The sequence below is a fragment of the Panthera pardus genome, unplaced genomic scaffold (assembly GCF_024362965.1).
Source record: "Panthera pardus isolate Hobbes unplaced genomic scaffold, ASM2436296v1 HiC_scaffold_12, whole genome shotgun sequence".
Taxonomy (NCBI): Eukaryota; Metazoa; Chordata; class Mammalia; order Carnivora; family Felidae; genus Panthera; species Panthera pardus.
In genome coordinates this window covers 28,894,347-29,182,704 of record NW_026526677.1, presented here as the reverse complement: position 1 = coordinate 29,182,704, position 288,358 = coordinate 28,894,347, and the positions used below count along the sequence as shown (strand labels likewise).

The 288,358-nt window shown below is 43.0% G+C and overlaps 1 protein-coding gene and 2 long non-coding RNA genes across 5 annotated transcripts; 1 reads left to right on the top strand and 2 right to left on the bottom strand.

The window, feature by feature from the left end:
• The first annotated feature begins 43,380 nt into the window (after positions 1 to 43,380).
• Positions 43,381 to 56,518, top strand: RCN1 (reticulocalbin 1). Its single transcript, XM_019456621.2, has 6 exons — positions 43,381 to 43,780; positions 48,166 to 48,359; positions 49,382 to 49,560; positions 51,281 to 51,341; positions 54,049 to 54,248; positions 55,375 to 56,518. Exons 1-6 carry the CDS (start codon positions 43,527 to 43,529, stop codon positions 55,480 to 55,482), a joined length of 996 nt encoding a protein of 331 aa, XP_019312166.1. The 5' UTR covers positions 43,381 to 43,526; the 3' UTR covers positions 55,483 to 56,518.
• LOC128776162 (uncharacterized) lies at positions 55,813 to 60,288 on the bottom strand. Its single transcript, XR_008421169.1, has 2 exons — positions 60,104 to 60,288; positions 55,813 to 57,580 (listed from the first exon to the last, which is right to left on the bottom strand). It is a non-coding gene; the product is annotated as an uncharacterized LOC128776162 (long non-coding RNA).
• Positions 60,289 to 112,747: 52,459 nt separating this feature from the next.
• Positions 112,748 to 244,990, bottom strand: LOC128776161 (uncharacterized). Of its 3 annotated transcripts, XR_008421166.1 has the most exons (7): positions 244,785 to 244,990; positions 239,394 to 239,580; positions 177,051 to 177,177; positions 154,506 to 154,751; positions 115,126 to 115,228; positions 114,643 to 114,741; positions 112,748 to 113,854 (listed from the first exon to the last, which is right to left on the bottom strand). It is a non-coding gene; the product is annotated as an uncharacterized LOC128776161 (long non-coding RNA). The 3 variants fall into 3 exon arrangements; XR_008421168.1 differs by lacking the exon at positions 154,506 to 154,751; XR_008421167.1 differs by lacking the exon at positions 114,643 to 114,741 and having other exon boundaries at positions 244,785 to 244,988.
• Positions 244,991 to 288,358: the final 43,368 nt, after the last annotated feature.

Here is a 288,358-nt window from a genome sequence, read left to right as displayed (position 1 = left end):
GCCTTGCCACAGTAGAATTAAGAAATTGCAACAGAGACTGTGTGATTCACAAAGGCTAAAACTTTTACTTGCCTGTCCCTTTAGAGGAAAAGTTTGCCAATTCCTGTTCTATATTTTAGCAACTTCATTTCAGGCCAATATTATTTTTTGAGTTCAGTCAACCAACCAAGCTAACACAACCATTACCATCTGCCCATGTGTACATTTATTCCAGTAGCTTTGGTAATGGCACCCACGGCAACCATTTCAACCTGATCCATCTCTATGTCCCTCTTTTCCTGGTCTAGCACCCTAAGAGTCCATCCCCACACCCACAGATAGGAGAGGTGAGCGATTTTGGGGGCCAAAACACACCCTGGTTCTCAGACAGCCTTAAAGCCCCAAGCCTGTCATGGTCTTTGTAAGTTCCCTTATTCTGCCAGATGAGGCCAGACCACCACATGGTGTGGTGCACAGAAGGCATCCCCCCTCTGTGGTGGGGAGAATACAGGAAGGGCAGAGATGGTACAACCGGAGAGTCCTGGCTGGTCTAGTGTGTGCATATTCTGTTGAGCTGATTTTTGCTGTGGGGGGAGCACAAACCCATGTTGCCAGATGTGCAATTCTTTAAAGGGAATCTGGAAATCCCTTTCGTTTAATTTTGTTTCCTTTTGATAGGTGATCACTGCATGCTGAGGTTTCAGACTAAGAGCTAATGACCTTGGGCAAGTTCATCTGCTTTTCTCAAGTACAGTGTCCTGAGCTATCCAGTGAATAGAAAGAAGGAAGGAGAAGTACTCTCTCTCAAAAGGGGTTTTGGATGCTTCCCCATGATAATCATGAAAGTTTTGTAGAATGGAGCTTGGCTGGCATAGAGTAAGTGATCAGTAGTTGTAGCTTTTTGGGTTTTTTACTGGAGGAGCACTACATTGAGATCCCATCTGTCTTGACTATATCGATTCAGAATACAGTGTCCTGTCTTCCAAGGCAGAGACCACCTAGAGGAGAGATCCAGGGCTCAGTGGGAAGTCTCTGGAGCCCTTCATACAGAGGGGTGGGGGGGAGAGATACTGCAAGGAACTGCTCCAAACAACATCTGCTGAGAGCTTTTCTACTAGAGGGAAAATAAAGAAATAAATAAAGACGAAAGGCTGGAAGGAAGGAAAGAAGGAATGAAGGAGAAAAAGAAAGAAGGGGAGAAAAGAGGAGGGGAAAATGAGATTTAGAAAAAACTCAAAGCATAGATAACATTGTATTTAATACATAGGATGATACCCCGGAATCATGGTTCAGGGATATATAAAAAACTGCTAGGAAAAGTCATGTTGCAGATTATAATTAATGATATGTAAAGATGCTTAAGACATTGTTGAGCTTGAAAATCAGGGTATAAAATAATGTGTGTTGAATGAGACTAACAGTGTGTATGTATTTACTCATATCTAAGTAGAAAAAAGACTAGAAAGACAACATAACATAAAAAAATGTTAATCTCTGGGTGACAAGACTGTGAGTGATTTTTGTGTTTTTGTTTTACTTATATAAACTTCCTAAATTGTCTTAATAAACCTCTAAGTTGTGTAATAAGACAAAATAAGAAGTATTAAAAATAATCAGTAGGAGTGTGATGTTAACTAGCTACAGCCAAACTGACAGTTTCAGATTCTTTTTCCAAACTTCCAGCAGGTGGCGCAATGGCAATGTCTGCCTCCGGCCAAGTTTCACTCCAGATCAACAGAATCAGATGCTTTGCTGTCTGCAGGCCTTGGTAGGTTCCTGTACAGAGCCTCTGTTGAGGCAGAGGACATGTTCCCCAGTAGGGCGGGGGCACTTGGAAGAAACAACCCAGACCCAGGGGCTGCCCATGCTCAGATCCATGGCCCAGGGTTCCATTCTTCCTACACCGGGAAAGACAACAGTGTTAGAAATGCAATGAGACCCCTTTCCTCTCCTTCTCTCCACTGACATCCTCCCCTTAATTTGGCCTAGGGAAAAATGCAAGTTACACTTTTAGGTCGGCATTTCTGGATTGGATTGGATTTGCAGCTTATCCAAACCCTAATGATAAGTGAAATTTTGAGCTGAAAGGTGAGAAGGTGGGGGGGGGGGGGGAGGGAAGGAGGTAATTCTGTATCCACAATGTTCTCCAGTCAGTACACAGAAAACCCCATCTACAAAAATGATGGACATTTTGGCCACTCTCAGATGTGTGGGTAGGAAGGCAGGAAGCAGGCAACCAGGCTAACCAGCCTCCAGGGAGTAAACGGGACAGAGTCTTTCCAGGCCTGGACATATCTGAGGCAATGGATGGGCACAGCTGGGGCACAGCCTTCACCTGCTCTGGAAGAGGAGCATATCTCAGAGGAATCACCTCCACTCTTTCTTTTGCACTTTTGTTTTGAATCTTAAATTGTTTGCCCCTAAGAGAACCACTCTGAAGGGAATTCAAGGTAAAAAAAAAAAAAAAAAAAAAAAGCCTCCAGAGTCTACCAAAATGGTCTCCATTCTACCCAGGCCAGCAAACACACACATAGTCTGGAAATAAGAAATGTTCTGGGCCCTTACTATTTCTCACAGCTCTTCAATAAGCCTCCCATGCCTTTCTCCATGTTGACATGAAGAAAAGGAAGGGAGGAAGGCAGGGAGAAGAAGGACAGCATGGCTCATCTTGGCAAAAAGAGGCTAGCAGTCTCCCCTGGCCTGGTTCCAGAAGTTTTCATTTACTGACTTATTCCTCTTCACCCCCGTTGTAATCTGGACACCTTAACAGAAGACTGACTTGCACGTGGCACTCATCTGGGTTTTGAGTAAAGGAATCAAAGCCCTTAACATATAGTAGCTTTCAATCTCAGACAACCTAGGCAATCAGAAGGATCCACAGAAATGACAGGCAACAGGGATGTGGCAACAACCATATGTGTATATGTAACTTCATCCTACAGATGTTCATTCCTGCTCCGGCCCTCTTCCACCCCCACCTCCCCACCCCCAACACACACATACACATGCACACACACACAGGCATTCCTCAGGGCACTAGAATAGTGGAGATCATATAACAACAGGAAGATGAAAATAACACATATGAGACTGTATATCAGTTCAGATTCAAGGCTAAGAGTTTTGGAGTCACTCAGCCTGGGCTTGAGTCCCAACCCTGACACTTCCTATTGTGATACTTTGGATTACATAAACTCTCTGAATCTTAGTCTCCACATCTGTTAAATGATAATAATAATGTCTACAAGTCACAATATTACAGAGAGGGTTCAACAAGATTCTTCACGTAGAACACTTAGTGCAGTGCCTATCTGTGAGCAGCTCAGTACAAGTGTGTCATTATTACTTTCTAAAAGCCAAGGATAAAGGGGCAGTTTGAGATTGCCCAACTAGAGTTTGTCAGTTGAAGGGAAATTTCACCAGGGGCAGTTATGGTCAGTGACAAGACCTATTGTCACCAAGGTAATTTTTAAAAGACATTTAGTATGCTTTTAAGCAGATCCCAACACTTTTGGGGGGGACAGGTTTTAAACAGGTGACAGGTGACCGCCAAAATAATCAACAACCAGCACGGCAGGAGCTCCAGCCAACTGGAAAGAACCCTGTCTTAATGCTGGATCAGGGTCCGAGAGAACCCCTGGGTGCCAGGCCCTTTATGTTGGATTTTGGGGAAATTTGGGGAACCCAGGGAAGGAGCTGGGCATCAACAATGCCGAAGGGCACTTGGCAGGGGCTCCTGACCAACTAGTACATAAGAAGTCTAGTAGGTCAATAATCTGCAGGGTCATGCTGGTGCACCCTGGCTCAGTGTAGTTCTGGGTCAAGGTATGGGGTTCAATCTCATTCTCACTTGAGCATTCCTTTGTCCACCAGCCAGACTGGACAGCCCATTTATAAATATGACTTCTTTGGCAAAAGAGATCAGTGAAAAATGTGTGAAATGATGTTCAGCAGAAATCTCTCCCCAGTTCTGGAAGGACTACACAATATTAAAATGGCACATGGTTGGTTCTTAATCTTTTGTAACTGGTAGAGGGTAAAATATTCAGGAGCCCCACTTTCTAGCTGCCAACAGTCCAGGAGAGAGCTTACTCCCAGTACGAATGGAAGGAGAGCCCACTAATGCACAAGGGCTCTTCTGAGGTGGGTTTGGTGAGGCATGAGGGAATATCCCATGAGGTTGTGAGCTCTTGGAGTGAGGAGCACACCAGGCTCTGTGCCACTCCCAAAACACTGTTCCCAATCAATACTCAGTGTGGCCAGGTGTTAGTGTGGAGCTCAAGCTTTGGTCAGAAAGGACTCATCACATGTCTGGGACAAGTTTCACCAAGGTGAGGGACATTAGGGGAAGAAACATGAGAGCATGGGGAGGGAAGACTTTGAAGCCAGCCTCTGTGGTCTTGTGTCTGGGCTCCAGGGAAAGATAGGGCTACAAAGAATGCTTTGTCTCCATATTCTCTGGCAGACTGTAGGAGAGCAAGGCAGTTGTCCTTTGGAACTGGCAAGAATGGAAGGGGGTAAGAGAAGAGATCATTCCACAGTTTCTAAGTGGCCTGAGTGGAGTGGGTGCAGTTTGGCCCCCAAGCTAGCAGAAGAATGGAGCCCCACTACGTGGAAGGAGCTGTAGGCAGCAACAGCACTGGGAGACACCTTCCCTCAGCAGCATCATTAAGACTTTCCTTGGAGTTTCCCCGCAAAAGTTGGGGGGGCTCTGAGGAGAGAACCAGAGGGCCTGCTGCAGTGGGAAGGCAACCCAGAGAAATGCATGCCACTTGATGAAAATGACCCCCACATCTAAAGAGCATTCTGCAGTTTACTCTCTCAAACCTAACTCTTCCCAGTGGAGATTACTACTCCTGTTTTCTAGATGAGAAAGCAAAGACCCAAGGAGGTGAAGGGATGGAGTCAAGGTCTATCATGATGGTGCCAGGACGCACTGGATTGTCGTTCAGGTTTTCTGGCCCTCAACAAAGTACTCTTAATCAGAGTGGGATCAAGTGAGGCATGTGGGGTGTAGTACGTAAGGAGGCAAGATCCTGAAGAGTGAGGTGGCTGGGGCACAAATCTGAAGGTGCTTGAAATGGCCCTCAGGATTGTACAAATGGGCAGTCTGCCTTCTTAAATTTGGCCCTGAGACACCTTGCTCACCTCCCCCACGCCCAGGCCTTCCTTTAATGACCTGTCCCATTCCAGGGACAGAGAGCTTTGCCAGAGGAGCATACTGTTGGGATTGCAAACTAGATATCTCTGGCCCCCGCTTGCCTGTTGGGCACGTCTGGGGCCTCACCACAGGCTACATCCTTACAGAGAAGTAGCCTGGCATCTCAATCTGTTCTTGCAGCTCAGAGAGGGGGAGAAAAGGAGAGGGTTGCCACCAGATACGCTGGGCACCACAAACAAACAACAAAAAAGATTCATGTGTTCAATGGAGCTGAATTTTAATTGATACTTTCTCAAACAGTGGTTCTGAACCAACATCCCTCAGCCCCCAAAGATGATAAAGGGGGTGTGGCTTAACGCCACAATTAGCAGACAACCCCACAACAAATACAGTAAACATTAATCATATTAAATATTGAAAGCAGACTTTGGTACGCTTGAAGAGCAATGGGTTTTTTAAATTTTATTTTACAGAAGACAAAGCAATGATTGTGGAAGAATTATTCCAATGTCAGGGCTGAAGGGAAATAATGTAACATTCTGGAATTTATATAAAAATTACAGCTTTGTTGTGTTTCACACTATATATAGTAATTTAATCATTTGCAGCTGATTAATTTCAGCGAAGGAAAATGTAGCATTATGCATCCCTAATGGAGTTCCAAGGTTTGAATTCTAATCGTGAGTTGGGCACAGTTTAAGTCTAAATTAGCAATTAGCCTGGGCAAGGGACATGTAGGTTGAAATGGAGTCATCTGTTGACACGCACTGAGTCAACAAGAGAGCGGCAAAGAAAATCATCAGGAAAATGCTCGCCACAGAACACTCTTTGCTGGGTTAATGATTATAATTCCTGACATTAGCAGAATGCCGCTGCACTTTAGAAAACATGTCTTGTACGTTTATCTCATTTGCTTTGGTCTCCATCTAAGTCTATGAAGTGGAGATTTGTGCTCCATTTTATGGCAAGGAGACTGAGGCTCAGAGAAATTAAGATCACAGTGAGGAGGAACATATTGTGGCAGTCTTTGAACTCAGATGCTCCAGTTTCAAAGCTAGCACAGATGGTCCTCAAATTACAATGGTTCAACTTACAATTTTTTGACTTTGTGAAGGCGCGAAAGCAACACTCAATCAGGAGAAACCATTCTTGGAGTTTGGAATTTGGATCTGTTTCTGGCGGTATGCAGTGGCAGCCACAGCGTCCAGCCTGCCGTGCCAACAGGGAGGGTAAACAGTGACACACTTACAACCATTCTGCACCCATAAAACCGTGCCGTTTGTCACTTTCAGTACAGTATTCAATAAATTGCATGAGATAATCCACACTTCATTCTAAAATAGCCTTTGTGTTGGAGGATTCTGTCCACCTGTAGGGTTAATGTAAGTGCTCTGAGCACGTTTAAGATGGGTTAGGCTAAGCTAGGATGTTCAATAAGTTAGGTATATTACATGCATTTTCAACTTATATTTTCAACTTATTGATTGGTTTATTCGGACATGACCCCATTGTAAGTCGAGGAAGAGTCTCTCTACAAGATATTTTCTGGGGGAACTTTGCTCCATCTTGAGATTCTCCAGAATGAAGTGCAAAGGTTATAACAATACTGATAAAAGTGACCCTTGATGAAACTCTCATGATGTATCCAGCACTGTGCTAAGCATTTTAAGGTATTAGCTCAGTTAATCCTGGAACACACCTATGAGGCAGTTTCCACTAATATTCCCTTTTACAGATGAGGCTCAAATGGGTTAGGCTATTTGTCTAAGTATGCAGTTGGGACTGAGAACTTTGCTTTCTGCCATAACACTTAGCTCCTCTCAAAGACAGTTCTTTTTTTTTTCAATATATGAAATTTATTGTCAAATTGGTTTCCATACAACACCCAGTGCTCATCCCAAAAGGTGCCCTCCTCAATACGCATCACCCACCCTCCCCACCCTCCCACCCCCCATCAACCTCAAAGACAGTTCTTAAATGCCAGGGTAAGGTGTCTGGATCATTGAGTCCATTTGGAATCTGGCGTGCTTGGTTGTGATGCACATTTGGGGCCAGGAACTAAGCAGAGCCCCTGTGCTGGATATCACCACATCCATTCTCTCCTCTCCACCTGCTCTGAGCCAGGAAGGTGAGGCTGGGTGGATCTGCTGAGTCTGGCCAGGGGGAGCAATGGCAAGAAAGAGATAGGAACGAGGCTCCTGTCACATGGCCACGATGCCCTCCTTGCCTCCAGGTTTAATAACTGCACCTCTCCCTGCCCCTCCAAGCCCAGAGTTGGGTATGGTGCCCACTATCACCATCCCTGGAGCATAGCACTCTCCCTTCTTGCAGTTTCTCTGCAGTTTGCCTTTCACCAATGAGTGATGCATAGAAGACCTACTCTGAAGTCCAACCAAGCAAAGGTTGCTTTCAAGGAACTGGACAGAGAAGAGTGAAAGATACTAAGTTTTTCAGTATTTCATTTAAACACCCACAGAAACCTGAGACTGGAATGAAGAGCTCTCCCTGGGTTACACTCTTCAAACAAATGGAAGAGCTCACCGTGTGTCTCTAAAACCTCGGATCCCTTTGCTCATGCAAACTGCTGACCCTTTGTGCTGCCTCCAAATATCAGGGCTCTTTGGATGCAGGTGACAGACACAAACTCAAACTGGCCTAAGCAAAAGCCAATTTCATTAGTTCATGGACCCAAACTGGAAAAAGTAGAGTGGATCTGAGCTCGGGGAAGCTGGGATCCAGCAAGGCCACTACCAGGAGGATACTCTCCTCCATTTCTTTTCTGCTTCTCCCTGCACGTAGCCTTTACTGACAAATGCAGCCTTGCCAGTGATGCCATTGACAAAAGCAAAATTAAAACCAGCAATTAGGTGGGAACTGGTCATTTGGAGTGAAATTCACTGAATCAGTCAGAGTCCTCGCAGGAAGCAGAATTTCTCAGGTTGTTTAAATAAAGGGATTTTTTAAAAAGCATACCCACCTTTTCTCTTTTTTTGAATGTTTATTTATTTATTTTTGAGAGAGAGAGAGAGAGAGAGCACAAGCAGGGGAGGAGTTGAGAGGGGAGGGGGGAGGCACAGAATCCCAAGCAGGCTCCAGGATCTGAGCTACCAGTACAGAGCCTTATGTGGAGCTTGAACCCATGAACCATGAGATCATGACCTGAGCCAAAGTCAGATTCTTAACGGACTGAGCCACCCAGGTGCCCCTAAAGAGATTTTTAATAAAAGGACTCTTTACAGAGATGTGGACAGGGTTAAGTATATAAATAAGAACTACCGGAGCACCCAGACTGGAAGAGGAGGAATCTATTATCATCGTAAAGTGAAGGGCCAACAGGAGGAAACACCGCTGCTGGACAGTAAGAGCTGCCCCGTGGAGAGGCATGAGGTGGGGACTCAGGTGTGACGGATGCTGCTACTGCCAGCAAGAAGAGCTGGAGCACCTCACCTTTTCCCTCTCTGATCTTTGATGTCTTGCCAGTAACATGCTCCCATGGGCCTCACCCAACCAGATACGCAATTACAAGCAAATTGGGGTGGTACAGGGTTCAAGGTCAACCTCCCAGGGTACAGACTAGGGTAGTTAAGGCAGAAGGTGGAACTCAGGAGACAAAGGGAGACTAACCTGCGTGTTTATTTTGTATCTGTTGGGGTGTTAGGAAAAGTGAACGTATTTAAGAGTGTTTTGATTTTATGAGCGTTTCCTAAGAATTTCAACATCAATGACATAACTGACTTGAAGCAAATATCATCCAGAGTTACTAAAACCACTGAATGATTAGTTGGTTGGCCATCAAGATATTTACATGATCTCAAAGTATCTTCCCAAAGATTACCTGTTAATTACAAAATGGAAGGTATCTTCCTGCTAGAGAGATCTGCCAGGCAGCTGCTTAACCAAGCAGTCTGGCTTAACATCAGCAGTAAAGGACACACTGACACCAAGTGCCTCGTCATAGGATGCCACAGGAGGTATACAACTTCACCTCTGTTGTATTCTTGCCAGAATGGTTAAGCTGTCTCATCCGGAGGAAATGATCAGGCAAGTCCAGATCATAGAGCATACTACAAGACAGCTTGCCCAGACTCTTCAAAAAAGTCCATCCCCTGACCAATAACAACTGAAAAGTTAGGGGTAATTCAAAAACAGAGTACTGCACACAATTTGGACAAACCTCACATACGTAGTATTGAGCAAAGGAAGCCAGATTCAAAAGAGAGTTTATAAAGTGTGATTCCACTTACATAAAGTTAGAAAACAGACAAAACCTATTTGGGTATTAGAAATCAGGACACTTGGGGTGCCTGGGTGGCTCAGTCGGTTGAATGTCCAACTTCGTCTCAGGTCATGATCTCACAGTTCCTGGGTTCGAGCCCCACATCGGGCTCTATGCTGACAGCTCAGAGCCCGGAGCCTGCTTCAGATTCTGTGTCTTCCTCTCTCTCTGCCCCTCCTCTACTTGTGCTCTGTCTCTCTATCAACAATAAATAAGCATTAAAGAAAAACTTTTACATTAAAAAAAAAAGGGGGCGCCTGGGTGGCTCAGTCGTTAAGCATCCGATTTCAGCTCAGGTCATGATCTCATGGTTCATGAGTTTGAGCCCCGCATCGGGCTCTGTGCTGACAGCTCAGAGCCTGGAGCCTGCTTCAGATTCTGTGTCTCCTTCTCTTTCTGCCCCTCCCCCACTCACACTTTGTCTCTCTCTCTCTCAAAAATAAATAAACATTAAAAAAAAAAAAAGAAGTCAGGTTTTCCTTGGGCATGATGCCAGGGAGGATGCCCAACAGAACATTCTGGGGTGCTGATGGTGTTCTGTTTCTTGATCTTAATGCTCATTATAAGGGTGTATTCACTTTGTGGAAATCTGTTATAGCCAGTGTGCTGTGCTGTGTGTGAATACACACACATTCCTCTCTTAGAGAGAGGAAAAGAGAGAAATATAATGTTAATGTGGCAAAATATAGCCAACTGATAAATCTATATGAAGGATATATGAGTATTTTTCATTCATTATACTATTATTTTAATTCTTCTCTTCTTTGAAATCTTCCGAAGTAAGAAGTTAGACGAAAAACAGAAATGGTTTTAAATTATTTTTTAACTGTTCCACGCCACACAAATGGCTGGCATATTATTTATTAGGAATGGCCTCTCCAATACATTCACATCAGCCACACACTTATTTAAATATATGCAAACTGTTCATCCTTAGCTAGTACAAAACAAAGAGGAAAAAAAATGCAACTATTTTGCATTCATCATGATCCCTAAACACAAGACAAATATCTGTCTGGTGTTCAAACACAAAAATTGCAATCTTTTCCCGTGTTCAGAGAAAACGTGCTGTGTTGGGCATACTAAGCTATAGCTTGGAAACCACAGAACCATACCTATGGGACTTTGAATTCCTACAGGTTATTTTAATGGTAGGTGAGTTTTACTATGCTCGCTAAATTTAGAACCCAACTGACTTAGCTGTGACATCACCGGCAATGTTGACCAATATTAGAATCTTGTTTATCCTTTAAAATATATAATCTTTGTGTGCCTGGGTAGCTCAGATGGTGGCACGTCTGACGCTTGATTTTGGCTTAGGTCATGATCGGAGGGTTGTGGAATTGAGTCCCGTGTTGGGCTCCATGCTGAGCGTGGAGCTTGCTTAAGATTCTCTCTCTCTCTCTCTCTCTCTCTCTCTCTCTCTCTCTCTCTCCCCCTCCCCCCCCCCCCGCTTGCTTGCTCTCTCGAAAAAAAAAATAATAAATAAAAGTATATGTTCTTGTTGGGGTAGGAGGAAGAAAATTCAGATCTCTGTCTTCTGATTTTTTAGACCCAGGTATGGATAGAAAATCCCAGAAGAGGGCAGACAAAAGAGGAAACAGAGGAGATCTATTTGTTTTTATCCACCTCTGTTCCAAAATGGCAGAAGATCCAATGTGGGGAGCGGCTACTCTAAGCATTCTTTTTTTTTTTTTTTTTTTAACGTTTTATTTATTTTTGAGACAGAGACAGAGAGAGACAGAGCATGAACGGGGGAGGGGCGGAGAGAGAGGGAGACACAGAATCGGAAGCAGGCTCCAGGCTCTGAGCCATCAGCCCAGAGCCCGACGCGGGGCTCGAATTCACGGACCGCGAGATCGTGACCTGAGCTGAAGTCGGCCGCTCAACCGACTGAGCCACCCAGGCGCCCCGCGGCTACTCTAAGAAGCAATGGTTCTTACTGTCAAATGTCATCATGACAAAATCTTTATGCCTCCCCCCAGTTCATCCTTTAACTGCCAAGGCTTCAGGAGGGCACAAGTATTGTGGCCTCTTGGCAGCCTGGGTCTGAGAAAGAAGCAGACTCTGATCCTGACTCTCCAATCTTCCAAAGCCAACTAAATAGACAACTTTATTTCAGCCCAATTGCCAGCTGATCTGTGAGCCACTCTCTGGCACACTCCTGGAACATAGTAGGTGCTCAATACATACTGTTAGATAAATGAATGAGATAGGGAGAGAGGACTGCAGAAGAAGCTGAAGGAATGGTTTTCATAGAAGATTCTATGCAACTCAGAGGGCTTTTTGCTGATTTCTGCTCAGAACCCAGCTCTGGAATGCTCAAGGATGCCATCTGGGATCAGTAGAGATGTATCCTTGGCAGAGATACCAGCATTCTTACTTCAAGGGACTTTGCAGGGAACTGACATCTGTAAGGGGGCAGAGTAGGAAAGAAATACCATAGCTGTGAGGCAATTTATGGAAGATATACTAATTCTTGAGTCTATATGTGATATCCCCTAGGAGTCCTTGACTAACTCAGCATTTGTAGGGGGCTAAGGTGGTGACAGCATAGGAGTATAAGAGAAAGAGTCAGTGAAATTAAGGAGGGGGGCTACTATTACAATGAGTCCATTTTGTGCTCTAAAAAAATCTGTATTGAGGGTGAATTATGTGTTAGATCCCATGCTATATTCTTCAGATATGTTATTTTGTGCAATTCTCACAGCAACGCAATTAGGTATCTCATTTTACAAATGAAGAAACTAAGGCTTGAAAAGGTAACTTACATAAAGGTGATGGTTATGGGTCAACTTGACTGGGCCATGGGATGCCCATATATTTGGTTAAATGTTATTCTGGGTATGTTATGTTTGTGACGGTATTCTAGGATGAGATTAACATTTGAATCAATATACTAAGGAAAGCAGATTGCCCTCCCCCAATGTGAGTGGACCTCATCCAAGCCATTAAAGGACTCAACAGAATAAAAATGCAGAGTAAGAGAATTCTTTCTCTGACTGTCTTTAAGCTGGACATCGGTCTTCTCCCACCTCTGGACTCAGTCTGGAACTATACCATTGGCTGTCCTAGGTCTCTAGCTTAGTGGCTGCAAACTTTGAGACTTTTCACTGTAATCACATGAGCCAATTTCTTATAATAAGTCTCTTTATATTCATATACAAATTTGTTTAACTTTAACTCAGTATTTCCCTGGTGTGTGTGTGTGTGTGTGTGTGTGTGTGTGTGTGTGCACGCGCATAGTATTATTATATTCTGTTAGTCAGGAGAATCCAGACTAAAATACTAAGATCATGCAATTATATAATAGACACTCTTGGCTGAGACACCCCACTCCCCTTGCTGGTAGGACCCACCTTCCACTATGAAGACTTAAATTTCCAAATACTCCCCTTATCAGCTTCTCATTCAGGGCACAGGCATGCAACCCACACCTTGTCATGTGAACCTAAAGGAGAGTTTGGAGGGAGGTAGTCCTGCAAAAGAGTTTCTTTCCTAAAAAAGCAGCCAACCAGGAGGAAATAGCTCTATCCAACTTGGTGGAGGATTTCATCTGCCTGGTGCCAGAAACTACAGCAACATCTTGCAATCAGAAGGAAGACATTGCCTTTGTGCTGAGGAAGGCAGAACAGAAAAAAAAGTGTGAATTCATGACATTACTGTAGAGCTGCTGGATTAACCAATTTTGAAATCACTGGCCCTCCAGATTTCTTACATGACATAATATTCTTATTGTTTAAGACCCCTTTAATGTCAATACTACCCAGAGCAATCTACACATTCAATGCAGTCCCTATCAAAATAACATCAGCATTCTTTACAGAACTAGAATAAACATTCCTAAAATCTGTATGGAATCAGAAAAGACCCTGAATAGCCAAAGTAATATTGAAGAGGAAAAACAAAGCTTAAGGCATCACAATTCTGGACTTTAAGCTGTATTACAAAACTGTAATCATCTCCACAGTACAGTATTGATACAAAAACAGACACATAGATCAATGGAATAGAATAGAGAACGCAAGAATGGACCCACAAATATATGGCCAACTAATCTTTAACAAAGTAAGAAAGAGTATCCAATGGAAAAAAGACAGTCTCTTCAGCAAATGGTATTGGGAGAACTGGACAGCAACATGCAGAAGAATGAATCTGGACCATTTTTTAACCCCATACACAAAAATAAACTCAAAATGGATGAAAGACCTAAATGTGAGAAAGGAAACCATCAAAATCCTACGGGAGAAAAGAGGCAGCAACCTCTTGACATAGGCCACAGGAACTTCTTATTTGACATGTCTCCAGAGGCAAGGGGAAAAAAAAGCAAAAATGAACTATTGGAACCTCATCAAGATAAAAAAAACTTTACAGTGAAAGAAACAATCAACAAAACTAAAAAGCAACGGATGGTATGGGAGAAGATATTTTCAAATGACATGTCAGATAAAGGGTTAGTATCCAAAATCTATAAGGAACTTATCAAACTCAACACCCCAAAACCAAATAATCCATTGAAGAAATCGGCAAAAGACACGAATAGACACTTTTCCGAAGAAGACATCTAAATGGCCAACAGACACATGAAAAGATGCTCAACATCACTCATCATCACGGAAATACCAATCAAAACCACAATGAGATACAACCTCACACCTGTCAGAATGGCTAAAATTAACAAGTCAAACAACAACAGATGTTGATGAGGATGCAGACAAAGGGGAGCCCTGTTGCACTGTTGGTGGGAATGCAAACTGGTGCAGCCACTCTGGAAAACAGTACGGAGGCTCCTCAAAAAAATTTAAAATAGAACTACTGTATGACCCAGCAATTGCACTACTAGGTATTTATCCAAAGGTTACAAAAATGCTGATTAGAAAGAGCACATGTACCCCAATATTTATAGCAGCACTATCAACAATAGCCAAATTATGGGAAGACCCCAAATGTCCATCAACTGATGAATGGATATATAATGGAATACTACCCAATGATGAAAAAGAATGAAATCTTGCCATTTGCAACAACATGGATGGAACTAGAGTGCATTATGCTGTGCAAAATAAGTCAGAGAAAGATATCGTATGATTTCACTCATATGTAGAATCTGAGAAACACAACAGATGAACATAGAGGAAGGGAAGGAAAAATAAGATAAAAATAGAGAGGGAGGCAAACCATAAGAGACTCTTAAATACAGAGAACAAACTGAGGGTTTCTGGAGGGGAGGTGGGTGGGGGGATGGGTTAAATGGGTGAAGGGCATTAAGGAGGGCACTTTTGGGGATAAGCACTGGGTGTCATATGTAAAAGATGAATCACTGGGTTCTACTCCTGAAGCCAAGATGACACTGTATGGTAACTAACTTGAATTTAAATAAATTTTTTTTAAAACGTATGCCCAAAAGACCCTTTAAATGGAAGTCTGTTTCCTGCATCCAAAATCATCCTAACCTAATTAGCTGATTTAATTTTCACTGTACGAACTCACATTAAAGGGCATCAGTTTATCTAGTCACAGGTATAATTAGAGTTTCAACTCGTATTCTTCTTTATTTACAAATAGTCCAACTAAACGCTAAGTATGTCTATACATCTATGTCCATATCCATCCCTGCATCCCTTCATCCTTCCATCCCTCCATCCCTCTATCTATCAATCATCTATCATCTATCTATCTGAGTTCTGTGATTGAAAAAGTTTGGGAAGCTGTGATTAGAGCATACTATAGCTCCTTTGGAGAATCACAGTGAACATTAACATGGGAGAGCCTCTGAGAAGTTCTACAGTAAAGAAACTTCAACTCAGTATTTCTCACGTTTTTGTTATCTAATCACAGAACTCTTTCTTTGAGCACACACTGTAACAGCAACCAAGTTTGGGAAACACACAAGTGACTGGGTAACTCTCTCTCTCTTAAGATCCCACACACACACTTTAAGAGGGCAATTGTTCCCTCTGAAGGCAGCACTTGTTATCCTGAAGCACTCAAGCAAAGCCTCCAGCACAGAGAGGCCACTTGGAATTTGCTTAGCAGATGTTTACATATAGCTGATGTTAATTTCTACACAAAAGGTTTGTTTATGGCCTTGACTTATTGTTTAGGATTCACAACTACATTCTAGGACCCTCGAGTCTGGCCCGTCATCCTGCTTGAGCTAACCATATTTGACACAAACAGTTCCCATTCAGGGTGGCCCTATCCCCTGTTTACACCATCCACAGCCCAAGAGGCAATCTCGTGCTTGTGTGTGAACATAAACTTCAGATCACATGCATCCTAACACTACTTCATGAGCAAGAAATTATTACATCTGGTTCATTGACATTTACTTCTGGGAACTGTTTCCATCAGATTAATCCGTTTATCTAAATGATCTTCCACTCACTTCACTACATCAGAACTCACCAATACATTTTCTGTTGATGTTTCCAGTCCTCCTTTATGTGGCCCAAGATACAGGGTCATTATTGCCTGCGGATCTGCAGACTGGACCCTGATCCAGTCTGCTGTGAGGTGCGAGGGAGCCCAAAATAGCATGTACCCCATTAGCGTTCAGGAAAGGGGAGAAAGAGTCAGACAGCTAAATGTGTCAGCATCAGCCTGTTGCTGAGAGTGCTTTTGGGAAAAGTGGCTTAGACGTGCAGGAGCAAACAGGCCTTGTGTTAGGACAGGTAGTGTATGCCACAGTTTTAACAACCAACCAGGACTCTCGGCGGCTGATAAAAAAAACAAAGGTTTATTTCTGATTCACATGCCCCCCGTGGCTGGCTGAGGGTCTGTGCCATGTCATCTTTACCCAGGGACCCAGCACTTGGAGCACTCACTACCCGGAACGCTGCCAGTCATCACGGCAGAGGGGGAAATATGAGTGGGGAGACACACGCCCACTCTGGGAGCTTCTACTCAGAAGCGATCACATCGCTTCTGCTCAAGTTTCATTGGCCATGTGTGAGCTCCATCACCCAGGCCCCTTACCTCTGAACCCCAGAGCCAGACAGATGTGTTCCTCTAGAACAGGCATCACTGGAAAAGCTGCAGGCTGCATCCCACAAAGAGCAGAGCCAGGCAGGTGCTCTCTGCAGACACACAGATCCCAGAGCAGTCGATGGGGTAAACAGAACTCCCCATCAGGTGACAGGGTGGACATGGCCAGGCAAAGGCAATCAAATCACACTAAGACTTCTGCACAACAGGTTATTCCTTATGGTCTTCTTCAGTGTGAAGTTCCCCATTTCACTCTTGAACCCCTTCTTCTTCAACATGTCCTCCACCTTCCTCATAATTTACTTTCCCATCACTCTAGCCTGCTTCCTCCTTCTCCAGTGACAGCAGTGAACCCCACTCCACTGCTGGGCGCCCAGTGACATGAGCCAACAACCCAGTGGCTGAATCACAAACAGCAAAGGTGATGTTTAGATCAGTGTGAGACAGGCTTTTCTGTGACTGGCCGCCATAGGCTTCCTGTGGGAGCACTGAGCAGGTAGATAAACAAAGAGATAATGTCCCGTGTGCAGTAGGTACAGTAGCTGCTCATTCAATGTCAGTTTCCACCTTCAGTACCTTTGCTTATTCTGGTCCTCTCATGGCATGCCCTGTGTTTTTCTCTTTCTGTATCCAAATGCCAACTATTCCTCAAATGTCAAGCTTAGGTCCCACCTCCTCAGGACACGTTCATACCTCTACAGCCAATGGTGACCCACCGTGATGCTTTGTCTACATCCCTGTGCTAACTCTTGGAACTCAAGTTGTTATCTGACTTCCATGTGTGAAAATGGACTTTACAAGTTACCTGGAAGCTCTTGGAGGGTGGTGGCAATGCCTCATATGCCCTCTGCTCCCCTGACAGAAACCAGGACAGTGCTGGATGCAGAGCAACTTTGTGACAGATAGTTTCTGGAATGACTTGGCATACAGGCTGTGCGGGGTGGTTGGCGAGGTCTGCTCCTATTACAGCGGGTAGGGGAATGAATGAGCACCAGCCCGGGCAGGGTGGACACTTGATCATGCCGAAACCCAGGAGACAGTCTCCACGTGAGTCCACGACTGTGGGGTAAGATGAGACTCTCTCTTTCGGGAAAACATGTCAGAACTGCCAAGGGGGAGGGTTACTCAGCTGGAATCAGTAAGGAGATAAAGGAAATCTAACACAAATTTTATTTTAATTATTACATTATTCATTTCTCCCAGGATTCTGGGTTTTTCATTTGCTTGCTTTTACTGGACATTTTTTAACAAGTAAAGAGGTGAATTTTGCCCTGTTAATGACCTAGGAGCTGCAGCTGATTCTGGCTTGATGTCAGTGACTTTCAATGAGGTGCCAATGGCACAGTGACTCTCTTGCCTAAGTTTTGATGTACCAGTAATAACAATTATTATGAGCCAGTTACTATTCCAAACATATTATTTGTACTAATCCATTTGATTTTCACAAGAACTGTACAAAGCAGGTGCTATGAATGTCAATGTCTCAGAGATCAGAAAGCAGTGTAACAGAGAGGTTGGGTTATTTGGCTAAGGTTACAGAGCCTGGAAGTGCTGCAACCAGGTTTTGAACCCCTGTACTCTGCCTCCAGAGCCCTGACCCTTAACCTCTACACTGAAGGGCAGGTGGAGCAAGAATGGGAAACTTGGGCCTTCTGAAATAAGTCACATAGGGCATGGCCTTGAGAGACAGAGAGCCTGGGTTCTTTACTGTCTACTAGAAGTTTCATTTCAGGCCAGTTGCTTCACCTTCTTAGGTCTTAGTTTCTTCATCTGTAAAGTGGGGTTAAAAGAAATTAATATATAAGGTGTCTGGCACATAGTAAATGCACAGTAAATGTTAGGCATGAGTTGTTCTCATGTTCTCTTGTCTCCTAAGACCAGAGTCTTTATTTCATTCAGACTGCATTCCATCTGCCACTCTTCTCACCCAGCTCTGTGACTTGCAAACATAGGAAAAGAGAATTCTCTGATGAAATGGAGTTTCCAGGCCGGCCAAGCAGTGACTAGATCACCAGGCACCTCTGTCCAACACCTGCAGTCAGAGGTTCATAGGTCCCTTAGGAGACCCCAGATTCTACCGCTTTAGCTAGGAATAAAGATGTGGTTGAGAAGAAAACAAGTTCCTTGGGTATTTATCGTTATAGTTCGTTTATGCCTTTTTTACCTTCCCCCTCTCTGGTCCTTAATCAGATATTTCACATTTGTTAATAAATCCAAAGTCCAATGACAGAGCTAAAAACGGCAAACCAACCAGTGTTTCCCCATGGCTACTTCATAAAATGACAGAGACCTAATCTAGCTGCAAAGAGGGGCAAGCTGGTTAAATTAGTTTTTTTACAAAAAGAGGAACTCTCTTCCATTGTGTTTTACCTCCAACAATATTGAAGGCAATTTAATAGCTTTATATGCAAACAGCCATGTCTGGTTCTCAAGTAATTGCCTTCCCTGATGTAAACACTGGTTTGGGCTATTCACCCTTCACCCAGAATAGCTGGGTGAGCAGGTGTGGTCTGGAGAAAGAGAATGCCTGGGTTTGAGCCCCACACTTGCCATGTGACTTTGGGCAAGTCACTTGCCCTCTGTAGGAGGCCTCTCAAAAATAATCATGTCCTAATCCCTGGAATTCGGGAATGCTAATATGGGGAAAATTTCGAAGGTATGATTAAATTAAGACTTTTGAGATGAGAAGATTAGCCTGGATTATCTGGGTGGGCCTTCAATGCTATCACAAGCATCCTGCAAAGAGATGTAGGAGTTTATGCCCACGCACGGAAGGCAGCCAGTGACATGATGGGGGAAGGAGAGAGACAGATTTGAAGATGCCATACTGTTGGCTTTCAAGATGAAGGAAGGAGCCATGATCCAAAGAACGAAGCTCCAGGAGCTGGGACAGAGAGGCAGCAAATTTCCCCCTAGAGCCTCTGGAGGGAATAGAACCGTGCCTTCAGCCTGATTTCCATCCAGTGAGACTGATGTTGGACTTGCAGCTTCCAGAACTTGGAGGGGAGAGTACATTTATGTTATTTGAAGCTGGGAAGTTTATGGCTATTGTAGGCAGCCCTAGGAAACGACCAGAGCCTCTAGGAGTCATGGTCTCCATGACCACCAGACACAGGATGGGACAGGGCCAAGCAGGTGATGTGGAGGTGGGGACTGTGACAGAGGTGCTAAAAAGTGAGATGTGGAAGCTGGCTACAAACGCCATAGCGGGGCAATTTCCTGGTGACCCAGGGCAGACCTCCACACATCTGCTCAGCACTTCTTGAGTGTGAGGCTCTTGTGTAACTCTACACAAATCCTAGTGGTATAGACTCTGCAGCCAAAATTTCACTGTGCCTCTAGGTACCTGGAGCAGGCTATTTAATCCCAATGGCTCGGTTATCTGAGCTGTAAAACGAGCTAAATGAGGTAATGGTACAAAGGACTTGGTGACTTACCTGGCACAGAGAGGTCCCTGAACAAGGCGGGTTTCCTTACGGTCCTCTCAAAGAACAGAGAAGCAGGAGGGGCTTCTCTGGGATCTTCCCCTCCACCCCCTTCCAGCTGGAAGGACACCAGTTCTGGACACCAGCTGGACACCAGTGACAGAAGAAAATGACCTGAACTGTGATTCCTGTAGCTGTGTGAAAGAGCAGCACCGTGGCCACGAAGGTCAGCTTGCAGACTGGGAATGGCCCTTGATGGTGTTCCCGTCAGCCCTTCAATGTTCACTGAACATGTTTGTTGAGCATCTACTACATGCCAGGACTGGTCAAAGCTCCCAGTGAAAGCAGAACAGTATAGCACATGGCCACTGCCAGCTCCAGAAGTGTTTTGTGCAGATTAGAAAAAGTTGCCCTCTCTGGGCAGACACAGCCCTGTTGGCACACAACTTGGCAAGCAGGAAGCCCCTTTGCATAAAGGAAAAGGTGTCCCCTCATCCAAGTGGACACAGCCCATGCAGGGCTCATGGTTTGACCAACAGAGTGAGGACAGGTCCTGCGTACCCTTCATCCAGGTGGCCTGGCTGTTCATAAGTGTCCTGCTAGATGCAGTGTTCCCCTAGTCATACTTTACAATTTTTTAATTTGAATATAGTTGATACATGATGTTACATCAGTTCCAGGTGTACAACATAGTAATTCAATTTCTCTAGGCTTTATGCTATGCTCACTACAAGCACAGCTAACGTCTGCCACCCTATAACACTATACGATACCAGACTCTGTTCCCTATACTACACCTTTCATTCCTGTGACTTATTCATTCCATAACCAGCAGCCTGTATCTCCCACTCCCCCCTTCACCCATTTGCCCATCCCCCCACCCTCTTCCCTCTGGCAACCATCAGTTTGTTCTCTGTATTTATAGGTCTGATTCTGCTTTTTGTTTATTCGTTTGTTTTGCTTTTTAGATTCCACATATGAGTGAAATCATATGGTATTTTTCTTTCTCAGTCTGACTTATTTCACTTGGCATAGAACCCCCCTAGGTCCATCCATATTGTTGCAAATGGAAAGACCTCATCTTTTTTTATGGCCATGTCTTATTCCATTGCATCTATACATCACATCTTCCTTTTACATTCATCTATTGATGGACACTTGGGTCGCTTCCATATCTTGGCTATTGTAAATAATGCTGCAATAAACACAGGAGTGCATCTATCTTTTTGAATTAGTGTTTTTGTTTTCTTTGGGTAAATACCCCATGTGGAATTGTTGGATCGTATGTTATTTCTATTTTTAATTTTTTGAGAAACCTGCATATTGTTTTCCACAGTGGCTGCGTCAACTTTCATTCCCACCAACAGGGCAGTGCATTTTTCTTAAAGCTAAATGCGCTCTGTTCAAGAGCGTCTCTTTGATTCTCTCCTTTCAGATAAATGTCCTTCCATTTATGAAATGAGGGTAATAGTAGATGGCCATTGAGAAGTGTAGATGGCACTTGCGGGTTTTATCTCTTTTGTGACATGTTCTTACCTCACAAAATTAAGTTGGCAACTTTGTCAGTTCTCTGGGACATCTTTCTGGCCTGCAAATTTAATAGCTTTGGAAATCACCAACCAATGGGAGGCGTTGCATGGTAAGAAGCCCTCTGTTCAAGCAAAGAAAAAGTCATTGCAAAACACAGAGCCAGGCAAGTACTCTATTAACATCAGTGTCCCCGAGCTGCAACGATCTGCATGACATCTCAGAACTGCTGGGTTGCTATGGTTATCACTATACCTCTGTAATTACCTAGGACGTTGCTGTCTTTGTGACACATGAGGCCCATGCCATGCAGATATTCAAAAAAGAAAAGATGTTTGCATCTGAGAAATGTACATGTGAGCAACAAATGCCACTACTGGAATGCAGCCGCATGCACACATGAAAACATTCATGCACACAGGAGAAGCACTGCCTCTTGCATGCTTTGGTGATTAGATGTACCTCATGTGAAGACCACATAGCTGTGAAGAGGCAGGCCTTGGCTCCAGAGCTTAATCTTTCTCTTTGAGAAAGACTGAAAGAAGCCAGGATTCTTTCAATTGCTGGAAGCAGAAAACTGGTCTCAGTGAGAGGGGAGTGAATTGGCTCATCCAACTGAGAACGGAGTGTTTCTGTCAGGAATAGCTTGATCCAGGGGCTCAGTGACAGTAACAGGATCTGGCTTTCTCCTCATCCCCCTGATGCTCTGCTTTCCCCTGTGATTACTGGGCACAGGCTCTCCCCTCAGACGGCCTCACCACGTGGCCGATTGGCTGCCAAATTTCTAGCCTTGGATCCACCAGAAAAAAGGAAAGCTTATCTTTCCCAACAGTTCAAACAAACAAAAGTTCTGCGTCTGGGTCTCATTAGCCTGAGTTAGATCATATGCCTAACCCTGCACCTCCCACTGTAATCAGGGGCATGTTGAACCCTGAGCTGGGTTGTGGGGGAGCCGTAGTTCTCTAGAATATGGTCAGGGTCAACGGATGTGGCCAGCCTAGCTTCCTTTTACACCTAAAAGGAGTGGGTTCTAAGAAGTTAGTCCCCAAAGGGACATCGCCCATGCTGCTCATTCTCCCTTTGCCTCTGCCCGCCTCCTCCTTGATCTGTTCTCCCCTTTGAGATGCTGCCCAGTAGGGACTTTGTCCCCAGGCCCCTGGCTGGCTGGCCTCTGATTGAATCAGATGATGGGAGGCACAAGCAGGAGATCTGAGGGAAGGAAGGAAGAAAACGAGGTGAAGGTATTTCTTCCCTGCTCCCTCACTGCTCTGGGACCTCCCAGCACCCCATTCTCACTGGGGCAAATTCATGGGACTTCTTCCTCCTGCCCTGTCAGCCTCCTGCTGCTGTAGTCTCTGGGTACCTCAGTGCCCCCTGTTTGTTCCTTTGACCCTGTCCATATATCTGTGCATGGTCCCTTAAATTTTTTTTGTTAAACCAAGTGTCAGCAAACTCTGGCCCATAAGCCAAATATCTACGTCCCAGTCTCTCCTTGTAAAGACAGTCTTACTGAATGGAATTCAGCCTCACCCATCACTCATCACTTAAGTGTTGTCTGTGGCCAATTGTGGCAGAGACTATGTGGCCTGCAAAACCAAAAATATTATTATCTGGTCCTTCACGGAAAAAAAAATTACCGACCCCTGGGCAAACCATCCGTGATGGATTTTGTTTCCTGCTGCAACCCTGCCTATTACATTTTCTTATAAAACTTAAGAGTAGAGTGCTACTTTTACTGGGAGATTTGCATGTAAATATCAATATAAAAGGTCAACGCTGCTGGCTCAAGGGGAAACCACATAGGGCAGACAGAGGCATAGCAATTTTTGTTCATACAGCAAGCCCTGCTCTCCCCCAGCCCTTGAGATGAGGGGGGCAGGACAGAGGGTGCTTCCAGGGCTGGCCGCTGGCCAGCACCCTTATAGACGGCGCACCTGAGTACTCCAGCTTCATCAGAGCATGCCGGCAAACGGGAAAATCAATATGTAAAGAACCAAACCGAAATGCTGGAAGAAAAAGATGAACATTGCTAGGTTTAGAAAATAAAAATGTTCTAAACAGATAAACAGTAAGCATTGCGCTTTGATTTGTACTGTTTTCCAGTCCATAAAACCCTAATATCCACCGACGTTTCATTAAGAGCTTCTATGCCACTCGGCAAGCCTGCGGCAGCTTGAACAGATTGCTGCAAAAATGTTATCCGAGCCGCAGACCCAATCTTTAGCAATGTTTTACATGGGTGCTAAATGGGGGAGAAGTCTGATCAATCATGAACAGAGCTCTAGTTTAGGGGAAAAGTAAATGCTAGAGTTAAATGAACAATATCTATCATTCTGCAATGCAGTTCTTCCAGTCAATCAAAAAAAAAAAAAATGCTAGGCAAAGAGCATTTATGGGAGTGAGGGGGAAAAAAAACTCAGCAATGAACATATGCAACCATATCCTTCAGCTTTTCAGAAACAGGGAGGATTTGTGTTGTGAATAATAACTCCAGTGAAATAAATGTTCAAATTATGTTGGAAAATTGTTCATTTGGACTCCTAGCCTTTCACAATCTCCAAAGCTAATAATACTCCAGTTTATGAAATCCCTAACTAATATATCAAAACCTCTTCGTCTGTTGTCATACTCAGTCCCCCAGTGGCCCCACTGAAAGTTTTCTGAATGATCAGCCAGCACTGAAGCCACTACAGAGGACACTTTCCTTTAATGATCTTCATGCTGTGACTGCAAGGAAGAAGAAAAAGCCCTAGATAAGAATGCAGCAACCCTGAACTGGATTCTAGGCTAAGCTGAGAAGCCTTCAGCAAATTACTGAATCACTCTCTGAGTGAGCCTCAGCTTCTTTATCTATAAAATGGGACCAACTCCCCCTGCTCCCCGCCACCCAGGTTCTTATGAATTCATCTATTTCCATTTGATGAATATTTTCTAAGAATCTTTTATGTGTCAGGAAAGTGCTGGGTGGGGAGGAAGGTGCAGGCCCTGCCCTCGTGAAACTCGAGTGCTGAGAAGAGAGGGCCAGTGACAGCATGCTGCAGTAAGCCCGAGAATAGCCATAGAGACAGGTCTCTGGAAGCACCCACGAGGCACCTGCAGGCCAGAAAGAGCTTCTGGAAGGAAGGGATCCCTAAATGAATTCTTGAGGAATAAGTCAAAGAAGAGGGGTAGAATGGAGAATATTATCATCAAGGAAGACGAGAAAGAAAGTGGCCCCTTGGAGGTACTTCAAGCATCTTTGCATGGCCACATCCTGAGGTTCAAGGTGGAGTGTCACGAGCCCAGGGAAGGAAGGAGAGCTAAGCAGGACCCAGCTATCAAGGGGCCTCCTGGTTCCACTGTGGAATTTGGACTTAACCTTAAAGGCAATGGGGAGTCCACTGAAGAGTTTCTGTTGGGGGAGGCAGCCTGATTTGCTGTGTTTTAAGAAGGCCATTGTCATCCCCCAACAGCTGCCAGGTGGAGGAGTGAGAGAGGAGGCTGGAGGCACGGAGGTCCACAGGCCAGAGGCACTGGCAGCTGCGGAAGAAGATACAGGGAGCAGAGATAAGGTAGAAGACGCCTTGTAAGAGGCATGGAGTTGACAGATCAACCTGCTAGACTGGTGGGAAGAGGAGAGGAAGGTATGAAGAAGGACACTAGGATTTGGGCTTGGACAAAAGGGCAGATGCTGGTTCTTGTCACTGAGAGGGAGCATGCTTGGCCATGGTGCCTGGCACAAGGTAAGGTACACAGTAGGTGCTCAATAAATGTTTGCCAACTCAAAGCAGAATCCTTATTCTCCTAGCTTCGTTCTCATTCCACTCCTGCTGCCCCCACCCACTGTACCTCATTCTGTACATCACTGCCTCGTAAATCTTCTTAAAATACCAATTTGTCTGTCAAATTGAAATGGCTCATTTAAATGGCTTAGGATTTCCCCAGGCACCACTCAAAGCCCCTCCGCTCAGCCTCCCTAAGCCAGCTCGCCCACACTGAGCAGTGTTGTTTCTGTTCTACTTCAGCCAGGCCGTCCACACAGTGGCCCCATGACCTGCTGGCCTTCAGGTCTTTATTCGGGCTGTGCCCCCTCCCCAGAGCACCCGCCTCACCTCTGTTTTATTCTGCCACTGCAAATTCAAATCAGAGAATCACAGTGGAGACGAGGAAAAGAGAAAGCAATTCTCTCTGTACTCCTGTTAATTCTGTTAATTCAAGACAGGCATAGTTCTTTGACATCCAGGCGACTCACAGGTCTGAGGTTAAGGAAGTTACGAAAGAAGAGAAAACAAGAGGTAAGTTTATCTAGGTTATAAATAAATTGGCTGATCAGATGAGTCTTAATACATCCTCCTAGTACATTCCAGACTCTCAGAGTCCTTTTGATTTTGAAATGCGTTCTTAAAGCATGAGTGGATTATGATTGTCAGGGGGAAAAAGCAGTTTTCTTACAGGCCTGAAGCTGTAAAAACTGCTATTCCTGTTCTTTCCACAAATGAGCCCACTTTAGTATGTCCCGCTGGGAAATGAAGGCAATTGCTTTATGCCTGGGAATTACCAAAGATTTACTTGAAAGCACTACCTCACACTCAGTGGGAAATAAGTCTAAATGAAAGGGAAGACAATTAGCCCAAATGTGCCAACTGCAACGGTGTTGGCTGGCTGGTTGGTTGATTCTGAAAGCCCATTTTTGTTTCTAGAATCAAAAGTTGCAAAAACAAACAACAAACAACAAGACCCCCAGTGGTCATATAGTCCAAAGATGAGAAGCCCGTGGGGCAAACGCAGACAGGGTTACTTTGAAGGCCACCCATCTTTGTGTTTGAGCCCTTCCCAGGACTCTGGGACAAACTGCAATCCTTTGGGCCAAGAAAGCCACAGAGCTCCCTAAAACAACCAGCAGACCCAAGTTCTGTCCACCAGGCTTCCCCATTACAATATGACCTACCTCCTGCCCCAAGCTGGTTCCACCCCCTTTCCAGCCACCAGGGCAGTATTTCTCAAACTATGTCCACGAACTACCTGTACCTGCATTAATGCATCCCATGCTTCCTGGGTCCAAATCACTGAAGGTGGGTTCATTCTTCAAGGCTATTTGTGTGTAGTCAGACTAGCAAGGCTCCTTTTTTTCTCCCGGTAAATTGGCATTCTCCTTCCATTGCTCTCCTTATCCAATTTAGAGTATCCAGTCCATTGTTTTATTCTAAACATCCTTGCAATTCTGTGCCCTACAATTCTACTCTGTTCCCCCAGGAAACTCACTCCTCACGCACCTCAATAGTGTTGTCAAATCTCTTCTACTCTCTTAAATTACAATTTCCTAATTACCAATCATACAACCTTGTAGCAATCCCCTAATTCTCTGAAGATTTAGATGCTACCAAATGAGAATTCTCTCCTCCTCTAGATACCAACACACACACACACACACACACACACACACACACACCAGTCTTCTCTGGCCCCATCCTTCACCTTGACTCTGGATCCCACCCGGCCTTCCTTCTCAGAGCCTTACACTTTAATGTGCCTCCTCTCACCTGTGTTCTTAGTCATATTCTCTTAACTGAACTCTTCCCTTGGCTTTCCTTTCCCATTATAGAGCATCACTAGAGTAACAGATTAGTGTGGGGCCCTCTCCAATATCCAAGTTAGAGAATAATTGCATCCATAAGGACATGTTCTACATTCGGATACCACACTTGAATGTTCACCTGATTGTTGCCTATAAATCCTTAATAAAATGAAGAATATGTTCAATACAGCTTTTAACATTTATGATTATGGAAATTTCCAAATATATTAAAAAACAGAGAAACTAGTTTAATGAACCACCACGTACCCATCACCCAGCCTCAACAATTACTACCATTTTATGGATGTATTTTAAAGCCAATCTCACATATCAAGTGATCACAATATGCAACTCCAGATGATAAGGGCATATTTCAAAAACATAACATCTACCAATTACTACAGCTAAATAATTGACAGTAATATTAATCACCTAACATACAATCCATGTTCCATTTTCCCAACTATCTCAAGATGTCTTTATAAGTTGGTTTGTTCAAAAGCAAGATTCAGTCAAGATTCCCATATTGTATCTCATTGTTGTGTTTCAAGTTGTTTTCATCCTATGCCTTTATTTTTTTAAAAGGTTGATTTCGTGGGCCATTTGTTATGTAGATTATCCCAAATTCTTGATTTGGCTAATCATATCCTTACAGTGTTGATAACTTGTGTCTCTATTCCCCACATTTCTGGTAAAGTGGTAATTACATCAAGAAATTTCATTAGATTGGGGTGCCTGGGTGGCTCAGTTGGTTAAGCGTCCAACTTCAGCTCAGGTCATGATCTCACGGTTCATGGCTTTGAGCCCCACGTCAGGCTCTGTGCTAACAGCTCAGAGCCTGGAGCCTGCTTCAGATTCTGTGTCTTCCTCTCTCTCTGCCCCTCCGCTGCTCACGCTCTGTCTCTCTCTGTCTCTCAAAAATAAAGAAAAATGTTTTTAAAAAAAGACAACAGAAAAAGAAATTTCATTAGATTTGGGTTCAGCCTTATTTTTAGTAAAGTACTTCATAGATAGTGCTTTTTAAACAGGATGTGGTAGAGACCACTTTTAGAAAAACTCTTCCTCATCTCACATCCTCTTCCATCTATCAACCTTTCTATCTCCTCCCCATCCACAGCCAAATGTTTCCTGAAAGTGGCTGTCTTTACTTTCTTAATTTTTTTTAGCTTCTACCCACACTTTAACCCACTCAGATCTGGCTTCTGCCCCTGTTGCTCCTAGAAAAAGTAATGACCTCCATACCACCAAATCAAACAGACTTTTTTTTTTTCCAATTCCTATTTTGTTCCAGTATAAAATTTAGGAGGTTAAAACAAGAATTTATTTTTCTCCCTCATGGTCCTGTGGATTGACTGGGATCAGCTGGGAACTTCTCATTTGGGGTCACTCAAAGGGTTGGAATCATCTTGACATTCAAGATGGCTTCTTTCCTCATATGTCTGGTACCCAGGCTAGAATAGCTAGATTAACTGGGGATTGGCCAGGCATCTCTCTTCTTGGTCTCTCTCTCTCTCTCTCTTTCTCCCTTTCTCTTCCATGAAGCATTTCACAGTTAGTTTGGACTTCTTTACAACATGATGGTCTAAGGATAAACGAACTTTTTACTTGGTGGCTGGCCTCCGTCTGAGTAGGGAGGGAGACCAATAAACACTGCAAGGGTTCACATGACCTAGTCTCAAAAGTCACACAGTGTCCCTTCTGTGCAGTTTATTGGTTGAACACAGACAACCCTCATTCAATGTGAAGGATACTACACAAAGGTATGAGTTTCAGGAGGCATCCTTCATTGGTGGGGCGGGGGTGCGGGCGGGCATCTTTGGAGACTAGTGGTCATACTTCCTCTTTGACTTTTCAGCAATTATCAGAACCTTTGGAAACTATCTGTTTTCTTAAATACGCTAGTCCCTTGTTTCTATAACACACCACATTTCTGCTCTCTTTCTGCCTCTCTGACAAAGGTCTATCCATGGTCTTTGCAGGCCTCATCTTCCTCTGCCATTATCTTCCAGGCCTGGCCCTATGCCTCTTCTTTTCTATATCTCTTCTCTCCCAAAGCCATTTCAATGTCCACAGTTTCAATTAATCCCTAAAATGTGAATGATGAAAGTATTAATAGCTCCAACCCAATCTATCTGCTGAGCACCATACCTCACTATCTCAAAATCTCCCTTTGAATACCCAAAGGGACATCCAAGTTAGCATGTCCAAACTGAACTCCAAATGGACCTCTACCCCCAACTGGGGCCTCTTCCAGAATTTTCTATATTGTCTAATGGCACCACCATTTCCTCCTTTTGCACAGAAATCTGAGGGTCATCTTCAACATCTCTCTTTGTCTCTCCTTTATTGGTTCAATTTATTCTTTCACCAAAAGACTGTTTCTGAAATATTTCTGCCCCCTCTCCCCCACCTCCATCTTTTATCACCACCTACTATCCACGCTACCATCTCACACATGTCATCTCTAGGGCTATCCCTTGAAGAAGGTGAGATCCAGGGCACCGCAAGGCAATGCCAAGTTCACCCAAAGTTCTGGCCCTTGAAAGGAGGCCATTCTGTATTGGCATATTTTATTGGCCCCTTGAGATATTGTTAAGGACAGCAGCATCAAAATTGAATTTTAGTGATGTTGATTACAATGTATTCGTTCTGTCGCTTCCCATCCTAAGTGCAGGGCTCAAGAAAATGCTCCATATTCTCTACCCAAAGGAAAGGTCTGCTAAATGGTCTCCTTGCATCCACTCTTGTCCCTTTAGAATTTCTCACACTTAACTGACTGAGTTACCCAGACACCCCTAGAATTTCTCCATGCAGCAGCAAAAGTAACCTTTTGCAAAATGAAACTATGGATCATGCTCTCTGATTAAAACTCTCTAATGGCTTCCAACTGATCTCAGCATAAAGGCAGAAAAAAAAAAAACCCAATCCTTAACATAGCCTCCAACACAAATAAGAGACATGGTCTGTCCCCTTCTTTATTGTTACGATGTTTTGACCACAAGTAAGAGAAACTTGAACTCAATAAGGAATCTCAGGAATTATATAGCCCATATAACAGGAAGTCCTGAGGTAGGGTGGCCTTTGGGACAAGTTAATTCAGCAACTCAGCCTATGTCAAGGAAAAAGGTTCTTTCCACATGTCTCCTCCATCCTTGGTGACAGCTTCATCTTCAGGAGGAGAGGATGGCTGAAGCTGCCCCAGGCTTCACATTCAGGTTTGACAAAATTCAGAGGAACAATTAAGGACCCGATTTCTTTTGACTCACTCTTAGGAGCAAGGACACTTCTCTTGGAAGTCCACAGGAAACTTTCCTTCTCTTCTCACTTGCAAGAATCAGGGCACAAGCTGATAAGTAAAACACTAACTGGGAAGGGGATCACCCCCTTGAACTGGGAGTGAAGTTAGTGTCCCCTGAGGCAGAAGACTGTGTTGGGGGGATATCTAGATTCCTGAACAAAGTGGGGGTTCTGTTGTGAAAAGAGAAAGGTATAGGGCATGCTGGGTAGACTCTGCAGTCTGATCTCACTCCAAGTTCCCCTGCTTCTCTCCACTGCAGCTACATGAGCCTTCTTTCACACCCTTGTCTGTACCTGCTTCCTTTGTTCAGAGTCTGGTACATCCCCAGGAATGCTTCCTCCCTGAGGAAATACAAAGTATCCTTCCCGTCTCAGCTAGAGCATTACCTCCCCTTGGATTCACCCCTGACCTTTGCAAGATGAAATCTCTCTGCCAGACAAATGCTCTTAGAGCCATGGACTTCTCCCTTGTAGCACTCACCACTGCTGCAGTTGTACATGATTTCTGTGATTATTCCATCAATATTTTTCCCTCATCAGACTGAAAGCAGGGACCATGTCTGATTTTCCTCACTATTGGATCATCAGTGCCCAGTAGTGTCTGACACAGAACCACAAAGAAACAAAACCCAAAATATCATGAGTTGCATGAAAGAGTTTGAAATCAAAGGGAACGATTTTAGTTAAGGTGACTTTTACCTGAGCGTCACATAATCTGTGGTCCAAAATGGGAAACTTTTGAGAGTGAAAGCGGGCTCAGTTAATAGTTAAGCCAGGACAACAGGGTAAACCAAGATGTTTCCACGAACGCCAGGATAGGTGGTTACCCTCTCTGTCCCTCAACATTGTCCCAGACTTCTTTTGTTGTTGACGTTGCTGTTGTTTTTTTTTGTGGGTGTTTCATTTGTTTGTTTGTTTCAAGTTTTTCCAACACTTCTTCAGGAAAGAATAGGGGAGGCATGCATTTCCAAAGGACCACACTGATGTACCTCTCTTGGGATTTCCAAGGTGACCTTGTTTTTCTTGGTTTATGTCTATGAACCTTTGGGGCACATTATGCAACTAGAGCACAGACTCCTAGAGTATCCATAGTTTGCATAATTTTTTTTTCTATACGTCATGGTCATTGAGAAATCTGCTCTGTCACTTGCTGTTCATGGTAATGTAAACTGGTACACCTTTCTGGACAGCAGTTTGATAGTTTATCTTCAGAGTCTTCAGAAAAGGATATACCTAGCAATTCTACTGGTAGGAATTTGTTCCATAGAATGGATCAGATAACACTCAAAAATATTTGTATAGGAATTTACTACTAAAAAAGTCCCCCAATTGTTCATCCTTCCCTGTGTCCACACCATTTGCCCATAATTGTGCTGAGCCATTCTACTCTGTGCAGTTGGCCACATGGCCTGCTTTGGCCAACAGGATGTGAGCAAATATGCCACAAGCAGAGGCTTGCAAAAGTGCTTTCACATTTCTGCTTAGCCGTTGCTCCTCTGAACAGCCATGAGAACATGCTTGGGCTAGCCTCCTGGAGGATTACTACCTGGAACAGACCAGAAGTGCCCTGGCTGTCCAAGCCATGAGCATCCTAAGGAAGCCAGTAGCCAGCCAGTCACAGACATGAGCAGGTCAAAATGAGAAGGACTGCTCAACCAGCAGGCAGTTGGCTGCAAAGGTGTAAGTGTGCCCAATGGAGAACAGCCAAGCTGAGCCCAGATCAGCTGAACCCCCCCAATCTTGCAAACCAAACAAATGTTTATTCTGGTATGCCACTGCAATTTTATCAGTTGCTCACTACATAGCATCATTGTGTCAGTAGATGATACAATTGCAGTGCATCCAACAATTGAAGAATGGACCAATATCATGCAGCCATTAGGAATGTTGTGTAGATGTATACGGACTTGAAATGTTCACAGTAGACCGATAAGTTACAGAAGGAATGCAGAACATTGTATATAATATGAGACCATTTTCATAAAACGTAAATGTTTGTACCTGCAAATGAAAGTGTCAGGTCTAATATACAACAAGATGCTGACATGGTTATTTCTGGATGATAGAATTTGAGATGATTTGCATTTTTTGTTTATCTGCATTTATAGTTATTCTATAAGAACATGTGTTACTTGCATAATTTTTCATAAGGGAGAAAAAATATTTTGTTTGATTATCCTTTGGTTTGTCAGTAATAATCCTGAATGCTTTTTGGGTTCTTTTTGCAGATAAGGTCTTCAGTACTCTATTTCTACAATATCCCGTGCAGGAAACTTGGAAACAATGCCTCTTTCAAGATTCACTAGGGAGTGCAGGTAGTAGAACATCCTTTTCTAATACCTCCAACAAACCTGAGAAATAAAGCTCTGTGTGTGGGGGTGGCTTTCACACCAGCCCCAAAGTTTAGAAGAACCCTGTTTCCAGCTCCCCTGCTGGAGCCAAGATACTGTAGAGCTCCCTCCCCCAGAGACAAGGGCTGGGGAAACTGGGAGCAGAGGAGTGCACCCAAGCAACTTCCGACCTACAGGGCTTAGTGACAACCCTTGAACAAACAAAAGAGAACTTTTTCTAAATTCCTAGTAACAGGGTATCAAATTTCATACATTCAGAAAAAGAAATTCAATGCCCCAAGGCAGGCCAAGCATACCTAATGCTAATTCTTCCAAAGACTAAAAGGACTTTTTCTTTTCTTTTCTTTTTTCTTCTTTCTTTTCTTTTCTTTTTTCATTTTTTTCTTTCTTCATTTCTTCCCTTCCCTTCCTTTCCCCTCCGGTCCCCTCCCTCTCCCCTTCCTCCCTTTCTTTCCTTCTTCCCTTCCCTCTCTCCCTCCCTCTCTCCCTCCCTCTCTCTCTCCCCCCCCTCCTTCCCCCTCCCTCCCTCTTTCTTTCTTTTCTTGCTTCCTTATCCAACATTTTGTAGTGAGACTCTCATTTAAAATCAGCCCTAGTTTATATAGCAACTCTATCCCTGCATTCTCCTTGCCAGTCCTCAATTTGCAATAAATCGCACATCCACTTTTTTTCTGCCACAAGTGCTGCTGTTGCTCACACCTGCTTCACAAAGCTGGTGAAATCACACATCAGGCTGAAGGATTCTATAGCAGTCATATAATAATAGTATTATATGTAATCCCACCCCAGCTGGCTATCCTTAAAACCCTGGATTTCTTTTTCTAATTCCTACTAATTTCCTCATCCTTTTCCCTAATTTGACTAGATCTTAACCTTTTCCATCTTTTTCATGCCCAAGCATCTCTGCTCCCTTCCTCACACACTCTGTGGAATTGACTCCTAACATGTGAAATCCAAGGACTGGCATTCCTCCTTCTCCAACTGTCTCCCTGCCTCCTTGTGTCCTATGAACCCCCCACCCCCACCCCCCACCCTGCTCTGCCCCAATCTTCCTCCAAAGCTCTTGGTCCCAATCAACAGGTTTCCCCAGGACAGAGGCTCTTTAAAAGCTCGGTTCAGGGGATCAAGCAGAGTTCACAAGGCACTCCAGATGATACAAGATTCTTCTCAAATTAATGCAGATTTTTGCCCTTATGTCAATCTTTAGGTGAGAGTCTCTAGCTTTCACCTAATTTCCAAAGGGTTCTAGTGATTGAGGACTTTGCTTCATCAGTTACCCACACTTTCTTGCATTTTCAGGCTCTTCCCTTTTGACAGGCATCCTCTTCCCTATCTACAAACAACCTAGGGCCGTGGACAAGCATGAAATATAACTGACAGGTTGACAGGTTATGCCAGGTCTGCTCAGGCTGCCATTACAAAATAGCACAGGCTGCGTGGCTTTAACCACAGAACTGTATTTTCCCACTTTTTCGAGGCTGGACGTCCAGGATCAGGCTGCCAGCATGGCTGGTATCTGGTGAAGACTCTTCCTGGATTGCAGACAGCCACCTTCTTGCTGTATCCTCATACGGTCTTTCTTTGGTGTGTGCATGCAGGCAAGGGGTGAGGGGGAGATCTCTCTCTCTTCTTCAGCTTTTCTTCTTGTTGTAAAGTCAGGAGGGACAACCTCCAAGCTCTTTACTTGTTGAAGCTGAAACAGGAAACCCTGAGAGGGGCTAGTTTTTGATTGCCTGTCTTTGATTGTCTTTCCCTGACTAGTTTGCTTTGACGGTGAAATCCAAGGTTGGTAGTAACAGTCCCATCCACCTCAAGGATATACTTTATATTAGTTGAATCTGTTTAAATTTATTGAGACTTGTTTTATGGGCCAGAAGATTTTCTTAGTAAATTTTGTACACTTGAGAATAATGTGTATTCTGCTGTTGTTGGGTCATTTTTTATTTATTTTAATTTTTTTGTTATTGTTTAATGTTTATTTATATTTGAGAGAGAGAGAGAGACAGAGAGAGAGAGAGAGAGAGAGAGAGAGAGAGAGAGACAGTGCATGAGCAGAGAAGGGAAAGAGAAAGATGGAGATAGAATCTGAAGCAGTCTCCAGGCTCTGAGTTGTCAGCACAGAGCCAGATGCAGGGCTTGAACCCACAAACCTTGAGATCATGACCTGAGCCGTTGTAGGATGCTTGCTTAACCATTTAACTGACTGGGCCCCTCAGGTACCCTGGGTGTTGTTGTTGTTTGTTGTTTTCTTTTAAACTTCAATCAGGTCAAGTATTGCTAGAGTTTCAAATCTACTATATTTTTACTGATTTTATGACTATTGTTCCATTAGCTATTGAGGGAGAATTTTTAAAAAGTTTTTGGCTATAATTGTGTATTTGTCTATTTCTCTTTGCAATTTTTTTCTCCATTTATTTTAAAATTTTGCTGTTAGGTACATAAACATTTAGGATTGTTAGGCTCGCTTGCCTAACTGACCCCTATGTGATTGTGAAAGGACTTTCTTTACTCTTGGCAATATTCTTTGCTCTGAAATATACTTTATCTGATATAAATATAGTCACTTCAACGTCCTTTTGATAAGCATCAGCATGGTCTATTTTTTCTATCCTTTTACTTTTAACCTATTTGTGTCTTTATATTTAAGATTCATTTCTTGTAGGTGGCATATAGGTGGGTATTGCTTTTTTACATAATTTGACAATCTCTGCCTTTTAAACTGGAGTATTTATACAAATTACCTTTAATAAGATCATTAACATGGTTAAGTTTGAGTCTATCATCTTGCTATTTGTTTCTATTTGTCTCTTCTGTTCCAGGTTCTTTTTCTACTCTTTTATCTGCCTGCTTTGGGATTAATTGAGTACTTAAAAAAATTGTTTTTAATGTTTATTTATTTTTGAGAGAGAGAGAGAGAATGTGACATTGGGAAGGGCAGGGAGAGTGGGAGACACAGAAACCAACGCAGGCTCCAGAAACAGAAACCAAAGAAGGCTCTGAGTTGATAGCACAGACCCCAACGTGGGGCTCAAACCCACGGACCACGAGATCATGACCTGAGCCAAAGTTGGATGCCTAACCGACTGTGCCACCCAGGTGTCGCAATTGAGTACTTTTTATGACTATTCTATGATCTTTGTTGGATCATTTAACTCTTTGCTTTCATAGTTTTGTGTTGCTTTAGGGTTTAGAGTATACTTCACATTAACAATGGAAGTTAAAGAGTTGACTGCTAAAGATTAAGACTCATGGAACCAAAAATGACAATATTTACATAGCTATAGTGTGTGTGTGTGTGTGTGTGTGTGTGTATACATAACAACATTAAAGAAAAGACATGCATGCTTCACATCATAGTGATGGGTCTGGAAAGGTCAGAAGGGTCTTCTATTGCCCTGCTTTCTATAAGGACCACAGCCGAATACAATTTATCTCTTGGATCAGGAACCACAGAACTCCTCAGAAATAAGCAGCCCCAAAGGGCACCTTGCCAGTCATGTAGCCATATATATTCTTGCTACATGCAGGCAGACTCCTCCAGGAGTCCCAATAAATGATGGTACAAAGTTGTAAAACTTGCACCCAAGTTTCTCAGACCCTTGGTTTCAAGGCAATACTACGATGGAGTGTGTTTCATGACTTGATTAGGGGTCATGTTCACGATGCAGAAACATTAGCAAAATGGCTCAGATTAATTCCTACTCCACTGGAATTAAGCCTTACAGCATAATCTTTAATATATCATGGTCTACCATCAAGTGACAATACGCCACTTCATGTGTAATATAAGAACCTTGGAACAGTGGACTTCCATTTCTCTTCTCGGGTCCTATATCCTACATACAGTTGTTATTATATGCTTCACGTATGCATGTTATAAACCCCAAAATACATTGTTATTATGTTTGAGCCATCAGGTACATTTTTTATCTTTTAAATAATAAGAAAAATGTCTTATATATTTATCCTTTCAGGTGAACCATTTCTGGTGCATTTTGTTTCTGTGTGTTTGGCCAGATTTCTAGCTGGTGATGTTTTCCTTCTGTCTTTTTTGTTTCTCTAGTCCTCTTTTACTGCTTTCTTTTGCATTAAGTGAATGTTTTCTAATGACCATTTTCAGTCCTTTAATGATTTTTTTTCCTGTATATTTTTTGAGTTATTTCCTTAGTCCTTGTGCTAAGGCTTATGTTATATACCTTAACTCGTTAGAATCTACTTTAGATATTAATTCCAATGAAATATAGAAATGTTAATTCTATATAACCGTTCTCTTCCCCTGCCTTGTGCTATTATTTTTACGTGTATTACATCTATATATATGTTACAAACTCAACAATACATTGTTATAATTATTACTTTGTATCATTTTATGTCTTTTAAAGGAGCTGAGAAAAGAAAGAACAAACATATATTTGTAGCTTTTGTTATGTTTACCTTTTATTTGCCATTTCTGGTTCTTTTCATTTGTCCTATGGATTTGATTTATCACCTGGTCTAATATAGCCCAATATAGCTTTGTTCCTACCCACTGTCTTTATATTGTTTGCCAAATATGTTACATATCTATATGTCATAGGCCTAATAATACAGTTGGACACATATTTTACATACACCTTTTAAAATCAGTTGTGAGAAGAAATATGCATTTATACTGTCTTTCATAATTATATTATTATCTTTACTGATGCTCATGTAGGGGTGTGTGTGTGTGTGTGTGTGTGTGTGTGCACGTGTGTGTGTATTTGAATTGTTGTCTTAAGTCATTTGCTTTTTGCCTGAAGAACTTCCTTTAATGTTTCTTGTAAGGTAACTCTATTAGCAATGAATTCTCTATTTTTACCTATCTGGGCATGCCTTTATTTCATTATCACTTTTGAGAGGCAGCTTTGCTGGATACAGGATTCCTGGTTGATTGGCTACAGGATATGGTTCCTCTCAGTGGCCATTTCTGTTGCCTATATTTTTTTCCCTGTATATGGGTCATATTTTCATATTTCTTTGAATGTCTTATAATTTTTAAATTAAAAAAAAAATTTAGGGGCACCTGCGTGGCTCAGTTGGTTGAGTGTCCAACTTCAGCTCAGGTCATGATCTTGCGGTCTGTGAGTTCGAGCCCGCGTCGGGCTCTGTGCTGACAGCTCAGAGCCTGGAGCCTGCTTCAGATTCTGTGTCTCCCTCTCTCTCTGACCCTCCCCTGCTCATCATGCTCTGTCTCTCTATTTATATAAATAAATAAACATTAAAAATTTTTTAATTTTTTTTTTTATTTTAGAGAGAGAGAGAGTGCAAACAGGGGAGAGGGGCTGGAGGGTGGGGGGAGAGAGAGAATCCCAAGCAGACTCCATGCTCAACACAGAGCCCAATGCAGGGCTCGATCCCACCACCCTGGGATCGTGACCTGAGCCGAAATCAAGAGCCAGACACTCAACTGAATGAGCCACCCAGGCACCCCTGAATGTCTTGTAATTTTTTTTTTTTTTGAAAACTGGTTATTTTAGATAACGTACTGTCACAACTCCAGATACTCATCTTCCTCCTCTAGGTCTTCTTGTTGTTTGCTTGTTTATTTGCTTAGGAACTGGCTGGACTCTCTTAGAGAAGCCTCTTCCTCCACATTGTGAAGGCTGTGGCATTGCTCCTTTGGAAGTGCTGCCTTAGACATGCACACAGTCACTGTCACCCTGGAATGACAGTGGCTTAAAGAGAGCTCTCTTTGACTATTTCCTGGGTCACAACCAAATTTAGACACCACTAATTGCCAGCTAATTGCTCTATAGTTTTAGACAATGTCCTGGGGCAAAGACAGCTCCCCAGTCTGATCCCATTAAACTCATAATCCTTGCCAAAGTTTTTTGGGATCAGTATTTGAGGTGGTTCTGACCCCAGGAGGCACCTAGCTGTCTCTTTTCTGGGTTCTCTCTGGTAAACTTGCTGGCTTGTGATTTCATGTGTGTTCTTGTTACTAATTAGCATCCTTTCTTTTCAACTTAAAGAAGGCCCTTTACCATTTCTTATAAGGCCAGTTTACTGGTGAGCTCCTTTAGTTTTTGTTTGTCTGAAAAACACTGTATCTCTCCTTCACTTCTGAATGATAACTTTGCCAGGTGAGTATTCTCATTTGGAAGTTTTTTTGGCTTTTTGTTTGTTTGTTTGTTTGTTTGTTTGTTATCCAGCACTCCCTTCTGGCCTGCTACTTTCCTGCTGGAAAATATGCTGATAATCTTATGAGGATTCCCCTGTAACATGTTGTTTTTATGTTGCTACTTTTAATATCCTCTTCTTGTCTGTAACTTTGGACATTTTGATTGTAATGTGTCTTAGTGTGGGTCTCTTTGGGTTCTTCTTATTTGGAATTCTCTGGGCTTCCTGGGTCTGGACATCTATGTCTTTCCCCAAGTTAGGGAAGCTTCAACCATTATTTCTTCAAATCAGATTTCTGCCCCTTTTTCTCTCTCTTCTCCTTCTGGGAGACCGATAATGAAAATGTTACTCTATTTGACATTGTTCCTAAAGTCTCTTAAGTGATCTCCACTCTTTTCTACTCTTTTTTCTTTCTTTGTTTTTGCTGCTCTGTTTGGATGAATTCCACTGCTCTGTCTTTGAGTTGACTGATTCTTTCTTCTACTTCATCTAGTCTGCTGTTGACCCCTCTAGTGTATATTTCAGTTCATCTATTGTATTCTTGAGCTTTGTGGCATCTGTTTGGTACTTTCTTACATTTTCCAGCTCTTTGTTGAAGTTCTCACTGTGATCACCCATTCTTCCCCCATTTGGTGAGCATCTTTATGACCATTACTTTGCATTCTTTATCAGAGATAAGTATAAATTCCTTATCTCCACTTCACTACAGCTTTTTCTGACTTTTTAGTTTGTTCTTTCATTTGGAAACTATACTTCTGTTTTCTTCATTTTGCCAGATTCCCTGTGTTGGTTTCTATCTAGTAGATGAAACAGTCCCCTCTCCCAGTCTACACAAGGAGTAGCCTTGTGTAGGAGATGAACCTTGTCACTCAACCCTGCCTCAGCTCTTTGTTGTCTTTTAAACCTTTGTGCGTGTCCAGGGAGGCTATTATATATTTAACGGCTCCCAGTGGTTGAGGATGTACCAAGACTTGTCAGTGTCTCAAAGGGGGAGGATCTCAGCAGCTAGATTCAGACTTACTGGAAACCAAACCCTCAGGCAACAGCTTTTAAAAGTATGCAAATATAGGGGCACTGGGTGGCTCAGTCGGTTAAGCCTCTGACTTCAGCTCAGGTCATGGTCTCACGGTTTGTGAGTTTGAGCCCCGCATCAGGCTTTGTGCTGACAGCTCAGAGCCTGGAGCCTGCTTCGGATTCTGTCTCCCTCTCTCTCTGCCCCTTCCCCGCTTGCATCCCCCCTCAAAAAAAAGTGAATAAACATTAAAAAACATTTTTTAAAAAGTGTGCAAATATATATAGTCCTGTGGGATCACCAGCATAAGCCCTACTGGCCACCAGAGCCAAGCAATGTAAATGTGTCCCCTGGCAACAGCCACCAAAATGGGGCACCGGACATGGGCACCCTCCAGGAAGACACTGGCACTTTGGCTTGCAACAGAAGGTGAGACTAAAGATAGAGCCTACCCTCAGAGTTCTGTGGAAAGGATCACAGTTAGCACCTAGATGCCTGTTTAATTAGAACGTTGCCCCTAAAGTCTCAGTCTGATGATGATTAGCTAATGTGCCTCTTTCACAGAAAGACTGAGCTTCTGGGTCTGTTTCCTCTTGCTCTTTCTTCCCTGGGGTGTCAACTGGTTAAGAACTCTGTCTCCTTTGTTCATAGTCCTGTGGGACCCACTAGCATAAGTCCTGCTGGCCCCCAGAGCTAGGTGATGTAGAAGTGCCCCCCAGCAGTAGCCACAAAAATTGGTGCACCAGATAGGGCCTATGATGGTGACACCAATTATTATGGTTCCACGGGACAAGGGTTGCAAGCTCCCTGGTCTTCAGAGCCACGTGATCAAGAGAGTCCCAGGCCACAGCCACAAAACTCAGGGCACCACATGTGTGTAAAAGCTCCCTTCTGGGAGATTCTGGTGCTCTGGGATGCTTTCATATAGAGAGGTGAACCCCCTTCACTTAAAGTCTGGGTGCAACCAGCCATTCCTGAGCTGGACCCAAAAGCTGATGAGCCTGAGCCCTTGAGCCCTTGAAGAGCAGTTTCTCAGCTCACTCCCAGTCTTGTGGGTCTTGGGATGCTAGCCCCATTGGTTTTCAAAGTTAAATGTTTTGCAGGCTTGTCTCTCAAGTGTATGTTGTAAAACTTGGGATGCCTAATGTGGGGCTCACTGTGGGTGAGCTGTTTTCTTTTGTTGTTGTTGTTGTTGTTGTTGTTGTTGCTGTTTTTTACTTTAAATAAATTGAGTTTTTGAAATGGTAAAGAAAACCTAAACTCCAAATAAATAAGGTCTTTTAACAAGTAGCGGGGGATGGGAAGAATAGTTATTTTGACATTTTAGTTTCCATCAAAAGAAACAGAAAAAGTGTATGCCATCCCAGGGGAAATTATATAAGCTCTTCCGGGTTTACAGCAGTGCTGGAATTCTCTGGTGATTCTCACAGGAGCCAAGATTACCTCTGGAACAATCTAACTATTGGAAAGCACTAGTGTCTGGCAGAAAGCCAACTAGGATAGGGCAAAGGATGTGCTGTCCTCAATCCTGAGAGTCTGGATCAATCCCAGGGGTGCAGCCTGCCTGTGGCAAAGCTGTGAATAAGCAAAGCAAAGACTATCTCCAATCCCCACCCACTTTCCTATTCCCTTCCTAATCCTCCTCCTCTTGATCTTTCTGTGCCTCCTCCCACTCCTGTTTCTCCCCCCTACTCAATTCACATCCTGCTTGTGTGATGAGCACTGAAGGTACAAAGCCACCTACTCAGGGCCCTTGCATTTTAATAAGGAGCTCTTTTACACCCAGAGTAACGTTTCTCTATTGCTAGAAATTCAAGCCTCTGTACCGGCAGTGGGAAATACATCTGGTCTCAAGCACCACACTTCCTGTTCCACGAAAAGTCAGCTCAGGTTTGGTGAGGCACCGAGGACTACATCCCTGCATCTCACTGCGGGCAGATGGGGATGTACAGCATCACCAGGATAATACCTCAAACTCCTCTGCTCTGTGCCCGCTCACACAGAACCTTGTTCTCCCCTCATATATCCACACCCCTGCTGTCTGGCTTAACCCACCTACCTTCAGTCTCTGTTTAGATGTCCCTTTCTCTAGGAGGCTTTCCCCAGTGGATCCCCAAATCTGGGTTCTGTCCCTCTGATGTACCCCCATAATACTGAATGCCTTCCCCCGCAGCACTTATCACACTGATTTGCTACTTGGTAAACCAGTACCCATCACAGCCCTGACATTTAACAGGTGCTTAATTTATTGAATGAATGAATGAATGAATGATCTATTCACAAACCCTGTAGCTGCAGAGACCATGAAGGTCTTATCCTGCATCGTACCCTCATCACCCAGGCCAGTAATTAGGCCATGATGGGCATACAATAATTATTCATTAATTGATTGAAAGAAGTCCTCATAAAAAAGGTACTTGGATCTATGCCAATAATGTCCTGGCATCCTTCTTACAAGAGCAAGAGGCACAGCCCAGTGACCTTTTCTAGACTATCAGGATGGGGAGACAGAACAAGATAAAGGAAATGCTCCAGGAGTACCTCTGTCCAGGGGGCTCCTCTCTTCGACCACAGGCTTAATTTTCTAGGGATGCTGAACCTGAGGCACAAGAGTAGGCCTTCAGACAATCCATGAACATCCTGAAACTTTAATCAAACATTCATGTCAGTAATTATATGCACATTTTCCTGGAAGGAGGCCCTTGGTTTTCAATGAGTCTCAAAAGGCTATGACACAGAGTCATTGCTCTAGACCTGTACCATCCAGTATGACAACCACTGGCCACATGTAGCTATTTCAGTTTGAACATAAATTAAAATTTCAAAACCTTAGTTACACTAGGTACATATCAAGTGTCTTAATACCCACTATTGGACAGCCCAGAGACAGAACATTTTTATGGCTGCAGAAAGTTCTACAGAACTTCTCTATATTGGTAGCATTGCCCAGCATTCAATGTATAGGCAAGATTTGTTTGAATTGCGCAGTGTTTTTGTAAAATGAGTTACCGTGGTTTAGAAATGGAAACATGGACCTCGAAATCCTGATTTGGCGGGGGAGGTAACAGGACTATCTGCCAGGTTGGGGCCTGCACTCCTGGCAGCAGGCATATACAGGACCGCTCAGTTTAGCTGGCCCCTCGTCATATCTACTTGTTGGGCCCTCCCCAACATTTGGGTTTGCGCCCTTGTTTCTAGTGGACCTCAGCCACCCAGGTTTCTTTCCAGCCTCTTGTGTTTGTACCAGACTCCAAGTTTGGGTAAGTGGGGATGAATTTGGTTTAAGAGCGCATCTTGGGGTTGAGGTCTAGGGCTGGCTGGGGTTCAGGCGCCCAGCTGGAAGTTGGGGAGCGGCAGCGCCTCGTTCCTTTCAATTCTCCATAACTGGAAGAAGAGAAAGGGAATTTTATCCTGAACATCTGTTGCTTGACAAAGAACTTCCCCGTCTTCCTAGGAGCCCGGAGTCCCCAGCCCAGTACGCCTGGGCCCGCCCCTCGCGACGAGATCGCGGGGAGGGGCCGAGGAGAAACCCGAGCCCCGCGCCCACCGCCCGGGCTGGCGACGTGGCTCGGCCTCCCCGGCCTCCCCCCCTCCCCGCAGCCCGGCGGCCAATGGGCGCGTTAGCCGGGCTGCCCGAAGCTTCCCTGCCCGCGGCCCGGGGCGCGCCCCTTCGCTCTGGCGCGGGGCGGGCCCGTCCCCTCCCCCGCCGCTGCCGCTGCCGCCGCCGCCGCCGCCGCGCTGGGAGCCCCCACTCCCCAGTCGCCGTCCTCGTCGCTCGCTCCGTGCCTCCCCGCGGGCCGCTCTCCCGTCCTGACGATGGCGCGTGGCGGCCGCGACCGCCTCCTGGGGCTCGCCCTGGGGCTGCTGCTGGCGCTGGCGCTGGCGCCCGGGGCGCTGCGGGCCAAACCCACGGTGCGCAAGGAGCGCGTGGTGCGGCCCGACTCGGAGCTGGGCGAGCGGCCGGCCGAGGACAACCAGAGCTTCCAGTACGACCACGAGGCCTTCCTGGGCAAAGAGGACTCCAAGACCTTCGACCAGCTCACCTCGGAGGAGAGCAAGGAGAGGCTGGGGTGAGGCCGCGGTCCGGGCCGCGCTGGGGGGCGTCGCAGGTGCCCGCGGGGACACCCCGGCGGGAGCCACGCGGGACGCGCGCCGCAAAGCAAAGCGAAAGCGAAATCGGGCGCGCGGTCGGAGGGCGGGGTCCGGCGGGTGCTGCGGCGGCCGGGCTCGCGCTGAATTGCCCGCGGGCCGGGGACCAAAGCGTGGGGACAGCCGCCGCGCCCGGGCCGGGGTGGCTTCCCGCGGGGAGGCAGGAACGTGGCAGCGGCAGCGGGAGCCAGGGCGGCGAGGGCCCGCCCCCTCCCCTCGGTTGCATCAGAAGGGAGGGGAGAGTGGGTACAAAAGAAGAGTTTGTGCACAGTGGCCTTTTAGTGACATGAGTTCTTCCCCACCTTCCCAGTTTCCCTCTTCTCCCCCAATTCCCGGGGTGGAGGTTTTGTGACACTGCTAAGAAGGTCTGCAGGATGAACACAAATGGATCAAAGCTGAAGGAGCAGATGAAGGAGAGGGTAGATTCCTGGCGGGTGTTCTTGGGCCGCGGCAGGGGTGTTCTTGCCTTCTGCCTAATAGTAGAGATAGCAGAAGCAGGGATATACAAACCTTGGTGAGAAGATAGGGACATTAGGGGATAGGGAGTGGGAAGTGGGAATGGAAACCGGTCCCCCAGTTTCTCTTTCCAGCAGATGTCTGCGGAGGCACCCAGTCCTTTGGCAACTGAGGGCAAAAAGCTGGAGGGTGTGGTGGCAGATTGTGAATTTCACAGTTGAAGGCAGTTGAATCAGGAACCAAACCTGGAAAACAAAACTTAGGTACATCTCAGTGCACCCTCTCCGGGTCCCCTGGGGACACACTTGGTCATTGTGCAGAGGTATCTGGGAACCCTTCCATAGAGGAATCAGCAGCCATGGCCTGGTCCCAAGTGGAGGCTGGGCGGGGGAGGGTCCCAGTAGCCCTGCCTACTGGGCACCAGGCCTCCTGGAACCTGCTTCCTGGGAGTGGAGGATCTTTCTGTCCTGATACATGAAAAAGAACAGCCATCCCTGTGCTGAAGGGGGCCACCAAAGGCCAATGTGGTTGGTTAAGATATGAGGCTAAATTATACCTATTGTGTGGGTGCACCATCTGCCCGCCCTGATAAAAAGATCTTTGGACTTCAAAGTCACCTCCAAACAATCACCTTTTATTTTGCCGAGAAGTACTTTTCTCTTCTTGTTCAGGACTTCACAATGGGGGCCATTGATGAGTTCAGCCTATTGTATTAGCTTTGAAGCATTTGGAAACTGATTTATTCTGGGACCCTGAGAGGCAGCACTGTCACCTACGAGGAGGAGGGGAGGTTTTGGGATTTGGAGTAGGGAACTCTGCAGTTTGCAGTCCTAACAGCTTCCAGTTTAATGCCTTTACCATGACCATAAGCCTAGTGGTAAGAGCTAGTGCTGGTGAAGTTGCTCTGCATTTGGCCCTGGTAGGGACACCTTAACTTTGTTCATGTATTCATGCAACAAACATTTCCATGGCTATTGTGTGCCAGGCACCGTGTTAGATGCTTGGCAGATACAAAGATAAAATCTTATGCTCTAGGCCTCAAAGTACTTATAATTAAAAGTAGAGGAGGGGAGCCGGGGTGGCTCAGTCGGTTAAGCAGCCGACTTGGGCTCAGGTCATGATCTCGCGCTTCGTGAGTTTCAGCCCCGCGTCGGGCTCTGTGCTGACAGCTCGGAGCCTGGAGCCTGCTTCGGACTCTGTCTCCCTCTCTCTCTGCCCCTCCCCCGCTCACGCTCTGTCTCTCTTTCCTTCAAAAATAAACATTAAAAAAAATTTTTTTTAATAAATAAATAAAAGTAGAGGAGAGAAACACAAGCAGACACTAATGTGTAATTGCTATGATGGCGGCAGGTAAAAACCACAGTGACCACACTCGGGAAAAGGAGCCCCTAGGGCTTCAGGTTGGAGAGCCAGGTTTAGGGGTTTGGGGACGTCACCTGATCAGAGATTGCGGGATGGCTCAGAGGTCGCCAGGTGCACAAGCAGAGGAAGGCATTCCTGAAAACAGCCTGCTTATAAAAGTTTTGAAACCTGTCCTGGGGGATGAAGGCTGTTGGGACAGTAAAGGGACAGGGCAGAAGTGGGAGGTGGGAGGGGACCTAAGAGCAGAGCAGGAAGGATCTCTTTGAGGTAGAGATTAGGTGTTATCCTGTACGTAATCAAAATGTCACCATCCCAAAAACTTGTTAGTAATGTCAGACAGGCAGGAGGACAGAGAACATAACTGAGGCACAGATGGAGAGACCAGGGGCAGGGGAGTGGCCACGAGTGCCTTAACCAGGCACAGCTAGTCCCCAGGGCAGGAGACTGTGAATCCAGGCACGTGGGAAGTAGAACAGTCAGTGCTTGCTCTGGACTTAACGTGGGGTGGGCAAGTGGTCTCTGGGGGGACATCTGGTCTCTGGCCTGAGCTACCAGGGAGGCAGTGGACACACACTCACCTGTAAGGTAAATACAGGCTAGAAGGTGGGTGGAAGGTTGGGGCATAATGGAACGTGAAAAGCCACCTTTCTGCCCACAGCTCCTGGTGCAGCAGTCCCCTCTGCCCCCCACCCCCCCCGCGCCCCCAGGCTTGGGCTGGATCCAGGCAGTCACCACCTGACCTTAGATTCTGAAAATGTGACAGTTCTAGGGCTTCTGGAGACTTGCAGAGCGGAGGCCCACAGGCCACACGCAGTCACAAACATGCTATGAGTTCTTAGAAAAAATGTAAATTACTTGCCCACATTTAAACTGAGCGATTTCACATACAGACACTGATTTCTGGTTTCTCTTGACACCGTGGACTTCTATTCCCATGTGGCATTTATCGTCTGGAGCAGAGATGGGCATCTCCAGGTTGCCCGAGGCTCCACCTGGAGTCTTGGCTCACTTCTGTTACTTCTGTTACCTGCTGGGTGTTCGCTGAGTTCTCCATCCACCTGTGATCTAGATTGCGGCCCTTAGTGAGGCTGGGCACACATTCTCTCCTGTATTCCCCACAACATCCCTTGTAAAGTAGGTGTTCCAATTTATAGTCAGGCAAACTGAGATCCAGAAAGGCTGTGAATCCCTAGAAGGAAGCCTGAGGACACTTGAGGCTTAGTCTGTTAGCTCTGGGACCTGTTAAGATGGCAAATGAGGGGACACAGGAAAGCTGTTCGTAGCACTCACACTTTCCTGAGAAAGAGGGAAACGGGCTCCCCAGATTCAGGTAGGAGACAGTAACTTTATACGTACTAATAAATGCCTTCCCCATTTCTAATTAATGAAAGAGTGTCAGTTAGAACTTCTGTTGACAGTAAGAAAGTTTTCCCGCTGAGTTGATAGACTGCAGCTCTAAGCAAAGAAATAAATCCCTAAGTATCCTGGCTGACCATATCCCAGGTAAATCGACTACTGGAACTTTCTTGAGCATTGGAAATGGCTTGTGGGTGTCCTTGAAGTTCCCCACAGGGACTGCATCTCTAGCTTGGGACCCTCTGGCCTAGAGATGGACACTGGTGAGTTCCCGGCCTGAAGTTTACTTTGGACCAGGGTTTGGGGGTACCTCAGTAGAGTCCAGCGGGCAGTTGCTGGACCCCGGGCTAGCTGTGGAGCAGGAGACCCCCCCTGGACATAGGCATCTTCACCCAAAGGGCAGGGTGTAGGCTCCTGTAGCTGGCTCAGCTGGTCAGGCTTCTTGAATAGTTTTCATGATGTGAAGGCTCTTTCATCCCTGACGTTTTATGCTTTGGCCAACAAGATCTGGTCTTCTAAGTGTCGAGTATGAGTCCAAAGTGGTGATATTTTAAAAAAGAAGAAGAAGAAGAAGAAAAAGAAAAGAACTCGCTTATCTTCTGGTTTACCTAGAATTTTCCTTTTTTTCAAATTTTATTTTATTTTATTTTATTTTGCATTAGACCTAGTGCCAGAAGACATGGGTTCTTACCCTGTCATACTAAATAGTAGCTGTGTGATCTTGGAAAAGTCGTCTCATTTCTCTCAGCCTCTGTTTCCATCACTGTAACACAAGGGAGTTGGACTGCATCTGGAGAAGACTGTTGGGTTTCATCTCACAATCAACTCTGATCGATTGGTGGTGTCCACCTGCACAGTGCTGTGTTGAGAAGGATTCAGAGGCACGCCTGGTTTTATCAGGACAGAGGGCGTGGTCCGCTGGTAGTATCTGCCATTGGCAATGGGGGGAGGACGCATATTACCCTCAGAAAAGATGAACTTTAAGATCCTTTCCAGCACAACTGGATCATTGCTTTTATTTCACTTGCTTATGCATTTTAGATTCTGTGGTGTTTGATCTTTTTCTGGATCAGGATCACACAAGCCTTGATAATAGCCTTGTGGGTTGTTTTTTTTTTTTTTTAAACTACAGGAAGATTGTTGACCGAATTGACAGTGATGGGGATGGCTTTGTTACTACTGAGGAACTGAAAACTTGGATCAAGCGAGTGCAGAGAAGATACATCTACGATAATGTCGCTAAAGTCTGGAAGGATTATGATCGGGACAAAGATGATAAAATTTCCTGGGAAGAATACAAACAAGCCACCTATGGTTACTACCTAGGTAAGAGGTGCTGCCTGAGCATTTGCACAGCTGGGGCCCATATAACAAGCTCCTTGCGGGAGCCTCTCCTCTCTCAACACATCTACTGCCTCCGGGAGATGTCACAACCCCCTAAGTAGAGCCTGCTTGTATAACATCCTCCTCTGCTTACTAAGAATGTACAGAGCTCCTTACCCTGAGTGAAGCTGTGGGTGGTGAGTAGCGGGAGGGGTCCCGGGTCCAATAAAAAGTGACTTAGGTTGCTGCCCAATCTGAGCTTACAATCTCAGAGGCACAAAGAACAAAGAGAACAGAGCAGAGATGAAGTGTGCCTGTGCTACAGTCTCAAAATGCTGCCAAGTTTCAGACAGCAAGGACCGAGTGAGCTGAAGCAGTCAGGGAAGGTTTCCTGGTGGAGGGTGGTCTGGGAGCTGGGCCTTGAAAAATGGATATATATTTGGAGAGATAGAGGCAAGTGGGGAAGGTGGGTCCATTGGAGGAGCAAAGGTGCAGCAGTGAATTCAGCAGTGGGTAGGGTTTGGATGTAAGACATGCTTGTTTGTGAAGGTAGAGGAATGTGTGCAAAGCGTAGAGTGCAGCCCCACTGGGTACGTGGTAGAGAGAGCTAGGAGATAAGTCTGAGGAGAGCTGGTGGAGCACACACTCGTGGTTACATTAAGGGAGATTATGAAGGGCAGACAGAAACGTCTAGATAGAATGTTGCAGGTACTAGGGAGCCTGTGCGTGTTCTAGGTCAAAGAATGATATTATGAAAGCAGAGTTCTGCAAAGAAAAGTAGGACATTACTATGGCCTCAAGCCTGCACTCCTAACCACTTGCTATAATGCCCCCAATAAGCCGTTGGGGCCTGGATTATAGGAGGGATGAAGGGACAGATGCTAAAGGTAAAATGCTTCAAAGAACTCAATTGGTCAGGACCTTTTTTGTCCTGTGTGTACCATTTGGGCATGAAGGATGACTGATCTGGAAGGAAATGCTTTCCTTAGCAGCCCAGTTTAAATGTTTCTGCACACATCTTGCAGGAAACCCTGAAGAGTTTCAAGATCCTTTAGATCATAACACCTTTAAAAAGATGTTGCCACGTGATGAGAGAAGGTTCAAGGCTGCAGACCTCGATGGTGACCAGATAGCCACTCGGGAGGAGTTCACCGCCTTTTTGCACCCTGAGGAGTTTGAGCATATGAAGGAAATTGTGGTTTTGGTAAGATAAAGAGCCCGGACTGGGAAAAGACCAGAGCGAAATCTGAACCAAAGTCTTGTCCCTTCTTCTAAAGAAAGAGCATTCTTCATTCAACCTGCGGGGAATTGGAGAAGAACTCTGAAGTAGAATACAATGGAATACTTGTCTACCACTGTGAGTCAGGGCAGGCTAGCTGCTGTAACAAACAGCCCCAATCCTAGCCATGTAAAACAGAGCTTATTTTTGCTTATACCAAGTCCAGTGCAGATGGCCTGAGTCAGGTGGGTCTTCCGGGCACTTCTCCAAGTACTTTCAGGCTGCTTACATCTTACACTCTGCCATCTTGTGGCTTCAAGGTCATCCTGGCAACAACCAGCTGGGAGACAAAGGAAAAGATAGGGAATGAGGAGAAGGCAACAGTCTACCCTTACTGTTCTGGCCAGGAAAGGAATCATCTTCCCTTTTACCTTCCACGGACTGCTTCTAGATATGACAAGGCAGGGAAATACAGATGTGTGCCCGAAAAGAGCAGAAGGGTTTTGTGAGCAACAATCTAGTCTCTGTCCATTTTGCACCCTTGAAGGAACTGGGAAAAGACTCTGAAATGGAATGCATGATTGTTAAGACATATAGAAACTTAAAATAAAACTGTAGCTGGAAGGACACTCCTCTTCGGGTTGGGTCTTTGGAGGATGAATGAGTCTGACCCTAGGCTTTGAGAGATGCTTATAAGGCCTCTGAGTGTAGTTGCTTTCCATAGTGGCTGGCAGGGTCCCAAATGTCTTCATTTGCCATGACAGTAAAATAAACGCCATCATCTCTTTCCTGGGCAGATATGCCAGGCCAGTTCTGACTGCTTTGATGCTGGGAAACAAGTGGCTAAAGTTTTTGTTCATAATCAGCTCTGGACTATATTTTAGTTTTCCAGCTGGTAGATGGGATCCACTCTTGCTTTATTCCTCCTTCTCATGACCACCAAGACACTAAGGACTGGGCAGTGGCTCTAAGAAACATTTCTTTTTACCACCCAACATCCATTTAGCCACACCTAACTTGCCAGAGGCAGATGAAGATTAGGGAATTGTCCACAAGAAGATTATGTGCCTCTGGATTGACGCTCTGCTCTTGGGTGGCTATTTTCTTTAACTCAGGATATGCCTGTGAGTTGCTGTGACAATGGACAGTAAATTCATTTAATTACTCACCCTAGCAATAAACCTAATTAAGAAGTCTAATGGACTAAACATAGAACATATACATTCAAAAGTCAGATACACTTTTATTTTTTAGTTGCTCACTGTTTCGTATTTTTATGACACCAACCCAGCCTTCATAGTCCAGTTAGCACTGGAATCTATTTTTTTGTGATTGTCTAGGCTGGTGGTTCCCGAGCTGGGTTCCTCACAGGTACCGCCGAGGGATGATTTGGCTGGATGACGGAGATAGTTGGCTTGGCATGGCTTCTTGATAAAATCAGAGTCCCTCTGGGCTTATACGTACATTTTCATGTGAAGAGAGTGTTGTGCTGTTACAATTATGGGATGGGGGAGGAGGAACCGAAGCCACTGCCTATTGTTTTACAGATAAGAAACTTAACACCTGGGGAGGAAAAGAGATGAGCCAAAAGTTTCCAAGCATTTTCGGCCAGAAAAGCCAGAGAAAGGAGGACAGTAGGTAGAATTCTCAGACTTACGTAGAGCACATAGCCATCTTGCATTCTCTGTTCCCCTCTGCTTCCTAGGAAACTCTGGAGGACATCGACAAGAATGGGGATGGGTTTCTGGATCAGGACGAGTATATTGGTGAGTGTGGCCTGGGGTCTTGTTCTTCTGTCCCAACTGGGCAACATTCTTCCACCTACATGTCTAGCTGCTTCGGTCAGACGTCTCTTTTAGCAACAGCTGCAAGCCTGAAGTTGCCATTGTTGTGCCTTCCCACTGGGGAGGGCCTTGTCATACCAGTCCCTAGTGGTACAATCTCAGGGAGGCATTTATGAGACTTCACACAGCAGCCAAGAGCGGGCCCACGGCTCTGAGAGGTGCCCTCCTCCACACTGTGTAGTTTTACCTTTGCAGAGTGAACGTGGGGATCCAACAGATTTACAGTTAGGCTAGAGCAGACTGACCCTGAAGGACCCTGAAGTCACACTGTGGGTCAGTCTGTGGGATCTAAAAGCACTAAGTAGATGGAGCTGTGTTGAACACCCAGGAGTCTGCAGAAAGGTGCCCCTTCTTAAAGAGGTACATCCTTTTACGGAGCGCACGGTTGCCCCTTGATTAGCCATTGTGTGCCTCTGGGTTTTGATCCTTTGATTAGGAGTACCGAACCTAGCATTTTGTTCTGATGGGCTCCCCTTCAAGCATCAGGAAGTGTGTTGTCAGGGGCCCAAGCACTGGTGGAGTGGGGCTCTGATTAATGCCCCCGGGTCAGAAGTCACCTGGCTGGCTAGAGCCCTCCCGAGCAGCCAGTAGGTCTCCAGGCATAAAGGACTGGGGCAGGCAACATGGCAGCTTCCACTCGACCCTTGTCACTGCCACTTCAGGGCTCTGCTACTTGGTTCCAACAGCAGGCTGCCTTGTGGTGGTGGCTCTCCTCCCGAGTGTCAATAAAGTAAAGGCTGGAAAATCATTTGAGGGATGGGATGCATATCATGTTTGTACTCCTATTTAATAGAGGCAGTTAATTATCTTTCAGCATAAAGCAGGAGCCCGAGTCACCATCAGTCTCTAGTCTGTGGTTGTATCACTTTGCCACCCCAGGCACAGGAACAAGTGCCTTCGGTAATGGAGAGCAAAGTTTCTTCTAATCATTAGAAATTATATCTGATCTGCAGGACCGAACGCCGTTCTTCGTCGGCCTGTGGTAACAGACAGGTGGCTCTCACTACAGTAATTAAAGTGATCTCGGTGGCTCTACCTTTGTGGGATGACACATGCTGACAGGCTACTCGTCCGTGCAAGCCGCAGAGCCGTCCTCCGGCCCGGTGCATGCGCGAGGGACAGTTCAGAGCTGCGGACGCCTCACCTTGACAGTGGTGATGGAATTAGACAGAAAAGGCTGACGGATTGAAACAAGCAATGTAGCACTTTTGATTAAAAGTGTGTGCTCTTCCTGGCCCTCCTGAACTCTGCATTGAAACGGTGCAAAGTCAGGGGCAAAACTCCCAGTGGCTTTGCCTAAAAGAAACATTCCGTTCTTCACACTGGGCAGGGAGGGAGGTGGGGGGCATTGTGCTGGAAAATCCAGTTCTGAGCAGCTCGCAGTCAGAGAGGCCTGACGTGTGGACTTGTCCTGCAAGTGACTTCATTGATGGAGAAGCCTTCTTTTCAGGTGGGAGGGAGTGGAAAACCGGTGGTGATGTGGTGCACTGGGAACAACAGCACTGCACTTGGGAGCCCTGGCTTCTCCACTTACTAGCTGTGTGACTCAGTGGGAGTCACGTAATCATGAGAAGCCTCAGCTTCCTCATCCATAAAATGGGAATACATAGCACCCAGGCTTGTAGGATTAGACGATGCCCAAGTTAGCTAATAAATGTGACAGGTCTTTCTCAAAAACAGTCTGCAGATTTCCAGTGTGGATCCAATGTGTGCTGAAACAAGAGTCTTCCTTCTCTTTTCCCTTGATTCACTACCTGCTCTCTCTACCTCCTGACATTTCCAACTTGGGTTTCCATTAAAGAGAAAACTGCCCACAGAGTAGCTGTGTTGTCCAAGAAGATCTAGTGACTTAGCAAACAATGCATATGAACATTGCCTTCTTTTTTCTTTCCCTGCCATTTTGTATAATAAGAATAATAATCCATCGTATATAATTGTTATAAGGGTGAAATAAAATGATCTATGCAAAAGCCCCTTGGGAATGATGTCAGCAACGATAGGAGTAAGCGGTAAAGGCCATGGGTTGGAAGCAGAGTGCTCCTGCTCCTACATTGTCTTGAGCTCATGCTAGCTGTGGGTCCTTGGAGTAAGGCTGTGCCTCAGTGTTTTCATCTATAAAGTGGGAATAATAACAATACCTACTTCATAAGATTGTTAAGAAAATTAAATGAAAAAAGTGTATGTAAAATATTTTTTGTATAATACCTGGACTGTAGAAAGTGCTTGATGTTGGTTCTTATTGGTTTTTCACTTAGATAGTGCCAATTTGGGTTGTAGAGTGTATTTATAGAGAGTATCCTATGTAATCTTCATAATAACTCTGTGGTTTTTAAATATTACCTCCATGTTATAGACAATTTAGGACTCAGTCACTGAATTAAGTAACTTAATCCCAGTCACTGAACTCACGGGATTCATCTTCTGATTCCTAAACTCAGTTCTTTCTATTCTGCCAAGCAGCTTTCATAGTGGATAAATCATTCTGTCATTATCCCCAAGAAACTGCCCACGAGACTTCTGGGTTAGGTCTCTTGATTGGTCATCATCCTTCCAAAAACTCAGGAGGTCAGGTTTTCCTTGACTTACCTTCCCACTTGTCCTCGTAACTAAGAACAACCTTCCCTTCTAGCGGATATGTTTTCCCACGAGGAGAACGGCCCTGAGCCTGACTGGGTTGTGTCAGAACGGGAGCAGTTTAATGAGTTCCGGGATCTGAACAAGGATGGGAAGTTGGACAAAGATGAGATTCGCCACTGGATCCTCCCTCAGGACTATGACCATGCTCAGGCCGAGGCCAGGCACCTGGTGTATGAGTCAGACAAAAACAAGGTATTTCACGTTGTTCTGGAATCGTTCCTTGAAGGGAGACAGTTTACATAAGATTGGTTCTGTTTGCTTCTTTAGTGATAGCATTTGGCCCGTGGCCCATGCAGCCGTGTCATTCTTGACCTACATTACAGACTTGTAAACTTTAGCCAGACCTTGATTTTTAAAAAAATTTTTTTAATGTTTATTTATTTTTGAGAGAGAGAGAGAGAGAGAGTGAGTGGGGGAGGAGCAGAGAGAGAGGGAGACACAGAATCCAAAGCAGACTCTAGGCTCCAAGCTGTCAGCACAGAGCCGGACGCAGGGCTCAAACTCAGGAACTGTGAGATCAGTGACCTGAGCCAAAGTCAGACGCTTAACTGACTGAGCCACCCAGGCGCCCCTAGCCAAGACCTTGGTAACCCACGGTGAACTCAGTTGGCCCAGACATTCCTGGATAGTCTGCTATGGGCCACACACTTAATTCACTGCCATCTCCTAGGACTGCAGAACCAGTAACTTTGTTTGCTGTGGGCAGGGCAGGGATTTAAGAGATATACCCTGAGTTGCCCTAGGACAGGTTTGTTCATTCAGCCAGTCACTCAGCAGATAATTTATCAAACATCTGTCATTTATCAGACGCAAGGATGCCATCCCGTTACATCCCAGGCATCTTCAAGCACGCGCTTACTGCTGGCTCTGATGCCCAGCACTTCAATACCTGTTGATAAATATCCAAGTAAACAAACAAGATTTAGAAAGAAGTCCTGTGTCTTCCAGTTGGATCACTGTTGCAAGTTCTTGGGACGTAGTAGAGTTTTGCAGTCAGGCTATAAAAGGGGAATGGAATTCTTTGGGGCCTGTTTGGGGAATGTCAGCACTGTGTGTAGACATAACTGGGTTCTAGCTTCTGAATTCCTCGAGGACTTGCCTGATGTATTTTAGCACAGCTTTTAAGCCAGGGGGCTGTTCCGGTTTAGTTTTTGCAGGGCAGTGTGACGGTGACTGCTGGAGGTACCTAGCAGCTTCTTCATTATGACCTGTAATATTTTAGATGTTGAAAACCCATGAAATAACATGAGCTTCATGCTGAACTATTACTCAGAGTTACCAGAGCTGCTGTGACAGAGGTCTTTCCTCTCTCTTGCAGGATGAAAAGCTAACTAAAGAGGAGATATTAGACAACTGGAACATGTTTGTCGGAAGCCAAGCTACCAATTATGGGGAAGATCTCACAAAAAATCATGATGAACTTTGATACATAACAGCAGACTATGGGAGGCTTTCTTTTCATGTCTGGGATGGTTGCTACAGTTGTCTCATTTACAAAAAAAGCAAATTTATAACCTCAGATTGGGGTTAAAATTGTTTTTCACTCAGTATTTACTGGAAAATCATTATTGCTATTCTTTCAGTGAGACTTCTCTCCAAACACATTAAAACCTGGGTAAATTGCTATGGGGATACTTGCTAAAACATGATTTTTTAGCTTTTTCCATTAAACGTAGACTAAAGGGGGAGAAAATTTGAAAGAGCCCCTATATTCAGAAGTTGGGTGGGTTGGGGGCAATATATGAAGCGACTGCTATGTTATTTTAACCGCACGTTTTTTGCATTTGCCACTGTTGAACGGCTGATGAGAGAAAGTTCTGATGAAACTACAGTGGTGTCCTCCTGTGTAGGCTTATTTCAGAGCACGTCTAATATTCCAGATTCTTTCTTCTTGACTTTGTACTCTGAGCTGTCACTGTAAATGGTATATAAAACCTCCGTGCATTTTTCTGCACGGACCTGCTAATGTGCACAACAAATCCCTATCTTTGTGCTTTTTGTTTTTACATTAAGAAGCAATCAAGAAAGATAATGTGAAAAAGAAAGGAATTTTAGAGGTAGGGAAAACATGAATGCCAGGCATTCAAAGAGCTATAGGAAAATGATAAACACTTTATTTTACTTGAGAACATTTTCTTGACATGTAAATGAGGTAGGTCTGATCTTTGAAAAATGAATAGAAATACCATCCATTTCCTCACTGATCACCAGTAGGAATGAGGCTGTGGGGTCCTGGGGGAGCGCAGCGTGTGGAGCTCGAGCTCTGGAACCCACGCCGTCTGGTCCCCGTGAAGCTGCGACCCTTGGATCTGCCCCCCGGGACTATACACCGTGGAATGAGGACACGATGATGTTCCAGGCCATTGGCTGAACTGGTAGAAACAACTTTTACAGGTTGACATTTCACCTTGTAAGTAGCAAGTGAACAAAATAAAGGATCCCGCTGAGGATTTTCTACTGTGTCTGTGGTGTTTGACCTCACATGTTCTATTTGTGACATTCTTATTCATATTGAATTAACAGTGGGATGGGATTACATGAGGAAGATTATAAAGGTTCTGGGTTTTAATCCGATTGCTACAATGTTTGGCATATACTCATTATTTAATCAGTCCGTACGTCTTTCTCTGCTCGTAAGGGCATCTGCAAGTCATTATAAGTGTTAGGTCTCTCTGAGGTTACAAGGCTCTACAGGGTCCGGTTCCTTCCTGTCTCAGCATCTCCCTACCACTCTCCCCTGCACCTCCTATAATCAGCACCACTCACTTCCTGGTCTTTGCACACACCAAATTAATTCCCAGGTTAGGCCCTTTATACTTGCCCCCTCGCCCTCAGATTCAGAACACCCCTCTCCCATGTCCTCAGGGAATTCAGCTGGTACATCCTAAATGGGGCCTTCCAGACTCCATCATTTATGGTGGTCACATCTGAGTCCCTGTTTATATTTTGTCTCATTTGCCCATCTTATTTTCTTCTCGGTACGTGTTACCATTTATGCCATTGTTTCCTAGGGTTGATGTACAAATGCCCACAAAGAGGGAGGCTTACAACAACAGAAACTTAGTTTCTCACAGTTCCAGAGGCCGGAGTCTGAAATGAAGGTGTCAGCAGGGCCATGCTCCCTCGAGGGGATATAGGGCAGAATCCTTCCTTGCTGCTTCCAGAGTCTAGTGGCCCCACATGTTCCTTGGTTGTGGCTGTATCACTCCAGTCTCTGCCTCCCATTTTATGGCCTTTTCTTCCTCTCTGTGTCTCTTCTGTGTGACTTGGAAAGTCACTTGTCTTTGGATTTAGTGACCACCTTGATAATCCAGGATGATCTTCTCTCAAGATCCTTACTTACATCCGCAAAGACCCATTTTCCCAAGGAAGATCACATTCACAGGTTCCGGGGGTTAGGAGGTAGACATAGCTTTTGGGGGGCCGCGTTCAGCCAACTGCACCATTTGATATGTTCTTGTTTGTACACCGTCTGTCTTCCGTGCGCTAGAATGTGAGAGCAATGGTCCGGTCCATCTTAGTTGCTGAATGAATGAGAGGTAGTTGGCTTTCGTCAAAGAGGATATTCTTCAGGGGGAAAAAATTGTGTAAATTATTTAAAAATTAGCTAACATTTGCTGAATGAGAAGTTCAGTAATTCGCCTGACTCCACTAAGTGGCAGGGCTAGAACTCAGATCCAGGTGTTCCTGGCTGCAAAATCTCCACTGGTGAGTGCTAAGTTTTACTGCTCCAACCTTTGATTCTGATATATGTTCCCTTTATTTCTTCGCTCACCCACGGTGTATGATTATATGGTCAGGAAATGAGAATAACTCCTCTTAGCCAGAAATAAGCTGACACCTTTTTTTTTAAAGCAATGAAAACCTGTCTTTTGAAAAATGAGAAAATAATATCTTGTAACCTAATTAGAAGCATAACACTTGTAAAAGGTGCTAACATTATTTTTCCCCCAAAAGGGAATACTGGTTGATTTATTAAGTTATGCATAGTAAAATGTTAAATATATTTTGAGCACTAAATTTTTCCTTTCAAGTCAGTGCACATAAGAAGAGAACCCTCACAGAGACTAGTGCTTCTGGGGCTGAATTTAACACTATTTAAGGAAAGAAAACCTTAGCTAGGGGACATAACTGTTAACATGGTGATTTGTAAAGCCTTAGATTTCTAATAGGGTCTGACTGTTTCAAGGAAAACATATTTTGTTTCTAGGTAATATTTCAAGTCGGATTATGGACAAATGCTACAAAATTGATCTGTAATGGGAAATACTGTAATGTCACAAAGCATTATTTATATGCTTAATGTGACTGAAAGCATTAATTGCTAGGAGCCAAAATCTGTCCAAGCAAAACATGAACACACATTTCGTACCTCTTGTCTCTTATGTAGGTTTTTGAATGAATTCGAGTGTAACAAAAATGTGGTTAGAGCAGCAACATCTGAAGGTTTTCTTCACCTGCTTGGATTATTGTACTTGTTTCTTGTTAGCAAAGGCATGAATCGTATCTGCTTAGAGGTGCCCAGCAAATCGTAGCTGCATGGCTACCTGTTAGCCACCCAGGCAAAAACATCTTGTGGAGTTAAGTCGTGAATGGCCGACTGGATGTTTTTAAGTCTTTCTAGACGGATTTTGTTACCTTTATGATAAAATCCGGCTTCCTCCAAGTATACACAGCTAAGATTTGCCTCTCTCTGGAGTCTTAAAACAAGTTCTAGTGCTAGAATTTCCCACTAAAAACCAGTGAGGGCGGTAATGTTCGCTGCTTTGGCTCAAACTAGGTATTAAAAATTTGAGCCGTGGAAAGACTTTCATTAGAACTTATCAACTCCTGGATTTACACTAACGTGGAGCTATTTCCACAGAACCTATGTGCGCTCTCAATTCTGGTCAGTTCCAGAGTCCGAGGCTGGCTAAACACACCCTAGGAATGATGCATCCCACCATCCCATGTGTTTTCAGTACCTCTGTCATTTTTCTCCCATAAAATGGAAAACAGCGTGCAAGTCCCCATGGAGGCACAGGAAAGAACGGGAGTGTGAGGGCTGGCTACTCTCCTATCTTGGAGGTGCTTGTATAGCGGAAGCACATAAGCATTTCTTTTCTCCTACACTAATAGCTGTGTGCCAGCCACTGTGTCAAGTTCTTACATACATTTCTCCTGGAACCCTCGCAACAACCTGTGAGGCTGGTACTTGTAAGAAAGAGGGATAAGCCTCGTTATGCTGCGGTTAACAAACAACCCTGCCGTCTCAGCGGCTTAAAGCAACACAGGTTTGTTTCTTTTGCAAAGTCCACTCTAGGCCAATGGTGCACGGTGGCTGTGGTGTGGGGGCACCGCAGTGTGAGAGTCAAACACAGGCAAGCAAACGTGGTGACTCCTGACAGTACCCCAGGTCAGATCACGTTCTTCTAGAAGTGGCAGAGCCAGGATACACATCCAGGCTTCTCTAATGGGGGGCCTGCCCTCTTAATCACCCCACCATGTTGCCCTCCATTAAAGTGCCTCTTGGTGAATATGCCACTAATTTTAAAAACTGGTGGCAATGCATGGTGTCATTTGAAAATTCAGGACCCCTGGGATGAGAGGCAGAGTTGGCAGCAAGGAAAGACAGGTCTAAAGCCTTGGCTGGATTGAATTCTAGCTCTGTACCCAGAAGTTCTATGATCTCGGCCAAGTCACTTTCCTCCTGAAAAGCCTGTTTTGACTGCACAACATGGACAATAATGACAACAACAATAATACCCAGCTCTCAGAGTAATCACAAAGATGAGGTGCAATAATGTACATGCCAGAACCACATGGACACTGAAAATTTTTCCTAACAACCTTTCTGAGCTGGTCAAATGTTAGTGGTCAGAGACGTCATGCCTACAGACGCTGGTTAATAGTCTCTCCTTCTTGTGTGAAGTGTTCCTAAAGCCTCAAGATCCATCTACTACTGGAGGAAACTGGATCAAATGACAAAGGAATCACATTCAGCACTGTTTTTATCATGGTGAGGGAGTTCCAAAGCTCTGTGTATGTGGCAAAGATTTGGAACTTACTTCAAAAGTAGATCAAAAGAGGGGCGCCTGGGTGGCTCAGTCGGTTAAGTGTCTGACTTTGGCTCAGGTCATGATCTCTCTGCCTGTGAGTTGGAGCCCCGTGTGGGGTTCTGTGCTGACGGCTCAGAGCCTGGAGGCTGCTTCGGATTCTGTTTCTCTCTCTCTCTCTCTGCCCCTCCCTTGCTCATGCTCTGTCTCTCTAAAATAAAATAAAATTAAAGTAAATTAAAGTAAATTAAAAAGCAGATCAAAATAGTCTGCACATTCATAAAAAACCTCCAGGGACCCAACTAAAAAAGGTCACATGGGGTCATGTTTTCAGATGGGGAAACTGAAGCTCAGAAAGATTAAGCTTGTAGCTTGCCCTTCCTCGGGACTGAGACAGAGGTTAGACTAGAACCTCTCTCTCCCCTTACTCCAGCTGTTCACTTTAAAGCCTCAACGATTTCATCTGAAAAATGGTGATAACAATCCCAACCTTCTAGAAGAGGAATAAGGATTGGTCAAGGAAATGCCTGTAAAGCACTTTGTGAAGGCAGTGCTCCCTCAGTAAATGGTAACCACGTTTATTGTTACACCTAAGTAGAGTCCTTTAGGCATCAAACATTGTATTTATTTGTGGTTACTTTTAGGCTTCAACCATGGCATTAGTGAAGGAGGTTGTGTTTTTATCAGAACATCGTCAGAGGCTTGTTTGCTGTTTTAAATATACAAAAGAAAGGTGTTGTTGTTTTATAAAGGTCACATCTTTAAAAAAAAAAAAAGATGTCACATGATTATTAACTGTAAGAAGCTGAGGAGATTTATCAGATCAGTGATCCCAAACCAGGGAAGTATGTGGCTGTGCTGCTAAGATACTGGTGATAAAGCTGTACATGGAAAGCACAGCCGGGTGACTGAGAGTCCGCTGGACCCCCCACTGGGGGACACTCGGCCAATTACTCCCACTCGCAAACTTCCTTTTCCTCTTCTGAAAAAGGCAGTGAGAGTGGTACCTGCCCCATTGAGTGGCTGAGAGGGCTCAGGGAGACTCTGTAAAGCCCTCTGCCTCTGGCCGGACACAAGCAGATGCTTGATCAGTGAAGCCAGGTGACGCTTGTTATAAAAGCTTGTAAGAAGCTGACAGTCATTTCAAGGGTTAAAAAATATGCTAAGGAATCAAAAGAAATCGTCTAGAGAATAATCTGAACTTTATTTTCTGACAGGCAACGTCCTACCTACAGACGATTCACACTGAAGCTGGGCTCACTAGCCTCAGAAGGCCCCTCCTGAAGTCTTCTGGAAGGTCTGTTGGCTTGCGGGGGGCTGGATTCACAAAGACATGGACGGAAGACCCGTTAGTACAGGCCAAAGAGTCAAAATGGACCAGCTTGGGGTGGCCAGAGAAAAAACCATCCCTGAGGTCCCAGTGATTTACAGAAGGCAGCTCCTTGGTGGCCTTAGGTGGAAACAGAGCAAGGTGGAAATACACGCTGGAGTGACCCACTTTCTCCACGGCCAAAGCAGCCACCGGGACCTGAGGAAAGCTGATGGGTTTGTGGGAAGTGCACTGATTGGTCACCATGAACCCCACCACGGGGGACGTGAGCAAGCTGGTTCTCAGGCCGCAGTATCTAGAAGGTTGAATCACAACGCTTATTCCGGGGCACTAGGACCCTCTCTCCCAGCCCAAGGATGTGTGTTTCACAGTAAAGGGCTCTAGCGTCAAAGGGCCACCACTGGCTAGCTGTGTTACCCGGCCAAGCTATTTCACTTTGCACCTCAATTTACCCAACACGAGAAAGTTCATAACCATAATACCAACCCCATGGGCTAACAGGGAGAATTAATGATGTGTGCCATTTAACACAGTGTGCCATTTAATACACGAACAGTTCCTGGACCTAGTAAGCTCTCATTAAACATGAGGTATTATTAGCATTATCATTTCCATCTTATCCTTAATTCTGATTGTGAATAGCCAAGTACTTTTGTGTTAAATTGAGAGAGAAAACTCATTTGTTATAGTTACTGTGTCTCTTATCTCTGCTATTAGATTATAATCTCTAAGTTTGTTGACTAGAAATGAGGTTGCATTTGAGATAGATTTGGTGGTTGAACAAAATGGGAAATAAAAGCATAATGCTGAGTTACAGTCCCCCCACCTCCACCCCCTGTCACCTCAGAGGCCTATTTACAACCTAAACATTTTCACTGCACTTACTGTCTTCTTTCCTTGAGAGAATTAACATTGAACATGAGAATTCATTGTAAGGGAACAATCAGGGGTTGTATAAAGGCTTGACTACAAAGTCGCTCACTGAATCCCTGTTCACAGAAAGAAGCTACCAGTCTCCACCCAAGGAGGGCACGGTGAGTGCCTGTGTCCAGCCCCCCTGGGCACCTGATGATGTCACCCATTGTGACATTAGATAACGTTCATTTGCTGACATGGAAAACGGTTCCGTGAGAAAGATCAGGTTACAGAACAGTATGTACCATTTGATCTCATTGGCTGTACAAGACCTATCACTGGATGTACTTATTGCCTAGAAAAAACTTTGAAAGGATAGACTCCAAAATGTTTCCAGGAGTCCTGTAGCTGTGGAATTTTGGATAACTTTTTCCTTCTTTTTGTTTGTATGAATTCCCCAGAATGAACATGATTTCCCTTTGAAATAAGAAAAAAAAAATTATTTAAAAAAATGTCTGAATATGGTTTGTTTTTTTTAAGCACTGGAGTGTTGAACAGCTTGGAGAAGCAAAACTCCTTCTGCCCATTAGGATCCTCCCCCCTGAATGCCTGAGTGGCTCAGTCGGTTAAGCGTAGGACTTCGGCTCAAGTCATGATCTCACAGTTCATGGGTTCAAGCCCCGTGTCGGGCTCTCTGCTGACAGCTCAGAGCCTGGAGCCTGCTGCAGATTCTGTGACTCCCTTTCTCTCTCTGCCCCTCCCCTGCTCATGCTCTGTCTCTCTCTGTGTCTCAGAAAATAAATAAACGTTAAAAAAAAAAAAAGGATCATCCCCCTGGCTACCCTCGCAGAGGAGGCTTCCCCAAGAACACTGGAAAGGGAAATGGAAAACATGGAAAGAAAAGCCTTTGCCCTTCAGCGTGATTCCAAGATCCAGTGAAGATCTAATTCTTGCATTTTCATTCCCATGCTTCTTTCTTGCTATTGCTTTCCTATTTCTCTGCCGCCATTTTCATTCTTTTAGGACACTGACAGTAAAGAAATAGTGCCTCTTCCCACGGGGAGAGCAGTATTTCGTGAGCTCCCTGTACCTCCAAACCCAGCCACCATACTTTAAATAACTGAAATGCAGAGGTACTCTGAAACAAGGTCATCTATGGGCACCTGGTCACCAGGGCTGTGCTGGGGGGTTTACATTTTATATTCAATCTTCGAAACAACCCTGTAAGGCAGGTCTTATTTTCCCCATTTTACAAGAAAGAAAGTCAAGTGGAGAAGCTAAATAAATTTCCCAAAGGCATGTGTGCAGTAAGTGGTGGCTGGGGCCCAAACTTCAGGCTCTGTCAAGCCAAAATGCACACTTTCTCCTCCATGCTGGCTTACTAAGGTGGTAAAGCCAAAATCTACTTTTGAGTACAGTGCATGAATTGCATATTTTAAGTGTTTCTATGACTTTAAGCATTACGTCTTCTTGGGGTGCCTGGGTGGCTCAAATGGTTAAGTGTCCCACTTTGGCTCACGTCACGATCTCGCAGTTCTTGGGTTCGAGCCCCACATCAGGCTCTCTGCTGACAGCTCAGAGGTGGGAGCCTGCTTCAGATTCTGTGTCTCCCTCTCTCTCTGCCCCTCCCCAGTTCTCTCTCTCCCTCTCTCAAAAATCAATAAACATTGAAACAAAAAATGAATTACATTTTCTTTAAGTGTTTGTCATGAGTCAGCTTTATCATGTTTGGACAACAGAGCTCCTGTTTATAAGTTCATAACCTAAGCTGATTTGGTTGGTGGTAACAACCAAATTTTTCTATTATTACTAGGTGAAATTTATCAGTGTTTATATATTACTAGGTGAAATTTATCAGTGTTTATATACATGTACATACTCTAAAAAGTCAAGTTGTTGCTCAAGACTTATTCCAAAAAGTAGTTCTCTGACTGGTTATGCTCTGGGTGATAGTCCACATCCAGAAGTTCTTAGAATGAATTCATTCTTTCAGCAACCTCCACAGCACATCTACTGTTTGTCAGGTCCCTGAGGATAAGACACTGAAGAAGAGAACTGGCCCTGTAAGTTCTCGATGTCAGGAGACTGGGGTGGGGGATGGGACGTGGCAAGCTTCATCTTCCCTTTGGCAAGAAGGAGGTATCAGTTGTGTTCATTTCTGGGTCTCCTTCCATTCTTTCCTCCTTCTTTTTCTCTCCCTTTCTTCCTTTCCTTGGCACACACTGTGCGTTACTCTGCCCCAAGCATGTGCTAGGCATGCAAAGAGAGCAGTGAACAAGGCAGATGGTGACCGTCCCTGCACTCCCTCGTGCAGCCTGGGCCTAGAGAGGATGCGATCCTGATGCAGCAAGGGCTATGCCCAGGGCAGCGGGGGGCGGGGGTGGCTCTGCAAGCTCCTAGCAGGGGGCCTGATTTGATCTTGGTGTCAGGGAAGACTTTCTCAGGAAGTGACAGCTAGATGGGACATGAAGAACAATAGAAACAATTCAACTGAAGACTAAGGGGAATAAAAGGTGCCTGGGCAGCTCAGTCCATTAAGCGTCTGACGTCAGCTCAGGTCATGACCTCACAGTTCCTGAGTTCGAGCCCCACGTCAGGCTCTGAGCTGTCAGCACCTCACCTCACCTCACCCCCCACACTCTGTCTCTCTCTCTCTCTCTCAAAAATAAACATTTAAAAAATTAAAAAAAACACACACACACAAAGAGTAAGGGGAAGAGTCCTCCAGGAGAAGGAATGGCATACGTAAGGGCCCAGAGGCCAGAGACAGTAGGGCACATCCAGAGACAACACAAGCCCCACATGGCCAGAACACAGACTGCCAGAGGAGGCTGGGGAGGAGGTCAGAGCCAGACTGGGGAGGATCCTGGGCCAATGGGAAGCCAATAAATGGGCTGTACACAAGGCAGAGGCAAGATCAAGTTCATTTAGTTAAATGAGTACTGTGACTTTGAATTGAGCAAAGGGTTAGATGGAAGCAATAATGTCTGCAGGAGAATAATCAGGCAACTACCACAGTCCTGGCAGATGATGATGTTGGGGATGGAAGTCCCCTTGGGTTTGCCCAGTACGGGGCTCTCCAACACTGGTGTGTCTCAGAATGCCCTAGGGAGCCCCTGAAACATCCAGATCCCCAGTATCATCCCAGACTTCCCAAATCAATCTGCATCAAGCTAGGATGGTGACAGTGAGATGCAGCAAATGGAATGGAATCAAAAGAGATTTTGCACAAGATCTGATGACAAGTCAGGGTGAAGGAGACGAAAGGGCCCAGGATAGCTCCCAGTCTTGGGCACTTTCTGGTGATTTTATTTGTGGAAACAGGGACTGTGGAGAGGCTGGGGGTGAAGGGGAGGAAAGTACTGGGCTCTGTTTTGAATACTGTAGGTTGAGTTGAGGTGCCCACAAGACTCTGGGAGGAGGTGCACAGTAAGAATAATAATATCACTAATGTTTACTCGGCCCTGCACTACGTGCCAGGTCTCCCATTAAGTACACAACTGGATTCTGTCTCCACGAGGCATGTGGATATATGGGCCTGATGCTCAGAAGAGGTTCGGGCTGGAGACAGGAGCTGAGACACTGCATTAAATCTAAACTCAGGGTCTAGACAGGTAATGTAAAGGATTGAAGCTGGATGGGTGTAACACACTCGGGTGTGGTGGGCCTATGGTGAGCCAGAAAGTAAATACCCAGTCTGACCCCACATAAATTCAGACCTTAAAAAAGTACTGGGCAGACCAAATAAAATTGATGTGTGGCCAGACCAGATTTGTCTTTCTGGCCCCCAGTTTGTGTCCTCTGCGAGACATGGTAATTAAGCTGTGGGAGAGGGAGGGGTTGCCTAGGAGAGAACATACAATGGGGTAAACTCACACATGAAAAACTGGCTTTGGCTAAACTCCCATTTGGTTATTTCTTGGGGGGCAGCAAGAGACTGATGAAGTGTCTGATTCTGATGCTGCCTAATCACTGTGTGAGACGAATGCCTACTATGTGTGCTTCCGTATCCCTGACTGGGTAAACTTTAGAATACAGGGATATTGGGGATGGAAGTCCCCTTGGGTTTACCCAGTACAGGGCTCTCCAATGCTGGTGTGGCTCAGAATGTCCCAGGGAACCCGTGAAACATCCAGATCCCCAGTATTGTCCCGAATCAATCTGCAATGAGGGTTCCAGGCATCTTGATTTTGACAAGCTCCCAGGTGATTCCCATGCACACACATGGCGTAGGAGTTGTATCTCTAGGCCTACAGGTTTGGATGAGGAGAGAGCTCACCGCCATGCAGCTAGAAAGGGACATGGCCCGCCAACGCTCTACTGGTCACCCTAGCCCTTCCTGGGAGTCCATTAACCCCCCACATCCAGACTAAGTCCCAGCCCAGGGTTGGGGACCAGTGGGTCTTTGGTGTATTCATGGCTCAGGATCAGATCACCAATGCTCCTACCCTGACTTTGTACCCAATTCTAATAACTAGATTCAGTCTCACCTCACTCCCCTCTTCCTAAGCTCCTGCCTCCTTCCTTGAGTCCATAACTAGGTTCTACCTTGACCCCTGTGCTGAAGCCCTGCATTGGTATCTCCTCAGGCTCTGGGCACCCCTGGAGCAGGAGATGAACACACCTGAGGGGCATGGTGCTTCTGGGTCTGTGTCAGAAGCTCTTCTGCCATCTGAGCTCTGGAGAGAAACATCTTTCAGATGGTAGGAGGCCAGTGGGCATATGGCACAGGCACACCTTTCAAGGGATGAGGCTATTTTTGTCACTCACTATAAATAGCAGAATAGGCCATAGCATGTGGTCAGTTACCTGGAATGCCAGAGTAGGATTCTGGCAAAAAGTCTCTCCCACACTCCCAAAACTAAGAATAAGCACAAGCTTGGCAGCATGTGCCCATGACCATGCCAAGTCCTCAAGGAGTATCACATGGGCAGCAGAAGGGGATGTCAGCTCTTGGGAATCTGTACAAGGAGGGAAAATAGCCTGGGTGGTGTTAGTAGGTTATGGTTACAAGGAGAAATACATGCATTTAGAAATATAGACATGGGAGAAAACACCTTAAATGTGACCATGTATAAAATTAAAAGACTAAGATGATAAAACTAACACTTAGGAATGAAGCGTGTGTCTTTCTATAAATAATTTATCTTCAGGCAAGCCTATTTGGATAGCACCTTTACAGGATGATTTTGGACTACAGGGCTAATTGAAATTAATTGTATGCAAGTCCCTGTATCAGCCATTCCTACCGATAGTGGCTGGCCTACGGAATACTGGTTAAGAGCTAACATCTTTATTTTTATTGTCTTTAGACCTGGGTTTGAATCATGGCCCTGCTGCTGTGTCAGTGAGTCACTCGATGTCCCAGAGCCTCTGCTTTTCTCACCTCTAAAATGGAGATAATAGGGGCGCTTGGGTGACTCAGTCAGTTGAGTGTCCTACTCTCAATCTCAACTCAGGTCATGATCTCCCGGTTCGTGAGTTCAAGCCCTCTGTCAGGCTGTGTGCTGATGGTACGGAGTGTGCTTGGGATTCTGTCTCTCCTTCTCTCTGCCCCTCCCTTGCTTGTGCTTGCTCTCTCTCTCTCTCTCTCTCTCAAATAAATAAACTTTAAAAATAAAAATAAAAAATAAAATAGAGATAACAACAGAGTCCTGAGGGTACTTTTATGGCAATTAAATAAGGTGATGCATATTTTCTACATCTTGGCTGATTTCTGGAACTTAAAGTTTTTTGTTGTTATTGCTGCTTTTTTAGTTTTTGAACTTTGTAAACAGTTTTGGCCTGTAGGGATGGAGACACATTTGTCTTTGGGCCAAATTTTTCCCTTATTTTGGGAAGACTCTTTGTGTTAGGACCCTGGTAACCAACTGGTGATCTACCAGGGGGCCTATCGATGAAGACCCCTGCATTGTTCCTTCCGGCAGCTTCACGGCAGGGAACATGAGAACCAGCCACGCAGCAAGAAGGAAAGCACAGGTTGGATGAGGTCTGGAGATTGCTACAACTTTAGGGACTTCAAAGAAGAGCCAAAGCATGCTTCGAAGGGGAGAGAGGACAGGTCCCGCAACTGAGCCAGCGTAAGTTTGAACCAATGTAATTGTCATGGTAAATCCAGTAAAACTGAACTAATGTTTATTGCATTGTTATAACAGACAGGAATTTACTCAAGAGGCACAAAGTCTTGCTTGGCGTCTTTGTGGCAGTGACACAAGTGCACCCATTGGTGGTGCTAATTCTCCTCAATGGAAACTGGTAAATCAATCTAGACTTCATCTTAAGTTTTCCTGACTTAACCACACCTCGGGGGTTGGTGCTGGTGACATGGCAGTGATTGGGTCCCTTCTCTAGCAGAGCTTCCACTTAAAGAGACACAATAATGAATATGTTGATACAAACTGTAGGTGAGCATTCAGCAGGAGAGGGACACGGCTGTATGAGATGCTATAACAAAGAAGCCTCCCCCAGGTGGAGGCAGGTGGGAGTGCAGAGCCTCTAAGGAACTGAAGGGAAGCCAGGGAGGCCAGTGAGGTCCCACCACAGGGCTAGACGGGAGAATGGCAGTGGGTGATGTGGAATAGGAAGGTTGGGCCCATCCATATACAAACTGCATTATAGCCCAATAGAGTGAGGAAATACTGTGGAGGTTTAAAGGGGAGGCAGGGTCATGGTCACCTCTGCATTTCAAGTGTAGCCCCGTTGGGAACGGACTGGGACAGACAAGAGTTTGTGAAGAGGTACCAGTGAGGAGACGAGGAGATGATGAGAACGAGGCTAGGTGACAGCGGTGGGATGAAAACTCGTGGCTCCAGAGATATTCAGGGAGGGGCTCAAAGGACCAAAACCTGGGCCTTGCTGGCCAGCTGGCTCCCAGCCTCTCACAAAGGTCAATGTTTGATAGTAACAGCCCTACAGCAAAAGCAGGACCTCCTTCAACTACCTTCTAATCTTTGGGGCTATTTTCCCACTTTTTAGCTGAGTATAAATTCAGGTCCAGGTGGGGCTCAGTCAGTTAAGCATCCAACTCTTGACTTCGGCTCCCTCAGGTGATGATCATGCGGTTAATGGGATCATCTGAGCCCCATTTTGAGCTCCAATGCAGATCCTGCTTGGGATTCTCTCTCTCCCTCTCTCTCTGCCCCTCCTCTGATTGCATGTGCACTCTCTTTCTCAAAATAGATAAATAAACATTTTTTTTTTTAATTTAGGTCCAGGTTTTTCAAGTACTTCAGGAAGACTATTATTCCAAACCTAAAGGAAATGACCATGCAAATAAACTCATTTGCAAAGTTTTAAGCTGTTTTGCTTCCCAAAGGGCTGAAAGGGATATTTTGAACAACAATGACCTGCAGAATACTGAGTTTTTCCTTTGGTTAGTTTCTTGTGCTTTTTTAGCACACACTGGCTTTGTTTTAAAGGATAAATGATGAGCATAGATAACAAGAAAGATCCCTTAGAACTATGGTCAAGGAAGACATGAGACTAAGCAAATATCTAAACAAGACTTTACCCCAAGCTATGTTTATCTTGCTACTTGGTAATATAGACAAAAATAAAAATAAATGTGATATTTCTAAACCAGGTTATCTATATCCAAATATAAGAAACTGATGTAATGAGCTGGTGATAGCTCACATTAGGGAAATGCCCAGACGCTGTGGACTCAGATCATCCCCACTGCAATTTCCACAGCGTATGCATTGGGTCCCCAAACTGAGCAAAACTAACGACAATCATCTGCTGTCAGAGCAGAACAATTTCTTCGCTACAGTGTTCTCGCAGGAGGTTCATTCTGGTAAATCAGTGTCAAAATGACAAGAAAATCCAACATGTCTCAAGAGGTACAACATATAACAAGCAAAAATCTCCAAATCTATGTTCAGAAACTGAACGTTAAAGGGCCTGATGAAAAATTCAAGACAAAGTGAAGGGCTTGTAACAGATTCATTAAAACATTTTGAATAAAAACAAGAAGACCGTGACATTATGCTCAATTAACAGGAAAACAACAATCTTAAAGGGTAAATGTGGCAGACGATGATCTGATTTTTTTGGACATCCAGAAGCCGAATCAACCATTAGAGAGGACTCTGCAAGAGAGACTAGGGTAGGGAGAAACTTTTAATTTGCACACTAATGATACGGTAGCTGTCATGCCTTTGTCTTCACTGGGGTTGCTCTCGCAGTGAGAGATTTCAAAGAAAGCATCTCTGAAGAGTTACTTTTCCATCTTCTAAGCCCTCACGTTCAGCAGGCCAGGGGTGTAGTGATCACTCAAGCACCTGCTGAGAATGACTGAGAGTGGAAGGGAAGAAGGTGAGTGATGCTTCCCCTCACCCCCACTGCCCACAACACTCAGTGAGGTCCCCAAAATCCAGCATCTCACAATTAGTCATGGAAATTTGCAGGAGACTGGGAGGAGCAGCAGTTGAAAAACCTATCTTAAATCCACCAGGTAGCAGAAAACACTTAGAACCCATGGAGAGCAATCTAGAACCCATGCAGAGCAATCTAAATATACCAGAAAAGACTCACTGAGGGCTCTATCTAGAGAAGGCATAGTTACAGGAGACAGAGGACAGAAGATACAGAATTTTTCTTTTTATTTATTTATTGTTTATTTTTTAATTATTTTTTTAAGTTTATTTATTTTGAGAAAGAGAGAGCACGAATGGGGGAGGGACGGAGAGAGGGGGAGAGAGAGAATCCCAAGTAGACTCCACGCTGTTAGCGCAGAGCCTGACGAGGGGCTCGATCTCATGAATAGTGAGACCATGACCTGAGCCAAAATCAAGGGTCAGTTAACTGACTGAGCCACTCAGGCACCCTGATTGTTTATTTGTTTTTTTTTTAAATCACCACAGGGTGATGTTGGAAGCTGACAGAACGTGAAGCTTCTGCTCTGGAAAGAGGATAATGCAGGGACCCCAGCTCCAGGGCCCCTCATCAGTCCATGCATGAGTGTGGTTTTAAAGCTTTTTTTGTCACTTGTTTCTTCATAATACTTAGTAATTAATTTTATGGCACAATTAATGAATGCACAGTGTAGAATAAACAGAAAATATAGCTAAACACAAAGAAGAAAATGTAAATTACCCTTCATTCCCTAACCCAGAAATGACCAGAATCAACATTTTGGCACACATCTTTCCAGACTGTTTTTTAGAAAAGGAGATTTTTGTGTTGTTTTGAATAAAAACAAGATTGTACTGCAACATGCTCTCTTCAATCAATTATATATCATACACTTATTTCCACATCAATAAATATAGTTCTTTTTTAAAAGTTTATTTATTTATTGTAAAAGAGAGAGAGAAAGAGAGAGAGCACAAGCAGGGAGGAGCAGAAAGAGAGGGAATCCCAAGCAGGCTCCATGCCTAGCATGAAGCTGGATGAGGGACTTGATTCCATGACTGTGAGAGCATAACCTGAGCTGATACCAAGAGATGGACGCTAAACCAACTGAGCCACCCAGGTGCCCCTCAATAAATATATTTATCATTATTTTAAATCACTGCCAAGTATGACCTCGTAACATTTATTGAATCAATCCCCTGACAATTTTAAAAACTTTTTAGTTTTTGAAGTTTTTGAAGTACTTTACTGCTTAATGAAAAGTCTGCAAGAATAGTACAAAGGATTCCTGTATATATATTTTTAAATTGTTTAATGTTTTTTGAGAGAGAGACAGAGACAGAGAGAGAGAGAAAGAGAGAAACAGAATGTGGGCAGGGGAGGGACAGAGAGAGAGGGAGATACAGAATGTGAAGCAGGCTCCAGGCTCTGAGCTGTCAGCACAGAGCCCGACGCGGGGCTCAAACTCACAAACCATGAGATCATGACCTGAACCGAAGTGAGAAGCTCAACCCACTGAGCCACCCAGGCACCCCCCTGTATATCTTTTATACAGAATCAAACATTTGTAACACTTTGCTACCTGTGCTTTTTCACTAACTTCTATTACTTCTGAACTATTTGAGAGTGTGTCATACATAGCATGGCACCTTCCCTCCAAATACACAGTTCTGGGTGTATTTCCTAAAAACAAGGATAATCTCTTCCATAAATTATCACACTCAGGAAAAGAAATACTTTTTATAATCTATAGTCTATATTCCAAATTTACCAGTTGTCCCTTGAAGAAGAAGAAGAAGAAGAAGAAGAAGAAGAAGAAGAAGAAGAAGAAGAAGAAGAAGAAGAAGAAAGAGGAGGAGGAGGAGGAGGAGGAGGAGGGGGAGGGAGAGGAGGAGAAGAAGAAGGGGGAGCGGGAGCAGAAGAAGAAAGAAACTTCTTTTTTTCTGGTGCAGAACCTGACCCAGGCTCATGTATGGCATTTAGTTGTCATCCCAACCGGGCACAGTCCTTTAATCTGTCCTTATCTTTTATGACATTGATATTTTATGAAGAATACAGGCCAGTTATTGTATAGCATGACCCCTGATTTGGGTCTGTCCGGTGACTCCTCATGGTTAGCTTGAGCTTACATGTTTTTGCTGGATGCTATGGACCCTTCTCAGGTATCACATCCAGAGGCCCATGCTGTCCATTTGCCTTTTCTCAGCAATGTTAATTTTGATCACTTGATTAAGGTATTTATTGTCCAGTCTTTCTACTGTATAGTTTTTTTCCCCTTGTCAATTTTTTTATTATGGTAAAATATACACAACATGAAATTTACCATTTTAACCATTTTTAGGTGTACAATTCAATAGCAGTAAATATATTCACATTCTTGTGAATATATTCATATATTCACATTCTACTTTATAGTTTTTATTTTTCCTTGTGACAATTTTTTTGTGTAGAAATACTGAGATCATCTTAGTCTCATTCTCAGATACTGTCCTTAATAACCTTTCCATTCATCTCTTACCTCCCTATTTAGTATCCACCAATGATTCGTGCCAAGACAAAAGTGTAAGGCCTTATACTAACTCCAGGCTTCCCCTTTGCCTTTCCCTCAGTCCTGAGAAATGGGTGGAAATTTCCACAGTCACTGGCTCTGAACCTAGGTGAGGAAATACTCACTTGGATGATTTCTAAGAGCCATTGCTGCACCGAACCGTTATAATTCTTCATAAAAATAGTCATCCCTTGTCTGGTATCATGTTTAGATCTTCAAACAATTGTTGGTTCTACTCTGAGCCAGACTCTAGGCTAGATGTCAAGAAATAAAAATGCATAAAGCAACACTGCCTTTTATTGAGCTGCTTACATTTTGATGGGAGAGGCACAAATGGTACTTACCGTGCAATGTGGTAAAGGCCACATGACACTCTGGGCATGGAGGTAGCTCCTAGAGCACAGTATGAACAGAGAAGTAGCAAGTCTCACAGCTAGAGTCAAGACTCATGGAGGTGAGCAAGATGTGTTTGTGGGGACTCAGGGAGTCAGGGGGTAGGGAGGGAGTGGGTTCCTGCACGTAAAATATCAGCAGGGAGCAGGGGAGACGAGGCTAGAGTGGCATCAGGGCCGGAGCATGGAGTGCCTGGATGCAAATCAGAGAGCTTAGACTTGACCCTGAAGATAATACAGGGTAAGCAGGGATAACACAACCAACAAGGTTTGATGGATCACCCTGAAGGCAGCAGAGAGGTCAGGTCAGAGGGCAGCAAACCCAGAAGCAGCAATTAGTCTAGATGAGGAAAGAGCCTGGCCTAATGAGGAAAGTAGGGGTAAGGGTCGTGAGGAGACACCTGATTCAAGAAATACCTAGAAGTACCTGAGTGTGGCAATGATGGTGAAGAAAGAATCAGGGTTGACTTTCAAGTGGAAAAGTTTGAAAGTTGAAAAAGTTTCCAACATTTCACAGAAAAAGAAAATCATGAGCAATATTATCTATCTCAAGATGAATCTCTAGAACAACCTTGTCACATAGATAGGGCCAATAACTATGATCCCCATTTGACAGATTATTAAACTGAGATGTGGAAAGTCAAAATGACTTGTCAAAGGTCACACAACTATTCAATGGCACAGCAGAGATACCAAGCGCATGTGCAAAAAGATGATATGAAATTATTCAAAATCCTGGAACTGAAGAACCGTATGCAAAACAAAAAATATGAACTTGGATCCATATCTCACATCATATACAAAAATTAAAAAATGGAGCACAGATTCAAATTTAAGAGCTGAAACTTAAAAGTCATACAGAAGAAAACACAGGAGAAAATCTTAGTGGTCACGAGTTTAACAAATATTTTCTTAAACAGGACGCAAAATGTACGAGCTATCAAGAAAAAAATCAATAAATTGGACTTCACTAAAATTAATATCTTTTGCTCTTAAAAACCCACTAATACAAAAAATGAACAGGCAAGCCACAGACTAGGAGATGTTGGACAAACCCTCCCACAAAGGGCTTCGATCTAGAATATAAAGCACACTGACCACTCAACAATAAGAAGACACACACTATACTTTTAAAATGTGCAGAAGATTTGAACAGATGCTCCACCAAAGAAGACACATGAATGGCAATAAACACATGATAAGATGTTCAGTATCATTAGTCGTTAGGGAAATGAAACTGATGGAAATGTAAAATGATACAACTGCTTGGGAAAATAATTTGTCAGTTTCCTGAAGAAAAAAAAAAAGTAAAAAATACACCTACCATGTGACCCAGCCATTCCACTCTTAGGTATTTACCCAAAAGACATAAAAGTATACCTGCACATAAATTCTTGCTGTAGCAGCTTTATTTATAATAGCTGGAAACAACCCAAATGTCGGTCCACAAGTCCACAAAGTGTGGAACATTCATACGGTAGAAGACCAGTCATCAATAAAAAGGAATGAACACACAACAATGTGGATGAAACTCAAAATAATTACTCTGAGTGAAGGAACCCAGGCAAAGAAGAGGACATTCTGTATGGTTCCACTCACGTAAATTTCCGGAATACGCAAACTAATCTCTAGTGGAAGAAAGTAGATCAGTGAATACCTGGGGGTGGGGAGGATCAGGAAACTTTGGGGTGATATTTGTTATCTCAATGGCAGTGATGGTTTCACAAGTGTGGAAATAGGCCCAAACTCATCAAATTATATGCTTTAAATGTGTGTAGCTTAGTTTAATGTCAATAATACCTCAGTAAAGCCATTAAAAAAATAATAACAATGGGGGGACATATACCAATATCTTTAGCAATAGCAAATATACCAAAATATTAACAAAATCAGGCTCTGATTATGGGATTATGAATGATGACCCCCTTATTTTTTATCTTTTTCTGAATTTTCCAAATTGCCCAAAATGATCATGATATATCATCAAAATCAAAAAAGCTACTTTTTAGGAAAAAGAAAGAATTAGGTGTACAGAGACATTTGGAGAAAATAGTCTGTGCTTATGAACCTTAAGACCATTGGTTACAAAAATCAAGGACATGACATTTTCAAATGACAAATATCCTCTATTCTTTCCAAACCTATGGTAGGCCAGAGCAGACTATGAGGCGGTTTTATATGTTCCACAAGAACAAAAATATCTAAATCTAAAGCAACCTATGGAGAAGGCACCACATTAACACAAGGTCTCATTCAGCTGGACTGTTCAGCTTAAATGTTTTTTGAATACATCAGTGGGAGACAGATGCAGGGAACAAGGAAAAGAAAGAGACCATGCTAGAGAGCAACAGAAGATGAATTTTTATGTGATGCCATTACCCATCATTTCTAGAGTTCACTCAGGAGTATAAGGTTTAAGGAATAATCCAACATAATTAGCAAGTAGTCTACACTGTATATCCTTAAAAAGAATACACACCGTAAAGTACAAGTTAGACCATGGAAAATGCTATTCCACATCTGACCATATATGGTGAAGAATCATTTATCTGGGTTTCCACTCTCGGAAATATTTGCTAAATCTGTCTGTTACTGGGCTTAGGATTCAATTCTGGGGTTTTATTAATAGTGAAAATAACAACGTTTTAAAAGCTTTCAGGGAATGCATTTCACTTACTTAGATGGTAAACAATTTTTTAAAGCCCTTGGTGCATTAATCATTTAGATATCAAGTATTGAGTCTTATCAGGTCATTTTTTATGTCCATTTACTCAACAAAAAGTCACTGTTAGCAACTGTGCTATGTCCTAGAACATAAAGAAGCAAATACAACCCATGCCCTTGAGGAGTTCTTAATCCAAAGACTAGGAAATCTATAAACAGTTGCCATACAAAGTGTCTGTGGCTTGAGAGAATAAGAAAGAAGTCAGAGAAGCTATTGAGAGGTGGTAACATTGAAGCAGAGTCTTGAAGGCTATGCACAAGTTCTCTGCTTAGGAAAAGAGACACCTTCTTGGCAGAGAGGCCAGCACAAGGCAGGGAGGCACAACAAAGCTTAATTTGGTGAATGGTGAGAGCTTCAGTGAGGGTTAGGAATAGGGTCCCCTTGAAGGTGACAGGACTGGAATATGAAGCTCCTTTATCCCGTGCTGGAGAGGCTCAGGCTTTATCCTACAGGGAACGAGCACGTGTGTTGGTTACAGCTTTGCATCTTAACAAAAATGAATTCATGTAAAAGAGAGAGAGATGGTCCCGTGTCTTTAGAGACTTCAAGGGCCACATGCAGTCAGGCCTAGAATGGGGCTAGAATTGAGGGCTGGAAAGCTAGAGGAACTCTCCTCTACCTTTTGTCTTATTTTTTTATTTCTCTCCTCACATCTATTTGATATTAGCCAGGATTCTTTTGGCCATAAGTGACAGAAATATAACTCAAAACAATCCAAGCCCAAAAGGGAATTTATTGGAAAGGCTAGGCATATGCTTCGACACAAATGCATCTTAAAAGACATTTGGTATGTGAAATCAGCTACTCACAAAAGGACAAACGTTGTAGGATTCCACTTATATGAGGTACCTAGAGCTGTCAACTCCACAGAGACAGAAAGTAGAATAGTAACTTCCAGGGGCTGAGGGGATGGTGGGGAGTTGCTGTTTAATGGTTTCAGTTTGGGAAGATGAAAAAAGTCTAGACAGATGGTGGTGATGGTCACACAACAATGAGAATGTACTTAATGCTACTGAACTACATTTAGAAGTGGTTTAAATGGTAAATTTTATGTTCTATAAGTTAACACAATAAAAGTGGGGAGGGGGCACCTAGGTGGCTCAGTCGGTTAAGCATCTGACTCTTGGCCTTGGCTCAGGTCATGATCTCATAGTTCATGAGTTCAAGTCCCGCATCCCTGCTTGGGATTCTCTCCCTCCCTCCCTCTCTCTCTCTCTGCCCCTCCCCCTCTCACTCTCCCTGTCTCTCTCTCTCTCAAAATAAATAAACAAACTTTAAAAAAAAAAACAACTGGGGACTCTAGGAGTAAACACAAGTTCAGACACTGCTAGATGCAGGAGGTCGAGAGACATCATCGGGATCCTGATACTCTATTTCACTCTCCTTTCTTCTGTGCTGGCTTCATTTTCAAAAGTGGAAGCAAAGATGGCCACTCTCAGGGGCACCTGGGTGGCTCAGTCGGTTAAGTGTCCGACTTCGGCTCAGGTCATGATCTCGCAGTTCCTGAGTTTGAGCCCCGCATTGGGCTCCGTGCTGAAAGCTCGGAGCCTGGAGCCTGCTTTGGATTCTGTGTCTCCCTCTCTATCTGCCCCTCTTCCACTCACACTCTGTTTCTCTCTCTCTCTCTCTCTCTCAAAAATAAATAAACAATAAAAAATTAAAAAAAGATGACCACTCTCAACTGAAATTATCTGTGGAGCTAATGCCACACCCAGAAAAGAGCCTCTCATCTGAATGTTCCAGCAGTTCAGGCGGTGACTTGGCATGGGGCCATGGACTGCTTCTGAACCAATCACTGTAGCCAAGGAGTAGAGTACTCTGATTGGCCAAGCCTGGGTCATGTGTCCAAGCAAACATTGCCATCCCCAGCCCAAGTTCTGCTTTCTCTTTGGCCAAGAACTTTCAGCCCCAATTCAAAACCCCTGGGCGAATCTGACTAGTGCAGCTTGTCCAATTAGCTGTGATGGCGAGAATGGGGATAGTCATAGGGATAATATGGCAGCTATAGGCCCATTTTTGTGCATATAGGGGTAAGTTACAAGGGTTACTGAGCAAGACAGATACTTCAAGAGGTGTCTTTTACAAAAGATAATAGACAATCTTTACAGGAAAGTGGTGTAGGCAGTGTGTATGAAAATAGTTCTGGCAGCTAAACATAGGATAGGATGGAGGAAGAGAATTTGATGACAAGAGGGCGAATCATAGGGCTGCTGCAGAAAGATGACTCTGAAATGTCTAGCTTAGGAGAATGGAAATATAGTGATACTGTCCACCAAGAATGAAACTATAAAAGAAATATTTGGTTTGGGGTGGGGTAGGAAGGAAAGGATGATGAGTTTAGCTTCAGAAGTATTTCCTTCAGATGCTTATGGAACAGCCCGGTGGGAGGCTCAGCAGGCAGTGGAAAATAGAGTCCTGGAGCCCAAGAAGGAGCGTGTAGCTGGGGCCAGAGATGTGGGAATTGCTGGTATACAGATGGGTGTTCGAGTCATAAAGCATCTGGGATTGCTCATGGAGAGCACTGAGTATAGGCAGAAAAGAGAACAAAAGGCAACACCCTGACAGATGCCCTCAGAGCCCTGCCCGTGGCTGCTCAGCGCTCACTGTTTCCAGCTGTGCCAACGGCATCTTCCTAAAGCTCTCTTTCCCGGGGCTTGCTTTCAGGCTGAGCTTGCTTCGGGCCAGAAATGCCAGGGTTAATCGCCCTCAGCCAGTGACAGGTGGGAGGCAGAGCGTAACTAGCCCAGCTTCCTCACTCCAGTGTGTCCCACCCCATCTCCCAGAGGTCTCCCTGGGATGAGCCCTTGTTGCCCATGGAAGTCACCTCCTCCTTCCTATCTGCCCTGGCTCCCTTCATGTCACACTCTCACTTGTCTAGTCTACTTGCTTGTCCTAGCATCACCTCCCAAATAAACCACTTCCACCCAAACTCACTTCAAGGTATGCTTCTAGGGGAACCCAACCTAAGACACAGGCACACAAAGAAGAAAGCTCCAAGAAGAATAAGACTGGGGGGGGGGGGGGGTGGAGTCCAAGCACTGTAAGGAAATCCAGGAGACAAATGGTTTCCTAGGAGCAAGGAAGGAGAGAATGAGAGGCGAGGTAGGGCTCCACTGGAAATACTTGAATAGTGACAGATCCAGGAGGAGGGGGCTGTTCCCAAACATCAAAGCCAAATGTACCTGAATCTCTACATCTCCATGTTAGAGATGAGAAAACTGAGGCTTGTCTAGAGTCACATAACTAGAGGATTGATAGCCATGAAATGCAAACATAAGTCTATTTGACTCCAAAGCCCATCCATTGAGACTGCCTCATGAAGAAACCACGTATTTTGGTCAGAAGAACATAGGGAGTTTGTGAATGAGCCTTGGTTTGGAAATGGGCTAGAAGATGCTTGGAGACATTCCAAATGAGTCGATACCTAGGGGAAGACCAGGCAGGCAGGCCTATGAGAAGGGAAGGGAAAGCTGTGACAGAGGCACATGCACAGGTGCAGATTCGAGAGGTGGCTGACAGCGAGCATTTGGACACAGAGGTGGGGGTGGGGAGCTTCCTGTGTGCTACAACAGACAGCCCATTTCACCTCATCAATGATGGTTTGTAATGACGAAGAAATTGTGAGTGCAAGCATCTATGATCCAATTAAATGGTTTTGTGATAGGAAATGGAGCATACTTTTCAAGTGGTATCCAGTCAGAGATTAATAGGAGGCGCTGGACCGTGGCCGGAAATAGTGCTAGTGGATGGCAAGGTACATTGCATCTGTGCTGAGGTTACAGCTTAGGAGGTAAGGAAGGAAGGCAGTGGCAGGGGGACTCAGAGCCCATGCCTACTCTGGAAGAGCGTGAGTAGCAGCAAATAGAACATCACTGTGGCAGCACCACTCCTACATGGGGCCCTTCGTGGCCTCCAGTAGCCAAAAGGCTGTGGTTGGAAGGGTGGTCCCTGGGACCTAAACCTCACCCAAGTACCTGCCTAGAGAAAACTGAGCCTCTTTTCCTCAAGGCTCTTCCAGTTACAAGTGATAGAAAGCTCAAAAGGCTTAGGCAGAAAAGGAGAATTTATTGGCTCATGTAACTGGGAAGCTTAGGAGTAGCCTAGGATGCTAGGGATTAAAGTCTTGTTCTCAGAAATTAGCCCTGTCCCGCCTTCCTTTTTTAACTCTGCTTCTGTTTGCTCCTGCAGACATGTCTTCCTGCAGCAAGGCTGCATCAGCCCAGCCTCACACTCATCCAGAAGGGAGCAAGCTCCAGCCTGCCAATATCTGAATATAAATCCTCGCTGGTCCACCTTTACTCATGTGCCCATCTCTGGTCCAATCAGTGAGGCCAGGCAGGTGGGTGTCATGACAGCCCAGGCCTTGGTGTGGTGCTGAATTGGCAGCTTCGCCAGAACCACATGGAAGAACGAGGCACTTCTCACCAAGTAAGGGGGTGCTGTTACCTAAAGGAGGAAAGGGATGCTGGATAAATAGAAGCTGAATCCCTTAATTAGCAGAACTTGCCAGGGGATTCTCAGACCCAGAGCAATGGCTAATATCAAGGCTACAACTATTATGAGGCCAGGGCTTTAGTGTCTTGACAAGACAGTGAAGAGGGAAGAGTCAACTACTGTGTGAAGGACAGTTGGTGGTGGTCCACACACTGCCTCATCTAGTTTTCGTAACTGTTATCATCTTCATTTTACAGATGGGGAAACAGAGGATCAGAAAGTGGAGCAATTGTCCAAAGTCATCCAGCTAGTAAGTGTCAGAGCTGGTAAATGGAGGCACAGGTCTTCTTCATCCTCTGGTGGTGAGGAAAGTGTTGTTTCCTGGTCCCCTTTCTTATCAAACTTCGCTGTCAGAGCCCTATATATATATCTTGTGACCCTTCAACCAGATTTTCTTTGGGCTGTTTCCAAAGCTCAAGATGTGAAAGATGTCTCCGTTTTCATCTCTGGTTTTAGGAGGGTGGGACATGCCATGTCGGTGTCCCTGAACAGACACAGAAAGCAGTAAGAAAAAGGGGAAGGATGGTGTTGCTTACACTGCCAAAGTGGTCACTAGGTCCCTAAGTGAATTAACCAGCACTCAGCCTGGCTGTCGAGCCTCCCCTGTTCTTATACCTCGTGTAACAAATAGCACAGATGTGGCACAGTCAGCACATCAAGTGAAAAGTAGGAGATTGTAGTGAGTCCCAACGTGTCCCTAGTTCCTGCCTCTGATACTTGCTGGCTATATGACCTCTAACAAATAATCTCCATTAGCCTCAGTTTTCTCATCTGGAAAATGGGTTCACACCTGTTTTAAAGATACGTTATCCTCATTCTAGTTGTTTTGCCCATAACTTCTGTCCCTTTTGGCCATGGTGGACAAGCGGTATCTTTCTGACCCAAGGGAAGAAAAATCACTAGCTAATAAGAGACCACTGATGTTCTACAGAGAATTTCAACTAAAAACAGTAAGGCTGCTGCCAAACCAGTGGTGGGTGCCTCAGGTGAAAGGCCCTGGGTGAGTGGGGTAGGCACAGCTATTTGGGCCGAAGCACAAAAGAGATGAGCAGAGGAAGCCAGTCAAGAAAAAGAGAGCTTTGATAAGAGAGAAGCAGAACGAGAACAATGGCATGGCTCCTGAATGGTAGCATAACATGGGAGAGCTGCCCTTGGCTCCTTCCTCTTTGGATTGAGTGACATCCCTATTTCTACTTCATCTGAAGTTTCCACCCCTTATAGCAAACCAGTATAGATCACAGCACTGACAGGAGCAAAGAAGTGGGTGAGAGTTCTGTGTTTCTGACACATAGTAGGTGCCTGTAACTTTAGTACAGTTTTTCCCCTGGACTTAATTGAGGGAGATTAAACTCATTCACACTAGCCCCGTGTGACTACCGCCAGGTCTGTATTTGGATCATCTTCCCTTCTATTCCAAAAACCATGGTCAAACTAACTCTGTAAGATATACTGCACAATTAGTGTGCACCTCTTAGCCTTGGCTAATTACCTCTTTTATCAATTAAAAATATTTTCCCATTAAGCCAAGGAATTGAGAGGGAGAAAGGAGTCTCCTCTATTTCTAAAGCCTCTGAAAATCCAGCAAGATAATGTCACTGATTTGGTTAATTTCAGGTGCACATCGGGCCATTCAACCTAGGTGAATTTAATGACTCAGGACAGGTCGGGCGATGAATGTCCCTGTAAATCATTTATAATTGCAAGCATAAAAATTAAAAATCAGTCTGAAGAGCAAGATAACGTAATGCTAATGACGGAGGGCAGTAATCTGAAGATAGAGGTTCCCCGCTTTAATCAGGCCCATTCGGATGACGGAGCACTAAGCCTCTAGGGGATTGTTCTGGAAACAAAAGACTGGGAACCTACTTCAGTCTTTAATGACTCACCATGATAAAAGAAATTAACTGAATTTTCATATTATAATTATAAAACTTAATAGGGAATTTTTTCCCCTTCATACTTTTTATTTTTCTCCTAGTCGAGATAAACCAACATATAGTCTATTCTCCTTACGAGGATGACTTTAAAAGGCCAGTTATGTTCAGCTATGTCATGTTGAAAGTCCAGTTAATAAATTATGTCCAGGAAGAGGAGTTGCCATTGCTATAATGGAAACAGTTTCTAGAGGTCTTAAGAAACTAGAAAATTCTTTGCCTTATTTTCAGTGTTTCTGTAATATACCTCCAAGTCAGTCAGAATCAAGAACGGGGTGAGGAACAAAATATCACATCTGTCCCTTGGAATACTCTCAAATCACCAGTTAAACACCCTCCTTCCCTCACCTTTTCTGCCTGGTGGATACCTAATCATATTTCCAAGTCTTGAATTCAGGTGAAACTTCTTCCAGAAAGCCTTCTCTGACCATCATCCCTCTTTCCCCTTTTCCCCACTCTTTTCATCACTCTTTCTTCTGGGTTTCCTCTGAATCTGGTACACAAACCCAACCCTGGACTTATCACACTGTGTTATAACATACAATACAGTAAGACTGCATTCTCTCGTATAAAACTATAATTTCTTTGCGAGGAGACTGTCTGGAAACCATGACCAGTTGACTCTGAATACTTGGCACATCATAGGCATTCAATAAATATTTGTCAGCTGACTGAGATTGACCTTAACTGCAGGCTAACCTAGGACAGACAAGTGACAGAAAAGTCAAGAAAACACCTTTAAGCACTGATGAATAAAAATTACAAACAGAAATAAGAGGGGGGGGAAGGTGTTTTATTTTTTAGTAGATAAGCTTCTGTAAATAGACACACATGCACACACACAAATTCTTGCTCTTGATAATAAAAAAAAAGTGGGTATTTTACCCGGAGGTTTTAAATATTTCCAATAGTCCTTGATAAAATTACAGTCTTGGGGGAACTGAATGGTTCAGTCAGTAAAGCATCTGACTTCAGCTCAAGTCATGATCTCGTGGTTTGTGGGTTTGAGCCCCACGTTAGGCTCTGTGCTGACAGTGCACAGCCTGCTTAGGATTCTCTCTCTCTCGTCTTCTGTCTCTGCCCCTTCCCCACTCACACTTTGTCTCTCACACAAAATAAGTAAATAAACTTAAAAAACTTTTTTAAATAAAATTACGGTCTTTTCCCAAGCAGCTGGGATGATATCACTCCATATAATTTCCTCTCTGCATGAGTTGTACATAGTCCTATTGTGAGGTGAATGAGTAAAGAATTACCTGCAAGCAAAAGAAACTGACTTCAATCAACTTAAGGGAAAGGAAACAATATGTCAGGGCATATTTTGTTATTAGGACGTAGAAGTGTGTCAGCAAAGGCAGAAGAAGGCACCTGGCCATCTGGGCATCAGGAGGAATGGAACTGAGAACTGGGACATTACCCCATCCACAGGAGCTCTCTCTTTCTCTAATGGATCATATTCCCTCGGTCTCTTTCTCTCTCTCTACCAACCTAGTGTGTGTCAGAATCACCTGGAGGGCTTGTTAAAATGCAGATTGCTGGGCTCCTCTCCAGAGTGCCCAAATCAGTAGGTCTGAGGAAGGGCCTGAGAATTTGCATTTTCCACCAGTTCCCAGGCAATGCTGTTGCTGGTCTGAGCACCAACTTAGAGAACCACTGCTCTATACTGGTCAGTGCACAGGCAGGAAGATGGCCACTAGAGCTGCTACATTGGCAGGTCACAGCTCTAGCCACCAGGAGAGACTCACTCTGGTGCCACTGCCAATTTCCTGGGAGACAGAACTGACTGGCTAGGTTGCAGTGAGATGTCTACCCTGGGCTCTCAGCTATGGCCAGACACATAGCCGATTGTGGACATGGGGGGCAATTCCCAGGAAGGAGTTGCTGGGCAGACAACCCAGGGGGACTGACACCAACATGAAGAAGACTTTCGTTTTTACTGGACCAGTAGAAGCCTGGATGCCTTTATCACAAGAAAATCTCAAGACTCAGGAAACGCACTCTCAACTGAAATAAAACTTGGAGTTCCTCCCACCTCTGCAAACAATCGCCCCTTGTCAATGTAGAGAGGCAGGAAGGAAGTGAGACTTACATCGGGCTGTGTGAGACACTCCAGCAGAGGGTGGAAGAGCTTGATCTAGAGCATTTTCTTCTTTTAAAAATGTTTACTTATTTATTTTGAGACAGAGAGACAGAGAGAGACAGAGAACGAGCAGGGGAGGGGCAGAGGGAGAGAGAGAGAGAGAAGCCCAAGCAGCCTCTGCACTGTCAGCACAGAGCCCAATGTGGGGCTCAAACTCACAAACCTTGACATCATCATTATCTAAGCCTAAACCAACAGTCAGGTGCTTAAGTGACTGAGCCACCAAGGCGCCCCTAGAACAGTGGTTCTTAACCAGGAAAGACTTTGCCACCCAGGGACATTTGGTAATTTTGGAGACAGTTTTGCTTTTCACAACCCGGGCTGGGGGGATGAGGTGATTATGACAGCTAATGGGTAAAGGCCAGAGATGTACTGAACATCCTATAAGGCACAGGACAGCCCCCACAACAAAGAATTTTCTGACTCAAAACGTCAATAGGGTCAAGGTTGAGAAATCCTGTCTAGAGCCTACAGGATCCACAAAAACAACAGACAAAGAAACAAACAAACAGAAACCTACAGCCTTTACACCCACAAAAGGGGCAGCCGTGCTCCCACTGGCTGAATACCAGTCCCACCTGCTCAGATTGGGGTACTACACTGCTGCTTGCTGGCTGAGTGAACTTGGATAAGCCACAACACCTCTCAGCTTCAGTTTCCACATACATAAAATGAGATAACAGTGGTGTTGGAGGGAATTCAATGACTTAATAGTTGTAAATAATTTAGTCCCATTCCTGGTACATAATAACTACTCCTTATATGGTTGTTACATATCAATACTCTTATTCTTATTAATTTGTGAATGGAAATAAATCTATTAACAGATTTCTCAACAGAAAGTTTGCAGGCCAAGAGAAAGTGAGATGATATATTCAAAATACTAAAAGAAAAACAATGTTAACCAAGAATATCATACCTGGCAAAGCTGCCCTTCAGAAATGAAGAGAAAGATTTTCCCCTAAAAACAAAAGCTAAGGGAGTTCATCACCACTAGACCTAGCTTACAAGAAATGCTAAAGGGTGTGCTTCAAGCTGAAGTAAAAGGGTGCTAATTAACATTGTATAGAGAGAGCCCAAATCACACTCTGTACTGACAGCTCAGAGACTGGAGCCTGCTTCAGATTCTGTGTCTCCCCCCTCTCTCTCTCTGCCTTTCTCTCTCTCTCTCTCTCTCTCTCTCAAAAATAAATAAACATTTTTGAAAAGCAAAAGTATAAAGTTTTTGTATGCTATGGAAGTTAGATGTTATCAGCTTAAAATAAAATATTTTAAATATAAGATAATTTATGTAAGCCTCCTGGTGACAATAACAACAACAAAAAACCTGTAGCAGATACACAAAAGATTATGCTAAAAAGGTTAAAGCATACCACCACAAAAAAAAATCCTCAAACCACAAAGAAAGGCAGCAAGAAAGGAAGGTGCAAATGATCCTACAAATCACTTAACAAAATGGCAATAGTATGTTCTTGCCTATTCATAATCACTTTAAAAGTAAGTGGATTAAATTCTCCAACCAAAATACACAAATTGTTGGATGGGTAAAAAAACAAGATCCAATAATATGCTACCTATAGAGACTCACTTTAGCTTTAAGGACACACAAAGACAGAGAGTAAAAAGATGGAAAAAGATATTTCAAGCAGATGGTAACCTAAAGAAATCAGTGGTACCAATACTTCCATCAGAAAAAAATAGACTTTAAGCTAAAAATGATAAAAAGAGACAAGAAAGTCATTACATAATGATAAAGGGGTCAATCCATCAAGAATATACAACAATTCTACATATTTATATGCCTCCAAAATCAGCACACTTAAATATGTAAAGCAAATACAGAACTAAAAGGAAAAATAAAGAGTAATACAATAACAGTTAAGTACTTTAATACCCCATTCTCAGCAGCAGACAGATTATTCAGAGTCAATAAGAAATGATGGATCTGAACAACACTATAGACCAAATGGACCTATCAAACATATATAGAACATTCCACCCAACAGCAGCAGAATACACATTCTCCTCAAGTATATACGGAATATCTTTTAGGATAGATCATGTTGTTGGGCTACAAAACAAGTCTCATCAAATTTAAGAAGACAGGAACTATATCAAGTTATCTTTTCTGGCCACATAGTATGAAATTAGAAATTGGTAACAGGAGGAAAGTGAGAAAATTTGCAAATACATGGAAACACACTTCTGAACAACCAATGGATCAAAGAAGAATAAAAAAGAAAAAGAAAAAAAAATACCTGAATAAAAAAAAATACCTGAGACAAATGAAAATGAAAACTCAACCTATCAAAATTTGTGGGATACAGCAAAAGCAGTTCTAAGAGGGAAGTTTAAATTAAAAGAAAGATCTCAAATAAACATCTCCAGGAACTAGAACAAGAGCAAACTAGGCCCCAAATTAGCAGAAGGAAGGAAGTAACAAAGATTGGAACAAAAGTAATTGACATAGAGAACAGGGAGCAAAGGGAAAAGATTAACAACACAAATGAGAACTAATAAAGGGATTCAGTAAAGTTGCAAGGTATGAAAATTAACATTCAAAATCAGTTGAGTTTGTATAAACTAACAAGGAACTATCAGAAGAAGAAATAAGGAAAACAATCAAAAACGATAAAATAATTAGGAATACACTTAACCAAGAAGATGAAAGATCAACACTGAAAATTATCAGCATTGATAAAATAAATGGAAGAAGACACAAGTAAATGGAAAAACATACTGCATTCATGGATTGGAAGGGTTAATATTATTACAGTTTCATATTACCCAAAGCCATCTCAATGCAATCCTTCTCAAAACGGTTTTATGGATATAACAACAAAGTACAAACAACAAAACCAAACAGAAACAAGTAGGACTACATCGAACTAAAAAAAAAATCAACAAAATGAAAAGAGAAGCTGGAAAATATTTGCAAACCACATATCTAATAAGGACTTAATACCCAAAATATATAAAGAACTACAACTCAATAGCAAAACAAACAGGGAAAAAAAAACCCTAAAAAACAAAAACCCAAACAATTGATTTAAAAATGGGCAAAGGATCTGAGTAGACATTTTTCCAAAGAAGACAGATACATACATGAAAAGGTGCTCAACATCACTAATCATCAGAGAAATGCAAATTAAAACCATACTGAGATTTTGCCTTATACGCAGGAGAATGGCTATTATCAAAAAGATAAGAAATAACAAGTGCTAGTGAGGATATGGAGAAAAGAAAACCCTTGTGCACTTTTGGAGGAAATGTAAATTGGTGCAGCCACCAAGGAAAACAATATGGAGGTTCCTCAAAAAAAAAAAAAAAAAAAAAAAAAAATATATATATATATATATATGTATATATATATAACTACTACATGATCCAGCAATTCCACTTTGGGTATTGATCTGAAGGCAATTAAAACACTAACTTGAAAAGATAAATGTAGGGGTGCCTGGGTGGCTCAGTCGGTTGGGCCGCCGACTTCAGCTCAGGTCATGATCTCACGGTCCGTGAGTTCAAGCCCCGTGTCGGGCTCTGGGCTGACAGCTCAGAGCCTGGAGCCTGTTTCAGATTCTGTGTCTCCCTCTCTCTGACCCTCCCCCGTTCATGCTCTGTCTCTCTCTGTCTCAAAAATAAATAAACGTTAAAAAAAATTAAAAAAAAAGAAAAGAAAAGATAAATGTATCCCCATGTTCACTGCAGCATTATTTACAATAGCTGAGACAATCTAAGTCTTTATCCATCCAAGAAGGGATAAAGAAAATGTAGTACACATATGCAGTGGAATGTTATTTGGCCATAAAAAAGGCAATTTTGCCATTTGCAACAACCCTCAAGGTTAATCCATGTTGTCACACGGGGATGCATTTATCTTTTCAAGTTAGTGTAAGTGATATCAATTAGAGAGAGAAAAACGAACACCATATGATCTCATGTATATATGAAATCTAAAAAAACTGAACTCCTAGGAACAGAAAGCAGATTGATGGCTGGCAGAGGAGGAAAGCAGGAGAAATGGGTGAAGGTGGTCCAAGGGCACTAACTTCTAATGATAAGATGAGTAAGTTCTGGAGACATAATGTATATAACTGTGACTACAGTTTACAATATTATATACGTGAAAGTTGCTAATAGCGTAGATCTTTGTTTGTTTTAAATGTTTATTTGAAGAGAAAGAGAGAGTCGGAGAGGGGCAGAGAGAGACGGAGAGAGAGAATCCCAAGCAGGCTCAGTGCTGTCAGCATGGAGCCTGACACAGGGCTCAAACTCACAAACCGTGAGATCATAAACTGAGCTGAAACTGAGTGTCTGCTCCCCAACTGAGCCACCCAAGCACCCTGCTAACAGTATAGATCTTAAAAGTTCTCACCACACACCAAAAATTATAACTGTGAGGTGATAGATGTGTTAAATAATCTGTGATAATCGTTTAGCAATATATACAAATATACAAATGCACACCTTCAAGTTACACGATGTTATTTGCCAATTCTGAATCAATAAAGGTGGAAAAATCCAGTATTAAAAAAGGTTAAGCTTTTCCAAAAATGAATACATGGGGTGGGAAGAGGCTCTCATTTTTTTAGAAAAGAGACACTAGACCTTGTGAGCGGCATCATTCTGCATTCTCTCTCCATCTCATAGCAAAGTGTTCTTGTGTTGGCACTTTTCATACTGAATTAGGGAAAGTGAATATTAATCTGAGCTGATACTAATCACCCATGACAGAAAATTCCCACTCTGATCAAACTTTCATAACGTATTAGGAGTAAAAAGCCCTCTCTCCTGCCTCTCACAGGTCAATCTCCACGCTGCCTATAAGCGTATGGTAGTAACAAGCATCTGTCCATCTGCAAAAGGCTCCTTAACATAGGTCGGTGACAATGTGAAAATTGAGACTACAACTGAAACATTACATGGCCCAGTGACAAGGCCAGCCTCCATTAAAGTGGACAGTAGTATCCAGTGTTCCCTTGATTCTCCAGAATGCCAGCATAAAGCTCTGCCCACAACGATGCCACATTGGAAGAATATTAAATCTAGGAACTTTTGAGCTGAAAAGACCTTAGGTGTCTTCTAATCAAATTCTCTCACTTTTGAGCTATCAGTTCAGGAAAGAGGCTACTGGAATTTATCTCACCACAAGACATTAAATCTTCTGCAGGAACTGGACATTAACTAGAGCAGAGAAATAATCTGAAAGTCCTTGCCTTCTAATGCAATTTATGATAGATAGTCCTTTAAAATTTGGGGCCCAAATCTAGCTGGACTTTGTGGTGTTTTATTTTTACTTAGTCTTGATCCAATATGGTAGTCTTTGTCATTTAATGGGTTACATTTCTTGTGATTACTGAATTGTTTATGCCTTCATATTTTGTTTTTTCCATTAGCTAATCCATTTTCCTGGCTTCTTACCTCCTTTCTTTTTCTGGCTTCTTTTAGATTGACAAATTTTTTTTAAATTTTTTATGTTTATTCATGTTTGAAAGACAGAGAGAGACAGAGCACAAGCAGGGGTGGGGCAGAGAGAGAGGGGGACACAGAATCTCAAGCTGGCTCCAGGCTCTGAGCTGTCAGCAACTCACAAACTGTGAGATCATGACCAGAGCCGAAGTCAGACACTCAACTGACTGAGCCACTCAGGCGCCCCATAGATTGACGAAATTTTTAATAATTCCTCTTGTCTATTCAGTGGCTTAAAACCAATAGATTGTATTGCTATTCTTCTACTGGTTATCCTTAATATTTTAGCCTACCCACTTAGTTGTATATTTGTACAACAAAGTCTCAAATTATTCAGTATTTCTATCTTCATCCCAAATGTGACACAGATGTTATCATGTGAAAATGACTATATGGCCCTGTAGACTGAAATATTTACTATCTGGCCCTTTCAGAAAAAATTTGCAGAACCCTGCTCTAGAAGAATAGCTTTGTGGGGTAGAAAAATTTTAGGTCAATGGTTATTGTCACTCAACACTTTGAACATATTATTTTAGTGTCTGCTGGCCTTTACTATTGCTTACAAGAAATTATAGTTTTTGTATTACAGTTTTACTATGATGTATCTAGATGTGAGTTTTTCTTTATATTTACTGCTTGGAATTTGGTCATGCACTTTGAACCTAAAGAGGTCATGTCTTCAGTTTCTTTTCAGATACTATTTCTGTACCAATTCTTATGTTGTAGTCCTTGGTCTATCCTCCATGTCTGTTAACTTTTTTAAAAACCTTACTGATTTGTTTATTAAAATGTTCTCCCTGTTCATCCACACTTTGAATTATCTCAGTGCTATCTTCCAATTCATGAATTCTGTCTTCAACTGTTATAATCTAGAGTTTGTCCTGTTACTTTTTTGATTCAGTGACTATAATATTTTATTTCCAATACTTCTTATTTGTTATTTATTGATTGCCTTTCATTGCTCCCCTTGTCTGACAGCTTTCCAATTATCTCCACAAAGTCCACCCCAAACAGATCTTTTATTTTTTTATTTTTATTTTCAGAGAGAGAGAGAGAGAGAGAGAGAGGAACATGTGTTGGGGAGGAGAAGAGAGAGAAGAGACAGAGGATCCAAAGCAGGCTCTGTGCTGACAGCAGAGAGCCCAATTCAGGGCTTGAACTCAAAAACCATGAGATCATGATCTGAGCTGAAGTCAGACACATAACCAATTGAGCCAACCAGGTGCTCCCCAAACCATCTTTTAATGATATCTCAGAGTTCCTGTACCATGTACTATTGCAAAAACATAGATTCAGTCATGAGGCAGGGGGCAACCTGGCTAAGTTCTTACTTGGGAGATTCTGTGTTCTCCAACCTCCATCACTTTATAATCCAGTGGTTTCAACCAGGGCTGATTTTCCCCCAGGGGATATTTGGCAATGTCTGGACTAGTTGTCATTGTCACAACAAAAGGTGGGTGTTTGCTATTAGCAGCATTTGGTGGGTAAAGGCCAGGGATGTTGCTAAACATCCTACTGTTAGAGAACAACCCTATTACAAAGAATTATCTGGTCCACAGTGTTATTAGCATTGAGGGTGAGAAACGCTGGCACAGCCCCACGCAGTGGTCAGCACTTTTAGTCCCTTCCACGAAGGAGCCACAGCTTAGCTCCAGGCTACCTTCACAGCCTAGCTAGCTAGGCTGGCCACTGAAGCAGCAGTGAATGTGGCCCAGTGAACACTATTAATCTTTTTACCCCCAGAGGTGGACCTCCTAACCCTCCTTGTTGACTTCTAGACCCAGAGTCACCAAGCCCAAGGACTCCACCCCATTCATGTTGCACTTCTTGTCCACAGAATTATCTTATTTCTGAGCCTGGCATTTTAAATCTTTTTGGTTTTCTACTTTAATATTTTACCTCTCATTACTATGGATTTGGAGCAGAGATACTGTGCCAAAGCATGAATCCACTCAGCCACCTTGACCCAAGCCAACTTCCTAATGGGGTAAGTCTACCTCAATCAACGGGTGTTTTTTTTTTGGGGGGGGGGGAGGGTTTTTCACATTTGTTTGTTTGTTTGTTTGTTTTTGAATAAAGATATTAGATATATGAATATGCTCTGACACAACTCCTGATACGAGATAATACCTCTCAGATAGAATCTTCTCAGTTACTTTTTAGCAGCTAAAATAGGCCTTTCAACAGATCTCCATCTAAAAAGCTTACAGCTGGCAGGTATAAAAAGATACCCCTGGGGTGCCTGGGTGGCTCAGTCTTCAAGCATCAGACATCTTGGGTTAGGTTGGTCAGGTTCCACACTGACAGTGCAAAGCCTGCTTGGGACTCTCTCTGTGTCCCTCTCTCTCGTTCCTCCCCCCAGTTCGGCTTTCTCTCTCTCTCTCTCTCTCTCTCTCTCTCTCTCTCTCTCTCTTAAAATAAATAAATAAACTTGGGGGGGGGGGGAGATACCCCTGATGAATGCCTGCACCTTTCGCAGGAGCTTCTCCTACATTTATAAGATGCATGGGTTTTAGGGTGGAGATTTTTGAGGACTGCATTTCAAGAAACAGATTCCTCCCCGTGACATATGTTCCTGCTTCCTGTGTCTTGTTGATCCCGTGAGAAATGCTGTATGGAAAGGAGACAACTATGAAATGCCCATGGCAGGGGTCTACATCTCAGACGAGATTGTAGGAGCAGAGTGTGCAGAGGATTGATGACTTTATCACTATATCGTGACCTTCTCTGCCTCTTTCCACAGCAGACCCTAAGGTTTTCTGACACTGGACGGAGCACAGCTGTCATTGTCATCCAACGTCTTGCTCTTCCAAACCCACTGGGTCTGAGTGATTTAGGGGCAAGACCAGGGCTCAGGTACATGCCGCATTCCACACAGCTTCTGATTCAGATTCCGCACATCCCCTACAGCGTCTCCCCTCTAAGGAACGTCCAGCCCAGGCAGCGGTGCATTTCCTAGAGATGTACGACGTCTACCCCCAGAACAGTATTTATCATGCGTCTGCTTCTCACTCTCTCTGGGCACATTCAATTGCCTTCATGGGACACTTGGCCCAACTAACTTCTCTCTCTGAGGAAACTGAGTTTGAGTCATGAAGACATGGTCATTGCCCTGTGGGAAATCTAGCTAGAAGGTCATGTGGAATTGGGAGCTGAAGACATCATGTTGGGTTCACAAAGATAAGGCCACGTGTACACAGGGCCAAATGTACGAGAGCACCCAACCGAGGGGCAAGTGAGCACCGAACCCAGCTTGCCACGCTGTGTGCCCGGGAAGGGACACTTTCTCCTAATTTGCACAAAGTTGTCACATTGGCTAGCAGTGGGTCTTCTGTGCAAGTGGATGAGTGTGGACAGACACATATGCTCTGCAAAGATAAGAATGAAGGAAATGAGCAGCAGTGATGAGAGATATGTAGCCTCAGGAAGAAGGCAAGAGGGAGCCATTGCCTGGGCCCTGAAAGTACCAAGTGCTTTGTTCCAGTGTCTATAACAACCAGCTCTACTTCCTGCCCTTGGCTTGCAGGAGATGTCCTAGTGTCTTTCTGAGAAACCCCCTTAATTAGCTTTAATGAGTGGACTTCTGTCTCTTGCAATTAAAAATATCCTGTTGTAAATATATATATACACATATACACACACACACACACACACACATACACACACACACACACGTGTGTGTGTGTGTGTGTATGTGTGTGTGTGTGTGTGTGTGTGTGTGTATATGTGTGTGTGTGTGTATACATATACACTGTTGTGACTAAGCTGCAGGAGGGCAGGGGCTGTATCCCGTTCACTACTGCATGCTCAGAGCCTAGCACAGTGTCATCACATAATAGTTGCTCAATAAAGATTTGCCAAATAATGAAACTATATATATATAAGTTTATCTAAGTTTATTTGTCTATTTATTCTCAAGTAATCTCTACACCCGCCGTGGGGCTTGAACTCACAACCCCGAGATCAGGAATCACATGCTCTTCCAACTGAGCCAGCCAGGCGCCCTAAGGTTTGCCAAATAAATGCCTGGATGAGAAAGTAGTGACATGAGTGGTTTAAGAAAGTGGCAGCATTTGAGACTCCTCACCAAGTCTTCTTCTGGAACAACAGAAGGATGAAGGTTTCTTCAGGGAAGTTAAATCAGTAACATTTTTCACCCGAAGCCACTGCCAAAATTTCAAGAGTCTAAAGAAAACACAGTGTGAGCCCCAATATTCAGAGGGCTATGATGCCCACTTAGCAAAAAGAAAATTTACCTTTGTGGTGAAATAAAACTGAAAATGTTTTGCAATTTAAAAACTCAATAACTAAATTGGAAAAAATTTTAATCCTTTCTGGAATCACAGATATTACAGTTGATATGCTCTACCAAAGATTGGCCTATCTAGCACTATTGTTTGAGGCAGGAGCTCAGGGGCGCCTGGGTGGCTCAGTCCGTTAAGCCTCTGACTTTGGCTCAGGTCATGATCTTGAGATTCGTGTGTTTGAGCCCTGTGTCGGGTTCTGTGCTGACAGCTCAGAGCCTAGAGCCTGCTCCAGATTCTGTGTTTCCTCTCTCTTTGCCCCTCCCCCACATGCTCTCTCAAGCTCTCGCTCTCTCTCTCAAAAATAAACATTAAAAAAATGAAGCAGCAGCTCAGAGAGGTTCAATAGCTTACACAAGGTCACACAGCAAACGTAGGGGAAGACAGCCTAGATCTCATGTCTTTGGCCTCTTCAGGCAGTGTTTCTAGTATACCAAACTGTCCTTGGCAAAGGAGGTTCTCTTTTCATTTCTCTGCTACTACAATTAAAAAGATACCTCTTATGCTACCCATTGAAACAGTTCCCATTTACTACTTTTGGTTCTTTTAACCCCGGTCAAATGGTTAGAGTAATGACTGCATTTATGCATTTATAAATTGAGCACACATTTAAGAAACAACAACCCATCAAATATGTCAGCTTCACTGCAGCTAAAGTTTTAAATGATCAGGTTACCAAAAAAAAAAAAAAAGTGCAATTTTCTGCTGTATTATTGCCTGTGAAATATTACAAGTGCAAAATGTAATTACCTTAATGCTATTTTTGATATCATATCAGCAAATTATGCTGAGTCCCCACTGTGACACTTCTATCAGGGTAAGCATTATCCTGTTGTGAGTGTCGATCCCTGGGGAAAATGAAGTCGCTCAAACGGTTTGGATGCTTCAGCAATTAGCCACCCCGAGACTGCCACGAAGGGCTGATTCTGAGCCACTTATGGAATGTTTAACCTGTAAACATCTAGGATATTTACCTCCTGTTTGTTTTTTTCCCAATGAAGCCCCAGAGAATCTTCTTTATGCAAGCAAAGGATCATTAAATGTAATAATAACTTTTCTCCCTCTATTTTCCTTCCTAATCAACAGCAAATCCCCTCTGCTATTAAAATGCACACCACGAAAACTGGAAAAAAGAGGTAATAAGTATATATCATGCTGAAGACTAATACCAAATGCCACAAGGAGAAAAACACACACAATGTGATGTGTTGGAGTGTTAGCTATCTTCACGTTGAGCAAACAAAAATAATAACTTCCAGCAACCTCTGGAGGCCAGTGATTTGTTTTCTGAGCTTCAGAAGCTTTATCAGGAGATTAGAAAGGATACAAAACACACAAATACTCTTAAGCTTTGCAGAATAGCTTCATTTACTTTGGGTGTGAATACAGTGTGCTCAAGTCAGATCTGACTTACAGTGAAAACAAACAAACAAACAACAACAAAAAAAAAACTAGGCAAAAATGACCCTGGGCACACCCAAGGGACCAATATCATGCAGACTTGCAAACAAGTCCTCTACCAAAGTGAAAGACTCTATCCTGATCTCACTCCTTTGGAACTCTGTTAAAAATTAAACTGGAGAGAACTTGTGATATAAATGCAATAGTAAGTTGTTGATATAATTCAGACTTGTGATCGAATTTGGTACAAATTGAGGTTTTGAGGCTGGAGAGTATTCGTAAAGAACTATTTTCTCTGCAGGATAAAACCAACCTCTCAGAAAAGGAACGGTTGCCTCCAACTTGGCAGTCTTTTCAGGCTTAGCTGCAAAGATGAAAATATTAAGGTCAGTTACTAGATCCTGAGCATCTCTGCATTTTCAGTGTCTATTTTAGGTCGAAAATCACCCCTTAGGCTGCCATTCCATCTGGAAAATGTAATTAATAAATCATCAGCTCTCAGCTCTGCACACTGCCTTGTAAAGTGAAAGAAAGGACCAGGAAAGGGAAAGAAAGACAAAGATCTATTTCTTATGTATCAGCCCCTAATGCTGCCCTGCACGCTTTTCGTAAGTATCCCTGGGTCTCCGGGAAAACAAGGTGCTTGGATTTACCTGGACAAACTTGGCCTTCTCCTCCAAACACACAGAACGGTCCCTGCCTTTTCTAACCACCTGATCTCCAAGCCTGGGCCTATCACCCACCTCAACCACAGGGCTGGAAAAGGGAGGGAGAGACTGAACTACCTCTCCAGTGGGGCTCCAGGGCTCGACCAAATGCCCCTCATGTGATGACAGCCTCAAGAAAGCCCAGAGGGAAGGAGGAGACCTGGTTGGGAAGCTCCAGGAGCACCCTTAAATCAGAATCAGATTGAATAGGTTCAAACCCAGGCTCTACACAGCTATGTGAACTTGGGAAAGTGACTTCACCTTTCCAAACCTCAGTCCCACTCCAGAGTAAGCACCTGACTGTTAACTGTTATTACTGTGATTTAATGAACTTATTTAGAAAAGAAGCAATAGCATTTCATCCTAAGGAAACACCTCCTGGTGGATTCTGATTCAGCAGGAAAAATCATCTCAAGAGGCTTGGTGGAAGCTGTTCAGCAAAGCAAGCAAGTATTTTTATTTACATTTTTTAAGAGGAAACTGATGTACAGAGATGTAAATGGCCAGGCCAAGGTCAAAGTGGTAGTTCAGGCCCCTGGTTTAAAGTCTGCCCAAGACCCCAGGGTTCCACCCCCACAAGGGCTTCACTCTTTTCATCGAATCTGAATGTGTCTCTTGTCACTCTTAGGCCGGAATGACTGTTCTAATGTGACTACATTAAGCCTGAAGGCTTACCTTTTTTTCTTGGTCCTTTTTAGCTTCGAATTTATAGTATTTACTTGCTCTGCATGCAGTCATGATTACTGTCTGAATTTGACCATTGTGGGGTGTGTGTGTGTGTGTGTGTGTGTGTGTGTGTGTGTTTATACAATCACAACCCTCCACAGCTAACTGGAGTGTGATCTTATTTGGCTTCTGGGTTTCTGTACCTCCCTGCTTTAGAGCGCCAGGTATTTGGGACTAAATCCAGCCTGAAATGTTATGTGCTCTGTTTAGTGCTTTTATGATGATTCTCTTATTATCTGCATGGGCTTCAGTACTAATTGTACATTACAATGGTTGTAAGCAGGCTGCCTGCAAGCAAAACAGGGGTGAGGGGTTGGAACAAACTGCTGTTCCATAGAATCCAGGCAAGAAAGGACCAAAGAAAGAGATGCCAAAAGGAAAAGAGAAAAGGGGACAACTTGACTTTGCAGTTCTCTGAAAACAGGGTCTTGTGATGCCCCAAGGGTTAAATTAACTCTTTCAGGGCATTTAGGAAAGTGTTCTACCAAGAAAATATCTAGAAGATTAAAATGAATGTTATTCCTAAAATCCTAGGAGGGCGTCCAAAATAAACCTGAATCTTCAGACTCTAGAATCCATATGGTTACATTCAAGGGATGTCTGAAAAGGGAAATACAACATTTAAATTATTAAAATAGTCCACAGACTTTGATGATAGTTAGCATACTAATTTAAGTAAGAACATTAAAATAGTCAAAAAATAAATTCCCAACCCTGCGTTTGAAAAGAAATTTTAAAAATCATCCTTCTGATATTTATGCTACTAAAAGAACTCACAGGAACATAAGATTATGCTTCCCCTCTACAAAAATATTTCCAATAGCTTAGAAATCACAATGGGCCCCCAAATCATGATCTCTGGTGAAAGACTCCATTTATGTTACATGTAGTTTGCAAGTTATTTTAAAAGACCACATATGGCACTATAATGCATCTACAGAAGTTTGATAAATTGCATATAGAAACCAAATTATGTGGCAGTTCCTGGCATTTTTATTAGCTTAAAAGTGATTTTAGCATTGACATTTTGCACAGTGTAATGAAACACAAATTATAATTAGCAAACATCTTGGTGTTCATTCTCAAATTTATCTTTTGCAATTCCCAGTTTTCTGACAACAGCTCAGCCACTGGAGATGAGAGGGACAACCATTACCAGCCTTAAACTGAACTTTCCCATCAGTCTCTAGCATTTCAGCTCCTTCCACATTTCATATTGAGCTGGTTGGGACCATTTTAGCCTAAGCTTCAGGCCTCTTCACTCCCTGGCGACCCTTTCAAGGCCCTGGATTTAATTTTATGTTTGTAGTTTTGCATTCTCTTTTGTAAACAGGTCTTCCCAAATATATATATTTCAAGCCCCATAAAAACTGCCCATTGGTAGAATGGATGAACCTTCTCTAAGCATCTCTGTTAAGTCACGGATCGCAAAATGCCAGCCCCTTCCTCAATCCCTTCCCAACCAGGCCGCACTTGCCTGATGTTATCGTGTCACATACAGACAACTGCAGAGCGGCTGATACCATGAATGACAGGGTCTGTGGGTGATTCTCTTGTACAATGTAGGCCAATTCTATTAGTAAAAGATGGTTTCTTTTGAGATTTTTCTTTTGTGAACAGAAGCTTGTTGTTGACTAGTCCCTGCTTTTCGTGTGCAATGAAAATTTACAGGTATCTCTGGAGTGAACCTTAGCATTCTAAAGCCATGGTTTTGGCCAATTTTGAGCAAGCATAGTTCTTTTAAAATTTTCAGACTTGCAAAATGGTATATAGTTTGGCTTTTTGTCTAAACATTGGAAAATTTCCTAAAAGTTCCATTTCTAATTTTATTTTGATTTAAAATTTTAATTTATGTAAGCACAGCTCAATCCAAAATGTTTAGCAAGCTTCATAAAAATATCTAAAATATCTAATCTCTTTTTTACCTTATTTAAAATTTGCAGATTTCACAAAGTAGTTATGTCTCTAAACACTGTCTGGAGTCTTTTTAAATCACTATGTAACTGCATTTCACCTTAGAGCTTCTTATGTATATAGCAATAAGACAATGGGTGAGATCTAATTTTATTGATCACTTTCCTTTTTCCAGGTATTTGCTCGTATATAGCTAATGTAAGCCTCTGAATAATTCTATGAGGTAAATGCCACTATCCTCATTTTATAGTTGTGGAAACTGAGACTTGGGGAGGCAAAGTAACTAGTTCAAATCAAGTCATGTAACTAACTAGTAACTGAACAAGTGTGGAGTCCAATAAATTGCATTAACACGAGACAACTAAGTATTTGAATACACATAAAACCATTTTCATGGTACACATGAAGAGAGTCACTAAGAAGAGTGCAGAATTTGTCCCCAATCTGTAGTTCTCAAAAATTAAAATGCACAATTTGACAATTCCACAACAAAGAAGGTGAGGGTTTAGGAAAGGTGAGAGCATCATCAAGGACAAATAAAGAGTGAAAAGTGAAGTGTCTCTACAGAGCAAACCTTTCCCAATTCTGGTCACACATTACTAGTGGGGTGGCAGGCAGAAATTGGGAAGAGTCATAGAAGATAATCCAAAATATCCTTGAAAAAACAAATAAATAGGAGTCCTGAAAAATTCTTGGGCTGCTGAAAAAAACTGATGCAGGTTACCAAGTCTTGCATCCTGGAAAGTATGCTTGATGCTTGAAATTTCAGAAGGAAACAGACACTCCACAGCAACCAAGATCAGGAAGTAGGAGAGATCTTTCTTAGAGGCACTGGGATTAGCACCAGAGCCTGTACTCCAAGGAGAAGAGAAGAGGTAATCAGGATGGAATCAAGACAGTATCTGTTTAGAAGTAAGTTAAGATGCTGAAGCTGTAAGTTGAAGATCAGGAAATAAGGTCATTTATTCCTCAAAGTAATGTCACTGAGATTTCTCAGTGGGATTCAGCAGACATGGAGGAGTGCCCACCCAGTTATAATGCTGGAGACTGACAGACTGAAATGGAAACGGCAGAGGCTGAAACACCAAATCAAGGAAGATGGACAGTCTTTGGCAAGAGAGGAATGGAACTTTAAAATGAATTTGGGGCAGAGGTTGATTTTAGGTCTTTTGGCATCGATAAAAAATGACAGCAGCACTCGATTTGATCTTGAGGATCAATGCCAATTCCTTATTAAACTGTCAATCTTTCTTAGTGTCAACCTTAAAGATTTTGATTCTGTGAATGTACCAGTGAACCTGAAAGCTGCAAGTTTCAACAGACCTCCTTGAAAAGTAAACATCAGCCTCTCACCCAGAATTTCTGGAGCTTCTGGTGCCATTTGGTACTACTTTCACACTGATTTTCCTAATAAGCTACAACCAAACAGCTTACTTCATGAATAATTTGCAGAAAATGTTTAATCTTAAAACTACTTTTAAAATAATAGCTGGGGGGCGCCTGGGTGGTTCAGTCAGTTGAGCATCTGACTTCAGCTCAGGTCATGATCTCGCAGTTGACAAGTTCGAGCCCTGCGTCAAGCTCTGTGCTGACAGCTCAGAGCCTGGAGCCTGCTTTGGATTCCGTGTCTCCCTCTCTCTCTCTGCCCCTCCCCTGTTCATGCTCTGTCTCTCTCTGTCTCAAAAATAAATACAAACATTAAAAAAATTTTTTTTGGATAATAGCTGGTACTAATTTCCCTGGGACCCCCAAACAACTAAAACCTATCACTCCCCAGCCCTACACTGTGGAAAATCATGCAAATGGCCATGCTGGCAATTGGAAAAATTCTAAGACTTTGATAAATGTCAATAACTGTTCAAATATTTCTCCCTAAAGGATCATTCCTGTGTCATCAGCCCACTTGAGCTCTTTTGGGGCTGTGAAGAAGCCAGAAAAAGGATTCAAATCTGATTTCTCTTTTGGGGGTAGAATATAAGGAACTTAGCTTTGCAGCTCCCAGGAACATGTTGTGACTTGGGTGACTCATCTGTCTACACCGAACTTTAAAGTAGACTGATTCAGATAACCCAGGGAGTGAATCACTCACTTGTGCTCAACTACAATTCCAACCTTTATTAGCAGTCTATACCAAGTCATAGAATTCTGAATTTGGTCCTTCATCATCTTTATTTCAACTCTGGGCAAGGTAAGTGTTTTTACATGCAGGGTCTCCTTACTTCCATCCCAGTGAGGCAATGAGGCAGTGAGGCAGTATTTCTCCAACAAGAACAAAAGATCAAGAATATTAAGGACAACATGGTCATCAATGCAGACGTGTATGTGTATATGTATACGTGTATGTGTATATGTAGGTGTAGGTGTAGGTGTATAGAATATGTGTATGTGTATGTATATGTACACGTATATGTATATACAATGCATAAATGCATTTGCTAGGTGCACTAAGTACTTTATCTACAGTCTTTGATTCCAGTGCCTGGCACTGTCCACACACGTTTGCCCATATAAGCCCATGGCCTTAACCACCCACTTGCCTTCTTTTAAAAATATATTACTTGAATGCCTGCTGTGCATCAAACATTGTGCCATGGCCAAGAGGTATAGTGATAAACTCTGCCTTTGAGAAGGACACAATCTGGTAGAGGGGACAAGACCATTAACAAATATATTAGCATATGATAATGCAAAAACTGAAGTAGATACAGGGTATAGAAAACATCCTTCTGTCCAGCAGGGTGGGAAGTGACTCTAGAAGTGACTCCCGGCATTGGGTCAATGGGTTTAGGCAAGTCCTGAAGGTCATTCACTAAAGCAGCCTAGCAAGCACAAAGGGGAGGGGCATCTTTCTTCATCACTGGATCACTTTTTGGTTTCATTGGGGTAGTCCCACCAGGCATTACCTCACAGATGTGCTGCTTGACAGGTAACCTCCGATAAGCATCAGACCCAATTTTCTGGGGTTGTCCATGAAGCAAGCATCTTCACACACAGAGGGGCGGCCAGTCTCAGGCTTCTCCCTCTTATGTGGACATTTCACTCAGCTCCACTTCTGTGACCACCATGGCTCAACCCAACCCAGAGAAGGAGACCCAACTCAAGGGAGGCCAAAAGGCAGCATGTAGATCAGGCTTTGCTCAAGCACAGTAACACAGAGTAACACACAGCCAGATGATCTGGATTAAGAAGTTTAGCTCTGGGGCACCTGGGTGGCTCAGTCGGTTGAGCGTCTGACTTCGGCTCAGGTCATGATCTCGCAGTCCGTGAGTTCGAGCCCCGCGTCGGGCTCTGTGCTGACCGCTCAGAACGTGGAGCCTGTTTCAGATTCTGTGTCTCCCTTTCTCTCTGACTCTCCCCTGTTCATGCTCTGTCTCTCTCTGTCTCAAAAATAAATAAAAATGTTAAAAAAATTTTAAAAAAATAAAAAAATAAAAGAAGTTTAGCTTTCTCTCATTGCCCACCAGGTCCCTTAAAACTCATTCCCCACCTGCTTCTAATCTGCCTTTGTGTGGCAGAAGCCCCATTCCGTATTCCTACTCCAGAAGTGTCGGGCATATCTAGAACCCTCTTTGTTTAAATCCAAAGAGATGGTCTCCCTTCTCTAGCTTTCAAGGTTTCTTTCTTTCCTGTCTGAGGCCTCCTCTTTCCTGGACTTCCACTCTAGGATGGTCACCTGTCCTAAAAGGCAAAGAGACTTTGCCTTTTACTCTCAGGGATGTGACCTAACTCATGATGTCACCACATCAGGTGGTCCAAGATCTACAGAAAAGCCACCAACAAAGTGGAAACACAGGATGCAAGAGTTTGCTGATGGCTGCTCTCAATGGCAGGTTTTAGTCATGATCCATCCACTTGAAAGCAACATGGAGAAGTTTCTCTGGCATACAAAGCAAATGAAATGTCTCTGAACTTGAGAGAAGCACTGTCCAATAGAAACATGGTGTTAGCCACATAACTAACGTTAAATTTTCCACATTACCAGCCACATTAGTAAAAGTAAAAAGAGGGGCACCTCGGTGGCTCAGTAGGTTAAGTGTCCAACTCTTGGTTTTGGCTCAAGTCATGATCTCGTGGTTTGTGAGTTCGAGCCCCACACTGGTCTCTATGCTGACAGCATAGAGCCTGCTTGGGATTCTCTCTCCTTCTCTCTGCCCCTCCCCAACTTGTGCGCACTATCTCTCTCAAAATAAATCAATAAACTTAAAAAATAAAAGTAAAAAGAAACAAATGAAATTAATTATTTTATTTAACCCAATATATCACAACATTATAGTTTCAACACATAATTAATACCAACAATCATGAGTGAGATACTTCAGTTTTTTTCATACTACATCTTCAAAGTCCCACGTACATTTAACATTTACAGCCCATCTCAATTCAGACTAGCCACATTCCTCAATGGCCATTGGTGGCCACTGGCCACTGTATTGGATGGTGTAGCTCCAGAGGCTTACAGTCTAGAGGAGCTGAAAGACGCTCTTGCTCTCTCTATAACATAAAGGGATGTTCAGACTCAGTACCTGTCTCCTCCCTTACCCCAGGGATGGTGGCCCAAGACTTTCCGGGGTGAATTTCCTTATGATACCTTTTAACACTAACTACTCTGTGGACAGGCAATGAAACAGACCCAAAAGAGTGGAACATGGCCAGTGCACCCCAGACTGCCCATCCCCTGACAGTTATCACCCTGCCAGGGATTCCTGCGATGGCTACTTTTTATAAGGGGTAAAAAGAGCCTGTTGACACTTCCACAGCTGAGCTATCCTACCTAGAAGCTTTCACAATTGCTGTCTTTGGCTAAATTTCATTCCATGATCGATCTCTGACCAACTGATTTTAATGCATATGACACTTTGGATATTAATAAAGTCAGCGGTTAGGAACTCTTCAGTTGCAAGTGACAGGAAAACTAACAGTGACAATTCAAGTGTCACTAAAAGTGACAATTCAAACTAACTCAAGCCAAAAATAGGTGAAGGGCACAAGTGCTTTATCAGTCCACCTAAGTAGGAGGCCCAGAGAGGGTAAGCTTCAGGTGAGGTGGCATCAACTTCACCTAGGACCCAATTTCACCTAGGACCCAATTTCACCTAGGACCTGATTTCATGGTCTCTCCAGTCTACATTCCTCCACAGTGACAAAATCTTCAAGCTTTACATAGTGGTCACCAGCAGCTCCAGAAAATCCCTTCAGATCTCAAAGGGACTGAACAGCTGCCCACCTCACAACCAGCAGAAGAAAAACAGCCTCTTCACTGGCTCCCCACAAATCCTAGGATTCACCCTCTTCCATTGGCCAGAACCAGGTCACATGTCAATGTCTGAATCAATAAATGCAAACGATCCCTGGATCCCTCAACTGTGCTTAGGCCAATCAGAGCCCATCCCAGGAGCTAGAGGAGGGGCTAATCCCTCCTGAGAAGAGAGAGGGATGAAGTCCCCGAAGGAAAAATCAGGGTCCCTACATGTGAGAAGCTGAAGGTAGATAATGGAGAGGCCCTCCAACAAATATCTACCACAATCAACATGATGTGTCCAAGGTTGTTACTTTATTTTGCTTGACGGGTGGGGACTCAACCGGAGAATTGCTGAATTCTCTGGTAGCTTCAACTATGGCTCACTAAGTTTCAGTCCTTCCAGAGAACTGTCACAACTACCAGATTTCTTTGGATGGAGAAAAATATCTGTAGCACAAAGCTTTTAAAACAAGCCCCCATGTTGGATGGGTTTTTCCCAGAATCCTCTATTGAAATCCTGACTATAATCCAGGGGTATTAAGACATAAACACCTCATAAGAGTTAAAAACTACAGAAAGATCTTATGAACAAAGTTCAAGTGTTATCAGCTCGTACTCTAAGATTACACAAATAAGCCTGGTCAGGCATGAGGTTAGCAAATCTTTCAACAACTGTAAAAAGATTTAAGGAAGCCTGTGATGTCATATTTCTGTGACCGGCTCTTCAAACAATTTTTTCTCAAGCTCATAGCTTGCTGTGCTAGTTCCTTTTGGTGACAAGAAGGCAATATGCATATAAGGGAGGGAGGGGAACTCCAGAAATAAGAAGCAAGGGATACACTTTGAAAAAGGATAATTCTTGGCACTAAAGTATCCTTTAGTGTATTTCTGATCCAGAGAGCTTTAAAAATATCACATTCATTTGAAAGATGGAACGCTCCTCCTAAGTTTATAATCTATAGCAATTACTGTAATTAATAATCAGTGACATCCATATGGGCAGGAACTGTGTCTGTTCTGTTCACCACCGTGTACCCAAGTCCTGGAACACGGTAGGCATTCAGTAAATATTCGATGCAGTGAAATCAGATTGAATTTATCTGGTAGAAGCCAACCTATTTTAATACACAGGCTTGGCCTGAAGATTATTTCACTATTCTAATGTAATTCTTCTAGGTGGTTGAGATTGAGGTGAGGCAGGGGGTGACGGTGGTCAGGGAGTGGTAATGAGCAGAATGCTTAAGGTGACCTAAAAGCAATCATTCCAACAATTCAACCTCAGATTTCTTGATGTGGGGACCCAGAGATGGAGATAATACAGGTTCATGGATGCTCAGAGTGAGAGGAGCACCTGTGTAGTGATAACATAATGTCATATATAACAGAAGGAAATGTAAAGTGTTATCAGCACAAAGACGAAGGGGCAACTAATTTTCCCTAGCAGGATCAGGGAGGATTACAAGAAAGAATTTTGGCTTATAACTATTCTTACCTGTAGGCTCCACAAAGACAATATTTAAGGTCTCCAGGGACTGAGAGGAGTGGGAGTAGGAGGTGGGAAAATCACACGTGCCATGTAATCCCTAGAGCCTTTAAAAGTGTCTTCACAGATGAACGAGTCCTCCCTTTGCTGCCCCATGAACCTTTGTATATGTACCCATCACAGGCCCACGGGGTCCCAATCAGCTAGAACAAAGCCCCAGCTTTGGGACAACCCAGTGTCCCAGGAACTGAAGAGTTTAGCAGGGACGGACAGAAAGTACTTGCTTTGAAAAGAGGCAGTGGGTTGTTTCTACCACACTATCTTGTTTCTGGTGAAATTTAATAAACAGTGGTTCAGAAGAACGGACCACATCCTCTCCACTAGATAGATCTGTTTTTGCCACATGGTTTTCAGTATTCCTAATGAACTGTTAACAAGCTGTCAATTAAATGCACAAATTAGGAGAGATGACACGAGAGGTTTCTACAACAGAGCATGCTCCCGGGCTGCAAACTACAGACTCTTCCAGAAAGGCCAAGGCCCTTGCATTTGGACTTTCCAGTGAACATCTTTGACCTGGATGGTGGAAATGTTGCAATTAGGTTCCAGTTTGGGGTGGGGAGGGGGGTTAAGACATGAACTGAAAGTAAAATTATTTTTTTTTCTCACTCCAAGCGCCAAAAATCCTCTTGGCTTATAGCAAATCAAACAGTTAATTCTCTGCTGCAACTTGTAAACCTGTTTTACTTAAATGGGTGCTGACAGAAGACTTTATTCTGTGTGACTTTTATTGTCATTTCTTTTCCAGCCAATTGGTTCTGTAGGCTCTCTGCTGTTTATCAGGCCCCTCTTCAGGGAAAGAACTCCACACAAAGGAAGAAAACTGCAGAAACACACATCAAACTTTAAATGTAATTATCCCCGTTCTCTGCCTGTCGCTCCTTCCCAAGAGAGTCTCCTCCAAGTACATCTTATTGTTGGAGCCCTAAATCTCCCCCGCCTGGTTTATTGCCCAAGATGGGATGTTAAGGGAATGGCTGAGAGCATCAACAGGAGTGCTGAGGAGACGGAGGGCAGCTTAGCACATCCTGGGGGGGCAGAGTGAAGCTCTCTCACACAAAAGGACATGAAAGGTTTTCTGCAGACCCGAAAGAGAAAGGAAACAAAAATCAGAAGGGCTCCTTTGGTGAGAATTGTCGGAAGGGTTCCTCACGCAGAAATGGGATAACAAAAAGACCAGTTACTGGTTAACGCAGAGAAAAGAGCCTGGACACACTGGGGAGAGGGGCGGCATCTTGATACAGTGAATGAAACGGCCCTGATGACACATTTGTCAAAGGAGTCCGTGGGAGGAATTCTGGAAAGGAGGCTGCCAGGGTGGGGGACACATGGAGCTGACAGGAAATGACTGTTCCCACTTCATACCCCAAAGTCAATCATTTCCCCCAGAAAGAATGGGAGCCTCTGCTGGTTGGGCCCAAAGACTTGCAGGGCTGATTCCCCACCAGCCTACACCCTCAGGGACTTGGTTTCCCCACCCACTGAAGGACTGGAATGGTGCTGACAATCCCTAAATGAAAAAAGATGCCTGGGTGTGGGGGGGTGGGCGAGGGGGGCGGGTTGGCAGGACCCTTCTCCTTCCCAGAGCAGAGAGGGGAGGCGGGGAGGAGGGCTTAAGCCCCAGGTGGCCCCAGGGACCTTCTTCCCTTCCTGTGGCACTGCTGTCTCCTGCCGTCCTGTCTTTTACATCTCAGGTTTCTCCCTCAGTCTGGTGATGATGAACCAGACTCACCCAATCTGCCCGCCCAAGCACTGACCCTCTTCCAGTCTTATCTTAGGCCCTTACCCTACCCTGCTATACAGCACAGGGGTCCTGAACTTGGAATCTGAAGACCCAGGTTCATGCCCTATCTCTGCCATTCACTGTGTGACTGTGAATACATTTCTTGGACTCTCTGACTTTTGCTTCCTTTTCTGAAAACAGATCACAGAGAAAAAAAGCTGTTATGAGAGTCAAATGACAAAATGGAAAATTCTGCAAACCAGAAGGCAACAAACTAGAAGTTTAAAAATTCTTCTCCCTCTCTTTTTTTTCCCTTTTAGCAGTGGCACCCTCTGTTCCAAAAGGTGTCTTAAGTGGAGCTCCAATGTGTTAAAGAGAGGAAAGACAGAGCGTTCTGGATGAAGCAGGGGCAGAGCCCCACACCCTTTGCCATTCCCTCTACATCTGTTCTCAACTTCATAGTTTGGAAACCACCTGCCTCTATTAACAGTCACCATTAGTAACTGCTAATCAGAAAGCATTCTGGAAATAAAATCCATGCTATTACAGATAACATGAATGGAACATAGCCCACTATGGCCTTCAGGTACTTATTCGCACTGATGGTTTTCAGTCAGACCTACAGGGGGGCAGACTTGCACCTCCTTGAGTATCAACCTCTTATCACAGCAGCCTGGCATCACTCATGCTTCCCCATGATGACGCCTGCTTCATTCACCACATCCCCCTGCTCTCTCCTGTCTTACACTCATGGCTATTTATCCTTTAAAAGAGGTATCTTCTGTCCACTTTGTGACTCACCCCTACACACATAGGTGCACACACACACAAACACACACACACTTAACAGCTAGATAAAAGTACAAATTTCTTAAAACCAGTCCAGGAAGAATGAGCTACAGATACATTAACAAGAATGCTTTGGAGTCCCCTAACGATCCTTACCACCAAGCAAGTTTCCAAAAGTGACTACAAATCATTGACCCCGGCTGACTAATGTGTCTGTAGTCAAGCATGGAGCCTGCTGGACAGAGGAGGGTCTGGCAGGTTTGGGCGTGTTAGCAGAGCTCCCCTGATCAGCCTCACTCAGGCCCAGCTTTAATTCAAATAAGCGTTCGTGCAGGACGCAGCACCACCTCCCCCCACCTTGCACTCTGCCTCTTTCATTAAGCAATTCTTCCCCCAGATCTAAATGCTAACTGTCTGGCAGGCTGCAGAGCCGCATTCCCTACCCCCAGCCCCTGAGAGGCCCAGAGGGAAAGTCAGCAGGCACAATTACAGCTTTCACGTGTCTTTCTGGAGAGAAGGCTTAAGTGTTATTTTATATATTTTCTCTGCACCATGTCAGTGATTTTTCTCGGGAAGCACAGCCTCAGGCGTCCCCCCCACCACAATGAAAATTTCATAGAAAACTTATCCAGACTAAGAAAGGCAACATTTTTTTTTTCTCCTGAGAGCTATGTGGGCTGCTTTCTGCCCCATGCTACTGTTATAAACACAGAGTCACAGTAAACTCACGAAGACAGGGGAGGGGTGTAAAAATAGGAACATGGAAGAGAAGAGGGGAATTAGAGACATCAGGAGAGGGCTCCTCACTAATAGGAAAGAAGAATAACAGATTGCTTTCTTTACAAACGAGAGAATCAGGCCTGCAAGGGGCCTTGCCTGCTTCCATTCCCAAACCAACGCTCCAGCCCGCGGGCATTCGTGGCTTTCTTGTGCCCTCTAGTGGACAAAGGTGGTCACTTTTTTTTTTTTTTTTTTTCCTTGAGTGACAGCCAGAGTCTCTTATGCACTTGTCGGCCTTCTTATTACATCATGAATTTTGATAAGCCCATTAGCCAGCCAGGCAGCCAGGAGGAGGATGTCTTTCTCACTTGATGACTACACAATGAGGAGTAATATATTTTAATTTAAACACCATAAACCTATTGAGTGCTTAATTAACTTTAACCGTCTTTAGGGGAATGAAGCCAATTTGAGGGGGTCAAAAGGAGTTGTTTCAATATCAAACAGTTTTACATAGTCAATCCATTCATTCGGCCTACAGCTACTGATTAACACACAAAATTAACATGTTAGTAAAAATTCATATTCAGGCCTCTAGGGAAATTAAGATGCGCATGCACAGGGCATGATTAGCACAGCTATTGTTTTCTCCCAACAATATAATTTAATGGGTTTTTAGAATTACAGAAAGAGAGACTTGGTGCTGGTTTGAATTGATTATTTACCACAATGCTTTGAAATATAGAAAGGATAGAAAACATCTCAAGCCAAAGGGGCCAGCGAACAGAAGCGGATGGGCTCAGAGTGAGTGTATCTTACTAAGGAGCTTGGCCAGGATGAACTGATGGAGAGGCAGGCTGGGCACCACAACCAGACACGAGCCCAGGGCCAACAAGAGGAGTGGAGAGAGGCTTTTTGGATGCATGAAAAAGCACAGTAAGAGCTGTCTTCCCAGGGAGGAGGAAATCATTTCATTTAAGATTTAATCATACTACACACCCAGCCTATCTCCCAGAGGTATCTGAGGTATGTACATTATTCAAACACACATGAAAAGAATAAATAAAAAAGAATGTAATTTTGTATTTTTTAAAAAATAAGGAGTCAATGGGGGTACCTGGGTGGCTCAGTTGGTGAAGCCTCCGACTTTGGCTCAGGTCATGATCTCACAGCTCCTGAGTTCGAGCCCCGCATTGGACTCTGTGCTGACAGCTCAGAGCCTGGAGCATGCTTTGGATTCTGTCTCCCTCTCTATGCCCCACGCCCGCTCACACTCTCTCTCTCTCAAAGATAAATAAACATTTTTTAAAAATTAAAAAAAAAATAAGGAGCCAATGAGAAAGAGAACAGAGAGCAACCGAGTAAGATCGTTACCACATTCACAAAGCAGATTTAGTTCTGAGCTTCCTGGCAGCCAAGGAAAAAGTGCTAAGCGCACTGGGATATCTAGTTCTCATTATCTGATGTCCTGAAGACAACATACAAGTTTGTCTGGATCGACATATTTCCTTCCTCACCCTGAATTTGAGAGATTGATTTTGTAATTGCTTGCAGACAGGTCATCACATACGAGGGTTGTCAGTGTGTTTAGCAAAAGATACAAAAGTGTTCTTCACAAAGTACTTCTTATGTTAATGCTCCATAATATGTAAGGACAAAACTTGAGATTGAAACTGGCAAAACCATTTCTTTAGTAGAGTACTAAAATAATACAGTGTAGGTATATGCTTTCTGGTGATCTTTCTAGAATCTCTGTTGTAACAATAGTAGCTTTAGGACCCAGACAAGCAGGAAACAAAAAAGGATTTTTTCTTCCCACACAACTTACAGGATCTCTATAAGAACCTTGATCGCCTTCAGTCTCTCCCCGTCTAAACCATCTCTACATGGCCAAGAAACAAATCCTTCTAAAACCTTTACCTTAGGGGCACCTGGGTGGCTCAGTCGGTTGAGGGTCTGACTTTGGCTCAGGTCCTGATCTCGCAGATTGTGGGTTCGAACCCCGCATCAGGCTCTGTGCTGACAGCTCGGAGCACTACCTCACACAAATCCTCCAGCCAAGCAGGCTGGTCTTTCACCAAACCCTCACCATGCCTCCAAGCCCCTATTCACGCCAGTCTCCCATCCCACGCTGGATTGCCTTTACTCATCTTCAGATCCTTCTTCCTCCACCAAACCGTTCTCCACTCTCCCCAAAGACTAATTTTCTGCACGATAAATAGTCAAGGCCCTTTACTATCTGACCCCAATCCCGCTCCTGCCATTACCTTCTATGTATCCCAAGCTTCAGGCTATGAACGCCTGCTTCTCCCCAAACTCACTACCAACATCTTTGCCCACATCATCCTCCTGCCTTGCTGTCCATCCCTGCTTTCAAGCTGGCACACCCTCCTTCGAGACACAGCTCACCTGAAACCTCTTCTGTGAGGTTCCCACCCGCCGGGCAGGTCACCTTCTTCTGCCCTCGGTTCCCGAAGTGCACCACCCACACCTCTTCCATCCCCAGCACAGTTTACTGCAAATATTTAGGTCGGCTTCCATCCCCCCGCCACACTGGGAGCTCCTCGATGACAGGTTGAGTGTTTTAAAGGCTTTTTCTTTCTTCTTTTTTTCACCTCCTGTGGTAAACGGTGCCTGGCACTTATTAGGGTTAGTTGAATTAAATCACTAGGTAATCCTCAACCACGTGCACACCCCACTAGACTCAAAGCTCCTGTATGACAGGGTTGCAGGGTTCTGCTTCTCTGGTCTCTCAGGCTGTTCCTCATGTCGTGGGAGAGCAGTCCTTCTCTCTGCTTGCTGTTGTAGAAAGACCTTCCGCTGTCTGTCTGACTGACTGTCTGTGTATCTGTCTGCCTTCTTCTCTCCCTTATCTCTTTCTTCGCTCAGTAGCTTTTATTCACCAAAGAAGTCTGGCAAAGGGGACAGATATAAGGAGCCAGACAGGGAAAAACAGAATGGTTGAAAGGACCCAAGAGCACGGCCTCTTTCCACACCCAGCTGGCCTTGTTTCCCCACACTGGGAAAGGCCCAAGGCCAAAAGGTGTTTTAAAACCAGGTCCTTCAGCAAAGTGAGCAGACCACGGCAGTCAGGTCACTTTAACAGGCTGGGGCCAGGGTGACGGAGACAGGGACTGGGTTGGGTCTGGGACACGAGACAGGACTGAGACTGTGGTACAGAAGAGCTCGGGACCTGGGAACCACACATGTGTCAGGACCGTGAGGGGAACGACGCCGTCCTGGGTATCTGCAACTGACCTTCCTGAAGGCCACCCCTCAACACAAATGGGCAGAAACTTTCCGGGGGGGGCAGTTTGGCCCACTCACTTCAGTCTTAACAATGTATGCATTCTTAGGACTCAATTTATTTAGGGATTTATGCCACATAAATAACCACAGATGTGTTCCAAGATTTAGCTATCTAGACATGCATGACAGTATTATTTAGTGAAAAGCTGGACACATGCTCAATAGATCAATTAGTTAATGAGATGACAGCATCCATTCCACGAAATACCAGCTAAGTGGCTTAATAGTTATCGACAGAAAAAAATATTCATCCAATTTTATTAAATCAAAACAGCATGGAATAAACATTTCTACAGTATAATCCTGTTTTGCTTTAAAATATGTGTATGTTGGGGCACCTGGGTGGCTCAGTGGGTTGAGTGTCCGATTTCGGCTTAGGTCATGATCTCATGGTTCCTGAGTTCGAGCCCCACGTCGGGCTCTGTGCTGTCAGCTTGGAGCCCAGAGCCTGCTTCGGATTCTGTCTCCCTCTCTCTCTCTGCCCCTCCCCTGCTCACACTCTGTCTCTCTCTGTCTCTCAAAAGTGAACTCATGTTAAAAAATAAAAGAAAAAAATAAAACTAAAAATATATGTATGTGAATGAAAACAAAAATTTCTGGAAGGCTATTTACCAAGATGTTCACAGCAGTTATCACTATATAATAGAGTCATGGTGCCTTTTTGTTGTAAGTTTTTCACTCATCTGCAATTTAAAATTTTCTAACAATAAAATTGTGTTGCTTTTGTAAAAAGAAAAAGACAATAGGAGTTATATTTTTAATTATTTTTTAAAAGCTGATCATACAGCTTTACAGCTATTCCCACGCTTTATTACAAATACGATCCCGAGTTTTACGAAAGAAACTATGATCTTACCTGGCTAAGACTGATTGCTACCCAGCACCCATTCTTCCCTTCTTTGGTAACATAACCCCAATGTTATCCTGGGTGACAATCACTCAGCTAAATGCATTTTCCAGCCTCCCTTGCAGATGCTGTGGCCCTGAGACTTAGTGTTGCCCAACGACAGGGATACAGAAGTGCTGTGTGGGGCTCCCAGGAAGACTCTTTGAGGAAGTGCATTCCCCTAGAAATTCGGCCCACCTGTCCCTCCTGCCTTCCTCCTACTTGCTGCCATGATGACTGAAGTTCCAACAGCTTTCCTAAATCCATTTTTACAGGGAAAAAAAATTACATTTTTGTTTAAGCTCCTGTTATTTTGGATTTTCTGCTCTACCTACCCCCCCACTGCTCACAGTGGGTCAACAGCTACTGGGTGGGGGGAATGAAGGAGGAAAACGACTTGAAATTTTAACTTGGGGTGGCAACGAAAGCCAGCAAATCCTTCAGAGCTGGGCTTTCATGTGTTATTATTTAAAATCATAAATGCTGACATTTATGCCACTGAGGGAGGAAATGCCATTATTTCCAGCAATAACAGCACGGAGCTATGGCAAGTTGTTTCACTTAGAAGATGTTTAACACAGGTCTCGTAATTGTCACTTAATGGGTCAGGGAACCAAGAGAGACCTGCCTTTGTGTGTTAAGGCCTCCCTTCTGCAGATCACAAACGTTTCCTTTTATGTTTAGGAAATGTAATTACAAGCCAGAATACCACCACAAAGCTCATTGCTTTTGCGGGGCTTTAGTCCTTTCAGTATTTTACAAATGCTACAGGCTGCAGAAGGCAAAGCTTAACTCCCACGACCCTTTGGGGAACACTTAATCGTGCCCTTCGAAGGACTGGTCACCAAGTGTAACACTGATGTTGGACAAGGCTTCCAGGTGACTTTTTAACCACAGCCTTCCCCAAACTGAAGCCTTCGGGCACCTCTCTCTTGCCTTATTTATTTCTACTAATCTTTTAAGATTCGGATCTGGTGTTCCCTACCTCCAGGTAAAGCTCAGTTAGGGGCTGGTCTCTGGCATGCCCATAATACCTACAGCTTACCTCTTATAATAGCCGCCACCTATTCAGTCCTTATTACACATGGGCGCTGTGCCAGTTGGTGCTATGTGTGGGCCATGTCACGTAACCCTCCTAACAGTCCTACGAGGTAGGTACACGTGCATTTTATAAATGAGGATAGGAGTCTCCGAGAAGCTAATGACCCACCCTGGGCCTTGCAGTATGACTCAAAGATTATGAGGTAATGATTCACCCACTTTATCTGGCCCCGGAGGCAAAGTCATACTGTCTCGTAAACCAGTGGCAGCCTCTCATTATACCATCCCCCGTACTTCCCATGCCCTGCAGTGCTCGGCATCCAGTAGGTACTCAATAAATGTCAGCTGAGTGACTGGTCCACTGTCAGTCCATTCCTATCCAACTATACAGACTTAGGTTAAAAATCACTAGATGGAAATGCAAATTGGTCCCCAAGGCTGGAAGAAACAGCCCAAGAGAGACATGGTTAAACAGAAGTCTACACACAGGGAGCGTGACCTGTAGCTGAAGGAAGCTCCTTCCAAGATGCATCTTCATATCGTCGAGGGATGAGCGGTTGGGAAGAGATCCATATTTCTTCCTCACGATTCTTCACAGAAACAAAACACAACCAACAGCAGTTGGAAAAAAAAAAAAAAAACCACAACAAAAACCGTAAGAAACAGCAACCTGGAAGCAGGCCCAGCCCTGTGCTCTGATTCCAGAAGACAATGGCTCCAAACTCAGAACAGGATTTAGAGGGCGTCCTGGAAGAGGCTCCAGAGACTCACAGTGGAGATGTGGCTGCTGAGGCCAGAAAGGGCCCAACCCATAAGGCTTTTCCTCAGCCTCACGATGAGGCCCGTCCACCGCAATCCCATGACGCCTAGTGCTAAACTCTCGGTTAGTGTTAAAGCTACATCCTACTGCGTCCTCGTGATGGACCAGGCACATTTTCCTGCCCTGGGAAGGATGTGCAGAATCGGGCAGGAGAAGGCCTTTATTTCTCCTCAGGACACTCTTAGAAACCAGGAAGTGATGCATCAGGCAAAATTGAGAGATCAGGTCTGTTGCCACCCCTCCCCTGGAGCCCTCAGAGAGAGCTTTTTCACAGGACCTTCTGGCATCTCTCTCTCTCTCTCTCTCTCTGTCTCTGTCTCTCTCTCTCTCCCTCTCTCTGAGACCACCTCAGCAAGCCCATCCGTGCTTGTGGCTATAGTGCCCTCCAGTGGGGAGACTGGGCCCTGTGGGGCCAGGCACAGGAAATGGCTGCCATGACAGAGGGTGATGCCAAGTGAAAAGCATGGCTTCCAGCAGCAGCACCTGGCCTCCTGGCAACTCCCAGCCAGGCTTGGAGTTGTGCCTGAGTTTTTTTGTTTCAGATATTTGACAACTCCCCCCACCCCCACTTCATTCTTTTCCAAATAGGATCCTCCTGAAAGACCCCTCCTGTGGCTTTGTGAGGGGCCAGATAGCACCAGTCCTGAAGGGCTGCCCTCATTTTTCTACAGAAGCTATTTCTGACTCCTTAGTCAATGACAAGCTAAAATCTAGCCTTCTTGAAACTGCAATTTTGATTTGGGAAACGAAAATGAAATCCCTTTTCCTGTGGCAGAATACCAAGGCCGCTTTTGTTCAGGTAGTGCGTTTTGGGGCAGCTATCTGGCTCCGCAACGGACACTGGGCAGGATGGGCGTCGGTCTTAGCAGTGACCACTGGGAGACTTCAGCCTCCTGAGGAGGAACAGCAGACTGGTGACTTGGAGGCATATCCTACAACCAGGTAAGGTTTGGGCCACTCACCATCTCCCCAGTATCCTTCCTGTGCATCCACCGTCACCAAGCCCTGTAAACTCCACGTCCTCAACAGTGATTTTATAGTCTCTTCTCCATGCCCAGCACCAGAAAGCCAGCTGTCGACATCTGTCTGGTCTACTGTAACGACTCCTGTCTTTCCTCCATGCTGCATCCCTACACAGTGTGATAGTGTCTCCCCCACGCCATGACACTACAGTCTGGCCCACATGAAATTTTCCATCCTCGTTCTCACCTTTGACGATTCCTATCCCTGCCCGACTCTGGCTTTGTGCCCCCCGCCCCCCCCCCCCCGCCAACACACACCTGTTTGTGGTGGTGCCCCAGCCTGCATCTGCTCTTCACACACTAGTCTGATGTGTTCCTCAGTCTTCAAAATCCAGCTTAGCACCACTCACTCTGGGATGAAGACCACCAAACTACACACTGCCCACTGCCTACTTCCTCCTTTGAGTTCTAGAACTCCTTCACTTCTTTTTTGACTCCCCCAGGGGACTGTGAGCTCTTTTGAGTCCAGAGCCTGATGTGAATTCATCTTTGCATCTCTAGTGTTGATATAGCACCTCTTATGTAAGGACACTAAGCTGCTCCTCTGTCACTGCAAACTCACCATGATGGAAACCAAACTCCTCATCTTCAGTTCCTCTATCTTCGCCTCGGACGGCTTATCAGTAACTAGGTTAGGTGGTCTCATCTCCACAGTCATGCATACCCATTTCCCCTTCCCATTTCTACTTCCACTGCCCTAAGGAGGACCTCATTATCCTGTACCTGAGCTATGGAAGTGACCTCCTAGGAGCTGATTCCTTTCCTAAAATACAAGGTGATTATGTCATTCTCCTGCTCAAGATCCTTCAATGGCTCCCCTCTGCCCATAGAATAAAGTTCAAACTCCTTCACTTGCCATCTAAGATGCTCTGACTTAGTCCCAACTTACTTTTGTCATCTCTTCTCTGAGCATCTGTACCCAAGGACCATGCTCTCATTCCCAACAGAATTATCACTGTTCCTTTCAATCCAGATAAAATAGCCCCTTCTTTTCAGGCAAAACCAATCCTTCCATTCAAAGTATTTCCACAACATGCAGTTTATGTTAACTGAGCACTCGTTTGTTCTACCTATTATCACATTGGGTTGCTTTCCTCACAGACTGGCCTGCTAGACTGCAAGCTCTCAGGGGCAAGAGTCCTGCCTCATCCACCTCTAATCCTCTCTGTCTCCTTGAGCACAACAGATGGTCAGTGTATTTCCATTAACTACAAATGGAGCAAATGAAATTGAAGAAGTTACAAGTTGTGTTTAAATAGGTTCACACGGGTTTGAAAAGCACCATGGTCAAGATCATGTTATGAAGCAGCTCTGGATGAGACAACGGCTCTTAAAAAGCTCACAGTATATTTGAGATGATATAGGAGACCATCCGGACATGAAAAGCCACAAAGGAGAAACAGTGGTCTTCAAGCATGCATGCATGCAAAATGAAGCGGAGATAGCACACAATTTATGAAACCCAGAGAGGTGTTTTCATGCCACTGCTCTGAATGATGCCTCTAGGATTTAAAATTCTATCAGCTTTGTCTGGAGAAACAAAGATTCTCTGAAATGTCTTAATATTGTTGCACGTGACTATTAGATTGTGTAATCATGAACAGTCCTTAGAGGAAACTCTCCTGGGGCAGTGTATCCTAACAGTTAAGAGTCAGACCATCTGAGTTCAAATCCCAGCTCCACCATTTACTCATTGTTGGCATGGGGCAATGTCTTAACCTCCCTGCCTCATTCTTTTCCTCCTGTAAATGGAGAGCGTAATAAATACCTACCTCACTGGATCCTTAGGAGAACTAATTGAGCTAGAATATATAAAGTGCTTAGAACATAGTAAACCCTGTATCAACCCTGACTATTATTTTTAAATAGACCAACTTTCCAGACAGGGACAGAGCTAACAAGATTCAGCTAACAAGCATCTGTGTAATACCTAGTATTCAGTACTCTTCTTTCCTTCTCATTGATTTTAGAAACTACTTTTTAATGGGAAGTTTGTTTTTTTTAAGTGGTTACCATTCACTAAGGGTTTACTTTTTTCAGATAGTGTATCAATTAATCACATGGGAACACAGTACAGTAGCTAAGAGGCTGGACTCTATAGCCAGGGTGACAGAATCATCTGTGGGTATCTCCACTATGTGATTTAATCTTTCTGGTTCTCGGCTTCCTCGTTTACAAAAAGGCGATAGTAACGGTATCTACCTCTTGCCATCCTCGTGAGGATTGATGAGCTGGAATGTGTAGCAGCACTTGGGATTTTGTCAGTGTTCAGTAAACGTAGCTATTCTTTTCCAATAAATAGGTACCAAGCACAAGCCATGTGCCAGGTACTGTGCTAGTTGCTGGGGATCCAGCAGCAAAAAAAGACAAAGTCCCCACCCTCTAGAGATATAGGTACTATGATCACCATCATCAATCTTGAAATTGAGACTTAGGGCATATTCAAATCTGCCTGAAGTTACTGCCTTGAAAGTAAACAGGCTGTGGTTTGAACCCAGCCAGGGCTTAACGAGAGTACCATCCCCCTTCAACGTGGAGCGCTCAGGGTCAGCATTCACTCTTTCATAACACTAGAGACCTTGCTCACTGTCTACAGAGTTAGAGTTGGGACCCCTTAGCCTGGATTCCAGACATGCGGACCATGGTATCATCTTCAGACCCTTGTTTTGGGAAGCAACCCAAGCTGATCTCCAAGAAAGGCAGAGCCACTAACTGGACCACAGGTGGCACCTGGCCCAAAGGCAGTCCAGCTATAGGAAGACCATGGCCCATGATGTGGCCAGCACAAAAACTTTGCTCAGTAGGGCTAATGGTAACTAGTGAAGCCAATCAGACTCAGTCTTCCTCCAGGGTGTGAACAGAAAACTTCAGACAGAAGCAAATCAATGGGAAAGAGGACGAGGAACTAGAAAACACCAAAAGAGATGCAGAGAGCACATGTGGCAGCATCTCGGTTGTTGGCAGAGGACAGAGGTAAAGTCCTCAAGCTCAGGCACCGAGGAAGAGACCTTGGATACAGGACAACGATGACTCCATGGGATCCCTTACCCACCTATAGACTCCGCATCCTGACAAGAAGCCCCCATTTTCCAACAGAGCTCCTGAGACTGTTCCCTCTAGCTGTGTGCAGCCATCCAAGACTCTCCTACCCCAATTTCCCCGAATTCTTTCTCTTCTACTTTTGCTTCACACATAACACTCCTGGGACCCAAGCAGACCATGGGCACTCCTGCTAACGGTCTTCCATACCCTATACCCACATCATACTTCAAGGCCCAGCCACACTCACCATCTGCCTGACGCCACCCTCAGCAGGTCCTGCTCGTACCTGGGACCTCTCTGATCTCCAGTTTCCTCCTCTGCCCATGAACACAAGTCTCTGCCTCCCCAGCATGACTCCAATCACGCTGTGGGTCTAGTGCCTTCTAGTACATTGCCTTGTGCACAGCACAGTAAAACCCAATAAATGTTTGCTGGTTGACCGGTAATTCTAATGCAACATACCACAGGGGCTAGAGAAGCAGGCCACAGCCTTCAGCCCTAGGGGGTTATTTGCCCTCCCCTCCCCCATCCAGAGAACATTTGGCAATATCTGGAGACATTTTTGGTTGTCACAACCGTGGGGATGTGCTAATGGCATTAGAAGGTATAGGCTGGGGATGTGCCCAATGTCCCACAATGCACAGGACTACAACCTCTCCACGATGAAAACTTATCATGCTTAAAATGTCAGTAGAGCTGACATTAAGAGACTCTGGACTAAAGCCATGAGAAAATTAAAGAGAAACAAGATTTAGGAAACACACTTAAAACAATAACACATTGTTAGAAATAGACTGTTTGGCTAGACTGTATTCCTCTGAGTTGTGTTTATGATTTTAGATAAATTACAGTAAAATCCTGTGATCCCAAGCCTCATGATAATGCTAATTTGGATATAAGGCAACTGACAACTAGCAGCAAATTCACCCCAGCAACGCCATGCTCCTCTCAACACGCAATAACATGACCCTGCATCTTATGGGGTGGAGTTCTTGGACCCCACCAATAGCACTACGGCGGGGTTAGATTACAGTTCCACGGTGCTGGCAGAGTTCATGAGCAAGCTACTGCCATTCTGGCTGGTGTGACCATTTTTTATCCAGTCTGTGGGCTTCAGCAGGATTGGTCCTATTTGCCCTTTTTTTAGTTGAACAGCATTTCTCCCTTTGTGTCAGTCACACACATGGCTTTGGAGAAGAACAAAGCCAGACTCCACCCTCAGTTTTGCCAGTGGCCTTTGTCTGCACGCTCCCAAAGGGCAGGACTGGGCCTGTGCCCTTCACCCCAGCAACGCCATGCTCCTCTCAACACGTAATAACGTGACCCTACATCTTATGGGGTGGAGTTCTTGGACCCCACCAATAGCACTACGGCGGGGTTAGATTACAGTTCCACGGTGCTGGCAGAGTTCATGAGCAAGCTACTGCCATTCTGGCTGGTGTGACCATTTTTTATCCAGTCTGTGGGCTTCAGTAGGATTGGTCCTATTTGCCCTTTTTTTAGTTGAACAGCATTTCTCCCTTTGTGTCAGTCACACACATGGCTTTGGAGAAGAACAAAGCCAGACTCCACCCTCAGTTTTGCCAGTGGCCTTTGCCTGCACGCTCCCAAAGGGCAGGACTGGGCCTGTGCCATCAGCCACTGCACACTCAGTGCCTGAAGAGTAAGGGTGGTTGGGAAACATCTCTGGAATGAATGAAAGCACTCATTCTCTGTCTCACCTCTTCCAAACTCATTTTCTTCACCTATAACATGGAGAAAATAGCACCTAGGACAGCAGTTGTTACAAGAATTAAAATTAAGTGAGACCACGTATATCAAGCTCCTGGAACAGAGTTGGACACACAGTTCACTTAACGGCTCTTATCCCTCCATCTGAAAACCAGTAAAAATCTGCCAGCTCTTTCAGAATCCTGCTAGGCACCACGAGCTCCTCCCCAAACTCTCTGTTCTTCAAAGAAGCACCATCAGGCCAGAGGAAGCTCTAAAGCACCGAGAATGGAATAGGTTTATTTCTCTGAAACTAATTAAAAATCAAAAGTTCTGCCATGATTTCCAAGCCAGATTTATCCTCACATGTGGGCTTCGCATTTTAAATTTTAATTTGATTATGCACATCTCAGACTAGCAACAGGAATGGATGAGGGCCAGGGTCCTGTCTTTTTATATTTCCTCAGCATTACCTACCTACCTGCAGGCGCCTAATAAACAGTAAATGAACAAAGGGAAGAGCCACAACGTCAGGTTCTAGCTCCCAGATTTCCTAAGGGTAAGGACTAGTTATACAAACATGAAAGCTTATCTACTTGTACTCTGCGTCACAATTCGACACAAAGCCATCAGGATGAAAGAGTTTAATTGTAACATCAGCTCCTGAGATAAAACCTCGCAGACCCCATGGCTGCTGAGAGAATTTTCATGAGGCAGTATCCATGAGTACACGCAGACCGGGAAAGCTGCATGGAAGAGCAGAGCAGACAAGAGGGCTGGCTCCAGACCAAGCTGGGTTCAGTCCCTGGCTCCACCACTTTCTTTTTCCTTTGTTTAAATTTTTTTTAATGTTTATTTACTTTTGAGAGAGACAGACAGACAGACAGACAGAGTGTGATCAGGGAAGGGCAGAAAGAGGGAGACACAGAATCCGAAGTCGGCTCCAGGCTCTGAGCTCTCCACACAGAGCCCGATGTGGGGCTCGAACTCACAAACCGTGAGATCATGGCCTGAGCCGAAGTCAGATGCTTAACCAACTGAGCCACCCGGGTGCCCTTCTACCACTTTCTACCTGCAACTTCAAGTCTGCATTTTCTCATCTGTAGAAGAGGAATAACATACCTGCTGCTATGGGCTGAATTGTGTCCCTGCCCCCACCCAAATTCATATGTTGACATCCTAATGTCCAGTATCTCAGACTGTAACCTTACCCAGAGAAAGGCTGTTTAATTTAGTTAAATGAGGTCATTAGGGTGGGCTCTACTCCAATATGACTGATATACTTACATGAAGGGGAAATTTGGAGCCAGACAGGCACACCGGGAGAATGTCATGTGAAGATAAAGCCAGATATTGGGGTGATGCTTCTACAAGCCAAGGAATACCAAAGATTGCTAGAAAACCACCAGCAGCTGGGGCAGAGGCATAAACAGATTACCCCTCACTTCAGAGACTTCAGATGGAGCCAACCCTGCCAAAGCCTTGATCTCAGACCTCTAGCCTCCGGAAACGTGACACAATAAATTTCTGTCATTTAGACCACTCAGTGTTATGAATGCTGTTATGACAGCAAACTGATAGAGAGCCTTGCAGTGCAAAGCCAGTAGCTGTTGTCGGTATTGCTCATTAGAGTATCACAAGTTGAACATAATAACACAGAGAGCAGATACACGTGTATGTTGAACACAGGAGATAACATATTGTCTGAATATGAGGCAACTCCCTAAATGCCAATCTCCCATTTTTCTGATGAGAAAACCAGGGGGAAACTTTCAGGGATATACATGAAAGAGCCAAATGTCTACTTACAATATTTACTTACACTATATACTTACACTATCCACACGTAAAATCTCATGTATAAGAAAGCCATACACTGACTTAGAAATGCGTTTTCCAGTTTCATATTCCATGAAATACTTTTATTCTAACATCAGTCTTCATCATCCTTAGAACTTTTTTTTTTAGTTGTTTCCAAGAGAACTTCATCTAAGTTGTGTGAGATGCCGCACTTTTGAATCTGTATATGATGCTAAACATGAAATTTTTATCTTCAACCACAAGTACGATTTCCATTTATTTGTACTTTTACAAATATTCATGACCTTCCCTGTGCAACCACAGTGCTTTGCAGCATGATTTCTAAAAGGTGCATTTAAGACAAATTCTAACAGTTGCCATTGTGAAGTCACGCCCAAAGGAATAATTCCTAAATCAGTGCCAGGAACCTCTATAAGCATTGAAAAGTAACCTTGATTTGGTCATTTCAGGGTAATGTGGTGCTTCAAAATAAAACAATGGAAAGAGGATCCCGTAACATGAGAGAACTTGCAAGACTTAATAAGGCAACTTCTTCTTTCCTGAGGGGCAATTCTTGGGGGGAAATCCATTACTTTAGTTCAGGCTATAAGCAGCTTATGCACAGTTGGCATTCTCAATCCTGATGCTTCTTCTTATGTCCCACTGATTCTCATCCTTCAAGGCCAAGTTCAAATGTCCCTTCCTCTCCCCCACAGAGCTGGAATGAGTCTCTCATCACTTCATTCCCCACTGCACACCACTGCCTACTCCCCATAGTTTTCTTCTGTCCTGAAACTGAGCTCTGGTCTTAACCACGCATACACAGCACCTCGCTTTGCAAATAAAAGGTCCCTTTTCCTTTAATAACTGAGAGAAAATAACCTAGTTTTTTTTTTCTGATTAGAAAAGTAGTACATATTTATTGTAAAAAAATTCAAATTCTATAGAGATATTTTGAAAATAAAGTACATCTTCTAAAACTCCCCTACTGTTACTGTGTATCTACTTGCAGAATTTTTGCTCTGTATACACACACACATGCTGATACATGGGCATATACATACATACAATACATATACACATACATAGACACATTTAAAAAAATTTTTTTACATTTATTCATTTTTGAGAGATAGAGAAAGACAGAGCACAAGCGGGGGAGGGGCAGAGAGAGAGAGAGACACAGAATCCAAAGCAGGCTCCAGGCTCTGAGCTGTCAGCACAGAGCCCAAGGCGGAGCTCACAAACCGCAAGATCATGACCTGAGCTGAAGTCGGACGCTTAACCGACTGAGCCACTCAGGCACCCCGACATAGACACATTTTAAACAGATGAGGAGTGATCCGTGTCGTGTTGTTTTGTAACCTGCTCTGATCGCTTAATAAATTATGCAATCTTCCTATGTAAAGAAATATAGATTTATATTATAATTTGTAATGGCAGCATAGTATTAGGATATCAAAATTTATTTAATCATTCCCCTACGGATGGTTCTTTCAGTTGTTTCGCATTTTTAAATAATCACAATGAAAAGCTTTGAAATTACAGCTTGGAAAAATGATCATTTCCTTAGGATAAATTCTGAAAAGTAGTATGCTAGTTCAAAAGGTATACTTAATGTCAGTTTAAACTACTCCCAATAACAGTGCAAAAGAGTATCTGTTTCCCCAGGTACTCACCAACATCAGCACTACCATTGTTTTAAACAAAATGAAAGGACAAAAAAAAAAAATAATAACACTTTATTGTTTTAATGCCCATTTTTATTGCTAGTGATTTTTGGCATCTTTTTGGTTAATACAATTATACAATTGTTTATTGTGCAATTATTTGTGTTGTATTAAATATATTTGAGCACAATGCAATTATTTATTGTATAGTGTGATTATTCTATAGAATAGAATATTTTATAATATTTATTATAATATTATATATTTGTATAGTTATATTATTATTTACAATAGAGTTATTATTCTATAGAATGCTTCTATAGAAGTAGTAAGCTCTTAATAAATATTTGCATAATAATAATAGCTGAAACTGATTATGTACAAGGCACTGTTCAGAGCACATGTCAGCATGGTCCCACCTCCTCTAGGCTCTTCGGGTACATTCACCATTGATCGGGTGAAAGTTGTCATATAGTTTGAAGAGGAATCTATATTAGTATGTTTGAAATACGCTTGTATTTTTCTTTTTGATCAGAAGTTCTTTATATATTATGGATGCTAATTCTTTATTACATATGTTGCAAATAGCTTTTCCTGTTTGTTGCTTGACTTTTTATTTAGTATGTGCTACCTATTACTATATAAAAGTTTGCAATTTGGTTTATTGCCCCTTAACAAAACTTATTGCCCCCTAACAAAAGTAGTGGCTGGTTCACAAGGTCCCTCCAGACAGCCTTGTCTCTAAGTTAAAAGTAACACTGAAGACTTTAGAATAAAAACAGTAAGAGTCACAGACATACTGGGACCTTCCATGCTTCCACCACATGCTTTAGTCTCTTCATCACATGCAGAAGAGTCCCAGAACCAGAGACTGGCTCAGGGCTGGAGAAGGTCACACTGCTGGGTTCCCTGCAGACAGAGCTGGAGAGGCGGTTGGCTAGACCAGCATCTGAACTGGTTGGGCCCATTCCATTTAGAAACCCAGACTGGAATTTTTGTTAGTCAAGCAAGAACAGGGGAGAGCAAAGTGAGAAAGAATAAGTGTGAAGGAGAGAGGGAAATAAATAAAGTGACATTTCCTGAGTTTTTACTAGGCACCAAGCTGTGTGCTATGCGCTTTTGGTTAGGTCCTATTACTTAGCCCTCCCAACTCCTCTATGAGGTAGGAAGTGACACATTTAATGTGCAGATGATACTATGCAAGGTCACACAATAGCAGAGTGAGGATTCAAAGCCAGGTCTTGTATTCAAGTCCAGGAAGAATCCTCAGGGCTCCAAGGATATACTGGCTCGGGTGAAGGGCAGACTCATGGGGCAAGGCTCTGGGCCTCCACCTCATGTCCACCCAGCCTCCATTCTAATTTGCTTTAGAAAGAGGAGCTCCAACTAAGGGTTCATTGCCATGATATGATTCCACTCTTTAAAAAAATTTTTTTTCTAAGTAGGCTTCACATCCAGCTTGGAGCCCAACACGGGGTTTGAACTCATGGCCCTTAGATGAAGACCTGAGCCAAGATCAAGAGTCAGATGCTCAACTGACTAAGCCAGACGCCCCTGAAACTAGTTTCTTTTAAACACAGTACCATACCATATTTGGTTCATACCTCCCTCCAACCATCAATCAGTTACACTGATTTAGTAGCACTAAATAGGCACATATTAATCACTGACTGTGTGCAATGCTTGCTGTGCTGGCAGTGGCATTGTGAAAACAAACCAGACATCAAGACGTGGCCCTGACCTCACACCGTCCACCTTCTGGGAGAGGAGAGAAGTACTACACCAAACAGCAATGATGCAAGGTGAATGTGGCAAAGGGGAGCGCAGGGCCAGGCAAACGTAACCAACTGTGTGCAACAGGGGGAGGCTTCCCTGAAGATGCATGTTAGAAAGGGTCAGAGAATTTAGGAGGAAGGGAAAAACTTGTGAAGGTGTGCTAAGAGGATAAAAAGCCGTTCGCGCGTCATGAGCACAGTGAAGAATACTTGGGAGGCAGAGGGGGCATTTTAGGGATGAGGAACCCCCACACCCCGGGCTGGCAGTCAAAACTCTGGTGGCCTTTGTTCCCTTTGTCATGCCCTTTAGGAAGCTAGAATCCTGAGAAGGAAGAGCTGAGGAAGATGAATGGAAGCTCCAGCAAGGTTTGTAGCTCCCAACCTCACTGCACCTGCAGGTCCTTCTCATGAGCCGGGTGTGAACACCATCTTCCCTACAGAACACAAGGCCAGAAGAGCCCCAGAGTGAACAGAGGTTTCTATTTTTTATTTTTTTAATGTTTGTTTATTTCTGAGAAAGAGAGAGAGAGACGGAGCATGAGTGGGGCAGAGAGAGAGGGAGGCACAGAATCCGAAGCAGGCTCCAGGCTCCGAGCTGACAGCAAAGAGCCCGATGCGGGGCTCAAACCCACGAACCGTGAGATCATGACCAGAGCCGAAGTCAGGTGCTCAGCTGACAGCCACCCAAGCCCCCCTCCCCCCAGACGTTTTTATTTTTAATATAAAATTTAAATTCTCCTTCAGGAGAGACATTTGATTGCAGAAAATATTATAATAACGAAGATGTCCAATAGCATAGCAGAGTTCTTGGTAAATATATTAAGGTATCTTCTAACCTTCACACATTATATAGCTATTAAAATTAGTGTTGAGGGAAGAATATTACTAACATGAAAGATGTTCATGATATTGTTAAGTACAAAAATTTAATTATGAAGCAATGTGATGGTATTATTCAATTCTTACCAAAAAAAATACTGTACAAAGAAAAACACTGAAGTGTTCATAGTGATTACTGATGAGTATGAAATTACTACTCATTCGGGCTTAACTAAATTTTCTAAAGTTTCTACAATAAAGATTTATCGCTTTTGACATAAGAAAAAAAAAAACAAGAAGTCAATTTTAAGTGTTCCTCCCAGCCAGTGTCAAGGCCTACAACGAGTGCATGGCTGGCTGTAATCCCTGACTCTTATTTCTGTGACCTGGCTTGTTCCTAGGCACAGAATTCAAGGCTGGCTAACAGAAAGTAGAGTCTGACTCCTCACACAGTCTCTGTCTGCTGGAGCGTATGCATGTCAATCTCTCTGTTCCATCACCACTACTGTATTCAGTGGGAAAAAATACATATTTGAGTTCCGTTCATGCCTCATATGTGGAGGCTATACTTCAGTTGTAAGAGGTGACACTTGTTAGGCATTGCCTCCACGCAGGGCTCTGTGTGAACATCTTCATTATCTCACTTAACCCATCAACAGCCGGGGAAGTTAGACACCATACTTCCACTTTACAGACAAGGAAACAGACCCAGTACCCAATCCCCAATGACCAGTTAAGTGAAAGAACCGGATTTCAAACTCTAGTCTGTGTGACATCTTGAGTCTTCATATACAATCCTTCCTTCTAAGGATCCAGTTTGTTACTATTTGTAGAAAATGCATAAGTGTCCTGGGACTGGCATGAAAACCTCCACCCAGGAAGCTGCCAAATATAAGGTCATAGGTGGCAACTGTGACAGTCAAATAAATTATATTTAAAATAAAGCCAGGGGTGCCTGGGTGGCTCGGTTAAGAGTCAAACTCTGGCTCAGGTCATGATCTCACTGTTCGTGGGTTCAAGCCCCACATCAGGCTCTGTGCTGACAGCTCAGAGCCTGCAGACTTCTTTGGATTCTGTGTCTCCCTCTCTCTTTGCCCTTCCCCTGCTTGTGTTGTAGCTCTCTCTCTCTCAAAAATAAACATTAATTTAAAAAAATCAAAGGTAATAAATGTACTACTCAAAACTCCTCACTTCCTAATTTACTACCTTTTCTTTTTTTTTAAATATGAAATTTATTGTCAGATTGGTTTCCATGCAACACCCAGTGCTCATCCCAACAGGTGCCCTCCTCAATACCCATCACCCCCCCTCCCCACCCTCCCACCCCCCATCAACCCTCAGTTTGTTCTCAGTTTTTAAGAGTCTCTTATGTTTTGGCTCCCTCTAATTTACTACCTTTTCTACTAACCACACTCGTATCTGTGGGGTGGAAACACCATCTAATGGTATGCTGCATTCCATGACATCTCGTGGGTAGCCTGAGAACTAGCTACAGTGGTAGTATTCATACCATGGAAATCAGCAAAAGCTAGAAACCATGCCTTGGTTTATTATTTTGTTATCTAGACTTAAGGAGGTTATGAATAAAATGTTAATAACATAGATTAAATTTAAACTATACATCCTTGTAGCTGTTACATTGTGAACAGCACAAAAAATTGAGGAAATATTTCTCAGCATTTGAAGGCTATTATTGGCCTCCCTAAAGAAGTATGTCATGTCATTGCCTAACGAGTGAAGTTCTGATATAGGTCTTTGTTGTGCCATTCATATTGGAACTGTCTCACTCATCAGTGATGTGAGTAACTTCTTTGGTGAATCAGAGTGCAATCACCCATTTATTTGCAGTCTGATTTTGTCAAACTATGGATAGACAGCAACCACACATTGGCTACAGATACAAGAGTTCAGCAAAACTCAACAAGAGCATTTTGTGATTATCAGGTGGCTATACGAGATTTACAATAAGTATGTTGCCTATGTCAATATTACTTACAAGTTGCAAGCTATACCTCTTTTATGTTAGTAAAATTTAGGATCAATTTTTTTCCTGGACAGTTACTTGTTAAACATTTAAAGCACACCACAGCATAGAACTATGGACAACTTAGACAACTCCTTCAGTGATAAATTCTCATAATTGTGAGAATTGTCTCAGTTGTCTCATAATTGTGACAACTGTCACAATTGTCTCACAGACAAGGCCCCCAGTGATCCCAAGAAGTGACACTTCAGACCTGCTCCTTCCTGAAAACACAGGTCTCAGTTCCCAACTTCTTAAAGTCATGTGAACTCTGGGCCCATCTTTCAGAGAGCTAATCACAGGTCACCCCATAGAATTAGAAACTCTCCCCTGGACCATGAGCTAGAAGCAAAATAAGCCTGATGAAATAGGAAGCTTTCCTGAGCATCTTGACAGAAGTTCACCACACTCTCTTCTTAGTTACATGTGAATATCTCATCATCATACCTACCACATAATTTACATGCCAGTCTCCTCTGCTAGACCTTGAGCTCCATGAAAACTGGGCTATCTCTTGTCCAGGCCTTGCCCAGAAAGTTTTCAGTGTTCCTGAGCTCATGTCTGAGTGCCCTAACAGACAGAGTAGAGACGGAGGACCTCCTTTACAAATTTGGCATTGGCAGAATTAACATCTGTCTCACTGTGTCATTTAGGTATTTCCTATATGGTTCAAAATCAAAATGTTTTGATTGTGATGCTATATCCAAATGGATGCAGTAGCAATCCAATTCAAAAAGTCATCCAAATTCTTAAAAATATGCTATATATACTTGTTATTCTTACTACACAAGGCACCTGACCATCACGATTAATGAACAACATCCAAGGAGTTCATATAAATAAATAAACTGCCTTTGCAGATATGGCTTCTAAATTCCCAAATGTATGGACTAAAGACACTTTACAAGTATAATATAGACTCACCATTTCAAGCTCCATATTTGTAGAGTAGAGGGAAGAACAACCTATCAGTGGCTGTGTGGCTGTGTGTAGTGGGAGCAGGTCCCACATGCACAATTTTGTCCAGAGGGTATCACATCTACCTTGTTTCAGAGTATTTAGGAACCCATGCCCAGAGCACTTGGGGGGCAGGAGACTGAGATGCAAAGAGGTGACAGCTACTCTCCAGAAAAATCTGATCCTGACAACACTCATAGGCAACACACATCCCTGACTTTGCTACAAAACTGTCTAGAGCTTAGGCAGTTTTCCAAGTTGTGCTGGAATTTAAAATAAAAGGCAGGTGGTGGAAGGCACCAGGATGGCTCAGTCGGGAAAGTGTCAGACTTCTGTTCACGTCATGAGCTCATGGTTCGCAAGTTTGAGCCCCACATAGGGCTCTCTGCTGTCAGCAAAGAGCAGGCTTTGGATCCTCTGTCCCCCTCTGTCTCTGCCCCTCCCCCACTTGGGCTCGCTCTCTCTCTCTCTCTCTCTCTCTCTCTCAAATATAAATAAATATTCAAAAAATAAATGAAATGAAATGAAATAAAATGAAATAAAATAAAATAAAATAAAATAAAATAAAATAAAATAAAGGGGGATGGGGATGCTAAGCAATACACATGAGATAATTAAGTCATTGTTTAATTCAATCATTGAAATAACAGACATCAAAACAGCACCAGAACTTTCTTCCAGGATCCATATAGATATTGGTATTGGCCCACCTTCCTGATTTCCATGCTTTCCACAATTTTTAATTTCTCCTCTCAATGACTGGAAACCAAATACACAATTTTATCCGTGGTAATTCTCTCTCACTAGGAACTGGGAATTTTGTAACCTAACAAACTAATTAAGAAGAGATTACTACAGCAAGTGTTGCCTTGCAACTCACCTGGCATCTAGGGGTTAATCTCACACATTTACCGTCCTACCTTAAACAGGAATAATAGGAGCCAGGAACCGGCTTTTATGACAACCTTCCTAAGATGGTGCTACTTCTTCAGAGCACAACAGTTAAAAAAAAAAAAAAAAAAAAAAAAGCCGTGCAAATGGAGATGAATGGTATGCAGGCCACCGAGGTAATTAAAAATGTATTTTCCATCTCCTAGTAATTGAATTGTGTACAAGCTGCAAGTTAATGAGGTCATCTACCCTCGAGCACTGACAGGAAAGCAGGAATAATTATCTTTCAATTTTTTCTTATGTAGCAATTAATTTTAACCATTCGCTTACACCCCACTTCCACTCCCCTCAATCCAGTCAGTCAAAGTCATGGCTAAACCGAATTGACAAGCAATTGATACGGTGGCGGCACGGAGCTGCCGAGGCGGGCAAGGTAATCAAGGGGCTGCAGCTGTTGAGGGCTAAGCGCTTCCAGGTGAATGTCGCCTGAGATTTCGCATTCTGCCACTCGGAGGACACGGGACACACAGTGGTGGCTGACAGAACATCTGGTGCCAGGTGGGCTGGGAAGAGGCACTGCTGACTTGGGAAGGCAACAGAAGGATGGACAAGGATTGATGGATGGACAAGACTTCGAAACAAAATGTCACTTAGGAAAACTGTTATCCAAAAGCGGGGCAGAAATGCCCAGCCACTCATTAAACTTGTCCTGAACCTACAGCACCGTCGAGCTTCTGGGAGGGTTCTGGCTCCACATCAGGAGTGGGGTCCTAATGGTTAATGCTGTTAGAATCCGTTTCTTCACTCATTTGCTTCAACAAAACACACTGCTCTGTTTAACCACCTTCATTCTGAGCCCACGGTTCTGGTTCCGGGCAGTGTAGGGGAGCAATTTATTCCAGCTCTGCTGGTACCTGATGGACTTGGTCCAGAACGCACCGTGTTATGACAGGCGGTGGCTGGAGTCTGTCCGTCTGTGATGCTAGTGTTACGACCGATGCGTAGATCAAGCCCCAGACATTCCACTCACCCCCACTTCTCTAATTGGTGAAATTAGAGCAAACTCTCACTTTTGACAGGTTTCAACCAACATGAGTAAATATTTACAAGCAGAGAGAAAGAGAGCAGGCCTTCATTCACTTACCCTATTCAGACTTATGAAGACTAGACAGCTCTTAATATTAAATATGGTGGCCAGATTGCTCAATTTGTGTCTGTTGTCCTGACACAACTGTTAATAGCATCCACTTTCATTCTTGAAAGCATCCCATCACGGATGGTACCTTGTAGGGCCACCTGGTCATGGGGTGGCCAGGGGTGAAAGTTGGGATACAGCGAGGGCACAGGCTTCCTCAAAGCGAGAAGCCCTTCTCACTCCCTGAGAGCAGGCGGCCATGTCTTCTTTTCTTCTATATGTCTCCATGCTATCCAGCGTGAACACAGCAGCCTGGCACTAAATGGGCATCAATGACTTTGTGAATCCCACAGGAGGTTGGAAGTCAGTACAGGGAAGTGATGCCATCAGGCAACACGGTTTTTCTATTTGCTCCTAGAGCAAAGTGAAATTTCTCAAATGCTATCCGTTAGAAATTCCTCAAAAGCTATCCATTAGATAGATATCCAAACAAACAAGTGTCTTCTAGTCAAGTGGAAGGGCAGGAGCAGCATCTTTTTCTATGTTTCTGGGACTTTTGTTGTATTTTCATTCACATAATGTCTACACGATTGGGTGTAGACCCCAGTGATCCACTGGGGACCACAGAAGTTAAGGTACCTTGGATTCAGCCTTACTCTGATCAATGCAGGGGTGGCCCAGGTGAGCTTGGGGATCCATGACAGGGCAAAAGGAGAATCTCTTTCAAAGCCTATGAGGTATGCCAATCGCGCTCCTATCCATGCCCTGAAACCACCACAGAAGGAGAGGGGGACAAGAAGCTCTCGCAGGCCATTTTGCAGTGGTGATGTAATGAGCAGCCCTCATGACAGGTTTGCTGCTCCAGCAATTAAATGCACATCTGCAAACCCAGAACACAGGGATGTCATCTTGGAAAGATGCACTTTGTACCACAGTGGCTGCAATTTCTAGTATAGGCTGGCTCTCACTCCCCCTGCAAACCCCCAAATAAATCTCTCTTAAGAAGCCAGCATGGATTTAGCTCCTACCATATGCTAGGTACTGTACATGTATTTATTTACTTGATTCTTTACAGCAATTCTATCCCATATTAAAGCCTCAATTTACATATGAGGAAACTAAGTCTCAAAGAAGTTAAGGGGTTTATCCAAAGACACATAAGAGGTGGACCTAGGATGTAAGCCTGAGTCCATCAGACATCAAAGCCTTTGCATTTCCTTGACATCACTCCAGCAGTCTGGACTAGGCAGTTGAAGTTTTCATCCTTTCTCATTGTAGGCTGGCTTTTCTACAGTGACACTCTTATTACCAGCCTAACTTTCTGGAGAAGTGAGGCAACATCCCCACTGGCCTCAATGTGCGTTCTTGATGACGTCTGTGTTAAGCATTGTGCTTTTCCTCTTCTACGGGCAAAACCCATGTGACAGGGGACACATATCTGCCTCTAATGCTTTGGTATGACTGAGTTTACCTGGTCACTTTTCTCCTGAATTACATGGCTATCAGGAGATAAATGCTGTGAGAAGAGAAGAAACCCAGAACCAAGGAAAAGGACACACACAAACAGGCTGGGGTTAAGCAGTATATCCATCAGAGTTTTCCAGAGAAACAAAACCAACAGGACATCAGAGGGAAGTTTAGTTTAAGCAATTGGTTCATGTGACTGTGGAGGTTTGGTGAGTCTAAAATCTGATGGGACAGGTCAGTAGTCTGGAAACTCAGGAAAGAGCTACAGTTCAAGTCCAAAGGCCATCAGGATGGAGACCCAGGAACAACCAAGATTGTAGTTCAAGTGTGAAGGTTGTCTGCTGTAGAATTCCTCTTGCTCAGCAGTGGTCAGTCTTTAGTTCTATTTATAACCTTCAACTGATTGGATGAGGCCCACCTACATTATAGTGGGTAATCTGCTTTACTCAAAGCCCTCTGATTTAAAGTAAATCTCACCCAAAATATCCTCACAGAAACATCCAGGATAATGCTTGACCAAATGTCTGGGCACCATGGCCCAACCATGTTGACAAACAATTAGCCATTATAAGCATGGAGGAGTGACAAAGCTGGTGTCATACCAGAGCATCTCTGGCCAAGACCTGGAGAAAGTAAGACTTCTGTGAAGCTTCCAGCCTTTACATCATTTTTCTGTTTTCCCTTTTCTGTTTCCTACTCAAGAACTGTGTAGAGAAAGCATTTAGGATGTTATTGGAAAAGACACATGGTAAAAGATGATGGAAAAATGTTTTAAAGATAGGAGATAGTGTATCATGTATCTACACTATAGGAATGATCCAGTGGAGATGAAGAGAGGTGTAATTCAGGAGGGACAGGAAATGGCCAAAGGAACCAAGACCTCTAGACTGAGAGCTGCTGGCAGAATCACAGAACCTTAGAGCTAAAGGGGACTTCTGAGTTCCCCACACCTTCTGCCCACCAGAACAGCAAGGTGAAATGACATAGGCAAGGCTACTTCAGCAGGTTAATGGCACAGGCAAGACCAGAACCCAGGTCTTATCAATGACTTAGACTGTTTATTGAGCACATACTATGTGCCATGCATTTACTTTACAGAGAAGAAAACTGAGGCTCGGGGAGATGAGTTGTCCCAAGTTACAAGCTGGGGTTCAAACTTGAGAATGTCTGACTCAGAGACTTGAACACTTACTCTCCACATCGGACAGCCTCCCAGGCCAGGGGTCCCCTCGCCCTGCAGGGGTGAGTCACCAAGACTCTGGAACTCCTCACCTGTTGCTACTCACACCCATCTCAGAGAGAACAGGGGTATCCTAACTCTTGGAAGCTGGTCTAGACAAGGGATGATTCTGTCTGTCTCTGTGACACAGAGCCACAGACCCTGTCAAAGCAAAAGATAAGACCAAGATCAGATCCTTGAGGGAGTCTGTCGAGAACACCACACACATGTACACACACACTGAGGTGCGCACAGACAGACAGCGCCACTTCACATGGTTCTGCGACGAGGCGAAGGGGCCATCAGCAGGAAGCTCCACCGTCACCTGCTAATGACAGGTGTTCCACTCCCGTACGGAGCCCTGGAACCAGTGTGTGCTCAGAAACAAAGAAGCCTGGCTTCATTTAGCAGCCAAATTGCCATCCGAAGAAAAGACTTCCCAGTACAACAGATTTCTCAGAGGGGAACACAAAAGGCTGGGCAGGTGGTTTCCCCATCAAAAAGCGTCACCGGTAACTTTCTCTCCAGGCTCCAGGCTGTCTGGTCAGACTTGGAGAGGAAGACACAAGCTGGCTCTTAACAGAGATGGTTTTGTTTTTGAGATGCAAATGTACCTTTTGAATTCTTTGGGCATTTTCTTTCAACAGATAAAGGACATTTCTTGGAAAAAGGTAAAATGGTGATGATGATAGCTACTACTTATTATGCTTGGTAATAATGGTAGCTGCAGTTTCTTGAGCACTTAACTACATGCCAGGAACTATTCACCTGCTCTCTTTAACTTGGTCTTCATAACACCTCTGCAAAGGATATTCTCTTCATATCAACATTTTATAGAGGAGGAAGTGGAGACTCCAATAGGTTAATTCACTTCCCAAAGATGCCTGGTTTGTAAGTGCAGTCGCTGAGGTTTAAACCCAAGTCTACCTGATTCCAGAGCTTGTGCTCAATTTGTGTGTGTGTGTGTGTGTGTGTGTGTGTGTGTATGCAGACAACCTAACATAAAATGGAAAGAACCCCGGGCAATTAACTGCCCAAGAAGCAGGAAGGACTTCAGGACACAGAGTGAAGTCAAATTCTCTCCTTTATTTCTCTACCAATAGGTCTACACACTAGGAATATGCAGGTGAGTGCCCACAGCACCCCTGTACTCAAGGGGCAAATGTGGCGGGACCTCCTGCCCCTTTGCATTCCCCCAGACCTTCTCAGCTTTCTAGGCATCAGTAAGACACAGGTTCCCTGGTGCCTTCCCCAACTGCCCTCACGATGTTCATCCACTGCCTTCTTGTGTATCCCCTCTTTCTGATACCTTCAATCACATTTTGAATAAAACATACACTGTGTATGTACCAAATATTCTTCTAAGTGTTTACACAAGAATTCCCTAAAGTGAGTATCATTCTTACCCCCATTTTCAGATGAGGAAACTGAGACACGGGGCGGCTAAGTCCTTTGCTCTTTCCACTGTGGTCTCAACCTATGCGCTCTGCTCCAGAACTTGCACTGACAACTTCCGTTACCCAACATGGCAAGAAAGGATCGTCCCATTTCCCAAGGTTTCTCACCCTTATCAGAAACCTTCCTCCTGATTACAAAATTTACAAAGCATATCAGAAATGAAGCAACACCCCCACCACTTTGCATCCATGACACTTCCCCTGCCCGTAACAGCAGGGTTAAGAAGAGCTACAGAAGCAGAAAACAGCTGCAGTGTATTATTTTTTGTTCTCTTCCCATTTTCCTTTGCCATAGGAGCTGTTCCTCCCAAGGGGACTCCTTAAACTATTCTACTCATGTACCTCTTACCCTTGACTTGATATCTCTCAGCAATTCAGAAACACAGTCACAGGCAGGGGGGAGGAGGTGTCATAAGGATCCACACCACCTGACTGGCCAGCACGCTGTGAACCTTCTCATCAGCGTAACTGCTCAGCAGAAGGTTTGGCGTACATATTTCACCATTGACAATCAGGTTTTTACATTAAGCCATCGATGAGAACTTTCTTTAAAAATAAACCCTCAGGGCTAATGGTGGAGTGAAATTCTATTTCTAATGCAAAGTGAGGGAAAAGCAAATATATTTTCTCCAACTGTCAGTTATTTTAACATGATACACAACCTGAGATGAATGCCTTCCCTAAATTGGTTTTATTGAAAAAGTTCATGCACAAATGTTTTACTTCAGAACCTCATGAGCAAGTAAAACGAATCATTCCCACCTTACCAAATTAATAAGGAGAGCCATTCACTGCTGCTGTTTCGAACCCACAGTCACTCGCAGCTTTCTTTTAACTCTGCTTTGTTATGTTTTATTACACTGTCATCAAGTTTACCAAGGGTGTGTTTAATTCCAGAATTTTGGGGGGAATTTTTAGGGTCAGGTCGGGAGGGAGGAGCCTCTGCAGCATTAACTACAACCACATCTAAAGTCTTCAAAAAAACAAGATGATTGTTTCTGTGAGCCAGAGTCTTCTAGAGTAACACAAACCCAGCCAGTGACTTAAATAAGAGTAGGTTCCCCTCCAGGGGTACCTTTGCAAACCAGCCGGTGAGTGGGTGCCCCTGATCTCTTGCTGCTGGGGCTAAAAACAAAAGAGGCAGGAATCTCCCCTGCAGTAAGAGGGCTAAATTGACTTCTCTTGCAAACTACACAGCCAGAGAGGACTCAGAAAATACTGGCTGCTTCACTGCACCTGCAGAAAGTGCCATGGAACCATCAGGGCCCTTATTCCCCCTAACCAGACATCATCATCATCATCATCATCATCATCATCATCATCATCATTGTACTTAACTGCTCTTATGGTACCAACCAACACATTTCTATGCGCCCCCCCCCCCCCCGCCCTATAGTTTACAGAGAACTTCAAATACCATAGTCCCCTTATCCACGGTTCACTCTCCACTGTTTCAGTCATCTACGGTCAACTGGGCTCCCGAAGCAGAAGGATGGTCAGAAGGTCAGTGGTAGCCTAAAGCTACGTCGTAATGCCTACATTAGTCACCTCACTTCATCTCTTCATGTAGGCATTTTATCATCTCACATCATCACAAGAAGAAGGCTGAATACCAGAAGATAAGGGTACAGAGCAATAAGATACTTAGAGAGAGAGAGAGAGAGAGCCCATTCACGTAACTTTTATGATAGTATATTGTTATAATCATTCCATTTCATTATTATTGTTAATCTCTTATTGTGCCTGATTTATAAATTATACTTTACATAGATAAAGGAAAAACATAGTATATATTAAGATTCAGTACTAACTGCAGTTTTAGGCATCCACCAGGGTCTTGAAATACGTCCCCTGTGGACAAGGGGGGACTACTATATATTAGCAGGCGTGGCACAGGACCTCGGTCGCTCAGCACTTCTTCCTCCAGCACCAGGCTAGTCAGGCCACACCCCGGTCCTCACAGCAGGTAATACTGAGTGTCCTCAGCACCCTCATGCTCACCTTGCCCAAAAACTGGAGTCAATGGTTCTACTTGGAAATATCTACTCACCCTTGCCTGACTCCACCCCCACTCCTGCACTTCAGTTTCATTATCATAAAATCCAGGCAAAAGACACATGATCTCTGAGGGTTGTTGTGAGGATTTCAGTATATTTTATATACTTATATATCACAATCAGAATTTTTCATTGCAACCCACGGAAATGAAGTCCGGCTAATTTAGGATGAAAAGGGCTTTATTAAAAGGATTCTGGAGAGCCCACAGATCTCTGAAGGGCTGAAAAACAGGTTTAAAGCTGATGTTCAGGAAAAACACCCAAAGTCACACCACAGAGCGAGTTCCTTGAAGAAACCTCTGCCTCAGCCACTCTCCCCAGACATACTCTGGATGTTGACACCAAAAACACTGTCACGGCTGCCACCTCAAGCAGGATGTACCTGCCTCAGGACCACCGCCCTCACCAATCCCCACCTCGACACATCAGCAGCTGCCAGTTCAGAGCCTGGGGCAGATGCATCGGCAAAGCCTGGATCATTTACCAGCATCCTAGCTGCAAAGGAGGTTGGGAACACAAGTGCCTGGCACTTTCAGGTTCCGTAATGGGTGTATTGTGGGGGAGGAGATTCCTATAGTCATATGAAGTGTGTTTAGTTGCTAACAGCCAAAAAGAATGGCTGATATTCATTAAGCAGGTGGAATACTTAATCCAGTACCCGATGTGTTATTGGCCCTTGTGCCTTATCTCATCCATGTCTGTGTTGACAAGTCTGTCAGAACACGACATTATAAAGATCTTCACAACTTCTCCACTTCCCCTCAACACTCTCACAAAACTCCCAGCCTAAAAAACCCGCCTGTTCCCACGTCTCAGTCTCTTTGTTCTTCTCCCCAAGAAGTCAATATTGTCTGATAAACAAGTCTCTGCTAAATGTTTGATATAACTGAAAATGGGTTACTTAGTGTGATGTTCCCTCCCCCCGGAAACTATTTTTACAGGAGATTCCAAGAGCTATAAAGCTTTAAACCCAAAGAAATTTCAAGCAGCTGTGACCTTTACCTTGGGGAGTTTTGGGTCAGTAACAAAATCTTTTGACTGAGGTAACTGCTCTTTAATAAAGGACTTCAGTAAGCCAGTGTCACCAACTCCCTAACAATCCCTTACCTTTGGTAAGAACTCACATGCGTTCCCATGTTTTTCCTCACCCAGTCTTCCCTCAAACTCCATGTGATTTTCAAGGTAAGTGCTATTACATTCATTTGATAAATGAGATACCCTGAAAAGTTTAACGAATTTTCTAAGGGACTAAATCTGGTCACCTGGAGAACTGAGACTGGACCTAGGTTTCCTGACTCCTGATCAAGTGTTTTATTTCACTTTCTATAGTCCCTGGCCGCCCTTCTCCAGGTCAGGAGCAATCACAGTGGTGTCAGTGAATAAGAGAACAAGGGAATCCCAGAGACAGGCCCTGGGAGGCAGGAGAGCTGTCAGGGGAGAAGAAATAACCTCAAGATGATCCCCTTCCTAGAGCGATTCCATTTGCTTTGATTTAACTCTGAGTGTTTTCAAATGGGTTCTGATTCCAAAACATTTACATTCACCAGGAGGACTGAATATAATTACTCCCTTTGTGTCTCAAAAATTGCAAAAATTAGGGGATGTACCACAACCACAGAAGGAATCCAGGAGCTGAGGTGGGGGTGGCGGGGGGAGGGAAGCCCAATCTGCAAAACCAGTGTGAGTCTTTTTAGCCGCAGTGATGGGGAAAGTGTGCTATCTCTGAGCTCCATGATTAAAGCAACTGCAAATTAGTTTCTGCAAAGGTCTTTCCCCTTAAATTGAAAAGCACCATGTAATGGAATTTCATAGATGCTGCTTTAGAAATGACTTCATACCTCACTCTGTTCAGAGCTGAGAGGTGGCTGCATGGCATGAATGATAAAAGGCTGAGGCTCTTGAAGAGCTACCGAACCTTTCTCTGACATTCACGGCTACACACCCTCAGGCTGTTCACCCCATCCCTTGACCTCGGCCCGGAAATAGTGAACTCAGAGCACTGGCGTCACCGCTACGTGATTAGTAGTCTTCTCCTGCCCCAAACCAGGCTATCTACCTGCTGCAAACCATGCTTTCTACCATAGTCAGGCTCCTGGGCTTGCTAGCAGCACAAGGATTGCCCAGGTCCACTCATTTTAAATAAAAGGCTTTGGATGACTACGAGGTCCCAGGCTCTTCAAGATTTCCCGTAGAAACAGTGAAGTCAAGGTGACAAAGATTTAATAAATGCAACACCGTTTTCACTGGATACCTGTGCTTTCTTGGGGGCACCCCTCAAAAGTGTAAAAATCAGATTTCCAAATTGTCAACAGCTTTGCAGTGAATCAAACAGGTTGCATTTCAATGTAAAGCCTGACTGACTAATACTTCCAGATAACCCAAATCCTTAATTCACTCATGCAAGAAAAATGTATTCACACCTACCATGTGCCAAACCCTGGGATATAACAACAAAACAGCTACCAGTCACGGCTCCCAAGATGCCTGCAATCAAATGACAGAGACACGATGCTTTCAAATAATTATTCCAACCAATGAAAAACTGCAATTCTGACAATGCTACACTACAGGTGGTACTGAGAGAGCCCAGGAGAGGGGAATTCGATCTGGTGAGCACATCTGGAAGACGTCCCTGAGGAAGTGACCTTTCAGCTCAGAACTAAAAGGAAAAGTTAACCAAGAGAGACAGGGAAAAACCTTGAGGTACTAACTCCAATAACAGGATATCAGCACACACCTGGTGATCTCTTTCCAACTATCTCTATTTGCATATCCTATGTCTACGAGACAAGTTCAAGCGTGTGCTTGCTCTTAAAAATGATAACATTAGGGGCGCCTGGGTGACTCAGTCGGTTAAGCAGCCGACTTCGGCTCAGGTCATGATCTCACGGTCCGTGAGTTCGAGCCCCGCGTCGGGCTCCGTGCTGACAGCTCAGAGCCTGGAGCCTGTTTCAGATTCTGTGTCTCCCTCTCTCTGACCCTCCCCCGTTCATGCTCTGTCTCTCTCTGTCTCAAAAATAAATAAACGTTAAAAAAAAAAATTAAAAAAAAAATAAACATTAAAAAAAGTTTTTTTAATGAATTGTTTTAAAATGATAATAATAAAAACAATTTAACTTCCAGTCACTATCTGTGTGCTTGTGCACTGGAGATGAGGAAGGGAGCTGGTCACCCAAAGGACCAAGCTGTCTGAACAAAGGTTTTTAATGTAGTAATTTATCTATTTAAGGGTGAAAGTACATTGTTCTCTGTCTTAGTTTGGGCTGCTACAACAGAATACCATAGACAGGGAGGACTTAGACAACAGATATTTACTTTTCACAGTTCTGGAGGCTTGAGGTCCAAGATCAAGGTGCTGGCAGATTTTGTTCTGGTGAGGGCTTTCTTCCGGGTTTACAGATGGCCACCCTATTGTTGTGTCCTCACATGGCTAAGGCAGTGAGTTCTACTCTCTTTCTCTTCCTAATTCCATGAGGCCTCCACTGTCATGCCCTCTTCCAAACCCAATTACCTCCCAAAGGCCCTACCTCCTGATATCATCCCACCGGGAGTTAGGATTTGAATGTATGAATTTCGGAGGGACACAAACATGCAGTCCATAGCATGCTTATTTTGTTAAATTATTTATTTGCTTATCATTTAATAAAAAGATCTATCTAAGATGACGGTATTAATTTTTAAACTATTACTATAAATAGAAAAAAAATTATTTTTTCTATTTATAACAATTCTCCCATAATCATGTTGCACAAATAGAGGTCACCCGGAGCTCTGCCCCTTCCTCTCTGCTCAATTGGCTAGAGCGGCTCATGTGACCATCATCTCCTTGTTTGTGTTAAAAATTCATAATGATGCTCCTCAGAAGAGTTGCACATGAGCCCATGAGCTTCTTTTGACCACATCAGCACGCAATAGATTATTTAATTAGTTAGAAACCAGGGCTCTGCATAAATGGAAGGCAAGACAGATGAGCTTTGAGAGGGGGGACAAAGGACAGCAGAGACACAAAAAGGCAGACCTAGGTAGGTTCCCATGGTGGCAATCAGCCGTCTTGAAAGTCTCAGGTGCTAGTAAAGGGAGGTACCAAATCTCAGGTTCTGGTGTATCCTTGGTTTGTCCTTGAAGAAGGTCAGTGAGGCAGGAAATGCTACATGTTGAACAAACTCCATTTCCTTTTCCTCCGGGGGGACACTTCTAGACTACATTTCCAACCACCCTTCCAGTTAGGTGAGGCCATGTGATTTTTGCCTCGCAGAGTACAGGTGGAAGTGATGTGTGCACTTCCAGACATGCTTTATAGAAACCCCCTGCAGAATCCTCCTGATATTTTCCCATTTCCTTGATGAATGCAGGAGGCTCCACTGACTTAGAGCAGTGGTTCTCAACTGGGGGCAATTTTGTCCCCCACTCCTCGGGAACATTTGGCAATGTCTGGAGACATTTTGATTGTCACACTGGGAGAATGTGCTTCTGGCATCTAGTGAGTAGAGGCCAGGGATGCATCTCAACACCCTACAATGCACAAGACAGCCCTGCATAACAAGGAAATTGTCCAGCCCTAAGAGGCTGATAGTCCCAATACCGAGAATTCTGAGCTAGAGGGGGCAGAGCCACAACATGGGTTCTTGAATGACTGCATGGACACACACACACACACACACACACACACAGATGCTGACCTGTGTTAGTGACTTTAACAAGAAATAAACTTTTATTGTATTGCATTACTGAGATTTGGGGGTAATTCTTCACAGCAGCTAACATTATTTGACAAATACATGTGATAGAGGTTAGTGTTTCAGTGGAGGACAAGTGCACCTTAGCAACAAGGTCATACTACTTGACAGGTGCTGTGAAGGTTTGTGGGATAGAAAGTAAAGGGCAATGAATGCTTGGTCCTCTCCATTAAGTCACGAGACCTCACACCACCATGGCCGTGAATAACATCAAGAATGCAGTGGACTCTTCACAGTTCTTTCATTAATGGCCAGAAGTGATGCCTTTGGGGAGAACTCTTAGCAACTCAGCAGAGGAACACGGGAAGAACCCACACCTGCCCAGGAAAAACACAAACTGCCAGAAATGGAACAAGGGCTAACCTCTCTCATTTTCCTCTTTCTCTTGTCCCTTTTTGTTGTGTGGCAGACCAGCTGACAATAGCCAGCAAGGTCCGTTTAGTGTATGGTCTGGTCTTGCTGTGACTAATAAGATGATTGGTTGTATATATCCTCTTTATGGTTGTTCATTATATCACCCTAACATAAAGTAATTTAATTTCAGTGGGATAATTAGGGTATTTCTAATCTAACTGATAGTCTGAATGAAATGAGATTCTCAGAGGGAGATTTGTGTATCAGGAGACTGGTGACCTCCGGCCCCAATTTTCACACAATGTATTAATCTGACAGGCCTACTTCCCAGGCATACTGTATCCGTACATTTCCCAGCCTGGGGGTTATAGAACACACCCGCAAATGAGATTACTTTATTTATAATGAGATTTCCTTGGGCTCAAGGAGACAGATCATAGTATTTTAACTGAGGCCTTCACACTGACAGAGTATCCATATGTTAATAGAAGCCCTGAGATGCAAATGTACTAAAGAGGGAGTGTGGCCTTGTCTTGGGGTCTGGGAGATGCCAGTCAGCAGGAGAAATGAGGACTGGGCCCTGAAGGATGCCTGCCTGACTGGGACAGCTCAAGGCCTGCCCAGCAGAGAAACCTTGTGCTGGCTGAGGAGACGGTTCTCACCTGCCCCGGTGAGGAAGACTGTGCAGTGTGCTCACTGGGCCTGAGACGGGGAAGAAGGAGAGGGACCACTGGAAAGAGGAAGGAGTAGAGGCTGGTGGGGATCAGGGCCAGCGTTCTGAGCCAGGAGGCCAGCCAAAATGCTTCTGGTTCCTCCTCAATCTCCCAAACATACCCCACCCCACCCAGGGCACACCCCCTGACCTCTGTCCTCCACCCTGGCCCCAAACCCTACCGGTAGAGTCACTCTTTTACACCAGGCATCAGAGGCAGGATGCTGCCTCTTATGAAAATCTGCCACCAGAAACACTTCCCATCATTCTTCTATTCGTGGAGCGCCCACAGGTGCCAAGCACTGGTCAAGCCCGGAACAGATAAAACCCTTCTTTCCAGGATACTTACATTTATATGATTTTATTGTTCAAGCCTCGTTGGTTAACTCTTTTAAACCCCTTTTAAGAATTTAATTTGAGAGGAAAAAAGTCTGTTTTCTCAGGAAGAAATCATCTGTTTTTCTTCTGTCAGGTCATGAGAATTAAGTGGCTCATCCAGTTTCCCTGTTTTCTTGGGCCCCAAGAAGCTCAGAGTGTAATGTCATCCTCAATTGCAGTACCAGAATTGGGTTGGTGTTTTACGTCTTTTTCTCCGTTTTCCGGTTTTCTTATTTTTTTATTCTTTTTAATGTTTATCTATTTTTGAGAGAGAGACATACAGACAGACAGAGCACAAGTGGGGGAGGGGCAGAGAGAGAGAGGGAGACACAGACTCTGAAGCAGGCCCCAGGCTCTGAGCTGTCTGCACAGAGCACGACAAGGGGCTTACACCCATGGACCGTGGAATCATGACTTCAGCCGAAGTCAGATGCTCAACCGACTGAGCCAGGTGCCCCCTCTATTTTCTTATTTTTCAATTTCTAGTAAAAAAGATTTATTTAAACACATCTTATTTGGTAAGGTATTTCAAGTTCAACTTGGAAAGAGTATCTTTTATTTTCAAAAATAAACAAAAATAATCTGAAATAATGTAACACTGTATGTCAACTATACATTGGTAATAAATTTTTTTTTAAAAAGGAAAACACATAGGAAAATGTTTCACGTCTTCAAAGAAATATATTTCCTCCCATTTTCTTGGTCCTACTGATTTGTCTTTCACTTTTTTTTAACAGATACAATGAATAAGTAAAAGAAAAAAGAGACACATAATAACCAAAAAGTAAATAAATAAGCAAAGATAGCCGTATTGCCTTACGAGGCCCGCTGTTAAAAATTCTTTAGTATTTACTAAGTGGCTATTAATAACTAACATCTGCTGAGCACGTGACATGGGTCCTTTTCTAAGCACTTTGTACCTCACCACGGCCTCTGCTCTAAGTACTGCTGTCCCCACTTTAGAGACAAGGGAATGAGGAACAGAGATGCTCAAGGGTTTACCTAGGATTACACATTCAGTAAGGAGTGGAACCAGGATTGAAACCAGGGTGGTCTGGCACCAGCAGGCGCCCTCTCAACCAGTGTTCCTCAGCACATACAACCTCCTGCACTAGGCAACAGAAAACGTACATTCCATGCGGTGGGCACCTCTGCCAGGCTGCCTCGCATCCCCTGAAGCTTCTTCTTCACGCCAGCCTTGCTGCAGCAACTGGTCACGCCAAGGAGGGACCTGACAGCACCCTGCCTGGGCAGCATGAAGAATCTCTTGCTTCCTGCCCTGGGTGTCTCTGCCCCAACCTCATGAGAGGTTCCGGGAATCTGCCCAATGATTCTGACACATGCACAGACTCGGCAAAATCAGGGAGCTAACACCGTGTGGGGCAAACCTTGACCAGTGAGGGATGGAACCAGTAGGTGAGTGCTCCCCATTTCTGTCTTGTGGGCAGACAATTGTGGGGCCCGTTGTACAGGGCCCCCTCACACATCCCCAGGGGAATTCAGCTGCTGTTGCCCACACTATTGATCAGCTCAGCAGCATTGGGCTGGCTCCCCTTCTCCCAGCTCAGACCTCCCAGGTCCCCACTTTTGCTCCTTGGGAACAATTTCTGAAGCAAACTGCCCATATGCAAAAATCCTGTCTCAGTTCTGCTTTGGGGGGAAATCAAGGCTAAGACACTACAGTTCCTAGCTTGAGGAGTTCAGATGAGGGTGACCGGTCATTAGAGGAGGAAAAAGTCAGTAATGATACATTAATAATCCATGACCAAATAGCCAGAACAATGACTCAAGCTATAAAAATACAAGAGCACAGAGAAAGTAGGAGAGGTAGGGAACTACCATAAAGTTTTATTGGAACACAGCCACGTGTTCATTTACATGTTGCCTGTGGCTGCCTCCCCACTCCAACAGAGACCCGCGGCCAACCGATCCTAACATGTTTAATATCTGGCAGTTCACTGAAAAGTTTGTGGATCTCTGATCTAGAAAATCCAGGACTCTATGGGAATACAGAGAATGGACACATATTCTACTTGAGAGGTGGCAGTGGGATGCTCACAAAAGGCTGGGAAGAGACAGACCACTGAAGAACAGGAGCAAGGGCATTCCAGAAAGAGGCCACGGCGGAGACTCAGCAAGCTGCTTGCAAGGAATCACAGGCAGTTTGCTGCTGCACACAGAAAAGAACAAAGAGGGAAGAGACAGGACAGAAGACTGCAGACAGAGATTTCCATAAGGAAATCGTCATGGGTTATTTCTCTCATTTGGGGATATTTCCTTCAATAGGCAAAAACACTATAACAAAGAGTGACTGCAGAGCCTTGTTTGTACCTTCTACCAAAGGGAGTTTACGTGAAGCTCGTGACACTCAATGCTCTTCTGATGAACGGTGGGAGCCCCCGCTCACAAGGCAGCCCTCTTGGCAGCTGGGCATTCCTGACATTAAAGACCCACTGCTTTGCCCTCCTCGGGAAGCACGTCTCGGGGTGTGCCGGCTGTGGCCTCTTGCTCCAGACACAGCTGACACAGGACCGACACGGTGAGACCCCACCTGGTGCTCATTGCCGGCATGAGGACAAAACAGTAACGAGGGGCAAGAACAGTCACCAGAGACAGACCTGCTGCACTGGCCCCAGCGGGCAGTGCTTCCTCACATCCCCGGGAAAGAAAAAACCCGGTGATCCAGCATGGTCCCACAATGAGTTATTTTGTGTCGTTCTTTCAAGGAACATTCACTGAGGACAAAGCATGTGCCCCACAAGGCAATACACTCGGTATATATAAATGATGAAGGTACTGTCCTGCCCTTGATGGGGGCTCACAGGCTAATGGGGGAGAAAGACATGCTATTTTCTTTTCTTTAATTTTTTTTTTGATGTTTATTTATTTTTGAAGGAGAGAGCGACAGAGCATCAGGGGAGAGGGGCAGAGAGAGGGGGAGACACAGAATCCAAAGCAGGCTCCAGGCTCTGAGCTGTCAGCACAGAGCCCGACGTGGGGCTCAAACCCGTAAACCACAAGATCATGACCTGAGCCGAAGTCGGAGGCTTAACCAACTGAGCCACTCAGGCGCCCCAAGACATGCTATTTTCAAGGCAGGGAGAGAGAAGCCAACTCCCCTCTGATGGGAGTGCAGGTCCTAAGAGGTAAAGCATGGGAGGATATTGAAAGCTTAATAAACATCTTGAGGGCATATGCTTTAATGATTACCACAGCCACTGCTAACATGCAAAGATATGCACAAAGTACTGAAAGATACTCCAAAACAGCCCTTAAGAGCTTCAAGATTTTCAAGGGCCACCTGGGTGGCTCAGTCAGTTAAGCGTCCAACCCTTGGTTTCATCTCAGGTCATGATCTCATGGTTCATGAGTTCGACCCCACGTCGGACTTTGTGCTGACAGCGCGGAGCCTGCTTGGGATTCCCTCTCTCTCTCCCTCTCTCTGCGCTTCCCCTGCTTACTCTCTCTCTCTGTCTGTCTCTCCCAAAGTATTAATTAAAAAGATTTCAAGATTTCAAGATTTCCCCGATAATACTGATTCTATACTCTTGACTAATTTGGCGAACCGTTTCTGAAACAGCCGTGCAAAGGTAAATTTCAGTCCCAAAAGGACAGAATTTAAACATAATCTGGAAAACAAACCAATATAGCAAGTTGCTGGCATTTAGATACCATTTTCAATTGTTTCGGATTTGGCTATGAAGGCTAAGATGGAAATGGAGAAAACCAGTGCTGAGGGGTTTTTCGTTTTTGTTTTTTTTAAAGGAAGAATAGTTAAATAGGAGTATGTACATTTTGTCAAGCACTGTGCTGAGGGCTTCATCTCATGCATTACCTCACTGAATGTTCACAACAATCCTCTGAGGTAGATTTCCAGCATCACGAATGGCTCCATGTTTGGAGCAACTAAGTCAAACAGATTGAGTAACTCGTCCTCCAGCCATCCCTGGAGGAGGGGCAGGTGTCACCTGGCAGTTGGTCCCCAAGGGCCGCACCCTTCACCACCCGCCCGACAACTATCTCACCTAATAGGCCCCATCCCGTTCCTGCCTGGGACGTCTTTTTTTCCCCCAGCAGTTTTGCCCTGAATAGGCTTCAGGATAAGTTCCTTCCTCGTGATAAGCAGGGCCCACGATCTCTGACAGCTGTTCCCCGCTCCTCATCATCCTCTGAAACAATCAGTAAGCATTAGAGAGCACTTTTCCCTTTACAAAGGTGATAATTAGATAACAAGCTGAGATTAAAGTAATTACAGTCAGACAGCTGGCGAGGCAGCACAGTCATGTTGAAATATTGTTGGTACTTCAGCATCTGGTTCTAATAACAGCACAGGCTAAAGGATTTTACATTAATTACAGAACATAATTTAATATAAACATATTTAATTACAATTGATGAGCGATAAACTGTTCAAGAATGACTTAACCCCTTCCACGTATCAAAGTGATGGGAACTTTGGGCAATCTGCAGCCTCTTCCTCTGTCTCTTTCACCCTTCTCCACCATGCCCTCCCTCCACAACTCCCTCGTCCCCTCTCCTAGAGAAAATTCCCCTCAAAGAGGAATGTTCTCGAGGGGATGTTGCTCACTGATTATCCCATGGGTGTTTGGTGCGTGTAGGCACTACCCATCCTTAGAGAGCCAGGTGAAAGGGGGTGAAGTGTGCCAGCCAGGCCGGGATGCATTGTTTCAGCTGGACCAGCTGCCCTCCTCACATTACCTCACACTGGCAAGACCAGGTTGGTTCTCCTCAGCTGGTCTTCCCCATGTTCTCACACATTTATGTGATGCTGGCTTGGCTTCTGACAGCCACCTATGAGATAATCCTCAGGTCTCCAGAGAGAGTATGCCATGACTAGGAAGTCCCTGGCCACAGTGGCCAGGGTATTTTCAGTTTTGGAGTAAATGTGTAGTATCTGGAGACCTCGACATGAGAAAGGACACTCTGTTCTGTCGGGGATTCTTCCTTATATGCTGCCAACCCCCAACTTCCCACAAATTGGTGGAATCGGGCCTTGGGTGAAACAGTTTTCAAACAAAGTGGGACCACACAGACACAATCTTCAATGGATAAAGGACTCAATCATCATTATCTGCACATCAACTTCCCACATTCATAAATGAGAGATATTCAAAAAGCCACAAACATTCCATGTTTGGCATGGACTGCATGACTATGTTGCCCCCCAAATTCATAATTTGAAACCATAACCCCCCTGGGGTGGTATTAGAAGATGGAGCCTTTGGGAGGTAATTAGATTTAGATGAGGTCCTAAGGGTGGAGCCCCCACAATGAGATTAATATCCTTATAAGAAGAGAAAGAGACTTGAGCTTGAGCTCTCAGCCAAGTGAGGACACAGCAAGAAGTCAGGTGTCTGCAAACCAGGAGGAGGGTCCTCACCAGAACTCGACTGTGCTGGCACCCTGATCTGACTTGCCAGCCTCCAGGGCTGTGAGAAACAAATTTCTGTTGCTTAAACCACCCAGGCTTTGGTGTTCTGTTACAGCAGCCGAACTAAGACACACCACTAGGTCTCAACGGCACTGGGGTTAAGAGTCCACCCAAAGAAGTGACAAGGCTGCTCCTTCCTTAAAAAGAGTGAGTAGTCCTGAGCACGTTGGAAAAATTCGCTGTCAAGTTTCTCTACGGGACAAATGACATGGAATTACAAGTAGCCTCAAATACTGTTTTTACCTCCTGCTGTGGATTTCAAACTATAAAGCACACATTCTCCTAAAAGCTAAAATGAGTGCTGAAAAAACAGTTTATTATTCCTAGGTAAGCAAGTATAAGCTATTTCTGGAAGAATTACTGACAGGTGCACACAAAGTAAAATTAGTTTGAAGATTCAGGACCACAAAACACCCAAGAGAGAACTAGGAACGCTCAAAGTGAAAGCTGCTCTATACATATCCTCTTGAAAGAAGAAGAGATTTGAGTTCACTAGCACAGCAAATGTGCAACGTGGGCAAGAGCTATGAGGTACTTTTTGTGGATTAAGTGTCCGTGCAGAAGTTACAGGAGGGGCAAGCAGCCAATAAAGCCTTTGCTACTTAAGAAGTTATCACTCTGTTATCAAATTTAAAACTTCTATCTGTTCAAAAGACACTGGTAATAAAGTGAAAAAAAAAATCTACAGAATGGGAGAAAGCATTTGTAAACCATATATACGATAAGGGCCTAAGAGCCAAAAGAACTCCTGCAACTCAACAATAAAAATACAATAACCCAATTAAAAATGGAAAAGAGATCTGAACAGATATTTTTTCCAAAAAAGATATACCAAAGGCCCGCAAGCACATAAAAAGACACTCAACGTCATTAGTCATTAGGGAAATATCAATCAACCAAAATGAGATACCATTTCGCACATACCGGGATGGCTATAACAAAAAAGCTAGATAATCAAAAGTGTTGAAAAGGATATGGAGAAACTGAAGCCCTCATACATTGCTGGTGGGAATATAAATGGCCCAGCTACTGGAGAGCAGTCTGACAGCTCCCCAACAAGTTAAACACAGAGTTACCGTATGACCCAGCGATTCCATTCTAGGTATGTATATATGCAAGAGAATTGAAAACATGTCCTTACAAAAACTTGTGCACAAATATTCATAGCCACATTATTCTTAGAAACCAAAAAGTGGAAATAACCCAAATGTCCATCAACTGATAGATGAATAAACAAAATCTGGCATGACAATACAATTGGGTATCATCCAGCTATAGAAAGGAATGAAGTACTAATACATTTTAGAACATGGATCAGCCTTGAAACATCTTGCTAAGTGAAAGAAGACAGACACAAAAGACCTCATATTGTATGATTCCACTTATATGACATGTCCAGAATTGGCAAACCTATAGAGATGGAAAGTAGATTCATGGTTGCCAAGGGAAGGGGGGAGAGGGGAAATGAGAAATCCTTTTTTGGGGTGATGGAAATGTTCTGGATTCAGACAGCAGTGACGGTTGCACAACATTGTGACTATACTAAAAACCACTGAATTTGTACACTTTGAAATAGTTAAAAGAGATTTTAAGTTATATAAATTTTAACTCAATTTTTTTTTAAAAGCTACCAATCTGGGAACTGGATCTTAATCCCACTGGGGAAGCACAGGAGCCTATGTAAAGTGGGTGGCTCAGAGGTATCTCATCCAAGAGGTGAGGAAGCTGGGGTATTTATATACCAACTCCCATCAGTCACTGACTGAAGGCTACTTTGGTGCAATCCCTATCAAGATCTCAGTGGCATTTTTCACAGAGATAGAACAAACAATCCTAACGTTTGTAGGGAACCACAAAAGACCCCAAATAGCCAAAGTAATCTTAAGAAAGAACAAAGCTAGAGACACCATGCTGCCTGATTTCAAACTATATTATTAGAAAGCTACAGTAATCAAAACAGTATGGTACTGGCATAAAAACAGATACACAGATCAATGGAACAGAATAGAGAGCCCAGAAATAAACCCATGCATGTATGGTCAATGGATTTACAACAAAGGAGGCAACAACATACAATGAGAAAAGGATAGTCTCATTAATAAATGGATTTGGGAAAACTGGACAGCCACATGCAAAAGAATGAAACTAGACTATCTTATACCACACACAAAAAATAACTCAAAATAGATTAAAGACTTGAACGTAAGACCTGAAATCATAAAACTCCTAGAAGAAAAGGCAGGTGGCAAATTCCTTGACATCACCCTTGGTGATATTTTGGATCTGACTTTAAAAACAAAGGCAACAAGGGGCACCTGGGTGGCTCAGTCAGTTAAGCTTCTGACTTAGGCTCAGGTCATGATCTCATGGTTCACGAGTTCAAGCCTCACATCAAGTTCTGTGCTGACGGCTCAGAGCCTGGAGCCTGCTTCAGATTCTGTGTGTGTGTCTCTCTCTCTGCCCCTCCCCCGTTCATGCTCTCTTTCTCTCAAAAATAAACATTAAAAAAATTTTTTAAACAAAGGCAAAAAAAAGCAAAAATAAACAAGTGGGACTACATCAAACTAAAAGGATTCTGCACAGCACAAGAACTGTCAACAAAGTGAAAAGGCAACATACTGAAAGGGAGAAAATATTTGCAAATCATGTATCTGATAAGGGGTTAACATCTAAGATACATTTAAAAACTCATACGAACCAATAGCAAAAAAGCAAACAATGCAATTAAAAAATGGGCAGAGGATCTGAACATTTTTCCAAAGAAGACATATAGATGGCCAACAGACACATGAAAAGATGCTCAATATCACTAATCACCAGGGAAAAATGCAAATCAAAACCACAATGAGATATCACCTCATATCAGGTAGAATGGCTATTTCAAAAAGACAAAGAACGACTGTTGGCAAGGATGTGAGAAAAGGGGAACCTTTGTGCACTGTGGGGGAATTTAAACTGGTGTAGCCACGATGGAAAACAGTATGGAAGTTCTTCAAAAAATTAAAAATAGAAATAACATATGATTCAGCAATTCCACCTCTGGGTATTTATCTGAAGCAAATGAAAACACTAATTTGAAAAGATATATGCATCCCTGTGTTCACTGCAGTATTATTTACAATAACCCGGATATGGAAACAACGTAAGTGTACATTGATGGATGAACGGATAAAGAAGATGGAATATTAGCCAGCCATAAAAAGATGAAAACTTGCCACTTGCAACAACGTGGATGGACCTTGAGGGTATTATGACGAGTGAAATTAAGTCAGAGAAAGATAAATACCATAGGAACTTGCTTATATATGGGATCTAAAAACAAAACTCACAGATACAGATAACGGAATGGTGGTGCCATGGGGGAGAGGGGCTGGAGGATGAGCAAACTGGGTGACAGGGGTCAAGAGGTATAAGCTTCCAGTTCTAAGAAATAAGTCATAAGGATGTAATGCACAGCAAGGTGACTATAGTCAATAGAATTGTCCTGTATATTTGAAAGTTGCTAGAAGAATAAATCCTAAAAGTGTCCATCATGAGAAAAAAAAAATCAAGTTTTTGTAACTTTGTATGGCGATGGATAGTCACTAGATGTATTGTGATTATCACTTCACAGTGTACAAAAATATCAAGTATTATACAAACATTGTGCACCTGAAAGTAGTATAATGTTTTATGTCAATTATACCCTCAATTTAAAAAGTCTCTGTAAAATGCTCCACAGTGCTAGATGCAGAGAAAGCTCTCAACAAATGTGAGTTATTTTTCTAGAAGACTCCATATGGTTAAATAGGTTGCTCAAAACTGCACAGCTAATGCAACGTGGAGGTAGAATTTACTCAGATGTGTCTATATGACACAATCTTTCATATAGAGAATTACATTAACCGAATATGTACTAACCAATCTTGCAAACACACATCAGATGGCAATCATGTCAGCGCTGCACTCAGAGGCCATAACATCTTCATACCTTTAACTTTCTCTCTTCCTCCTTATGTGCCCTGTCTGGGGGAAGCAGCTGCTTTTCTCACAAAAAGGCCCGAGGGCTGATGGTATTGTCTGCTTGAGTCTGAACACATGTGGCTTTTTGTGTAGATGCTCATTTGAGATTGAAAGCCTGCACATTTGCTGACAATTTAGTGCAAAGGACCAAGATACACGAGCACCTGAGACTGCAAGAGCAGCAGGGTGACACTTTCCTCACTCACATGTTGGTCCTCCTGTTCTTCTCTTGAATAATCTTTCAGTTGGCTCAACAAAAAGGGTGCACTAGCAGAAGAAAATGGAAGGTATCTCTTCCCATAATGCCCCGCCTGAACTCCCAACTGAGAGGGCTGACATGAGGACATGGGGCTCAGACCCCAAACCTACCTGATCAGGTAGTGGCTGATAATAATGTCAAAGTAGCTGCAGTACACGGCATTGTTCACATGACCATACTGGTCATTGTCCTGCCACCTCGTTTGGATGGGTAAGAAGTACCCATAGGCCTCATCATGTCGATGACAATCCTCAACTCTCTGGTTCATGGATGATGTACCCAAGGAATGGACATTCTTAGGGAGCATCCTCGAAACCCAACAGGTCATAGTTGGTGATTACTGTCTCAGAACAGACCTTCAAGAAGAAAACAACAGAGAATAAGGATGGTTTGGAAAAATTGTGATTTCAGTTTTACAAAAGCAATTTCATTTAAGTTTTGGCCATTGGTTTCAAAAGGAAACTAGATTTGTTTTCTAGGAAATAAATCTTCCCTTATAATCCAAGTCTTTGTCACAAACCTTTAACAGGACTCCTTACTAAAGGACTCCTTACTAAAAAGGCTTTTGCAAACACTGACAGAAACAGTGAAGCCTCTGTTTGAATCTGACTAGTAGGAATTCAAAGTATATTTGTATGGAAGTCTTCTGTTCCACAAAATATTTCTGAGTCAGGTACTGTAGATTCCCATGATTCATCACTTACATACAACACCCAGTGCTCATCCCAACAAGCCTGTCACCCATTTTCCCCCTGCTGTGCCCCCCCATCTACCTTCAGTTTGTTCTCTGTATTTAAGAGTCTCCTACGGTTTGCCTCCCTCTCTGTTTGAAACTATTTTCCCCTTCCCTTCCCCCATGGTCTTCTGTTAAGTTTCTCAAGTTCCACATATGAGTGAAAACATATATCTGTCTTTCTCTGACTTATTTCACTTAGTTCCATCCAGTTCCATCCACGTTGTTGCAAATGGCAAGATTTCATTCTTTCACATAGGCAGGTACTGTTTCTGATGAAATCTGTAACACCACTGAGGGCATAAAGACAGAACTCACGCAACCAGTATAAAATAAAATGTTTGCCAGAAAATATTATCAACTGGGCCTACCAACTATCAGGGTTTTTTTTTTTTTAAGTGTATTTATTTTTTCTTAGAACAAAAGTAATTTTCCAAAAATGGAAACAATTTTAAATATGCATAACGAAGGGAGGGAAACACCCAATAACCCAACAATACCAGCTATATGCATTATTCCAGTCTTATCTCTATGTATCTGTATATACATCCTTAAATTGGGCCATACTGCACATGTTGTGTCATAATCTCTTGTGCTTAACAATTGATCATTATTATGTTTAAATATTCTTCTATATCATTTGTAATGTTAAGTTCCCTAATATTCCATCGTATTGAAGCACCACAATTTATTGAATCCTCCATTGTTTCATACTTAGGATTTTCACTCCAATTTTGTTGACTGGGATTAGAACCTGTGTAAATAAATCTCCACACACATCCATGATTATTCTCTTAGGATAAACACCTAGAAGCAGAAGTGCTAAGTCAAAGGGCAAAGGAAGTGTTAAAGATTTTGATATAAATCAACGCCCTCTGGAAAGGTGGCACCAACTTACACCCTCCCCAGCAGTGTTTGAGCAGGCCCCTTTCTTTATCCTTTAAAATGCCTTGCTGATTTGCCTGTGTCCTCTCATTTCCATATAAATTCAATGCAATGTGCTAAGTGGAGACACGAATGGTGCTGCTAGCTAGGACAGAATACCTAGTATCAGGATAACCCCTCTATTTGAGAACCACTCCAGAAGTTAGATAAAATGTAAAAGAAGAGCTGCCTGAAGCTCTGGGCAAATAATCAAGAAGGCAGGACTTTACAGGCTGTAACCTTGGGGACAGGGTAATACACTGATGAACCCTGTACTCACCATCCCTATTTCTCATCAGGGTATTTGCCAGCTCACCATGTGGCTAACAACGGCTCAGAATGGCAGGAACCTACAGCTCATGGTGGTCTTGCTGTGTTGATAGAGGAGACAAAAGTGATAGGCCAACATCCTGGAGAGGGTGAGCTGCAGAGAAGTGAGCCTGGTGGTGCAGGTTCCCCTCGGGGCATCTGCTCACTCCTCCACTGCGTGTGTTCTGATGAGACCAACAAACCAGCCAAAAGCAACTACTACAAGGTTAAAAACCTAAGGAGAAAATAGGAGTCTTGTTGTGTTGAGGAGACCCCCCACCCTTTCAATTTCAACCCAAGAAGGGCTACTCCCTTACCATGAGGACAAACCTTAAATTGAGCAGCCTCGATCAAGCTTACCTACCCAAACATCATCTGTCAGCCAGTAGGAAACGAAATCATCTCTAGAGGAAAATAACACCACCTATAGCCTCTACAACTTTTCATACACCAAGTCTGGCATTCAGTCAAAACCTAGGCTTACTAGGAAAGAGGAACAAATGGTCAAAACCCAAAATTATTTTTTGAAAAGACAATAAAAGAGACTCACAGACTGATTTTAAAATAGCCATGATTACCAGGCATCAGAGATAAGGGCTAATATCCATCCTTACTACATAAAGAACTCTAAAATTGAGGGGGTTAAGACAAAAAAAAGAAAGAAAAAGAAAAATATGTCAAAGTCACAAAGAGACAATTCACAAATAAAGATTTTAAAATGACCTTTAAACAGATGAAAAGATGGACTTCGGTCATAATAAGAGAAATTACAACTATGCTGAATTACTGTTTCTCAATGATTAAATTTGGTAAAACTACAAAGCTTGATGGCACATTCTCTTGACAAGACCATAAGGCAAGAAACATTCTTACACACTGCTGGTGGGAATGTCCCCTACCTCTGTGGAGGGAGAATTTGACAATATCTAACAAAATCACAAGTGAGTTTACCTTTTGACTCATATCTAAGAATTTACATTGAAGGTACACCTTCAGGAATACAAAAATGCATATGAACAAGGAACATCACTAACTGTTATTGAAAAAATATTGGGATAAAATATACATAGAAGATTGGTTGAATAAATTATGGTACATTCACACAATGGTGTATTATACTGCTGTAAGTAAAAACTAAATAAGGTGTTGGTTGGGTACTTGGGTGGCTCAGTAGGTTAAGCACCTAACCCTTCATATCAGCTCAGGTCATGATCTCACAGTTCGTGGGACTGAGCCCTGCGTTGGGCTCTGAGCTGACAGTGCAGAGCCTGCTCGGGATTCTGTCTCTCCCTCTTTTTCTGCCCCTCCCCTACTCATGTTCTCTCCCTTCCTGTCTCTCTCTCATTCCCTCTCTCTCTCTCTCTCTCTCTCTCTCTCAAAAAAAAATAAACTTAAAAAAAAAAACTAAAGAAGGTATGATATAGAGTGATTTCCAGGATATACTTGCTGTCAGTCAAAATAAACCAGTGTAAGAAAGTATATAGAGTACACTACTTTTGTGTAATAAAGAAGAGAAAATAAACTCTTTTCTGGGAGATACTGGTTAGCTGGAGCAAGGCAGAGAGAGAGCACCAAGATGGCATCCATAGCCCATGTTCCTCGAAAGCAGCTCCATAGGCCACTAGCTGTGTGCCAAACCTGAAGCCTACTCCTCAGACCAAAGCTCCAGGATAAGCAAAGAGGTCTGTTTCACAGAAGGACTGGGATGTGTGCTTCAGTCTGCTATCTGTGCAATGTCCTGGGGGTGGCACCCTGACAAAAACGGTCTTTCTGATTGCCATAGTCTCCTGGGACCCAGGAATGCAATCCCCCACCCCAACCCTGGCTACTAGAGCCAGGCGATCAAGGGGTGTCGTCTGGGCAGCAGCTACAGAAATCAGGGGACCAAATACATGTAAAAGCTCCCTTCCAAGAAATGCTGGTGCTTTCGAGCATGGCAAAGGGAGAGCGTAAAGATGGAACCAATCTCTATCCCCAGAGAGTGTTCCAGCAGGCTACTAAATGTGTTAAATTAGATGCCTATCCCTCAGGCTGATGCTTCAATAAGATAATATAAATGTGTTTATTTATATTTACAAAAAGAGACTCCTGAAGGTTGAACAGGAAACTAATGAGGGTGCATTAACAAGGTAGATGGGGCAGGGGGGCACCTGGGTGGCTCAGTCAGTTAAGCATTCAACTCTTGGTTGGACTCAGGTCATGATCTCATAGTTTCGTGAGCTCAAGCCCCACATCGGGCTCTGTGCTGGCAGCATGGAGCCTGCCTGGGATCCTCTGTCTCTCCTTCTTTCTCTGCCCTTCTCCCACTCGCACTCAAAATAAATAAAGAAACTTTTTTTAAAAAGGTGGATGGGGTGGAGAAGGAAAAGTAACACTCCTTTAAATATAGAATTTTGTATAATTTTGGGTTTGGGACCATGTTAATATTTTACATACTCACAAAGACGATGATGACGATGGTGACAACAACAATGAAGTTAAATTAACAATGATGGAGGGGAAAGAAATATAAACAGAAACAAATGAGGCCAACTATATTTCAAATGAATAACAATCACACTGAAGGGAAAAATAACTACCTTCAAATACAGAGTTTTGACTATATACCCTCAGTCTAAAGACAAGAATCTTTTAACAAATATTGAACACTGGTTAGTGCATATGTTTTTTCTAGTGGTAGTGTTAGCAATTCTGAAACTGTTTTCTGTGAATCTAAGACTGGTAAAATGAGTAGATATGCCGAGAATAATGTGAGCCGGGTTTCTCACTTGGAGACAGGAGTTACAAACAGACAGGAGAAAAACTAAAATAAACTTTCTGGTGTTGGATTCGATTTTGAAATATCAATATGGACTTGGAGATTAGAGATAGAAATAGAGATTTCTTAGCTCCATTGAGCCTAGACACAATGACACTCCAGTAGCAAAATGATGATACTTAAGTGTCCAGAACTTAGGTTCTAAACTCTCCACAAAAAGAAACCAGAATGCCTTAAGAAATGACTGATTCCAATGCTGGGGCAGATAAAATAAAAGATGATCCTAGAACATCTCATTGTGCCAGAAAGTAATGTTCAAAGAAGATGGCAAAAGTTCATAGGAGTCAACCTGAGGGGCTTCGAAATGGCCAATTCTGCAATATTTTAGCATCAAATTTAAAAATGAGATCAATGGATTATAAGCTTTTCAATTAAATAAGAATTCTTTTGGGGGCACCTGGGTGGCTTAGTTGATTAAGTGTCCCAATTCCTGATTTTGGCTTAGGTCATGATCTCACAGTTCATGAATTTAAGCCCTACATTGGGCTCCATGATGACACTGTAGAGCCTGCTTGGGATGCTCCCTCTCTCCCTCTCTCTGCCCCTCACCCCCCTCAAAATAAATAAATAAACTTAAAAAAAATTTTTTTAAAGAATTCTTAAGTCTGCTAAATTAATAAATGGGATTGAAGGAAAAGTTATTCCTTTTTTTTAAATATGAAATTTATTGTCAAACTGGTTTCCATACAACACCCAGTGCTCATCCCAACAGGTGCCCTCTTCAATGCCCATCACCCACTTTCCCCTCCCTCCCACCCCCCATCAACCCTCAGTTTGTTCTCAGTTTTTAACAGTCTCTTATGGTTTGCCTCCCTCCCTAACTTTTTTTTTCCTTCCCCTCCCCCATGGTCTTCTGTTAAGTTACTCAGGATCCACATAAGAGTGAAAACATATGGTATCTGTCTTTCTCTGTATGACTTATTTCACTTAGCATCACACTCTCCAGTTCCATCCACGTTGCTACAAAGGGCCATATTTCATTCTTTCTCATTGCCACGTAGTACTCCATTGTGTATATAAACCACAATTTCTTTATCCATTCATCAGTTGATGGACATTTAGGCTCTTTCCATACTTTGGCTATTGTTGAGAGTGCTGCTATAAACATTGGGGTACAGGTGCCCCTGTGCATCAGAACTCCTGCATCCCTTGGGTAAATTCCTAGCAGTGCTATTGCTGGGTCATAGGGTAGATCTATTTTTAATTTTTTGAGGAACCTCCACACTGTTTTCCAGAGTGGCTGCACCAGTTTGCATTCCCACCAACAGTGCAAGAGGGTTCCCGTTTCTCCACATCCTCTCCAGCATCTATAGTCTCCTGATTTGTTCATCTAAGCCACTCTGACTGGCATGAGGTGGTATCTCGGTGTGGTTTTGATTTGTATTTCCCTGATGAGGAGTGACATTGAGCATTTTTTCATGTGCCTGTTGGCCATCTGGATGTCTTCTTTAGAGAAGTGTCTATTCATGTTTTCTGCCCATTTCTTCACTGGATTATTTGTTTTTTGGGTGTGGAATTTGGTGAGCTCTTTATAGATTTTGGATACTAGCCCTTTGTCCGATATGTCATTTGCAAGTATCTTTTCCCATTCCGTTGGTTGCCTTTTAGTTTTGTTGATTGTTTCCTTTGCTGTGCAGAAGCTTTTCATCTTCATGAGGTCCCAATAGTTCATTTTTGCTTTTAATTCCCTTGCCTTTGGAGATGTGTCAAGTAAGAAACTGCTGTGGCTGAGGTCAGAGAGGTTTTTTCCTTTCTCCTCTAGGGTTTTGATGGTTTCCTGTCTCACATTCAGGTCTTTCATCCATTTTGAGTTTATTTTTGTAAATGGTGTAAGAAAGTGGTCTAGTTTCATTCTTCTGCATGTTGCTGTCCAGTTCTCCCAGCACCATTTGTTAAAGAGACTGTCTTTTTTCCGTTGGATATTCTTTCCTGCTTTATCAAAGATTAGTTGGCCATACTTTTGTGGGTCTAGTTCTGGGGTTTCTATTCTATTCCATTGGTCTATATGTGTCTGTGTTTGTGCCAATACCATGCTGTCTTGATGATTACAGCTTTGTAGTAGAGGCTAAAGTCTGGGATTGTGATGCCTCCTGCTTTGGTCGTCTTCTTCAATATTACTTTGGCTATTCGGGGTCTTTTGTGGTTCCATACAAATTTTAGGATTGCTTGTTCTAGCTTCGAGAAGAATGCTGGTGCAATTTTAACTGGGATTGCACTGAATGTGTAAATTGCTTTTGGTAGTATTGACATTTTAACAATATTTATTCCTCTAATCCATAAGCATGGAATGTTTTTCCATTTTGTTGTACCTTCTTCAATTTCCTTCATAAGCTTTCTATAGTTTTCAGCATACAGATCTTTTACATCTTTGGTTAGGTTTATTCCTAGGTATTTTCTGATTTTTGGTGCAATTGTAAATGGGATCAGTTTCTTTATTTGTCTTTCTGTTGCTTCATTGTTAGTGTATAATAATGTAACTGATTTCTGTACATTGATTTTGTCTCCTGCAACTTTGCTGAATTCGTGTATCAGTTCTAGCAGACTTTTGGTGGAGTCTATCGGATTTTCCATGTATAATATCATGTCATCTGCAAAAAGTGAAAGCTTAACTTCATCTTTGCCAATTTTGATGCCTTTGATTTCCTTTTGTTGGCTGATTGCTTCCAACATTATGTTAAACAACAGTGGTGAGAATGGGCATCCCTGTCTTGTTCCTGACCTCAGGGAGAAAGCTCTCAGTTTTTCCCTATTGAGGATGATATTAGCTATGGGCTTTTCATAAATGGCTTTTATGATGTTTAAGTATGTTCCTTCTATCCCAACTTTCTCAAGGGTTTTTATTAAGAAAAGATGCTGAATTTTGTCAAATGCTTTTTCTGCATCGATTGACAGGATCATATGGTTCTTATCTTTTTTTATTAATGTGATGTATCACATCGATTGATTTGCGAATGTTGAACCAGTCCTGCAGCCCAGGAATGAATCCCACTTGATCATGGTGAATAATTCTTTTTATATGCTGCTGAATTCGATTTGCTAGTATCTTGTCAAGAATTTTTGCATCCATATTCATCAGGGATATTGGCCTGTAGTTATCTTTTTCTGCTGGGTCTCTGTCTGGTTTCGGAATCAAAGTAATGCTGGTTTCATAGAATGAGTCTGGAAGTTTTCCTTACCTTTCTATTTTTTGGAACAGCTTGGGAAGGATAGGTAATATCTCTGCTTTAAACATCTGGTAGAATTCCCCAGGGAAGCCATCTGGTCCTGGACTCTTATTTGTTGGGAGATTTTTGATAACTGATTCAATTTCCTCACTGGTTATGGGTCTGTTCAAGTTTTCTATTTTTTCCTGTTTGAGTTTTGGAAGTGTGTGGGTGCTTAAGAATTTGTCCATTTCTTCCAGGTTGTCCAGTTTGTTGGCATATAATTTTTCATAGTATTCCCTGATAATAGCTTGTGTTTCTGAGGGATTGGTTGCAATAATAACATTTTCATTCATGATTTTATCTATTATCTCCCTTTTCTTTTTGAGAAGCCTGGCTAAAGGTTTACCAATTTTGTTCATTTTTTCAAAAAAACAACTCTTGGTTTCATTGATCTACTCTACAGGTTTTTTTTAGATTCTATATTGTTTATTTCTGCTCTGATCTTTGTTATTTCTCTTCTTCTGCTGGGTTTGGGGTGTCTCTGCTATTTTCTTTAGGTGTGCTATTAGATTTTGTATTTGGGATTTTTCTTGTTTCTTGAGATAGGCCTGGATTGCAATGTATTTTCCTCTCAGGACTGCCTTCACTGCATCCCAAAGCATTTGGATTGTTGTATTTTCATTTTCATTTGTTTCCATATATTTTTAAATTTCTTCTCTAATTGCCTGGTTGACCCATTCATTCTTTAGTAGGGTTTTCTTCAACCTCCATGCTTTTGGAGGTTTTCCAGACTTTTTCCTGTGGTTGATTTCAAGCTTCAAAGCATTGTGGTCTGAAAGTGTGCATGGTATGATCTCAATTCTTTTATATTTATTAAGGGCTGTTTTGTGACCCAGTATGTGATGTATCTTGGAGAATGTTCTGTGTGTACTCGAGAAGAAAGTATATTCTGTTGCTTTGGGATGCAAAGTTCTAAATATATCTGTCAAGTCCATCTGATCCAAGGTATCATTCAGGGCCTTTGTTTCTTTATTGATCCTGTGTCTAGATGATCTATCCATTGTTGTAAGTGGGGTAATAAAGTCCCCTGCAATTACCACATTCTTATCAATAAGGTTGCTTATGTTTGTGATTAATTGTTTTATATATTTGGGGGCTCCCATATTCGGTGCATAGACATTTATAATTGTTAGCTCTTCCTGATGGATAGACCCTGTCATTATTATATAATGCCCTTCTTCATCTCTTGTTACAGCCTTTAATTTAAAGTCTAGTTTGTCTGATGTAAGTATGGCTACTCCAGCTTTCTTTGACTTCCAGTAGCATGATAGATAGTTCTCCATCCCCTCACTTTCAATCTGAAGGTGTCCTCATGTCTAAAATGAGTCTCTTGTAGACAGCAAATAGATGGGTCTTGTTTTTTTTTTTTTTTTTTTTATCTATTCTGATACCCTATGTCTTTTGGTTGGAGCATTTAGTCCATTTACATTCAGTGTTATTATAGAAAGATATGGGTTTAGAGTCATTGTGATGTCTGTAGGTTTCATGCTTGTAATGATGTCTCTGGTACTTTGTGGTCCTTGCAACATTTCACTCACAGAATCCTCCTTAGGATCTCTTGTAGGGCTGGTTTAGTGGTGATGAATTCCTTCAGTTTTTGTTTGTTTAGGAAGACCTTTATCTCTCCTTCTGTTCTAAATGACAGACTTGCCGGATAAAGGATTCTCGGCTGCGTATTTTTTTTCTGTTCGTCACATTGAAGATTTCCTGCCATTCCTTTCTGGCCTGCCAAGTTTCAGTAGATAGGTTGGCCACTATTCTTATGTGTCTACCTTTGTAAGTTAGAGCACGTTTATCCCTAGCTGTTTTCAGAATTTTCTCTTTATCCTTGTATTTTGCCAGTTTCACTATGATATGTCATGCAGAAGATCGATTCAAGTTACGAAGGGAGTTCTCTGTGCCTCTTGGATTTCAATGCCTTTTTCCTTCCCCAGATCAGGGAAGTTCTCAGCTATGATTTGTTCAAGTACACCTTCAGCCCCTTTCTCTCTCTCTTCCTCTTCTGGAATTCCTATTATATGGATATTGTTGTGTTTCATTGCATCACTTAGTTCTCTAATTCTCCCCTCATACTCCTGGATTTTTTTATCTTTCTTTTTCTCAGCTTCCTCTTTTTCCATAATTTTATCTTCTAATTCACCTATTCTCTCCTCTGCCTCTTCAATCCGTGCTATGGCCACCTCCATTTTATTTTGTTCCTCATGACTATTTCTTAGTCCCTTGATCTCCATAGAAATAGATTCTCTGCTGTCCTTTATACTTTTTTCAAGCCCAGCGATTAATTTTATGACTATTATTCTAAATTCTTGTTCTGTTATATTGCTTAAATTGTTTTTGATCAGTTCTTTAGCTGTCGCTACTTCCTGGAGTTTCTTTTGAGGGGAATTCTTCCGTTTTGTCATTTTGGGTAGTCCCTGAGGTACCTCCAAATTTCAGGGCCCTTCCCCTGTGCTGTCCGGAGTAACTTGTGTTGGTGAGCAGGGCCGCAGTCAGACCTGATGTCTGCCCCCAGCCCACCGCTGGGGCCACAGTCAGACTGGTGTGTACCTTATCTTCCCCTCTCCCGGGGCAGGACTCACTGAGGAGTGGTGTGGCCCCTGTCTGGGCTACTTGCACACTGCCAGGCTTGTGGTGGTACTTCAATGGGATCTGGTCAAGGGCATATTAGCCAGGGCAGATCCGCAATGTGCACAGGGGCAGGAGGGGCAGGCTTAGCTCTATTTGCCATCCGTGGTCCCCTGTGTGAGGGGCCCTGCAGCACCAGGAGGGAAGCAGGCCCATCGAAGGGATGGATCCACAGAAGCACAGCTTTGGGTGTTCCTGCAGTACAAGCAAGTTCGGTGACAGGAACTGGTTCCCTTTGGAATTTCGTCTGGGGGATGGGAGAGGGAGATGGTACTTGCCAGTGCCTTTGTTCCCCCGTTGAGCTGAACTCTGTCCTTCCAGGGCTCAACAACCCTCCCTCCCTGCATCCTCTCGCCCTCACCGCTCTCTGAGAGCAGAGCTGTTGACTTTTAACATTCCAGATGTTAAGTCCCGCTGGCTGTCAGAATTCACAGAGTCCGGCCCCTCCGCTTTTGCAAGCCAGACTTCGGGGGCTCTGCCTTGCCAGGCAGGCTGCCCCTCCACCTCCCGGCTCCCTCCCACCAGTCCGTGTAAGCACACACCACCTCTCCGTCCTTCCTACCCTCTTCCATGGGCCTCTTGTCTACACTTGGCTCCAGAGAGTCCATTCTGCTGGTCTTCTGGCAGTTTTCTGGGTTATTTAGGCAAATATGGGTGGAATCTAAGGGATCAGCAGGAGGAGGTGAGCCCAGTGTCCTTCTATGCCACCATCTTCCCAGGTATCTGAAAAGTTATTCTTTTTTTTTTTTAACGTTTATTTATTATTGAGAGACAGAGAGACACACAGAGTGAGCAGGGGAAGGGTAGAGAGAGGGGGAGACATAGAATCTGAAGTAGGCTCCAGGCTCTGAGCTGTCAGCACAGAGCCCGACACGGGGCTTGAACTCACAAACTGCAAGATCATGACCTGAGCCAAAGTCGGTCGCTTAACCAACTGAGCCGCGCAGGTGCCCCGAAAAGTTATTCTTTACACAAGTATGCCAAGCAATAAATGTAGAAAAGATAATGGATTTAGAAAATCATCATTTTGCAAATATCATAGTAATAATTGATTTAGGCAAGAATCATTGATGGATGCTAAAATATATTAGGTACAAGTTTGGTGAGAAACATAACATTTATATGGTCCCCAATATCTGTCTCACAAATTACTCATTACAAATCAATAACAGTAACTTTATGATGGATAACACACAAAGACAGTATGATTTTACCAAGTTATCCAAGTCAGTAACACCCACAACAAACCAACAGACTGAAACAGACACAGTATCACTTCCGAGTTCTTTCTGGCAACAATGCATAATATGAATCTAATCATGATAGAACATCAGAAAAAAACAAAATTGAGGAACATTCAAAAAGTAATTGTTCTATACTCTTAAAACATATCAAGGTCATGAAAGACAAGCAACGGTGGAAGAATTATTTTGATAGAAAGAGACTAAAGAGCCATGACAACTAATTGCAATGTATACTAGATCACATACTGGACTGGGAAAAAAATGTAACTATGAAGGATATTTTTAGAATAACTGATAAAATTTGAATTTACAATGTAGATCACATAACAGTATTGTATTAACATTAAACTTCCTAATTTTGATAGTTGTACTGTGGTTACGTAAGATGAATTCCTTGTTTTTAGTAAATACAAATTGAAGAATTTAGGAATAAAGAAGAATGACATCTGCAACATCCTGTCAACTGATTCAGAAAGAAATAATATGTGTGAATGTGGCAGGAGATAACACCTGTGCGTGGAGGAAAGGATGATAAAGTAAACAGAGGGAAATGTAACATATTTGTGACTCTAGGTAGAAGATATGCTGTAATGTTTCCACCATTCCTACAAGTTTTCTATAAATTTGAAATTAAAAAAAAAATTAAAGTTTCTCCAGAAGGCTATCGATAATATGTTAAAAAGAGAACATAAAAAATTTGACCATTTTACCGGAGCACTGGAATCTATGAAATACAATCATTGTATTATGAATTCAACAGATAGGTTAAACAACAGATTAGTCACAGTAGAAGAAAAAATTAATTAACTGGAACATAGGTCAGGCTAAATATTCAGACTGAAGCCCAAACAGATAAAAATATTTAAAATACAAACAAGCATAACTGACATATATAGAATACCACTTTTTTTTTTAAGTGACACAATTGTTGTAAATAAAGTTCTAGATAAACAGGAAGGAGAAAATGGGTAAGAATCAATATTTGAAGAGATACTGACAGGAAAGTTTCCCAAACTGAAATACATGGAGACACGGATTCAAGAATCATTATAACTCCAGGCTAGTTAAGTTAAAGAAACACAACCATAAAAAACTGCTGAAAACCAAAGACAAAGACAAAAAGAATCTTGAAGAAAAAAAAAAAAGACACTTCACCTTCAAAGCAATAACAATAAGCTGACTTATTCAGTGCAAACAATAGAAAATAGAAGACAAAAGAATGGCACCTTTGAAGTTCTTAAATAATTGCAAAGCTAGAATTCTACACCCAGAGAAAATATCCTTCAAAAATGAAATCCAGGGACGCCTGGGTGGCTCAGTCAGTTCTGGGTCTGACTTTGGCTCAGGTAATGATCTCACGGTTCATGGGTTCAAGCCCCTGGTCGGGCTCAGTGCTGACAGCTCAGAGATTCTGTGTCTCCCTTTCTCTCTGTGCTTCAGATTCTGTGTCTCCCTTTCTCTCTGCCCCTCCCCTGCTCATGCTCTGGCTCTCTGTTTCTCTCGAGAAGAAATAAAAATATTTGCAAAAAATGAAATCTAAATAAATAGCCATTTTAACAAAAACAGAGAATTCATCCCAGCAGACGCACACTAAAAGAAATGCTGAAAGGTACTCTTTAAATGTTTATTTATTTATTTTAGAGAGAGAGAGGGAGAAAGAGAGGCGGTGGGGGGTGGGGGAGGGAAGGAGGAACAGAAAGGGAGAGGGAGAGAGAGGAGCCAAGCAGGCTCCACGATGTCAGTGCAGAGCCTGACACAGGACTGGATCTCACAAACCATGAGATCATGACCTGAGAAGAAATCAAGAGTTGGATGCTTAACTGACTGAGCCACTCAGGTGCCCCTGAAAAGCACTCTTTAAAGGGTGGGAAATGATCCTCAATGAAAGAACAATAATGCAGAAAAGAATGAAGAGCAGTGGAAAGGATAAATAAGTGGGTAAATTTAAATTAATACTGACTGTTTAAACATAATATTAATAATGTCTTATGGGGTTTAAAATATATATATATATATATATATATATATAATATAAATATATAGATATAGATGATATTGAAAATATTCCACAGCAGTAGCAAAAGAGATACCAGAGTGAATTCAGTTATAGTGTTACAAGGTCCTTGCATTTTTCAGTAAGTGGTAATAATCCTAATTTAAGTTTGACTATAAATCCAGGATGCATGTTGTAACCTCTAGGATAATCACAAAAATAATAGAAAAAGAATATTTAATTAACAAAAGGACAACTAAGCAATAAAAATATATATTTTCAAATCCAAAAGAAGGAAATATGTAGATGATATGACCAAAAAACAGATGAGACAAACAAAAAACAACTGGAAAATGAAATTTTAAAACAATATCATTTACAATACTATAATGTAAGCTATCTATGGATTCCTAGCATCAAAAATACCAGATACCTAGGAACAAAGCTAACAAAAAATGTGTAAGACCCTGTACACTGAAAACTACAAAGCACTGCTGACAGAAAATAAGGAAGAGTTACATAAGTGGAGGGATATACTATGTCCATGGATTAGAAGACTAAGTGTTGCAAAGATGTCAGTTCTCCCCATTGATCTCAAAGTTCAATGTAATCCCAATCAAAACCTCAGCTGGCTTTTCTATGAAAATTAATAAACTGATCTTAAATTTTTATATGGAAAGGCAAAAGAGCTAGAATAGCCAAAACCAACATGAAAAAGAATAAAGAATTTACATTAACAAATATCAAGATGTATTATAAACTGTAGGGTAATCAAAATAGTGGTACTGGCACAGGATAGGCACATAAATCAATGAAATAGTATAGAGGATCTAGGAAACAGACCACTCATGTAAGACCACCTAATTTATGAAAGAAAGTACTATTGAATGCAATGGGGGAAAAGATGGTATGTTTAATAATTGATATTTTTTAATGAAACTTTAACCCACCTCAAAGCATGCATACATATAAATTCCATATGAATTACAGATCTAAATGTAAACGGAAGAACAATAAAGCTTCTAGAAAGTAACACAGGCTATATTCTTAATATTGGGGTGAGCAAAATAATCTCTGAATACAGGACACACAAATCATAAAAGAAAAGATTATTATTACTATTATTACCACCATACAATAAAAGATTAATAAATATAACTTCCTCAAAATTAAGAACTTCTGCTTATCAAAAGACAACCAGTAAGGTGTGTAACACATATATCCAACAAAGAATTCATATTCAAAATATAAACAGGGACACCTGGGGTGGCTCAGTCAGTTAGGTGTCTGACTTCGGCTCAGGTCATGATCTCACCATTCATGAGTTTGAGCCCCGTTGCAGGCTCCATGCTGATGACTCAGAGCCTGGAGCTTGCTTTGGATTCTGTGTCTCCCTCTCTCTCTTCCCCTCCCCTGCTCATGCTCTGTCTCTCTCTGTCTCTCAAAAATAAATAAACATTGAAAAAAAAATCTTAAAAAATATATGTATACACAGAACTTCTAAAAATCAATGAGAAAAAAAAAAAGACAACCCAATTTTTAAAAAATAAGCAAAAGACTTAAATAGAGAATGAAAGAGAATATCCAAATGGCCAAGCAGAGTAAAAGCTGCTAAACATCATTAGCCATCCAAGAAAATGCAATTAAAACCACAGTGACTTCACTTTTAAACCCCTCAGAATGGCTAAAATTTTATTTTGTTGGTGACTAGATAGAGCAACTAAAATGTTAATACTCTTCTGGTGGCAGTGTGAATGTAGGTATTATTTCCCCTACGTTTCACAGTGTCTATTAAAATGGTACAAATACATATCCTGTATTCCAGCAATTTCACTCCTTTGTAGACATCCGACAAAGTTATATGATTATATTAAGTGTCTAGTGTCCAGAGCAGTTTATTTCTCATTTTTTTACACAGAGAATTCACCTCTTGTCCATTCACCCTAATGCTAACTCAAAAACCTTGAGAAAGCTAAGATTCTTCTTTATCTATATATGGCCTGGTTATTCGGTTGCTTTGTGGATATGCACGTATTTGTACAATCCTAAACAGACACCAAAGAAGCCGGATTTTAACTCTCACATAGTTAAAATGAAAGTAATGTCTCAGAATCTTTGATGCCCTGAAAATAACCTGCCATCTATGTGACATTTAAAGGAAGAAGGTTCTTAAACTTATACATTTTTACTTTAAACTCTCCTAAGGAATCAACCTTCATCATCTATACCTTTTGGGAACACAGAGGCTAATATTCATTCACTTGAACACACATAAAAATCTCAAAATAGAAGAATGCTCTGCATGATACTGAGTACCAGGTGGCATTGTGACTGACTCCTAACACAAATTAGAGGGAAATCATTTTTAAAAACAATTTTAAAGAACTTTATCTAGTAGCAAAGAACAGTAGCATATCCAAAGGAGATCCATGTTGACACCTGCTTCGTAGATACTCAGATTTTACAAATAATACTAAGGGCATTCCAAATCCTTTGGGAATGTGCCTTGATTTCACAAAGCAAATCACCACAAATGGGTACTTCCCTGAAGTCTAAATATGTGGGGGAGGAGGATCCTGCCATGCAGAGAAATTCTTATGAAGCTGTGAAGATATTAGCTATTTTACTCAATTTATTCCAAGCTGAAACATAATAGTACATTATAAATCTCTTTTGATTTTACTTAATCTAATGAAAAAATGTTCATCTTTTTGATAAGTGCTCATTAGCCATTTTTTTCTGACATAAACAGACAAGAAAGATGTTCTTGTGCTGCATTTAAAACGCAACTCAGCTAATTACAGTGCAATGACGCAAAGAACAAAATCAACGCACTGAAGTTTCTCACTTGAATTGTCTTTATAGCTGAATTAAAATCCAACAAAAAAAGTGTTTTAAAGGGCCCCAGCAGTGTATTTTATACTCAGGTTGAACAACGTTTAAGTAAACAAAGGCTAAATTCTAGCACATGATATAAATTTTTAAATTTTCTGATGTCATTTGCTAAGAATATTTGCTGAATTTATGAACAAAAGGGTATACGCTTAGAGGAGTGATGCACTCTCCTTTTGGGAAGTTATGATAAATTAGCATGAACAATTCACTCTATTTTACCCAGTCCTTGGTGAGACCAAAAGCCAACTTGTAGATAACATCCAATCAGGGTAGGGGCCAGGCAAGGGCTTAGAATAAGCATAAAGCTAAGTGATTGTATAAGAATCAAACTTTCAGCCCAGGCCGATGCCCAGGGTTTTTAGGAATATCAGATGGTTTGAGCTTTTTGAAATTCACAGTATTAATCTGCTGAAACCTTATCCTGAATGAGTCTAACAGAATTAATTCCATTTCCCAAAATGCTTGATTCATGCTCCAGGAAGAATCTTAACTAGAGTAATCTGATCCTTTGGGTATCTTAAATCCAGCTTATTACCTAAGTGATCATTTCATTGATTTTTTTATTCATGTTTTATTATAAAATATATTTACCTGAAACTAGAAACTTTAAAATGTATTTTAGTTCTTTGACATCTAAATTATGCATATTGTACCCAAACTCATAGGCAAAACATCACAGAGAGAAGTAAGTAAAATTGATTACTTAAATATGTCACTTCTTCTTACCTGTAAAGTCAGCATTTAAATGAATACATACAGGTTTTTTAAAGCTTCATTTAATGAACAAACAGAATAGTGAGAGAACAGTCTGCTGCTGGGCTCACTGGATGGACGGTTGTCTAAGTCACCTTCACAAATGATTCTGCTAACATTTCTTAGTATTAGACATTGTATCCTAAGGGAAAAAAAACACTCCTCTGTAGCTTACAGGACTTCAAACTGCTTCAATGCATGTTAAGAAAATGGTTCTCCTTTATTAGAAGCCCAGTACAACTGTTCCACGGAGCAAATGCACACCTTGGAGGTTACGCATTCAGGGAGAAAGAAACAGAGATTCAAGTCCCAACTCCACCACCACTTGTTCCTCAAGAGAACTTAGACAAGATTCTTCGCTTCTCTAAGCTTCATACATGAATAAATAACAAGACAAATAATACCTATATTGCTGTTATGAATATTCAGTGAGATGATCAGCAGTAAGCAATTAGCACGGGGTCTGACACACCATCAAGATTCAAATTTTAGCTGAGATTAATGAACCACTAATAGGACATGAATCTTAAGGACCTTTTCAGGAGCAAGGAGCCATCCTTCCTGCTTTCCATTCTGTGTCTTTTTCAACATTCCAGGGTTCTCTAGAATGAAAAGGCAGACCCTTTCCCTGTACGACACTAACTGGTCAGTTTAAAGCATCACACTTATACACTAGACTTTGTTATTATCATCCCAACCTCACCATCTCTCTTTATTATATCGCACCCCAAAGTGTCAGCATGGAAGAGGAACACAGTACCTAGTGCACGTAGTCATTACGGGTCACTAAAAAAAACACATCTTTTCTGTAATTCTGCTGAGTTTATATTTCCATTAATATACTTGGCACAAAGGAAACGTTTGCCAACTTATTAAGTAATTGAATGGGTCATGTTCATTTTACTCTGCTTTTGACTAAATAAAGTGAAACATCAATGCTTCTCTAAATTTTTTTAATGTTTGTTTATTTTTGAGAGAGAGAGACAGAATGTGAGCGGGCGGGGGGGGGGGGGCGGTGGGGAGAGAGAGAGGGAGACAGAATCCAAGGCAGGCTTCACATTCTGAGCTGTCAGCACACAGCCCAACCTGGGGCTTGAAAACACAAACTGTGAGATCATGACCTGAGCCAAAGTTGGATGCTTAACCGACTGAGCCACCCAGGTGCCCCTGAAACGTCAATGCTTCTCTACAGCGTACATGCTTATCAAAGTTGACCTCATTCCTCCTTAATAGAAGGAATGAATATTCACCCATTGTTGAATACTTACTAAGTTCCCATAAGTGCCTGAAACTCTTCCATAGACCATCTCATTAAATCCTCAAGTAATCCTAGGTAATAGATACTGACATCCTTACATTAGGAAAGTGAAACTCAGAGAGGTTAAGGAACTTATTTAAGGCATGAAGCTAATAAATGATGGAGCCAGGATTCAAAATCAAGTTGTTCTAACTCCAAAGTTCATGCTCTGTATCACAAAACTGTAACACCACAAAGGAGTTGGAGACTATCCGCAAACATGTCCAGCAGGGCATTCATATCAGCAACAACTGGGATAAAACTGGACACCCCTTAGTGTTATCCTTTTCACTTTGGAGGTCATCTGGACACTGCATAGCAGGTGCATTCTTTCATTTATTTCTATATATTTACTGAACAACTAGTATGTAGTGGGCACTAGGCCAGGTGACATAGATGAAAACAACATGTTTCCTAACCTAGTTAGGAAACTTCTCCCAGGCCTCATCCAAAGCCCAGGGACATCTTCAGCATCTTTTCCTCAACAACAATGCTCTGGACAAGCACACTGGGCTTGAAAATAGAGGAAGTAAGATTTTCTACATGTTATACAAATTGGTTTATCAACTTCTCTTTTTACGGGTCTTCAGGTACTTTTGTTGTCTGAAATTCCCCAATGGTAAACAACATATATGAAGGGCTTCATAATCTTCCTCAATTTTCCAATTTCATCTTCTAGTGTTCTCTACCATATACTCTAAAGCTGAACCATGCATCTTTTCCCGACACACTAAGCTACTTCTCACCTCCATAATTTTGTATATGCTGTTCCTTCTGTACAACATGCCTTTTCCCCTTAAAAGGACCCAGCTCACACATTACCTTCTTTATTATGTCATTTCCCTCCGTCTATGACCTTCAATAATCAGAGATTAATGATCACTCCCTTCATTCGTTCATTCAACAAACTATTCCTGGAGTTGGGACAGATTAGTGGACCCAACAGACAAATATCCCTGCTCTTGGGAAGATGATATTCTCATGGGAGGAAGACAGACAATAAAAATAAATAATTACAGAGAATGTTACAAGCTGGTAAGTGGCATAAAAAGAGATATAGTAGAGTAATCCCTACTGTAACACCTTCTGTATGGGGAGAGGGGTGCAGGCAAGAGGCACTGCAATTAAGAGTGGTGGTCAGGGCACCTGGGTGGCTCATTCGGTTAAGCCTTTGACTTCAGCTCGGGTCATGATCTTGCAGTTCGTGGGTTCGAGCCCCTTGTCGGGCTCTGTGCTAACAGCTCAGAGCCTGGAGCCTGTTTTGGATTCTGTGTCTCCCTCTCTCTCTGTTTCGGCCCCTCCCCTGCTCACCCTCTGTCTGTCTCTCTCTCTCTCTCAAAAATAAATAAACATCAAAAAAAAATTTTTAATGCTTTTTAAAAGAGTGATGGTAAGAGGAGAGCCAACTAAGAAAGTGACCAAAACATGCAGAAGGTGAGAGACTCCAAACACTTTGTACTGCCTCTTTCCAAATACCATTTTGTAATTTCCCATTTGCATTTTAGTCTTCCTCATTAAGCTGGGAGGGGCAGGGATTTAAGTGAATTATCTTTTTCTCCCTAGTGTATAATACAGCACTTGGCAGGAATTGCTCAATTTATTGTTTGTTGAATGAACAAACGAAAGAAACACTCTTCACCTGCTCCACTGTCAGAGAATTCTTCTACCCCTACATTTTTATTTTATTTTATTTTATTTTATTTTATTTTATTTTATTTTATTATTTTTTTTTAACGTTTATTCATTTTTGAGAGACAGAGCACAAGCAGGGGAGGAGCAAAGAGAGAGAGAGATACACAGAATCTGTAGCAGGCTCCAGGCTCTGAGCTGTCACCACAGAGCTCAACATGGGGCTTGAACCCATGAGCCATGAGATCATGATCTGAGCCAAAGTCGGGCACTTAACTGACTGAGCCACCCAGACCCCCCTACCCTACATTTTAAAAATATGCCTGACTTTGTTTGCCTTTAGTATCCCCAACCTTCCTGTCCTGTAATCCAGCGATCTCCAAAGTGTGGGCTATGCATCAAGCATCTTTCCAGGATGATCCAATGATGAGAAACATGGGAAGAGAGGAGGAAAATAGAATTTACATTCATGTTGATTTTTTTATATCAAGACTAAGAGAGAAATTAAGCATCATTGAAATATAGTATATGGGTTGATGCTGAGCTGTCCTAAGGAAAAGGAGGATTCTACTCTAGAATGACATCCCTCCTTGGACAGAGCCAAGAATAAGTAGGTTTACACGTCACATATTGCTATAGACTGAATGTTCATATCCCCCCAAAATTCACATGCTGAAACCTAATCCCCAACATGATGGTATTGGGAGGTGGAGAGTCCTAGAGGTGCTTAGGTTGTGAGGGTGAAGTCCTCAGGAAATGGAATTATTGTCCTTATTAAAGAGATCCCAGAGCACTTACTCACCCCTTCCACCATTTACACAGTGAGAAGACAGTTGTCTATAAACCAGGAAGCCATCCCTCACCAGACGCCTAATCTGCTGGCACCTTCATCTCAGACTTCTCAACCTCCACAACTGCGAGAAGGAAATGTTGTGTATAAGCCAACAACCCATCTTCTTTAGTTTTTATTTTTTTATTTCTTTAAAAAAATTTTTTTTAATGTCTTATTTATTTTTGAGAGAGAGAGAGAGAGAGAGAGAGAGAGCGCCAGCAGGGAAGGGGCAGAGACAGAGAGGGGGACACAGAATTTGAAGCAGGCTCCAGGCTCCAGAGCCCAATGCAGAGCTCGAACTCATAAACCATGAGATCATGACCTGAGCCAAAGTCAGACGCTTAATCGACTGACTGAGCCAGTCAGGCACCCCCTAGTTTTTATTTTTTAAACTTTTTTATTATAAAAAAGTGACATATCTACTTGATAAAAACCTTCAAGCTCTACAAAAGCATTAAATGAAAAACACCAACTCATTACCTTTATACGTAGTTATTATCACATTATTTAACATCTTGTTCCCTACTATCCACCCACACTGGTCCTTCACTCCCATTCTAACCCACTCCACATCTGGATGTCCACATTCATGGACAGGATAACTGGAATTCTCACGTAACCACCAGACTAACTGAAGTCGTCTGTCCATTCTCTTTAAGATCATTTACTATTTTTTGTAATTATGTATTGTTACTGCGATTACTTAATTAAAATATGTCTCCTCTTCTAGACAGAGGTTCTTTGAGGGCAGAGACCCACTACTATTGTTTTCTTACAGTTTGTCCTGCTTCTGGAAAGCACGCAACAAATATATGATGAATGAGTGAATATTGGCAAGTATTACAAATAGTAAAAGTTCTGGAGAATTGAACCAAAGCTTGTCTTTGCACCTCAGGGACCCCTGGTAAGGGCTGAGAAGGACACAGATGTGAGAAATAAAAAGAGCTATACTCATTATTCAGGTCAAGACTTTCCTGTTCCCTTGGCCACCCCAGCTGAGAGCAGCCTTGGTCTATTTGAGCTTATAGGAGATGGCAAAAAGATTTCTTTTTTGTGCTGTGACCTATCCAAAGGAAGAAGATTTTTCATCAGGCCCTTCCTTATCTCCCAAAATTTCTTTCTTCATAAAAACAAAAGGTCCTGATATCTGAGAGACTCTCATGTTAAGTGAGACTTATCCAGCCTGAACTTAGACTGTAAAAGGCCACCCGTAAACCAACACTCTGTCCTGATGGAAAGTAAGTGATGTGCACCATGACCTCCAGTAGCAAACCTTTGTCTGTAACACAACAAACCTCACCACTTGACTTTGGCATCCTGAACATGGCCAAGCAGCCCTGGTTATTAGACATGGGTAGCCAAAATGCAGCCCTGTGGAACAGGTCTACCGTACTCACCCCCAAACCTTCCTGGGGAGAACAAAGCAAGACTGTCAAGGGCACCCAGTGATGACTGGATTGTTGGGTTCTGATCAACCTAAGTACGGTTTCTTCCTTCTTCCCCCTTCCTCCTGGGGTTGGAGACCTAGTACATGAAGATGATAGAGAAAGGGAATCATCGTAGCATAATGATAGTATTGGAAATACCCAATATGAGTTGTGTATCATATTTAACAAATACTCCCCACCCAGAGAAGATATTGTGAAAATCCCCTCAACCCCATCATTCAGTGCTCTGGTACCATCTGGTCAAGAATACCTGGAATCAACCATAGAGAGGGACATAACTCCAAGGACTGGGAGCAAACAAATAAAAATAAAGAGGTCACAATGGCAGGAGAGAAAAGGTAGGAGGGCAAGAGAAGGAAGACTTACTGGCCTCCTTGAACCTACTCCACCATCTACAGAATGGGAGTAATTAATGCAAAGTCCTGGATTTGGGTGTAAAGTATCACTTGCACAAAACTAAGGAGGGGACTCTCTGATGAGAACCAGGGGGGTTCAGCTGACTGAAGGTCAATTTGACATACATGTGATGTATGCAATCGTTTAAGCAAATACCGTTCTCCAGCTGCATGAAGAGAAGTAATATTGTTTGCAATAAATAAAGAACACGTCTACCCTTTCTGCATGACTTTGAGGTACAGCATGCAGGTTTTTTTTTTTAACGTTTATTTTTGAGACAGAGAGAGACAGAGCATGAATGGGGGAGGGTCAGAGAGAGGGAGACACAGAATCTGAAACAGGCTCCAGGCTCTGAGCGGTCAGCACAGAGCCCGACGCGGAGCTCGAACTCACGGACCGCGAGATCATGGACCTGAGCCGAAGTCGGCCGCTTAACCGACTGAGCCACACAGGCGCCCCATAGCATGCAGTTTTAAGGAGAACTCTCAAGTTCCAGAGGAAGATGAGCAGCGTGACACAGGCCTAAAAGTCACACCACCTGGGACAATCACAGTGAGACCCGCAGGGGCAGCTTGCACAGCACACGGAAAGCCCAACCCTCGCTCATCTGGGCTCATGCCTCACCACCTTTTCTGTGAACGTGGCAATCATTAGCCTCCTCCTGATTAATGACGCCACCCTTTATCTATCTCAACAGACAACAAAGGATTTCATTAAACAGGTCAATTCAATCTAATATTTTATGTGTATGTATGTGTGCCTGTATAAATATATAAGCATTTATTAATATCCTGCCTCATTCTAAAAGGGATTCAAGGGGGTTTACAGTGATATATACAAAAAATGCAAAACAGCATATAGTGAAGAATAGGTAAGAAAGATAAATAGTGGAGAATAGATAAGAAAGATAAATAGTGGAGAGTAGATAAGAAAGACAAATATTACTTTATTCTACTTCTCCTCCTCCTCCATCCCCATTTTTGCCTTGGGTTCCCAAGTCACAAATGCCATACAGTTTGACCCAACATCCACTCTGAATAAGCGTGCTTCAGCAGCAGTGGCCTGAATCAAACCTATGCAACCAGCTTCAACTTCCCCAGTCCTCTCCATCAATGTTAACACTGTCCCCTAGGCACTAGAGACACAGGGGTGGTAAGACAAGGCCGCTTCCCCCAAAGAGTTAGCAGTGTAGCAACCCACCTTCTTCCCAATAGATAGAATGCTTAAGAAATTGGCAATGTTGACTTTGAAAATGCAAACTTAGGGGCAATGGGATTGCTATTTCCAAAAATTTGAAGGGCTCTCACAGAATTTATCTTTTTCTTCTGTTTTAAATAGTTTTTAACTATGCTATTTTACATGCACTTTTATTTGAAGAGGCCTCAAATTCCTTTCGGATCTAAGGAAATTAGAAATTCGAAATGAGTAAATATAGGCCAGCAACATAGCAGAGTAATTTAATGCAGGGATGTGGGAGTCAGCTGACTTGGTTCCAAATCCAGGCTTGGCTATTCGCTACAACGGTAGATTATTTTACATTTACTTAGACCTTGGGCAACTTACTTAACATCTCCTTGTTTCAATTTTGTCATCTTTAAAATGAGACTATTAATATGTTGTGAAGATTAAATGGCATGATGTATTGCAAAGCACTTAGCTCAGGAACTAGCAATCATAGCTAGTTACCATTAAATATAAGCACACTTGAAAAAATATATATATAAAAACATTAAATATAGGTAAGCCTACTTGAAGACATGTTATGTGGAAAAGGATATCATGATACTAGTGAGGTGAACTGTGATTTTATTTTCATCACTTCTAGAAACAAACTCTGGGTTTCCTTAGATTGAGATTTCTACTCATTAAAGAATAAGTTTCTAACATCTAAAATATTTAAAAACTCACAAAATTAAAAACTGCAACAACGTGGGAGTTAAATGCTCAGTTGTTACGAATGGACAAGCAGTGTGAACCCCTCCATCGTGACTGTCACTGGGAGGGAGTTGAGCTACGTATCTATAAATTCCCTTCCTACTACAAGACTCTGAATTTGAATTAAAATATAATGTAGAGTGAGAACAAAAGAATTATACAGCCCCAGGGAGGCTCTCTTGTCACCTGGACCTCAGAAGACTAGATCAGAAGAACTGAAACCAGTTTTCTGAAGCACAGCAAAGGTAAGGGATTCCTGGACCTGAGAAGACTCAGATGGCCTCTGGCCATAGTGGCCGGACTGTTCTGCTTAGTTCCTGGAAGCCAAATGCAAATCTAATCAACGATCAATCGGTATTTATTATATCCAGGATTATGAAAAGCTCCAGACATGGTACCAGAAATAAGACTGAGACATGGGAAACAGGTTGAGAGATCATTAAGGATGACAATGACCACGAACCTTACTTTTTCTCTCAGGAGGCACAGGTCAAATGTCAGTGTTTTCAGTTACAAGTTCCCAGGCCTGGGTCTCACTTAGAGATGCCATCCTCAGTCCCTGTCCTACACAGTGAGTACATGTTTTAAAGAGCTACAGCATTCAATTCTGGAGACAGTTGATACATAAGGCTGGTGGTAATCTTCCCAAACATGATGTCTTTGCAAAATATTCATCAGAAGAGTGACAGACAGTAAGGAATGATCAAGGATACCCCAGACTAAATATTTTTAAATATTTTATGTATGTATGTATGTATGTATGTATTTATTTATTTATTTATTAGAGAGAGAAAAGAGAGAGTACACGAGTAGGGAAGAGGGGCAGAAGGAGGGAGAGAGAGAATCTTAAGCAAGCTCCACACTCAGCACAGAGCCCAACACGGGGCTCAATCCCACAACCTTGGGATCACGACCTGAGCCAAAATCAAGAGTCAGACTCTCAACCAATGGAGCCACCCAGACACCCCTGAATATTTTTAAAGTTTGCACTTGAGCTCCTAGAAGAAAGGTACATCATAGCCAATAAATAAAAACATCTGAAAAATACCTGTCCTTATCAGATAGTTTTAAAATAAATTGTTCTTTTTAAAGCTCCTCTCTGGTTCCTTACAGATGAGTGTTAACTTCTGTTCCGCATCAAAAGCTTTTTTATGCATTTAGTCCCAAGTTGTCATGCTGCCTACAAAATCTGCAATAAAGCAATTAGAAGCCGGAGAGTAAACAAAATGTGTTCGGTAGAATGGCAGGCTCAGGAAGCAGATCAGAAATATTCACACACTGTCTGTCAGGGTGTTTTCTGGCTTTTTCTCTGTTTTATTCATTTATACTAATGTGTGGACAAGAGGGTTGAAAACATTTTGCTAAGAATGAAACCCTGAGATTTATATGTAATTCCTAAGCTTATCCTTGGGAAAGAAGCCACAATCTGTTTTCAGACAAGAGTAAAACACTTGCAATTCCCTTTGAAAAACAACATCCAATCTTCCCTTAAATTGAGATGCCAGGGCAACTAGATTGCGATTTAAATCAGAGAACAAAATTAGTCCAGGTACACCAGGATAGAAGGAGAAGCAGAAAAGACACTGGTAAATAGCCTATGAATTCAAAATGTAGAGTCTTCCCCCTGCCCCCAGCCAATTCTGACTTCCAACAAATTAGAGAAATAAATTGGCAGTTCACCTACGACTTGCTGGTAAACAAACATTTTTCACCAGCCCCTTCATGACTGTCTTTTTTGCTGGGCCTTTTTAAATCCCATTAAAAAACCAGGATGGAACGATAACTCTCGGAGTTCACAATAATCGCTGGCAGGGCTCTAATGAAAAAACAAAAATCTCCACCTCATTCCAACAATTTGCCATAGTAACAGAAGCGTTCCTATTATGAATATTAGCATGGCCTGGCGGCGGGGGCCTGGGGGGTGGGGGTGGGGTGCTACAACCTCAGTGAGGGACAGGGACTGGCAACGGCAGCTGAAATATTACATCTCCCAGTTAAACCCAATAAGACTAGGGTTTCAAGTTGGGTTCAAAAAGCACAAACACAGACCGATATCAAGGATGGACTTGACTGAACTTCATGAGCAGCAGAAATGAACAGACCATTCTGGTTGTACAGAGGCTCAGCCTGCTAAGATTTCTTTGTGCTCTGGGTAAATAGATCATTGGCTGGTTCTTCTTACAAACTGGAATAAAGGTTTGGCCTCCATATTCCCACAAAACTCAGTATACCCAGGAATGATCAAAATCCCAGATTCATCCACTCTTCTCTTTGGGTTCTATAATCAACTGAGACCTCTGCTGGCAGAGAATTGAGGGGGCAAGCGAGGGAACACATTCTGATTGGAAGAGTTTCTATTCCACAGAGGTGTCTTTATCTCCGCAAATATGTCCCACCGGCAGGTTGGCTGGAACCAGACCTATCTCTCCGAGGCAAGGGCATTTCAGGACTCAGCCCAAGGTGGCATCTATTTAGTCCAAAACTTTACCATCAATAGAGCACACAATCTGCTTAGCAGGCTTCGTCTCTCCCTCCCCAGCCCTCCCCCTGAGAAGGGCACTGGTCCAAGGTGAGGGGACATAGCCAGAAATGACAGAGCCCTCTACAAAATAATTTTTGCAAACATTCAGGTAGGGATAAAGGGCCGAGGGGGTGATTTGCATTAATCTAACATCCTACCATTAAATTCTGTCCAAGTGGGCTTTTGTCAAAACTTATACCAAATAGTGGGAAGCAATAATCAACTGAAGGCAAAGTGGCTACTTACAGAAAGGTTTCAAATTCACCATCTTTTATCATGGAAGAGGTAGGTCAGGAGGTGGGGAGGTGGGTTTCTAAAAGACACAGCAGGGGCGCCTGGGTGGCTCAGTCGGTTAAGCGGTTAAGCATCCGACTTCGGCTCAGGTCACGATCTCACTGTCCGTGAGTTCGAGCCCCGCGTCGGGCTCTGTGCTTACTGCTCAGAACCTGGAGCCTGTTTCAGATTCTGTGTCTCCCTCTCTCTCTGACCCTTCCCCGTTCATGCTCTGTCTCTCCCTGTCTCAAAAATAAATAAAAACGTTAAAAAAAAATTTAAAAAAAAAAAAAAAAAAAAGACACAGCAGATCACAAATGTGCCCATCTAACATTGTCAATGACATCTCATCCCAGAGGGCAAGTGAAGGAGACACTGGGATTTAAGGCACCTAGACACCTGCCAACAGACTATGAAGACATAAGGAAAAAGCAAACAAACAAGAATCCTTCAACTGCATGGTTTAAAAGGCACATAGGTCTAAAGGCAATCTCAAGAACAGTTTTAGGAATAATACGTATCTAAACCTCAGAATAACATGAACTTCCAGCGACAGAAAATGGGGATGCCGACTACCTTCAAATCTGTTCAGAGACTTTATTCCAGGGCACAAAGCCTGAGTTGCTGCAATGTACACAAGTGGGGTGTAAAGTCAATGGGATTACATTTTCCTAATTATCTTCTGCTTGAGCTTTACAGCACATACACCAAATGAGATCAGCCGGGACTTGCCTCTCTAACAAATCACTCAGATTTAAACATTGCTCACATAAACAAAGCGGGGTGGGGTGGGGGAGAGGCACAAGGCCGGGAAAAGACAGAGAAGGGCTTCTTCAATCACAGTTGCAAGGAACAAAAACCTGGAGGGGGGAAAGAGTTGCTGGACCGCCACCAAATCTCCCCCACTGGAGACAAGAGCCCATCTGCTGAGCTCGGCAACTTAGCTTTAACTACCATTCAGCTCGCGTCTCTGCAGAGATCTGTCTGCAGAACTGGCAGATGGACCCCTGCTTCCCCGAGTCGCTGTGTTATTTGTTTAATAAATTTAATTAATATCCATACTGCATTGGAGTGCTCCCAGAAAAGGGGCCGAAGTGCTCCCTTTCCCCAATAGCTACACGATGAGTGATTTCCCAGAAAAGATCACATAACGGTGCCCCGGGGCCACCGAGAAATTAAAAGTACCATGTGCTTACATTACTTTGCATGTATTAATTTTTTTGTAGTACACTAATATACTTTTTTGAGGGCTATTTTGACTTTATGAAAGTAGGTAATTCCAAAAACGGCAATCCAAAGATGACCTCTTCTTTCAGATCAGTTAGATTTGTTGGAATGTTTTAAAAGAATCCAATTTAACCATATATTCAACACTTGCATCTATTTCCCCCAAATGAAGCATCATGAATGGTAAGAAGGTTCCTTTTGGCAAACAGCTAGCTCCCAGACCATTGTTAACAAATAGAAAAACCTCGCCAGTCATACTGAACTTGTATTATTTCCTAAGCTGAACAATGTGGCCACGGCAAACATGGAGAATAGAAAGGGTCCTGGACAAAATCGAGGCAATAACATTCTTCCTTCTCATCAAGTGGAGTGCCAAACTGCTTGGTGACAGAGTCCTGCAATCAACAAGTACGAATTAAAGCAGTGTTTTACTTGCCTTGTTATCCAATGTCATCCTGTCCTTCTACGCAGCACATTTCATCTTAACCTAGATTTCCCGCCAGTGTGCTCCAAGAAAGAATAGTTCCTTGAGGATGTAAAGGTCTAGGAAACATTATATCAAAGAAGGTTAAACAGGTTTCTTCACTGCAGGACTTCTCAGAGCCTTTCATGTGCTAACAGGCACTGTGAATATTTCTGCAGAGGAGGATGGGGTTCAACAGAGAAGGCAGCATTTCCCAAAACCCAGGCACGCATAGCTCACCACTGTATCTCAGGGCTTAATACAGAACCTGGCAAATAGTAGGTACTCGTTAATACTTGTTGAATGAATCAATCAGTGAACAAATGACTGAATAAGTAAAGAAGTAAACTTCCAATGGTTTTGCTTAGGGATAATCCTTGGCCACTTGAACATGAGCACAGATAAGATTTTATTTAAAAACAAATGAACAAAATCACTCCACACTAAAGAAGAATTGAAGGTACTTGAATCAACCATTGAATTTGTTGGGTTTCACTTTCAAGGTGTTATTTCCTTTATTATTAGGTTTACTTTGCACTTTAAACTCTTCCTCACTGCTAAATATCGTAAACAATCCCCTGCTCCTTTGCATGTCATGAAAACCTGATCTTGGAGAATTCTGTACACTTCTCAGCTCCTTGGCAATACTATAATGTTTTTGTCTTTGATATGCTTACTACCTTCCAAGAAACTGAGTAATGAATTCAATTCAATCATAGGCATTGAACTGAGATGAAAAATCACTCCTTTCAAATGAATTATTTGATGCAACAGCTTACAAAGGCAGAATTATTTTTGAGAGCCTGTTGATAATCTCAATGTTAAACTTGTTAAATTGAAATTAAGATGTTATTTAATAGGAAAAATTAAAAGTTATCGTAGTGTAGGTTAACCCTTGTGAATTTATCTAAAACAATCCCCTGGGGTGCCTGGGTGGCTCAGTTGGTTGAGCCACCGACTTCAGCTCAGGTCATGATCTCACGGTTTGTAAGTTCGAGCCCCACGTTGGTCTCTGTGCTGACAGCTCAGAGCCTGGAGCCTGCTTCTGATTCTGTGTCTCCCTCTCTCTCTGCCCCTCCCCCACTCATGCTCTGCCTCTCTGTCTCAGAAATAAATAAACATTAAAAGAAGAAAAAACAATCCCTTATTGTTCGTTTTCCTTATGTAATTTTCCTACAATACTCCACCCTGTTGCCACAGCACTGAGTTCACTTGTCTTTCTACCACAGTTTCAGACGACAGCCCTTCCTGCTAATTTGATACTCACAGAGGATACACAAAATGGCACCCAAGCCCACATATCCAGAATAACTAGATGATAAATAGCTCTCCTCTACTCAGCTGGCTACTAGTTTCTAAACCTAAAGAAAAAGATCTGATACCTGGTGATTTCAAGCAACTCATTGCAATTTTATGTTGAAAGTTCTCGGGAAGGCTCTGCTAACAATGAAACCTTTAGAAAAAAAAGGAGAAATTAGAGAGGCTTTAAACAAGCAGTGCCTTTGAAAAATTCCCTATGTCAAAATATTTCTTGAATTGGAGAATAAACAGTCAATAAATTAGAACTCAAAAAGTATAGGCTAGCTTTTAGGACACAGAGGAGAAAAAAGAAGGGGCAGGAAATTGATATTTATCGCATGCCTACTATGTGCCAGCCACAGTGTTCAATACTTGTAATAATAATAAAAATAATGGACGGCTAACATTCGGGTATATGACAAATACTGTGGTAAATCTTTATATGGATTTTTATTCCTCTTAGTAGATACCATTATGATTTTAAAGTTGAGGAAACTGGGGCTCAGATATGTTACACAATACGCCAAAGGTCACAAAGCTAGTAAGTAGAATGAGGAAACTCAAATTCAAACGCTGCCCATCTGACTCCAGGGTCCATGCCCCCAAACACTGTGCTTTCCCACCTCATACGTATTACCATATGATCTTATTTCAGAGGCTATATACTGGAATTCTCTCCATCCCTGCAGAATGGGAAAGAACATGGCGAAAATATTTTGCATTAGCACTCCCAATAAATGGCAGTGGCAGGAAACTGTTAGGACTGATGTGTGTCAAGACTAGCCCTGAACTGATACAGGAGTACTGATGCATAGGGGCACCTGTACCCCAATGTTTATAGCGGCACTCTCAACAATAGCCAAATTATGGAAAGAGCCTAAATGTCCATCAACTGATGAATGGATAAAGAAATTGTGGTTTATATACACAATGGAATACTACGTGGCAATGAGAAAAAATGAAATATGGCCTTTTGTAGCAACATGGATGGAACTGGAGAGTGTGATGCTAAGTGAAATAAGCCATACAGAGAAAGACAGATACCATATGGTTTCACTCTTATGTGGATCCTGAGAAACATAACAGAAACCCATGGGGGAGGGGAAGGGAAAAAAAAAAAAAAAAAAAGAGGTTAGAGTGGGAGAGAGCCAAAGCATAAGAGACTGTTAAAAACTGAGAACAAACTGAGGGTTGATGGGGGGTGGGAGGGAGGGCAGGGTGGGAGGGAGGGCAGGGTGGGTGATGGGTATTGAGGAGGGAACCTTTTGGGATGAGCACTGGGTGTTGTATGGAAACCAATTTGACAGTAAATTTCATATATTAAAAAAAAAAAAAAAAAAAGACTAGCCCTGAACTTAAATTTGTTAACCTCGTCAAAATCCCAAGTCCATCTAAACTGGCTTAGCTGTCTTTTCCTCTACCAGATTTTCTGGCCCACATTTCAATGTGATCTTCTCCTGCGAGTATCTTTTTTAATATTCTACTTAATGTGATGTGCTGAAATTGTTTATATCCCCCGCTCACTTCAGGAGCAGCAATTAATACAGAAACATGCACTTAACAATAAACTCAGATGAAAGATACACAAGTACCTCTCTACAATTGTTTGCCTTCTCCCCAAAAGACCTCATTTTCCTTTAAGGCAAACATGAGAATTTTAACTCCTTGAATAATTTAACAAATATTTTGGTTGTCTATCACTTACAAATATCAATAAGCATGTATGCGGCACCTCCCAAAGGCTCTCTCTCTGCCACTGGATGCTGGATAGGGTACGTTCTATTATCCGCACTTCACACAGATAAAAACTTTGCAGCTTAAAACAACAAATATTGATTACCTCGCTGTTTCTGTGGGTAGGGAATCTGGGCACAGTTTAGTTGGTGGACTCCCGCTCAAGATCTCTCAGAAAGCTGCACCCAAACTGTCAACTGGGGCTGCAGCCTCATCTGAAGACTCAAGTCAGGTGGGGAACGATCCACTCCCAAGCTCATTCACCTGGCTGTTAGCAAGACCTACTTCCTTGAGAGCTGTTAGACTGAAGCCTTCAATTCCTTTTTGGCAGTTAGCCAAAGCCCTCCCTCAGTGCCTTGCTACATGCATGGGTCTCTCCACAGGGCAGCTCATACTGCAGCAGCTGGATTTCCTCAGACACAGAGAGAGACAGGGAGCAGGGAAAGAAAGAGAGAGAGAGAGAGAGAGAGAGAGAGAGAGAGAGAGAGAAGTTGCAGTATTTATGTCACCTAATCTCAGAAATGACATCTTATCACTTTTGCCGTGTTCTATTCTTTACAAGTGAGTCAGCACCAGGTACAGCCTACACTCAGGGAGAAGGGAATTACACAAAGATTTGAAAACTAAGAGGCAAAGATCATTTGTGGCCATCTTAGAGGTTGCCTATCTCTAACGTTGTACTTCTGTGCCTCAAGGGACACACACACACACACACGAACACGAACATCTACAAAATAATTCTTGTTTCCCAACATTTCTGTTTTAAAACTAAATGAATGCATTTACAAAAATGCCCATGTATACAACAAATACTTTAATTCATTCAACAAACATTATAGAGTGCTTAATAGGCCTAGACACGGTTCTGGAACTTTTCTTTAAATGAAATAACTGAAATTGTACCATAAAAATTCACTAAGACCATGACCAAGCTCCTCTTCCTACAAGCAGAGACACAGGAGCAGCAAGATTAAGACAACCATTGTTCCTTTCTAATTAAAACCACCTCAGCATTTACTGCTAGCAACTATTTTAAGAATGCTTTCTCAGGCTAGAGCAGCGATGAGCAAATCCACTTGCCACAGATATAAAACACATTCTCTAGCACTGGCTTTAATAATGATAGTGGTGCTATTTCAGTCTCCCTATGCCTTCCTCTTTTGTCTTATAGCTCAACTGACCAGAATTTGGGAGAGGAAGAAGAGTATTATTTATCATTTCCCTTCAAAACTCAATATACATCAAGTAGAGGCCATCAGTGATAGAGAGCACAACTAGACATCTCATCCCTGATGCAAAGAAAACACTTAAGCTCCTCTGGAATTTTAATTGCTTTAAGGGAAAAGAAAAGAAGGGAGAAAGGAAATCATTCCTAATTTATGGAGAAATTCATGAGCTGGCTTAGATTCAGCTACAGAAATAACATCCCCTCTCTGTACACCTAAGTTTTTGTAAAGACACTCATTACACATGTAAATAAATATTTTACAACCTGTAAAAAGTGCCAAGGAGAAAGAGGGAAAAGTGATAGAGAGTAATAGAGATTTACTTAGTCAAAGAAGATCTCTCTCTAAAGAGATGATATTTATGCTGAGAAGTGATGAAGGAGAAAGTTCCAGGCATGTAAAAGAAAAAAAAAAAATGGGAATGTTCCAGATCTATGGAATAGCATGTTTCCTGATAAGGGGAAGAGCTTGGCAGGCTATAGGAATCCAAAGAAGGCCACTACTGGAGCATATGAATAGGGCAGAGAGTGGAAGAAAACGAGACAGCACTGGCTATCGTGTGGGAGATGGAGAGAGCAGGACTGGCAGTGGGGAGATCAGTTAGGAGGTAGCTGTAGCAATGCAGGTAAGAGATGATGGTGGCCTGATCTGGGGCACTGTCAACAGAAACGTAAGTCAGAGGCAAGAAATATTCAGGAAGTAGAAATGACAGTTGAAATTGGATGGCGGTGGTGATAAAGAGGTAGAGAGAGAAAAGGAGACGGAGAAATGACTTCTATGTGGATGGCTTCCGTGTGTCTGGCTTACCAACCTGGTGAGCAGTGCACTTCAATGTGACCCATCTCTCCGGCTTTGAGAAAGCAGCCTTGAAAAAATTCTGCAGAGCTCAATTCTCACTTTTCATCCTGTCAGCCATGGGTGACATCCCCCATTACCTGGGAAGTCAGACAGGAAACAGACTAAACTGCCCACGGAAAGAGGACTGAGAAGTTATAGAGTATGCATGCAATCAAGAAAAGGTCTCTATTACCTACCCTATGACCCAGCAATAGTACTGCTAGGAATTTACCCAAGGGATACAGGAGTACTGATGCATAGGGGCACTTGTACCCCAATGTTTATAGCAGCACTTTCAACAAGAGCCAAATTGTGAAAAGAGCGTAAATGTTCATCAAGTGATGAATGGATAAAAAAAATTGTGGTTTATATACACAATGGAGTACTATGTGGCAATGAGAAAGAATGAAATATGGCCCTTTGTAGCAACGTGGATGGAACTGGAGAATGTTATGCTAAGTGAAATAAGTCATACAGAGAAAGACAGATACCATATGTGTTCACTCTTATGTGGATCCTGAGAAACTTAACAGAAACCCATGGGGGAGGGGAAGGAAAAAAAAAAAAAAGAGTTTAGAGTGGAAGAGAGCCAAAGCATAAGAGACTCTTAAAAACTGAGAACAAACTGAGGGTTGATGGGGGGTGGGAAGGAGGGGAGGGGGGGTGATGGGTATTGAGGAGGGCACCTTTTGGGATGAGCACTGGGTTTTGTATGGAAACCAATTTGACAATAAATTTCATATACTGAAGAATAAATAAAATAAAATAAAATAAAATAAAATAAAATAAAATAAAATAAGAAAAGGTCTTTATTGATCATCTTTTCCAACCACTTTAACATTTGAGAAAAGTGTGACTCAAAGATACCGAGGAGTAAGGACCAAAGTTAAAGAGGCAGTTATTGACAGAACCAGTGCTAGAATCCAGTTCTTCTGACTGGACAAAACAACAAATTAAGCAGCATGACAAAGGGGGACAGTGACCGCATGTATTTAATAGCCGTGTGTTTACACTTTCCTTTTCTTCCCTCCTCCAATTCTTAATGAAACGGTGCAGCATTTGAATGCCAATTGGTGGGGGGCCATAGAGTTTTGCATCCCTTTTGGATGAGAGCCCCTAAACATATGCTATGGGACACTAAACAGTAGAGCTCTAAATATTACTGAAGAAAAAGAAGGGAGGAAGGAAGGGAGAGGTGAAAGAGAGAAAGCTGAAAATTATAACCTCTAATTACGTTGTTGAAGATAAACAAATTTGGACCCTGGATGAGCCTGTGACGTCTCCTTTGCTTTACGGGGCTATAAATGATAATGAAATCCATGTGAAAATGTTTCATATTTTAATTTCCTAAGTCTAAGGACCTAATTTTTATCATCTTTTTTACATTTTTCTAATAGTCCAATTCTAGTTCTTTTCCAATATGAAAAGAGGAACAGACTGAATTCAAAAAGAGGTAACAAATGAAAAGAGAGAAGATGATAAATACAAAATATCATTATTTTAGCTCGAGTATTCCCTTTCCAAATAACATTTCAACACTAGGGGCTTTCCATTCCACTCCTCAATCTACTGACATTTACTTTTAACTCTCCTTTACAAATCCATTCTGATACAAAATTCAGAGCGAAATCTATGTAAAATATTTCAAATTGTGACTCATCTCACAGTAACATGTTTGACTAAATTCAAGTTCTCAGGAAGACAACTTTGAGTGAAGTCTTTCATGCAGGCTTACATCGCCAAGCTTAAAAAAAAATGCTTATGTCAACAGATCCAATTTTACATGAGAAGCAAATAGCTTTCATATACATTTACACCCACCAACAGAGAAAACAATCTAGCCTGAAGCTACCCACTTTTCCTGAAATTATGGACAGCCTATACAAGTTGAAAATGTCTGTTTGAAAGCTCTAAAACCAGAATTAATTTTGCTTTAAGATAGCCACCAAATTTTTTCCCTCTTAACAGGAAAGTTAGTTCTTAGGGCCTGTGCACACTGCGGATTTGAAGTTTGGAAAGATCAACTGCTCCTCTTTATTTCATGCTCTCACACTCAAAACGGCTGGCTCAATTTAGGTAACACTTTCCCCCAAAGTCTCATTACACCCCTCTTTGTGAAGCACAATGTCACTGCTCAGAAAGTTATGAGTCATGGAAAACAGGAGGTTATAAAGCCTTTCTCCTCTAAACTAAATAAAAGCGTGCATTACCAACCTCAGGAGAGAAAAGTCAAATCAGTCTTCGTGCAAGTGAGTGAATCAGTTCTATAACCTCCCACAAGATTCTTCTCAAATGATTTGCGACAAGAATTAGTGCAGCCTTCACCAAAGGAGTTAAAAACAAATTGCACTCTTTCTGTAATTCAGTGATGAATTTATGTCTTGACCATTTTCTTGTCAATGAAAAGATCCAACCTTAACCTTCTTCCAATTCAGTTCTGTATTTAAGTGAGAACTTCCAGTTTAAATAAGAAATCTTAATCAAGTAACTAAATAAAGCAACGCCTGGCATTTTAAGTATGTCACAAAGAGGGCTATTACAAATTTACCACCACCAGGTCCCCAAACTCTCTCACGACCTACGTATGGGGGCTCTGTCAGTAGCCAAGGGGTTCATGGGCCTCCAACACCATCAGGCTGGGCAGAAAAGAGAAAGGAAGAAGATGAAAGGTCCAAGCCTACTATTTCTCCCATGCCTTTATCCAGTGTGTTCAATTTTTCTGCTAAGAAAGCAAAGGAGTTTTAAAAATATTCTCATCATAGTGGTCTACGACTCACAGGGACCCAAAAGTAAGAGTAAGAGTCCATCACTATCTTTAAAACAGAGAAATAAATACTCCTACTAGCTACAACTAGGTGACTATCCCTTTCACTGACGCGTGTTTTCCACTTGGACCCGTCCTTCATCCCCATCGCGCTGCCCCACTGCCTAGATCAGAACTGGTAGAGCTCACGGATCTGATATGCAATGCACTCCCCCCTCCCTAGGAAATAGTACAACAGGTTGCCAATCATAGGCCGCCCTTCAGTGGTGACCCCATGAGGTCGCTCCTCTGAAGGACACAAATCATGGTTCCTAGTAGAGGCCTTCTCAACTGCTGCCACAGGGAGAGGGAAGAGTAGCCTGCAGGGACGGGGGTGCAGACACATTCCATCTGAAAGATGATGCCTGACATTAACAAATCAAATTCCAGAAATCTTAGACCTAGTTGATGTCCTCACCGAGAGGCATCCAATTCTTAGGAAAACCCTGAAACCACAACAAAATATTAAGGATAGATGTGTTGGTGCAAAAGAAGGGGCTAGACTTTCTCCTGCCTGGGCTCACACCTAACTCCCTAGCTCTAAAAAGAATTCTATTACTTATTTTTTATTAATATTTATTTACATGTCCAATACTGTGACACCGGAGTCTTTAAAAAATCCTTAGGATTACAAAAAAAAAAAAAAATCCTTAGGCAAATTGTAACTGTCTACAGATCACAGGATAATGCAGGTGTTATTGGCAACTGCAGCAGCCTAGGATTTTGCACATACATATTCCTTTTGTTAAGTATTGCATTCAGTCTTAAAACATTTTATCTACCTGAGGACCAGGTGTGGAGTCCTTCAACTAAAAAAAAAAAAAAAAAGGAATAGATGTAGTAAATTTGTATGTGTGTGCACATGTGTGTAGAAAAGGTTGTTAAATGTTAGAATTGAAAAATGAAAATGTTGAGGAAGAACAATGGGTCAATCAACATGGCCCCCAAGCCAAGGTTAAGAAATATCATAGGTCTGAATGGTACTTTATAAGCACATCTTTATAATTTTTAAGCACATCTGTTTCATTTTAGGAAGCCTCATTCAATCTAAAACTACCAAGATGTAGCACAATTTACTACAACTTGAAAACAGAATCCTGTACCCAAGTATACGGTATTTCTTCAAGAAGTTTTTGCTAGCTGTAAGTAGATATATTATCCTCAACATTCACAAATGTGGGAGAAGTCTTATGACCCTAAAGATTCTTGAAGCCTTTAAGCCAAAATAAACAGCCAAGTGTGTGCTAATCATCTGACAAATGTAGAAGGCTGAGATACCTTCATTTAGAGCTTTATGAAGATATTCTAAAGCTCACTTTACTGCAAGTAGGATTTTCAACCTGTAAATTTCACTAAAGCACACAGTGAATAGAACCATGGCAGTATAATCCTCACATATCTCTGCCAGCTGGGATCCTGGATGTTGAGATGTGACCGCCTCTCTATGGGCCTGAAACCACCAATCTGTTTCACATGGGTCACCACACAGTCATCAGATGGAGACACTATGTGGTCACTACCCTAAGGAACAGATCCAAACCACCTACGTCGAGGGAAAAGGCCACAGCTCCCGTTTCCAATCTCCCAAGCCACCCCAGTCCCTTTGCGATGGGGTATCAATAGAGAGACTAAATGAATTGTTCACTTCATTGTGCTGTACGAGCTGAATAATTGCACGCTTTCCAGAAAAGCTTTGTAACCAATGAGATGGCACCGAATCTGCCAAAACCTTCACCTTGAAGCCAACATCCTTTCTTTCTGCAGTCCCTCTCCTATCACAAATAATGGCAACATTGGTATTATTTCCAGAGGATGCAAAACCATGGCAGAAACATCAAAAAACATGTCTTTCAAAATGGAAAAAAAATCTCCATTAAGGTGCACCCGCTGAGAACTGCTATCTCTATATAAGCCAATGTGAAACCTTTAGTTACAAACCCTGATTTAATCTGTTACACACTAAAACAGCCAACAAATGGCAAAATAATCTACGTTTTGGGTGAGTAAAATTAGTCCATTACATATAATGCCCACATTTTAAGAGGATAACAGAAATGTTATGAAAATAAGGGGTTTGGAAGCTATTTTTCAAATATCAAATATTATGCAAGAAGACCAGAAAGATGGAAAATGGAATATTATTTATGTGTTGAGTCTTTAGAATGATAAAAATCAACTAATACAAGACAGAAAATACTGAGATAAGATGTGTTGAGTGGAAAAAAAATCCCTTAACGGTAGCAACCATTAAAATTTTAGCCAAAGAAAACTCCATATTACTTAATAAGTCAAGAGAATAAGGCTGGAGAGATGTCTCTATAACTCATTCCCCAAAATATACTTGAAGCATTAAAAACACAAGGGAAGTTCTCAAAAGACTTGCTTCTGGTAAAGAACTGTTTGTAGCATTTCCCTTATTTTGTTGTTTTCATTTAGTTATTTTTGAATAGGTAAGGCTTCAAAGACATGGTTCTTTGAAAAGAAATTGAAAAGTCTCCCTCCTGCCTAGATCTCCAGCCAGGCATCCCCCTTTCCAGAGGCAACCACAGTCACCAATTTCTTATGTTTTCTCCCAGACCAGAGATCTAAATATTCTTCAAACTCTATTTCATAATGATTTATCTCCTATATGTTCTTGTCCTTGTTTGTTTATTGTTGTTTTGTTTTGTTTTTGTGCAATTTTCCATTAATAATAATCAGTGCCTTTCTTCCTTGGTAGGTTTGTGTTCATATAGTTTGAGATTCTTCAACGAGCTATTTCTTCTCAGATGCCATAATCACCCATGATACAGTCTAATCAACAGGTCTCACTAACAGGATTAGGACTTTAAAGGAACAGTATGCACCAGAATCTAACAATAATGCAAAGATGCTATTTTTATCCAAAGATGCTATTTTAACCTCTCAAAACCAAGATATTTAAAACAGAGGGAAAATACAATGGACAGCTGTCACCAAACCAAAGTTCTAAGAGTTGTTTGAGTCTTGACCTGACAGTGTTGTCCTGATTCAAGTGCCAGTTGGCTTGGATTTTGGAACATCCACCTCATCTGATTTTTCAGGGGTAGGCTGGCCCCAAGAAATATTGACCTGAGCACCTTTGAATGTGTTTGGGAGTAGAAAAGAGATGATGGGTGTTTTATTGGGAGGAAATATAAGGAAGAAAGGTGCAATCCATAGTCCAAGAGGCCTTCTAAAGAGTCCTTGCTTTGAGAATACGCAAAAGGAAGGTAATATGCAAATTTCAAATGTGTAAGGTCAATTTTTTTTTCCTTCCCAAATCCAACTGAGGTTATAGACAGTTGGGGAGTCAGGGGGGAAACCCAAGTTCTAGTCCTGGTTTTATCACAAACTCAATGTACACTTGGCCTAATCTCAACCTTTGATTCACTCTTCTCATTTATAAAATTAGGTCCTTGGCCTTGATGAGCTATAAAGTCCTTTAACTCTCTTGGTCCAATATGCAATTTCTCTCCATATATTGACTTATATACTTGTTATATGAACATAAAATTCCTTTGACTTCCCACAAATGTATTTGCAATGAAGTAACAATGACAGTTGTCTTTTTGAAGATGCCCATCTTCCATTCCTCCTCCACTTTGATTTCTTTTGATGGTACAATGTGTACAATGTGTATACAATTTGATGGTAGAATGTGTACAATTTGTGGTGGGAGGGGGACAAGTCCCAGTATTTGCCTCCCCAACTCCAGAAGCTCAAGAAGAAACTGGAAGTTCCTTCTGCCAGATTCTCCTCTCCTAAGTCAATCCATCCATAGGATGAACATGTGACTCAACAAATTTTCTACTTCAGCACTCTAAATCTTTAGAACACAGGAACAGAAGAAACAGCTAGAGTTCATTCACTGTATAAGCGGTACCCAGGCAAGACTGTTGACTAATTCCTGCTACAAGACTTTCAGCTTTCCCTTCAATCCTACAAACAGCCCTATATCTCGCCAACAAATTCTCTTTCTTTTTTTTTTTTTTAATGTTTATTCATTTTTGAGAGAAAGAGTGTGAGCAGCAGAGGGGCCGGGGAGGGGTGGACAGAGGACCTGAAGTGGGCTCTGTGCTGAGACAGTGAGCCCGATGCGGGGCTCAAACTCACAAACCATGATATCAGGACCCGAGCTGAAGTCAGACGCTCAACCTACTGAGACACCCAGGTTCCCCCAATAAATTCTCTTTCTACTGAAGTTAGTGGTTTGCCGCATAACAATCTACTCCAAAACTTGTAATGCCTTAAAACAACAACCAGTTATTTACTCGCAATTCTGTAGATTAGCAATGTGGGTAGGGCTAGGATTGTGTGTCTCTGCTTCATGCAGCGTCAGCTGGGTTCATTTAAGTATCTGTAATTGGTGGGCAGATCTGGGGGGGGGGGGGGGGCGGTGCTGACTGATCCCAGATCGCCTCACCTACTCACTTACTTGGAAACTAGCCGGAACTGCCAGCTAGAATCCCTGGTTCTCCATGTGGCCTCTCATTTTCCAGTAAGCTAAACTGGGCTTCTTTAAATGATGGAGAAATGTTCCAAGAGAACAAAAGCAAAAGAAGGTGAAACCTCTCTTCTACCACATTCTATTGGTCAAACATAGTTTGAAACCAACCCAAATTTGGGTGGGAGAATCAACTTCATCTCTTAATAGGAGGAGTGGCAAAGAAACCTTGCCAAGAAAAGTGGCCACAGGGAGACATGATTCACTGGGGATCACTACTGTAGTAATCTACCATGTTGGAGTTCATTTCTGTTGCTCAACCCAAGAATGGTAAGTAACCCACCAATCAATGAAATGTGACATGGAACACATTAGATTTGGGGGGGCCTCTACATTTAGGGCATTTTTCCCATTTATACCTCACATATTAATGAGATTATTTGGAAAGAATATAAGTGTCATGGTAGTGGGGCTGTAAGAAGCAATGAATTTAGGGGCTCCTGGGTGGCTAAGTCGGTTAAGAGTCTGACGTTTATTTATTTTTTGAGACACAGAGAGAGACAAAGCACGAGTGGGGAAGGAGCAGAGACAGAGAGGGAGACACAGAATCCGAAGCAGCCTCCAGGCTTTGAGCTGTCAGCACAGAGCCTGACATGGGGCTGGAACTGACGAACCGCAAGGTCATGACCTGAGCCGAAGTCAGATGCTGAACTGACTGAGCCAATCAGGTGCCCCCCAAAAGATTTCTTAATTAAAAATTATTATTATTATTATTATTATTATTATTATTATTATTATTATGGTTCAAGTCCTGCCAGTTATCCAGATATGTAATTTTGAATCTGCATGATCTCTGTGACTTTCATTTATATGAAAGAAGGAAAGAAAGAAAGAAAGAAAGAAAGAAAGAAAGAAAGAAAGAAAGAGGAGTGAGGGGAGGGGAGGAAAGAAAGAAAGTAAAAGAAAGAAAAGAAAAATGGAGGGGATAATATTTGCCTGAGTTGCAGAATTTTGTGGCCATTAAAGACTGTAAATCTATGAACTACAGGTGGTCCTCACTGTAGGAAAGGACCATAAAAATGACCATGCAGGTTAAGACTGTGCAAGACTGAATGGAAAGCATGACAGTTGTTCCATGACCTGTAAAAATGTTTGTCAAAACATTAAAAACTTTCCCTCTTGGTTATAAACGTACAGGAAAATGGAAAAAATATTGCTTACTTAGGACACTCAAATACTAGAAACATTGAAAATAAAGTGGTTTATTTATTTGTAAAAAAAAACAAACAAACAAACTTAGGTTGAGCAGAGCTTGCCTTCTTGTCATCATATAACTCACACTATGGAGTGAGTAGCTTTTCTGTGCCTTGGTAAACTGTCACCTTGCTTTCTAAGTTTGCATCTGTTTACAGTCTTTTATCCCTCACTTGTATTTTCAATGTCATTAAATATCTCCAAAAGCTCCTTTCAGGTGAAGTTTTTGCTGGCATCACCTCCTCTGGGACATTTTTATCCTTTCATCACAACTACTTTCCTCCTTTACGTCCATAGATTTGCCTTCACTAAGTTCCTCTGACTGCACGTCTTTCAAAAGGAGGCAGTGTCATGCCCACAGTCAGCTACTTCTCTGTTCCATTTATGTTTGATTCCAACTACACTTCAGCATCACCACTTTTGTTTCTTCGCTGCACTTTCATTTTTGTTGGCCAGTTCTGTCTTTGATTATCCCTATTGGCAAAATGTCTCATGGGTTTATCACTGGGGAACAAGGAGGAAACACAAATACACTGCTGTCTCTTCATGAGCTGAGTAACACAGTCACAGTGGCCAATCACTGAAAGACTTTGGAACAAGTGACATGATTGGCTGGAATAAGTGACATGACTGGTCACCGACCATGATGCGCCTCTGTCACTTACATAGTGATTTGTGGACTAAAGAGCTAGCAGCAAAGTTTGTAGTTCATCAAACTTCTCAGTTAATGTATTTGGTAACTGAAATTTGTGCGTATCAGAACTATGCAAAGCCAGCATTGAGTATTAAAGAGTATGTCAAATTTAATTACTGCCACAGTTGCTATTAAAAAGGGAAAGACTAGACCTCGTTCTTACTGTATTAAAAAAAAAACACTGGATTTAATTCAAACATGTGCCAGACTCCAACAATTTTCACCTTTGCCACCTCATGGTCTGCAGATTAATGTTACATTAGGCAGCCAAGAGGGGAGTAGGAAGGAGTACAAAAAACAACCGCATTGTAGACTTTTCACATAGGCCTGGAAGAAAATTCCTGGAGAGGAAAAAGAGCATTGTAAACCCAAAGGCCATCCAAAAGTGAGGAAAGATATTGTCCAAATTAAGTAGATCTTTTCATTATATTTTACCTCCATGGCCAGAAGGAAAATATTTCAATATAGCTTTCCATGAATGTGGTTGGTGGTCTCTAAAATATCCATTTTCCTTTATCAGCACCAGAATCCCAATTTTTGGCTGGTAATGCCAGAATAAAGGTCCTATCTCCCAACTTCTCTTGCAGTTGTGCCCACATGATTTACCACTGTCCAATGAAAACAGAAATGAAAAGACTGTGGGGATTTGAGGGAACTCCTTAAAAGGAGCTTATTTGATTGGAAAAAGCAGCCTTTGTCCCTTCTACTATCTGGAATGTGGACAAGATATTAGAAAGCACAATCTTAGTTAGACTGGGAGGCAATGTTGAGAGTAGAAGCCAGACATTGGGGTGGTGAGACATAAACATAAAAGGCGCATGAGGCCTGAATGCCTTTATGCAAATATCACGCCGCTTTTAGGCTCTCTCCATACAACCTTAAGCGTATTTAAGCCATTCTTTTTTCTCTTAAGTTTATTTATTTTGAGGGACAGAGAGAGTAAGCACATGTGCGCGAGAGGGGGAAGGGCAGAGAGAGAGGGGGGGGAGAGAGACACACAGAGAGAGAGAGAGAGAGAGAGAGAGAGAGAGAGAATCCCAAGCAGGCTCTACACTGTGAGCATGGAGCTTAACACAGGGCTCAAACCCACAAATCATGAGATCACCACCTGAGCCAAGAATCAGACCTTAACCCACTGAGCCACCCAGGTGCCCCTAAGCCATTACTTTAGATTCTTTCTCACCCACAGATCTGAATGAGCTCCTAATTGATCAAATGAATACTCTTATATAGTCAGTGGACTATTTCAGTGACCCAAATGTCAACGATTGAGTCTTACATCATTTAACACAACAGAGGTCACAAATGAGGCAGAAACACAAGGGCAAAACAATACCCTTCACATGGTGCTGGGTATTTGGGGAAGGAAAGTTTACGGTTGTTTGCAAAACCCTAATACAGATTCACATAATCAAAACTCAAACACAGATATGGCTTAAGAACTGTTTGGATGAAAAAAAAAAAATGGGATGGGAGGGAAAGAAGTACCAGTTCACAGCAAGCTTGCTATAAATCAGAAACTGCAGGTGGGAAATAGAAGCCCCAAAATATAATTCAGTATAAGGCTGCACTCATATAAATAGCTCTAGGAAAACAAAGGAGGTGCTAACTCAGTGCTGGTCCCATGTCAAAGGAATATCTAACAAACAGAAACTGAGGGAAGGGTAACCAAGGTGGTCTGGATATCCCCATTTTGTGAAGGATGCGATAAGAAACTGGGGTTATGTCGCTGGGAACAAAGAAGACAGAGTAGAGACATGATTGGTATTTCAAATATATGAAGTATTATCTTGTAGAAGGGGGCCTTGCTTTAATCTGCGTGGTTTCAAAACAAGTAGAATTGGGACCAATGAGTGAAATAAACATAAAACCTATTTCAACTCAATCAAAGAAAAAATCTTCTGAGAATTAGAACTTTCCAAAATTGGAATGCACTTTGTTGTAAGACAGTAAGTTATCTCACATGGTGAATTGGGTGTACTTTTTAAAGTAGGGACCATAATGGAATTCAGGACTTATTCTGAAACTCAGAATAGAAAACCAAAACCCTAGTGTATCTTGAAATCCTTAAAGAAATGAAGTGGTTTTGATTCTAGTGTGACCATTGAAGGATACTGAGGAAGGGAGTTCTGCATTGGGTGGGAACTGGCAGGTGACCCTGCCAATTCTACTGTTCTATTAATACTGTATTTTCTTATTGTATGTGAAGTAGTTAAATATACAGTGATCCAAGGGTTGAACAAATGCTCCCTGAGGAAAATGATGATGACCTTATTGGCCAGAACTCTTCCAACTGTAAGCGGATGAAACCGACCCAGAATAGTGTGAGGGGGTAAATAAGAAATTCAGTGGTAAGGGGTACATATCACTTCAGGCCTGAGTGTTCAAACGATATGGCCAAGAATCTTTCCCCATCTCTTGCGTTGATTTTCTCTGAGCTGGCTTCAGTCTCAGGAGACTGTCCCCAGGCAGAAGACTAGATCACCTCTGCCAGCCTCATACTACATTTCTAGCCAGCCATTTCAATTAGCAGAGAGCTCCTTTTTCTCTAAAGGCTTGTAACTGACTTGGAGTAACCTGGGGACTTCGACTGGTCAGGCTTGGGTCACATGAACTGAGAGTAGGGCAGGGGTGGTTTCTACAAGGAGAAGAAAGCTTCTAAAGTAAGGGATGCTGTGAAGATAAAAAATAATAAATGTTCACTACAATGACAATGAATGTGGTAAATTTTTAATGGCAACCTTAATGGACTTCTGGGGCTATTCTGAATCTCAAAATAGGAAATAGAAACACTGCTATATCTTTAAATCCAGAGAAAATGAAAGGAATTTGATTCTAGGCCTTAATCTGAAATTCTAATACTCAGACAAATAACCATTTTAACATGTCTGTCTTTTCACCAATCCCTCCCCCGCTTTTTTTTCTTAAGATGCCTCTGTTCACAGACAACCTCATCAGACAAAGTAATAGCAAACAAAGAAAAAAGCATAAAATGTTTATTGAAGTGGATGAAGGCATAGCAGGTAAAGAAAAAATTCTTCATTAATAGCTGAAAAAATCTTTCTCTATATTTAATATTTAGGTGACATATTTCGATTTCAAGAGAAGTAAACATTACAGTCATGAATAGCAAACAGAAACACAAACTCCATTTATTTGTAAAATAAACTCATTTTCTTTTCATATCAATGCAAAAAATGACCCAATGCCATATGTTCCATTTGCCATGATTCTAAGACAGCAAAGCTATACAATTTCTAGATCATTAACTTGTCTTCCTATTTTTCCATGTCTTACAGTTCTGCTAGGTAAGCGTTCGTTCATTCACTTCGATAATGCTACCTTTTATAGGTTTGGTATTTCATTTGCTCAATTACTCCATGTGAAACTACAGCAGCCAGTGGGTGGGGGTGTGGGGAAGAGAAGGGCCCACCCCACAGTGTCTCTAAAAGAACAGGAACTCAAAACTATACTTCCAATGGTTTCAAACAAAAGGGGGTTTTTGTCTTTTGCTAGTCTCAAGTTTGAAAAAGGCATACATACCCCCTCATTTTATGTCATTGGAGCCAGGCTGAATGCCACAGAACTCAGGATAGTACAATGGTACAACACAGCAGCATGTCAGCTCTGTAAGTAGTGGGTGGCAAGAGGGGCAGGAGGAAGGTGTCCCTGCAGTCATATGGGAATCATGCAGGGGTCCCTGGAAGAGAAGAGGAACAATCGCAGGGTTTGAGGTTATCTGCATGAAATCAGAGAAGTAGAATTCTGCAAGTATATCCCCAAATTAGACATGAAAAATATAATCTGGGGTCACTGCAGTGATACGAGAGAGATACCCTGAGGTTAAAGCAGTCATGTATCATCCCTGTGTTTTCCATTTTTATTACATTGCCTAGCTAGCCATAGAGTGATTTCTTCTGGCCAGCTTGATTTGATCCATTCACAATGGTTGCCAGGGATTGAGGCCATTATGAAAAAAATGTACTCAATTTGTGAGACAAGCTATAGAGTTCACACTAACTAGCCTAGTTTATGTGATTAAGAATATAAAGTCATCAGTAGATGCTTACCCAAGAAACCAAACAGGAACCAGTGCACAATCTGAATATATAAACATATTAGCAGGATATAGGAGCAAAGCAGTAACAGGAGACATAAGAGAATGCAGCGACTCATGACAGATGCATGCTTACGCTATTAAAATTTACTACTTCTTTTTTGGAGATAAACTCAGGAGTAAAAACTGAACAGACAAAATGATAACTATGGAGAGACCATCATGATTTATCGAGCTTGCATAAATAACTTAATAAATCCAGCATGGAGGACCTCACTGAATCCTTTCGATAGGTAGGTACCAATAATATCTCCGTTTTATAAACAAAAAAATGGATCTCAGAGAGTTTTGTGTAACTTCTCTAAAGCCACACGGACGGCAAAGGCAGAGTCAGGACTTTAACTCAACCAGTCTGATCCCAATTCTTTGCTCCTAACCACCAGTACTTTTTTCTTAAGCACTTTGCATGAAGTTGCTGATTCAATTTGATTCTCATAACAACATAATAAAGTAGAAATTGTTATCTCTACTTTTCTAATGGGAAAATCAAGAAGGTAAATCATTTGTTCTAGGTCACACTGATGTTCAATGGCAGAGCCACGATTGGAACTCACATTTGTCTGACTGTAGAGCCCACTAATATAAATAGTATGCCACAGACAGCTGCTTGCCCACCAAAGTCTATTCTCCTTTTCTTTCTGGGCACATGTCTGCCTCACCAAAAACTGCACTTCCAATCTTCCTTTCCACTTAGGTGTAGCCATTTGACCAAGCTCTTATTAAAGAAATATGAGTGGAAGTAACATGTGCAACTTCTGAATCAAAAGGAACTCCCCGGCCCCAGAATTTGTCTCTTTCTCATGAATGGGATTTCACAGTGGCAAAGCTATGCCTCACACAGACAATGGCTATATCCTAAGGGATGACAGATCTAAAGCTTGGAAGAGCCCAAGTTCCTGAATGACTGCAGAGAGCAGAGCGGTCTCAAAGAGCTGGACCACCCTGGAACTGTCAGATGAGAGAGACAAATCAGTTTCTACATTATTTAAACCACTGTACTATAGAGGATCTTTACTACAACAGCTTAACTGATTTCAAATAATATAGCCAACAAGTATCACATGACAAGGAAAAGATGCTACAGACTTAGGTGAGAAGGCAGGCATGAGGATGTGAGAGAATCAGTGAGGCTAATACCCTAATCACTGTATACTTTCTATGAAATCAGCATTGTAATACATTCTTCATTCCTAAACACAATAAAGTATTCCCTACAAAACACACCTGCAAAACTTCATCTACTGGAAAAGGCAAAACAACAAAAATCAGCCACCTGAGATATAACAGACAGCAAATACTGGGGTTTTTCATTCCTTGTTTTTACTTTGCTTTAGATACTTAAACATACTAAGAATCTTTTTGACACAGATTGGCTCTTGGTAGGATTCATTAGAATAACCAAGCTAGAAAGCCACTAGATCATACCAAAACAAAATATCCTTTAACACAGGTATACTGCAATGAGCCTAGATCTCAATGTTGTGACCTACTGAGCCATGTCTGGACATCATTTCACACACCTTCACTTCATCCCTACACTGTATGTTGCTTCTCCTGGACATGGTGTTGTGGATCATGCAATGCAATCTCTATTGTCATCTCTATGAAAAATATTAGGAAGAATGTAGAGACAAATCTTCAATTATATACTCACCTCTGAGTCTGTGGTTACCCAAAGAACACATGGGATCTTCTAACTGAATCTGAGAAACGTTAAGTTTTAATTTTTTACTGTAAAAAAAATGCATTCCTAAGAAAAGTAAATTCCACATATTTCAAGATGCACTAAAGTAATCATAACTTTTGACATTCTCTTGAGTTAGAAATTATAAAAAGTATCTTAATGAAATGATAAAAAGTATCATATTTGCAAAGATGCACTAAAGTATATTTAAGGAAGGGGAAAATGTAAACAAAACATGACATATGTTTGTTTACATATGTAAACAAAACATAAAACAGCAGAGATGAAATCCTTGAATGATGGTCCATCCCTAGGAGAAATACAAGGCTGATATTTAAAAACAAATCCCAAGGAAAAGCACTAAAAACAAATTTAATCTTTTATGATATTTTTCAAAGAGAGAAAAAAAGGAGATTTGCTTTTTGCATGACCCAGAACAACACGTCTAAGAAAGGCTACATACACTATAGGAATTAAAAAACAAAAACAAAAACAGGTTCTGCAAGTCAAATAATATTTCGGAAAAGCAAACAGACAAATCCAAATTCTACAGGACAATTGACCGGGTTTTTTCAACAAGTTAATGGCATTTGTTTTTTAAAGCTGAATCTGCTATAGATGAAAATAAAGTAAAGAAATAATAACAGCCATTACATTATAGAGATCATTATTTGAATCCTGATGTGTAGAAATCAGGATTTTAAAATGACATTTTTGAGACAATCAAAGAGATTTGAATATGGTTGGACTATACGTAATATCAAAGAATTACTGCTACTTTTGTTAGGTATCATCATGGTACTACAGCTACATAAGAAAATATCCATATGTTCTAGAAATGCATAATGAAGTATGTAAGGGTGAAATGACAGAAGGCCTGAGACTTACTTCAACATACTGCAGTCACAGTCAATAGCCACCACCACAAAACACACACCTATTTAGAAATACAAGTTCTACATTAGTTTGTCTGCCTGAGTAGTTCCTATTTTGAGCCAACACTTACCTTAGGTCAAGTTACTCGACTTTATGCCTCTTCCTCTCCTATTTACTGATCACTATAACCCCATTTATTGTCTCAGGTTATTGTGAGGACCAAATGAGACGAGCTCTGTAAGGCACTCGGCACAGCGTGTTAGCTATAATTATTACGAACCAGTTTGCTCTTCACTGGTCTAGGATCCCAAAACCCAGTCACCAAAACACTTCATTCCTCAAACTCTCTTTTCCTTTTTTTTTTTTTTTTAATTTTTTTTTTAACGTTTATTTATTTTTGAGACAGAGAGAGAGAGACAGAGCATGAACAGGGGAGGAGCAGAGAGAGAGGGAGACACAGAATCGGAAGCAGGCTCCAGGCTCTGAGCCATCAGCCCAGAGCCCGATGCGGGGCTCGAACTCACGGACAGCGAGATCGCGAGATCGTGACCTGAGCTGAAGTCGGACGCTCAACCGACTGAGCCACCCAGGCGCCCCTCTTTTCCTTTTTTTAATGTTTATTTATTTTTGAGAGAGAACGCAAGTGGAAGAAAGGCAGACAGAGGATCTGAAGCAGACTCTATGCTGACAACAGAGACCCCAATGTGGGGCTTGAACTCACGAACCATGAGATAATGACAGCCCAAGTTGGAAGCTTAACAGGCTGAGCCACCCAGGTGCCTCTTGAAATCTCTCTTCTGTCTTGCTCTACAGTTCTTGGTTCCAACCCATTTCCTCCCTTGCTAGCCCCTGTTTCCTTCTGGAGGATCTGTTTTAATTGTTAACAATGAATTCATTAATTTAACATCTCATTAATTTTTTAAAAGTTTATTTATTTTGAGTGAGAGAGGGCATGCGTGTGCACAAGCAGGGGAGGGGCAGAGAGAGAGAGGGAGAGAGAATCCCAAGCAGGCTCCGTGCTACCAGCGTGGAGCCCAATGCAGGGCTTGATCTCACGAACCATGAGATCACGACCTGAGCCAAAACCAAGAGTCAGACGCTGAACCTACTGAGCCACCCAGGCACCCCTATCTCATTAATTTTTGAAAGTGATTTTCTTTTTAAAAAATTAATTAGGAAAACTATGGAACAACATGGAAATAAGGAGAATACAAAAGTAATGGGTATAATTATACTCAGACATGAACATGGAAAAGGATCAAAGGAAAAGTGGAATATATAAACGGAGGCACTCTGAATGAAATCAGAATCTTATATCTAATGATTTCTGTTATTAGGTTCAAGCAAAGGAAAAAAGCAAACTCAACAGACTTAAGGGACCCTAAGAACAACTGAATAATAAGTATGTGTGCATATTTTGATGGATAAAGGCATGTTTGCTATTACTGGCAAACCTAGAGCACAGAAAGGAAATGGAAGACACAAAATAACAGGAGTCATAGTAACACTACTTATCTATCTCATTGATTCCATGGTTTCATGGGTGTGTAATCTATGCAATCACACAAGGTCCTATGTTTAGAAGGGCCGCACACTTGGTTTAAAATTCGGCTATCACCATTTTGAAATTCGTAATAATTTTTTAACAAGGGGCCCCACAGTTTCATTTGCACTGGGTCCTACAAATTATCAGTCCTATTCTACCTCAGGACATTGGCACTATTAGAATTCCTATTTTAAAGACAAGAAAGCTGGGGCTTTAAGAGGTTAAGGAACTGCCTACAGCCACCCAGCTAGCAAGTGGTAGGATTTGAACACTGGTTCTCTCCATATGAGACTATGGAAAGAACTGAAAGAGGAAAACAGAGAAGAGGAAAGGGGAGAATAAAAAGAAAGCCAGTAAGCCAGGAAACTAGGACATGTCATCTACATGAGACTCATCTATTAAGAAATGCAATCAAGGTCACGGAGTTAGTCTTAGACTTAACCTCATGAAGGCATCGATTCTGTAGCTGATGCCAGACTCCGTATCACAAGACTATGTGAGTAGAACGTGGAAAGGATGCCAGCACCCATTAGCCCTTCTGGAAACATGATCTGCGGGGGGGGGGGGGGGGGGGGGGGGGAGAAGAGCCAGCATCATTTTCCCATGTAAACTGGCCAACTCCTTGGAGGTTCCTGTGTTCCTTGGAGAACTAGAGCAGTCAAGGATTAGGATGGCCCTGTTCTCTTGTTAAAGTAAGACTTTAAAAACTATGTTTCAACATAATGCTTCCTCAGTTTAGCAGCACAGGAAATTGTTGGTCCATCCCTATCCTAAGAACTGCTTTAGGAAGTCACAGGACTCTGCAGGCAACAGATCTCTGCAGGAGGAGCTGCTGGACTTGGTAGTTTTCCACATTCTCCTTCAGACCTACCTCTCTTCCAAGAGGTTTAGCGGCTATGATCATTAGACTTAGAGCACATTTACAAAAATAAAACAAAATAAAAATCTTAGGAATCAGGGAACCAGTTCCCAGGTTAGCAGTAAGAAAACAATCCCCCACTTTGGAGGAAGTTGAATGGATTTTATTCTGTTGTGCTTGTCTCATTGAGGCCAGAGTGGTAGAGAGTTGCAGAGACTTCCAATGGCAATTAATGGGAATAAGACAGATTTTCAGACAGGAAGCTAGTGTCTAGGGGTACCTTATGCAGGGAAGAACCTCCTGTTCCTCCCTGGGATCCTCCTCCCATATCTGGATCTGCCTCTTGCCTTGTCCTGGGGAAAGATACCCTCTGCCACAGAAGGTGGCCACATAGTAAAGGCAGAGTGGTGCCCAGAAAGCCAGATGCCCGAATTCAGAGATTTCCAAATATGGCTACAGATCATAATCCTTTGGAGCAGCTTTTTAATATACAGATTCCACGACCTACTCTACGGTCATTGATCCCATAGTGCTAAAGGTCATTACCTACAGGTCTTTACTGATGTTGATGATGCAGTTGGTTGAGAAGATGGAGTTAAATGAACTTATTCTCTCCAAGACACAAGAAGTGTAATGTAGCTTTTTTATGCTTAGGATTGGCTTATTTTAGGTAAGATAGACTTATTATGAATTAATTCTCTTTCATTCATTCAACTCATTAGTTATGACCAGGAACAGGCCTTTTAGCTTTTTGTGTTGACTCAGCGGTTGCTAGAGTGTGGTTTTGTTAGGCAGAGGTTAGGGAGAAGAGAAATACAAGTCTGGCAAATGACGTCATTAGCAATGCCTTAATTCTTACCATGTTGATTTTTTGGCCATGTCTGGTAGACCTAGTAATAGGTAATGACCAGTAATAGATAACACTCTGAATTCTTACCTAGGAAACCTGAAAGACTCACAGTTACAAGAGACTGAACAGAGCTTGCTAAACTGTGTTTATTGATATAGAAGGTATTTGCAATGCAATTAACTGATAAAGGATCTGTTTCCAGAAAAAAATTAACAACAACAACAACAAACCAGAAATAAAAAACCTCCTATAACCAATAAGAAAGGCAAAGACTATCCAGTAGAAAAAATAGACAAAGGATATTAATTATGAATAAGCATTCCATAAAAAAGGAAATCTGAATGACCTTTATAACCATGCAATGATGCTCAGGGAAATAGAAATAAAAAATAAGAGACCATTTGATCCACACTAGATAACATCAACTGTAGGGAGCAGGTGGAAAACAGAGATTGTGGTAGAGTGCTGTTGGGGGTAAACAGGCACAACCACTTTGAAGCATATTTTGAACAGGAAAGTGGAAGATGTGCAACTCCAGTCCCAGGTGTCTGTCCAACAGAAGCTCATGCATCTGTGAACAAGGAGGCTGTTCCAAGATGTTCACTACAGCATTATTTTTAATAGCAAAAGAAGTAAAACAACTTAACGGCCCATCAGTAAGATGTATACATGTCAAAATGAATAAATCTCAAAAAATATAGTGTTGAAGGACAAAAGCAGGTTGCAAAAGCATACTATTAGTAAATGAAACCTATAAAACTCAAAAATAATACTAAATATTATTTATGGGTACATACAGAGCTAGTAAATACAAAAAACCATGTGTGGAAACGTGACACGGATATGACATGCCATCTTTAAGCTAGGGAAAGAAGTAAAAGAGAGGGGGTAGGGCTTTGACTCTCATTGTTCTATTTCCATTTTCAAAATGAGGGTCTAAAGAAATTGAAGCAAATATAGCACAATATGAAATTTGGATTGCAGGCACATGGGTTTCTGGAAAATTATTTTCTTTTTGAGTTGTTTTAAATATTCAGTATTAAAATTTTTATTTCAAATGAACTTAAAAATAAGAATACACATCAGAGAATGTTTCCAGGTATATTTCAAGAAACTGGATTTTCAGACCTTTATTACTGATGCTCACTACCTTCACTGATTCAACTAAAAGATGACTGGGTGAGTGGCAGACAGAAGGAGGCAGGGATGGATGGATGGATGGATGGATGGATGGATGGATGGATGGACAGACGGACCGACAGACGGATGGACGCATGGACGGACGGACAAGTGGCTGGATAGACTGACTTTGGAATACATAGATAGAGACAGAAAAAATAAAGTAGCTTAGAGAAGTGAAAAGTTTTAATGAAGTCATATAAAATAAAATGAAGTGCTCAGATTTTGGAGTCTGAACTCCCAGCTCTATCACCCTCTAGACTGTCACCCTGGGCAGGGCCACCATGTGAATTGCACAGACCACAATGTGAATGGCGCCCCCTAGGGTTGTGCGGTGCCCCACCCCTGACAGATAAATGCCTCGGGTCTGAGTCCTTGTTTCCTTATCTGTAAAATGAGCCCAATAATACCTGCCTCACAGGGCCTTTAGGGAGACTAAGTGAGACAATGTACAGGAAGTGCTTAGCACAGAGCCCAACACACAGTAAGTCATGATAATACTGGAATTATTATCGAGGTAGTACTAGGAAAATGGACACAGAGTCTAACATTCAAGACTAGGTTAATGTGCAACAGTAGCTATCTCCTTGGAATTTAAAAAATCACCTGCTTGCAGCAGAAAAGTAACATATGTACCTTATCAATACACCTAGTCAGTGTGGCTGATCTGGATGACTGTAAGTTTCCCAGCAGGCAATAGAGTGTGTTAAGACAGGAGCCTTCCCACCCTCAGTCCTGGGGTTCTCTGGAGTGCTGCGAGGCAGTGGGGTTCAGCTAAGGCGCTGAGGGCCCAGGTCCTCCCTCTGCTACCATCAGAGCAGGTGGGCCTTTCTGTGCCCTTAGATGCAGGGATCTCTTAGCCAAGACTTAATAAACATAAATCCGATTTTATGTAAGGCTCTCCACAAAGCATCTACAAAATGTTCATGGTGCATAAACATATACAACAAGCTCAGCCATGATGTGGTGTAGCATGCGGTGCAAGGGGGGCAGGACAGGCAGGAGGAGGCAGCAACATGGGGCTGCTGGAAGCCGTCCCTTCTCCGTTCACACTGTCATAGTGCAGAAACTGATTTCATAATAAATAATAAGCTGGCTTACACACACACACACACACACACACACACACAGAGAGTAGACTTAACATAAAGATTTTCCTGAAGGGCACCTCTTTCAGCCATCTATTTCTATTTCTAGTTCAGTCATCTATTTAAGCCCAAAATTTAGTGGCAGAAAATAACAAGAATTGACTATTTCTCTTGATTCTGCACTTTGCTGGGTGGTTCCTCTGCTTTTCTGGCGGGCTCATTCACCCTCCTGCAATCAGCTGGGGAGTCACCTTGCCTGGAAGGTCCGAGATGCCTCCTGTCTAGTGCACAGTGCCAGATGTTGACGAGGCGGCCCCAGTGCCAGATGTTGGTTGGGGGGGGCCTCAGTTCTCATCCATGTTGCCTCTCATCCTCTGGCAAAGTAGAGCAGCGTCTTCCCTTAGAGGTCTTAGGGCAAGGACCCCAGAGGACAGAAGGGGCAGTTTCTTCACCTGGTCGTCTTAGGGCCCCATGAGGATGGAGGTGGCAGCTGCAAGACCTCTGGAGGCGGGGGCTGGGACTTGGACATTGCCCCCTCCACCACAGTCTGTTGGTCAAAGCAAGCCAAAAGGCCACCAGATTCAAGGGGAGGAGAAATAGATTCCACCCCTTGACGGGACAAGCAGCAAAGTCTTATTGTAAAAGACTTCAGCAGAAATAGTTGCAGCTGTCTTAGAAAACGATCTGCCACAGAGCTCTGTGAAGTCAGGCATGGACTGGTCTGGGCTTCTGTGTATGATTTATTAAAAAAAAAAAAGTTAATGGTTACAAATAAAAGTTGGAAAAACCACTCCATTAAAGCAAAAGACCAGAAAATAAAAATAGGAGTGAGTGGCATTTTTTTTTTCTCCTCCTGAAGAAAAAAGTCTTCCTGGTGGGAGCAACAGGGTTCCTGAGGAAGCAAGATTTCTCCTCCACTGAGCAGACAGTGAAAGTCATATCGATGTGACCAATGAAGATGGTGAACAAGTGACTGGGGGGAGGAGAGGAGTGGGACCCCACTGGAGCAGGTACCTGAGACTGGTCCTCGTGAGGACTGGCGACAGAATGTGATGCTTGTGTGGAGACAGGCCAGGCTGCCCAGTGAGAGAGGTGGAGCAAGGTGAGCCTGAGCATGTTGGGGGTGGGGAGGTGGGGAGGAGGTGGGGTAGGGGATGGCAGTGAAGGAAGCAAATCCAGGAAACGGCAGCAGCTGCTCAGATACAGAGATGCCCTTCACCAAAGGGACAAAAGGCTGAATAGCAAGCGTCCACAATTCTTCCCTTCCTCTTCTGGAAAGAGAAAAAGAAAAAGAAGAAAGGGGCTTTGTCAAAATAGCAAAGCCATATTAATATAATAATTGAACGCTAAGTAAATGAGGAGAGAATCTGTAAAGCCCCGACAACTCAAAAGAAGAGGACAAAGAGGAGAAAAGAAGAGAACAGAGTAAGACTGAGCTTTAGACAATAAGCAAGCCATCCCCCTCTGAGAAACACTTTCCCGCTCCCTCTGTGCGGGCAGGTGGACAAATAGAGTCACACTTGTGTATGCGGGCTTATAATTGGTTTCATTTTATTCCATAGTAAAATGGGTTAATAGTGCATCCATATTGTGACAACATTCTCTAGCAAATGTCCTAATTAGGAACCCTAACTAGCTTTCCATTATTTCAAAACTGTCCAAATCTGGGTAGACCCCAAAGACCATCTGGAACCTGGACATATGCCCGGGCAGCAAGGGATTGTCCTTCATTAGACCTCTCCATGCCCCACCTATTTGAAAGAGAGATAGGGTGACGGAGAGTTGCATGGCAAATACAACGCAAAACAGCATTCCCTGCTCAGACATTTGGTTTCATGATTTTATCTTCTTTGCAATGGACCATGTTCATGAAACTTCAAAGGAGATTTTTCTGGTGCTTTGGCTACTTAAAATTAACTGGGACATGCATTTATTTAAGTACGCATTGATGTCTGCATAGTATGCAGAACACTCATCCAAGAAAACAGCAGAAAGTGCTGCTATTCTTTATTTTATCTTTAAACTCTTTTAGTTTGAAAGGGAAGCTTTTAAAAAATCAAGAATAACTTCAAAATCCGGAGGGAGGAATTGCCAATAAAGCAAAACCACTCAAGTTGATTTATCTTTGTATTTCTGCAGCCATCGCTGGCTTCAGTAGCTTGTCACTGTAGTTGGGGTGAGGGGTGGTATTCATCTGGATCTCACGTCGCATATAAAATCTGATATGGATTTTAAAATTCAATCATAAAGCTCCCCCAAGTGGATAATTTTTAAACTACACCAAGGAACCAGCCGTGGTATCTAGGATTGCAATCAAGACTGAGGCCTCCAAATATGCCTTTAATGGGCAGCAGTGACCTGGCTTATCCATCATTTTGTACATAATTTAATAAGATCAGCATCTTGGGAAAAGAATTCTATAAATGTTAAAATGGAATCTGCAAAAACGCTCCCCCTGGCTTCCTGGGAACTTAGCCGGGGTTAGAAGCTGCCTGTGGCTATGCGAGATCTTACCTGGACTCAAAGGATGCGGGGATACAGTGATTTACAGCTGCTCAGGGGTGGAAAATCCCCTTGTGGCCTCTCCGGAAAAGCTCCCTCGTCCATTTAATTGTGTTCCTTATTCCACTATCTGGGCTGATTATACTGAATTACTTGGCACCCCTGTTAAGCCTGTCACTTAGATTCTAGAACAAATTAAGTTTGTTGAAGGCTTTGCTCTTTCTCTCTATTAAAATATTCATATCTACTCTAACAACCTGATAAAAACTGGCTAAAAGCCTTGATGGTATCCCCAACAGGGAGTGCCATTTTTAATGAACACGCAAGCATCATGAATAAAAAATAACTGGTCTTAATAAAGAATTGATAGAGCAGCTCTGGCCCCAGATAGGTGTCAACATGGAAGCGACACACAGCCTTGGGAGACCCAGCGCAGAAATGAGTCTCCCAGAGCCTGAAGGCATCCAACCAGCAAACTCCAAACCAAGGCAGAAGCAACAAATTTCCTGAATAACTCTCCACAAGTAGTTGAAGCTAGTGGACCTCTATGGGTATGGATGGGAGAGGGTGTCAAGGAGGCCCCTCCAGGGGAGTATAAGAAAGTGGGGGGAGGACAGAAAGGCACACGCAGGTGGTAATAATAGCAACAGCTAACGTTTCTTGAGCATTTACCATGCACCAAGCATTATCGTCCCAACAACCCTACCAAATGGGCAGTATTATCCCCTCTTCACGAATTAAAGCAAATGCAGTATATAGAATTCTGAATTCCAACCCAGGTCTGACCCTAATCATAAGCTCCTGACCACTAAAGGCTTTAGAAACACTGCTTAAAACTCTCAACACATTCCAGATAGTTTTTGGTAAAAGATGGGACATGAAATCAGCAATCATGACATTCATTTGCTCTGGGGGGCAAGGCTCCAAACACCCTGGCAGGAATCCTGGCCTCCTTCAAACTAGGCCATTGGATTGTTCACTCCAACCCCACCCCATGGCCCACAAGAGAGCAGGGGACCTAGATTCATAGGCTCCAGAAAACAAACTAAATAAATACTCATAGAGTGTCTGGCATCGAGGCAGACCTGCAGCCCTGGTTCTGTCATTTGGGGATCATGAAACACGTTATTTCCTCTCTCTGAGCCTGCAAACGTGTCCATTAAGTAGGGACGACAGTCTTAACTGTTCATACCAGCTCTGTTCCAAAAGGGTTTCGGGCTGCTAATAATACCTACTTCACCGAGTGGTGGTCAGAATAAAATAGAATTTTATTAGCTATTTATGACAACTTGTTATGACACAATATCTGTCAAGAGCCCAGCATGGTGCCTGGTTCACAGCAGACTGGCAGTGAACAGGACTCCCTGCCCCCTGCCCGAGACCACTCACAGGTCCTCCAGCGCTCCCCACCCCATGCCCTCCAACGGTTCCTGTGCCCAGGCTACCACCCTGCTCTGCTAAGGTTCCCAGTGCTCAGCTCTTATTCCTCTCATGACCTGGTACGTTAGGATGGGGGTGGAGGGATGCAGGATGAGATCAAGAAAAAGGAGTTGCAACAATCCTAGCTTCTTCTCATTCCTCAAGCGCACTCCCAGAAAAAGTGCTTAATTAGCCAAAAGCACAGACTTATAGTGATGTCCCCCACAGAAGAGATTTACCTCACTTAATTCTACACCTCCTTTCCCAGTAGTAGGTCACAACAGAGGAAACCCTCACCTGCATAAGCATAGGAAACGGCACTGGCCGTCCAGATAAGCAAAACTTCTCTCTTCACTCATACTGTTTTCCTGTTTTGTTTAATTACAAGTTTTAGACAAGCACCATTTTCTGGAATGCTAGCACTCCAGACTCCACAGCCAGACTGCACGTCCAAGCCAAGATGTGTAACTTCAGCTTTCTCATCTGTAATACTGGGATAGTGGGAGACCTTACCCCCTAAGGTAGCTGTGAGGACGATATGAAATAATCCATGTAAAAGGCTGGAGGGTGCCTGACATACAGTAAGTGCTCTACAATATTTCATTTTTCTCTTGGAGCTAAAATAGACTGTGCTCGCCTTGGCACCTGACCGCCAGTTAGACCACCACTGCTGCTAAGGGAGAACACATTCTAAGGTGCAAATCACGATTTTAGAATGAACTCTCGACAATTTGAGTTGTTACAAAAATAAGAAGTTACCACTGAGCTCTTAATTAGCTGGCTGTTAGAAAAAGATTGCCTTTTTTAAATCAATGCCAAAATGGGGGTCACTTACCAACGATAGTGTTGCAACATGCATTATCCTTTTCTTCATCCAATGAGGCTAATGTGATCAATGTTAAAATATATATATGCCTGGGGCACCTGGGTGGCTCAGTCGGTTGAGCGTCCGACTTCGGCTCAGGTCATGATCTCACAGTTCGTGGGTTCAAGCCCCGCATCAGGCTCTGTGCTGACCGCTTGCTCAGAGCCTGGAGCCTGCTTCGGATTCTGTGTCTCCTTCTTTCTCTGCCCCTCCCTCGCTCACGCTTTGTCTCACTCTATTTCTCAAAAATAAATAAATGTAAAAAAAATTTATTTAAATATATATATATATATATATATATATATATATATATATATATGCCTCTCACAGCAAATGTCAAAAGATTCTTAGGTTCAGGGTGTAAGAGAACCTAGCCACCACCCCTAACCCACACCCCAAGACCAACCTCACAGTCTAACTGACCTCAGGGATCTTCATTCAGAGACTGCTAACAGCTACACGGCTAAAAGTTAGACACATTTTTCAAGAGACTACTGGGGTCAGAAAGAAAAACATTTCTTCCACTTACCACAAGGGTCTGAACTTTTGCAGAGGTACGGCTGAGATGCCTGACGCTGGCCTTATCTCAGGTGGGAAGGGTTCTTCTTGCTCAAAAATATCTCCCTCATAATCCCACCAACTGGTTTCACTGAGTCTACAAAATTCTCCTCTGAGAAGTGAATCTTGCATTAAAAAAAAAAAAAATTCTAAAAGCAGATGCTCCATAGTAGAACACCAGTTTTCCCTAGGTGGTGGGATTGTGGGGGGGGGGGGGGGGGGGGGAGGGGGGTTGGCTTTTCTACTTTTTTGGTTTTTTTAGTCTTTTTACAAAGCACAAGCAAAAGTTAATTTTGATTTTAAAAAGACCTTTCTTAGATGGATCAAATAAATTATATTTGGTAGGAATTCCCTTTAAAAAGGAAAAAAGCAAACCACGATGAGAGATCACTCCACACTCATTCAAGTGGCTATTTTTTTAAAGGGAAAATAACAAGTGCTGACAAGGACAAGAAGCAACTGGAACCCTCCTACACTGCTGGCAGGAATGTAAAATGGTGCTGCCACTTTGGAAAACAGTCTAGCAGTTCCTCAAAGTTTGACATAAAGTTACTATATGGCCCACAACACCCTACCTAGGTAGGTATATATTTAAGAGAAATGAAAACATATAGCCACATAAAAATTGGTACACAAATGTTCACAGAGCATTATTCATAATAGCCAAAAAGTGGAAACAACCCAAAGTCCATCAGTGGATAAACAGATAAATAAAATGTGGGAGGGGTGCCTGGGTGGCTCAGTTGGTCAAGTGTCTGACTCTTGATTTCAGCTCGGGTCATGATCTCATGGTTGTGGGATCCAGCCCCACATCAGACTCCACACTGGGCATAAAGCCTGCTTAAGATTCTCTCTCTCTCGAGCCAAAGCATTAGAGACTGTTAAAAACTGAGAACAAACTGAGGGTTGATGGGGGGTGGGAGGGAGGGCAGGGTGGGAGGGAGGGCAGGGTGGGTGATGGGTATTGAGGAGGGCACCTTTTGGGATGAGCACTGGGTGTTGTATGGAAACCAATTTGACAGTAAATTTCATATATTAAAAAATAAAAAAAAAAAGGAAAAAAAAAAGAAAAAAAAGAAAAAAAAAAAAAAAAAAGATTCTCTCTCTCTCCCTCTCCCTCTGTCCCTCTCCCCAGCTTCTACGCTCACTTACTTTCTCTGTCTCTCTCTCTCTCAAAATAAAATAAAATAAAATAAAATAAAATAAAATAAAATGAAGTGAAATAAAATAAAATAAAATAAAATAAAATGTGGAATGCCCATACAATGGAATATTATTTGACCATAAAAAGCAATGAAGTACTGATATATGCTATACTACACAGATGAACCCTGGAAACATGCTAAGTGAAAGGAGTCACCAAAGGCCACATATTAGATGACTCCTATTTACATAACATGTCTAGGATAGACAAATCTGCAGGGACAGAAAGTAGATCAGTAGTTGCCTGGTGGTGGGGGATGAGGGGAATCTTTGAGAGTTTCTTTGGAAACAGATGATTGCACTTATTTGTGAATACACTAAAAACCACTGCATTATCCACTTTAAATGGATGAACCATATGATATGTCAATTATATCTTAATAAAGCTGTTCCGCCAAAATGGAAGAAAGCAATCTGAGTAGGATGGGATTGTTGACTTGCATGAGTAGGGACTGCTTTGGGTCGGGGACACATGTGGGAGGTCCGAAGCCCCTGGAGATGGAAAGACTGGAGGGCACCAAAGACAGGATGCCATTTGCACTCAAATGTTCAACCAGCACAGACTGGAAAAACTCATCCCCATCCATGGCACAGGCCTGGGCTTCCTCTCCTATACATTAACCAATCAGAAACCTAGATCGTTCCCTGCAGCTCACCTTGGGCACTAGAAAACTGCTGGAATGAGAAAGGCAGAGTCAGGAATCAGAAACTGACTCCACCACAATCACACAACACCAGCTAACTTAGTGATTTCCCAAACCCTGTTCATCAGAATCATCCAGGGACTTTGTTTGACTCTCTGTTTCTTTTGAAATGTAGACTGCTGGGCCCCCCAACCCAGATATTCTAATTGCATAGGTCTGGGAGACACCTAGGAATCCTGTACCTTTTAAATGTTTCCTCCATGTTTCTGACCATACACCAGGCATAGGAACTTCTGGACTGGATGATAATCCCTCTGAAAATATTTTTGAAGGAAATAAAAATAAACACATTTTTTTTTATTTTAAAAAAGCCTTTAGCTTCCATGCAAAGACAATACATACAAACTGCTTAATAATATGTTTTTTTATAATCCCCGGTATTGCTACAAAACAATTTTTTAAAAAGAATAAAAATATTCATGTCTACACAACTTAGCAATTCTCAGTTTAAGCGAGGTGTTCCAATAGATTCTTCTAAATTGTTCCTAAAATACTGCTTCAACAACACAGAATTTAAAAGCTGAAGGAGACTTGGGTATCGCTCCAACTCTTTCATCATAAACAAGAAGAAATGGCAGCCACAGAGAGCAAGGATCTTTCCCCACCCGGCAAACCGACCCGGGTTAGAACCCCACCAGGCATGCTCACAGGACAGCCTTCTCTCTGACGTCACAAAGCACTCTGCAAGAAGACCTAACACTGGGTCTCCAGTTGCAGTAAAATTAGTCTCTGGGGATGTGAAGGAATGGCATTTAAGCAAAAATCCAACACTCAACACTCAACACTCAAACACTCAAATCCTGGGTGCATTCTACTAAGAAGGAACCTGTAGGTCATAGGACCAGAATCTACAATGCACAGGTGACCTAGTACCACAAACCTCAATGAACCAACGAGAAATGATGCTAGAGGATATGGACTTGTGTAGGAGTCTTCTGAGAGGAGAAATTACTAATAGTCCCAGACCCAAAGCTTATACCCACTGTGAACTACACAGGGGCTGGTTAGGGGGCATCACTATAGTTGTTGTTGCCCTTGCAAAGATCTAATCACACTCACTGTCTAAGCTGATGTCACCCCTATACAACTTTTCCAAGGCAGCCACACCGCAGCAAGGAGCCCTCCCCTGAACTCACAAGGATTAGGATACTGGGTTGGGGTTTTCAAGGTTTGTCACAGGCATGATTGTAACACCCCTGTGAAAGCCCTGCTTATCTCTCCCCTGCCTGCCTGCCTGCCTGACCAGGAAACCAGGAAACCAGGAAACTGGATGTGCCCCAGCCAGTGCTCATGTCAGGACACAGGTGGCGAGTGGTATTTTGATTCCTAAGAGTAAGGATAGTTCACTCACAGAAGCGAGGAGACATGGCGCTCATGTCATTCTTCCTGGTGTACGAGTGACACTATGGCACAATAGAAAGCATCAGATTTCAATCAAAAGATTGAATCTGTGTGCTGATTCTTTTTTTTTTTTTTTTTTTTGGCGGGGGGAGAAGGGCAGAGACAGAGAGAAAGAGAATCTTAAGCAGGCTGCATGCTCAGTTCTGAGCCTGAGATGAAATCAAGAGTCAGACGCTCCACTGACTAAGCCACCCAGGCGCCCCTGATTCATCTTTTGTTCACTCTAGGAATCTGGTCAAATCACTTAACTGCCCCAATTCTTGTTTACTCCCTGTAAGATGGAAGAAACAGTTGCCTTACTTAACCTTCCTGACCAGCTGAGCTCAGTTTTGCAAAAATATAAACTGTGCAAATATAAACTCTACATGCATGTAAGTGGTTTCTGTTACTACAGTATTTAGTGATGAGGGAATGGTGATTGCTACCAAAAACCCAAAAATGTCCACCAGACAATAAAAAGAGCACCATTCACTTCCAAGAGCTTGGCTAAGTTCTTTAAGTTTCTTTTACCCCAAAATCTTCTAAAGAAGGCATATTATTATTCCATTTGCACTGGGCCCGAGAGCCAGCAAGCAGCAGAGCCAGATTTTGAACTTCAGTAGTCCAATGAGTTTGCCAGTTTTTTATTTTTTTAATTCCTCAAATGGATAGACATCAAATGCAAAACTTAAAATGAACAGTGATGGTGGAACTCTTTTTTATGTTTTGGGGTGTTGGGGGGGGATGTGTGCTTCTTTTTACTGCAGTTTCTTTTTTTTTTTTTTAACGTTTATTTATTTTTGAGACAGAGAGAGACAGAGCATGAACGGGGGAGGGTCAGAGAGAGAAGGAGACACAGAATCGAAACAGGCTCCAGGCTCTGAGCTATCAGCACAGAGCCCGACGCGGGGCTTGAACTCACGGACCGCGAGATCATGACCTGAGCCGAAGTCGGCCACTTAACCGACTGAGCCACCCAGGTGCCCCTTTACTGCAGTTTCAAACAGCCATATGAATCACTGCAAGAGGCTGTGTTCCCAGATTCTCGATATCCTCTCTCCATGATGGAGCTAACTCTAGAAAGCCCATGCCGGCCTCTGGGTGCCTGGCACAGCACTGCCTCCCATTCTCCAATGTTGTGCTTTCACCAAATTGGCAGCTGCTTACCCAGACCTGCTTGTCAGGAAGGAATGGGCTGCTTGTGTCTAAAGTCATCAGAAGGAACAAGCAGCTTGTCTCTAGAATGGTACTTATACGATCTGTGCAAATTAGGTACAAAGGGAAGAATTTTTGCAAGAGGGAACATTCCCATGTTTTTTAATCCACAGAAATATCTCCTGAGATTCATCAGGCTTCCTGTCCAAGCAAGAAGCTCAAAGGGAAGAATCAGCTTTCATCCAAAAAAAAAAAAAAAAAAAGTGATTTGTGAGTCAGCATCTGAGACCACAGTGGGCACACATGCTAGGCACAGTCATTACCCCTCTGCCCCTGGCTAGAGGGGCAAGGACGTTTGTCTTCAGAGGCTCACAGGGGCCTTCAAGTGACCAGATTCAGGAAGATTGCCTCACGGGAAAGGCCCCAACATGGACTGAGCCATTGGAGGAAGGCAGGCACATCCCAAAGCCTCCATCCTTCCTGCAATTCTCCTGATCTCAAAGCTTTCTCAGCCATTGCCTGCTTGCGGCAGTTGGCAGTAGCTTGCTGGAAGTCCAAACTCTTTGGTCCTCAGCAAGGCCTCTGAGGTCCCTTTATGAGACCCTTCAGGAGACAGCCCTGCTCACCAGTGTCTCCTGTCTTCCTTCCCCACCACCACCACCATGCACTGCAGCCTCCTGTCCTGATCACCTGTCACAGCGCCTGGCTCAGGCAGGCACCACAGTGATCAGATGCTGTATCGGTGAGTACTTGTATTTTCCTAAATGAACCAGGTTCTTTTCCCTCTCCAGATCTTAGTTCAAACTACTGTCTCTAACTGAATTATCTTTCCCATTCCTCTAACCTCCTCTCTATTTACAAGAATCAGCTTTAGAGTTCTGCTCGCTTGGGAAATCCATCATCTTTAACCCTCTCCCTGAGCTGAGTTAGGGACACCAATCACCGAAAAGATCCCGTGTGTGATGAAGAAGAAATGAGACTGGGTCTTACTTTAACAAGCACACCTGAATTTACATTCTAAATGAGTGCCGTCCCCTTTAAAGAAGTTACTTAGTCCACTTTAAGAGATCTGAGGGCGTGCTGAGCGGTGCCTGGGTGGCTCAGCCTGACTTCGGCTCAGGTCATGATCTCGAGGTTCATGAGTTCGAGCCCCACTTTGGGCTCTGTGCTGACAGCTCAGAGCCTGCTTCAAATTCTGTGTCTCCCTCTCTCTCTGCCCCTCCCCCATTCTCTCTCTCTCTTTCTCTCTCAAAACTAAATAAACATCAGGGGTGCCTGCGTGGCTCAGTCGGTTAAGTGTCCAACTTCAGCTCAGGTCATGATCTCACAGTCCCTGAGTTCAGAGCCCCGCGTCGGGCTCTGTGCTGACAGCTCGGAGCCTGGAGCCTGCTTCCGATTCTGTGTCTCCCTCTCTCTCTGCCTCTCCCCCGTTCATGCTCTGTCTCTCTCTGTCTCAAAAATAAATAAACGTTAAAAATTTTTTTTTTTTTAAATAAACACCCAAACAAATTTAAGAGATCAGCTGAGTTTCTGGTGTCAGTAAGCCTCTTCCAAGGCTAAGAAATACATTAATTTTCCCAGAACATCATAGCACTAAAGATGGCATCGCTTCTGTTGCTCAGAATCCTGAATGAGTTAAAAAGTCAGGGTCAGGAGGTAACTTGAACATCAGCTCAACCCCTCATTTTACAGATGTGGAAACTGAGGTCCAGGGAAAGTTGAGGTCACCCCCGAGATCCAATAGGAAGTTAGTGGCGGAGTTAGACAAAATTTCAGGTTATCTTTAAGCTAGTTACACACTCAAGGCTTTAATATTTTTTCATGTCACACTCAGAAGAAGACGAAAAAACTCAGAAGTAACTTCCTCCCAATATCGGCTTTGAATCATATTCCATGCTTTGATTTGGTGTTTTTTGCTTAGAAATTAAAGAACAATATTATGCTGAAAATTTAAATCAAAGGTAAACTATTGTAAAAGCTCCAGATGGTTTCAATGGACAACATGTTACATCAAAACATGGGGCCACCCCCAGTGAACAAAAGCTAATCCCAAGGTTCCAACAAGTCTGTAGTCCAATGTTCTTCACACATCATTAATTCACATATCATTATCTCAATTTTGGCCAGATTTGACCACCACCTTTACTATTGTTTACTTATTTCTTTTCTTTGACTTGCTTTTCTTTAACTCACTTTTTAAAACATAAATATGTAGGGGTGCCTGGGTGGCCCAGTCGGTTGAGCGTCCAACTTCGGCTCAGGTCATGATCTTGCAGTTGGTGAGTTCTGACAGCTGAGAGCCTGGAGCCTGGAGCCTGGCGGCAGCTTCGGATTCTGTGTCTCCCTCTCTCCCTGCCCCTCCCCCACTCATTCTCTGTCTCCCTCAAAAATAAACATTTAAAAAAACCATTAATATCTAATTTAACCTCAACCTAAGAAAAATAAATAATAAAAAAATCCAAAAAATCACACATGTTGTAAGTTATACTGTTTTCCTAGCACATTTAAGGTAAATTTGTAACTGTTAAAAGAAAAAAATACTCGTGTGCCCCTTAAAATCACCCATGTACTACTACCAGTATGCACATACCATTCTAGGAAACCGGGCTTGTACTCTAGAACACAGCTGATTCCGTCCAAAGCGAAACTATTTACTGGTATGCTCAATAAGTTTCTCTTTAGTCTTCTGCACGCGCCTATTTTATCTGAAGTGTCAATCAGCAGCAGCAAATGCAGATCCCAAACCAAAGCTTATCTTTACACTAATAGCTTTTCTTATCAACCGCCAGATCACTATGCCTTCCACACATCTGATCTGTCACTTTGTTTGAAATAATCCTCTACCCTAATGTTCTGCACTGACTATTAATAAATTATGAACAAACAGCAAAAATAATTACCCTTTCACCTAGGAAAACACTGGTGACTACGACTTAATGGTCTACCAGTGACATACGGCTTTACCCAGCATAATGGATGCAAATGTGTAACAGGATATGGGTAAGTTATTTTCACACAAGCTGTCACTTGTCACACAAATTACATGGGCTTCTTAGCTGTTTAATTCACAGACTTAAAAAAAACAAATTCCACTCACAATACCTGCATCATTCCTAAGCTCCCGGGGAAACCAGAATCAAGCCACAAAACCACCAAAGAATTCAAGGACATTTTCTGTAGGTAAGACAATGGTGCCTGCGAGTGGTGGAAATAATGTCAGTCAGAATCATCGAAGGATTCAAAAGTCTTAAGAGGAGGAGAGGGAGACCTGAGATTGTGAGCAAAGCCCAAATCTGGATGCCCTGGCAGAGCAGGAATTCATCGAGCTGGCCGAGCCGTTTATGGATCTGCCGAGCCTGGACAAGGTGAGGCTGGCGGGGTGTTCCTGGCGCCATACAAAGGCAATGCTAAGGTCGGCTGCTTCGCATCATCAATCTACACTCGACAGAGCCCTCAGGACGGTGCTTTCCACGCACATTCCTGAGGAGCAGTGACTGGGGACCAAAGGCCCAGTAGTCTGTGTTGGGGGGGGGTGGGGGGGGGGGGGCTGGGGCCTGAAGCTGCAGCTGTTTGGTCAACTTCAGCCCAAGGCTCTGTTACCATTTTAGGAAACTAGCCGATGCTTTGCAAACTGACCTGGTTTTATTCACACCTCTTACATCTTAGAGTTGGCATAGTTTACGGTTTTCCTCCTTATAACAAATAACGATAATAGTAACAATAGCCAGTATCAATCCAGTCCTTAGCATGTGCCAGGCATTGTTCTAAGCGGTCTCCGTGTATTAACACATGTAGGATCACAGGAAGGTTGAGATGGAAGGAGCCTCAGCTATTGTGCTGGAAGAAGCCCTGACAGATGTCAGGAGAAATGAGTACTTTGACACCTATTGTCTGTGAGATTTTAAGTGAGTCCTGCCTCTCCCCAGGCCTCAGTTTTCTCATCTGGTAAGGTGGTCAGAGGGATAAGAGATGAAGAACAGGTTACTAAAGGAATGCCAACTCTGAGCCAGCTGACCTGTTTGGGGCACTATGTTGAGTGGGATTCTGAGCCTGTGCCGCAAAGAGCCACAATCTGTTGACAACATCTGCTACCACGGGCACAGGGGCAAGGAGCATGAAGCATGTCCTCTATTTGCCATCTCTGACTAAAGCATCTCTGAGGTCCCTTCTTGATCAAGTTGTTTCAATTCATGGTTCGAATCCAACTGTCTCACTAAGTGCAGTCTCCTTATAAATTAAAAAAAGAAAGAATTCACTTTGGGACCTGGATGCCTCATTTCTGTCCTAGAGCATGCAGCCTTTACAAGTAACTTAAGTTCGGTCTCAGTTTACTCATCTACAAAGTAAGGACAGAAATATTTAACCTGCACAGCCATCTTGAGGATCAAATAAAGGTGGGAAGCACACAGCACGGCGTCTGCAATGCAGTTGATGTTCGATGAAGTAGCAGCTACTATTGGTATTTTCATCATCATCACCATCTTCGTTAGTCTATCAACCCCAAGCTGGATTTACAACATTCTTCTGACCCATGATTTGTCATTTAAGGAACATACGCTTACAACAAACACTGATTACCATAATTTTTCTTGAGAAGTAAACTTGAGCTCCTTCCCAAGGAAAAATCATTTAGACATTTTATTATGGAAAAGTCCACAAATACAGAAAAATAGAAGATATTATAATGAACTCCCATGGACTCATCACTAAGCTTCAAGAATTATCAATTTATGGCTACTCTTGTTGCATCCATATTCCCACCCACTCACCCCTCTTTCAGACAACCTGTATTTTTTAAGCAGATCCCAGACATTTCATTTGTAAATATTTCAATATCTATCTCTAAACAATAGAAACAATTAGAAACTGTTCATAGTTTTAAAAGTATTTGTTACCTGCATGAAATGCCAACAGCAAGGCATAATTAGGAAATTATTTTCTCACATCTCTAATAATATTCCATGAAAGTCACTAACAAGTGTATGTATTAAAAACATAATAATAAGGGGCTGGCTCATGAGGCCACGTGGGAACTGTGGTATGCATGATTTATTATAGCTACACAAAGTGAGTTATTTCATTCTTTTAGATATTTATGACACCGCTAAAACACTGAATACATCAACATCAGAATTAATCATGAATAATATTTAATTAGTGCTTGACAAGGATCAATTTGGCAACTCTTTTTGTTCTTTCTCCTTCCCCCAAATAGAAAAATAGTCATAAACTAAAGTGTTTTATTTTTTCCATCTGCTTCTGGTAAAGCGCATCCCTGAATTGCAAACTTAGTTGAGATCTCCTGAACTTTCATATACCCAGGTAATTAGACTCAGATGCTGTCCGGACTGAGATGATAAATCAAGTCTGTGTATGTAAGCAGAAAACAGACTGCTCACACCAAAGCGGGTGTTGCTGTTTTCTCACGGACCTGCCCACAGAGCAGACAGGCCCCACGTCTGAGCAAAGCAGAAAGAAGCTTCCGTGTAGCTCCCATGTCAATGGACCCCTTCTCTCACCTCTACAGCCCTGAGAAAGCACTGATTATAGGCTGACCTCTTTATTTACAAAAGAAGAAAAATCTCTTGAGACACTCAACCAAAAATTCTGCCCAGAGCTATGTTAGTAGGTACAAGGGGGAAGACTGAGGCACACACAGAAGGTACACGACCATGGCATCTTTCCAACCAGATTATTAACATCCAAAGCACTTGGTGGCCCCAAAGAACTTCTGTGGCACCCTGTATACTTCTCAGTCAGGGAGTTTTGTTCTCCTTCAGAGTGATTAGGAGAACTTTCAACCCATTGTTTCGTAACAACATACGCATTCATTTACTTTTAACAGAACAGCAGTATTTGTTTCCGTTGACTTAGTATTTTAAATTGGGGAGCCAAAGTCTCCCGGGTTTTTGAAGATATCTGAAAGAAAGTGTTTAATGTTTGTTTTTAATTGAGGGTAGGGGTGGTGTCGTTCTAACAGATCCCCTTTTCTTTATCTCTGACTCATATCAAGTAAAACTAGGGTTGAAATGCCTACTGGAGACAACACCCAGCATCCTAGAAGACTTGGAGAATGGGAACTCAGCTAACACGTGTTAGGTTCCATGTGCCAAGCACAGTACATCCTGTACCTAACTAAAGCCTCACAACAGCCCTGGGGGGACAGGATACGGTCATCAGCTTACGGAGGAGCACACAAAGGCTCGTGTGGTGTATGAGGTTCCAGAGTTGATGAGCTAATACCTATGAGTTAGGAGTCCGAACTCGGGCCTTTCTGACCCCATAGTCCAGATCTACACCATGCAAACTGATCCCCTAAGATGGCTCTTCCATCTTCACAATTATAAAAACTGGTATTACTGAGCGCTATGTGCTGCTAAGTGCTTTATATGAACCACCTCATTGATTCCTCACCCATGTCATTGTCATTACCATATTACAGGTGAAAAAGTAAGGCTTAAAAAGGATATGTAAAGTGCCCACCATCACACAGGAAACTCAACTGACTGCAGGGCCCTTTCTCTTAACATTTTGCTACACCTACCTTAAAGGCAAACTGGGCCACAATATTGATATTTTTAATTTTTTTAATGTTCGTTTATTTTTGAGAAAGAGAGAGGGGGGAAAGGTAGAGAGAGAGGGTGACACAGAATACAAAGTGGGCTCCAGGCTCTGAGCTGTCAGCACGGAGCCTGATGCAGGGCTCGAACTCACGATCTGCAAGATCATGACCTGAACTGAAGTCGGACGCTTAACCGACTGAGCCACCCAGCCGCCCCCAATGATTTATGAGAGGTATGATACTTTGAAGTTCTGAGTTCCCATAGATTTGTAAATACTGCTGACTGCCTGGGCAGGTGCTCAATGAATTTCACACTGTGTAAGAACATAAAAAAGTAAGAATTCTAAGCCCTCCAACAGACAGACACACATGGACACACACATGCACACACACACACACGTACACGCACAGCATACAGACACAAACAAAAATGGGTACAAACTAAAAGTTGAATGATTTTCACAAGGGGGAGGAATAGTAAGAACTAGCCAGAGTTTATCATAAAAAAGCCAGGCTCTTACAAGATATGACTGAAATAAAAATTCTATCTGGTTCTACCCTCCCTGTGCCAGATGCTGAATTTCCCTCCTCCATGGCTTGGGTGATGAGGTCAGTGGATCGAGTTTCTGCTCCACTGACTTTTCCACACGCAACCTGATAGCTTCTGGAAACAAACCAACGATTGTGAGATCATTAAAGTATGTTATTTTAATTAAAGGTGGGTCCTATGTAGGGGGTGGGGGTGGGTAGTAAACTTGTTAGTGGTCAACCCAAGCACCAGGTGAGAATCTACTCACCGTGGCCAGTCTCACCATCCCTTCTTCCCAGTTGGCCTCCACATCACAGCCTGACTGGACCCAATTCTGCTCTGCACCCCCATCAAACTGAGGCAGCCCACCTAGGACCTCACACGTGATATTTTCCAGATAAGCCTTAAGAGGTGAAAAGTTAGTGCATTAAAGCAGTAATCACCACAAGAGCTAAGAGAGAGGCTTGAAATTCAATAGGGCTTTGAAAAAGCAAAGAAAAAAGAATGAAAGTCTAGGCTGCCAAAAAAATAAATTGGCATTGTTGTAAAATTGTGTTGCACAGCGAGAATACAAATATTATTCATGTTAAGGAAAGGGCTGACCTAAGATGTGATTTACTGGCTCTTCAAATACGGTACAGGAAGTAAACGGAAAAATTAGGGTGCAAGGTCACCGAGTAGGCAAGAGTCAACTTAAGGGTAAAGTTAAAAACTTTAGGAAGAGAGCACACAGTTCAGCTTGCCATATAAATTAAAATCTGTCCTTACTTTGAAGAAATGGGAGAAAATTGAATTTTAAGGTGGGTATGTTACTAAAGGCGTTTTCTTCTCAACATGCAAGAAAACAGGAATACTTGTTAGAGGGTAAGAAATGCCAAAGAGCTATTTCATAAAGAAACAGACAGGAGGTTGCTGCCATCCAAGAATCAACCCTGTTATCAGTCAGTAATGTAAACAAACAAGGGCCACAAGTAAAAGGGCTTTAGAGGCACTATCCTGAGCAAGAACAAGGAATACAAACCGAGTTTTGTTTTTAGGGATGTGTTGCTTCATGCTTTTATTAAAATAGTCTAAACTTGTTTGGACAGTTCCTAAACTTGTCAGTGGCCAGGGAGTGACAATTGAAACAGAAAGGAGTTTTCAACTGTGGAGCTTCAGGGATTCTGTTCTCTGGAGTCATCTTGCTCACTCTCTCTCTCTGGCCATTCGGTTTTAAATAGAATCAGCATTAAATGTTGTCTTTGTTGTTGGTGGTGGTGGTGTTGTTAAGAGAATGTGAATGTTTCCCAAAGAACCACTAGAGGGCAGAGCTTTGTGATGTTCCGAAATTAATAATTGCTAAACCTGCCCAGATCTCCTACTCCTCCTCCCCCCCGCATTCCTCCTGATAGAAGAAAACTAGAGGCATGTATGGCAGGGCAGAGCTCAAGTATAGCTTGATACAGAGCAGTCCAGAAGGGGGCGCTCCAAGCTGAAAGGGATCTAGGTGGAGCCAAGGCTCAGAGACACCCACCCAATCTGCCCCACATCCTCCACTTTTTCTTAAACAAACCACACACTCCCCTCATGCGCCTGAAGCTACTTTCACTGCAGTCCTTCCCTTGACCAAGCCCCTGATGTTCATGTTACTATGATTTCATCTGCACAGAAAATACTGAGTGAGGGGCACCTGGCTATCTCAGTTGGTAGAGCATGAGACTCTTGGTCTCAAGGTCAGGAATTTAACCCCACAGCAGTGTGGAGCCTACTTTAAAAACTAAATAAATACTGGGGCGCTGAGTGGCTCAGTCAGTTAAGCATCAGACTCTTGATTTCGGCTCAGGTCATGATCTCACGGTTCTTGAGTTCCAGCCCCACATTGTGGAGCCACTTGGGATTCTCTCTCTCCCTTTCTCTCTGCCCCTCCCCCATGTGGTGTGCATGGTGTCTTCCTCTCTCTCTCTCTCTCTCTCTCTCTCTCTCTCTCAAAATAAATAAATAAACTATAAATAAATAAATACATCCATACGTACATATATATTGGGTGAAAAGGCCAAAATATCAGAAAAATCAACTCTGGGTCTAAAGCATCCCTTATTTTCAGCCCCCACTTAAAACTCTGTCTTCTGTTGGGCTGTTAGCCTGCAGCAACCAGAGTCAAAGTTGGAGGGAGCATCCTTAGAGCTGCTGTGATGTAGAGAAAAGGGGCCAGGAGAAATCCCCGGAGCAACTCTGAATCGGTGCAAGGACACCACGGAGGGCTCCCACAAAACCCAGTCCCCTTGGCCTCTAAGACGCTTTCTCAGGCTGGAAGACAGAGGAATGTTTTCATGGTGCCCCAAGTCCCTTCACGGCCCCTGTCCCCTGCCTGAGGACCTGAACACAAAGGCTAGAGCTAATTACATCATCATCACCCACCCCTACAGTAAGGGCCCTCGTTAACCCATATCCAGTGTGTCTAACAGAGAGAAATCTGATCTCAGCTAAGGGTGTGGGAAGAGGCAATGGGAATTTTCTTTCTTTCCAACTCTGAGTTAGAGTCCCATTAATAATTACTGACATTATGAAAGCAGGTAGCTGGGCAACTTATTAACTGTCTTAGTAAGGAAAGAGCTCCAAAGGAAAGAGCGTGGCCTTTAAGGCTATGCTAGGGCTCTGGAATTATCAGTGGATTTCAACAGTAATTCAGGGCCGGCTCTTCTGCTTGCTAGCCATTTCCCCCACGCCCTACCCTCAACACACACACACACACACACACACACACACACACACACACACACACGGAGAACTCTCAGAGCTTTCCATCAGGGCGGAATAAGCCTTGGAATCCACCCACTCCTGGCTCTGGTGCTTACTACCTGTATGACCCTGGGCAAATCAGTGAGACTATCAAAAATCTACTTCGGTAGGAAGGCTGTGAAGATCAATGAGAAAATACATGTAGAAAAGGACTTAAAAACTCAAAAGTACAATCATAACCATCCCTCCCCCATTGTACACATAAAAGCAGCCCCCCCCCAGTGCAAGGATACACCATAGGCTATTTTGTTAAGTGACCACCTGGTGAGGGAACTGAAATAAGCTTTTTTTTAAAAAAATGATATTTGTTACTCCTCCTAGTCTAACCGAAATCTGGGTTTAATGACCAATAACCAAACCATGTTCAAGCTCAAACTGCACAACATTTTCCTCTTTGCTGCCTCCAACAGACATTAACACCAACCCTGGTCTAATGGTGGCTGCTTTTTATTGTTGTTGCTGTTACTGTTTTAGGCCAAGTTCCCTGTTGGGATCTGCCAAGACGGAGTAAAGCCCTGGTGACCCCGTAGGGAGTGACCACAGGGCACTGGTTCGCTTCTGGTGGCTGAGAGTGCACCCTGTGGGGAGATATCAGCAAGTTAGACCACCACATGGCCAGGAAGGTGCAGGGCTACATGAGCACAGCAGCTAACACTGGATAAACACACCATCAGTGCTCAGATGTAATACCTAACACGGAGCAAAGAGAGTCTTCAGAAAGAGCCCAGGGTAGTACTAGGTTTATTTAAGATTTCCCTTCAGGGCCATCCTTATAATAACGCAGGCAGTGGTTTCTGTAAAAGCCGGATTAGATCATCCTACCCTGCCTTTTAGAAGTTTCCACAACAGATGGAGGGACACAGCCTTAGAGGAAAGCCCGGCTCACATCCGTCTGCGTTCATTATTGGCTCTGTTCTCTGAAATGCTATATGTTATCTTGAGCCTGTTTGTTTTTATCTGTCAGAGTGGTTTATTGTTAGGGAAATGTGGTGTCAGCTGTCTCTTCCCCACCATCAAAGCCGCTTCATTAAAGTTAATAGTGTTTGACTTGCAGAGATCTCTTACCGAGGTAACCCAAGAAAGCCCCTGCTGGCTGTTATTTTTCTGGCAATAAAGGCACCAAACGGACACAATAACTGCATGAATCTTTTAGGAAGAAGAAGAAATAAAAACCTACTGCATGACTCTATCTAGTAGCTGCTTAGTAAATGCACCTTGAATTCATGACGCTAATGCCACTCTTCGGTTTGGGACAGGGTAAAGACCTGAATGACCTGTGTCCTGAATCTACCACGCAAGGCTCTGTGGCCTGTGGCTTACCACTTCCCCCAGTACGAATTTCAATTTATTAATCTCAGAAGTAAGAGGCGTAGAGTATAAGGAAGCTTTGTCTTTAAATTGGGGAAGCCTTTGAACAAAAGTAATGTTGCAATGAAGCCTCATGTACAAAGCAGATAAAAGCAAACTTTTTCTAGCTAAGGGGGAGAAACCAGAAGTCCCACCCTCTCAGTATATCTACCTCCCTCCATACCCCCTTCATCTAAACCCATCCTCATCCCTCCCCCAGGGGTCCTGAGCAACTTCTGTAGGCTGCCACCCCCACCACAGACTGCCTAGGACGTCATCTGAAATCCACTAGCCTAGAAGGACTTATCTTTAAGGTCTTGTCTGCTCAGAGTCTGGATTCTGTGATTAAGTAACTGGAGTCAGACCACACAAGGACAGTTTCTAATTAATGTCATACCTTCATGAAAGAGCCTCTGCTCAGTGCCGCACAACATGGAACAGTTTGGGTTTGGCTTCGTGTTCTGTCTCTCTACCTTGTGACCACTGCTTTCTATTGTGTGCTGTCAAGCCTCCCTTCCCCATTGGAGTGGTGGGTCTCCAGCAAGTTCCATCACCTCTGGGTCACTGTCACTTATTGCTAGTTAGTTCAGCTTCAAATGTCAACGTGACTCAATTTGACCCTCCTCACCTGCCTCCCCTGCAGGGCAGGCTGCATCTGGGAGTGTGACTCTTCAGCGTGCTTCCTCGCCCAATGGGCCACCCTCTTCTTTGGCCAGAAAACGAGCAAGAGAGCCGCACCCAACAGCCCTGCTCCATAGTGTACACCTGACCACAGTAAACTCGGGGATCCTTGCCACATCAACCCGGCAGTGAGCCCCACAGCATCACCCCATCCTTCTCCAGTCCTCTCCTCTGCTCATTAAGCCAGGGGACACATCTGCAAGGCTGCTACCCAAGCAGGAGTCCAATAGGGAAGCTAATGCCAGTTTCCCCTTCTTGCAAGCAAGAAGGAATTTCTCCCCTCATTTAATTTGTTGAAGCAATTACCCCCCAGCCTCTGCCTCTCCCTTACATAAAGGGGAGAAAATTATGAACACCACTGCGCCAAAAGACTACAGCCAAGAAGACTCTCTCTCTCCCTTCGCGCCCCCCCTCCCGCCCCATAACCTCCATAAAAGGCCCTCAGGATGACAGAAAAGGCTTGGGTCAATGACCAGAGGTAGGAGGACCAAGAAGGCTGCCCCACAGTAGGGGAGAGGAGAAGGGAGGGAATGGAGGGAAGGGCAGGGGCACGTTGTCATTGGCTTTCTTTAAAATGTTGCCTTTGCAACTACAGTTCTAGTTGCCAAATCCAATACCACGGAAAGAAATCCCACAAAACATCCTGTACACATGTAATACTAGGATATCTACCAGACTATATTTGTATTTATACATGCGGTTCAGACTTGGATGGGTACCAGCACGGTGCACCTGTGTAAAACTCTAAGGAATCCCAAACCACACATTTAGTTTTATTTTTTTGGCTCAAGTCTCTGAAGGAGAAAATAAAACTAGAGCAAAGAAAATCCTTCCTTCCTTCCTTCCTTCCCTCCCTCCTTCCTTCCTTCCTTCCTTCCTTCCTTCCTTCCTTCCTTCAAATCTGGTGTAACTCTTTCCTTACACCAGACAGGTGCTAGGCACTTGAGTGAGGCAATGGCAAATAAGACACATTCTCTGGGGGTGCCTGGGTGGCTCAGCCGGTTAAGCATCCCGCTCACGATCTCGGCTCAGGTCATGATCTCACAGTTTGTGAGTTCGAGACCCACATCGGGCTCTGCGCTATCCTGCTTGAAATTCTGTCTCCCTTTTTCTCTGCCCCTCCCCTACTTGCTCTCTATCTGTGTGTGTGTGTGTGTGTCTCTCTCTCTCAAAATAAATAAATATTAAAAACAAAAAAACATGTTCTCTGCCTGGCCATGGTCACTCAAAACCACAGAAATAATTCCACTTGTATAACACTTTAGCATTACTTTTCCAGAGGCTTTTATACCTAATAGCTCATTAGGATCTTCACATTAACCACAAGATAGCTTTGGTAGATATAGTCACTGTTTTACAATGGAGAAAATAGAAACACAGAAAGGTTAAGTGACCTGTCTAGCCCCAAAGCTAGTTAAGTGCATCTGACTTCCGGTCTCAGGTTCTTTCTGTTTGACCAAACTCCACCCAAACATATCCTGTGATTTCCTTACAACTAACACTACAATGACTATACATTCCAGATTTTCCAGGGTCCTTTCGATGTTAAATATTCTGTTCCTTTGTCTTCCAATTTTTGCTTGTCAGACCTCTTAAACTAGTTTTGAAAATATAGTCACTTATACCAATTTTAGGGTTGAAAAATATAGCTATCGTGGGCTTTTTTTAGTTTAAATGGATTGAAGTTAGATTTAGACTTTATAGCATTAAGGCTATGCAAGAGTCACAGTTTTTCAATCAAATCATCCTTTGGTGTAGAAAATTATTTCACTACACACATTATTTAAGCTATTCTGAAAACGACTCTGACATTCTTTTTATTAATCTTTTTCCTGTTTCAAATCCTTCCATCAGGCGTTTCTGTCAGGCTTCTGAAGGGTCCCATATGCACACTTCCAGTGCAGAAATGTGTTCTTTTTTGGTTCACTGGAATCTTTCAGAATGTCTGGTACTGAAACAGATTGGCTTTAATTAAAAGGCTATGATTTCTATGAATTCCCATTAAGCTAGTGAAAGAAATCTGCATTTAAAAAATACAGTTAACACATTAAGACACAGTTGTACTGAAAAATGGTTCATGTTTTAAAACTACTTAAGCAGATGAAACTAAACTGCCTGTAATAAAAATATGCTCATTTTTAGTAAAATCCCTCACTTCTAAATAGAGGAGTTAGTTTAGTACATATGTGCCCAATTAGCCATAAAAACTCAACTAGACACGAACCATGCAATCCACCAATCTGCCTGTTGATGTTAAAACATAGATCCTATTAACAGGAATGTAATTTAAATGGTTAAAAAGTGATAAAGTGCATAACTATAATCTGATAGGGTCTGAAATATGATACTGCTATATACTGTTGACAAATCAGTTTTGAATTATGACTCCAGCAAAGTTTGAAATAGCTCAAGCATGTTAATTAGTGATCCACAAATTTAAGAACTGCATTATGTTATGTTATATGGTATATTCAGTCAAAGCTCTTTGCCACGAGCAAAAGCATAACCTCTAACATTCAGAGAGAAAAGCCATGTAAATCTTTTTGAATTCTAGGTCCTGGATACCATAGAAACACCTGACATAACTTTCCCTCACTCAACTTACTTATCCTTAAAATGTGACATAATTCAAGATAGGTTCCCAAGGAACAGTATTTCAGAGGACCCATGAAGTTCAGAGAAGTTCACTAGTTACTGGGGAAATGCACAAAGAGCAATCAATATAATCACTTCTTTCCACATCAGTGACCCTCAGACTATGTAGGGACACTCCCACATAGGCAGGGGAAAGCTGGTGATAACCAAGAACTGGGAGGAAGATATCTGAATCATTTATTATTAGCTTTATTAGAGATAAATGTGAGCTGATGTACCTTACTTTTTATTATAACACCCTATACATTTATGGGATGGGCTTGAGCCTACCAAGAAGATCCTGATGGCTCACCAATGAATGGGTGACCTTGTTTGAGAATCACTGAACTAGGTGCTTATAATATTAAAGGCTGGATTTCTTTGATAAACATTTATAAATAAAATAAAATAGATTATTTTGGAAGACAAGCTAAACTCCCATCATCTAATTTAATTCTCTCATATTTTTTTGAAGTTTATTTATTTTGAGAAAAAGAGAAAGTGAGTGCGGAGGGACACAGAGAGCAGGAGGGAGAGAATCCCAAGCAGGCTCTGTGCCTGAACCCCATGCAGTGCTTGAACCCACAAACCATGAGATCATGGCTTGAGCCAAAACCAAGAGTTGGACGCTTAACCGACTGAGCCACCCAGGCTCCCCAATTGTCTCATCTTTTTAATTGGCCACAAAGCAGTTGCACTGCAGTCCCTTGATCATGCAATTCCAGTTATCTCCCATCCTTAGAATCAGCTCCTCAGGTCTAATACAGCCCTTGTTTGCTCTGCTTCAGCAAATTCCCTCTGTTTTAATATTCACTGGAAGAAACCATTCTCGAAATACCATGCCACCATCACAAATTTAGATAATGGCTAGGAATGGTATGCCCTGCCAGAGGACCTGGGCCCTGTCAAAATTACCAGATGAGATGCTGAATAATGTTCTAGCCGGTGTCCCTAAAATAACAAGTTTCTTGGAGGAAAGGGAGGAAATGAGTCATCAAACACTGGTAAATCAATCTATTTAGCTCATGTATGAACCATTGGGTAGGAAGACCTCCATTCAGAGTTCACGAAAGTTACCGTGGCTTTATATCACTAATAAACCTGTGAAATTCAAGAAAGAGATCCTCTCATTGCTGCCTTCCTAACTAAGGTTTTCATTTCTCCTTTCCATTTGCTGCCGCACCTCTCTAGAGTGGCACTGTATCTTGCCTGGACTATTGCAGTAGCCTCTTGGCTGGCCACTCCACCATGAGCCTCTCATCTTTCACGCTGCTGAAAAAGTGAATCTTCTAAAAGCCCCCCTCTGATAAAATTACTCTCCTGATCAAAACTCTTGAATCATTGGTTACCAATGCCTGTCAACAGAATTAAGGTCACATTCCTTAGCCTGGGATTCAAGGCACTAGCCTCTTTTCAATGTTGTTTCCCACTTCACTCCAGGCAATCTGCAAGGCCCAGTCCTCTCTGTACAGACTCTCCTGCATTTGTTCCTGCGGCTCCCCACATAGTGTACTATCCCCTGCCCCATTCCATCTCCTTATAACCTCTCTGAGTTGAAATCTTTCCCATGTGTAAAGCCTAAAAGAGAGAAATTCCATCTTTGCTATAAAAAGTGCAAAGAGCAATGCCTGGCTTAAAAACTCAATAAATGTTTTCCGTTATTATTGTTGTTGCTGCTGCCATCGTGTGCCATGAAGTCTTTAATCTTCACAGATGGACTAACCCCTTGCTCCTAAGGGGGTTTTAAATGTAGCTCTCCTATGATATACCTAATTACTTTTTATGTCCTCCCATAGTTACTTAATTATACATTTCATCTCCTCTTATGGACTGTGAGCTTCTAAAACAGATCTTATTTCATTCACCTTTGTATCTTCCATGTCAGAATACAAGGCCTACACACAACTCTTCAAAGAAAAATGTTAAATATCGTATCATGCCACAAGGGGGCATGGTTGAGCTACTCAACCAGTCAGTTGAGTTACCAGTCAGTAATAAATTAGGTTTTAGAATTGAGAGGCTTTTTTCTCTTGAAAGTCTATTTGTAAATCTGTTTAAAGTAAATATATACGCATTAAGTATGATTACAAATCTATTCATGTTGACAGGGAAAGATAGCTATGATATAGTGAATTTTAAAAAGCAATAAGCAAAATAGAATATATATGATCCAATTTTTATATAACATCTAATCTTAAATATATGTGAGAGAAATAAAAGTCAGGAAGAATACTCACCAAAATGTTAATAGCTGTTATCTCTGGGGTGGGAGGGGAACAGAGAATGGGAATATGGAGGTCTTATTTTCTATTCTGTATCTTTCTGGATTTTTAAAATAACCGATAATACATATTAATTTTATAATCAAAAATACATAAATAAAGCCATTTACTTTAGGAAATCTCAAAGCAAAGTGTTTATTTTATTTCTCTTGTTACCTCATCTCCAGTCCCATACTTGACATATTTAAAAGTAAATACTTCGGGAATTTTCTGATAAATTACAGCAAAGAATCCCAAACTCTCGTGGTACATGGTGCCCTTAGCGTCTCAGTAATTTTTTATGGCACCCCTTGGATGAAAGAAATACTTAACAGTTCCATTTAATAAGTGTTAAAATCCAAACAATTTACTAAGTATTTATGTCCTAACAATTGAGTGGCCATTTGAAAGAATAACACACGTAAATTGAAGAAAGAGCAGATTTTCTTTCTTAAATGGTCACAATTACTTCTTAATGGATGGTGTACACCTATTGGGCACTGTGTGACTTCTGACACCTTGGAATCAGATTGGAAACTGCTGCTCCCATCTCCTACTCTACCCTGATTTTCATTAGGCACTCAGTTTTTATCACAGCTGCACCAAAAACCCAGCTTCACAAAGATATGACACCATTGGAAGGAACGTAGCACAATCTCATGTTAAAACTATGAACAGCTCGAGCAAGTAGTTCTAGGGCATCCCACAAATGTCAAGTACAGTTGTGTTTCCCTTAAAAACTTAATATATCTCATGGCACCCTGCAAGTTTACTGCAGCACCCCAAGGCATCAAGGCATACAATGCGGGAACCAGTAAATTCAAAAGATAAAACTGATTCCCTATAAGGCTGGCAGAGGAAGAGAAACTCATTAAACTAGACTTGAAATTATTCCAACCTAATAACTCAGTCAAAACTATTTTGTTTTCTCTAAATCTAAGTCCTCAGGGAAGGAGAAAGGGTGGTGTGGGAAGCTGGGCTGAGCTCTGGACTCTGGTGGTCTCTCCCTTGTCTCCACATTGCACCAAAGTCCTCTGCTAGTGTTGCCCCTACTCAAAACTAAGAACCAATAGCGGCCTCCAAAGCAGCATGTTCCTGGGCAACAGCTGAATTCTTGACCATGGTGTCTAGGCCTGGATCTCAAGCCAACCTACTACTCCCTGCTCCCCCCCCCCACCCCCCACCCCGAAAGCTTTAGGCTTTGCAAGGATGTAGGAAAGCACAGCAAAGCCCCAATACTTATCTCTCAACTGCAGAGTTAGCGCCCGTCCATCCCTGGTGGGCTCCTGGGACCAAGCCAAGCCCCCCAGTAAAGTACAGAACTGTTGCTATCCAAATCCACTTGAAGTCTGGGTTAGAGAGTATTTTTTTCTCTAAAGTTTAATGAACTCAATTTCACATCTTGATTTAGTGAGATGGTTTGTCATTTTCTATTATCAACTCAAACATAACTAAAACAAACTTGAAAGGCATCTCCAACTTGTATGGCAATCCCATGCAGGGACTACTTTAAGAACTGAATCAAGATCACAGAGAAGTGGAAACAACACAAAGGTCCATAGGCACATAAATGGATAAAAAAATACAGTCTGTCCATACAATGGCGTATTATTTAGCCTTAAAAGTAAAAGAAATTCTGACCCATGCTACAGTGTAGATGAATTTTGAAGACATTATGCTAAGTGAAGTAAGCTAGCCACATAAAAGTGTATGATTCCACTTACATGAGGCCCCTAGAGTAGTCAAATTCATAAAGAAAAAATAGAATGGTGGGCACCAGGGGTGGGTGGGGAGTGAGGAATATGGAGTCACTGTTTAGTGAGTATGGGGTTTCAGTTTGGGGAGTTGGAAAAGTTCTGGAGATGGATGGTGGTAATAGCTGCTCAATAATGTGAACATGCTGCATGTCACTGAATTGTATACTTAAAAGCTGAAATGCTAATTTTACATTATGTATATAATTTCATTATTTTTTAATCACAGCGATGACTTTCCAGGAAGGGAAGTCTTTGATTTAACTGGAATCATGTCCTTCAATGTCACTTGGAACAGCTTGCAGCAGACCTCGACATGAGTCAATTCGGATGATCCGGTATAAAACGCCTACATGATGCCTCAAAACCCAAAGACCTGTTCCAAAGGAAACCATGTACAAGCAAGAGCTGTGGCAGAGCACCAGTAACAGAAAAGAGCTTCCACCTCCTCCAAGCCTTCAGAAGGAAGAGCGAAGTATTCCCAAGAAAATTCAAAATTTCCCCACGATTTCCCAACCTTACAGGCAGGAGTGTGAAATTCTCACTCGTGTTTCCTTCAAAGCTTATAATACACTTTCCCTATGCTATAAATTAGAGGCATGATGAAATAGGACCTACAAAAACTGCTTGAAGAGATAGGCAAATGCAAACTCACCTGGGTTCCAGAGCACAGTGTCCTTCCTGGATGATGTTTCCTTGCTGTAATGTAGGACTAGGGTTGTTAAAGGTCCAAGGCACTAGGCTTGCTTCTTACTTGAAGTTTAGGGAGAAGGAGAGGGGGTTTCTGTGGACAACCTGGGAAATGCCGTATGATACATTCTCTCTAAAGGCTCAGAGAAGTCCTATAGAATAGAAATTTGAATTCCTCAGATCTTCACCCATTCATCATTTTTAAAATATGCCTAGCTCCTCCCCCTCTTGACTTCTCCATTTTGTAAGTGGCATCCAATCTCAAATGGTTAGTCTTTTTTACCTCTCCTTCTGTCCACACATTCCATCAGTCATCAAACTATAAATTTAGCTCCAGCCATACCTCTTCCATCACCCTTTTTTTCCTTGTCCCCTGCCATCATACTAGTTTAAATCCTTATGACTATCCCAATAGCCTACTCCCTGGTCTTCATATCTCTGTTTTCTTTCCTCTTAACAGCAAGTATCAGAAGAATGTTCCAGATCACAGTACTAAGCCTATCACAACTATGCTTAGAAACCTTCGGTGGCTCCCCATTACCTACCCCTTAGTCTGGCATGTGAAATTCTTTCAACCTGCCCTCCTATAGGCATCCCCACTACAGAGAACCTATCACTATAGTCAACTATTTTCCATTCCCTGAATGGACCTCAAGCTTTGCTATCACACCCTGCCTCCCTCCACTGCCATTTGTTCATCCTCAATCAGGTTTGAGCCTCCCTCCTTTCCCCCTTGTCTTTTCCAACTTTGAAGTTCAGCTCAAATGCTGAGACTTTGTGAAATCATTGATATTTTCCTTGAATTCTCCCAAACACCTTGATTATAGGAATCTCATAGTTCATAATACACTCAGCTTGGTATAGTATCATAAGTTCCAAAATGGTCAATAGTACAGTTGACCCTTGAGCAATACAGGAATTAGGGGTTCCAGCCTGTGAAGTCAAAATTCCATGTAAGCTTTACTGATAACATACAAACACCAGATTTTGTCAATGAACACATATTTTGTATGTTATGTTATATATATATATATATATATGTATATATTATATATTATGTTCTTACAGTAAGGCAAGTAGAGAGAAAACATTATTAAAGAAGGGAAAATACATTTACAGTTCTGTATTATATTTACCGAAAAATATCCACATATATGTGAACCCACACAGTTCAAACCCCTATAGTTCAAAAGTCAACTATATATTAATGTATTACATATTGAAGGACTACAAACAACTTTGAATATCAAACTGTTCTATCATCTCTTAGTTTTCCTAAGTGCATAACACAATGCTTCATACATAAAAGCATTTAAAAAATGTTGAATAACAATTTAACACACACCATCAAATTCCTAAACCTCAGTTATACCCTTAAGCCAGTGATAGTCAATTTTCTTTTTTTCTTTCTTGCATCCCAGACCTTTTTTCTAATGAAATCTTTAAGAAAAAAATTTTTTTAAGTTTATTTATTTTTGAGACAGAGAGAGAGCATGAACAGGGGAGGGTCAGAGAGAGCAGGAGACACAGAATCGGAAGCAGGCTCCAGGCTCTGAGCTATCAGCCCAGAGCCTGACGCGGGGCTCGAACCCACGGACCGCGAGATCGTGACCTGAGCCGAAGTCGGACGCTTAACCGACTGAGCCACCCAGGCTCCCCCTAATGAAATCTTAGATGGAATCCCAATATATGTTTTATAAAGATTTTATATGTGTTCTATATACAGAGTAAAGCACATATAAGTGACATCTCATTTTGTATACATTTATTTTAAATTAAAATGTATAACATTTCTTATTATTAAGTGAACTATGAGAATAGGAGGCTGTTTCAATGAATATAAAATTTTAAGTAGAGGGTCAGGAGCGGCCATTTGCAGTCAGCTATTTCTGTATCCAGCTTATTTCTGGTTTCACATGACTCTGAAAATTCTGACAGCTAAGCCTCAGTGTGCAATTTTATGTGAGTGGACATAGGCAGAGTAATGAATTCCATTTTTTTAAAGCTCTGATACAACCTGCTATATCTGTGACATGTTAAGAAAGCCATACACAGGAACTAAGAACCCAGACTCGATTTAAATCCTGGCTTTCCTATTTAACAGTGCAGACTTGGGGCACCTGGGTGGCTCTGTCAGTTAAGCATCTGACTTCAGCTCAGGTCATGATCTCACGGTTCATGGGTTTGAGGCCCACATTGGGCTCTATGCTGATGGCTCAGAGCCCGGAGCCTGCTTTGGATCCTGTACCTACCCCTCTCTCTCCCTCTCCTACTTGTGCTCTCTCTCTCTCTCTCAAAAACAGAAATAAATATTTAAAAAAAAATTTTTAACGGTGCAGACCTTAAGCAAGTTATTCAGCCTCAGATCTACAAACTGGAAATAATATAGTTCTTCCCTCATAAGGTTGTTCAAGAGTAAGATAGGTTGTACAAATTAATGCTACAATAGTCTTCAGTGTGTTAAAATGCAGTACAGGATACACTGAATTTTTAATGTTTTATATACTGAACAGTTATTAAAGCATTTATATGTGTAAAGTATAAAGAATAGCAGTATAACAAAACCTATGTACCCACCCAGGTTAAGAAAATGACAATTACAATTTATATGCCCCTCCCTGATTCCATTCCTTGTCCATTCCCCATGAAGGAACTGTTACCTTCTCCATATTTTATCTTTAATTTTTGTTTAGCACTAACCCTATGACTATGCACCAGGTTCTGTTCTATGTACTTTCCAAAACATCCACATCTCAACCTCCCAACAACCCCATGAAGTGGAGAACATTATTATCTGCATCCTGCAGATGCGGAGTGTGGCACAGGGAAGTATGATAGTGTGCTCACAGTTTATAAGTGGAGCTGCCAGGATTTGAACCCAGGCAGTGAGCCTCCAGAGTCTACATTCTTGGACACACTCAGGCTTGAAACACAGCGCTAAGGGCATTCTCATCCTTCGTACTTGAACGAACACTTACTAAATACCCACCACGTGCCAGGCACCATGCTCAGCACTGAGGAACTTAAGAAGCTTCTCGCTCTGGCACCCGACAGTTCCCAGAACATTGGTTCCTCCCACAGCTGCGGGTTCCGGCTCTGCCCATTCAACATGCAGGCCCTCGCTAGGCAGCCTGTAAGCCCCTGGGAGCCGCATGGGGCCTTGAGGAAAGGCAAGCAGGCCCAGCCACTTCACCTTGGTGTTGGCCCGGTGGTTCTCTGCAACAATCAATCCCCAAGGAACCACGGGAAATTCCGAACTTTCTGCCCCCACTCCCAGCCTCTTCCTCATCAAGGCTTCCTCTGAGAAGTGAACCACGTAGGAATCTGCAGGAATCCACGGCCTTTGCCAGCAAGCAGGCCCGTTGCAGCCTTGTAGCCCAGCCCACAAGGAAAGACCTCTGCTTTAGCGCATGTCACCCCCCTAATTATTCCCTGTGCCTGGAGTCCAACAATAACAGAGCATCTTTCATGAGCCTCTCCCACCACGAACCTTGGAGCCTCATGCGTACAGCCAAGCACTGGGAAGTGCTAAAGGGTCAGGGGGGTTGTGCGGCCAGCAGTCCCAGGCCTCTGGGGGAGAATCCCAGCCACTCTCTAGTCCAAAATCCAGCCCCAGAAAAACTGCCTGAGGCCCCATCTGCCTCCAGGGCCCACTTCCTGGGGCTGGCCTGGGTGGGGCCCCAAGAAGGGCCAGCAGATCAGAAAGCAGCTGCACCCAAGTCACCAAGGGGAAAAAGGGGTGGGGAACAGGAGACTAAAGATGTTTCCTCCAGGGTCACATTTCAGCAAGTGCTCCCAAGGCTACACTATACTACAAAGATTGGGTTTTCAGTAAATTTAGTCACTAAATACCAGTCCTGGCAGACTCTGGGAGTGGGGGATATGGCTCTGGGATAGAACAGCAAGTAAAACAGCAATGTCCCCTACATTACCGAGGTGAGGGGCCAGGAATAATCAATTAATAATTTCAGATCCTGGTTAGTGCTTTGAAAAACACAAAATATCCTTGTCCAAGCATGTGGGTGGGCACGTAAATGGATATGAGCTAAGATCTAAATAAGGAGGAGCTAGCAAAGCAAAGGCAAGGGAAAAGCATTCCAGGCAGACAGAACAGAAGTGCAAGACCCTGAGGCCTCTGATTAAATACTCATTAGGGGGTTAAAAAAATGATGAAAAACTAGTGCTTTCAAAATTCTAGTACAGGGTAGTTATTTCCTTAAGAGTATAAAGATCAAAGAACTATGTTGGAAAAAAAAATTGTCCCTGGCTTTAAATGAAGACGCAAAAAGAATGTGTGTGAATATATATTTACATTTATGTGTCTCACAAGGATCTTTTTAAAAAGCCTTTCATGTCTATCCTTTAAACTTTTGTAATATAGGTTGAAAGCATGATACAATCTTTAACTTCCAGCTCGTGCACTGAAAGATCTTTCTCCTAGAACTAATGAAGACATCCGTTCTGTCGGGATGTAATCTACCTCCCTTGTTCCAGAATTTGAAGTAAGAATGCCATGTACCCCTAATTGCAACTATGTAAAAAAAAAAAAATACGTGTGCGCATGGATTAAGTCGGTGGGAGTACAGGAAGGGGTGGCGGTTGTTTTTCAAAATTCCTGTTTTGTTATTAAAACTGGGAAGAAAAGAATACATTGTGCATAACTGTGCAATCTTCTTGTCTTCAGTGTTAATAAATGTGGTTTTTACTGCTGTTAATATCCCATTTCCAACATCACTACCACTTACATCCTCTCCCAACTACAAATAGAGTTGAAAAGTGCACGAGGTATTCACAAACCCTTGTTAACAGTTGAGTGCGTCTGCTCACGTGCAACCCATGTGCACCCTTCTTTCTCTCTGTGGACGGAATTTCTTGGGGATCCTTCGGGCCCCTAGCCATATTTCTCCCTAGGCTCTTATTAAAACCAGGTGTGCAGGAGGCGGGCGTTCTGGACAGAAAAGGCATCGCTTGGCCCAAAACTCCCCCTTCCGGTGTGTTTTCTAGAAGGGATTCGTGAGCTGAGCAAAGAGAAAGCGGGCAGCTCGTCCTGGCCGGGCAAACGGGGCGTACTGTCAAGGAAGACACGCAGCCTGTCTGTGCCAGGGCCAAGTGTGTAAGGGCAAAAAGTGAGGCCGGGGTCGGGGGACGCTGCGCCCCGGCCCCAGGAGTGTGGTCCGCGCGCTGGGGAAGCCTTCGAACCACAGCTCGCCCTGCGGCGGAAGAGAAGGCGCGGAAGCGCAGCCGCGAAGCCGCCTCGGAGCTGAGCTTGAAAGCCGGGAGCGCGGAGGAGCCGGAGGAGCCGCAGAGCTCGCTCGCCGCCGGCTTCCGGAACGTCCGCGGGGCACCTGGCGCTTACCGTGGGCGGCCGATGGCGCTCGCGTCTCCAGGGAGCGGGTGGGCCAGGCGCGGGGCGCGGGGCGCGGCGGCCCGAACGCTCAGTGCGCCCGCCAAGCACGCGGCAGCCCGGCGCCCGGATTCTGAGCTGAGGTCGGGAGACTCGGGGCTGCGCGGCGCGGGCCTCTCAGCCCGCGACCTTCGACCCGCCGTCGGGACTGGTCCGGCGAGGACTCAAGCGCGCAGTGAAAGTCCTGGGAGACTTTCACCCCTCTCGGCCTGAACCCCGACTCCCGGCCCAGCCCGTGAGGGGGTGGGCGGTCGGCTATTTGTGCGGGTCAGAGATCCGAGTGTGGGCGCCTTAATCAGACTCTAGAGCTACTCAAAGTAGAGACCGCGGGCCTAAAAGAAAGAAAGAAAGGGGAGCGTTATTAGGTTACAAGCAGTTAAGGGGCAGAGAACAGGGACTCCCAAAACTATGGTTCCAAATTTTGAGCGGCCATTTCCTCTTCCTGGGACCAAAGGGCAAGCCGACTTGTTTTTTCCTTTTCTCTAATTACTGTTTTTAAAAGCCCTTTCCGAGGCTCTGTGTAGCTTCCAGCCCGACAGCTTTGCTGTCTAAAGGGGTTGCATGAATTTTCAGTAACCCCAGGAAACAGTCGGTCAGACGGTTAGAAGGCCTAACTTCCCAAACGTTTGCCCGCACACTCAGCTCCATGAAAACCACTCCAAACTGGACCACCAGCGTGCCTTCTGGCCTTGATGCCCTGTTTGATGGGGAAAAGTTTTCTCAGCCTCACCGCGCCCCCCCCCCCCCCCCGAGATCCTGTGACAGCTAACAAGAGAATTCTAGAGATGTTTTCAGATTCAAGCAACCCTAGTAATTCCTGGCGAAACATTATCTAAAGCCGATTTGTCAAATCGTGGTCCAGGGACTACCTGGATCAGATTTCCAGAGATCCTCACTACAGATTCAGTATTTAGGGCCTACGTTATAACTGACCAGTTAGATTAAGAATGATGAGGCCCAGGAATCTGCATTTTAACAAGCTTGTCTTGTGAGATTTCTGCTCATTGAGGCTTGAGAATTAATAGATTTGGCCCTTTATTTGACATTTCTGAAATGATGCTTGTTTCTTCCATCTGGAGGCCTCCCTCAAAATTCTCAACAGTGTTAAACATTCTTTTTTTGTTGAGTGTAGGCTACAAAGTTTGGCTTCCAAACAAACCGTGCCTTAATTCGTGGATTTGTTTAAATAAAATTATTCGAAAGGCATTACTTCCCACCGTATAGGCCCTTGAGCACATCCTGATGATAAAAAAGTAGGTGGGTTATGCTGCGTGCCTTCGACTAACGTTGGGCTATTTGTCATCCTGAACCAGACATCCTCCTGCAGTGCTGCTACTGACTTAATGTTTGTGTCTCCCCAAATTCATGTGGAGACCTCATCCCCACTCTGATGGTATTTGGAGGTGGGGCATTTGGGAGGTGATCAGGTCCTGAAGGCAGAACCTAATGGGATTAGTGACTTTATAAAAAGAGGCTGCAGAAAGCTTCTTACCCCTCCCACCATGTGAAGACACAGCTAATAAATGACCCTCTGAACCAGGAAATGGGCTCTCACCGGACACCAAATCAAGTGCCTTGATATCCTAGCCTCCAGAACTGTGTGAAATCTCTGTTGTTTATAAGCCACTGAGTCTATGGTATTCTGTTATAGCAAGCCCACATGGACTAAGACACCTGCCGGTTTTTCTTCTGCTTCACTCAGGCCTCAATGAGCACAGCTTTCCTGGGTAAAACAGGAGCTGAGTCTGTGATTGTGGTGGTTTCCAAACTGAACTGGACCACAAAATCAGCTGTGGAGCTTTTTAAACTGACCCACACGGAATGTCAGCAATCCCAAACATATTTGTTTGCAGAAAGTTTATAATTTCACAAAGCACCTCGTGGGATTAATGACCTGTCAAAAGTGGTACTGTCATAAGGAGCAGTGAATTGAATTTGAGGAAATAATTAAGGGTGTAGACACAATTTTTGCAACAAAAACATTTAACACGTTCTTGCTTATAAAGAATTTGTTGTAGGGGTTTTTTTAAGTTTCATTTATTTATTTTTGAGAGAGAGAGTGCGTGTGTGTGCGTGTGTGTGTGTGTGTGTGTGTGTGCAGAAGGGGCAGAGAGACTGGGAGACAGAATCCCAAGCAGGCTCTGTGCCACCAGCACAGAGATGCAAGATCATGACCTGAGCCTAAATCAAGAGTCAATCACTACCTGACTGACCCACCTAGGCACCCCAAGAATTTGGAAATAACCTAAATTTGCCCAGCAGTAAAAACTTGATTAAATAAATAATGGCACATTTATATGAAGGAATACAAGACGTCTATTAACATAGTTCAGAGAACATTTATTCACCTGGAAAGATGTTCTTGGTGAGTAAAGTGAAAACAGCAGCATGAACAATTGCTCCCTTCTTGTTTAAAAAAAAAAAAAGTCTAGTGGCACTGACAGAAGACCCACGAAAGCAACTTCTAAATGAGTGATACGAACACCAAAAGAGAATCCCAGTTTGAAGTACAGAACTGGGAAACAGAGCAGAAAACAGAGCTTTGGTTGGAAATCTGTTGAAGAGTAATTAGATATCCTCTCCAGGTCATTATAGCCGGGTTACTGTCCTCCGCGGCAGCAGAAACACTGAAGGCTTACTTTCTAGAAAGGGAAAGTGCATTAAAAAACAAGAGGATGAAATTAAAATGTAAATACTGCCCAAACCCTCTTTCCCAGCAGGCTGGAAGCCTGATATACATCCTCCAGAGAGGAGATTGCAAGATTTCTTCTCTGTGACATGAATGGCTCCTGATCAGATCCAGTAAAACTGCTTTGTGGTAAGGGTCGCCTGGGTGGCTCAGTCTGTTGAGCAACCAACTTCAGCTCAGGTCATGATCTCACAGTTTGTGAGTTTGAGCCCCGCATTGGGCTCTGTGCTGACAGCTCAGAGCCTGGAGCCTGCTTCGAATTCTGTGTCTCCCTCTCTCCTCCTCCCCCATTCATACTCTCTCTCTCTCCTTCAAAAAATAAATAAAAACATTAAAAAAAAAAAACTGCTTCGTGGTGAAACCCACAGTTGACAAACCCCATCCACACACACAGAGCTTCTAATCAGTGTTTTTCTGCCTACTTGGCAGATACCAAGAATCACCAGATGTTAGAAGGAAGATTCTAATATTAAAGATGTGGTAAGAACAAACAGAGAAAATGAAGACTATAAAAGGAGGAGGGGAAAAGTGGTTTTTTAATTACAATCCTCAGAGAGGTAAAAGAAGATATGAATCTATCAAACAAGAACAGGCTATTTTTAAAAAAAGGACATAAGAACGAGGCAGAGCTCTTCAACATTAAATATATGAAAATAAAAGGCATAAAAGATATAGGTGAAAATACATGGGAAAAAAGGAAAGACTGGATCATTAAATACGTAATTGTTTCATTAATCAATGGGATCTCCCCAAATTGAATGACATGAGTTTCCTGACTGAAAAAATCTCTTGAGTGCTCAGGAAAAAATGATTTAAAATGAGCCTACACTAAAGAACATCATTATGAAATTTCAGAATAGTGGTACAAATAGACTTTTAGCCACTTCTAAAGAAAAAGAAAATGAGTGACCTAGAAAGGATCAAGAATCAAAACAGCTTCAGACTCCTTGACAGCACTACAAGTTGGAAGGCAGTGGTAGCTGATATTCAGGGTAGACTTTAACTCTACTAAAGTAAGTGCTTTACAGTTCATCCTTACAAAAGCCCTATGACATAGGTACTATGACGATCTCCATTTTACAGGTGAGAAATCTGAGGTACAAGGGAGCAAAGTACACATTTGCCCGAATAGCACAGTTAATAAATGGTAAGAGCTGGGATTGGAACCAGGCAGTCTGGCTCCAGAGTCCATGATCTAATTGGTATATCATACTGAAACAGTGCTTTCAAAATTAGAAGGGAAAAGTACAACGAGCACAAATGTATATATCCAGCCAAATTATCAATCAGTGAGAAATAAAGACATTTTTTAAACTTTTTTTTTTTTTTTTTTACAAGCGAGAAAGTGCAAGTTGGGGGGGAAGTGGAGCAGAGAGAGAGAGAATCTTATGCAGGCGCCACACTCAGCAAGGAGCCCCATGCAGGGCCCGCTCCCATAACCCTGTGATAACGACCTGAGCCGAAACCAAGAGTCAGACACTCAACTGACTGAGTCACCCAGGCACCCCACAGACATTTTTAGATATGCATGTTCTCAAGAAATATACCTTTCATATACACTTTCTTAAGGACAAGTATTATGTTTCCACTTAAATGACTAGAATAGTCAAATGCATAGAGACAGAAAGTAGAACATTGGTTGCCAGGGTGTGTGGGGAGGTGAGAACAGGAATTGTTGCTTAATGGGTACAGAGTGTCAGTTTGGGGAGATGAAAAGAGTTCTGGAGATGGACAGTGGTGATGGTTTCACAATGTCAATATACTTAATCCCACTGAACTTTACACTTATACATGGTTAGAATGATAAATTTTATGCTGTGTTTCCCAAAAGAAAAAAAAAGGTACTAGAGGAGAAGGTATGCCGCCAAAATGAGGGAGTAGAGCAAGAAAGAGGAAAGCTGGGATACAGGAAGCAAGAAACCTAACTCAAGAGTAAGGTAAAAGGATCCCCAGGATAACGATAGGGTGTCCTCAGATAGCAGCTCTGTGGTAGGCACAGAGAACAACCATTCTAGAACCCCGAGCAGGTCACAAGGTTCTGGGTGTGATGTCTCCCAAAAGATGAATTGATGAAAGACATAGTGTTTTTTTGAACTTATTGACAAGGTATGTAGCCAAGTGGGAGAGAATTTGAGGCTAACTTAATAATGATGTGAAAACCTAAGCAAACAAACAAATAAGATGATCGTTATTTGGGGGGAAACTTCAAGTTGGGACAGAAATCAAAAAATAATCTCAGAACTCCTTTGTACTGCATGGCTCGGCAGTGAATGGCATGTATCTCGTCAAGACAATGTGACCACTAAACGTTGATGGAACCAAATCATGATGGAATTACACTGAGAAGGTGGGTGGTGTGTACCAGCTTGGGGGGCAGGGGCGGGCAGTGCAAATGATTGTGAAAGCTAAATTCTTATATGCTTTAATGGAAGTCAGTAGACAATGCCGAAAAGAGAAAAAACAAGAAGTGGCTTAGACACATGTGTTAAGTACCCAAATAAAAAACTAAAAAATTTAAATGCAACATCTTTTTAAAATTGAGGAGGCATGGGGCGCCTGGGTGGCGCAGTCGGTTAAGCGTCCGACTTCAGCCAGGTCACGATCTCGCGGTCCGTGAGTTCGAGCCCCGCGTCAGGCTCTGGGCTGATGGCTCGGAGCCTGGAGCCTGTTTCCGATTCTGTGTCTCCCTCTCTCTCTGCCCCTCCCCCGTTCATGCTCTGTCTCTCTCTGTCCCAAAAATAAATAAAAAACGTTGAAAAAAAAAATTTAAAAAAAAAAAAAAAAAAAATTGAGGAGGCAGAGGGGTGCCTGGGTGGCTCGGTGGTTAAGTATCCAAGCTTGGCTTAGGTTCCCGGTTCAGTATCTCACGGTTCATGGGTTTGAGCATCGTGTGGGGCTCTGTGCTGACAACTCAGAGCCTGGAGCCTGCTTCAGAATTTGTCTCCCTCTCTCTCTGCCCCTCTCCCACTCATGTTCTGTCTCTCTTTGTCTCTCAAAAATGAATAAATGTTAAAACTTTTTTTAAAATTGAGGAGACAGAATGGTTTGGAAACCGCTATTTTTGGTGATAAGCCTTGTCGAATTCTTTGACTCTTCAAACCATGTGGACGTGGAAGTTTGGTAAAAATAAAAACCAATTAAAAAAAAAACAAAAAAAACTAACACAACTCCAAACTCCTCTAGATAATCTGTTTCTCCCTCCTGGTTTTCTCAAACCGAACTTACTTTTTTCAAGCAGTAGTTTTCTGTATGCCTCTTCTATTATCCTCTGTCATTGTCACACATTTTCATAAAATAGGCTTTCATGAGCTAACCTAGGAACTCACCCATTGCTAATATTACTTCTCCAGAGAAATGTAGCTCAAGTTCTAACCAAACAACTTCCGAAAAAAACTTTTAGAACTTCTGTTTCTTTATTGGGGACTGTGCTATCCATTCCCATAAGACTTTACAATACAACTGGAAAGACATTTGAAAAATCAGAGAATATTGTGATTGTATTCAACACCATTCCAATTGTTTGGTAGAGTCAATGAGCGGTGTGGCTACTGGAAAGAGTAATGGCCAGGGGGCAATCACTGGGGAAGGCTTCCTCAAAGAGGCTCAACTCAAGCTGAACTTGCAAAGACGGATTGTAGCTTGTGTAAACAGTGGTATCAGTCAGGACTCCTTATGCAAGTGACAGACACTCAAGCCAAACTAGGTAAGCCAGAAAAAGAATTTTGGTTCACCTAACTAAGACATCCCAAGAGACTGGCTTCAGGCAAAGATTGATCCTGGGTCCAGAGTGATGCTAAGCTCTCTCCATCTCCATTGCTCCCCTCTGTAGCTCCAGTCTTACCCTTCCAGCTTTGCAACATACGGTGCTGATGGGGTGGCTGGATAACTTTATTGGCTATTCATCAAAATCCCAGGGGAAGACCCTGAGTGGTCCTCCTATGGTTCAGGTGAATGGGTACTATGATTTGGCTAGGCCTGAATCAGCTGCCAGAAAAGGGAAGATGGGGAATAAACTACTGGGGTGCCAAAAATAAAACCTATTACATCCCTGTGTAATTGTACATACCAAATATGCTCTAGTGGAGATTTATTAGAGCCTGGGCCAATTGGCAGTGTAAGTAAAAATGCCTCATAAATGCTAAAGCACCATGAAATGTTGGTTGTGAGTCAGTACTAAATATAAGTCTACATCGGCCCTGCACAGCCAAACGGCAATTACTCCTGGATCCTTAGCTCTCTGAATGTTTCAAGTTTTTCTTTCCTCCTAGCAGATACATTTGTCACAGTTTCCCCGCGTACTGGCCTCTTTCTTCTAACAGAGTCTGCTTCCAACTGCAGTGAAAAATTTGCTCATGTCGTTTTTCAAAGGAAGTCAGAAGGGGAAAAAAAAAAATGTCCAAAGTTGGAATAGTTTGAAACTGAAAACATAATAGATGTATGTGTGTGTAATCAGATTGTTCTCAGCATCTTTCACTCTACCGTTTCCTTAATCTATTGAGTCACTTTCTTGGCCTCTTTGCTCTAGTCCTCAAATAAGCCAAAAATATTTTGCTGATACTAGCTGCAATTTATTGAGTGATAGGATATTTGTAATGTACTTTGAGAGTGAGCTTAGAGCCCTGAAGATTAGGCAATTAATTAGCAGAGAAATATTTTTTCCATCTAGAAAAAAACCCCACAAGTTTCAGATTAATTAACCGTCTATATTGGAATTTCCAGTTTTTATAAGGTTTCTTTAGACATCTGATTTTTAATTAAGTGTGAGGGGTTCATTTACTGCTGACAATGTGAAGTAGGGTGCTGCCTAAATTTGCTTCTGATAAGCCTCTTGTTGTCAATACTTGAATACCTAATGCTACATTGAACTTCGTATTCAAAGGTAGTATGGATGAGGCTCCTGGGTGGCTCAGTCGGTCTGACTTCAGCTCAGGTCATGATCAGGTTTGTGGGTTTGAGCCCCATGTCGGGCTCTGTGCTGACAGCTCGGAGCCTGGAGCCTGCTTTGGATTCTGTGTCTCCCCCTCTCCCTGCCCCTCTCCCTGCCCCTCCCCCACTCACACTCTGTCTCTCACTCTCTCAGAAATAAATAAACATCAAAGGTAGTATGGATAAAAGCTAACTACCTGTGAGTCAGGGTTTTACTAAAAAAAGCCTTAGGCCAGATCTTGGTAATGTTCTCTGCAATGGACACTAACAGAATCTTAGGACACGGCCCCTACTTTGTTAGCACAAAATTACCAAAACAAGACATTACTGGATGATTACCCAAGGCCATTCTCAATCTACTTTTTCCTCACCAGCTCCGCACCTACAGAGACTGAAAATTCCAGGTATTTACTTTCCCAGCCTTCTCTGCAGCTAGATAGCCATATGATCCAGTTAAGGCCAGTCAGATGGAAGAGAAAGAGGGGATTTGGGGAAAGATTTTCCTACCTCAGTAAAAGACAAGATTCGTGGGAAGAGAGTCCTTTTGTTTCCATCCTTGCTGCTTCCTTCTTGTTTGGGTCACAGCTGCTTCCTCCTTAACATTTGAGAACGTAATACCTAGAGCTCTAGCCGCCATTTGTGACTGTTGCTAAAACACTGAGTGGGACAAAGCAGAAAAAGTCCAGATTACCAGGGACCTCATTGAGCCTCCACACCAACTGGAATGGCCCACCTTCACATTTCATACTAAGTGTGACTAATCTATATTTCAGCCATTGGTTATTCTATCACTTTTAACCAAAGACATGCTTTATCTTTAAGTAATTCAAGGGTTCCACTTCTAAATTATGAATAATTTATCCACTAACCATTCTCTGCTCTCCCCTTCCTGACTATACTCAGATTTTTATTTGGGTATCCAGTCTTCCTGTGTCTTTCATGTAGCCAGTGGAAGCAGATTCTGCCCCATTTCCAGGGGTGATTATTGGTTGACTTAAGTCAATCAACAAATTCCATTCTCCTGGCCTGGAGTGGCAATTGACTCAAGGATTAGCTGCAACTTTAAGTTGTCCAACCAGGATGAATCTTTGGATTCTTGCTTGGAATACTAGAAAAGAAGTGTGCTCTCACCATCTCAACTACTCACATATGAAGTCTGGAGTGCAAACAGAAGGCAGAACAGAAAGACATAAAGAAACTAAGTCCATGATAATGTCATTGAGGTGCTGTATCACCCGAGTTTTGGACTTGCCATTACATGAGCTCATAAATCTCCTTTATTAAAGTCCGTTTGAGTTGCATCTTTTGTTCTTTGCAGCTTCAGAATGCATTCTGATTGGATACAACTCCTATCTGGACTGATAAGCAACAAAGAGGAAAGCCAAATGGCAATCTCTTAAGAGGCAAAAGCAAAATCATCCCTCCATATCTCAACCATATTAGGTAGGGTGTATGGTCATTCATCCTTTCTTTCACTCACCAAAGCTGGAGGAAAAAATGATGTGCTGAGCTGTCACATGTATTGTGCCCTGCCACTTACTCGGTTGGGCTTTGAGCAAATTGGTTAGCCTCTCTGTGTTTTAGCTTCTGTATAGGTGAAATGGAGATGATAACAGCACCTATCTTATAAGGTGGCTCTGAGATTAAATGAGATAATGCACGTAAGCGCCTCTGCTAAGGCCTATTCATCATAGTAGTCAGTAGATGTTCGTTCTTATGGTGATCAGGAGTCCCCTGTTAACTAGGGATTGCTCTGAAGAGACCGATGTCTCCTACCAAATATTCCCAATGGTCTTTCTACACGATATCATCTCATTGTTGAAGAGCTCACTCCTCTTCTTTTAGTCAAAAGAGAGCAAAATAAGATTCCTCCAGGTTTCTAAAAAGGCCCCACAACTCCTTAGCTCACACAGATCTCTTACTCAAAGCTCTCAGTCCTGCCTTTCAGAAGGATGTGGAGTATTTAAACACTATTGATTTTCACCCTCCACAAAAGGAGGTTCTCACCCTCTGTATCCCCTTACCCTAGGAATCCAGAATGAGACCTTTCATGACAGCACATCAGCACCACGCCCAGCATGAGGAGGAAGCCCAGCCTGGGGCATGTTTGTATTTGGCAATTGCCACCCCACCCCCTTAGCCCCCCAGGAAAGACCAGGATGGATTAGTAGACCCAGAGGAAAAGGGAGAAACCCAGAGACTGAGAAGCAGCCTCTAAGCAGGGTTCATGGAACGGTTGCATCAGTGACTTCATCCCTGGTCAGGGAAGCCATAAAAAAGAGAAATATTCAGTGATCCCCGTTTCACATCACTGTAAAAGACTTAGAATCAGGGCCCAGAAACTTGGGTTCCAGCAACATTCTGCTTTGACAGGACCTTAAAATGCCTTCTGGAGTCAAGTCAGGGAGAAAAATTCTTAAGGTAACTGAGTGCAGCAAATAACTAAGTATGAAGAATTTACTCTAATTGCCAAAAAGGAATATGGCCAAATCTTCTCAGGAAAGGGGAAAAAAGTGAAAAAGAAAGCAGAAACATTATGATAAGAAGAGAAGGGATGTTCATTTTCAAACAGGAGATAAGATATGGATTAAAGTTCATCCTCAGAATAGTGTAGCAAGAAACTTTATAGCCAAGCTGACTCCCAACCGGAAAGGTCCCTGTTTCTCGGATCTCTTTGAATTATAGGGAAAACTAATTGGATCTTCATGTTTACCATGGAGGAAACCAAGTGTTACTCAGGATGTAAATCCTGGAGGTACTTTAAAAGGACAACGTTGACCTTTACAAGCCTCTAAACTTATAGATCTGTAAGGAGAAAAAAATTGATTTCCTGACCTTTGACCGGTTCCTTGTCATTTTTTTTTTTTTTTTTTTTTTTTTTTTTTTTTTTTCCTCTCTGCACAGGGGCCTCTATTCCCCTCACTCTCTCCCTGGTTCTTTTTTTTTCTGACTGTACCCTCTATCCCTGGTCAGACCTAGGGCAAGGGAATCGGCCCGGTCTCCAGTCCAGCCCTGGGAGAAGCCAGCATGAGATGTGACTCTTTCATACACCAACACTGGGTGAAGCCTGCCGCCCCTCAGCAGCCTCCCCTGTCTCTAGAAGCCGGCTCACCTCTTCAGCAAACCCATGACAATGAGACTAGCCACCACATTTACGAACCCACTGTGTGCTGGGTATTGTGGTAAGACATTTTCAGACATTACCTTAATTAATCCTCACAACAACTCTATGCGTTTGGGCCCCTGTCTACATACAACTCTCTCATTTCACCAGTCGGGAAACTCCTGGTGTCCTCACCACATCCTTTCTCCTTCTTCCTCCTTTCTTCAGCCCACCTTCCCTGCAAGCAAAGAGGTCAGGTAAATGGAGGAAAGATCATTTGAACTCAGAGTTTCGGGGCTGATGGGACAGTTGCTACCAAGATGAGGAAACGGAGGCCTAGAGACTGAGAGGGACTTGCCCTATAAGGCCCTTCAAGTTCAGAGGAGGCAGGGCCAGAAGCCCCCACACCAGCACTGTTCCACTATGGGACGCAACCTTTTTTCATTCACCCAAGCTTGTTCAAGGAGGCCACAGTGAATCACCATTCTTCAATGTGAAGCAATTCCCTGTGAGTCAGCTGCCATCTTTCGTGTCACAGTCTATAAGGAGAAGAGAGGGAAACCTGGAGGCCATTGCAGGACTGGAGGGAGAAGTGGGAGTGAAGGGGCAGAGCTACAGATGAGCCCACAGCAGAGAAGCCAGACTGGGAGCGGTAGAATCATGGGGCAAGGGGTGGACGGTGCTAAGTGATTCATCAATTTATTCCCAATCCTCAGGCAAAGATGACCCTTCTCAAAGTAGGCAAGGGGCTGGGCAGTGTGATCTGTGATATGTTTACCTCAGGGGCCTGTGTAGGGCCCCAAATCATTGCCACTCAAATGGTTTACAGCCACATCTCTTGCTTTTAAGGCATTTGCTTACCATTGTGAAGATTTTTGTCATATTTGTGAACCATCTGCATTACTTGCTTAACGGTTTAGACCTATTTTAAAAAACAAATGGATGCGTTTTAGGGAAAACTTTGCATCAGTAGTGTAAATGGAAAGTCAGTGTCACTTGCCCCAAATAGAGACGTAATAGTAAATACAATGAAAACAATACGATGTTATTAGGAGCTAGTAGCTGTCAGCCAAAGGCGCTGAGCCTGAGGTTTGCTCTCTTTTTGTTAAAAAGAGAGATTACCAAGTGTTAGGTGTTAAAGGCAGGGCCAAATGGAAATTGTCTCCTTGACCTAAAGCAGAAGGATTGACAGAGAAGTTAAATGCTGTTGAACATCACCTAAATCATCTTAAGAACAGCCAGTGGTCTTCATCCCAGACCCTGGGGAGTTCTTTGGGCCCCTTTTATGTTTCTCCAAAAACCAACACAGTTACACACACGAAGGAACAATTCATCAGAGACCTATTGTCCAGCTCTGTGAGTTGGAGTGATTCACTTCTCTGGGCTTCAGTTTTCCTCACCCACAAAATGGGAGTGTTAGACCAGATGATGTCTCCCAGTCTTTTCCAGCTCCAGAGTCTACTTCCTTTTTCATCTAAGGAAACACATATCAGATCTGGGACATAGGACAGCTTGGATGTAATGGCAGCCGGATGGTACCGTGAAAGGTGAGAGAGAAGGGGCCCAAACGCTGGAGAAGGGGTGTGGTGTGGGCGTATCACAGATAAAAGTCATCCAGTTCCCAGCCTTGCCTGGGGCCACTGAAATAACATGCCCAGCCCAAGAATGCTGAAATGGTTAACATGTAAAACTCTGATCTCTTCATGTTCAACACTCAGATTTCAGAACTAAATTGTATAATTTTGGTGAGAAAATCTGACTTCATTTTCCTTTAAAAAAAAAAAATCATTATCTACTTTCTGATATGGAGTGTCCTGAATAGACTGGTTTCTGTTTGACTGATAGGTGGTTTGAGCAGTGGTTAGGACCTTGGCCCGAAAACTTGGGCAAGTCAGTCTCCACCCTAAAAGAGGGGTTAGGGCTCACCACCCTTAAATTGCAGTGACTGGGCCAGAAAATACGTGTAAAGTGTTTAGCATAGTGTCTAGCAAACAGAAAATGTATAAACGGAAGTATTAGTTGTTAGTGTTCCTGCCCATATAGACCCTTCCCCCTCAACCCCCGCCCGCTCTCATCCTGCGTTCCTGTCTTGATGTCACTTTTCTCATGCTCTGGCTGGCACCTCTCTATGGGCCCGTCTCCATGTCCTTTGCCAGGTGCAGTCAGCACTCAATAAATCTGTCGAGTTGTGTAGAGACCCTTTTGAAAATAATAGAACCACCCTTTAGCTGAAAACAGGGAAGATTTTACGTGGACATTTGTATACTGCCTTCGGATTGGCTGCTGAAAAACCTAACCCCAAAGTGTGTTATGTACGAGAAATACTTGTACAGCATATGCAATCTTTATAGGATGTAGCTGAAACAAGTCCTCGTTTGCTAAATTAAGATGAGGAAAAGAACATCGTCTCCCACTTCTGTTTCATTTCACCCCAGGATAAGGAAGAAGAGAGGGATGCAAGTTTCCTAACTGTCCTGGTTTTCTTCTTGGATTCATCTAAGTGTGTTTACAAAATATAGTCAATGGATTCCTTAGTAACACACACACGATTAGCCCCTTCTGATATCTGAAAGATATATGAATTGCTGAGCTGCTGATGAGAAAGATCCATGAAGAGTTTTTTTAATTGGTTTAGTAAGATTATTTCCAGTCAACAATTCCCTAGTTTAGTGGCAGAAGATAGATCTGTTTTCCATTAAAGTTAGATGCCAGACTTTTGAATCATTCCACATAAAAACTATTCCCTTAAAGAGCCACTTGCTATCATTTGTTTTACAGCAAAAAAATAAAAGTCAAGATAGAAACTATTATCCTAGAATGGCATGCTGAAGACGCACTGGCAACGATAAGGACACAGCTCTTCTGCCAGGACCAAATTTCCAACTACCGCTGCAGGATCTGCTGGCCTTCGTTGGAAACAAATAAACAAACATAAGCCAACTCGCCCTCATTTGTTTCCATCAGCTCAATAAAATCAGCCGCCTCCTACTTGAGAGTTAGAAAATGCTTTCTTGCCTAACTTTTATTTGGTCCTGAGAACCGTCCCTGGGAGGCAAATGGGGTGGGAAAGGGAGATAACATCAGAAACGTCCCACATGTCCATTAACTGCTGAATGGATAAATAAAATGTGGTATAACCATACAATGGGATATTACTGAGCAGAAAAAAGGAAGGAAGTTCTGATACCTGCTACAACAGAGATGAACTTTGACGGCATTAGACTAAGTAAAAGAAGACAGTCACAAAGGACCACATATTGCATGATTCCCTTTGTATGAAATGTCCAGAATAGGCAACGCTATAGAGACAAAGTAGACTGGTGATTTCTGAGGGCTGAGGGAGTGGGGTGGGTGGGGGTAGTAGAGAGACAAATGGGAAGGGGTTTCTTTTGCAAGGGGGGTGCGTAACAAAAATATGCCCAAACTGATTGTGGTGATGGTTGCACAACTCTGTGACTATACTAAAAGCCAGTGAATCTTAATCAATAAATAGACATATTGTGTGGTTTCTTATATCTCAGGAAAGCTGTTTTTAAAAAGAGAAGGGTAACATTGAGGAGTCTGTTTCTGGCATTAATGTGGGTTCCATAGCAGCTCTACCACTTAGTGACTGTATGACTTTAGCCACATTACTTCAGCTTTCTGAATCACAACTGACCTCTGTCAGAAATAATACTGCCTCCCTTGCAGGGTGGTGCAGAGGACTGATCAGTGCTCGCGCACAGAGTGCCTGGGAGTGTGCTGCGTATGTGGTTAGTGCTTGATAAATGGCGGCTCTGATTATGACGATTTTGATGTTGAGCTCACTGAGGCCCAGATGATTGAAAGCCTTGGTGATGGATGGGAAATGGGCCTCGCTGGCCTGCTTGTACATGGCACAGATCTACCTTCTCCATTGCCTTCTTTGAAGCAGAACAGAACGTTTAAAAAAATTTTTTAATATTTATTTATTTTTGAGAGAGAGAAAGACAGAGTGCAAGCGGGGGAGGGGCAGAGAGTGACAGAGGCACAGAATCCAAAGCAGGCTCCAGGCTCTGAGCTGTCAGCACAGAGCCCCACACGGGGCTTGAACTCATGAGCTGTGAGACCATGACCTGAGCGGAAATTGGATGCTTAACTGACTGAGCCCCCCAGAAGTCCCATGAACAGAACGTTTAAAAGAACATCAGATTTGGGAGCAGAAGAAGCAGGCGCTTACTCCCTACCATCCTCTGGCAGTGAGGACACAAGGAAGGGCTAGGTGGACGTGGTCCCTGTCCTCATGGAGTTCACAGAGTAACGACTAGGAGAACCGGTTCAGGAGCTGAGTTGACTGGAGGCAGACTACAGGCGTTACCATTGAGTTGCTTTGTAATCCTGGGTGAGTTATTTAACTTTTCTAAGATTCAACATCTGCAAGTGTCAGATGAAGATAATACATAATCTGTATGTCAACTGTACTCAGAACAAATTTTTTTTGCTGTGGATGTGTTTTTTTATCTTAATTTCAGCATAATTAACATACAGTGTTATATTAGTTTCAGGCATACAATATAGTGGTCCAACAATTCTATACCTCCTTACTCAGTGCTCGTCACGACAAGTGCACTCTTAATCCCTTTCACTTTTTTCACCCCCCAAAAAATTTTTAATAGTAATACGTAATCTATAATATCGGTGCGACAATTTAATCAGATTATCTATATCACGTGTTAGATGGCACACAGTGAACACTAAAGAACAGACTGTTAACACTATCTTACTTATGATCACTGAGAGTAGTATTGCATCCCAAGCCAGAGGACAATCTATTCAGTTTCTATTAGCTTATTCCCTCATTTATGAACTGGACATATTCATGATTATCTCCAGCTTTTTATGTAAGCCAGATAAGGAGATTTGTGTAAAAAGCATTTTTGACTTGGGATTATTATTTAATCCCATGAAAGGAGCACCACTCAGAACCCTGAGTGAGCCAAAGCATTGCTTTGTTTTGCCTCCAACAACAAGCGCTTCTAAATTACAGCCCTGGGAAATCAAGATGATAGTAAATTATCTGGGCCATCCCCTGGCCTGGGGGACTTAGGGTTAGGGTTCAGGTAGTAAGTCCTAGAGTAAGTGGACGTGTAGCCAGCCTGCAGATTGATGAGGGCTGAGAGAAGCTGGTTACTTGATCCCCAGGAAATGTTTCTGTGCCGGGGTCACTGTTGCCAGCTTTTGAATCAATAAGGCAGCACCTTTCAGACCAGAAAGTTCAATTCTATTTATCAAGTCAAGAGAAGTGAGAGAAGCAGAAGCATGATGAAAGCGGGGCACTAGCAAGCTGCTGTGGAGGCCACAACTTTACTCCTCCAGGAAAAGAGGGCGGGACCTAGGCAGAGCGCCTCATCTCCTGGTTTGCGGGGAGTTCTGGGGGTTTCCAGGGCGGGGGGTCTTCCTTCAAGAGCTCCACCACTTTCTAACCTCACCAGAGAAACAAGCACCAGATACCAATTCATTACAAAAACCTTTACTGAACACACACTAGGGGCCAGGCACCTTTCTAGGCACACATAATATTCATCTGTGCATTTGCACAACAGTAAATATTGAGCACTTCCTCTCTTCCAGGCACTGTGATAAATGGAACAGTGGAGACATGGCCACTCACAGACTTTCCAGTTTAATAGGGGAGAGAAGGAGATCAGCAATTACAGAGTGGTAAACGGTATGAGGAAGGACTGAGTAGGTGCTGTCAAAGCACATAGGAGGGAAACCAGACCTAGACTGGAGCAATCTAGGGTGGCTTCCCAGAGGAGGTGATACTTTAGCCAGGAATCGAAGGATGAGTAGAAAGGAGGAAAAGACTACAAGCAGAGGGAGTGGTGTATCCAAAGGTCTAGGTGTGAAACCCACAGTGTTTTTTGCAGAATGGAAAATGTGCCATTTGGCTGTTGTCAAAATGGTACGTGATGGGGATTGGCCTGAAATACAGCTAAAAAGATTGACTGAAGCCACCTCTCACCTACCTGCTCAAACTACTCTGGTGTTTTTCAACTGGCTGAAACACACTTGAGGATGCTGGCATGTGGCCGGAGAAATAAGCCAAAGGAAGAATTGTTTGAAATAGTAACAATTCATTGTCACATGTGCCACCATCTGGGGACTGAGAAAGAGCAAAAGCTCCTCCTTCGATTCCCACTGCTAGTGAGGCTTCCTCCCCCATCTGAAGGCCTGACAGCCAGGTTCAGTCCTCCAGAAATTGTCTGTGCCCCAAAACCTAGAGCAGGCACACAGTGTAAATAATGACATAAAAAAGCAACCATCCTCCAAATGTGGGTTCTCTTGGTGACCCTATGTTCATAACTTGAAACCCAAACACCCTTTTCCACCCTCCCCCTGCTCCCCTCTCCAGTATGTTGACTTGGCCTTTGAAGTCACTAAGAACTCCTCAAAGGGGGAGACCCCTAGAGGCGGGCCGGCCACGCATCAAGAAATGAATCAGACTCACACTTTTATGATATGGCATCACATCCCTCAGGTACTTTTCCCAATTTGTGTGTTACCTGGCCTCCATGGGTTCCCATCTAGAGCGCTCCCTTGAGTTGTTTCCCATAATCCATGCCTGAGATTTTTCAGGCAAGAAGACACATGTGACGCCCTGGGTGTGGGGCAGAGGGGAGGGATGCTCAGCAAACCAAGCAACATGACAGCCAGGGTGGGGCCATGGGCAGAGACCCCGGTTTCCCTAGTGAAGGGGAAAAGATGGGAAGGGGAAAGGAATGATGCAAGATGAACTAACTTGAAAGGCTTTCCTTGGGAGATATGTATATGTATTTATATCTGTATTCTTGACTAACAGTGTTTCTCAAACTTCATGTGCATATGAATCACCCGGCCAGTTTGCTAAACTCCACCTTCCGATTCAGTGCATCTGGGGTGAGGCTTGAGGTCTGCATTTCTAAAAAGCTCCCAGATGATAACCATGCTGGCTATCTATTGCCGCATAACAAATTACCCTGAAATTTAGCAGTGTGAAACAATTTTTTGTAGTCTCACACAGTTTCTGAGGGTCAGGACTCTGGGAGCAGCCTCACTGAAGGATTCTGGCATGGGCTCTCTCATGAAGTGACAAACACACCATCCTGTGTGCTGCAGTCTCTGAAGGGACTGGCCCCTCCACTTCCAGGCTCAGGCTCGCTGGTTACTGTCAGCAGGAGGCTCCAGTTCCTTACCATGTGGGCCTTTCCAGAGGGCTGCTGATGATACGGCTTCCCCTAAAATGGAAGCCACAGTCTTTTTACGCATAATCCCAAAAGTGACATGCCTTTGGGTCTGTAGTGTTCTATATGCCAGGAGCCCACACAGAAGGTGAGAGGAATTAAACCCCACCCCTTGATAAGAAGAGAACCAACACATTTGTGAACGTATTTTTTAATGTTTATTTATTTTTGAGAGAGAGCACAAGCGGGTGAGGGGCAGAGAGAGAGAGAAGGGACGGAGGACCGGAAGCGGGCTCTGCGCTGACTGCAGCGACCCCAGTGCGGGGTTCAAGCTCACGAACCAAACTGTGAGATCATGACCTGAGCCGAAGTCAAACACTCAACAGACTGAGCCACCCAGGTGCCCTGTGAACTTATTTTTAAAACCATGATAGATAGGGGCACCCAGGTGGTTCAGGTTGGTTAAGCGTCCAACTCTTGATTTTGGCTCAGGTCATGATCTCACTATTCCTAGGATGAAGCCCTGCATCAGGCTGTGAGCTGACAGCACGGAGCCTGCTTGGGATTCTCTCTTTCTTTCTCTACCCCTCCCCCACTCATGAGCACGCACACAATGCTCACTCTCTCTCAAAATAAATAAATAAATTTTTAAAAACTCTTTAAAAATAATAAAACCACACTGCTGCTAGTCCTCAGTCCATATCTGGAGAGACAAAGGTTCAGAAGTAGTTGGAAGGCCATTTAACCTCTCAGTACGTCAACTGTAAAATGGACGTAATGATGAAAGCCATCACATAGGGTTTTTGCCTTATAAGTCATAGAAACCACTCAGCACAGTACCCAGTTTGTGGAAGTGCTCCATTAGTGGGAGCCATTGTCATTATTATCCATAATGTTGTCATTTGAGAAGCTGACCTGCCTCCCAATACCAGGGGCATCAGGCTCTGCTCTCTTGCTCCTTGGTCCCAGTGCTGCTCAGAGCAGGTTGTCTTTTGTCCCTTGAAGCAACAGGCTGAGTGCTGAATTGTGCCCAATTGTGCCCGAATTCCAGAGACTTTCTCACCGTCGTCCAGCCTCCTGCAGAGGGGCTGTTGGATGGCTAGGTGGGAAGTAGGGGAGCAATGCCTCAACAGCATGAAACGAACGTTGGGGATGCAGCACAGACAGTCATAAGGTGGTCATTGGTTGATTTTCAGAGTCATGTCAGAACTAGACCCACTGAGCCAGAATCTCTGGGTACCCTGTATTTATAACATACTCTGTATGAGAATTGCTACGTACACCAGAGTTTGAGAGGCACCGCAGACAGATGCAAAGAATTTATTTATTCACCTACCTCCCCCTTCACCTCGCAAAAGAACAGGAAGGCTTGACTTGGAGTTCCTGAGAACAATAATGAGCTGTCCTCCTGGGGCCCTGTCTGAGGCCAGAGCCGGACTGGCCCTGGGGTTGACCTGGTACAGAACTTCTGTCCTGGTGACTAATGATCCAGCACGGCCCAGCCTGGCTGCGGTTTGTCTACAGGCCCCATGACAGGCCCATCCACCCAGATAACCACAATCTTGCTTTGTGGGATCAAATACTGGCTCAGGATTTATGAGTCCAAGAAACGACAAGGCTGTGCTCAAGAGGGGGCGGCGGAGGGCAGGGGGCGGCCTCTTCTCCCTCCGGAGCCTTGGCTGCCTTACCTAGCTTCGGGCTGCAGGGCAGGCCAAGAGGACAGGCTGCTGACCCTCTCGGGTTGGAACAGGGTCAGAGGGCCGGTGAATAGCACAGCGGCTGCTTCATGTCTCCACTCAACCCCTTCCACTTGTGTTCGAGGGTGAAATCATTGCATGGTACGCGCTGGTGCATTTTGTCATCCTCAAACTGAAGACGAGGTTAAAAATAAAAAAGCAGCGTTCTCCCATTCTGTAATCAGGCAATGGAGAAGACGTTTGTCATTGTTACTTCCTCAACAACTGGAATTAACGGCTTGCCGACTGCTGAGATGCTGCAGGCCTCAGTTATGAATTCCAATAGGCATCTTTCTATCTTTGCTCCTCCCTTAGGAACTTGGGCCTATGCCTCACACGGCTTTTGAAAATTAGAAAGTGTGGGCGAACTCCAACCTGAGCTTCCACGTGTTTGGTTCCCCCTGACCATAGTGGGGCAGCATTCATTCATTGATTTATTGATTTAGTTGTTCATTTAAGTGATTTTGATTAAGTAGTATTTGCCAGGCACTTTCTTAGGCAGCTGAAGATACAGATAAAGACTGATGATGGAGCATACATTCTGGGGGGGTGCCAGTGGAGACAAATAATGAACAAGGAAACACATAAATTAAGATAATTTCCGGTTGTGATGAAACAGGGCTGGAGGTTGCTAGGAGCATTTCTAACAATCATTAACCGGTGTTGTGGTTGGAGAAAGCAAAGAATTAGAAATTGATTTGCAATTTAGACTCTCAATTTTTTTATTATTCCTATCTGAAATGGTTACCTGCCTAAGGACTATCTGTTGCCTACGTTTCACTTTCCGTTTTGTTTGGACGGGACATCATGCAGCCTTACAGCACAGGGCCCCCATTAATAGCACGGTTGTTACTGCACAGATCTGTCCAGGTCAGATTTTATTGTTTTTGGCTCAAGGCTGCTGCAAAATTTACAGAGTAAAGAGAGGTACAATGTGGTCTACTGAGCAAGTTACTGAGTTAGAGTGAGTTTCTACACTTGAAGATACTTAGCATTTAAAGGCAATTTCATAAAAGTCATCATTAGACTAATATATCACAATGGCAAGTCAGCAGTGATATGTAAGTTTTAACTGTGACTTTTGGAGCAACCAGTACAAAAAAAAAAAAGCCTTGAACATGAGATTGGGATGACTTTGCTTATACAGTTTGGGGGTAATAGAACCCTCTGAGACCTGTAGAACACGCTGAACACTGGAAAATGCACACATGTGCATTCACATAAAATTTCAGGGTCCATGAACTCTTGAAGTCCATCCATGGATCTCCCAGAGGATCCATGGACCCTAGCTTCCCGCTCTAAAATTTATATTCATGGAAAGATATCCAAGATATTTTTAAGTAAAAAATATAAATAAATTGCAGACAGTATATATAGCACGATTCCATTTTTCTTTTCAATGTTATATGTAAATGAACATTTGATACCCAAGGGGAGTGGAATCAAGTGAAAAGTTCACTTTTTTACCTTTTATTTTACTCCGTTTTAAATACTTTATGTAGCAAACGTGTTATTTTTGTAATAATAATCATCATAAAAATCAAACCTTCAAAAAATAGAAATCGTGACCATGAGTCAGACAGTGAGCTTAACATTTCTGGGAAACTGATCTTGACTGAGAACCAATACTTACAGGAGGCTCTCGTGTGGACCATAATATAAGGGGCCAAATACAAGGTCATGTGGAAGGTCTGTTTCAGGGTGCTTTAGATGCTGGGTTGCTGGATTTAAAAGCTCGACGGGGTAGCCATGGAATAATTTAAAATGTCTTCTGAAAGAATTTGTCTCCAATGAGGAAAGAGCAAATTGGTCTAGAATGGTCCCATCAGATCATTTTAGGTTACCTTGGAGAGGTCTGCCACATAAAGCATTTGGATCAAAGATCTCTGTTCTTAGAAATTGGTGCCAGTCTTCTACTGAGTCCTCATCAGAAAAGAACAGAGCTGAAACAAGTGAGAGGAATGATAAACCCAACTCCCAGAGTTCCATATCTGGGCATAGTTCACAGAGAAGGCTTACATCTGGGGGTATTTGATCCTGCACACATGTATCCTAATAGAGAGGTATAGAAATTCGGTCTATCATGTTTTAAATCATGACTCCCTTCCCATCTGTGCTCTCTGTTAAGGTGATGAGTAAAACATAGAAAAGTACAAAGTAAAGCACTTTGCATTCAGGAATCATTTACTGCTCTAAGGGTAGGTTTTTGCAAAACCATAGAGCTTAGCACATCACACAGTGTATTAAAGGGGGCTCAGCCACGCGAGGAAGAAAGAGACCAAGTTCTCCTCTGAATTAAGTCCTGGTCTGTGTTTACTGCTTTCCTCCCACTGTGAAACCACAAGCTGTTGAGAACAGGCTTGGGCCAGCTTCTGCTCCGTTTCCCCTGGCCTTGAGGAATGGAGGCCAGTTACATTTACTGGAGTCACTCCATCTGCTGTGTACTTGGCCAGTCCTCTTGAGCTTGTGCTGGACAGGGTTAATCACTACACTTCAGCATGGCTCTTCTAGGGGAGGCAGGAGAAGCAGTGATTAAGTTAGCTATCATTAACATGAATTTAGTGATATAGGCAGAGACTAGCCCTGCAAAGACTTACTTGGCATCAATGGGTGAGGGGGACACTGCTGTCCCACCTCCAGGGAGTAAAAGCATGGATGGGGTTGGGATCATTCTGACCCCATTCCTAGTCCCTTCTTGGGACCAAGGCCATCAGAGTGTACTTGGACAGTGCATGACATCCATAGTCCACATGACTCCATTGTTAGCTGCTGCAACTGCCATCGTCTTATATTCAGAGTGCTTTCCAACGTACAGCATGGCCACATGAATTCGTTATCTATTTTGATCTTCATGATATATCCGTGAGCCCAGATGAGTGTCCCCACTTGACAGATTAGAAAACTGAGGCTTGTAGAGGATAAGGAATTTTTCCCAAGGTCTGCTCATCTCATTAGCAGAAGAAAATTTACTTGAAACCAGGTCTTCTGACCCCAAGTCCAATGCTCTTTCCCCTTTGACTAGCTGAGATTAGACAAATAACCACAAAGCACAGTCTAGTATTGAACCAGTGAGCATCCCTGGGCATGGCCTGTGTTTCTCTTGGACATAGCAAAGGAAGCGATCCTTTGCCCTCCAAAACAAAAGTAATAATAGCTAGCTACATGTTATTAGCTCTTACTCTATGTCAGACACTTCATAAGTATTATCTCCTGATCCTCACAACTATTTTACACAGGAGGCACCATTATTCATTTTATTAATGGAGAAACTGAGGTCACGGACATCAAACGTCTTGTCACAAAGAGTAGCAACACCAGGATTTCCTCCAAGCTGCGGCTCAGCGGAGGTCCTGATTCTTAGCCACCACACTTGGCTCCTTCTCCCAGTGGGCTTGCTCCTCAGTGCATTTATCAGGCAACCCTCCCCAGGTCCCGACACCCTCAGAACCTTTGCTTGGTAGCAGGTTAGCTGATTGAACCAAGCCGAATACTTCCACCTTGTCTATTAACACCCCTTTAGCAATGGCACATTAGGGACCTAAGAGCCCTTAAACCAGCCACACAAAATCCCCTCTTTCTGCAAAATTGCTCTTTCAGATGGCAGTCGAACTCCGTGAGGACACAGAGACAGATTCCTCAAACAGAGTCTCACTCGGCAGCATAATTAATAAATGTCCTGAAGAGGGTCAGGGGGAAAGATTTGCTGCCGTTTTGCTGGGCATCTGGGGAGTGAAACGCAAGCTATTCAAATACATTTTTTATTTCCACTTATTGCTTTTGTCAGGAGCCTCCATATTCCATAGGCCAGATGGATTAGGGTTGTTGTTTTTTTTTTAAATAGTTCCATGGTTAAGTGAAATAAAACTCCCCTTTCCACCTTCACTGAATAAAAAGAAAAACTACATACAAAGAAAGGGAAAAGGCAAAAACCGAAGCTTCAGTTGTTGACACGCGCTGCGGGAGAAAACTTTCTTTTTATCCAATTAATACTTATTCTCATGTTTCAGCCTCCCCCCCCCCCCAAAACAACTACGTGCAAAGTTAGTAATACAATTTGGTGGAGAGAAATAAACTTGCAACGGATTGCCTCCGCAAAAATGTGCTGATAGTGAAGGCGTGGTTTAAGATTTTGGAGGTTTGTGCCAGAAAGGGAATGCAAACCCTGTTGCCTGTGACCTGGAAGTCTCAGCCCGTCAAGTCCCGGAGTTCAGCTTCGGGTTTTGCTGTTCTCCTTGGAGACTCCGATTGATAGCTTGTGTCTCTGCGGATACAACTTGAACTAATTCCCAGGATAATGACCCAGCCTCCCATGATTTACTAACCTCACCGCTTTGCAGCCGCTGGACCAGGACTGGTTAATCCTTTAATGGTCCCTGCAGTGTGTTTGGGGCTGCTCCGAAAATTCCACAGCCCTCCCTGGAACACTGAGGGGCATTGAATGCCCTCTCCCCCTCTCTCTGCCCCCACCCCTTATCTTATCAGGTGGCTAATTCCCACAAATTATTGTGTGATTCGGGAAAAAAAAAAATGAAATCGCTCTCAAATCATAAATTTGTCACTTTCTGGACAGCTGCTAAGTCAAGAAAATCTTGACCAAGTGGGGCTTAGTTACTGTTCTGAACAATTAAGACCTGTAAGTGCATTTGGCTTTCTCTCAAGTAATGTTTATTGATGGGAAGGAAGAAAACAGTTTATGTAGTGATTTAACATGATATCCACTCTTAAGTGGAGTGTAATCCCTCATCGGGGGTAATGGGACTCACCATACACTGTTCCAGGCACAATGGCTCTGTGGCCCACACAGCACCCCATTTCCTGTGGTCATCCTCAGGATCAGTATTTGCTTTAAGACAGAGAACACCCAGGCTTCCTAAATCCAGTACTACTAGGGGCTGAGAGTAATTACAAGGGCTGTAGGAGGTATAGACCACATGGGGTCCCACAAGCACTGAGCCTCTGAGAGGATATCGGGCCGCTTTTCCTTTAAGTTATATACCCAGAATCTGCCTACTTCTCGCCACCTCCACCACTACCAGCCTGTCCAAGCCACCATCATGCCTCAGGTCAATTGTTTCGAGAACCGTCTCACTGGTCTTTGTCCTCACCCACTTCAGTCTATTCCCACACAGCAACGTGAAAGATCCTACTATTTATTTCTTTATTGAGATAAAATTCATATAACATCAAACTAAGCATTTCAAAGTATACAATTTAGTGACTCTTAGTCCATTTAGGATGTTGTGTAACCATCACCTCTCTCTAGTTCCAAAACATTTTCATCATCCCAAAGGAAACCAGTACCCATTAAACCATCACTGCCCACTCTCCACCTTCCAGGGAGAGTGTTCAGGGAGTGCTATGGAGTTTTCAGAGCAGCCCCGGAAAGCAACCACGAATCTGCTTTCTGTCTCTATGGATTTTACCATGCTGGAAATGTCATTTAAATGGAATCATACAGGGGCGCCTGGGTGGCTCAGTCAGTAAAGCATCCAACTTTTGATGTCAGCTCATGTCATGATCTCAGGCTCCACACTGACAGCACAGAGACTGCTTGGGATTCTCTCTCTCCCTCTCTCTCACTCTCTCTCTCTCTCTCTGCCCTTCCCAACCTTGCACTCTCTCTATAAAAATAAATAAATAAACTTTAAATAGAATAGAATAGAATAGAATAAAAATAAAATAAAATAAAATAAAATAAAATAAAATAAATGGAATCATACAATATGGGACCATTTTTGTCTGTCTTCTCTCACCATGTTTTTGTGTCTCACTCATGTTATAGGATGTATCAGTACTTCATTCTTTATTACGGCTGAATAATATTCCATTGTGTGGATATACCACATTTAGTTTATCTGGTTATGCATTGATGGACATTTGGTTGTTTCCACTTTTTGACTATTATGAACAGTGCTGCTATGAACATTTTCATATGAGTTTCTGTTTGAATACCTGTTAAATACTTGACATAACATATTTAGGATTGGAATTGCTGGATCATGATCCTTTTCAGTTTTAAGTCAGATCATGTTACTCTTCTGCTCAAAATCCTCCAATGTTTTGTTGCTCCACAACAAAAACAAAAATCTTTACAATTCCCTACAAGGTTGATCCTCCTTGGTCTGGTTCCTATAAGCTCTCTGAATTCACCTATTACTCGTCTATTAGCCCCAACGCACCAGCCTTCTACTGTCCTCTAGTACACCATGATGCCCCATCTCGGGCCTCTGCACTTGGCTGTTGTGCCTGGAACACTCCCTCTTCCCTTCTCCCTGACTTCCTTTGGGTCTCTGCCCAAATAATCTCAAATAATGACCCTATTCCAAATGGAGCTCCTATCCCCTTTATCCCACTTTGTTGTTCTTCACCTGACCCAATAAATATTCATTTGGTTTTGTGGTCACTGTCTTGTCTATTTCCCCCATGTGAATGTAAGCTCCATGGGAGCAGAATTTTTGTCTTATTCATTGATATTCCAGTACCTAGAATAGAGCTTGCACTGGCTAATAACAATAAGCACTTACATAGGTGCTTGAGGTGCCAGACGGGTGCTTTTATATGAAGATATCATCTCCATTATCTCCAATTACAGCAAGGGACATTAGTTCAATCTCTATGCATATATCAGGTTTAAAATAAAGTTCAACACAAAGTAACTTAGTAACATCATACCCAAACAGAAGCATTTACACATATTCACTCAAATACTCTTGACAAGAAGCCCATGTATTAGCTTAACCCACGGGCTTCTTGTAAAGTGGTTAAGTGACTTGCCCAAGGCTCACAGCTAGCAAGTGACAGAGCAAGGAATTTAAACCCGGCAGGACGCTTGCCCTTAATCACTATACTGTACTATCTTACTATTTGAATGCATTGAATGAATGAAGGAACACACATAAATATGAGCTTTAGAAATCCAAATTTTCATTTCAAAAATCAAGATGGACTTAAAACACTTGTTGTGGTATGGGCTATTAAAATATATTTTTTCCCACAGCTAAGAAAGAGTTCTGAGTTGTGGTAGGACAGTTACTAAAATAACAGAGTTGACTTTTGCAGGTATGGATGGATACATGTGGTAGGTTTGAATTGCTATCCACACATTCAAGAGCATATGAAATCATATAACTTTATTTTCCTAAAATGGAACTTAATTCCTATGTCAAACTCCCATGTCACTGGAGTCTAATCTTGGCTAATGTTAAAGGGTCTAATGTAAATTTCAGAAGAGTCACTACAAAAGCCTGAAATATTGTTTTTTTTTTGTTTTTTTTTTTTTGCTGTTCTAGCAATCTGTGCACACAGGTATTCCCTGAGACACTTCCCCTGTCTGCCTGTCCCCTTGAGACCTGGAGAGCACTAGACATTCAGCTGGGCCATCTATGGGACCCTACCCAAGACACATCACTCAGCCACCTCCCCCTAGGGTCTTGCCATATCCCTTCCCAAGATCTTCCCTTTGCATAAAGGAATGTTTTACTGGTCTTCAGAAGAAATCCTTTCTTTTAAATTATGTGATTTTTTTTTCAGAGTCATCCCCTCCATGATTTTTTTTTTACATGGTGGCAAATACAAGTACAAATATGCGTAAACACTCAAAGGAGGTACCAGCTGGTCATTTTTTCCTATCATACCTATTCCCTGAGGAAAGAAACCCAAGGACTAGCTGCTAGAGTAGGGAGAGAGGAAGCAGATACTAGAAGAAAAATAACAAGGATAACATTTCCAAAGTAGTTTCACTGGCCAACTTAATATTGAGCACACAATATGGGCCAGTCACTGCTCTGGGTACTAGGGATACAAAGATGAACAAAATCTACATAGAGGATGTATTAGGTTTCTACTGCTGCGATAACAAGTTACCCCAAACTTAGTGACTTAAAGCAACAAAAATGTATTATATTACAGTTCTGAAGATCAGCAGTGCAAAGTGATTCTCACCAGACTAACACCAAAGTATATCATCAGGGCTGCATTCTGATGGAGGCTTGGGGGAAAACCTGTTTCCATGCCTTTTCTGGCTTCTAGAGGCGACCCATGGCCTCTCATCACTCTGCACCATGGCCCTCATCACCCTGAACTCTCCTTCCTTTATTATATCTCCTTCACTGATTCTAACTCTCCTCTCTCTTTTCCTTATCAAGGCCCTTATTACACTTAGGCTCCACCTCAATAATCTAAGATAATCTCCCCATTTTAAAAACCTTAATTTAATCACAATGGCAAAGTACCTTTTACTTTGTAAGGTAACACATGCACAGGTCCTAGGGATTAGGACATCTCTGGGGAGCCATTGTTCTGCCTAAAATAAGGGCTTAGAGTCTGGAGTCACTGTGGTAGGAGCAATAATAGGAGGAATGTGGGGTTGTATCAGAGGTCTCAGGGATGGTAGATTTGGAGTCCAAGAAATGCTTCTCTGTTTAGCCTGAGACCTGGAGAATGAGTAAGAGTTAGAGATTTGGGGGAAATGGGAAGAGGAGCTACAGAGGAAGGGATTCAGACAAAATTCAAAACAGATGCTCAAAGATCATAGAGAATGAAGTCCATCTTCAGAGCTGTGAGTTGTTGAGCAAGGCTGCAAAGTAGGGGTCAGGTGTTCAAAGGGCCAGTAACCCCCTGGGAATTTAGGCTTTATTCTAAGGGCAATGGGCAGTGAAGTGAGACGACTTACTTTAAAGAAGTCCCTTGTGGCTACTGTGCCAGTATAGATGGACAAGAGCAAGACTGGTGGTAGAGAGAACAGTCAGGAGGTTTTTGCAATAATCTAGAGTCGGATGATGGAGGTGAGGGCCTGGAGAAAAGTGGAGGCAGTACAGAGAAACTTAGATTTAAGACTGCCAGGGTTCCATGATTGATTGGATGTTGGGTGATGGCATAAGGAAGAAGGAGGATCCCAGGATGACTCCCAGGTTTCTGGCTGGAGCTACTGAGGAGAAGGAGGCTTGGGGAAGAAGATGATGGGTTCCATTTTGAAAATGTCGACTTATTGGCACCTGTGGGAGATCCCAGTGGAGATGCCTGAGAAGCAGTTGGCTACAGCTATGTCACTGGGTTTTTGTTAAGATTAAATGAAATGAAATGTCCATGGAAAGCATTTGGCCCAGCAGTGGGCACTTAGTAAATGTGAGGTATTACTATTAATAATTTTATATTCAGGTCCGGGCTATGCTTCAATAAACTATGTCCTGAGAGCCACTGGGGGTAGGGGATGGGGACAAAAAGAAGGCAAATAACTGAGGAGAGAGCAAGGAAAAGGGTGATTCTGTAACTGCATACATGTCCATGAGCTGCTCTCATTCTGGGACTCAGAATCTGTTAATCTCATAGATTAACAGAGGAAAGGTGGGTGGTTTGCCTGCTGAAATGGGGACATTGATTAGCATTAACCAAATACAGAGGAAACAAAACTACTCTGAGTGCACAATATTCCTGGGAGCAGTCAGGAAGGAAACACATTGATTACTAAGCTTAACTCAAGGCTGGTTTTTGCTCGTTTTTTAAAGATTTTATTTTTTAAAGTAATCTCTACACCCAACATGGGGCTCAAACTCATGACCCCAAATTTCAAGAGTTTTATGCTCTTCTGACTGAGCCAGCCAGGTGCCCCCATAGTTTGTTTGTAATGGGAAGCTGGGTGGGTGTGAGGAGTGGGGCAGTCCTTCCTCAGCGGTATCAACAACAGCAGCAATGAGTTGATTCTTCCTTTAGCTCTGATTTCAACCTAGTATTATAGCCATCAAAGAGAGTTCTCTGTCTACACATCTGGGCACACAGGCACTTGTAAGAAGACAAAGGCAATTTCTCCTGGTAGTTTAATACTAATATTCTCCCCTCAGAAAGAGGACTTCATTAGTACTTGCCCCTCAGAAAGAGGAATTATTTTTTCTGGGCAAAGGTACCATTTGGTACAAGGAAACATTTTATGATTTATGAGGCACCAGAGGCAATGCGTTTCCTTTAAATATTATCATTATGAACGTAGCAACTTCATAAGAGAAAAATGGAATTGAACGAACATTAACCTCTAAATATTTACAGCATTTCAAATTCTGGTCTGTCTTCATTGTCAATAGGATAACTTTGGAAGTCATAGGCACGAGGTCAGACAATGCAATGAGAAATATCCAGAATCCAGTTGGTTGTTGTTTTAATATCTTTTATGTGTTGTTGGACTTCAAGACTGGAAAAATATTCAAAGAATGAAGGATTCTACCAAGTTTAAAGTTCTTTAAAACTAGACCAGACACATTTAAATATCTCAAGAATCAAAGAAATGCAAAATCCAGTCAAGTGAAGTAGCAGGCTAGGAGGTGTGCAGACTTCTTGAGTAGAGAGAATGTTTAGGAGTCCTGACTTGTATCCAAGGGAGACTGAGTTACAGGATTGCAAATAAGGCTCAGTGGGTCTGATCAGTCTGGTGGACAGTTTTGTAGTCAGCATTCAGACTCCATCAACCCTGCCAAAGGTAACCCCCAAAATATTTGGGGTAATGAAATTGTTTCCTCAGAGGGTAAAATCTTCTTTTTTTTTTAAAGCTTATTTATTTATTTGAGAGAGACAGAGACAGCACGAGTGGGGAAGGATCAGAGAGAGAGGAAGAGAGAATCCCAACCAGGCTCCATGCTGCCAGTGCAGAGCCTGATGCGGGGCTCTAATTCACAAAACTGTGAGATCATGGCCTGAACTGAAATCAACACTTGACTGCTTAACCGACTGAGCCACCCAAGCACCCCAGTAAAAGCTTCTTTAATTCTGAAACCTGGGGGATTTTTTATACATAAGTGTAGAAATGCTAAGAGAATCAAACAAAAATACTAATGTTTTTGTGTTATAAGTACACGTTTGGTACTTTAAGTATAACATTTAAGAGAACTTGATCTATTAGAGTTGATGGTCGGTTTTGCAATTTTATTTTAAAGTGCAATGTGAATAGATCTTGCCAGTGCTTCTAATTCCTGTTAAAAAGAGATTGTAGTGAAAGACATCCTTGTCCACTTTCCTTTTCAAGAAGAATCGCTTGGTTCTTCTATGTTAAAGATGCTTTGGCTTTTGCATTTAATTTCTCAAAAAGTTTTTATCATGGAAATTTTCAACACGCACAAAGGTAGAAAAGTATACTAAACTGTCATGGATTCAACACCCAACCTCAACAATTTTTAACATTTCTCCATTCTTGTTTTATTTATTGACCCTACCCCAAACATTCTTTTCTCTTCTTCTTCCTCAAGGCTGATGAGGCCGACTCAAGTATTTTTTTTTAACTGAGGTAAAAGCAATGAGATGTATATATTTTTAAGTGAACGACTTGATAACTTTTAATAAATGTATACAACCAAGTAATCAAAACCCCTGTCAAGATATATAACATTTCCATCACTCTAAAAAATTTTCTTATGCCCTCTTCCAGGTAATCCCCCCTTTCCATAGGCAACCACTGTTCTGGTTCCTATTACTACCCAGTTATTTTGCCTTTTCTTGAACTTCATATAAAAGGAATCATTCAGTATTCTCTCTTTTGGTCTGTATTCTTTCACTCAAACTGCTTTTGAGATTCATCCAGATTGCTGCATTGATCAGTCATTCATTCCTTGTCATTGCTGAATAGTATTCCTTGTACGAATTTGCCACAATTTATTTATTCCTTTTCTTGTTGATGGACTTTGAGTTGTTTCAAATTTAAGCATCGTGATTAGAGGTGATATAAACATTCTTATATAATTCTTATTGGTGATGAATGTTTTCATCTCTTTTGAGTAGATATTAAAAGGTGGAATTGTTGGGTAATAGGATAGGTGTATATTTGACTTTATAAGGAACTGCCAAAAAGCCTTCCAAAATGACTTTACCATTTTAAACACTAATAGCAACATATGAGAATTCCAGATGTTCCACAGTTGTTGAGATTAATTTGCATGTGTGTGTGTGTGTGTACGAATGTGTGTGAAGAAATTCTTCCTATCAAATTTCTAAGTTTGATCAAGGAAAATGATAGACTTTTTATTAAGGCATAAGATAACTATTATTTTTCCTGTTGAACAGGAAACTATTAATAGTTTCTAAAAATTACATTTTCCATTCCCAGAATAAACCTCATATTACCATAGTGGACAGTTCTTTTAATATGTGCTGTTTTGTTCTAAACTGATACAATTTGCTACATAGCTTTTGCACCATTTCCATGTAAAATTAGTTTAAATTATTTGGTAGTAAGGGGAGCAGGATCAATGTGGAACTGTGTCCTTGTCAGATTTAAGGATCAAAACCAAATTCAATTCATACACTAGCCCCAGATAACAGGTCCATCCCTGATGTTTTGGAAGAATTTGTGTAATAAAAGGATTATTTATGGTGTCATGTAAAGAGCAGTGACTTGGGATGCAAACAGAAAAGCTCCATAAGGCCACTCATCAGCCTTATGACCTGGCAAATTACTCCATCCATCTATGCCTCAGCATCTCCCTCATAACAGAGCAAATGGATGGATAGAAGACAGATGCCTGGTGGATCCTGATGGCAAGACTGACGATGCGAGCAGAAATCGCAGGTATAGGTCAGGTGCAGTGTCTCCTGGCACATAGAATCATTCGGCATTCATCTTTGTACACTGTATTAAGTCTCCCATGATGGAGTGGCTTAAAACAACAGAAACTGATCTCACAGTTATAGGGGTTAGAAGTCTGAAATAAAGGTACCAGCAGGGTTGGGTCCTTCTTGGGGGCTCAGAGGGAGAATCTGTTCATGCCTCTCTCCTAGCTTTTGGTGGTTGCCAGCCATGCCTGACATCCTCTGGTTTGCCTTCACTGCAGTCTCTGTTCTGTCTTCACGTGGCATTCTCCCCTGTGTCTTTGTCTCTGTCTCTTTTCCTCTTCTTGTAAGGACACAAGTCCTATTGGATTAAGGACTCAACCTACTCCAGTATAACCTCATCTTAACAAATTACATCTGTAATGAAGCCATTTCCAAATAAAGTCACATTCTGTGGTTCCTGGGAGGACATGACTTTTATTTTGGGGGGGGCACACTATCCAAGCCAATACACACACTTACGCCTCATTAGATGCATGCCCTTTTCAGACAGTGTGATGTACTCAAAAGACCTAGATTCCAGGCACTGTCCTGCCTTGAGCTGAATGACCTTGGGCCATCTATTTCACCTTTCTGTGCCTCATCTGGAGAATGAAGTCAGAACAGGTGGTCTCTAAAGTCTTTTTTAATTTACCCATTGGCAACATTTGGGGACCCAATGAAGTCGTTTTCATGCAGGGAAATGTGGGAATGAACCGTTAGGAAACCATGCCAGAGGCTGAGAAGTGGTATAACTGACACAAACAGGTGGTGCTGTTGAGGAGCACCTCAGCATCACTAAATCTTGGTGGATAGGGACCCGAAAAACAAATAATCCAGTGAAGAAATGGGCAGAAAACATGCATAGACACTTCTCTAAAGAAGACATCCGGATGGCCAACAGGCACATGAAAAGATGCTCAACGTCGCTCCTCATCAGAGAAATACAAATCAAAACCACACTCAGATATCACCTCACGCCAGTCAGAGTGGCCAAAATGAACAAATCAGGAGACTATAGATGCTGGAGAGGATGTGGAGAAACGGGAACCCTCTTGCACTGTTGGTGGGAATGCAAATTGGTGCAGCCACTCGGAAAACAGTGTGGAGGTTCCTCAAAAAATTAAAAATAGACCTACCCTATGACCCAGCAGTAGCACTGCTAGGAATTTACCCAAGGGATACAGGAGTACTGATGCACCGGGGCACTTGTACCCCAATGTTTATAGCAGCACTCTCAACAATAGCCAAATTATGGAAAGAGCCTAAATGCCCATCAACTGATGAATGGATAAAGAAATTGTGGTTTATATACACAATGGAGTACTACGTGGCAATGAGAAAGAACGAAATATGGCCCTTTGTAGCAACATGGATGGAACTGGAGACTGTGATGCTAAGTGAAATAAGCCATACAGAGAAAGACAGATACCATATGGTTTCACTCTTATGTGGATCCTGAGAAACGTAACAGAAACCCATGGGGGAGGGGAAGGGGAAAAAAAAAGAGGTTAGAGTGGGAGAGAGCCAAAGCATAAGAGACTCTTAAAAACTGAGAGCAAACTGAGGGTTGATGGGGGGTGGGAGGGAGGGGAGGGTGGGTGATGGGTATTGAGGAGGGCACCTTTTGGGATGAGCACTGGGTGTTGTATGGAAACCAACATGACAATAAACTTCATATATTGAAAAAAAAGTCTTGGTGGATAGGGGACAGGTGCAATCCTATTCCAGAGCATCCCAGGCTTCAGCTCCCCAGAAAGCATCTCTAAAGGTGTTACTTGCTAATTATCACCATTCAAAGCTTCTAGCCTGTGGGACTGCTTTCATCTGGGGGCTTTTACAGGCTATTCAGGCTGTTCTTCTGAGCTGGTTTCTCATTAAATAATGGAGTTTATTACCACATAAGTTAAAGACCTTAGTACACATTTTGCAAAATGTGGATTGGTACCCCCTAGCAGGAATCAAAAGAACAGATTCTATTCACTAAAAGCTACAAGGCATTGTGATAAGGACCCTACATGGCCTCTTTCATTTAATCCCTCAAAAAACTCCTTGAACTCATGTGCCAGTTAATCAACTTATGGCCTCTCAGCTCTGAACTCACCCTTCAGTACATGCTTTACAATGATTGACTGGACTCTGAGCTTTTCTTCTTCATATTGAGCACTGTGTTAAGCTCTGTCAGTAGAGGGCAATGGAGAAACACTACAGGAGGAAGAAGTTTCTCTTCCCGGTTTTGGTGTGCTATTTGCTCCTGGTGCTCCATGCCTCCTCCCGTGTGTGAAGCCATCCGGTGGTGCTCTGCTCTACCCAGGGTGCCCAGTCCCTCAGCAACCTCACAGCCCTGCCACAGCCACCTCGCTGTGGCTTTCCTGATGCAAACACTTCAGGCCTCCCCTCGGGCTCCCTAACTCCCCTGTGCACCTGCCCACCAGCCTTGCCTTGTCTGCACCCTAGAGGATTGTTCCTCATGGCTTTCCCAATATCAACCCCACAAATCCTAGGCCAAGCGTCACCTGCCAATAAGCAGACTCCCAACACCCTATAACCCTTTGTCCACCCACCTGGGCTCACTCATACGTGGGATGCTTCCTCCTGCCTGGCCACTTTATACCAGCTCTGGGCCAAACAACCCAGCAAACTTCTCTGCCATCTGCTAGGCTACAACCTCCAACCAAGTCTGAACGCCAGCCTCAGGGAAGGTCTCCCCACCCCAAGTTTGTCCTTCCTTGGGTACCTTTTCTCAGCTCTGATGTACCTTTTAGAATTTTCTTCACATCTTTCTAGTTATTGACCTATCCTTGCCTCATACTTCTTTAGATGAAACCACCCCTGTTCAGATCACTGTGCGGTTTCTGCCTCCTGGTTGGACCCAGACAGATATAGGCAAGTACTACTATTATTTCCTTTTTAGAGATAGGAGAATGCACTGGGTGGAGGGGAAATGACTTCCTTAGGATCATATGAGGAGTGGGGCAGAGCTGAACGCAAACCCACTCCCATTGGTTCCAAAGCCTTAAGCCTTTGATTTTCATCACTCTGCTGCACTAACTAGCAGTTGGCATGAAGACATCACATAGGACAGAGAAATGGGCTTGCCTCTCTCCTCACCCCTCCTTTCCCATGCTTTTATGTGCTGGGTGTTTCAGATTAAAACAAGGGCAAAAAATGCAAAAAGAGGCCAGCTCCTAGAGGAAGGTTTTCGACAGTGAAGAATGTCAATAGTCCTCTAATGGCCAACATAAACATGCAGGAGAAGAAAAAAGAAAAAGAAATCTACTTAAAAATCATTTTCACATATTTTACATATGCCTAATATTCTTCTCCAGATACATTTATTATGAGGCTGATATTTGATTTTTGCCAATTTCTCCAGCTTTGTCTTATCTGCTAAAATGCCTTATTTTCCTAAAGAGAGAGCTAAAATCCCAGTTTTGGGTCTTGCCGATATTTGCATTTGGCTCAAAGCAGCAAGATTTCTGGATGATGTATGTCCCATCAGCTCTCAGGGACTCTGGTCCCCACTGGGGTTGTGCTCAGAGGCAACATGTAACAGCTTCCATATTCCTGGAAACGAGGCCCCCGCCTCCTCTCAGAGTTTCTCCCTTGGGGATCAAAGCAATGTGAGTCCTAATTAGTCTCAAAATAACAAACCCCAATATTAATGATCTTCCTTGAGGGTTGTTCTGGTCTTCCAGCTTTGGTAGGAAAAAAAATGCAGTGCGAGGATTAACCACTTCCTGCTGATGAGATGTGGTGGACTCTGAACTCCGAATTAGGATCCCTAGATTGGAGTCCTGGCTTTGCCACTCATTATGTGGCCCTTTGTCTCTTTGTAAATAAGGGAACTGGATTCAAAGCTTCCTTCCAGTTCTACAGTCCTTTGACCCTTAGACTCCCTTCAAGATTATTTAGTCATAGCAAGCAAAACGTTGACAGCTCTCATCATTGAATGCCCACAGTGCACCTGGCAAATTGCTACACACCTTAAGTGTATTATCTCATTTGATTCTCCCTATACACCTATGAGGTGAGCACTGTTGTTATCCATATTTTGCAGGTTCAGAGAGATTCAAGCGTGGAAGCAATAAAGCCACAGCCACAAGTCCTCTCCCAAGAAGGGTCACTGAGCTTTTCCTCACCTAATGAATACACTCCAAATAGGGTCCAGCTGAAGAATGTAGGGAGATCCATCATTGAGGGTTTTTTTTTTAAGTCAGGATCAGACTCCACTAACCAAATGAGGATAAGGCAGTGGGTGGGAGTAGTCAGGAGTATAGTGAGAGCTGAAGCAGAGGGGAAAAGGCCTTAAACATCAAAGCCAGGCCCCTTACACACATGGTCTAGTTGAGTTCTTATAGCAACCACGTGAGGTGAGCTTGTCCCTCCCACGACACAGATGAGGAAAATGAGGTTCTGAGAAGTGAAGTGACATGTATACACTTACCACCACTGGCCACCAGCAAAGCTGTGATCTGAACATGTCTTGTTTGACTCCTTCCATCACACTACATTGAGACGATTGATTGTGGCCAGAGATTTCGGGGCCTGAGCAACCAGATACAGATTTATCAAGGGCAAGGCTGTGTCAACAATGAAATAACTGGTTGATTTAGTGAAAAGGAAGAAAAAACAATGTTTCTTTAAAAAGTCAGTCCTTTCCTGGGCCGCCAGGGTGGCTCAGTGGGTTAAGCGTCCAACTTCAGCTCAGGTCATGATCTCACGGTTTGTGAGTTTGAGCTCCGCATCAGGCTCTGTGTTGACAGCTCAGAACCTGGAGCCTGCTTCAGATTTTGTGTCTCCCTCTCTCTCTCTGTCCCTCCCCCACTTGTGTTCTGTCTCTCTCTCTCTCTCAAAAATAAAGAAATATTAAAAAAATTTTTAAAAAGTTAGTCTTTTCTTGACAATGGTGCCCAGCCGAGATCTGCATCTGAGGCCCAGTCTCCCTGCAGGAGCTCTTTCTGAACAAGAAGGAGGAAATCAGGGCCTGTGACTGATCCCAGTGGGGCTGACTTTAGGTTGGGCCCCAAGAGGCTTTAGAGCAGGCATGTGGGAGGAGGTAGAAGGATATGGTGTGAGGCAGGCACCTGGCCTGCACAAACCAAGCCATCTTCAAAACAGAAAGAATCAGATTGTTGTTCTACTTGTCTCTTGACCCCATCTTTGAAGACCAGATGCTTAAGAAGAACCACAGCAGGGCCTTCCTGGAAAAGGGGAATAACTGACTTTGAGTATGAAGACACGTTGTGCAGCCTCTCTTGGGATGTAACTATGCACCAGAGGAGCCTACAGGAAGTGGTATGGGCCCAACTGGCTCTCCAGAAAACAAACCAACAAAAGCAGTCAGTCCTGTTTTGTAGCACTTGCCAATGTCTATGGTATAAATACTCCCCATCCAAGCTACTCAGGTTTTAGCAACCGGCTTGCAAAATTCTAGCTATGTAATAACTGGCTCACAAGCTAGTGGAAGCCAGCCGCATGCACCACTGGTAACCAGATCTGAGGGCACACCATCCTGGGAAAGCGGGAGTCTTTTCGAACAATGGCCTGGTTCCCTCCTTCCCCACTATGGCTTTAGGTACGGTAAGATATTTGCCATCCTTTTCATTCTTGCAGTCCCCTCTGAATGTTCTTCCCTCCTCTTCCTTCTCAGAAACTCCTATGCATCCTTCAAGACCAGGCTGAAAAACATTCTATTATTCCCAAGCCCCTTTAAGCAAAGCTCATTCTTGATCTTTTGCCCAAGCTTGTACATCTGTTTAAGTTTCTGCCTGCCCCACGGGACTTCTGAGGCCCCAGGGGAGAAGGCCACACTTGCTTCATCTCTGAACTGGGGGTCAGACACAGAGAAGGCTCACAATATGTGTTTGCTAAATAAATAAAGTTATAAACTTACCTCTGATTTCAAACTCAGCAGTGAATAACATCACTCCTTAACCTAGATTAAATGTCTGCATCTCCAGAAGACCCATGAAGGCAGTTCTAATGGCAGTCACTGGGCAACAGTGACTGGTATTGGCCATTCTCTGGCTATGAGCAGGAACTGACCCCTGCAGGGGACAGAGCTCCTCTGGCCAATCCCAGTTCTGAAGGGATGTTCTGGGAAGACCCAGACTGCTACAGTTTACCTTAAACATATTGATGATAAAAAAAAAAAGTGGGGGACTTTAAGGTTGGAAGTTGATCTTTCTCTTAAGTTCACCTCAAACCTATAAGCCTTCTATAAGGATCCACTGCAACCAAGAAGAGAGTCCTTCAGGGTGTCCCCTCAGGACTGCCATGAAAACCCAAGCATCAGAGGGAAGGGCTATCTCAGACCGACTATCTCAAACTGGGAACTTCCAACCTGCAAGAAGAAAGTAGAAAGAAAGAATGGACAGGGAGAGAGTGATATAGAAAGGAAGGAGAACAACAGTGACAAGAGAGGACGCCTGGATGGCTCAGTCGGTTAAGTGGCCAACTCTTGATTTCGGCTCAGGTCATGATGTCACAGTTCGTGGGTTCAAGTCCTGCGTCAGGCTCTGTGCTGACAGCAAGGAGCCTGCTTGGGATTCTCTCTCCTTCTCTCTCTCTGTCCCTCCCTTGCACATGCACTCTTTCTCTCTCTCTTAAAATAAATAATATTTAAAAAACAACAACAGTGACAGGAGAGAGTAGCATCATTCTCTCCATGAACAGGTGATAAAAGTGGGTAACAGCAATGATAAAATTAAGAAAATAAAAACACTGCTCTGAAGATTTATAGACCAGCTAACACAGGGCTAACTTGGCAATAATTCGGGCTGATAATGTTGCAGCAGCCACATAAACATCCCATCCACTTCAATGCTTCCGTGTACCTTATGATGACTCTGGTTTGTTGACACCACATGGTCCCCATGACCCCGGGCACCAGGAGTGGTGGCTAACTCAGGAGACAGGTTGTGCAGGGTTGACGCTGATGAGGAAGTTTTTCAGAAAGACAAGCTACCCTTGACTGGATACAGATGGCCCGGTGAAAAATGAAATCTGCCAGCAGAGGCTGCCTTTATCAGCTAGAGAGGTTCAGCAGGGACGGGACTTCCCCATCCCTGGCTCGCCTGAGCGAGCCTCCGGTTTCAGCACCATATCACAGACTGTCCTAATGAGTTCTTCTGACGGGTGGGAGCCTACACATATCTGCTTCTAGGAGTGCATCCTGGCAGTCCGGGGCATGGTACCGAACTCGCCTGGTGTTTGCATTCCGTCTCCTGGAATCGGTAAGGAATGCCTGCAAGCAGGAAAAGGCCTGCGACTCACCAGGACTGAATGCCCTGCCTATACCGGGCCATCTTGCCATTATCCTGGTCACCTCGTTAACTTTCAGCTTGGAGACAGTGCCCAGGAAACGCCGAGCGGTTCCCCAGGGCATGCTAACCCAGATACCCGATACCCAGTGGGTATCCACAGTGTCAAAGACAAAACAACAAGAGCAAGTGTTGCTGTTTATTAACTCCCCACAATGTGCCAAGCACCGCACCAGGCGCTTTGCCCCATTTAACCCGTACACCTGTTCTACGAGGTCAGTGTTATAGTCCCACCTTACAGATGAGCGATGAGGGTTAAGTCAACTGGTCCAGAGTCACAGGGCTGGTAAGTGGCAGATCTGGGGAATGAAACTGAGTTCCATCTATTCATACAGACTGTGATCCTAAAAGGACAAGTGTGGAGGAAAGTAGGCAAAGTGAAATGAAGTTTCTGGCGACTGGGGCAGTAAATGGTCAGATAAACCAGTGAAGGTTTCTGTTTCATCCAGGTTTGGTGGCGTCATGCAGATGATCATAATTTGAGAGACGAATCTACTATTACGGATTAAACACACACACGCCATAAATTCATCTCGGAACCCAGCACCAGAAGTTTTTAATCACTGCTGCTTTGGGTCAATGGAGCCACCGTTCTGCTCATTTGGGGCGCCTCGCCAAGCCATGCAGCCAGCAACTTACCTCAGGAGGCAAGGTATCTGCTAACAGGCCTGCAAACTGAGACCTAACTGAGACCTGAGACCTCCTGACTCCCAAACCGGCCTGCCAACTGGGACCCGTGGAATTCCCAGTTTCCTGACACCGTCCCCCTTGCAGGCACACTCCCAGGGAAAAAGCTGCACCTGTGCCAAGTCTTCTGAATGCTTTTTCCCTCTCGTCTGGGAAGTTGGACCAGCAGGAGGCACTCTGATGGGTTCAGAGAGGACCTTTACAAGAAGGAGGCCGTAGGACACCCGATGAGGGTGGGTCCCCGCCACTCCCATCTGACAACACCCTCCTCTCTGAGGTGACTGACAGGCGGGGAAGTGACTTTGTATCCCCAGTCCCTTCAACCTACTGACTTGGGCAGGCCAAAGGAGGAAGATGGAGACAACTGTGTGACAAGAGGAGTTTGGCCAGCTTTGCCCAGTGCAACCCACCTCCTTCTGTGCCATGGGGCAGGACCCTGGCCCACCGGCAGGGGGCGGAGGGGTACCCAGAGCCTGTTTGAGGCACAGCCAGAGACCTGGCTGCCCTTGACCGAGGGTACATGGGCTAAGCATCCCCTTCCATCTTCTGGACAAGCCCTGGAGGTGAACAATTTTGTTATGAGTGGACGCTCTGAGGTTAAGAAGGTGTTTGCTGTCTCACGGGTGTGATGGCAGGGCCTGTGCTCTTCGCGGCTATGTCACACGGCTGGGAGGTTCCTGCCTCCTGGAGGACGTGCTCACCCCATGGCCTGCTTCGACAGTCCTCATCCTTTGCTCTGGGCTTTTCTAGGCTGCTCTCATCAGAGGGGAATGGAGGAGGGACTGGCCAGTGGCTGGATCAGCAAACAGAACCATGGTGTTGCCACTAGTGTCGGAGGTTGCTAGAACACTTGTGGAATGGGGCAATCTTTCAAAATTCACATTTCTTCAGCTGCTTCCTGAGGTAAATCCTGCTTCACTCAGCCTACCGCTGGGATGCAGGCAGATGCTGACCCATGCGGTCCCACGTGGTTATCTTCCCCCATGAGATCTCCGTAAGCTCTGACCAGGGATCGCCATGCCTTCCTCCTCTGCTAAAGGAACAGTTTGTGAGGGTGGGGGCTGGAAGTAAAGCTGTGCCCAAATTGAGTGATAAAGGCCACTGACATGGGTCATTATATTTTTAGACCTCAGAAAAATTGGGACAGGAGACATCTGTGACAGGCTCCCTGGCCCTCTTCACTTGGAGAGTAAGGACCCAACGACATCTTAGAAAAATGGAGGCTGCCTGATGCTGAGACCAGGGGAGAGTCCTCTCTGTGGGACACATCCCCAAGATTCCCCCTCACCCACAATCACGAGACGCGACAGCTTCCTCCTCAGCCTGTTCCCTCTGACATGCAGCTCCTTGGGAAAGCAGGATGCTGCTTTTTAAAAGTACTCATTGACCTTGAACTTTAAAATGTATTTCTCAATTTTCCCCTTTTATCACTGTCCGGCTAGCATTATGCTATGTCATTTCTTAAGTTCCGGTATTTAATATAAAATACTGAATGAAAACATATTTTACAAAACAGCTCTACAATCGGATATGTGGGGAGAGAACACTTTGCCAATCGTTCCTAGCCTTTCTCTGGGCACTTGACAAACATTCCCAGTATCCAAACAAAGAAGCAGGCAAGGTATTGCTGTTGTTCCTCCGGTTTGTGGGGCCAACAGGCCCTGAGACAGGAGAATAAATATGGTACAATGCAGGCGTTAAGAGTCAGAGTTGGGGGGGACTGGGTGGCTCAGTTGGTTAAGCGTCCAACTTTGGCTCAGGTCATGATCTCACGGTTTGTGAGTTCGAGCCCCACGTTGGGCTCTGTGCTGATAGCTCAGAGCCTGGAGCCTGCTTCAGATTCTGTGTCTTTCTCTCTGCCCTTCCTCCGCTAATGCGCTCTCTCTCTCTCTCCCTCTCTCTCAAAAATGAATAAACATTAAAAAAAAAGAATCAGAATGGGGGGCACCTGGGTGGCTCAGTCGGTTAAGCGTACAACTCTTGGTTTCAGCTCAGGTCATGATCTCATGGTTCAGGAGTTCCAGCCCTGCATCAGGCTCTGTGCTGACAGTGCATAGTCTGCTTGGGATTCTGTCTCCTCTCTCTGCCCCTTCCCTGCTCACTCTCTCTCACTCTCTCTCTCTCTCTAATGTTTCTAAACATTAGGAAAAAAATAACTTTTTTAAAAAGAGAGAGTTGGGTTAGAATCTCAACTCTGCCATATACAAGGTGTATGACCCCCAGTAACATACTTTCTAGAACCTCAGGTTCTTCATCTGTAAAATGGGAACATTCTCAATAGGAAAATGTGGACTAGTCCACACACAAAGGTCCAATAAATGGCATACATTATTAGCACTTGCATGTTAGCACGTGAGCATCTCCCATGTGGGAGAACCCGGGTGTGTGTTAACAGAGCTGGCGTAGGTTCACATGGGGGTCAGGCCCTGTCAGACAGAAGTCCCTTCTTCCCATCAGACCTCCCTGACATCCGCACTTCATTCCTCATCTGTCTCATCTTTCTTCCCAGAGTTTTCTGCCTCCCTCTTTCCATCTCTCCTTTCTCCTGGAGTCCAGCTGCCTCCTCAGTGGCCCTCAGAAGCCCTGCCTTGTCAGGCAATCCTTCTTACCCAGTGTCAACATCACCAATGCTCCTGGGACGCTTCGAGGGGAAAAGCCTCTTGTTTCAACCAACCCACCCTCTGCATTTATCTCAGCCCCATCTCCCCCAGACCAGCCTTCAGTCTCCCCTGCTCCACAAAAATATCTTGTTATCTCTTAAACTTGCATTTGCTAATTTCGTCTGCCTTAGCTGCTTCCATCAGCAATCTCTCCCTCTGAAACTTCCACCCATACCTGGATGAGTTTCAGTCTGACACAAAAGGCACCGACTCTCCAGAGTCTTAGGTTTTCAGCAGTGTGTTCTCTTCTATTCCTGAAAATCAACCTTTTCCAGGACCTGACTACACTGGCTGGGCTGTCTGCTGGCGGTCTGCTGGCTGGGCTGGTGGGTTTTTACCCCCTTCCTGTGCTGTCTGGCTATCTCATTCCTTCTCAAGGCCAGTTCAAGAACTAACAGAATCAGGGGGTTGCTTGAAAAATGGAGAAAAGCCCAGAGGCCTCCACTAAAGCAGCTACTTTCTCAGTGCAAGAAATCAGACCATGTGTGCTCTTCATCATCATAATCATTTAAATGTATTTACTAAGCTTTTTGGGGCGCCTGGGTGGCTCAGTCGGTTGAGCGTCCAACTTCGGCTCAGGGCATGATCTCTTGGTTTGTGAGTTTGAGCCCCGCGCCAGGTTCCATGCTGATAGCTCGGAGCCTGGAGCCTGCTT

Excerpts from the sequence above, each read along its gene's own strand:
- RCN1 (XM_019456621.2), top strand. The coding sequence starts at position 43,527 with ATGGCGCGTGGCGGCCGCGACCGCCTCCTGGGGCTCGCCCTGGGGCTG. Across the intron at positions 43,781-48,165 it reads GAGAGCAAGGAGAGGCTGGG|GAAGATTGTTGACCGAATTG; the intron begins GTGAGGCCGCGG and ends TTTAAACTACAG. Across the intron at positions 48,360-49,381 it reads CACCTATGGTTACTACCTAG|GAAACCCTGAAGAGTTTCAA; the intron begins GTAAGAGGTGCT and ends CACATCTTGCAG.